Source organism: Cygnus olor, chromosome 4 (genome assembly GCF_009769625.2).
Source record: "Cygnus olor isolate bCygOlo1 chromosome 4, bCygOlo1.pri.v2, whole genome shotgun sequence".
In the NCBI taxonomy this organism is placed as follows: domain Eukaryota; kingdom Metazoa; phylum Chordata; class Aves; order Anseriformes; family Anatidae; genus Cygnus; species Cygnus olor.
In genome coordinates this window covers 54,009,656-54,257,100 of record NC_049172.1, presented here as the reverse complement: position 1 = coordinate 54,257,100, position 247,445 = coordinate 54,009,656, and the positions used below count along the sequence as shown (strand labels likewise).

General features: G+C 41.9%; 1 protein-coding gene and 2 long non-coding RNA genes across 19 annotated transcripts; 2 read left to right on the top strand and 1 right to left on the bottom strand.

The window, feature by feature from the left end:
* Positions 1-4,257: 4,257 nt before the first annotated feature.
* Positions 4,258-8,291, bottom strand: LOC121070099. The gene is made up of 3 exons (XR_005819887.1): positions 8,153-8,291; positions 7,197-7,310; positions 4,258-6,245 (listed from the first exon to the last, which is right to left on the bottom strand). It is a non-coding gene; the product is annotated as an uncharacterized LOC121070099 (long non-coding RNA).
* On the top strand, positions 7,070-124,292 carry TBC1D1 (TBC1 domain family member 1). Of its 17 annotated transcripts, XM_040556742.1 has the most exons (23): positions 8,246-8,469; positions 8,780-8,856; positions 15,222-15,736; positions 60,222-60,755; positions 64,420-64,509; positions 67,581-67,685; positions 68,093-68,225; positions 69,662-69,753; positions 71,385-71,495; positions 73,917-74,045; positions 76,720-76,806; positions 78,512-78,801; positions 80,521-80,649; positions 82,981-83,100; positions 84,288-84,427; positions 95,937-96,122; positions 102,200-102,361; positions 105,203-105,361; positions 112,080-112,324; positions 112,827-112,986; positions 117,463-117,632; positions 119,956-120,126; positions 122,265-124,292. In XM_040556742.1, the coding sequence occupies exons 3-23, from the start codon at positions 15,320-15,322 to the stop codon at positions 122,463-122,465; spliced, it is 3,831 nt and encodes a 1,276-aa protein (XP_040412676.1). In that variant the 5' UTR covers positions 8,246-8,469; positions 8,780-8,856; positions 15,222-15,319; the 3' UTR covers positions 122,466-124,292. The 17 variants fall into 17 exon arrangements, with proteins under 17 accessions (XP_040412675.1, XP_040412674.1, XP_040412678.1 ...); XM_040556741.1 differs by lacking the exons at positions 8,246-8,469; positions 8,780-8,856 and adding an exon at positions 7,070-7,899; XM_040556740.1 differs by lacking the exon at positions 8,780-8,856 and having other exon boundaries at positions 8,164-8,469.
* Positions 124,293-133,337: 9,045 nt separating this feature from the next.
* On the top strand, positions 133,338-136,622 carry LOC121070095. Its single transcript, XR_005819886.1, has 2 exons — positions 133,338-133,617; positions 134,975-136,622. It is a non-coding gene; the product is annotated as an uncharacterized LOC121070095 (long non-coding RNA).
* The last annotated feature ends 110,823 nt before the right edge of the window (positions 136,623-247,445 follow it).

Here is a 247,445-nt window from a genome sequence, read left to right as displayed (position 1 = left end):
TAACTCTGCACGTTGAATTTAGTGCAGAAGTTTTCATTTCATTCAGTCATCTGCACATGCAGAGTCCAAGATGGTTATGTGGAGGTTACCAGTTAACTTTAATATAGGTTTTTTCTGCATTTTTCAGTACTTGTTTTGACGATCAGTGTATCTCTAACAGCCCCGGTACATCTTGGGTGTGATCTTGGGTAAAGAAACCTCCTCACTGTAACTACTTGTGCTGTCCCATGACACTGACTAGCTGCTAGGTCAAGCACAGATCAGATTTAGCAAATTATTCATCAGGAATCAAATCTGTCATTCTGTGCCCAGACTTACCTTTTTCTTTGCTTGCCACCTTAGCTAACGTGCTGCCTTATACTCTTTAGAGTTATAATCAGAAGATACAAAGAAAGGAATAGTCCCTGTGTTCTTTGGCTGACACTTCAGCTTTTCTCGGCTGTACAGAGTCAAAGCCAGCATCTACATCTGTCATACTGAGGTCCAGCTGTGTGGCACAGAAAATAAACTTAAAAAAAAAAAAGTAATAAGAATATTGAGGAAACAGTGCATACTGTTAATTGAATCCTAGTCCTTTGGAGTAGGAAGTCAGGAAGTAAGTACTTTCTATGCAAATAACCTGTTCTCACCCTCCATTTATTTGTTTCCATTTCTCCTATGGTAAACCGAAAATGAGATGGTTTTATTGATATATGTTTATTTGGTGCCTTGAATAATGCAATCCATATTCCTAAATAGGACCCTAGGAGTTACTGACTGTAGTAATAACTGTAAAGGGAGTCTCAATATTCACTTGAGTGCAATCAGCCTTCAGTGTGAAATTTCTACACATATCAGCTACTACTGTTTCGTCCTTCTGAAATAGCTCCAACATGCTATTGCTGTCTATTACACTTCTATTTAAAAGAAAAGAGCAGGAGCATAAGAAGCAAAATGCAAGATAGGGGCACCTGGTTCTCCTAACTTGTCCTTATTTTGTTCCCACTGCCATTCCAGGTAGGAGTCTTTCTATGTTGAACATCCTCCCTAGAAAGTATGCTGTCTTTTGGGTGAGTGCGATAAAGGCTGATGTAAGGTGTTACGTTCAGCTGCACCATCACTTCTGGCAGAATAGGTAGGCAGACAAAGCTTGTGGGGGAAATGGAAACTGGTTTGGTAACTGTAAATTGTGACTTGAATACATTTACAACCGTAGCTACGTACTTTCTGTAAATGCAAGACTATATTGCTTTATTATCCTCCCCGAGGTCAGGTTCTCTATCCTTGCTTTTCTTCAATACAGCTAGAAGGTTGCAGTAGCTGTGCAGCTGGGTACTGCAAAGGAACCTTTGGAGAGCTCAAGAAACCTCTCAGCATCATGAGGGAAGGGCTGCATGCACCATTCATCCTCAGCTATGACTGTTTTAGCCCCCTTGTAGCTGTGATGGGCTCTTTCAAGAGTAATAAATTCTGGGTAGTCGTCTACCACCGCCTGGTCCCAGTCGGTCGTTCCCTGCTGGGGACACACGCTACTCTCTCGCCCAATGTCAGGTTAGTGGGGAGGAGAGGGAGAGATGAGTGTACAACCCCATAACAGGATTAGGGGGCCCTAGTTCAAGATGCTGGCTACGAGGGAAGTGGAAGGGTGAATGCTGGGCCAGTACTTGAATTTCACCCTTGGTAGAGTTTAACGTGTGGCTTAACCACGGGCTACTCTTGCAAAACAGCTTCCTGTGCTGCACTGCATCCTGACCTTCAAAGCAAACGGCCGTGCCCAAGCTCCCAAGGCAGAGCACTCGCTGCCTGGTTAGCCGACAGTGCTCAGTGCTCCTCAGGCTGGCGAGTTTCTGGAATCCAGCCTCAGCATCACCGCTGTGAACTGGGGGTCAGCATTAAGACAGGCCACCCAGCAGCAGTGCCGTTGCCACAAGACAGATGAGTAGGGACCGCACCTTGTCTGGGGTGTGCGCCATCTTCCAGCACCCTCGAGGCTCCAGTTTCTTTCTGTGTGGCAATCCTGGCCTGGCTGTGTTTGGCCTCGAGGCACAGTGTGGCTGGATGCACGACTGCTGGCCTGGCCGGCCGCGTTGCTCAGCTGGTGACATCCCCGGGCACGTGGGTCCCCACGTTTGGGTGCCAGAGAGCTCTGCCCAAGGCAGGGGGGCTTTGTGGATCTGTACAAGCCTGTAGTCCTGAGCTGCTTTTTGTTTTTCACTTGTAAGGCAGCAAGTCTTGCATTCCTTTTGTTGCAGAATGTGACAAAGGGCACTTTGCTAAATTCATGGGGAAGATCTGAACACAGTAGGGTCAGAGGTCCTGATTTATTTATTTTTTTATTGTAATTATTTTCTATGTTTATCTGAATATCTACATAGGCTAGAGAGGTGCGTTTGTTTCACATCTGCCTTTACATGCCAAGCACATATCTGGCTTTAGCGAATGTTTTCTCTCTCTAGGAAAGCCATCTGTATTCAGCCTTGGCCAGAGTCTGCCAGGTGCCTCGGTCCTGAGGGATGCTAAGGAGATCCAGATGGTCAGCTCTGTTGCTCAGCTTCCTGTGACAGGCTGGGTTTCTACTGAGCTGATGCCATTATTTGGGGGAGGATCTACGTGGCAAGGTTCCAGCTATACATGCTAATTACTACGTCTGTCCTGCCCCGAGATCTCCCAGCCAGTTCAGCTCTCGTAGGCAGGCAGTCCCTCAGCGTGCTGAGATGTTTGGGGTGGGTGGCTGGCAGCTGGTTCTGCCATCATACTTCCGCTGGCACCATGATGGTGCTGCCACTGTTGTCACAGCCCTTTACGGGGTAACCTCTTCGTTCCGTCCTCATCTTCCACCTACCTGATCCCCTAAGCTGGTTCTCTCTGCACAGTGGGACTGATTTACAGGTATCAGCCTGAGAACCCCTTTTTTAGGTTATGCAGGAGCTCTTACAGAGCAGGTGAATATGGTATAAGGCAAGCTGCGAAAGGGCCGTTACAGACATCCCCCAAAAGTCTATGATAACCATCAACGCATGATTGATGGACACTGAGGGGCTGCACTTGGAAAACTCTGCAAGTGTCTTAAAAGGCTGGCAGCGGGGCCAGCAATGAACCAGCCTGTACTGGGACAGCCTCTAGGTGGCTTTAGAGCATCCTCAGAAGCAGTACAGATATGGTCAAGATGATGGTCGCGTCTGTAGCATTCTGTCTTCCCAGGGGCAAAGAATCTGCTTGCTCTGTTCAAAGCAGAAGTTTAAACCTCTTGCGGGGGGGGAGGAATAAAAAACACTGGTTTACCAAGTTGATGAACAATTACAATGAACTACAGAATTACAAGATGAAACTTACCGTTGCTGGGGTCTTCACCAGCTCTGTCTTGCATTAGGGAAAGAGGATCTAGAGCTGCAATAAAGAACTGCACGGTAAGCAATAGGAGTACACCCAAGAGCAGTTAGCGTTGGGCACTGGAACGGGCACTGAGCTTGAACTGTTTCACAGCTCGCTAATTCCTCCATCAAAGGGGTGTGTAAAGTAACGAAGCCAATTTAGACAATACAGAGATGATTAGTCCCAGGGCAGTCATTAAAAAACAGACAAATGTAATTTGCGAGCAACCACCCTTGAACTCGGAGCAGAGGCACTAATGTTTTATCCAGAAATGGCAGTTGCCAGGACAGGAATAAAGAACGCTTGGAGGCTGGACGGAGCCCAAGTGTCAGGGAACTCCTGGCTGCTTCCAGAGAGAGACACATCCCTGAGTTACCAAAAGCGTGTAAAATGAGCCTGATTTTTCTAACAGATGACTACTCATCATTCTAATGAAAGTCAACACCAGCTGTAAACATTTGATCCAGTAGGAAATCGTGCCTGTGGGGGTGGGGAGGAAATGCCTGTTGACTAAGGAGAAATTACCACAGTACTTACAACTCTGCCACAAGAATAAAAGAAGGGTAATGCTGTGAGACTAGACTGATGCACTTCACTTGAAGGTTATTCGTTTGTTTACTAGTCACAGCTTAAAACCACCCTTGAATTTATTTTCATTTTTATTTCAGTAAACTTTATGAAACAGTTTGGACAGAGGTAAGTAAACACATTTCATCTTCCTTGCAGGCTGTGAACTTAGTCCACTGCATGGTATGAAAAACACAAGTATTGTACTTGGGTTGCAGAAGGATTTATTTGAGACTTTTGCTGTATAACAACAAATCATCCAGGGACAACTGGAATTCACTATAAAAATTTAATAAATAAGCAATTATTCTCATATTCATAAAGTGTGTTTAAATCTGTAACTAATTTGTTTACACCATTTTCATAAACTTCCTGCTTGCTATTGCTTTCCAAAGTTCTAGTGCTTGTGCTTTTTATTTTGACACACCAATGATACGCAAACCTTATAACCTAGCTTAACAGTCACTGTGAGTAGTGACATTAAACAGGGCAGGACCGTTTGTTAAGCACCGACATAAATCTTTACAAGATTAGGGACTTTTAGGATCCTGTGGCGGAAGGCACCTGGATGCCACACGTTATGTAAAATATAAACATTAATTGTAAATAATAATCACCAACGAAACTGTTCTCTGCCCACAAGCACAAAATTAATCAAAGGTAATCTTCATCTTTTGTACTACGTAAGTACACAAATTCATCAAGGATAGTGTTTCTGTCCAACTTCCAAGTGGAAGCCAACATTTCTCTTTTGAACAGCGATTGCCAGGTCACTGAAATGAGGTCACGCACCACCAGAACATTGTGCATAATGGGATGAGCCTATTAAACTATCTAATCATCTCCTAACATCCACCTAAATAAAACGCAATACAAATGATGGTGGCATAGCAACGGCAGCTTCCAAACAAAAGGAAAAGCTTGAAATGCTCACACAATCACTGGTAAGTCATTTGCAGATGTATTTATGGGAGTGAAGGGGAGGGAGGATTAATTATGAAATCTGAAAGGGCAAAAATACAGAGGCAGCAGGCAGGATCTGTAACAGTCGCTCAGCTCGTTCATGACTCTTTACTCATGATGAGTGGTAACAGAAAGCCTCTTGTCTATGAAGATAACCACTGAGTAAAGTTGCTGTCATGCATTTTTACAGAATATTAAACAGGCAAACATGACATAATAAATAATAAATTCTAATAAATTTTGTTTACGGAATGTCTGGGACCATGTATAGAGAGTGTCTGGAGATACGGTGTCATTGGACAAGAATGTAGTACTTTACCCAGAGCTCAGTTAAATCAAAGGACTACAAAACAGTATCAGGTCCTTAATGAGGTACTAAACAGATGCACACAAAACAAATCACAAATAAAGAGTTCAACTTTTTTTTATATATAATAGCACTAGAAATTGATTAATATAATTACCCAGGGGGAAAGCATAGACACTTCTAATGCAATTTAAGCACAGCATAGGTACCCACCTTCTAAGTCATAATCCAAATTGTTACTGCTCAACTGTTGGCTAACTGTGCGGGAACTGCAGCTCTTTCAGAGCAGCATCTTGGGTGGAAACTTTAAACTTCCTGTTTGCTTAGCCATGCTTCAAAGGGTGAATCCACAATCACAGCAGCCCAAAGTTCTGCCTCTCCCCCCGTGCAGATGTATTCAGCCTAAATTCAGATCTGCTGCTAAATTCAGATCTGTGCAGATGTATTCAGCCTAATTCAGATCTGCTTCGTGCTGGTCTACAAACCTACCTCAGCTGGGATCAAATGACCAGATGCTTCTCTTCTTTAGTCTTGAAGGAAAAAACAACAACAACAACAAAAACACACACACACATAAAGATTTACTGTTTCAGAAAACCGAACAGAACTAGGAAGTCTGGTGTTTAGGGCTTTCACCTAATACAGAGATTCGGCTTTGGTATATTATGTGTGTTCCTGGAACACATGGAAGCATTTACTTCTCATGGACCTGAACATATGACCCCCTTCTGGTTTTCTTCCCATTTTCACAAATTAAACTTTTTTTTTCCTACATAAGTTTACCGTTTCAGCAGGAAATAGGGAGAAAGAATGCTGTCCAATGTATCCTTGAGGTTCATCGTTAGGAAACTTTCATGGGAAGTAGGTCAAACACTCTACTCAGGCCAAGAAGAAAACAAAGTGGTCTTCCTGCATCCTGGGTAAATGTGTCACAGATGTACAAGACGGAATGATCTTTTTGTTCTTCAAACACAGCATGCAAATATCTATCTGCAGGAAGGTGTAGCTGTTGGATCATGAGGGCGGTGGACCATATCTTGCAGCCCTGGGAAAGGTGCTAAAACCAGAAATAGAAGGTGACTTTATGCACAACCCTATTTCCTACTTTTCTGTATCAATTTAGGTACCTCATAGTATTTTTATTACTTGGATTTTTAAATTAGTTTTATAAAAAAGCAAAATAGTCTAAAATAAAATTATTCTAAAAAGTTTCAAATGTCAAACTAAATTTCTTTTCCTTAGGTTCTCAGATACCATATTTTTACTACACGTTACCAGTAAGCATTACAGAAGATTGGCTTTCATTAAAACAGATCACTGTTCCTGAATACTTTTTCAAGGCATTTGCCAAATATAAACACTTAAGGGTTTTTGTTTTTTTTTTTTGTCTATTAACTATAAGAAAGTATTTTAGGTCTACTTGAAAAAAAAGAGGGTATTTTGAAAAATCAGAGTAGATGGAACTATTAAATCAATGTAAGTATAGTTCTTATCAGAGGTATTTCACTTTGCACATGAAATATTGTATCACAGCGTAAGTAATTTGACAAAAACCACGCAAGGCAAAAAATTAAAACTCATGAGCTAGGAATAATAGAAAAAGTAAAGGAGGCCCCTGTGAATGAGATCAGTCACAGTCCAACTTCTTTCCCAGCTATCCAGGAGGAGAATGAGGAGAGGATTTGTATTTGTGATGCTCTAGACTTCTGTTGATGATCAGGGATTTTCCAAGCAGGAAGAAATAGCCTTGTATGATCCTTATCTGTTTCATTATCACCTTCTGAAAGGCAAAAGCTGTAAAAAAAGTCTTCCTAAAATCCCTGTTTGATAATCTGGGAATATGTTAGCCTTGGCCAAAGGGCTGGAGCTGTCTAATTGGGGATTGCAGTTTGTTGTCTTCCATAACATGATTGATTACTAGGGGCATGAAATACTCAGGCTGCAGGCTTAAAGCAAGCAAAAGGACTTGTCTCAGATGCTAAGGTTGGCAGCTGGCAGCTCTACGTACTGTTGTCCTTAGCTGTGATGGTTTGAAGACACAAGACAGGCGAGGCTTGCAGGGGTGGCATTCCCTGGGGATGCCACTGAAAACACGAGGTGCTCCTGTGTCTGAACCCTGCGTCTGAAGGAGGAGCAGCAAACCATGAACAAAGTACAGACTGGGAACAACTGCTCCGAGCGAGCTGCTGCTTTCATACTTTTACCCACAGATCATCAATCCTATAAAAGTACACAGAGCAAGCAGAAGTCATGTAGATACAACCACTGCACTCTTTGCAAGTACGGGATGTGCTTTCGGACTGAACTGCAACTTGTTTTTCATAATCTGGGGAAACGCTGTGCTTGGATTTGACAGCCTACTTAATTACTTTCCTCACAGCGCAGCGCATGTTAGCAGCAGAGCAAATTTTCTGGAGAAAGCTTTGATTCTATGTACTTAAAAGCAAGCAAACCAGCCGTCTCCCTGCCAAGAAGAGCCGGAATTAATTGAGAGTCAGAGCGGTCTGCAGAGCTGGAACGTAGGGTGCCTTGACCATCTGGAGAGCGCCCTTGCAGAGCAGCGTAATTAAGTCCCTGGACCCCTAATTGCTGAGGCTGGCTGGCAGCACAAGGCCCAGCTGGTGCCAGCTCTGTCACGGAGCTGCTCTGGATACGCACGCCTCGCCACGCGTGGCACAAGGATGCCGGCACCCACCGGGACGGGCAAGGAGGTGAGGCTGCGAGGGTCAGGGCTGTGCTGGGTGCTGCGGGGGGGGGTCCTGCTGCTTCCAGGGCTCACATGCAGCGCCGGGCCCAGCTTCCTGAGGCGATTTCCTTCCACAACACTTCCAAGTGTTGCAGCTTCTGGTAACTTCGCACCCACCTGAGTCTCCCTAACCCACCCCCTCCCAAGCCCCCCCGACCCCTCAGCTCTGCCCTCCGGGGGCCGCCACCCCCTGCTCCCCGCCCCAGTACTATTTTTACCCTTGGAGGCTGCAGCAGGAGGAAGGAGGGTGGGAGGGAGGCGGCGAGAGGCGGCCGCCGGCTGCGGAGCCTCGGCCCTGCCCTGCCCGCCTCAGGTGCGGGCGGCCCCGGGCTCGCCTCTCCCCGGCCGGCCGGGCAGCAACAGCAGGCGGCGGCCACCCGGATCCGGCTCGGGAGCCTCCTGTCCCCCCGCCGTGCCCTCCCTCAGCCCCTTGGCGGCTCTGCCCTCTCCCCTCAGCGGCAGCGAGCGGGCGGGCGGGCGGCGCTGCCCGCCGAAGAGCGCTTCCTTGAAGCGAGCACATCCTGTGGCGGCGGCGGTAAGAGGCGGCCCCGGGGGCGGCCGTGAGGGGCCCCGCGCCCCGCTGAGGGACCGGGGGTGTGGGGGGAAAGGCTGCTTTCTGCCGGGGTGGGAGGAGAAGAGCGGCTGGGAGCTTGGAGGAAGAGCAGGAGTCCGGGCGAGCCGCCCCCCAGGGCTGCCAAAATGTCCCCCCGCGGGGCTGCGGGCACCCGGCCCGCGGCTGCTCCCCGCAGGGACCCGCGGCCGTCCCGAGCCGCTCGTTTGGGCTGAGTTAAGGCAGTGCTAGGGGCTGGGTGTAACTCTTCTCCTCCTCCTTCCTCGTCCTTCAGTGCGGGACGCCTCGGTGTAACTCCTGCCAGAGCCCGGTCCTGCCCGGAGCAGCAGCACAGCGACTCGCCCCCGGAGGGTAAAGCTAAACCTTTGTGGCCGCAGCGGGCTGGAGTTCACCCCCTGACACCCCCCACCGCCTTTCTGCCCCGTTAACCCCCCGTTTTAAATTAACGAGGGAATGACCTCTCGGTGAGGTGTTTGTGAGGGGTAGGAGCCGTGTGGTTATTTATAGAGCGGGTAGGGAAGGCTGAGTCCTCGCTTGTGCGCTGTGTGTGGGTGCTGCGGCTGGCTGCTGCAGGAGCCTTCGTGGGCAGGCGGTGGGAGATGTGCTGCTGCTTACAGCAGAGGCCAAGCGGGACATCCCGGGCCAAAATTAATAAAATGGGCATCTCCCGAATCTCAGACGCTGCTGAGCCGGTGAACGTGCTTATGCCTTTAACGCTTGCAAGGGATGAGATGGAAAATCAGCACAGCTTGATTTATAGAAGTGCTGGAAGTCACAGGTAACGTGCAAAAGTTAGAAATACTTGCAGGTGAGGAAAATGGCAGGTTGGAAGGAAGGCCGAACAGATTCAGTGGTATATAGACATCTTGGCACTTTTTTTGCTTCATAATTTGTTTAACTGAGAAATTGGATGTAAGGATTTTGGCTGTGGAGATGCAATTGAATGAAATGGAGTGGCATTCGGGATGTAATTGACACAGCGAGCTTTCTGTTACAAAGAGTTTCTTAATTGCGTTGCAGCGGTAGGACAGCCTAATTTTGGTCAGGTCAGTGTGAGGCTGGCTCAGAAGTATCCAAGTTCTAACCTCAGTCATTAGAATACTAGTTTCTGTGGGCTGTACTGGGGAAATAGCAACAGATGTCAAGGGTGGGAATGGTAAGCTGTTTTCTTCATTTGGTAGGTGATTACAAGCTTGCATGTTTATAATTAGGAATATATTACCATTTTGCTTGACTCTTTCCTTGCTATTAATCTATTTAATTGCTTATAATCTATTTCAGGAGTGAAATAAACGTTGGCTGTATAGGCAAATACTTTTAGCTGTGTTTATTTCCACAAAATCAAACAGTTTGCTCAGAGTATGTGGCAGAACATTATTCAGGGTCATGTCCAAAGCTGCTGAAGGCATCAAAAAGACTCCTTAAAAAAGTCAGCATTTAATGCAAGCATATGAAAAAAAGAATGGAAATTAAAAATAACTTCTGAGGCAAACTGACTTCTGGATTTGTACATGATGTCACTCACAACAAGTGGTTCCAGAATGAAACAGCACGTAGTAAGTGACTATCGGATAAAAAGAACAACCTTGTAAAGGAAGAGCACTTTGTGATTCCAAGTGCCAGTTTGGGTTAAATTAGAGCTCTTTGAAAACTTAAGGCAACCTGTAGCATGACATCTGAACGGTCTTACTTCTCTAGAGGAAACAAGCCAGAAGCGTTGGTTGAAGCTGCAAGAAGAAAGATCGGGCTTACAACCAGCTGTCCAAGAGAGTGATTGAATGGATGCTGTACTGTGACACCAAAAAAGAGATTTGTTTCATGTGCATTGATGGCGACATAGAAGGACCTCTTCTCAGCAGTGACCGTATCACGACATACCTAATACACGCTCTGATTTGTATTCTTCTGCGTTTCCTGCTAGGTGGGTAGAGAAATCTGTCAGCATGAGTGAAGCCAATGTAAATCGCAGTTAGGGATCAGAGAGAGGGAGAGGAGTGGTATTTCATTCTGGCTTGCTTTCCAGAGTTCTGGCTGCAGGCCAGGGCTCCTCATAATCCTCGACTGGGATGATATTTCTGCTAAAATAATCAGTGGTGAAGCGCAGCCAGTACCAGTGCCTCTGGTTCCATTTGTCGGGAGGGCTCAACGCTAATGCCCTGCAGGGAAGAGCTGAACAAATCTGTGTTCTCTGAGACCAGCTGTTCTTCACGGGACCTTGCTGTGAGGCTGGAAGTATTGCTTGGCTTCTTCAAGGGGAAAAAGAAAATGGACCTACAGAAAGAAGCTGCTGTCAGCAGCTAGATGTAGGATAGTTACACGGTTGTCTTGGATGAACTGCAAAGGCTGAGAAGCAGGGGTCTTTGTTTGGCCCCCAGGCCAAACTCCTTGTTTCATCACTGATGAGCAGAAGCCCTGACTGCTGCCTGCCTTGGCACAGCCAGAATTCAGCAGTTCTGCTGTGGGTCCCAGCACTCCGCTGCTACCAGACCGGGGAGGAGCTGGAAGAGAGAGAGGGATTGCTTAGATTAGTGGTTACCTATGTTCTGAGTAAGAGTTTGGGACTTCAGGCCACCTCTCTGCATTGAATTTAATCTAGGACAGAAGAAACAAGGGATGAAGGATAGCTCTTTGCCACTGTTGCAGTTGCTGCTTTTCTTGATTCTTGTGTGGAATTGGGGCTTAGGACAGTTTCTCCTCTCTCTGCATTGTTTTCTGTATTAGCCTGAGTCCATCCCAAAGCTGCCCGGACTCTTTCCAGCAGCAGAAAAGTAATTCTAGTGCCTCACACTGGAAACAATGCACCTTAACCATATAGGTTCACTATACAACCTGTTCTCTGTACCCCAAAGGATTTTCCTTCCTAACCTCAGAGATGACCCTGACCTCAACTAAACAAACTAAGCACGAAGTCTTCACCTTGTCCTCGTGATAAAGTCTTAGCTCTCTTGGGATGAGGTGAGTTTTGAGAACTGCTGTCCCGTATGATGCGCAGCTGCTCAGCCATGTACTTTCCTGCAGAGAGAGCCTGAGCTCCAGAGGGCAAAGTACTGATTTTTGTAGCTCTTGCCTTCAAACTGGCCTGCCATCATGCTGGCTTCTCGCTGATGGCATCCCTTTTCACTTCTGTTGTTGTAAAAAGGTGACAATACAACTGAATTGGGGAAATTAAGAGAGCCTGAAATATATGTGGTTTTTAAACACTGTATCAGAGCAGGCCTATCAGCATAGCATTGTGTGCTATCTAAGCCTACTCACCTCTTGTGTGAAGTGGTTGAGTTGATTGCGGTGAAGGAAAAGCTGAGGGCAGAGAGCACCCATGTTCCCATGTGCATCTTTCACATTAGCACTAGGTCTGGTGTCTCCAAGTACAGAAGGTGGTATTGAGTGTATTCATATGGTGTTGCAGGGGCTGTTAGGCATAATTCCGTGACCCCTGACTTGAGATAGCCTAAAATTAGTGCTGGGGCAGGCAGTTTTGAATCCAACATGCAATACACAAAACTTCTTTCATTATTGTACTGCTTCTATTCATGTCACTGTACTGCAGCGTCAGACTTCAGAGGGGATGAGCTGGGTGGGAGCAACCAGAGGAGGGCGAAGGTGCCGTGGTGCCAGGGCAAACAGACGGGCTCAAGGCACAGCCACCCTCCAGTTATAAGGTGGGCTTAATTTTGTGGCTAGGAATAAGCCTGTGAAGAAGAACAGAACTATTTTTAGGTCTAAATTCGGCATGGACATAAATACTTGAAGTGCAACCTTAGTCCTCGGAGTAAACTTAAAGGATTTTAACTTCAGCAAGGTGCAGTGGGTATAACTTCTGGTGGGATTTTCCTGCAGATCAAGATAAAGGTGGCAGCAGGAGGAAGCAAGGCATAAATGGCTGGGAAAAGGGAGACGGAACGTGCAGAACTGTGCGGTACAGCGGTACAGAGCGCGGTGGGTTTGGTACGGAGACCTCTTGGTGCTGCTAAATCTGTGCTCTGAGAAGCTGCACTTTTAGCCCCTCTCCTAGAAAACATTCTAACTTCTAGTTCACTGTTTTGATTTAGTATCAACTGTTTTTCTTTAGAAATAACAAATGCAGAGACTAGAGTATCTATGTTGTCGACTTTGCAAGGCGTTTATTTTGTTAAGAAGACATGAATGCCAAGAAGCTTTGCATTTATATGAAATACATTCCAACAGCACAGTGTTTGTTGAAGTGTGACAGAGTATTGACCTGTTTATTTAAAATATTGTTCGGTCCTTGTAGCTGGAGCTCAGAATGATGTATTATGCTGTGATATTTAGTCCTATTTGAGGCTGCAGTGCCTTGTAGGCCTGGGGTAAAAAAGCGTGGTAAATGATAGTGCTCCCAAGGAAACTTCTCTTCCTTAAAAAGTTGACTTAAATGACAATAACTTGGTATTTTTACATGCACTTTATTTAATTGTTTCGTTTTTTGTTTTTTTTTAAAAAAAAAAGAGTTCTGAGAAAACAATTGAGAAATATGGTTACAAAGAGGATGTGGCTAATCAGCCATCATCTGTTCAGCTGCTCACTCCTCCTGGTTTTCAGCTGAGAATCGAGTTTTGTTAGGCTTTTTTATCCTCAGGTTATTATGTGTGTTACTAAATAACGAGAACACTAAAACCTGTTGATGGAATTTTCCTGTGCTTTGGACTGTGCACTGTTACAGTCATGAATGAATCCAAACCTCCTTGCAAGATGTTGAACTATATTTCACTGTTATGCTCAAGGAGAACAAATTTGTGATAGTGTGTCAAACAGGAAGAGAAAGTTTTGGTTCCTGACAGATGCAAAACTATAATGATAACTGAGTGTAGCACTTTGTGCTGATAAGGTGTAAAAATACTTCTTAAAGCATATCCTGTACCATGCAATGCATGTGTATCTATCTCGTGAAAGCTGGGTGTTTTCTTGCTTGGGAAACAAACAAACAAAACCATTTTAGTGTACTTGAAATGAGGTATATAACTCCTACCCATACACGTGTGCGCACACGGTGATAGAAAGGCTTTTTAAAAACTTGTTCCACACTTTTAGCATGCTACTTATACAAAGATTTTGTCAAACAGTGTCTTTAAATTCCTGTGCTGTTGGATTCTCTTGCTGAATTTGGTGTCCTTGGAACTGGCAATGTTGCCACAGAGTTCATCCGTCATAAGATGCAAAAGTTCCCAAAAGGTAAATCTACCCAAACACGTGGCTTCTGCAAGTCTCTTGATTTTCCACTTTTCCAGTTACTGCAGAACCGCTTTTCCCCATTTAGACATCTGCAAATTAGTTGCATTTTAAGCACTTTAGTTTAAAATGAATTTCCATGAAGTTGTCTCTTTTTTTTAAATCCGAAAATTTGTCTTCATTTTCAACAAAGGTGAAGTACTGCTAGAAGCTCAGTTTGAAAAATATTTGTACGAGGACAAATAAAGGACAAAGTTTGGTAAAAACTCATGAGAAAAATCCTACTATTTTTGATCCTGTTTGTAGATGAACAAAGAGCAGAAATACTGTTGCCACAGTAAACAGATGCCATTTATTAAATACTTGTTCAAATATAATTAAAAATGTTTTGTCAGGAGTTCTTGGGACTGCTCATGTTGTTTTTAATAGGTCTTCCATGGGAAACTTTCAGAAGGCTGAGGGTAAACTCGTGTCATGGTATTTAGATGTAGGCAATTATAGGCCTGTCAGCTTCCCATCAGTCTCGCGCAGAATAACGCAACAGCTGAAACCAGATTCAATTAATAAAGAGTTAAAACACGGTAACGTACCGAATGCCAAGCTGCATGTTTTCCTGGACTGCATTTTGCAGAACGAAATGGGTAGATAAATACAATTACTGGATTTTTTACGACTGTTCCTATATATTTATCATTTTAGCAGTGGTACATATGCTGGGTATAACTGGGTTATAACAGGGCGATGTGTGACTTGGTTCCATTTGACATTTTAGGCAATGAAAACGATGTAATATGAACGTGGCAAACATTACGTATTCTGGCTGGCCAACAAGGCCTTAAAACGCAGCCATAAATTGTGAATCCTTGCCTGCTTTTTAGTGGGATCTTACAAGGATTGTCGCTCCTCTGTGCCATCTGACTGGTGTGTTGGCGATGGGTCAGTTGACTGCTGTTAGCTTTTTCACATGACAAAGATTTCTGGGGTGTTAACTAATGAGAAAGGTCTGCTTGGTCAGCAGATGATACCCAAGAAAACAACTCCATGTTAGGGGCCAAGTTCAAGCCCATCCACCCGTGAACAAGAGAGACGACCTTTTCTTTTATTTTTTTTTAATGTGAAAGTGTCTCGGCAAGCATTGATTTCAAATGGCATGCAGGTTATAATGCTGATCTGAGTCCTTTCTCCAATAATACGATTGAAATAGGCCGATGTGATCCACACCTGCCTGGCCATGAAACAGAAACAGACTAAAGAGAAGGAGCACTTCTGAGTTTAGTTACTCATTAGATGATTTAACAGGGGTTACAAGAGTAGCTTTTTTAATCAGGACTGAGCTTTTTACAAGCAATACGTTTAGTACTATTGTGTTTGCACCTGAAATAGTAAGGCCCGAGGTAGGGGAAATGTGCAGGTATGTCATGGCAGACAATCAGTACGTCTCTTCTGACATTAATCTATTAAATATTTGTGTTGCTGACAGTTCGTTTTTAATAGGGTTGCAGCACCTACATAACTGTTTCTTTTCATTTCAGATTTCTTCTGTTCCTTAATTAAAGAACCATCCAAAAATTGTCATTCCATGGAACTGAAGTACTGGTGAATTAGTCCGGGTTCCCTAAAGGATTGTAAAATGGAGCCAATAACATTCAAAGTTAAAAAATGCGAAGCACCTGGGGACTTCTCAGCAAGTTTCGGCCTCCAGTTTGTTGGCTCTCTGCCAGTGCATTCCCTAACCACCATGTCCATGCTGCCTTGGGTTGTGGCGGAGATCCGGATGCTCAGTACCAAGTCTTCCAAAGAAGACCCCGGCACTAGCCAAATCCGGCTCTGTGTTTCACCAGCAAGTTTGCGATGTGAGCCAGACATGGGGAAAGACCAGCAGTGGGATCCGTTGATTTGCTCAAGTTTGTTTGAGTACAAGCCACAGCAGGTCCACAAGCTGATTCACAACAGCCACGATCCCAGCTACTTTGCCTGTCTGATAAAGGATGGAGCAGCAAATCAGCAAAGCATCTGCTATGTGTTCAAAGCTGATGATCAAACAAAAGTAAGTAAAAAGGAAAAAAAAAATACCACAGGAAGCAACCCTCATAATCACGCTTAAGAACTTGTTCTTGTTGTGTTATCTGATGCTTTACAGAGTGTAATGTAAATGTGGAGGAGCTGACACTACTTCTTTTAAAATGGAGTTGCTTTTGTGCTGTTGGAAACTTCGCACCACAGTGTAAGATCTTAAGGTTGCATTTACAATTGAAAACTTTCTCTTTCTGGAACTCACCAACAGGATTCACTTTACTTGATGTTAATGGTTCTGTTGAATTTGAGCTGCTCAGTATGTGAAAGGAAAGGTGTGTAAATCGTCAGGATCAGAGCCTGAATTTTGTTGGCTTAGAAGACACTTGGGGTATGGGCTGAAATCTTGGCCCTTGAGTCAGTGAGAGTTTTTCTGTTGATGTCACTGGGGCTAGGATTTCACCCTTGAGTCATTGTGAACTTTATCTAATCCTACAGTCAGACCTCTCAAATTTCTGTTTTCCTGAGTTGAGACCTGTGTCTGGGGAAGAGAGGCTCCTCCTTTCTCAGAAGGAAGGGATGGGGTGGAGCCTCACGAGCGTACCTCGAGCCACAGGTCACTGTGAGCCCCTTCCCGGCTCTGCAATCCATGTGGCTCAGAGAGAGGAAGAGAGGCCACAATGCAGTGCTGCACGTCTGTGACCTGCGAGCTTGCTGCTGCTTATTGCAAGACAGGAGTTGCACGTGTAAATGTCAGACTGTGGGTGAAATTCAGCTCTGTCTGCATGCAAATCGTGTCCTTGCTGACAAGGTTGCAGCATTAAAAATAGATGGTTGCCTCTTTTGTTTGAGAGTAATGTGAGACAGGAACTGTCTGAATGAAGAAGGTGAGCAGGGTTTTGCACAATGCTGTTGTGGTAGGTTGAGCTACCGTGGGCGAAACAGGGACACGTCCTTCACCTTTGAAGGTAGACTTCAGTGATCAAGTTGGAAATCAGCGTCTTGTGAGGCTTTTTTTGCCTCACAGGAGATGTCCTGCTGAAGCACCTTGGAGGTGTTAAGCAAATATACACAGCACGTGGGATTTATGCCAGCCTGCCCAATAGCAAAACACTGTGTGGTTCCAAATTTGTGGTCTCGAGATGAGTGCCCAAAACATATGGAAACAGCTTTAGTTAAATCACCCTAGGTAAAAAAGCAGTCCCAGTAAATTAGAAGGCAATTACGCTGTAAATCATAAGCATTCAACTGAGAAATCGTGTCAAGTTAGAATGTGGAATACCAAAGTTACATATGTTAAGAGAGCAGAAATAAGGAGTAGGTCTGTCAGGACTTGGCATTGAATCGTAGCTGGTAAATGCATTTTGCAGTTTGCCTATACACTTCATTTTGTGGCTTGTGGTTTTACAGGATTATTTACAGTTAGTATGCAGTGCTGGTCACTTCCAATATGTCGTCTTTTGCAACAAAAGATTGAAAAACAAGTACTTTTTCTTCATGTTTGATCAAATTCCTAGACCTGTTTGAAATGAAAGCACGGAAGTCTGTAGTCAAATTTGCAGCTGCCTATGTGTTTTTTGTAGACACCCCCCGGAATTTTTGGATGCATATTTTAACTATCTAGCCCCAAGTTCACCCAGCTATCTGTCCTTTCAAAACCCACCCTCCACCTCAGAAGAAAATCCAGTTCTCATCTCCGAACTTGCCAAGGGGTGTTTCTCTTGACCTTTTTAGCAAGTGAGTTTCCTAACTAGGAGGTAGAGGCCTAAGCAGCATTTGTGGAGCTGTTTTGCCAAGAGGATAATGGAAATGCCAAGGGATCTTTTCTCCAAAAGCGAAACCCTGCATGTTTTACTGACATTCAGTGTAATTACTGATTACATAAGGAACTTACTTCAAAGTTGGGTTACTCAGAGTGTTGTTATTCTGCCTGAGTATTGTCACACAATGCCTTTTAGCTGACTGGTGTCTGCGCGTTTCTGAAGAGGACTGCTGTTACCTGTTTAGCAGATACCCACTTTGAAAGGGCTGGAGTGCGCTGTGTATCTTGGTTACGAATTGAGGGAGCTGTTTGTTAAAAGTGAGTGAGTTGGGATGAAGAATTTAGCACTATGTTGCTGCAGTTTATGTTCAGCTTCAGAAGAAAGAAAATTTAGAAGCAGGACCTTTGCAGCATGTGTGACTCAGCAGACTCCTATGCTGGCACTCCTGCTTGTGAGTTCCTGCAACATCTCCTCTGAACATTCAAAAGCAATCTTATAGACTTAGTCTGCATTGTCAGGGTCATATTCCCCTCTGAGCCCAGAATGGACAAAAAATGTTGAACTTTTTTACAGAGCTGAAGCAAACGGGGAAAAAAAAAAACCAGACACGGTAGTTCAGATAGGTTTGGTCACAGAACTTACGTGCTAATAAAACAACTCCTCATCCAGTGATTTTGAACATCTAAGCTTTTGTGATAATTGCACTTCATCTATTTCTACTGAAAAACAACATCGACAACCAAAACAGGTTGCTAATAATAATATTGTAAACTACAGGAGCCACAGTTCTTTGTATCTTCGCAGACAAACTCATAGCAGGGCTTTATTTTCCACGGAGTTCTCAGATTAGGTCGTGTCTGACTGCAGATTTGAAGTAGAAGGTAAGTGTGGCTTTGCAAACAAGTTCTGACTATATCCACACATTAGGGTAAGTAGAATAAAAGAGGACAGAAGGCTGTCCGCAGAAGTAGACTACTACTCCTAGGCAGATGAAGATGAAAGCAGGTGAGCAGAAGACTAAACAATGAAATCCTTTGAAGAGGAAGACAGGAAACTTGAACTTCATTCAGACTGAGAACTAGCACTGGAGGTGATAGAATGTGCAGAAACCGGGAATGGTTGGGCTTTTAGCATGAGCGTTGCAGATAGATAGCAGAACATGGGCTGTAGTTGTATTATTTTGTATATACATACAGAGACAGAACACTCACTTGAGTAGTGAGAAATTATCCTACTGTATAATGGGAAAGCATTTTGTTAGTGGGAGGTGATTTTTTGCTGGGGAATACTTAGCTAAAATCTAGAATTGATGGAGCTGTGGGAACATGTAATGTTTCCTGGATATAAATGCGGGGCTGTCAGGTTCCTTGTTGATCCATTACCAACATGTCCTCTTTAGAGAAGACATCAGTAGGCAAGTGATTAGTGCTAAATAAAGGCAGGGTTCTTAGCCAGGGATTCTTTCTGCTGCTTCTCTTTAGAAGTGAAAGAACAGGCAGTGCCCTATTGCGGTATTTGCCTTCACTCTGTAGGATCCTGTATAATTATTTCCATTGCATTATTGTGGCAGTATACAGCTTGCTTTCCGGGCTGATTGAGCAGTAAACAGGGAAGGATGGAAGAAGCGTTCCTGGCAAACTGCTCCTTGGCACATTTCTCAAAAGCAAGCTTGTGCATATAGAGATCATTCCACTCCACATAGTGCTAAAAGGAAGAGTTTGCATTGCCTACAGACAGCTTCTGCTATGGATCAGGGTTCCCCTTTCTAAGAGGATCTGTTGTCTATAGGATCTGAACCCTTCCTTCCTCCTTCATGTATAATCTCAGTAAATTTCCACTAGTTAAAGTTGGTGAAGTTTTTTATGCTTTCACCCTCGTCATGTAAAGATTCTGGTGGGGCCTCGTGATTAAGTAGTTTCTGCCTGGTGCTGTGGCTGAAGTGTTAATGTATATTCCTTGCAGGTGCTCAGGAATGGAGCAGGATTCAATTATACTGCCTGTGGGGAGCTTGTGAGAGCTGCTAATAGGTCATAGATGGGGATTATGCATGCCATGTTGAGTAATCACAGTGGAAGCTGAGGAAAAATTATCTCTCCAGTAAATCTGTGCTTGCAGAACTGTTCCTTCGTCGTAAGAACGCAGCGTTGTTGAACAGCTTGGCCGGAGCACCTGGGTACGATGTGTATGTGATGTCTCGAATGAAAACTTGCATGCTACCAGCCTGATTGTCTTCCCAGTGACCTCTGCTCTGAAATTTATTTAGGCTCTACAGAAGAGGGATGCTATTGGCATCGTGGTTGTTGAAAACTGTTGACATTAAAAATTACTGGCATTTTTGTCCTATACTTGGGATGTGGTGGTTTGAAAGGTGCAGCGTTGGGAACTGTGGCTGTGTGTGTTTCCTGAGGCATGCTGCTTCCTTCGTAAAGTCATTGTCCACGAACACTCTCTCCTTCCATAGGACACCTTGCTTAGCACTTCGTTCACTCTGAGGCATGAGGGAGATTGGTACCCCATGTCAGCGTGCTCTTAGCTTCTCCTAAGCTGTCTCCAACAAGTACAGAGTAGCCAAAGCATTAGAGGAAGAGCAATTTCTGTTCTTATTTTCAGTTCAGAAAAGTATTTCTACATCCTATTATGCTGATTTTAGTTCTGTGTATCAAATGATTTGTTTTTCTTAGGTATTTTTAATCTTAATTGAATCATGTTTTGGCTGGCAAGTGAAATATTGGTCACTATCATATCTGATAATGCCCTGGGCCAGTTCAGATTTAAGGCAGGTTAAACTTGTATTGTCCTTTATTATATTTTATGCTCTTTGTCAATAAAGAATAACAGTTCTCATCTCAATGATTTCATGGAAGCCTGAGGTGAAGAAGGCATTGTGTCCCTCAGCCTTTTGCATGTCCTGTGTCACCAGCACCCCTGCCCCACGCAGCAGCAGGCCCATATTTCCCTTTGTCTCTTTGTCAGCTATGGACTTAGAGAAGCCCTTCTCGTTGCCTTTGGCATCTCTCTCCAGATACAACTGCAGGTGAGTTTCGGCTTTCCTAGCAGCATCTCTGCATTCTTGAGCAGTGTCTCTATATTCCTCTGAGGTTACTGTCCCTGCTTCCACCTTCTGCATGCTCTCTTTCTGTTAGAGCTTTGCCAGCAGCTCCTTGTTCATCCATGCAGGCCGTTGGCATTTTTACCTGACTTCCTGCCTGCTGGGATGGCCTGCTCTTGAGCTGGAAGGAGGTGATCTTTGAATATCAATCTGCCTTCTTGGATCCCTCTTCCCTCCAGAGCCTTTATCCCATGGGACTTTTTCAAGCAGATCCCTGAAGAGGCCCAAACCTGCTCCCCTGAAGTCTGGGGCTGTGATCTGGCTTTTTGCCCTGCTTCCTCCTCTTAGGATCCTGAGCCAAGGCTGCCTTTGACCTTCACATCCCCAACAAGCCCTTCCTTGGTTGTGAGTACAAGGTCCTGAGAGCACCTGTCCTCATTGAGTTTTCTGTCACCTGGGCCAGGAAGCTGTCACTGATCCTCTCTAGGAAACTCCTGGGCTGTTTATGCCCTGCAGTATTGTTCCTCCAGCTGCTATCAGGATGGTCCATGAGGACAGGGCCTGGGAATGTGAGGCTACTTCTAGCTGGCTGTGGAGGGCAGTGCCTGCTTGCTCTTCCTGGCCACAGGGTTCAGTGAATTCCTGGATGCAGGGTAAAAGTCAGCAGACAGCACTGTCACCTCTTGTAGTGAAGCAGATGCTCAGAAAGCTTGAGTTTCTCTCTTTATTTCCTTTTGTGATACAAACAGGAGACTTAGAGGGCTTGAGGAAGAGCCTAGAAACTTGAGGCTGATGTCTTGTCAGAAGAAATATTTCTCTGAGATTATCAATGATTATCAAGAGCTGGAGTATGAAGATATATAAAAAGTTTAGTGCAGATTTTGGAAAGGTTAAGCTAAGTTCTCTCGCTCTCTCTTTTCTAGAGTCTCCATGCAAGTTGTCTCAACAGGCTCTAATGCATGCTTGTGTTTACCAGAACTGTTAATGCCACAGTGGGGTAACACTGGATGGGACTGTTCTTTTCTGTTACATAGAGTAGTTCTGTTCCTGATTTAAGTGGCCTCACAGCTGCAGAACACATTCACAAGTCTGCTTGCTTCTTCTAAACCCTCCATTCTGCAATGTCACAAATCAGGGAGAGGTTTTGGCCCAGGAGCTGGGCTTCTGTCAGCTGTGGGAATGTTGCCACGAGAGTGGCAGTGCTTGCGTTTTTTGGCCCTCCAGTTGCTTTAAGAGCTCCTGCTTCTTAAACAACCTTCACCTGCTTTTGTGAGTTACAATAGCTTATGTGCTTAAGGAGATCAGGCTGTATTACCTGGAATGCAATACGCTTTGTTACATGCTGTTTGGGATCTGCTTATGTCCTGGAGCAGCTGGTTTCAGATAATCAACACTTAGGTCTCTGTGAGGCTGCACAGAGCTGAAGTTGTGAGTGAACTTCACATTATTCATCTATAAAAGGAGTGGCAAAAGCCCCGTGAACTCCAAAGCGGTTGTTGTGAGGCTTAGCTTCGTGACAGAGGATTCTTATGCAACTTGTTTTTACATTAGACTCAACGATATGACCTCATAAGTAGCTCATTTTTAATAGGGCCGTTTCCTTTTCTTAATGAATTCAGCAAGGTAATTGTAAATATGGAGGTATTTTGTATATTATTGCTTGATGAGTCTGGGGAGATTAAAATTTTGCAAAGAGCATAAAACTCTGCTGGAACAAAACACAGTAACTGGCCTTACTTCAGTGCAGCTGAGAGCTTAATTTGGCTGGCTTTTCCCTTCTATTCACATGCACTTTGTTTCTGGTGGAACTTTCTAAATTACAAACAAAAAAGTACTAGCACTGCTTTTCAGTTTAGGAAGTCTCTCTCATCTCCCAAATACCAACTGGAGAAATGCATGTTAAAAACAGAAGGAAAAAAACACAGAACAAATGAAGAATCAAAGGCATGCCTGTGCACATATATAGTCTGCTATATGAAGTGGGTGAAAGTTTAGCTCTGTAAACCTTAACAGAGTATCCTGTGTAATGCAATAGCCAGCTCTGCTTTGGCCATCCTCAGAAAGTAAACAGGCTTTTTGCTCATCCTGAGCCAAGAGCGTAACTGTCGCTGCACCAGCTCCATGCCTGGGGTCTGTCCAAGGGATTTAGGTTTGTGAACGCCCTCTGCTTTCAGGGGCTTTGACAGTCACTGACTCTGTCCCAAGCAGTAATGTCCCAAGCCTTTCTGTTTCTGGTGCCATATCAGAATCTAGAGTGACTCTGCATTCCTGGCTCAGCTAAGTTCTCCTTTGTTCACCCGCGTTTTATAAGAAATATTGTATGATTTCCCTCAGCCCCGACTTCTGATTGCCACATGGAGGAAATGATTTGTGCAATGCCACTTCCTGACTTGAAGTCAGAGATAATGTCTTAGCGAGGAAGATGAAATACATCACATGGGTTGTTAGATAAATGTGTGTTCCCACTCTTACAGTGGCAGCAACATATAAAATTATACTTTCCCATGATTTCCTCAACCTGCTAAATCCTACAAAAAATTCTGCTCCAGAATGACTATGAAGAATTTTTAACGTGACTTCAGCAGTACAGTATTCTGTATCAGATGGCACTGTTTGAGGATTTTTCAACTTAATATTGAAATGATCTGTGTCTCACCTGATTTGTGACATAAACTTCATTTTAGAGCCAAAGTTCGTGCATGCTGACATTATTTATTGTTCCTTCACCTTTTCTGTTGGGTATTGTAGCAGAAACACACAACAGTGGAACTGATGCTAAAAAGTAATTAGCAGGCTTGTGATGGCTTCTGTTGGAATAATAACTATTCCTTTTGTCTTACAAGGTCTGATGCTGGTAGTTTGTGAAATCTGGTACAGGCAATAGGAGCTGTAGGCCATAACGCCCAAGCATCCTCAAGAGTAACAGTAGACTTTCCTTCAGAAACTTCACTTTCACATAGGGAAGAACTGTGGTCTCCATTTTACAGACTCGCAAGTGGGATACAAAGAGATTGAGACCACAGAAGAGTTCAGGTACCTGTGTCTCACAGTGCAGGATTCATAGCCTCTATCTAAACCCATATCTGTAAAGCATCTTACATTTACACTTACATTTTTCTACACTTACATTTTTCATCAGTAAGAGTCCCTGGAATTAGCGTGCACGCCCAGAACAAATTCTGCCTTGGAAGGATGAAGCGGTTCAGCACCAGTCGTAGCTCTGCTCGGCAGGCTCCTGCCGCCACGGCCGCTGTGAGGATGCTGAGCACAGAGCCACCAGGTAGGCTGGAGAGCAGAGTGTTTGTGCAGGAGGAGGGAGACTGAGCTTGTTCCCTCCTCTTGGCCCAGGGAGATAAAACACAGGGAATGAGCTCAGATCCCTTTCTCTCTCTCTTCATAAGGGAATACTGAGCTACTGCAACACCAGCATGTGCCCAGCTGCCTCTGTTTTTTGTTACATTTTTATGCAATATTGGACGTTGTCTATAGGCTCTGGGGGGCTTCCTTGCAGAACTCCTTCCTTCCTTACATCCTTACCTTGTTCCTTCCCTCTCTGGTGCAGCAAATTTTTTTGTCATCCTCCATACCTTTCAGCATGGAAATTTGAGCTGATTTCCCAACAATCTTGCCTAGACATTCCCCACACTTTAACAGATAAAGCATACTTGGGCCATAATACTATAGGTGTAGTGGCTGAAAAGCACCATTGATTTAATTCAAGAATGATTTCTGTGTAAGTAGTCATCTACAAGTGCTTAGTGATGGAAGTGATAATTGCACCACTGTGCACTGAAATGCAATTCTGTATGGTTTTGTAGTATGGAAGCAAATAATTACAGGAGGAGGTTAAGTGTATGTTCTATAGGCTTTGACACATCTCTCTTACGCTGTTTTGAAGATTTCATTTTCTATGAATTCTGGGTGCAGTAATTAAGATGGTAGGAGAGGGAAGGTGATGATAGAAAGGGAGAATAGTGAATTTTATCAGACCAGGTCTACTTTGACTTTATTTCCAGTATTTGTAAGGCTTCATCTAAGCGTAGGGCTCTTAAGTCAGTGCATATGATTCAGAGGTCTCTTGAGTCATCAAATTAAGTGTCTGCTTTTGCAGGCATCTGTTTGAAAACAGTTTATCCGGAATAACTCTATGAATTATAGTATTTAGGCAGTAGGTCAGATTTTTCCTTTGCCTTGAATCATTTGCTTCATCCCGTGTTTGCAAAGATCATAAACCTGTGCGTCCCGAAGATGCATCCTCTGCAGGTAAATTGTCAAGTGGTGTGCAATGTATACTGTACACCCAGCACATCAGCTGGGCGTTACTTTCTTGAAACCTCCACTTTAGTAGGTTCTTACCTTAGTGAGAATGGTGTTTGGAAGCAGAGTTTCCCTTATTCTGGTGTTTCTTCAATCCCATGATTTTACTGTTGTCGAAAGGTGCTTTAGGCCTGTAGATACGGGGTCACATTTTGAAGTCCTGCTGTATAAATTGTCTTTTGTGTTCTTTGGTCTTTTACTAAGTTTGGTCTTTTACTAAGCACACCTTGACTGACCTGTTTCTTTATATATCTCCAAAGAGAAGCTCTCTGTTAACATCTCAGCCTAGCCTAGTGCAGCTGCTGGTGCCTGCACTCCCTTGGTTGCTGATGCGTGCAATCCCACTTTTCCCTCTGCTCTCATATCATGCTATGCTATCAGTGACTGAGCCAGTTGAGAGCAAATTAAATATTTCAAAAGAAAAAGAGATGCGTTTGTGAACAAATCGCCAGCGTGACGTGATCACAGTACGGCTTCATGAGCACCTTTTGTGAGAGTCAGGGGGAAGCAAGGCCACGCTTTCCGGAGCAGGTGGCACCTCAGGGTCCCTGATTCAGTCCTATACTGCCCTGGGGTTTTAGTTCAAGTGTAATCTGATGATATTTTGAGGAGGTCTAATACCTGTCCTCTGTCAAAAGAGGCAGTTGAGTTATTCTTTCCTCTTCTGAGCCATCTCTTGACATACATTCTCAGTATGTTCCCCCTGGGCTGGCATTGATGGTTGAGCAGCGCTGCGTTGAGCTTATTTAGAAATAAGTTAGCTGAGAGAACAAAAATGCAGAAAAACTGAATTGCTTTCTGCTCCAGACCAGTTCAGCATACCTTGTTAGGTCACCTTATGTGTTTTGTCACATTCCACAGATATAAAAACTAAAGTGAGAACATGAAGTAATTTGGGGCAGATTTTTCCTGGCATTCTTCCAAGCAGATGGTGCAAGCACCAGAGATACCCCGCGGGGTTGTGCAGCAGGAACCCTGATGGGACTTCTTAAGGTGATCCTCAACGAATGGCTGTGAGGGTGGCGGTGCACAGGGGAACGTGGAGCATTACTTGGCCTCTGTACAAGTAACACAGCCCCCTGGGCTCTGGAAGAATCAAAGCCCTTGAAGTGTGCCCTGCTGGGAGGAAATCACTGCGTACCAGCCCAGTGAGCCCACAGAGGGAGTAGCCTTGCTGAGAGGTCCCAAACAGCTTTGGGACAATCTGCGTGCTGATAAATAGCTTCGTACAGGCTTGTGTCTGCCACTGTCATGGTGATGGGAATTGAGAGCTTTTAGTACACTTCTGTGATTTACACCTAATTGTCTTAAAATTACAAGTGAAGCTGTCTCTGAGGGGTTGAGTGTGTTGTGAAAGGCTGTCACATGGCAGTTTCTTCACTTTTGTGGCTTCAGCCTCACTCACTGGTACTCATCCTGTGGTTAATTACATTTTCTCAAGTGGAATATTTCTGCTTTGCTGAGCAGTACTGTTACCAAGAAATAAGTGAACTCTCTGTGACCAACTTCCAAAACGTTGTGAGAGTCTTGGTTATGCTACAGTATTCAAATTTGATTGAAAAGCTTGCAGATAACTTAGTGTAGAAGATGAATTTGAAAACTCGATGGTTTTTAAATCCACACGGTTCTCAAAGAACAAGGTTTTCAGTTGAGAGGCTACGTGTATTTACTCGTATATATGGCATTTACTCCATAACTACACATTAGATTCTCCAAATTCACAAGCGCTAACAGTAACTAAATGGGGAATGAAGTTATTCAGCTCACCTTACTATAATGTACGAAGTCTGCCTTCTGCAAAAGTTCTGCAAAGGTGTTGGTTGCAATAAGCACAAAGTGAGTGTGTCTCCACGTCTCCTTGCAACGTAGTATGGGTTGTGCCTGTGCAAAAGAAAGAGGATGCAACCTGGGTTTCTGGATGCATGTACAGAATTAAGAATTCAGAAAATACTGTTTGATTCATATCAATGTTGAATGTTAGCCTGAATGTAAGATACCACAGAGGATAACTAATCATAAGGGGGCTCTGCTGTATTTCCTGTAGTTACCCGTTGCTGTGGCTTATTAAAGTTAATTTAAGAATAGAGGATGCTTGGAAGAATGCAGCCTTGTTGAATGCCAAATGCAAGTCAAAAAATCTAATCTGGGTTCAATAGACAGTTTATATTTTTCAAGTAATTAATGATCATAAGGAATTTAAAGTATGTGCAGTTGTGATGTTTTAAAACTAATTTTGTGGTATGTGGTGCAGTGATAGTTCTATGCAATTTGAAGCCAGAAAGTATGTTTTAGAGGGGAAAATAGAACTGCTTTGGCAAAGAACAGTTTGTATAGAGTCAGTCTTATTTAATGCAGTGTTAGTTTTCATGGCACACCGTATAATAACATGTTGAGGACAGTGTAACTTAGTGAAAGATAACACTTTTAAATGTGGGGAGATAGTTGTTTCAAATAATTGAAAAAACAAAGGCCATAGCTGTTGTGCATGCAATCTATCCAGACAAACTCTTGCATATATTAGATTTTAGGACAGGGTCCTGTGTCAGTGATCTTCCCTCAAGACGAGTAAAAGCAAAAGCTTTCTCTTTTTCTCTGCTTCACAAGTTTCTCCAAAAAGCTTGGGCTTCATCTCACTTGGAGATGCTTTAACATGTACGTTCATGTTCCTGCAATTTATTTCTTTTCAGATTCTAAAGTGGCCCTAATGGATAAATTCAAGCCATGCACATTAAAACACAAAGATGCCAATTAATAAATAATGATATTGAGTAAATCACCCTCCTGAAATAGCTCCTTATTTTTCCACGCAGTCAGCTTGTCATTTAGAGTTTTGCCTGCATGGCCCTGGCATTTCTGCTGTGCCCTCAGGGTCATCAGATGCGGGCTCTCTGCCTGGTGGAGCAGAGAACCCAAGCAGAGGAGGCGTATATAACTGCTCTATTTACTTCTAGCACGGTCTCCCATCCCGGTATATGTCAAAGTGAATAATGGTAACAAATGACTATCATAAAATCAGTGCTTTCCCTTGCCTGGTATAGAGACAGTTGTTCTATTTTTCTGTTATTTTACCCTCTCTGTGGACGTCAAGTTATGGGAAGGGCTGTGGGAAATATTTTCCTAAAGAATGATTTGTGTGACTGGACAAACACAGGCTTAAATGGATGTGTGTCTGCCCTAAAGGTTGAGCATTGACGATCTGATACAAGGATTGAGTGGATAATGCCAGTTTATCCTTGGCTTGTCCTCTGCAGGAAACTACAGACCCATGCGTGCTGCTGCTTTCTTTCCCACCCTCCCCCTGCTTTTCCCTGTGACACTTACCGAGACATATCGCGGTCATGCTTTTAGTCTCCTAAAGCCTCTTGTTTCAGCCCTAACAAATAAACAAAGAAACAAAGCCCAACCTGGCCACAGACGTGTAATGAGCAGAATACGGTTTACAGTTTTATTGTTCGTAATCATGATGTGGTGCGACTTGTTGTTTTGTTGCTTATGTGCTCTGCGTATCGTCATAACGTACTGGACTTTCCCGGGGGAGAGGATAAAAGATGAAATTCATAACTTGGTTAATTTGAGATTTCTGTAGGCCACGTACAGCACAGAAGTAGAAAATGGTTAGTGTTAGATTGCAGCTACTATCCGATGGTACATGTTCCATCTAAACCTGTGGCCAACTCAACTGGAGATGTTTCTTTGAGAGCCTGAAAATAAACCCTAAGTCTTACTTCTGAATCCTTGATGCTGAAAATACACGTGTGTTAAGTCCTGGCTAGCTGCATTAAAGACAACAGAAATACTGCAGTAACGAAGTGAGCGTGCTTGCAGGTACGTGGCTTCTGATTTCTGTGGTTAATTCCTTGAGAAAGATTTTTCAATGAGACAAAACCACCTTCAAAACCAGATCAAACGAAAGCAATAGCTGTAATGCATTAGTGTGTTCAGGATGATTAACGCAGTTGATTTAACACCCCCTAGTAGGAAAATTGGGCTTATTCCTTTGATTAAAAATGCAAATGGAGGCCCGGCATATGCCTAGGAAGCAATAATATGCTGAAGTCTTGAAGAGCAAAGCTCCGTTCACCACTTTCACTTCTCTGCAGGCGATCAGCCCCTGCTCTAAGGTCCCCAGAGCGAGTTAACTTTTTTCCCCGCTCCCTTCACAACAGTTTGCAGACTCATCACAGCTTAAGCCGAGGTGTTTAAGTGCCACTTAGTGGCTGTCCAGAGCAAATGTAAGATGCTGTGCTAGATGGGACAGTTTCACCTCTCCTGCTATTCCACCAGCAGGGGTATGCCTCCTTGCCTTATCTTTGACAGCTTAAGACTGGCTGAAATCAATCCAAAGACCCTGGTGGGCTTTAGGTAAGAATTTCAGTGCCATGAAAACTTACTTTTTTTCCAGATTTGAAGTTCTGTTTGGGTTCTCCTTGTGCCTTTTTTTTTTTTTTTTTTTTTTTTTTTTTTTTTTTTTCAATAAATACTTGTAAAAGTATTGTAATGAGTTGCTATTTTGCTGTGTGGTGAGCTAGCACAGGAACCAACAGTAAGAAAAGGTGCTGCCTGAGAACTGAAATACTGGTGTTCCTAGAACTGCTAACAAAATACACTTTATTCTTCAGTATTGGGGGAAAAAAATAAGATGTGCTTCATTGGGCTTAGTGTTTGGCATTAGCTGATGTTCTGGGATGTCTGTGCTCCTTAGCAGGATGGAAGTGAAAATTGACATGTTATGAGCGTAATATGTGGATACCTGGTCCTAAGGACCAAAGTTTCTCTTTTCAAAACTGAAAGAACTTCAGAGTGTAATTTACCTGTAAGTTACTAATTCCACAATGAACTAGTTACATCCAGAGGACAACAGACATCAGAATGTGTGCGCTGTTTGTGTGCAGGCCTCCTCTTTGCTTGCAGGAGATTTTCAGTGGGTGCTCTGCAGGTTATGAACTGTAGAAAACATGCTTCCAGTTTTCCATTAAAATGAAGACTTTTTGCCTTTTGTTTTGTTTTGTTTCAGCAGAAGCTTTACAGTTTACGTGTTTTAAAAGAGTATGCGTATGCCAGCTGTGTTTGCAAGAGTCAGAAATGTTCCCAGGAACGTCAAACAAACAAAGCATAGGTTTCTGACTTACAGGCTCAAGTTACAGAATACAAACTGGCAAGATCTCAGGATAAACCCATTCACACAACCTGAGACGTTGAACTTCCAACAAGTCATACAAGAACTATGTACATGACAATTTTTCCTTTTGCAGTGCCTTGACTTTTACACACACCCACCCACCCACTCACACAGATATGTCAGTATGTTCTAAAAGTCTTGATGCCACCTTAAGACAGCTCAGCCACAGCTGAACTAGACTGAACTAGACTTCCAGGAAGCAGTCTCCAGTGGAGTTCAATCCCAAATGGGCTGTGAGTGAAGTCAAAGCACATGTATGAGGCTGACATTACGGATATGCAATGAGAGAATGTAATATATGTATTTTTAAAAACTCTTTCTGTTTGGCTGTGTATTACATTTTTTGGATATTAGAAACAAACTCAGAAAATGAATTATAGCTAGCCTGAATTTAACTCATCAATCTGTTCTGCTGAGAATTTAAATTAAACTGAGAATTTATTGCGTCCCAGGGTAGAAAACCCTGCTCAGATAACTTCTGAGGTTCACGTGCTAATTTGGGTCTTTGTGCCCGTGAATGCATTCACATATGTGAGCTCAGCCCTGGGTTGCAGTGGTATCTGAACTTACCATGTTCCAAATTAAGTTGTGTTGCTCTCCTCCTCCAGTGCTTCCATGGCAGGCAGATGTCGTTTGAACCACAGGGTAAGATCGCTAGAGTGAAGAGTCCAGCCCATCCTTCCAACTGTGTGCAGTTTTTTTCTGGGAGACCAGAATTCCCTGTTGGTACTGGTAATGCTCAAGAGGGAGGAAACGGCAGAATCAGCCCTTGATTGTTTTATTGTAATGTCATTAACCTATTTCAATAGGGTACCACAATCCCAGTAGTATTTTGAGCTTTATTCCTGAGAACATGCACACATTTCCTTAATTTTACCTACTCCAGGAGTCTTATGGCTGCGAGTTCTAGGATATCTCTGCCGTAAGAAATGGTTAGAGAGACCTGCAGGGAGCGAATCCCTCTTGCCCGTGGGGATGGGTGGTTTGGGGAGAGCTGATTCAGCTGCTGAGGCTCCATTGTTCTCGCTGAGGAGCGGAAGCACAGTCAGCACATGTGGCAGAAATGTGCAGCCGTGCCTTCCAGTAACGTATCCCGAGCCCTTTGAAGCGATCCGCCTTTATCAAAACCACAGAAGATCAATAAGGACGAGTCCTGTTGCTGTATTTTATGTCTCCGGCTTGTGTGTTGTATTTCACAAATGATTTCCAGCGTGTTTTTAGGAGTCAGACAGAACTGGCTCGGAACAGCTACATGCGGAGCGCTGTCTGTAAGGAAACCGGGGCTGCAAGCTCCTGAATGAGAAGTTAACTCAACAGGGAGAAAAGTGGGTTTTCAGATTGGTAGAGACAGTGCCTGAACCCTGGTTTTAAAGATGTTTTATTGCCGTTTTGTGGCTTTGCTGTTATTGAAAGGCAGTGTGGCTTAGCCAAAACTATAAAAAATCGGACCAAAGAGCCCAGATCATTGACTATGATGCGCTTCGTAGGTGAATAAGCCCGGGTAGGAGGGGGAAGTGTAAGAAGCAGTAAGTGAAAAGTGTGTGAGGGAGCGCTGCTGCTGAAACTTTTCACTCTCAGGACGGAAGAAGGAATGTAATCAACAGCACAACACGGCAAACGCAGAACTGCAGATAGCTTTATAAAAACGCGGGTCTGTAGGCATCATACAAAATCACCCTGCAAGCAAATCACAATACTAGGAGGTTTCCAGGGGCATTCCGGCTTCCGCACGGCACAGGAAATTTCTAGGGCAGGACTGTGCTGCAGACTGCAGTCCAAGGAAGGGCTGGTGATGGGAAGAGGTGCGGGGCGTGGGCCGTGTCGGGCTGCTCGGCGAGCTTTTTAGGTTCCTGCAGCGGGCTGGAGGGAACCTGCTGTGGATCTCACCCCAGGTGTTGCACAGGAGGCCGCTGCTATGAGGGCGACGCTGCAGAAATTGAAGCTGCTTCAGCTCGACTCTGGAAAAGAGCAGGACAACATGGTACTCGTTTTCTCTTTTTGTTTTATCTGTGTTTAAGGTGCGTGAGGATATAGTAGCAACTCGGTCTGTGTTTTTGGCGGGGGCAGGATTGGGTCCTTTTCAGACAAATAGGTTTTGCACCCACGTGCTCTTCGTGTGCAATTTGCAGTAGCCCCATGGATGGATGGTAAGTTCTGGCCCCTGCACCTGCTGAGGTGTAAACCTGGCCTGATTGTCTTCTTCAGCAAAACAAGAATATTATCATTTTATGAGGGGAAAAAAGCTGTTAATACTTAATTGGTAGTTGGAATAAAACCTTTTTCCTTCTGTTTATAGTGAAATGGATGTTGCTTTAGAATATCTCAACTCCAGTAACATTTCAGTAGACTCTGTGTACTGCCTATGGGGACTGCTGCAGGATCTAGTTAGGAGAAATCAGTGTAATCTTCGCATATATCAGTGCTGTTAGATTTGTTAAGTTATTAGTTTGTTATGGAGAACTGAGAAGACTGGCTACTTATCAGGCCCTTCATGCTGTGGCATTCAATATGCTTTCCTAGTCTGCTACCATTGCAACTGAAGTGCACAAAATAATATGGCCAGGGCAGTGGGGCTATTTTCATGTTTATGGTTAATTATGGGAGCAGAGAGCTAGGCTATAACTCTGTAAGCATGTGTTAGAAGTATGCATAAAGTATGCATTAAAAATTGTTCATATTGAAACTCATTACTGGACATCTGTAATAGAATGAAGTGCAGATGGGCATCTTAACTAACATGGATCCCATTTAGTAGGCATTTGTAGGAATGTATCACCCATAGCACATGGAGTAGATAAGTTTTATGACTGGTTAAAAGAAATCAAAACACAGTTAAGATGTCACTTTCTGTTCATAGTCTGTTTTTCCTCAACACTTTCTAGACATCTTCTATTGCTTAACTTGTCCATTATTGGAAGTAGCAGCATGTAGTATTTCCGTGGTTTTTTTTTTCCAGTGTGAGGTAGTGCCTCTGCACAAAGGAAACGAGACATTCTCAAACGAAGTGTCCGTCTTCCCATCCGAATAATTTGGTTTAACTATTTAACTTTCAAGGCCAAGGAACACTTTAAGAGCAACCTTTTAATTGCATTTCAGAAAAGACTTCGGAAACTTTTAGAGGCTTTTTTTCACCGGTGATTGCTGTGAGGAAGCAGGGGAAGGCTGGAGGAGAAGGGTGCAAAATCCTTATGTAGCCATTTATCAGGGGATGATTATCCTTGTTTAATTGTCACATCCTTCACATCCCACTGCCAGGGGTGGGGTGGGTGTTAAAATAAGCAGTCTTGCATCACTCATATTTTAGGGTTTATCCAGTTATGTCCATGTGTGTGTGCAGGTGTGCGTTGTCCCTGTGGCTGCTGCTGCTCTCTCCCCAGAGCTTTCTCAGCATCTTAAAGAGCTCAGCTAGCTGTCCCTCAGCCTGGCCACACTGAGAAGAACAAGAAATACTGGCCTCCAGGGAGAAAAACAGGAAGTTTCTAACTGTTTCAGCCACGGTCAGGATCTCACTGATGATCTCGAGGGCTCCACCTCTGTCTTTGCCACCGCTTGTTGGCAGCATCCCCATTTGTTTTGAGCTCGATTCTCTGCTCCTGCAGTTTGCCAGTTTGCCCTACCTGTGTTCTACTCTTCCAGTTTCACAGCTGCTAGAAAACCATCTGTCCCAAAACAGAATAGATGCTTGGAACCTCTGATGCTTCTGTGTGCAGAGCTTCCCCCGTTGTTTGCTTGCCACGTTGTCCTTTTGGTTTTCTTGCCTCCAGCCATTCAAAGTGAAGTGATATCTCTGCAGGTCTGCCTGGACTTACCTTCAGATCCAGGCTGTGTTTTTTTTTGCTCATTTAGAGAGATCTGATCACTTGGTCACAATTGGCTCACTCAGCAGTGCACATTTGATCTTGGTCAAATGCAAACATGTAATCATGCTTTAGCTGAATTAGTCAGAAACCACGGCAGAGTTCCTGACAGCTTCAAGCTCTTTTTTTTTTCTTTTTCCTGTGAAGACAAAAAATACTCAATCCAGCATAAAGTTTGCAAATCCAAAGTTTACTCATCAGTGGTTTTGAAAGTATTTGAAGTGGCAGGATGATTTCAGCCCAGATGAGTCTTATGCATCAGATGGCATCAGTAGTCATGAATGGGTACTAGGACCCTAAAGCTGGATTGTGCTTATTGTTACACTGATTGTGTGTAGCCTTGGTCTCTTTCTTTTTCTGTATATTTTTATCCCAGCAGGTATCTCTGTACCTGACTATGCCCAGAGAAGCTGTGGATGCCCCATCCCTGGAAGTGTTCAAGGCCGGGTTGGATGGGGCTTTCAGCAATCTGGTCTAGTGGGAAGTGTCCTGGCCCGTGGCAGGAGTAGGAGCTAGGTGGTCTTTAAGGTCCCTTCCGACCCAAACCATTCTGTGATTCTATGATATCTTGGATACCTTTGGTATCCCTCGTGTTTGTTGGTCAGATGCTATACATCTAAAAGTGTCCCTTTGTCAGCTTCTCCTCCTGTAGCCAGCTTCAGGTGCTGAGGGTAAAACTACTTTTTTTCTGGGTTTAGGTTCTCTATACTATTCATCCTTTTCAGAAGAGGAGTCCTGTACAGGATGATGGCAGCATTTTCCCCAGTCCCTTGTTTGAAGAAAGACTTTCAAAACCTTTCTGCTCTTAACTTTCTGAATCAAATACTAAGAGATGATCCATTCCATTCTGGGTACCTGACTGGTCAGCCCTGCATCTGCTGTCACCCAGAACTGCCTTATAGTAGGGCAGAAGAGCAATTCATTTTCTCTAGACAGACCTTTTTCAAGGGAAAAACAAACAAATAAACAAAACTCTTTGCCCAAAACAGATCCATGGGGAAGAATCTAAAGATAATATTAGCAACTAGGAAAGACTTTAACCTTGTAACACGTCATCTCATGTTATCATCTCATACGCTCATGATCTCACTCTAGTTGATGAAACCTTGCCTGGAAGCTTTTGCCCAAGGAGGATTTCATTCCACTGTCTGCTGAGCAACGTGGCCCTGGGGCTCTTGTTCTTCTCTCCTACACGGTGCAGGATCAAAGGTCCCTGCGCAAATCCCTCCTTCCCTCGGTCCTCTTGCTGAGATCCAGGTTCCCAAATGAGCCTTTGCTCATGGTAACTCTTTTGCTCTGACACGGTTGAGAGGGATGGATACTGCTGGCTGGAAAGAGGACAAATAATCTGCCGTCAAGGCTGCCTTTCCTTCTTGCACAGGCAATGGCAGGAAATGCTAATGCTATTTGAATCAAAGAATTTTGGCAATTACAAATTTTGTAGCTGAACAAGCAATCGTATGGAAGCTAAAACCAACAGAAGCGGCTGGAAAGGGTTCCGCTGCCGAGGTCAGTGCCCAGGGCTCTGGCAAGGAATCGTTCCCTTCTGTCGGGCTGCTGCACAGGGAGGGGATTGCATGTTGTCTCTGGGCACCAGCCCAAAGTCTTGTGTTTTTCTTACTTGCTACTGGTTAGCAGATAGCCAAAATACTTCAGTCTACAATCTTAACTGACTAACAGTGCAGAGATTACCCAAAACATTGTAATTTCCCTTTCCACTGAGTGTCTGAAAGCATAATATTAAGAAGTCAAGCCCCTTTCTTCAGAGAGAGCTGGATTTCATCTGTAGCATGAACGTGCAGCTCCAGGTAGCGGGCGTCTTCGCACTTTGCCTAAGGGGACAGCCATTGCCAGTCTGTGGTTACCTGGCTGGTCTCGCTCTTATCTCTATTGAGGGGGCTGACACAGGTCTTGTTTGGTAAGGTAGGTTGGTTTTATGATTAATCTTGTATTTTGTTTTGCTCTGAGGAAAAAAAATAATTTTTTTTATAATTTAGCTAAAACAAGTAACGAAGCTCACTCCTCTCTACAGTATCTTTTCAGAAACCAGCCAGTCAGGCTTGATCATCTTTGAATAGAGGAAAGTCTGTTATTTTTATTACTTTAGTGGATCCAGGTGAATTTTGTCTCATCTTACATTGTATGGAGGTGGCATAAAAGTCTGGAGTTTCCTTAAACAGACACCTTTGTTTTGATATCTTGTAATATAGCTGTACACAAAACTATTACTAGTACTGGGGATTCATATAACAAGCAGTACTCTCACAGAAGTAACTCTTTCCATCTTTTTCTTCTGACAAAAGAGAAACCATCTAGCCCACTATGTGGAGTGGGAAGGGATGAGGCAAGACTTAAGGACATCCTAATGAACAGTTAAAACTAAGTATTGAAGGATAAAAATTGTGTGTGTTTTAAAACAAAGGCCAAATAATGGATAGTCGTAATTACTGGCAGGTATATTCTTTTACTGCATTTTATCAAGTACTTTGTGTAGGATAGACGTGAACGGGGAAAGAAGAGGTAAATGGAATTTGTAACAGGTAATGTGAACAGAGGGGATCATCCAAGAAAAGAAGGGCTCCAAAAAACATTCATGGAAAAAGTTTCAGAGGAAAAAGCTCCAAAAGGGAATGGGGTTTGCTATAAAACTACCACCAACGTTAAAACAAAAGCAGCAGGAGAGGCCAGCTCTCAAGTGATTATGGTTGTGGCTGTAATCTTAATGCAGTTTCTTGTGAGACTTTGCTCAGTGGTGACATACTGTGAAGACTCTTAAAAAATATTTACAGCCATTAAACCTAATGAAAGCTACAATCAGAGGAGAGCAAGTCAGAAAATGTTACTCTTTTGAGTTAAAAGGTTGATTATATCAACCGTTCTTCTTTATATCTCCCCCTCTCCCCCCATCCTTATCTCCAACTGGTTTCTTTTAATGCAGAGCGCTTTGTTTGAGGAGAAATAATGAGGGTGGTATTTCTGTATGTGTAAATTTATGAAGGACATCTGTAAAACTGAAAGATCCTTTTTCTGACGATGTAAGCTTTCAGTTGTGGCTTTGAAGCATTTTAACTGCTGCTATTTTAAAAACAGCCACAAATATCTTGCTAATATTTTCCATGATAACATGGAACAGTTCACAGGAATGAGGGTTTTGTCTTTTTTTTTTTTTTTTTAAGATCATATGCTTAGATAAGATAGTGTCAAGTGCTACTTACTGTTTATGCAATACAGATGTCATTCCCGGGCCCTGAATTTTTCCATTTACCCAAAATGGATATATAGTATTTTTGGAGAGACAGTTATTTGCACAAGCCAAACTTAAAATAGAAAAATACAGAGGTTCTTTTTTTAGAAAGTTGAACATCCTGAAAAATGAATGCAGTTATTGTTCCTACTACATCGCTGTTTTGTAAGGTGAGCAAAACAGTGACCTTTTCATTTACACTGAAGAATTCCATGCATTACCAAATATTTTTATATCTGAGCACTTAAACCTCGCCGCCAGCTATTTCTCAAATGCTCATGAGTGTACCCACTCCTTCCTTCAAGGCTGGCAAATATCACCTCCATTTAACAGATAAACTAAAACGGAGAGAGTGGTGAAACAGCTTGCCTGAAAATGATGTTAACAACAGAAGCTGGAATTCTTTCACTGTTACTCTATCTCCTAATTCAGTGTCTTCACCACAAGACCTCCCAGCCCTATAGCATGTAGAAGATTTCAGAGCGGACATAAAAATCATACAGACGTCACTATAACAACTGCATGCAGCAGGTTTAGAAGCTGAGTAGCATGAAGTAACACACTGAGAACGCTTTTTGAGCCGGTGGCAGTCAGGGCTAGAAGCCAGGTCTCCTGCCTGACATCAGCATTTAACAGAGACTCAGAGGATATGTGTGTATTGTTAGCTAGAAACTGCGGAAGGGTGCCAGTCAGGAAGGGGGAGCTGGAAAAGCTCCCAAGCAGGCAGGGTCTCCTCAGAGAAAGGGGCAGAAATAATCATTTAGACATGATATTGTTCACATTCAGTGTTAGAGAGACGCAGCTCTAATGCTACCACCACATAGTAGATATTATGTGCTGCTCATAGTTTTACAGTATGCTGTGGCATTGTTCTTGCCTGAAATAAAAGTAGACCAAGTTTGCATACTTAAAAGCTAAGTACTTCTAGGTTTCTTGTAAGGTGCCTAATTTAAAGCCCTGAAAACAGATTTTCTTTATTCATGCATGTGCTCTGTACATCATGAGCTGTAGCAGCAGGAAAGTCTGTCCCCTCTATCATGCCAGTAAACCTTTAGATACCACCACCAGAGTGAGTGTTGGTCATACTTGGTCATTATCGGGTTTATGGGTAAAGAAAGTCCATGCATTCAAATGGCCCACTGCCACTATCATAATGACAAGATAAACCAATGGCCATGCTTGTGAATCGCTTCTACTTTCACCTGTAGAGCTATTAGAAAAATGAATCTGTTCTCCTTTTATGAAAATACGAAATGTATTTGTTATGGCTTTAATTATAGAAGCTATAGCATAGGTTTTAAGTTAATTAAAAACAAGCTCCAGGGAGGCTTTGAGCTATCCAATCATGAGAAGGTAACTGTAAATGAACTGCGTGTTGTTTAATCAGCTCGTATTGGTTAGTATTTTGTGGCTCCTTGGCAAATGTTGCTCAGGAAAGGGTGTCTACAGGATTTCAGACTTCCACATCAGACGTCTTCCTCTGACTGTGTGTCTTTCAGCAAGCTACCTAAACTGGTCAAGCCTTATGTTAATTCTACAGGTGGGTAAACTAGTATTTAGCCTGAAGACTCAACTAGAGTCTCCTAATACCCAGGGGAAGCAGATTTCTCCAGTCCTACCACCACCAGCCCAGCTTGGCCAAGGAGCTGCTGTGTAAGACCAGGGCTGGACATGCACTGCTCTGCACTAGCTCTTGCAGCCACCACCGTCAGATACTTTCAGTCTTAGGCAATCAGCAATATGCTGTTCCTGACCAGAGGCATTACTTCTCACGGACTCATTCCTTCATGCCACGTGTGCTAGCCACCTTCCCTGGGTAATTCTTAATATTCTGGGTCAGCGATCTGGTTTGGTTTTATGGTTTGTTTGTCTGGTGTTCCTCAGGAGGTGGGTGGAAGCTTTGTGCTTGGTATTGCAAAGACGCAGGCATGACCTGTGCAGAACTGCTTTTGTGTTGCAAGGAGCTGGGCAGTCCCCTCAGCCCACTGGGGCACACTGTCACATGCCAGTGCTGTGATGCTCGCCAAATCAGTGACAATCTGAGAAACGGTGCTTGTCATTCAGTCTTAGTGTAATCTCTTAAAAATGCACTCTAATTCAGTGCTGCTGAACTGGCACCGTAAGCTGGAGGCAATAAGCTGTCTTGCTCACTTTGTAAAAAAAAAAAACAAAAAAAACAGGGCATGCAAGGCTGGGGGCAGGGGAGAAGGGGCCGAAACTGCTCATTTTCTGCCTCAGTGAGCTGCAAGGGTGGCTCTGCTTCTCCCCAGCCTGCGTGCTGAGGTATCGCTCTTTTGCTTCAATTGTTGCCCAGTGACTTGGACGAGTGGGATGGTGTCAGATCTGAACCGGGAGGCGACTCCATCAGCCCGAGGCCTGCAAATGCTGGCACGTGCAGGATGCTCTCCGGGTGGTGTGGCTGGCTAGATGAAAGCGGCTTTGGGCAAAGTGGAGAGCTGAATTTGGCACTTCACCGTCGCACTTTGATCAGCTGAACTGTATTGGGAAGAAGCGCAGGGCAAAGCACTGTGCTTTTCTGTCGGGATTTTACAAACCTAGTTCTTCGCTTTGTCTCTATGAGGTGATGGAAAATAAAGGGCTTTTTTTGTTGGCTGAAGCGGAGCATTTCCTGTGAAATCCAAGCCTGTTTTCCTCCAGTTCTGTTCTGTTTTCCCCCTCCCTGTCACTAGGGCAGGTCCCCTCCCTTCACCCCCTCAGCTCTTAATTCTCTGCCTGCCGCCTTACCCCTGCAGGCAGAGCCACTCGTGCTCCACCTGAAATGCCACCGGCTGACTGACTGGAAACTTACCACCCCACGGTGGCTTTCAAAGGGGAAGACAGTAAAAGAATCAGGCGATATTTAGGCATGACTCCGATGCTGCCGTGCTCCCAGGAGTGGTTTTGGGGCCGAGGCCCGTGACCACAGTTTGTCAGGGCGAGTTACCTTGGGGGGGCCCGGCCCGGCCGGGAGCGGGCTGAGGGCTGGAGCCCCGGAGGAGGCGGAGCGCGGCGGGGGCGGGCGCGGCCCCCGGCCCGGCCTCCGGCCCTTCCCTTCCTCCCTTCCCTTTCCCTCGCCTCCTTCTCTTCCCTTCCCGGCCTTTCCCTTCCCTTCCCGCCCCGGCGAGCGCTGTCGGAGGGCGGCTGGGGCCGCTCCCGGCCGGCGCATGAGGAGGCGGCGGGGAGCCGTGAGGGGCGCTCGGCGGCCGCCGCCGCGCCGGAGCCCGTAGGGATGTCCCCGCTCTTCGGCTGGGTGGCCAAGGTGAGCCCGGGGGCTGCCGGGGTCCGGTCGGAGAGCCGGGAGGGGCTCGGAGCGGGCAGCGCAGGAAAGTTGGAAAACGGGGTTAAAAGCGAAGCCCCGGTTGTGGTGCGGGGCTGTAGTGGGGGAAAGGTGCGAGTGAAAGCGCTGGTGTGCTGGGCTCGTGGGTGCTCCGGGAACATCTAACAGTGCTCATGCTGCTTGTGTCCGACTCTTTGCTAAGTTTTTCTTGGCATATGTGGAATTTATAGAGGGTGGTAGGCTAGTTTATGGTGTGGGACTTACTTGAGTATGCCAGTGTATGGGACCGGCTCGCTCTTGCACCTGTGTGTCAAAGGCTACAGCAGTGTCCTCCACCGTGCCTGTGAAGCTACGTGTGGGTGCAAGGCAGCGGAGGTGGTTTAAGAAAGTCTAGAATGTAGTTTAGAGATAATGCTTCAAAAACGTGTTGGTTTTCTTGTTCATTTCCCCCCCACACACATAAACACAACGTAACAGTTGTGAATGGAAAGTGACCTGTGTATGAGATTCCGTGCGGAGGCACAACGGAAAGCGCAGAAGAGGGCAAGCGGATGAGGCCGAGCTGTGTGACAGGCAAGAACTAGGGGCTCCTTTGACGAATTAACCTAAAAAATAAGACCATATCTTGAAGTTAAACTAATGGGTGGTCTAGTCCATTAGGCAGACCCATAAAACCTGGTTCTCCCGTCTCTTTTGCCAGGTGTAAATGGCCAGTTGCTTAACCACTGTAATGCATCCCTCTTCCCAGATCTGTAAGAGGTGGAGCACCCCCTGGGGAAGGTGGTGGGGAGGGAGAGCTTGGTGGGTGACTGTCACCCCTGTTCACGTTCTCAGCTAGAAGGATTTGCTCTGATCTGTCCTAAAAAGGAGGCCGCTTGGCCTGAAAAGTGGCCATGCCCTGAAAAGTAGAAGTGTATCCTTTCGTCTTTGTACCTGGTTTCTTAATCTGTTTAAGTAGCTACCGAGTGGGGCCTTTTCTTTTATTATTTATTTATTTATTTTAAAGTAGTTCCTTCTGCCATCGATGTGGCTCTGTCTCGTCAGTGGTGTAAGGCCTGATCTGCCGTGCATTTACCTGAGGAAACGATCCCTTGCCGGCTGCCACAAGCACACCAATCTCATTTACAGGTGGCTGCTGTCAAAAATGAGCGACTCTGTAGAGTAAATACTGCAGGACGGAGCCGCAGGGTAGCCCATTTACCCCGCTCATTGTGAGTTTCCCGGCTGGACAAAGCCGCTAGTCAGAGAGGAGTGAGTCTTGGAAGCGGCACAAGGCAGAGCCTGTGGTGTGCAGACTTGGCTGCGCTTCTGGGGGGAGTAACAGGAGCTCCTGCAGAAACGCGCTCCTGGCTTCGCTCGGAGAAGTGTTTTCTGGGGTTTCAAAGCCAGTTATTGCAGCGCTGTTTCCTTGCAAGTGTTTAGCGTTAGTCTTTTAATGGCAGCTAATCACCAGCCCTAACTTGGGAGGGAGAGCAAAGCGGTGTACTTAGAAAATGAGGCTTGTTAAAAGAGGAAGCCGTCCAGCCTGCCAAAATCTGATCAGTAAAACATAGAAAATACTGCTGGATGCTTTCAACACAACAGCAAGCCTTGCTGGATTTTATAAGATGGTGGCCCCGTCCAGAACAGGCAATGACTTGAGAGTGTGTTTGGGGGAACTGTCCCCCCTCGAAACAAAGCTGGGCGGCTGTTACTTAAAAAGAAAAAATGATTCCCTCATGCAGGAACCTAAGTGCTTAGCGCTCCTGTGCAAGTCCTCAGACCTGTAGATACTTACAGGTGAAGTAATTTACTCCCATGTGCTATAAAATTGATCCCCGTTGTTTGTATATAAGTGTTACCTTTTAACATGTCTTTACTGATATTTTACATGCTGTTTGACCTTGCTCATCTCCCATCTTCACACAGACTCCTCAGGGGTGAGTTTTGTCGTGTTGGTATTGCCCACACTGGCAGTGTGGGTGCTGGCTAAACCACTGAGTGATGGTGTGGTAGATAGTGAACTCTTAAGCACTGACTTATTGTAGTCTATTAAAATGATTTAAATGAAAGAGAATAGTTATACCTGCTGTTCCTGCATGGTTTTATACAAAATCAGACAACTGACTTCAGGGAAATACTTGACTAAGCACCTTAAAACATAGCTTGTTCAAAGTGTAAGCTAACTTTGGTCAGCTGTAGGTAGACAATAGTCACTTTAATAACCAAAGATACTTCAGTCTTTATATTTATATTTAGTTCACTGCAATAACTGCTATAAAACATAAATAATTTTGAAGTCAAAAACCCAAAACTTTCCATCTGCAAATAAAAAATATATGGAAATGCGGGGTTTAGCAATTTATGGTGTACTTGCATACCATTAATTCATCAAAAAGAGATAATAGTACAGAGATAGTTGCTAAGAGCTTTTTTATTTGGTTTAATTGTATTTAATACAGTATTAGTTTAAGTAAGAAAAAAAAACAACTTTAGCGTTAGTTATCTACAATTCCGGCTTCATTTTATAATGCAAATTTCTATTCATAATCTACCTGACAGAGTCACAATTAAGAAATGATCACTGAAGAAATAAAGAAAGAAACTGTTCTTGGCATAATAAATTGTATAGAAAGAGAATTTGAGTAAATGCGTTGTCAGCTAGTTAAGCAATTTATGCATAGTGTCTTTCTAGTTACAAAGAAGTGCTGTATATTATATAAAAGCTGTGTTTAGCTTCAGCTTGTTTTGCCTGCAGGATTATAAACCAACAAGGTACAATTAAGTAAGCTAATATAAAATGCAAAGCAAGGTTGGTTACGTGATCTGAATCAAGGTTTTTTTCTACAATGATTTTGGTGGCGCGGATCGATCAACCCCTGTTGGCTGTCTCTGCAGCTCCATCCCCTTCCAGCCTGCAGGACGGCAGGTTTCTCACCGTCCCCGAGGGGGAACGGGCTGCAGCAGGGCTTCACTGCAGCCCCAAGTACTTTCGAGAATGGGCCACCAAGCCAGCAAAGAAAGCACGTTGGCATTGCAGGGTGGGTTTGCCACACAGCTGTCCCCATGTGGTTTGGCTAAATCTTGCACCTTTGACTGACAAGCTGATCGCTTGGATTTCTTCTGTACCAAAGAATGGCTTCTGGAGTATGTTCACAATAGATGCTCTCATATTCCCAATAGCAAAGCAAGAAGTAGTTTTCTCAAGGACTGCTGAGGCAGAATCACCTGGGATCTTTCTTCAGTGTAGGAAGTACACAAAGCATTAGGAAAGAAAACTTACACGCTACTCAGGGCAGCAGTGCTTGGATACCTGGCTAGCATTACTCAAGTAAGATAATAAGACTGGAAATGCAACTTATTTTTCTTGGAATCCTCAGATAATTCAATATGCTGTAGTGGAAGTGATTTTGCTCATGTTTTGCCATTCTTTCTATTATTTTCTAAATAACCGAGTGCCTAATAGACCTCTGGAGGAGGATGCGTGGGAGTAACCATCTACTTCTTAGCTTAGGTCAGAAGCTGCAAATGCAGTTCATTTGCCTTCTGGAAGAGAATGAGAAGGAATAAGAGACTGAAAATCAGGAAGTGCAAGAAATCCCTCCCCTTCCTTTTTTCCTTTTTATTCTGAAAGGCCTATCTTGTCTCTTTTCCTGGTCTGTTTTAGGGTATATCATACTCACATGTGGGTGTGTTTTGTTATAACTGTACTGACTTGTGTCTTTCCTTTATTCCCCACTGCTTCCAGTCAAGTGGAGGACCTGTGGGCATCTTTAATCCCTCAGTGAATGGCTTGTGTTTTAGCCAAATGGATCAGGATTTGTTCTCACAAGGAGCCCTGATAACTGATCATTTTAACACTATCTAAAGCTTAGTAAACTTTGAAGTTTATTAAGCCTGTCTTAGTTTTAAGTCCGTCTTACTTGTAAGATGGTAAATTAGTTGGGGAGGTGAATCAATGGTGTTTGTATCCTTTGGTGTACATCCTTGTTTGTGCTAGTGCAGTTACCCCCATAACCCTGTTTCTAAATAAATTCAGACACTTGTACGCTGAATCATGGATCAGGGAGTTAATTGGGAATTAGTGTCAAGGAAGATTTGGGGATGAGCGGGGAAGAAACGCTCAAATGCTGTAGTTTCTCTTGTAGAAGAAACTTCCCCGAAGCCTTTAATGTGGTGTGGAGAGCCAGAGGGACAGGCCCTCACTTGTCTCCCGTGCCAGATGCCTGCGACACAGAAAAGAGAAACTTGAGATTTCTGCAGGAGCTGCATTTCTGTGCCCGAGTTCACACAGTGCCCTTGCCGGCGACTACAGGACTGCTGCTTGGTGTATTTCTCCAGGTCAGGTTTTTTTTTTTGGAGGGGGGGGAATGTTGTCACCGACTGACAGCGTTCACATGAGCACCAATCCTCGCCAAAGGCTGAGCGTTTCGCAGGCACGCCGCTTTCTGTATGCCAGTCACTCCCCGCCTTGCCCGCGGGTCTCGGCGATGACTGAGGAACACACGCTCAGCATCCCAATGAAGTGGGTCCCGCGGTGACGCCGCTCCCTTACTCAGCAGTTACACAGCTCTCTTTGGAGCTGCTCCGCTTCTGTGCTCCCTCTTCCCATTTCTTTCTCTGGACACGGTCCGAACTACACCTGCTTCGCTTACACGTCCCCGGTTCCCTGGGAGAAGCGCAGGATGCAGGCAGGCTCACACTGCTTTTACGGGGCTCTACGATGCTGTATGGCAGCGTCCTCTGCCTCCGTAAGGTGCACGAAGGGTGCTTAAGAAGGAGCAGGTCTCTCTAGAGTGAAATTCCTGGTCATGTAGATTTCAGCTCACAAAGGCTTTTCTGTTGAATCATTTATGCCTTTCCGAATTAATTTCTTATGAGCATCTACTTTCAGGTTCATGTTGACCTTCAGATTTCTTAATAAGCCAAGGCTGACGAGGCTGCTTAGCTTGCTGTTTTACACAGGTCCTGCCCTCCACAATTCAAACCAGAACTTTTATTAGACTCCAGTTGAAAGTTGTTTGCTTTTCTTCGCTGAAAAGCTCCCTGGCAATCAGAGCTATTAGCTGTCTTCACGTGGTAAACATGTTTTGGGCCAAACCAATAGCAAAAATACCGGTAGGTCCTGCAGGATCAGGGAGGGTTCCTGGTCTCATCAGAGACTGAGAGTGCAACTAAGTTTGGGGGTTTTCTATATGTATATGTGGCATGGCAGTTTACCTTTGGTTTACACGTGATGATCTAAAATACTGCCTGAAATCATAGCCTGCTTTTCTGGAAGGCTGATATAATGAAACAGTCTGTAGGTGCAATAGAAGTGTTTCTGAGAACGTGAAAGCAGCAGTTTGACTCTGGGTTCCCCAAACAGAAATATCCATAAGGGAAAAGTTGGGCAAAACACCACTTTGTTCAGAGATCAGCTCACGGAGCTGCAGGACAGTTCCAGTTTGCACGGCTTTCCAGTAGCCAGCATGGATGCGAGGAATGGGGCCCGTCTCAGGTATTGTTGGCATGTTGACCTTTGACTGCTGCTGTGTGAGAATCTCAGGCCTGAAGAAGTTCTCCAGAGTTTCTGGGGTTTAGACTACTTCTTTAGTCTGTCACAAAGTGGAGCACTGTGGAGAGAGACTGTAAAAGCATGCATCTCCTTCCATCCTCAGGGCAGCATGCACATGAGCCTGTGTGCGTGGATGGTGCCGTTCAAAAAAAATAAATAAATAAATTACGTGAATTTTGGCTGAAATACCTGGAAGCTTCTCCCCAGTTTGAAAGTTGCTGGCTTTGGACATGGGAATGCTTTTCTTAGTGCCTTTTACAGCATCATCACAGGATTTTTTTTTTTTTTTTTCCGGGGGGGATCTTTGATATGCAGTAACCAAACAGGATTTTCAGGTACAGGTACCCTGAGAAACTGCAGGTCTCAGGAGAACAGGCATGGTTATACAGGCACACTCCCAACTACTGAAAATGGGAAAGATGAGCTAAATGAAGCAGCCCCCCCCCTTTTTTGTGTTGTTTTTTTTTTTTTTTTGAGTGTGTGTGTGTTTATTTCCAGGAGCTCTGTAACCAGATGTCTTACTCTTCCTAGATCCAATAACAGCTGCCTCTCTACATTTACAGGACCCTTGGCCTGGTGCTATAGTACCAAAGAGGTGAGCTCACTGAAGCTGTTGTCATGGACATTTGGATGGCTAGCACTTTCCTCTAAATGTTTCATGCTGTTTTTGTTTCTTCGGACTTCTTTATAGCTTCCAATCTCCCTACAGGCAAGCCGTGGAAAAGGAGATTTGGTAGAAGTGCTTTGGAGTTTTAGGCGATGATGTGCAAGGAGTCTGTCTTTAAAACTCTGTCAGTAGTTACCCAGCACCTGAACCAAAAATCCATGCTGGAATTTTGGAATGAGGATAAATCCCAGTGGAACACAGCCTGTAGGATTTAGCATTTTGTGGCAGCGACTGACATTTTCACTTGGTGTATAGCTGGGGGAGGCTGACTTGTGTGGACTTCAGAAACATTTTTATTTGAAAACACAGTTTAGGGAGCTCATGCTACATTTAGTGGGTGAATCACAGAGTCATATACAAAACTATCTATTGTAGGCTGTTGTAATTCAGGCAGCATTTTGTCAGTTCGGTGTTTTTAAAGATTCGATAATGCTTTCACACATGTTTAAAAGAATCAACACAAGAGCCCAGTCCATGTGAGTATTAGGTGGGGCTGAAATACCAGCAGTCCCCAGTGCTGACATCATGCTTTGGGGAAAGAAAGACACATACATGGAAGCTTTCCTTAAAATCTTGTCTTCTTTCCCTTACTGCTTTCCTTCAGCTATTCTCATAGAGCATCGCCCTTGTGTTCCCCCTCCAGCTTTTTGTGGGGACCCTCAAAGTCTGTGACGTCTGTTTTAGAAACGTTGAATACTCACCACTCCCTTTTGGATTTCCTCTGTAAGTATTTAAATATAGAATATTTTGGAAATACCATGAAGGTCAGAATTCCCTCGCTGTGAAAGGGGTGTAACCGGTGAGTTGTCCAGCTTAGCTGAAGTTCAGTGCTCGGTAGTCGTCCACCTGCCTTACCGTTTTCTAATGGAACCCAGCTGTAACTTGCGGTGAAGAGAGGAATACGAACAAAAAAGGAATAATGGAAAATTTACTCTTGGAAGAAACTAGTGGGTTTAAAATAGCAGTCTCATAACCCTGAAAAGAGAACAGGATCAGAATTTGTGTGCATCGTTACGATTTGTGGCTCAGTAAAGTATGATGTAGATCAGATTTGGTATTTATACAATACTAATGCAAATAAGTAGCAGGAGCTCCAGAAATGCTTATGGTGATGGGCCAGCATATATTGTTGAATATCTTTGTTTAAACTCTTATCAGTACATCTTTTTTATTGATTATGGTTCTCCCTTATCTTGCACTGTCATGTGGACACTTGGTTTGGAAAGGCACCTTGGTAGCTCTGTGTGGTGACTTCTGGTTATCTCGGTTCCCATCAGCGCAGCTAGCTTGCTCTGACTACAGTGATGGAAGAACATCGTTGATTCTCGAGATATTTGCTAAAATGTTAATCTTCTGTTTTCAAACAAATGAGTTGGGTGCTGTGGTGTGTCTTTTCCACACTGTGGTTTTTCTTTTTTTTTTTTTTTTTCCTGCATTGCTTTCTGACACAGAAACAAGAAGACTCACAGTAACTAATCTCCCTGAATTTCGTCTCTTGCTGTTTATTCATTGCATAATTACTTATTGCATAAATAGTATTTCCAAACTCCTGTCAAGCATCATGTAGGACTGGATGCTGGTTCAGTGTCGTTAGGACAGCTATCTGAAGAGACCAGATGATGCAGGTAAATGACCTGCCTTGCAGCTTCAGAGGATTGTTGATGATACTGTGTGATGGCTAACGGAGAAAGAACAGGAGGATGGATTTCAGCTGTTACGCTTCAATTACTGGAGCCTTCCTAGATGAGCTGCTTCTGAGCTCATTCAGCGGTGCCTGCATAGGCCAGGCAATAGTGCTGAACTGAGGTGATCGAAAGAAAGTTGTTGGCACAGGCTTCAGGTCTAGAGCTCTGTCCTTGTAGGCCTGTAGTGAGTTTGGTATGGGACATCGACATTCTTGTTGGAGTTCTAGGCAGCGGGGAGAATCATTTTCATGATCTGGAAGCATTGCTAAAATTGCTCCTGGATTCTTTTCTAGGGTGACACCTTGGCTTGTCCTTGGGGTGGCTTTCAGGAGTGATCCCTTAGCTGCATTTGTCCTGGTGGTGCCTTTTATCCATGTTTTGGCAACTCTCGTCTGTGTAGGACAGAATGTGAAGCTTTATCTAAAAAGGACAGTGACATCTATGATCTGTGTTTTGTCTTGGGTCATGCAAATTCACTTCTGACTGTCAACACGGGGAGCAGGCTTGGCTGACCTGCAGCAGTTAAAAGAGACCAGCCAGTGGAGATGTCAGCCTCTAAATGAAGAAATGAGGTCTGATTAACCGCCAGAAGCACAGGCAAGTGACAGTAGGTGTGAAGTAGTGCGGTGCGGGGTGGTCTGCTAGACTTGGGATGCTTGGTTTTAGCTGTGTTCCTACAACCCATGATGACATTTGCAGTGAAATGCTGTCTTGCAGACAGTCTGTAATTAAACAGCACACTTTCCACGCTGATCATCTTCCTCTGAATAAAACATTAAATATCTTCTTCAGACATCTAGCATCCCATCTCTTTTTTTTTTTTACTTGCTTCACTTTGCTAGCATACTTACATACTTGATATGGACATAATAGGCTTCTTACAGTGACTTTCAAAGGTACTTCAAGTAAGAGTTTATGGAACAAGTACTCTACAGTAAAGACACATTATTCCAAGCTTTTTTTCCCCAAGATTTTTGTCAAATCTGGATATGAGATGAAAAACAGGTTACAGAAAAGTTTTTGCCTACTTTAAAAGATACAGCTGTCTTAAAATTTTAACAGGAGGGAAGAGGCAGTCTCTAATTTGTCTTTTATCAGCAGGAATTGGAAGCACTTGCTTTTTAGGACAATGATCCTTGACTCTTGGGAGGAAAAATTGGCAAATGCCCCTAATGTGATCTGGCTATATCTTAATGGAGGGGACGTTGAGTAAACAGTTTGCTCTTCCCATTACTTTCCTAAGGATGTTCTGGAGTTACAGGAAGCTGTCACTGCGATCTTGGGCAGCAGTGTGCTTTGGAGTGTCCTTGATAACAGTTTAGAAACTATTTTCAGGAGAGTTAGAACCACGACCTATCCTGTTGCAGCTAAATTTCTTACAAAAAAAAAAAAAGCTGAATTATTTTCATTCAAATTATGTAATAAATGCTTTAGTTCAAGTGCCTATAATGAATAATGGGAGGTCAGTGAGCTTTCTATGAGTTGTTTCAAAAATCAAAGCACGGCTTAATTCTGTAGGTTGTTAACAATTTTTCTGTATGTTCTCTAAATAATAAGGGTCTTGATACGGGCTGTGGGTTACACTCAGGTGTATGTTTGTATTGTTCTTGTATTGTTTGTATTGTATGTTGTATTGTTCTTCCTCCTCTTCCATTACACTGAATGCACTGTGCCTTAGGAATGCCTGGAAAAATCAGCAGCATTAACTTTAATCTTCAGATTAACCTCTGTTAGTTCTGTGAAGTATCCTGCTTTTCCTAAGACGACCACCTAGGTAGGAAGCAAAGGCTGGCAAACACCCAGTTTCAGTTCATATTTTCAAATGAAGTTAATTTTCCTAAATAAATACAATATTATTTGGGGTGATTTAGAGTGTATTTTAGGAAAAAATGAATACTAACAGCTAGTGTCAAGTATATATGTGGGTTTCATGGAACTATACAGTTCCATGATGATAAGTTCTGGTAATGTCTGTAACTTGTCTTCAGAGATCACTAACTTGTCACATGAGAAGGTGATGTAAATTCTGCTTTCCCCATCTGGAAGTTGGTACTTTTCAAGGCATTAACTTTTGTGAAGTGGGATGTTTGTGGGAAGTTTAACTGTTATGTTGCAGTCCTGTCCATCTGTAAGCTGACCTGAGGCCTGAGGCAGGTGAGATCTGTTACTACACGACACAGCTGCAGATCCTTGCTCCTCCGAGAGCAAATGGATTCACTTGCCTGTTAAACCTACCAGGCAGGCAGAGTGCTGGAAAAAAGCTAAGTGTTTTCTGCACTCTGGTTCCCTTGGGACCTCCACGTAGTTCTAGGGAGAAAGACTGTGGAGCTGTCTCATCCCTCGAGAGGCCTTCCTGTGTTCTCAGGGTAAGAGATGGTGTTGTGCTCCGTTGCAGGTAGAGCTGACTTACACACCAGGTCAGTCAAAGGCACTCATAGGCTTTCCTCCCTCCCTCCCCAGTGACAATTTCAAAAGAAAAATCCACAGGAGGTGGATTTTTGACACTCACTTGGGTCAGCTGTCCGAAAAGGTTGTATCAGAAATAACCTCGGTTGTAATGAGGGCACACGTCACGACTTGGATTTTCCTCCCCTCTCGTTTGAAGTTGGGTATTGCTTTTCAAAAAAAAGACAGACCAATTTAAGGCTTTTTATCATTTGAAATTTGTTTTGCTAGCTCCTGTTTTGCCAGTTGTCCCTATGTAAACTGTGATAAAAGCTTTGAGAGCAAAGGAGATGGGGAGAGACCCTGGCTTCTATTATGAAATCGGAATTTAATCTGATATTTTTTGTTCCCAAAATGTTCTTAGTAACTCATTTCCTGTTCTAAACGCTGTTGTTGCCTTTCAGTTTAAAAAACAAAACTACACCCCAACAACAAAACCTGTCCCAAAAGCTTTCGAATGTCATTGCTGTCTCTTCCCATTTATATCCATGTAATAGGATTCCTCTTGTTCCCTTCCCTTAGCCTCCAACTCTGCCCCAGGCCTGTCTCAACCCTGTAAAAGGAGCTGCTTGCAATACCAAAGAGCAAAAAGGGATTTAATATCTGTTCATAATGAATGAGCGCAGAGGTTTCTAGCTATTGCTTTACAACTGTTACTGCCTCCACATTAAGCAGTCACCTCGTAAAATGTGAGCCAGGAATCCTTCAGGTATGCCCAGTAATCATTGTTACGTCTTCAAGTGCCGTTTTCATTTGTGAAACTGTACAGAAGGAAAACTTTGAAACAAATGATGGAGAAGGTAACACTGTGAAGATGTTCACCTGTCACTTGAAATACCCGTTGACTTGCTTTATTTCACATTTGTTGCTTAAAAGTTGTGGTATTGAACGGAGGGGGGATGGAGCTGTACAAGATGAAAAGAAATGGTTTGGATAGCAAGCAGAGAGAGGGGCAGGGGAAGAATTACTACCTTGTAATAAGCCCTCTGGGTATGGAGTAAATTATACCACCAGGCTTCTCAGAAGCGGATTTTGCAGGAATGCCTCCTTCAGAGCCAGTCAGGTGGCTCTGCGTTCAAAGCTGCACTGAAGCCCCACAGGGGCGTTCCATCAGCTGCAGTTTATTTTTGATCGTGCTTTTTCCTGGGGAGGGGTCCCAAAAATAAGCAGCGATCCGGGACACGGTGGCTTATTTGTGGCAAGTTGCCAGGTTTTGTCGTATTTGGGGCTTTAGGGAAGGTACGTCTTGAAAGCATGTAAATAAAACGTCAAAGTGTGTCAGCAACGTGAGGCATCTCTCCTGGGGAGGAAACACCACCACAAAATAGAGTAGTCCAGCTTCGCTGGAACATCAAGTACAATTATGTTCTATTTCTGAGCTTGGTTACAATAATTTATAAAAGCTTTCTGCAAATATTATTTTTTTAGAAAGGAGAGATCATCTTTTTGTGCCTGTTTAAGTTGCATGGAGTGTTTTCCAACTCACATTGCTTTGGAAATGATTACACTTTTTGCTTTGGTCTGAGGATTTGTGAGGAAGTTCCTCAAGCTATTTGTCTGTAATAAAGGAGCGTGGTGGTGTGGGAGCAGCGTGCTGTACTAGGAGCATCAGCCTGCGGTGCTCAGCAGGTTTGTGACTTGTGGGAAGTATGGTCACCTTTGACTTTTTATGATAACGTGTAAACTGTAAGAGCGCACACGGACTACCTGGAGCTGCTCTCACGGTGCGTACTGTGTCATTCCCTTCAGACGGTGCTGCTAGTGCCACTCAGCCACCAGGCTCCAAGTCAAAAAGAACTGGATTCACACAGATGACCGCACACAGAACATCCTTGGAATTTGAGTGCACTCTTGTTTATCAGCTTCCTGCACGTCCCTGCAGAACTGGAGTCTCAGCCCCATCACCCTCACTTATCCCATTCTCTGTATAGTGCCCATTCGAACCCTAACAAAGCAAACCGCACCTGCAAGCAGACATGCGGTATGATCACTTCTCCTTTCCTAGGCCTGGGGTGATATTATTCAGCTTAATGAATTATTTCAACTTACTGAGGTTGAAAAGCCATCTCTGTCATGCAGTCAGGTCTGGTTCCGCAGCCTTCCTGAGTTGCTGTGTGGGCAGCCCAGCTGTTGACTCTCCTGGCTGCTTCTCACAGCCTCTGGTCGTGCTCCAAGTTGTTCTCTTTCGAGATATCTACAAGTTGTCTGGCTACATGAGACACCTAATGTGTATTAGGTACTATAAAGAGAAATCATGCTGCCTATTATTATTATTGGTTTTCCCTTCTGCTTTGAACCCATGCAGTTTTGGTGGTGGTGGGTAGTAGGACTGTGAGATAGACCAACACATGTGGATGGTGAAGCTGCTGAAATAACTGAATAAAATTTCACCACCACCAAAAGCTGAACAGTGTGGGTACAGCAGCAAAGCTTTGGGTCGTACACATTGAGATGCGAAGTGATGGAGCAAAGGTGAGCTGCCTCTCCATGCACCCACCGACCTGAATGCTTAGAGAGCCTGGTACGAGTCTTACTTGGATTCGAAGTGTGGTGCATTCATTATGCACAGAAAACAAATGGATGGGAGCTTGGAAAGCATCGTCATGATCCAGGGAATGGAGGAACTGTAAACTTTCCGCCTCTCTTTCTGAATTAAATCTTGGTTTGAAAGAATTCCGTGGGAGGAGTAAAAGTCAACAAGTAGCACAGGAAGGAAACTAGTAATTACAGTATTGTTGAAAGAACTGTTGATTAGGAATCAAGGGGTGAAAATTTGGAAAACAAGAATTGCAGTTAATGACTGGAGAAAGTCAGTAATATCTAGGAGGCCGTAGAGCAGTTTCCAGGCAAGATAATCAAAGAAAACCCTGTGACTACACTTAAGGTAAGACCTGAATACAAAAGGTCTTCCACCGAAATGGAAATGAACTTGAGAAGATTGTTACTCTTTTCTACCTTTAATTTATACTGATGTCAAAGCGTAAGGAAATTCTCTTGCTTTGAAGACATCCTTTTTTCTCTTTCAGTGACAGATTAAAGACTGGGTTTGTGCTGTATGTATTTAGTTCATTTTTTGGTTAAGCTAGGAGGTGAGGCTTCTCACGAAGGAAATCTCAGCTGGCTGTGGCTTGACGTCCTTCTGGAAGGAGCAGGTTTCCCATTGGGAACAGGAGGCTGTGGGGTGTGTGCTGTTGGGGCTGTGTGGAACTGGGTGTGATGCTGAGCCATCTGATCAGGTTTGAAGTTGGATCTAACTTGAAAGTTTGCCCTGCTTTGTGTGTAGGGTGGTTGCACCTTCAGAGGTCGCTTCCAAATTAAATTTCTTTGTGATTCTACTCCTGTGCAGTCTCAACTTTTTTTGGAAAACATCCCAATGAGATCTATAGATTTAAAGGCATTAGATCTAAAAATGCTAAGCTTTGCATTCCCTTGAACGGAAAAAACTGTTCAGAAAAGGTTGTTGACCACAAGTGTGGGTTTAGGGAGTGGTACGGTTGGAAATGTTGATCTGTTTTATTACTACGCAGTTGTTTTGCTGAAGTGTGCTGAAAACAGACCTGCTGTTTTTCAGTAAACATCACTCCTCAAATCGAAGATTCCGCGTGGTCTTTTAAAAATGCAGATAAATACTTTGTTATATCATCTTTTTGTACGTGTTGTGTGTCTCTCAAGAATGATTTTGCTTTCTTCAGTTCCACCACTCCACAAAGTACTCCATGCTAATAAACGCAGTACTGGTGACAAGCATTGCTATAGGTCCTGATACAACTGGATGGCTTCTCCAAAAATATTTCGCCATGGACCATGTTTCTCTTGTAGCAGTACTCGTTAATAAAATAGAGAGGGAATGGCATTAGCAGCAAACAATGTGTTAGACTTCTTGACGTATTTTATTGAGCCTGCTGTGGACAGAAGAGCAGGCAAGTAAATACCCTTAAAATAATTCAGATAGTTTGTCCTGGGATGCTTGAGTAGGCAGGCAAAGCTTGCTTAAGGAAAACATTGACTCATTTCAAGAGCTTTGTGCAAGATTGTTAAAGGTCTATTCCAGCCACTGCGATGTGCTATCTTCTGAGGTTCAACTCAAGATCTTATCGCAGTGATTTTTGGTCTGCAAGAGTTTACGTAGTGTATTACATAAAATCAGTTCCTGACAGCACAGGTCTTTATTTTAAACAAAACCACTTACTCCCTTGAAATAGTTAAGCCTGTGCTTGAGTCCTTCACTGACCCGAAGCATTTTGGAGGGACCGGTACCTCCGTACTTATGAGGACTTTGCCACATCTAAAAACATCCCACTTTTTTTGCCCTGAGTCCTCACCAGTTGATGTGTTTGATGGCTCCTCTTCTGTGGCACGCTTTGCCTGTGTGCCTACTGCATGTTAAAGAAGCAGGGAACCTTTTTTTAGTCTAGTATACCAAAAGGCAGCTGTTGCAGTCAGCTGTTACTGGTCCTTCTTCATTAAAATAGTTTCTTACTCTTTCTCAAATCCACTGACAGGCTAAAGGCATTTCGTGTCTTTTTGTATGCTAGTATGTGAATTTGCAGGGTGATGTCTGGTTGCAAGTGTGAGCTTCTCTTGCAGGGAAGTGAAGGGAAGGAGCTGCTTCCTGTTCTCCAGCTGCACCAAACCTGTGCATGCTTACAAACGATTGCCTCTTCTCCTGATTTCATGTGTGGTGCAGAAGCTGTAGCTGTTAGCCTGGTATCAGACCAACATGCATCAGGAAGTTCTGGGTGGTGGTTTGTGTTCTGCTTCCTTACCCAAGGATGAAGTCACAAGAGTACTCAGCATTACGGAAAATAAGCATTCTAATCATAGCAGAAGTAACATGGTATACTTAGTTGTAGTGGTTATAAGTACGTCTTTTTCAATTAAGTTTCAATTGTATCTTCAATTCACCAGTCCTATTTGGCCCAGAGGGAGCGATGAGAAGGTCGTGTTCTGTGTTTGGTAAGTTTTGTTGTTGCTTAGTCTGTTGTTCTCTGCTTACATTTGTGGGTTTAAGGAAATAATTTTAGGTCATAAATATTTTTAGGGGAATAATTTTAGTTTTTCTGTTTACAGAAATAATCTTTACCCACTAATTACATATTTATACTGAGAAACAAGTCAGAAAACACACAAAAATAGAAGTATTCCAGAAAACAGAATTTGTACAGCAGGAAGAAGTCATGGATGTATGCAGTAGGCTTGCCCCACTGCCTTATGTGAGTTAGATCAGCAGGCACAGTTACTCGTGCCTACGAAGATGTTGGTACCTCAATCACCACGCTGAGGTAGGAAGGGACCTCTGGGGGACACCTTATTCAGCAGGGCCACCTAGAGTGTGCTGCTCGGGGCCGTGTCCAGGCAGGTTGAGTCTCTCCAGGACTGGAGACTCTGCAACCTCCCTGGGTAACTTGTGCCAGTGTCTGGGCAGCCTTACAATTAAAGAGATTTTCTTTCTTATGTTCAGGTAGAATTTCCTGCATTGCCTCTTTTCCTTTCACAGAGCACCATGAGAAGAGGTGGGCTTTTCTTGGAGGGGATGATCCTTGAAAATCAACCAGCAATCCTAGATCCCTCTTCTTTGTGTGGCCATATCCCGGGGACTTCTTCCACTCAGATCCACGAACTAGCCAAGCTCTGCTCTCCTCAAGTTCAGGGCTGTGATCATGCTCTCTGCCCTGTTTCGTAAGGTGGTCATTGTGGTGAAGGTTGCTCCTAAACTTCACATCCCCAGCTGGTTTTTCATTTTTATCAAGTAACAAGCCCAGCAGTGCGCCTTCCCTCCTTAGCTCCTGCATCACCTCTGTTGGGGGCTATCATCAGCATGTTCCAGATACCTCCTGGCCTGCTTCTGGCTTGCTCTGTTGCCCTCTGAGCAGATACCAGGCTGGTTAAAATCACCAGGAGGGCCAGTGCCTCTGAACGAGAGTCTGCTCCCTGCAGTCCAAAGAAGGCCTCATTTGCTAATTCTCAGCTGTAGGTGCTCAACTGGCTCCACAGGCTGGGCTCCAGGCCTCCCTGCTGCTCGCAGGCATCCAGGGCACTCCCCTCCTCACCATCCTGGCTGGCCTCTCCTCAAGAACCTGTTTCTGGCCTATGCTGCATGCCCACAGAGTGAGCCTGGGTCCTTGCTGGCATCAGGTTCTTCACAAATAGAGAGATGGGAATGCAAAAGCACAGGGAGCGCTCAAAGCTTGTTTTAAGCTTGTATTAGCTTCATGCATTTTAAAAGTAAGTGTCTAGAGAGAGGTAGAAAGGTAGTAAGAATAGCTGCTCTGAGCTAACTCTTGCAATAGATGGGCCTTTAATCCTAATTCCTGGACAAATAGAAGAGGTTAGGCAAAAAAGTTGTCTCCTGTTTAATCTTTTTCACACCTCTTTCTACAAAGATGAAAAAGTGAATCTAGCAGGACTCGTGTACTTTATTCTTCAAACTACTTCAGCAGTTACAGCAGCGTGCAGCTCTCTGCGGAGCACTGTTGCAACCATTGTGGCCACCAACTGAAAAAGGCCATTGGTGGAGGCGGTGAAGTGTGAGGGGAATGTCTGAAATAGGATAGGAATGACCTGGAAATCTCCAGCCCAGTGGTACTGAGCCACCACCCCACCACGCAGCTTCTGGCTCAGGTAGAGTTACGGTGCGCCTGCAGGTAGAGGTGCTTGAACCACAGGGAGAGCCACCAACAGTGGTAGACTACTCTGCATGAGCTGCATGGGTGCTTCTGTAGCTTGCACAGCAAAAATATCATATATGTATGTGTATATATATATGATAATATAAGTATATATATGTAATATTTTAATTTTATTTTAAACTTTAAATTTATATATATATATAAAATTTATATTTTATATAAAACAGATGTATATATCTGCTTCCTGCTGGTGAAGATAGGCTTGTACCCCCAAACTACCAGGAAAATGTCCCTCTCCACAGATGGAAGTTCTTCCATCCCCTGTATCATCCCTGGTGTAAGAACTGGCAATCCTTTTGTTTTGTAAAGAAGCCCTATTCTTCCAATTTCTGTTACTATGTGTAGGCTTGGATTACTGTTTACAAAACTCCAAGCAACATTACCTTAATTCAGTAGCAATTTGGGCTCTGCTGCTTTTTGATGCAGATCAAAGAGACAAAACCTGATATGATTTAAATTTGGATTAATTGCTGGAGGTTTGGAAGAGGTGTGGTTACTGTTAGCTGAATGGCGTGCTCCTTAATCTGGAAAAATCCCAGCTGTGGTTAATGAGCATTTGCCAGGATAGAGCCTGGTAGTTTATTGTGATAATTCCAAAGAGCTTTATTTATACATTTCAGATTTCTTTCCTTTTGTTTTTGTTTTTATTTATTTATTTATTCATTGAATGTTTACGTGATTCTCACGTAGTCAGCACCCAGGTCTGTTTGCTGAGGGAGCCAGGGCCAGAGGGAGCTGAGCAGCACCTGTGTTCCTGCTCTCCAGATACCTGCGTAAAGGGCCCGGAGTGGTACAGGAAGGTGAAAAGAGCACAAACGTTGGTCAAGCCAAGAACAGTTCCACGGGAAAATGTACTTTGTTCTTCTCTTATTCATCGTAGCACCGTGTCTTGATTGATGAAGAGGTTAACATTTAATGTACATAACGGTCAGAGGAAAGGAAGGTGGTGGCTTGCTGCTTCTGCTGTAGCAATATCCGTTACCTAATCAGAAGTAATAAAAATATATTAATAGATTGTGAAGTTGTTTAGGTGAATAAGCAAGAACAGCGGAGTCCATGGTTTTCATTAAGCATGGCCTAGAAGCCAGCTGGTCCTTATAAGTGACGTATTTCTCTTCACACATGCTAAGGCTTGAATTAAATAAATACTCCCCTTTGTTTTCATCAACAGGCCCACTAAATCTCTTCGGACATGAAGTTTACTTACTGCAAAGTAATTCTGAGGGATGTAGTCTCTAACTAAAGTCCAAGGTGTTTGATAACAAAACTATTGAAGAAACCAAATTCAATAGGAGCACATCTGTGGTGGATCCCAAACGCGCAGCCTGGGCCTCGCCTCAGCTCCAACCCTTGCAGCAGCTGCAAACTCTCCTTACAACCCACAGCACAGGCTGTGCCAGGGGAGCTTCATCCCTGCCAAGATCGTGGCAGGCTGGCGCTCTTGGCTTGGATGGCACGAGCCCTTTCCAGGACCTGCCTCCCTTCTTCGCTGTGGTCGCTGCAACCTCGTCAAGGGCAGAGCTGGGATCCCAGGGTAGCTGGGGAGGGTGGCTGCCTGTAGCTGGTGAGCCCAGGCACTTCCATCAGGGTCAGATGTGTCTATTGGAAAATGCTAAGGCAGCTGCAGCTTGAAGTATGGCTAGAATCGAGTCGTCTGCTTCGCCCTCATCCTGACGTGTTAGGTGACTAAGAACTGTGTGAAGGAGTATCAGGTAAATACAACTGAGGTGAGCTTTGGGCTGACCGTGGAGCAAATACATACTATTTGAGGTAATAAAGGTTCTATAACGAACCTTAAAGGTATTTTTTTACTTTCTTCTTGTATGTGATTTAAAAACAGTGAGGCAGGAAGCTGCCTGAATCAGGGCTTTCCGGCTGCTAAGTGCCACCGCTGGGAGCAGGCTTCTGAAGTCATGACACTTACCTTCCCAGTCGGCTTGGCTGTGCGATCAGCTGGTGGCTCAGGGGTGAGGTAATGCTTCCTGAGCCACGCGGGGTGTTCTGTCGTCTCTTACTGGTTGTTTGAAACCTGCTAGCTGTATGTGTGTGTGCATTTCCTTGTCTAGAAAAAGCATCATGCGGAGGTCTCTGTGCATTCCCAGAGTACATTCAGTTTTTGCTGTGTAACCTTTTTCTTCCTCTCCAAGTTCTTTGCTGTTTTCTCTGGTTTACCTACATTTTTGTGTAGTGTTTAGCTAGTAGGTGGCCTTGGAAACATCTGAAGAAGATGGAGCTTGTGCCTCCAAAGCATTCTGTAGGTTCAGGGCTGCCTTCGCTCTTAGGGTTTTGGTCTGTGGCTCCCTTACCGCCTTCTGTACTGTCTGCAGCCAAACTCTTGTGAAGTAAGCTATTGATTCTCGATGGAGGAAATTTGTTCTGTCAGGGAACTGACACACTTAGCATGACTTGTTCTCAGAGTAATTCAGGGGAATTAAAAAGCTGGCAGAATTATCTGCTGTAACCATAAATTGTGGCCCCGTGGCAGCAGCACATGCTGCAGGAGAACCTTTATCTATGAGGTGAATCACAGCAGTGCAGTGTAACCAAGCACTGGCAAAGCTCTTCTGATGACATGTTGATGATGCTGGACCTCCTGACGAGGAAGCAAATGAGCAATTTACCTAGTCAGTGTTTAACGTATTAAAACATAGGTCTGTTGGAGAAATACGAGATCCCTTCAGCTGGTCTTTCAGAAAATGAAAACAAATCAGCCATGCAAGAAAAATAACAGCAGGGAGCACCTCTGAGTGTTGCAGCTTGTTTGTTTTAAAGCACCAGATGCTAATTTTGTTTATTTTCCCCCTCTTCTAGGTGCCTGAGATTATAAGCTCGATTCGACAAGCTGGAAAAATTGCTCGTCAGGAAGAGTTTCAGAATAATCTCTCAGATGTTGAAGACCCTTTTGCCAAAAAGTTTGAGGTGCTGTTCTGTGGACGTGTGACTGTAGCACATAAAAACGCACCCCCAGCACTCATAGATGAATGCATTGAGAAATTTAATCATGCGAGTTGTACAAAAAACTCAGACTTTAGCTCATCGTCCCAACAAAATGAAACTGCCAATAACTCTGGAGGCTTCTCTTTCAGCAGCAAATTTCGGTCTGTCTTCCAGCCCTTGATGGGTGAAGAGGAGGAGAAGAGGCCAATTAGGAAATCCTTTTCTCAGCCTGGGCTTCGTTCGTTAGCTTTTAAGAAGGATTTTCAAGAGGGAAGCCATAGGAGTAACAGCTTTGTCAGGTCTTTCGAAGAAGATGCAGTTTCACTGAACCTAAAAAGTCAACTTATCTATGGACACAGTGTTGTGCAGCCAACAGACATTGCAGAAAACCGGACGATGTTGTTTACGGTAAAGCAAGATTTTGCATCTATTGGTGATGGTGTTTTCACGTCTTGGAGTTCGGAATGGCAAACGCCAAAGCAGATTTTCAGATGGATAGCAGTTGCTTCTTTAATAACTTAATTGCAATTACCAGAGCTTAACTTAAACTCGCCTACTTCTTTATAAAGTATTACCAGTCAGTATAAATTGTTTGATGTAGTCAAATTAAGGTTATGCTAAATAGTTTAAAACAGCATTATCCAAATCACTGGGCTTCTAAAGACAGCTTTTAGCAAATTAGTTGCTAGTTACACAATTGCAACATGGTGCGTATAATTACACTAGCTAGTAACAGAAGAAATAAATTTCCTGGTGAACAATTTGCCTTTAACTAGAGCAGAAGGACCAAACCATGATGTGAGCTAGTGGTATTTATGTCCCCTGATAAGCAAGTTTATTTTTATTCAGCTGTCAACACGTCTGTGTAGTGATAGAGCAGTGCAGTAACTCCCTTTGCTACTCCATGCCTGCCTCCACTCCTGTCCTGCTTTTGTGTGGCTGGCAATGCTCTTGCCTTGATGGGTAAGCAGCAAAAATATTTTTTGAAGACCTCAGAAAGAAGTACAAAATCATAGAATGGTTTGGGTTGGAAGGGACCTTAAAGATCACCTGGTTCCAACCCCCTGCCATGGGCAGGGACACCTCCCACCAGACCAGGTTGCCCAGGAGCCCATCCAGCCTGGCCTTGAACACTGCCAGGGATGGGGCATCCACAGCTTCTCTGGGCAACCTGTGACAGTACAAAATTTCTTCCTTACATCTAATCTAAATCTCTCTTCTTTTAGTTCAAAGCCATTACCCCTTGTCCTATCACTCCACTCCCTGACAGAGCCCCTGCCCAGCTTTCCTGTAGGCCCTTTTAGGTACTGGAAAGCTGCTGTAAGGTCTCCCTGGAGCCTTCTCTTCAGACTGAACAACCCCAACTCCCTCAGCTCTTTGTAGGAGAGGTGCTCCAGCCCCTTGATCGTCTTTGTGGCCCCTCTCCGCACTCATTCTTATAGGTCCATGTCTTGTGCTGGGGGCCCAGCCAGAGCTGAACGCAGGGCTCCAGGTGGGGTCTCACAAGGGCAGAGCAGAGGGGGACAATCACCTCCCTCACCCTGCTGGCCACACTGCCTTTGATGCAGCCCAGGATACGGTTGGCTTTCTGGACTGCAGGCGCGCATTGCCAGCTCGTGCTGAGCTTCTCATCAGCCAGCACCCCCAGATCCTTCTCAGGGCTGCTCTCCGTCCACCTCTGCACAGCCTGTGCTTGTGCTTGGGGTTGCCCCAGCCCAGATACAGGACCTTGCACTTGAAGTAAGGTTTATGTTATTTGCTCCGTGTTATATTTCATAATATCTTACAGAAAAACCTGGAGCTGACAGGACAATAGCTGGCTATTATAAGGAAATCTCAGATCTGTCAGCTGCTCTTGGGGCTGGGAGTTTTTAGAGACAGTAACGGAGTGGAGTAGATGTGGTTACAGCATTTTTTTTTGGAGGGGAGAAAGAGTTGTGCTGCTTTAACAAGAATCACTGAATTGTTACACCTGTTGTTTTTTTTTGTTTTTTTTTTTTTTTAAAAAAAAGGAACACAGTGAGCGGTACAGTTAGCTATACCTGGTTAAAAACTTCTGTTTGGTTGTGGCAGGCTGGCAACAGAGAGTGAGATGGAAGAAGGTGGAGAGAAATAATTTCATCTTTACCTTGTTCCCCTGAGCAGGTATTTCACATGGAAAATATAAATGCCCTTTGTAATAAAGCCTAATCTTTAAATAAATCCTGATTCCATTATTAATTCATATGCATATACTGGAGATGGACACGCTTAAGTCCAGACCCAGCGTACTGCAGCAGGTACCTTTTTATTTTATATAAAACCAGCATCTCTCAGGGAGGCGTGCAGCTCCAGCTTGAATGCAACGTCAGTCACCTACCGATAGGCTCACTTCCAAATTCTGCAGCTCTGCTGATCTGCCTTTCTACTTCGGGTTGTATTTTTTGCCTGGAAATACAGTGTTTAATACCCACAGTTGCTTTCTGTTGCCATTCAGCCATGCTGAGCTTAGCTGACAGTAAGGAAGTGAAGTAACCGTGGTTTGTGACTCTGGTGGCCCCAACCTCGTGGCATAGCCGAGTTGTGGGCAGGCAGCCCCCGTGGTCATCAGGTTCTGAATCAACGTACACCGTGCACAGGTTTCCACCTTTGCTTATCAGTTTGTGTGTGGCTGTGTATGAAATGCTCAAGAGTAACTTCTTATCCAGAGGAGCAAAATAGCAAAATTTTCTGAGTTGAAGAGATTTGGATTTTCCCCAAGACTGCAGGAGAGGCCGGTGTATGAGGTCTGAAAAACTTCAGATAAGTTATCTGCTGACGCTGCTGACCTGGTTCAGACAGTCTGGATTTTTAATCTCATCCTGAAGAACTGCTTTCCTAGCCAATTTCTTAGGTTTTTGTTTGCTTTTCTTTTTGAGGTTTTTTTCCCGGGTGTTTTGGTTGCTGGTTTTGTCGTGTTCAGCTGGCTTCAAATGCTTTCTGCTGCCCTGTGACCAAGTATGAAAGGCATGCGTGGGGCTGAGCTAAGAGCGAGCCTCTTAGGAAGGGAGCAGGGGGAGGCTGCTGAGTGGGTGTGAGTAGGAATAACCCCCACAACAGCGGCCCTGGGGGCACTAGGAGCAAAGTGGGAAAATGGTTGTGGCTAGCTGGAGTGAAGGAGGAGGTGGAAGGTGAATGCACAGGGCTGTTTTTGACGCAGAGAAGTGGCACATCTCACTCTTAACCTTTTCCACACAGGATTCTCCCCCCACCCCTTAAGAAGCTCTGGGTGTCTTGGTGACACTGATCTTCTGGCGGGTGTGCATTGTGATTTGGTGGTGGTTGAAGCTCCAGCAAGCTTGTCTCAGTCAAACTTGTGAATGGATCCAGATTCTGCCCATCTTCCCTAAAATCTAATGTAAGACTTACCCTTAGCAGGCTTTCAGATGTGCTGGGAACTGCGAGGAATCTAAACATATCTGCGGAAATGTTACAGAGATGTTGCCACCAGCTGAGAAATCAAAACCAATAGTTTCACCTTAAAAACAGTCCTCACCTATCAGAAGTTCACATCAGCTCTTGGGGCACTGCTGTACAAATGGCCTCCAGATGAAATTAAGTTAGAAAATACACTCCAGTAAGCTTGTTCTTATAGTTTGAGATAAAGCCTTTAAATTAAATGCTATGAGCATCTTAATAAAGTACGGGTAGAGAGAATACACTTAAATTTAAATTTTGGGACAGTTTCATTAAGTAGCTTTTCACAGTAGCTTTTGGGAATACAGTGTGTGTCAAGCCTGTTGAAAGTAAGAAAAGAGTGTGAATGTTTTCTCGGTGTAAAATTAATTACTTGTGGTATAATATTACACATATGTAGTAAAACCCTTCTCAACTTCATGTCTCAAATGTGAAACTAAATCGCGGTTCAGTAACATGCAGTGCTCTGAACACTAAACCAATGCTGTTTAATTCTCTCTTTGTCCAGTAATAATACACGAATTGGTTTAAAAATACAGATAGAAGACTGTTTGAGATTTTGTCCAGGAAACATTTTTGCAGTGAGACAAATGTAAGTGTAATGTTACTTGTTATCTTGTTATTCTGTTTTTTTTAGATTGGCCAGTCTGAAGTTTACCTTATCAGTCCTGACACTAAAAAAGTAGCAATTGAAAAAAGCTTTAAAGAAATATCCTTTTGTTCTCAGGTAAGATTGGGAGTGCATTTTTTCTTAAGACAAAAATATATGTATATACATGTATATGTTCTTCACTTGTGAATGTTCATGTATTTCTTTCTCCCAGCTTTTCGAATGGATTCTTACCCAAGTGGTTTCAGTAATTGCTATTGACAAACAAGTTGCTGGTTAATCAGTAATTCTGTAAAACCGTCATTCTTCCCTCGTGCTTTGCATTGTAACTTCTGAGATAAAGGCTCACTTCCTTGACTGGTGAATGTATGATACGAGCTAGAAGAAATAACATCATTTCTGGTTTGAAACTTCAGCAGGCGTGATTCACAGTTGTGCAAATGTATCAGGGTATTTTTCAAGGAGTGATCCTGAAAGGGAATAAACAATGTGCAAGAGTTATCTGAAAAACACTTCTAAAAGATGTATGTTTTTCAAGACTGTGAGTTGCACGTGTGTAAAAGACAACTGTCATTGCAGCTGTTCATAAAGACATTTCCTAGAGTTTAATTCATTAAACGAGGATAGATTCCTTAGGGAACATTTAATTCCTTTAAAACCTCTTGTGGATTGTTTTAGTTTAAAGCCCTGAGAAATTAACACGAACTGCAGTTATGTAAATGGATATACATTTATTGAGAAATGGGTGTTTCCACTAGCTTAACTAAAAGTTCACCTTCAATTAAACCAGCTCAGTCTTGTTTGTACTGTGGGTCTCAGGAGGGAGTAAGACCTAGTGTACTGAGATGTAAATCTTGCCACTCTTTCTAGCACCGTTTTGCACTTGCTTACTTGTACAGTGGAATTCTATTCAGTGCATCACAGGCTCCGGTCTGAATAATATTGGGGTAAGCCTAGAAAAATAGAGAAAAAATGCAATAGGTTTAATTAGCAATTTTTAAATGTAGGGATTATGATTTGCTATTATTCTCTTCGCCCTTTTTGTTTTGAGACTGATTTATTTTTTTTACCTGATGAGGATTGCTTTCATCATTAAACATGCATGTACTTATTCTGAAAATGGCAGAGTAAACATCACTAGTTTGCATGATGTCAGATCAAGAGCTTTGAAGAGAGCTCCTTGATCACAGAACAATCTTTATCCCCACATCCCCTTAGGCAGGAGGTAGTTGAGTAGACTTTGTGCCCTGCCCTGCAGGCTCCCGTGCTCTGCAGAGCAGTAGGAGGCAGACTCTGATCGAGTCTCCCCTCGTGCCTGAAGGAAGTGTTGCTGGGCAGATCTTGTCAGCTGGGAGAGTAGTGGGGTAGGGGTTCAGGCCCAAGGGCTTTTACCCCAAGTATGTAAACTTCAGAAGACTCACCAGAACCAGCTTGCAAATTTATCTTGATTGTACAAGAACTTCAATTAATCTTTTCTTGGAGGCACTGGAAATAAGTTATAGGGGAAATCAGAATCAGTACTTAACTTCCAGAATGCCCGATCTGTCAGATACTGGAAATGGTAGGAAGAAGTACGTCATCCTGGGGCAGTGTCAGCATTAGCTACACAAACAGCTAAGTGTGTGATCACTCCTGGTGCCTTGCAGTTCTGAGAGTAGGGCCGTGATCCCAGGTGGGCTCCCTCCACTCTTGCAGTTGGGTTTGCAGGAAAAGAAACATGGACAGGGGAGTCCATGAAGGGGCACAGGCGTGTTCTGAGCATGTCTCTGATGTGGGTGATGGAGGAAAACAGTCTGCAGGTTGTATCAGCCTGTTTGTGCATCGTCACAGAACTGCCTCCCAAAATGCTTTAGCCTGGGTGCCCAGTGGAGCTAGAGGTGGAGAAGCTGAGGACTTCACATCATTTCAGTGTCCTTTTGATTTGCTTGTTCTCATGATACACCGTGCCTGATGGTTGTCTGTGTAATTAAGCCTTTGTTGTCTACGTATAGAAGGCACGCTTTGAGAAACTGGGTATCTCCATATGTGTCAAACTATTTTCCTTTATTCAGCTGGCATGCTTTGAAGGTTTATTGTTAGTATTTCAAACAATTTATTGTTAGAACAACATTGTTTGGGTTACTTCAGGATACTTGATGCTATTACATATTCTTTTTTAGGCCACCCACCCATTCTGTTATATGGAAGTGTTCTCATTTTATGCTGTTTTAATGCTTTTTTGTTATTACTATTTTTTCTTTGTGATAAAATGATGAAGAGAATATTCAATGATTCCTGCTGCATTAACAGGGAAACAGTGGGGGGAGAAGTCCTGGAGCCATCTTCAGATTATGAAACATGATTGTGACTTTGATTTAACAATAAATTAGAAATTTCAGTGAAGTTTAAACAGTTTATTGCCTCACTTTAATATGGTTGTGCCATGACAGCTACAAGGTAGCAAAAGGGTGCTGAGTGTAACTGAATTTGTATACATAGGTTCTACTATTGTGTGTGTAATTCAACATCATAAGTTTTTACCACAAATTGTGCACTGAGGAGACATGCACAGGTATGACCTAATTCTGCTCATCTGAAAGTCTCTTCATAAAAGAAAATATTCCAGCAATTGAATAAATTCAGAGTTTTGCTAGGAGGTAATGCTTATCTATTGTCGCAAGTAGATCGTGCCTGACTTTTGCATGCATTTTAGGAGCAATGCTTCCACGAGTGATCTTTAATATATTATAACCATTTTCATTTTTAAACAGACAGGCTTTTCTTGAGATTCAAAAAAAAATCAGTTTTCACAGATGCTTTGATTTGCTCTTACAAATCTAAAACAATTGTGTGACCACTTAAGCAAAAGGCAAGAAAAAGAGCGACCTTGCTTTCCCTGCTGTTTCCAATATTGAGTAAAATACCACTCAATATGTCTTTCTTCATCTCTGTGTTTTCCAATGGATCTATAATACCTCTTCTTTAAAAACAAAACGAACTCTGGCTAAAATGAAACTTAAAATATTCACGAAATAGTAAATTCAATAAGAGAATCATTATTTTAATGGCCAGATGATTTTAAGGTAGCTGTACCATAGATATGTGATGTCGTGCTGTTGGGCCTTTCATGCTTTTGTTATAGAAAAAAATACAGGTACAAAACATTTAATGTAAATGAGACTGCTTCATTACTGCTATTTTTATGCTAGGGAATCAGACATGTGGATCACTTTGGATTCATCTGCAGAGAGTCTTCAGAAAATGGCGGCTTCCACTTCGTTTGCTATGTGTTTCAGTGTACAGATGAAGCATTGGTAAGTAAAAGAAAGGGCTAATGTAATCTTCTGTTCAGTTCTCTGTATTTTGCTGAATGTTTTCTGCCCTAGGACTGCACTATTGTGCTGTGGGTCAAGCCAGTGCCTCACAACTACAGGAGATTTTTTTTTTCTTTTTATCATACATAAGAAAAGGTTTCTAGATAGAAGTAATATCTTTTACTAGACCACGAAAATAAAAATGGTTGGCCTGGAAGAGATATGACTTCATGATAAGCGTTGTCTTGCGTGTGCAAGAAACAGCACAGCAACAGCTCTTCTTTTTTAACATAAACACCTTCCCAGACACGTGACAGTGTCATTCTGAATGACTGTTTTTGTGTTAAGGAAAACAGAAGCTCTACGGATAAGTGAAATTCTGTTCTTTAGCACTCTGTTCTTTTCAGGTTGATGAAATCATGATGACATTGAAACAGGCTTTCACTGTAGCTGCTGTGCAACAGACTTCCAAGGCCCAGCCCCAGCTCTGCGAAGGATGTCCTATGCAAAGCTTGCATAAACTCTGTGAAAAGATAGAAGGTGAGGTTCAAAGAATTTTCTGGTCAAATATCTTTTTAACAATTTTATTGATGGGCAATATTACATGTGGGTCTGAAAGGGAAGGAATGCTCAAATAGAACTTGGGATGTGGGAAGTAGTTTGAATGCCGGTCTCTTCTATTAAGAGGACTGCAATATAAAGTAATCTAGAAGCTAATAAGAATTTTCAAACAAAATCTAAGCTCCCTTCTTGTGTTTCAGTTTATTTTTGAAAAATATTTGTTTAAATATACTTGAATTACAGCTAGCCTGACTCTGTTAGCCATTTAAATACAGAGAATTGTAGATACTGAACTTCTTAACAATATACGCAATACCAATGACCTGCTGTCCTATTGATCCCAGTTAGACAGTGGTATTACATTGCCTCTAAACATGAACCAGCAAGATTTCAGTATGCATGTTTATGTTGATCTGTGCTCCCTCATTTAAATGGAGTAGTTAAAACTGTAGTTGTGGCCTAGAAAACATGCTCAAGACAAAAAAAAAAAAAAAAAAAGTTTGCATTTCAGCAAATCTCACAGTTAGGTTTTACTCCAATAAGCTAAATCTGTGATGTGACAAGCTGTTGTTGGGCTTTAATTACACCAGACATCACTTAAATGAACAAAACTTCTCTAGTATTAACTTGATGAAACTGGAGAACTTTCAAAACTACTTTTTGCTTTGTTTTGCCCTTCAGTTAGTGATAATTTTTGGGAAAGTTCTTCAAGGCAAAAGAATCGTAATGTCTTTAATCGTACCATCCGGTTAATCAAATCAGATGAAAGAGAAATGCCAGATGATGCCAAGAAAGTTAAGTACAAAATACCATTGATGGTTTGCTGTTTTTCCACAGAAAATAGAGAGAAGCAACTTAATCCAGGATGAGAGCAGAAAAAAATAATCTGAATGAGAGGGCAGTCAGCTTTAGATTGTCAGTAAATCTTTTAGTGAATTTCTCCTTTGCCTCTTGCTAACATGCAATAGATCTGCTATTTTAAGGAGAGGCCAAGGCATACAAACTGTAGGAAATCAATAGAAAATATATTTGTACCACAAACAAAGTCCAAGCAGTTACTGCATCAAACACCAGCAAAGTAGTCTGCTAAAATGCTGTAATGTAGATTGTGGATTTATTTTATTTTGTGTGATGATGGAATCTTCTAGATAGCTAAGAATATAATCCTGGTCTGTGCTCAGTAAATCTGCTTGTTGCAAAGAGTTCATGTCCCTCATTTTAAAGACGAGAGTTCAGCAGTAGCTTTAAATTAACCTACGCTTTTTTCGGATGCCCTGTTATGAAATCAAGGCAAAGGGTCAGCTCAAATAACTGGTACTGATGAGCTTTAGCTTACATTTTGTGCATATTTATGCAGTTGATTAATTCTGACTAATTTGACCCCATGATTTGTTCTTTTTTGTTCTTTATGTTAGGGCTATCCCCTTTTAAGACTAAACTAGAACTACAAAAGCATCTAACAACACTAAATAGCCAGGAGCAAGCCTCTGTTTTTGAAGAGGTTAAGGTAAGCTCTATGTCTCCTACAAGGTTTTAACTCAATTAATGTTTTTTGCTAACGTTACTGTGAAGCTCCACATTTTTTTGTGAATTATTCATTAACTTTATATCATAGGCTATTAATCACCTTGTGCTTTAATTTCTGTATCATTTTTTGATATATTTTGCTCTTGAAAAGGGCTTATTTTACTCATTTTTCTTCCCCTAATATTTTTTTTCCATGAAAACAAATAGTCTTCCTCTCTGAGGAGGACTGCATACAGACTTTTTGTGGGTGAAGGCAGTAACTTGTACTTTGAGAATGTTCAACTGTTACTTTGAATGAAACAAATGAGTGTAACATTCCCAAATTGTAAAATGTCCTGCCTGAAAGTTAACCTGGGTCTTAATACTTGTCAAACTAACTAAAAAAAAAAAAAATTTGTCTTTCGATGCTCTGAATGAAACACAGGTTAGCATGAAGGAAAGCATAGTTGGATTTAAGGCAGATGATGACCATTGAAGGCAATGTCATTGGGTTTGGCACATTAGTAAAGATTAGGAAACTTCAGACTTATTTTTTTTTTAAATAACGTTTCCTTCCTCTCTTGAGTCATTTCAGTCTCCCTCTTTGCTTCCGTGTGGCGATTTATCATCTAGGACCAAATTTGGAAATTGCTCTATGGGAGTGATTCCATGACCTAAGTAATTTTTTAGTATATAGCAGCTAGCTGGCACTGTTGCCTTTTTTGTAGTCTGTACACATTTTAATGGTCTAAAGCTTCTAGTAGTTACAGGAAATGAATGTAACTGTTAATGCTTCTGGTAGAAGTCTGCAAACAATTAACTTGGTAAAACCAAGGGTAAAGTATATCTCTCCTGAATATCCTTTTCAGTTTTTCTTTTGAGTTGGAGTGACAGAAATTTTAGTTATTGTATTTTTACAGCTCCACATGTTGTAACCATGATTTGCATTTTTAGATAACTGTCTAAGGGTATTTTAATTAATCTAAGGTGCTCCCCTGGCCTTAGCTACTTCATACCATATCCTCTGCATTACCTCAGTAAGGCTTAAAACCATGTCTTATGGGATTAAATTCTATCATAAATAAATTTTTAAAATTATTTTCTCGTGCAATGTTTCAGATCTAAATAGAATGCAGCAGAGGTGGTTATATTTAGCTTATACATTTTTGTGCACTAATTTTTAAAATATCTATGTTACTGCCCCCAGAAATGAAGTTTCTAATGAGAAAGATTTGTAGGAGAAGGGTCATGCACCATTGACAGCAAGACAGTACTTCATGAATTCTACACGCTCATTTTCTTTGTTTCTGTTTTTTTTTTCCTCAAAAGCGAATTGGCAAAAGTATACTTTGAAGTCATTATTTGCATGTGGCAGTTTAATACCTCTAAGGTTGGCCTTTAGTTTTCATGTAAAGTCTGTCACTTAGGACGTCCAGTATAAGTCTTTCTCTGGCTGTGTTGGTGCTTTGCTTGGGATGCTGCTGTCCTCTGGCGGACTGATAGGGTAACATCTAAGTTCAACTTGTTCTTACACTAATTTCGTAGTAACAGTGGCAAAGTGAAAAGGGTGAAGTATTTGCTAGTCATTTTATGAATGTGTAATGACTGTGTTTGTGGTGTTTTTAATTAAAGAAATTAAGACCAAGAAATGATCAAAAAGAGAATGAGTTGATTATCTCTATTTTGAGAAATATGTATGAAGAAAAACAGAAGGACCATGTTCACGTTTGGGAAGCAAAACAGGTAAGTAACCATTCAGTTTTAGCCCGTGTAAGAGGGAGCCAGGAATAGTCTTCCATTCCATACTTATCTTTCCAAGGCAGCTTTCCATCACTGGCATTTTGGTACTTCAAACTGTAGGCAGCAGTGAACTCTGCTTTTCCTTATGGCTAGTGTCATGTGCCAAGACAGGCATATGTCACACATTTTGAGATAGCTGGTACAGTCTGGTTCCAGACCTTGGAGACAGGGATGCAGGCTAGGTAGGCCACTAATGTGGTTGTTTCTTTCTTGTCACCGCAATGACAATTCAACATACGTCAGAGAATATATACAGAATTTATATATAACTGCTCTCAGCTAATCTGTGGCATTTGCCATCCCCGTCTGTATGAGCCAGTGTTCTGACAACACATTGGACTTGATCCTTGATAAAAACCATTATGTTTAGTTGATAGCTGAAAACTATTTCTTGTGTGCAAACCACAACTTGAATTGGCCTCAAGGAGGAGTAGCTGAGGAGCATTGCTGCAGAAACAGCAGCAGAGATTGTCATCCCTTTCCAAAGAGCTGAACTATTTATTCTGCATCAGATTGTGTCAGTGTTGTTTAATTGGCTTTATTTTTACAGCACAGTTAACATTTTTTAGAAGGGATTCATGATTTTGTATGCCTTCGTTTGTGACTGACTGACTCGAGACACCTTGAGGAGATCTGTATTTCAAAAGAGGATCAATAGTCATTCTCTGAAAACTTTCAGTTCTGATCATTTGACCCTTTTCAAAATATGGGCTGACTCCCACCACTGCTGCCTGGTAATCCCACTGTGATGATAGCTATTGATGATTTGTATTATAAACTAGTAAATGAATATATAGGCAGTAATTAGGCCTCTGAAGAAACTGGGGAAATAAAAGCAAGTCTTCATTTACCACTAATTTATTTTGCTAATCTGTTTTTATTTTATGGCTTATTAGTTAATTATTGACCTTTCTGAGAAATCAGGAAGAAAACTTTGCATGTTTAGTTCTGATTACTTAGTTTGCACATTACACCAGAAATATGTTTTTAGGACAAAAAGAGGGGGGGAAAAAAAGCACAACACTTGACAGGAAGAAACATTGCCTGAGGTTCTTTATCATCATATCTGAGATACCTTTATTTGATCTAATGCCAACTATCAAATAGTTGTTAGTTATGAATGGCTTAGAAGTAGGGATATATGAAGCAAGATAATATCTTAATGTATCTTCAGTGTGATTTGAAAATTCTTAAGGCCTGCTGCAGTTTGCTCAGCTCCTGGAACCAAAACTGGTTCATCTGACATTTGCAAAGGTGCCAAAGCTGTAAGAGCAGTTGGCTCGCCCCTAGTCCATCATTTGTCTTAACATAACATTTTATATTTGCTCTGATAATTTATCTCCAGAGCTGTGTAACAGCAGATACCTTTGAACATGTACTCTGGCAATGTTATTTGCCTCAGCAATCATTAACCCATAACACCCTGGTGTCTTTCATAAGAACATTGTAGCAGGCAACATCCAATTTGCCCTTTGAGGTTAACATTAATGAAAATGAAAACAAAATACCGAAGTCTGTAATTTTGTTGTCCTGGAAATAGGTTTCTTTAAAACTACATCTATACAGGACTATTTGGTGATGCTAGTGTCTGACAGCTGTTCAGTTGTCCACATACTGATAGTTACATACACTGAGCATTCAGATCTCTGAAATTAGGGCCAGGTAGAGAGGGCTACAGCGCCTGACAGCCTCAAGATGAAACCCTCCAAAAGTAACACTGAAAACTGTGCTCTGGTTTCTACTGCAGGTGTTAGGTTTGGATGGTAGTATTTGCATTGTAGCATCATTTTTGTATTTGCTACACTGATCTTCACAAGCAATAAAAATGGACTGAAATGCTTATTTAAAAAGCATAACTCTCAATAGACTGTTAGCTTTAAAGTGGAAACGTTTTTACTGGTGAAATATACAGAAGAGTTAGATTATCTGTTACATGTGTTTGTGGTGCTTAGCCCCATATTTATGTGATGAAGGCTCTTCAGAGTTCTTGTTAAGTATATCTTGCCTGAAGAAAAGTAAATCTATTAGAAATCTCCAGTCTGTTACACATAAACATTTAGAACTTACACAATTGTATTCTGGCATTAAAGAAAATTTGTTGATAGAGCTATAAATCCCTATTGAAATGGCAGTTCTCCTGGAAGCATGTTACGGCACTCCACAAATATAATTTGAAGAGATTTTCTGGTCTTACGTTAGGATAGTTTGGTAAACTTCAATGTAAGTATAAGTAGAGAAAGACATGAAAAACCAAGGACGCCATGAGAAGGTATTGATAGATTTTACAGAGCTCTTCAGATTGTTCACTGAAATTGTGCTCCATACTGTTTTGTATTTCACACTTACGTTTTTAAACACTTACAGACTTCACAATCCCCGGCTGAGAATGCTGCAAATGAGGTGCCCAGCAGTGCCTCAAGATTCAGATTAGATATGTTAAAGAACAAAGCAAAAAGATCTCTGACAGAATCATTTGAAAGTATTTTATCACGTGTAAGTATCTTCATGTTTATTGCCTCTGAATGTAGCTTCATTGTTTTATTTATTGAATAGTGGATACACTGCATTTGCTATCCTTTCAGGTTGTAGCTGAGTGGTTATTAAAGGCGGAGTGAAGAAGTACTTGAATGTTCACGTTACAAGATAACAAAACAAAGCAGGGCTTTGCTAAAGAAAATACCAAGTCCTGAAAGAAGTGAACTAAGTACTAGATAAACAATAGTGTATATATTCATTTTAAAAAATGTACATGAAGCCGAGCATGAGAACTTATGAAAAGCTGCCATTGTTTTATTTCTCTTTAGGAATTAGAAAATAAAAGTAATCACAAATGTTCACTTCTTTTTATGTAGAAGGAAGTGATTAGGAAACTGACTAAGCACTCCAAATGAGACTGTATTTATTAATGACAGAAGAACTGATGATTAATGAGGCAACTGAACTTTTAAATGCTAGCGTCCAGGTTTTGGCTGGGATAGAGTTAATTTTCCTCCTAGAAGCTGGTATGGTGCTGTTTTGGATTTAGGATGAGAATAATGTTGATAACACCCTGATGTTTTAGTTGTTGCAGAGCAGTGCTTACACAGAGCCAAGGACTTTTCAGCTTCTCGCTCTGTCTTGCCAGCGGGCAGACTGGGCGTGCAGCAGGAGCTGGGAGGGGACAGAACCAGGACAGCTGACCCAAACTGGCCAAAGGGATGTCCCATACCAAATGGCATCATGTTGAACAATAAAACTGGGAGGAGTTGGCTGGGAGGGCTGCCATTGCTTGGAGACTGGCTGGGCATCGGTCAATGGGTGGTGAGCAATTGCATTGCGCATCACTTGTTTTGTGTATTCTTTTATAGTTGTTGTTATTCCTATTATTTTATTTTCCCTTTTCTGTCCTGTTACACTGTCTTTATCTCAATACACGAGTTTTACTTTTTTCCCCTGATTCTTTCTCCCAACCCCCTTGGGGGGAGAGTAAGCGAATGGCTGTGTGGTGCTTAGCTGCCTGCTGGGTTAAACCACAACAGCTAGAAACTACCTAAAGGCAAGCAATGTAAAGAACTTCAGAAGGCACTAGGAATATGCAGACATTTGGGCAATATCACATAAATTCTTCAAAAACAATGTCTGTCAGTACCTGTTATGGGAACAACTAACTCCTATGTGACAGTGATCCCCAAGAAAACACATTGGGGAGATGTTTATCATGAACAAATAGCTGAAAGTATCTCCTAATTATACAGCAGCATCTAAGAAAACAAATCAGATGTCAGATTTAAGTACTACTTAATCCTACAGAGAGTTGTCTCGTTCATATATTCTTTCTTTTTGCACTTCGTTTTAAAACAGAGTGCAAAGTAGAATGGTTCAGGGAGATGTCTGAGGAAACCAGTAAGATTTGGAAAGACTTCTGCTTGACAAATGATTAAAAGAATCAGACCTTTCAGAGAGCTTACGTGCAACAAAACCAAACAACAAATAGTAAGGAATAGAAATAAGGACATTCTCATTTCTTACAGGCAAACTGTTAAGTTGAAGGAAGATCTAGTTTAGTTTATCTGCAAAATACTTCCTCAGAGACGCAGTTTGTAGTGACAAAACTAGGCTTTCAAAGCCTATTTCATATGTCGTACCTAACCTGTTGCCTAGAAGCAAATGATGGCATAAGAATGGCCATGGTAAAAGCATATTCTCACTGTTATAGGTAGGCATGTGTTGAGGATTTGTAGTTGCATATCTCCCCTCATAACTGCCTGACCAGCATTAATGGAGCTCACCCCCATGAAATCCTGCTGTGCATGTGTTTGGGATGTGAAACATACTATTAGCATTGTTCCTAATTTTGCCAGTTTGTCCAAACAGGCATAAGCTGTTGTCATATAAGCGCAGTTGTATATTGGTTGCATTTTCACAGTCATGGCTGTTTTGATGAAAATTCTTGATTTTGTTCAGATCTGAGGCAAAGCACTTTGCCTGGGCTTTAAGGAAGCAAAGTTCACTATTGTGAATACTGCTAACATTATAGTTAGAATAGTAGTTCAAAGAGAGCATATACCTTTACTTCAGAACATAATGCAGTGTTACCCTTTAAGGTTAGGAGGATACGAGTTCCATAGTTGTGTTAACACAAAAAAAATCCATCAATAGGTTTCTTGATATTTCTCTTAGTTACATAAAGCATTAGAGTTCAACACATTGTACAAAAAATATTGTCAAAAATTGTACAAAAATACTTGTTTTCTGACTGATGTTATAATACTAGAAATTATGTTTTGCTGTATATTAAATTGATACAGTTTTCAGTGCTTTTTTAATAGCCTTTTCAACTCTTTGTATCTTGATAGCAAGTATCTAATATGACAATTTCCTGGTTAGACCACTGTTAGAAGGTATTTTAATAGTGGTTATAGTGCATACATGCAATATGTGATTATATTCATACCATGGAAAGTATGTAATTGCCCACGAGAATTCCCTAATTACACAGGAATCCTTTAAAATGTCAGTGCCTGCCCTGAATGAAGCCTTTGTTTCTCACAGGGACTAAGGCTATTGCTAGGCATTTCGGGAGATTAAATTTGATGCTGTCTTTGAAAGCTACAGATTCTGTCTATTCTATGCAAGTCCTTTTTGGTATGCCTCATGTTATAATTTTAATTGTGCTTTATTTCTACAGGGCAGTAAAGCCAGAGGTCCACTTGACAGCTCTAGTGCTGTAGATCTGGAGAGCTCCGTGTCCAGTACCTTAGGCAGCACAAACAAAGTAAGTAAAGCCTGTAGTGCCTGTATATAGTGAGAAACTCCTGTTAATACTACCTGAAACAACCAGTCAGAAGCGAAGTATAGTCACCAACTGATCATATAACTGTTCTGTTCTAACGTCTTGCATTTTGTTTTCACTATATCCGGGGAGTAGATAACCTAACTGATTGTGTATGAAAACAAAGAAACCCCTGAACATCCAAACAGAATGATAAAAACAGTAGCACTGAGTAGGGCTTAGGTATGCTTTCTTCCTAAGAGTCCTGCTGCCACTTGATGGTCCATTGGTGGATTTCTTTATTCCTGTGCCAAGTCCCTCTGAGGGTGATGGGGATGTACATACTGCAGGTAGCCTCTGATCAGTTACTGTCTTTCCCTTCACTTTCCCAGCTTGAAACAATTTTTCCATTTTTTAAAATTTGTAAGTTGGTTACCCAAATCAGTTTTCATGTATATAATATGTCAAATGTATTTGAATCCTGTGAGAACAACTTGAACAAAGTAATTTCACAGTTTATTCTGGTAACAGATTCATATTAAGAAATAGCAGTCACATGCTAACAGATGATCATGTATAAGGTGCTGTCATCTGTAGAGTTTCACCAAAGACTTCTATTCTATTTGAAAAGTTGGACTCTTACTAAGTCTATATTCCTGTTCTCCAGAAGTTTCAAGTTGCCTTTAGGCCTTTCCTTGGGTTTTCCTGTGTTCCTACTCCCATAGAAAATAATGGTGCAAGAGGGATTCCATTTGAAGTAGAAATGTGTTGTACTATATACAAACACAGATTTTGTATCTGTCTTATCATGTGAATCCATAGATGGGAACTAAAATATTACCTAACATCATCTGAATCCAGCAACAATGTACAGCAAAACAAATTTGATAATTACCATGCTGCTGACCCTAATCTGGTTAGCTTCAGCCCTGCAAGTACATACCATGAATGCGGGACTGCATACATAAGAAGTATAAAACTAAACCAACAAGTGGAGTAATTTCCCACTTTGCATGGTTAGAAAGTTTTTAGTCTGAACAAAGTAATATAAACAACTAACACAGAAGAAGGCCAGTCATCTTCCTTGGATGTAGCCTAGCACTCTGCAGACTTGGATACAGCTATCAATTCTGCTCCAGTGCCTCGTCACTTACTGTGGACTCCTGAGTGCAGGTAATGGAGAGTTTTCTCTCCGTGCTTGCGATTCTGAAGGAATGACTGACTTTGCAAAAAACACAAGAGGTGGGAAGTGAAGAAAGATACATGATTTGGGGCTGAAACAGGCATTTAGTCATAGGATTAAAGTCCTTTGTGTGAGTCTTAAAATAGAAAAAAGGAATCTTACATTGTAAAATGGGGTGCTAAATAAACAGTACTCTGAAATGCTGCCTTTTTCATTGCTGTCACTGTTACCCAAACCTGACCCATCTGTTCATTTCCCCTTGGTTCTGTGTTGTGTTCAATATACTGTAAAATGCAATCACTCTCAAAATTATTTTTTCCTCTGTAGAATGGAGACTGTGATTTGATGACCCAAGTGGTTAAGAACAAAAACCACTGAATATCAGTGATTCTTTCTTTGAGATATCATGATAAAAATGTGCAAGTCTGAAGCAGATCTCTGGGGGGGCTGAATAATGACATGGAACTGCAATCCCCAAAACCGATGGTAAAACCATGTCAGTAACCGTATATTTTGCTCTGCTAGGAACCACCGTTGTGTGAAAAGGAGAGAGACAGAATTCCTACACTTCCAACAGAGAATGCTGTCAAGACCAGTGGATCAGTGGGTGATCTCTCCAGCGACCCAGATAGTTACCCAATTGACCAGTCTGTTACGTTACCTCAGCAAAGCTTTCGAAGGCGAGCAAACACACTGAGTCATTTACCATCAGAAAGCCAGGAGTCTCTGGTACCCGTTGAAACATCGCCATCTGTTCCCCAGAGGAAACTTATGAGGTATCACTCAGTGAGCACAGAGACTCCTCACATGAGAAAGTAAGACTTACTAAAAGCAGGCTGTGCTTTCATTTGTTGAAGGCATATTTGGGGATGATGATTGCATACCTGATGTGTCTTCTTAGTGGATAAGAAATGTCACAGCAGTGTGTCACTCTTTGGAGCTTTGTAGGTATCCTGTTTAGAAACACTTCTGTCCTGTGTGCTCCACAATTTTAGTCCCTGTGAGCTTCAGGGGAGATGAAATATGAGACACGTAGTTCCACACTTTGTCACAAAGCTAAGTAGGATCTCTCCTAAGGCATTAGATTATATTTTTGCAAGCAATATTCAGTAAGTTTTGTTGCCTCGATCTGCAAGCAGTGTAAATAAATGCTACATCTACATTGTCTATTTGTACAGAAAAATTATGTAGCATTTCTGATGCTGAAAACCTTACTGTTTGGTGAATTCATGTGTGATTTTAAAGTAACACACAAAACTGACATAATTGTGATAGAGGTGAGGCTCCTGTGCAGCGTTTCAGTGAGCCTATGTAAATTTTACTTGCAAAAGCAAGCTACTGACTGCCTTAATGCCAGTATTCTTCAAGCTATCTTCCTTTGTAATCCTGCCTCAGCATTTTCAAAGTCTCTGAATGTTATGGCAGTTTTCTTTCCTCCCTCTGTCTGGCTTTTTCCAATTACTATGGAAACTCTTCTGTCTGTAGACTTCCATTTCACTGCCAAAACTGCTCGTTTACACAAGTTAGACAGTAGGAAATCTGTATGTGTTCCAACTTATTTTTCCCTGCAGGAGGCAGGGCAATAAAAGAACGTGCCTGAAATAGGTGATGACAGGGAAAAGAAGAATTACGGCATTTAAAAGGAAACATAACCCAGGTTGCCTTTTTGTCCCCTTTTTGAACCTTTTTAATTCTTAAATACTGGGATGTGTTTGTAATGCAGTTTAGAACTTCTGCTGTTGGTCTGTTACCTTCATGAAAGTTGCCCTGACGCTTGTTGCTGCTTGTTCAGTCAGTTCCTATCTTAATATAGGAATACAGTTAAAAGTTAAGTATATTTTTAATTTGCTTGGTTATTGCTATTTGACTATGTAATTTTTACTAAGGCCTAAGTCTGTCTGCTCCTTCACACAACAAAAAAGAAATCACTCTTGTGTACCTTTCATAGGAAACATACAGAACAGGACATAGAAGAAAACAATACTTTGAACAAGTCATGTATGTTTTGTGAGCAGTTTTTGAATAGCTTACCCTGATTGTTGTTTTCCAAGTGTGAATGGATCCAGATCTTCAAAACATTTTACACTTCACTTCTCATTTAACACTTCACTTCTTATCCATGAAGTCTCTTGATTGTATGCCTGTCTTCATCGTAGAAACCAAGGGGAAGCAATATGAGGGAGAAGAAACAGGGTTGTTATTAACATACTTCAGGAGTTTGAATTTATCATGCACTGAAGTGCCTCAGTGAAGATTCTAAGTGTGTGTTTCAGACTTTGTTGATTGGGTTAAAATGTTCAGCCTCTTGCAGTTACTACATTAACTGTGAAAAATGTATGAAATGGCTGATTTGTATTTGTTGCAAGTACAGGTTACTTTCAGAGATTAGAGATTTCACTTTTATTTATTTTTTAGCTCCCCCCTTCCCATTTCCTCCCTCTTACTGTGTTTTGTTCTTTCTGCTACCTCAACTCCATTCCTCTGGTTGGAATCCCACTATACGGTATGAACGCATCTGTCGGCGAATCTAAAAGTTCTTCTGGTCAACTTGCACGTTCTCCTACTCTAGCTCGTCTTAATCCCTCGGCCTCTTCACCCAACTTTTTTAAATATCTAAGGCATAATTCAAGTGGAGAACAAAGTGGGCATTTTGCACAAAAGAGGTGAGATGGCACCTGTACCTAGTTTGGGGTAGGGTTTGTTTTACTATGCTATAAATGTAAAGCTCTGTAGTGCAAATAATTAAAATAACTTCATAGAGACTAAAGGTGGTAGATTTTTATGGGAGGGGAAACTCAGCTGCTCCACTACTGAATGTAGTGCTGATAGTTGTGTAACTTTTTCTTTTAATAAATAAAATGTTCAGATGCATGACATTCTTTAGAGACAGTTGCTCCAAAGCAGCTTCTTGTTATGCAGCAGACAGCAGCACTACTTAAAATTGTGCCAGTGATAAGTTGCCAAGAACCTGTAATCTAGCTCGCTCTGCCTCTCCTGAATCATTCAGTTCTGTTCTGCTTTGTTCGTGGTTAACACAGAAACATATTAATATCCTTCTGTGACTGACATTTAAAAGGAAATATACTAAGTTAACCAAAATAGGCAAGAAGTAGCTGGACTGTGGACAGCCAAAAAAAAAATAAAAATAAAAAAATAAACACGGAAAAAGGAACTTGTGTTTGTGTTGGTTGATTTATCTTTGTTATGCTCAGCGATATCAAACGATACTTTTCTGTGCCCTATTTCTTAAAACAAAAACGTGCATAGTGAGTATTGACACGAGCCTCTCATTTCCTGAGAACCTGAAATGAGTAACTCCTTAAAAATCTTAACTGTGAAACTCCTTCAAGTTAAACTTCTTTTAGCTCCAAAGGCTAACGAGGCTGAATGTCCTTGAAAGCATGGTCAGCATCACTGACCATTGGCAAGCAAATTTTATTGCTGTTTGTTGTTCCTTTTCTGTTTTCTTGTGTGAAAGCTTCCTGTTTCCCCAAGGTGCTGGTTCTTTTGATCCTGAGAAAATACTCAGCCCACAACCTTATTTCACCAGTCCCTTCAGCTGCATCTGCTGAGCACTTGGTAGCGTCCCTCTTCATTTAGCTTCACTGCAGAGGTATGGTATTGCTCAGGGGAAGAAACATGAGTCTGCAATGTCCTCTTTACTGTGTGTTTTAACAACACTTATCCAGGCCTGAACACCACACTAATGCCCCTTTATTTGAATCCTGAAGGTCAAATTCTCAAAAATAGGTTCTTCCACAGTAGATTTGGTGATGCATTCTGCAGTAGCACCTTCTACTTCCCTTTCCCTGTTGTTTAAGGGTGTACTGTAGTGAAAATCTAAACAAGACTGAGAACTGAAATGGGTAGGGATACCAAATAAATTAATGAATTGAAAGCAGAAAGTCAGACTGCCTGGGTTGACTGTAATCCTCTAAGTGAAATTACCACATAATTGTAATTGATTTACTGTGCAGTTGTAAGCGAAACTTGTTTACAGGGTACATTGTGCTACAGCAGAATCTTCCTCATGCTTAGTACCAGATACTAAAGAACTGTTTCACTTTATACTTCTGGTGTTCCCAGGTTATGCCTGCCATCCCTGTTCACATCTTCAGGAGGCAGAGCTAAATGCCACCCAAATGTAACATTAAGGTTTATCAGAAGCTTTTCTTAATAAAATTTAGTTTGTCAGGAGTAAATTATCCTATTCACATGTTTTTGTGTACTCTTCTGAGGAAAGGTCTTCTAGTCTCATCGGCCAAGTAACTTTCTATGTTTTCATTCCATACAGAAACTTTTCATTAACTGAGTTGTTCTTGCTTCCTCTATTAACTACCTTCTGAGTGTGTTAGGAGCTGGTTATTTTAAACTAAAGAGCAGAGCTAGGTATGATGTTGTCCAGAAGACTGTTGATGAAATTTGATTAGTGCTCCTGTCTGTTGCATCCTGAAGCTTTATTTAGGATAAATCAGTCCTAAATGATGTCAGAAAGCTCAGCTTTTAGCTTAAAAGTTCCAAGCTTGTCTGAATAAAACCCTATTAAAGCTTTATGAAATGCTCTTTGCCAGAGTCTTTTTTTTTCATTTGCTGGTACAATGTTTATCAGTGCCAGCTTTTCCTAACCTTTTCCTGCGAACTTGGTCAATCATTGCAACTGATACTTAAGTAAATTTTCAGTTGTAAAGTTGGCGTCAGTTCCTATCAGGTTAAAGGAATTTACTTGAAACATGCACTGAAAATCGTGTGCTATGTTAAAGAATAACATTTACCCAATGTATATTTATTTATATTGGAACATTTTAGTTTTCCCAAAGAAACATGTATTTCGAAGTATCACTTTGTTAGTGGTTTTAAGTTTGACTTTGGTTTCTTTGGTATTCATGCCTTCAGGATTTAGCTGCTTTTTGTTTAAAACTTAGCAGTATGTGTTTTTATTCTGTGGATTTATACTTCCTTGTTCTAAACTATACTTTTCCCAACTGCACTCTCAGCATCTCCTACCGTACTGCCTTAAGGAAAAAGCTTCATTCTTCTTCTTCTGTGCCAAATTTCTTAAAATTTCTGGCTCCTGTAGATGAAAATAACACCTCTGACTTTAGGAGCGCAACAAGGTAGGGTTCTCTCTTTAAGCCTGGAGGTAAAACTGTGTTATTATCCAAAGATTTCATAGTTTGAAATACTTCAAATGCTTCTTGCACTTGCAAAATCTGACTTGTGCAACAATTCACTTGCATGTATTCTGCATGTGATTGCTGTCAAAAAGGTGGAGCTATTCCAGACTCCTCTCTTAGAAAGTTTGCAGATCTTATCCATTTTGATTTTGTGATGGTCATGCAACTTCCATCCATCCACTTCTGCGATTATTCCTGTCAAACGACTGTATTTGCTGTTTTCAGTTAAGAGAATATATGTGGTTCGTCCTAAGCAATGTCAGTGTCCTTGAGGTGGAAGGAGAGGACAGCCTGTGAAATACTATTCCCAGTTGCCAGAGCTGTTGAAGCTCATCTATCGCTCTCAGCTTGAACAAAGACTGATGTAATCACTTAGCCAATGGTTGGAGTAAAACAATGACTTGTTTAAAAATGTAATGACTTAAATTAATTAGTGGGATTTTTAGTAGGAAGACATCACCACTGTTCATTACTTCATTTAATATTCTGAATAAAAACCTCCGTGGGTAGTTTGTGGATTTCAAAGGTGTAACATCTAAGGTTCCTGGATTCTGTTCACAACTTTGTTGCTTATTTCAGATGTTGACTTGGGAACACAAAGGTTCCAAGTCTGTGGTGTAAAGGAGTATGCTACATACCTGGTTCACAGAAGGCTGGAATTTTAATTAAGGTTTATAAAACTCCTTTATGTTTGCTGATAAAAGGCATCAACAGAACTCTTATCTCCTACGAATAGCTGCTAGATATTGTGGATGGTATGGTAGTGATGGTATAGATGGTCGCAGAACAGTAAAGATACACTATGGTGTATGTGTAAGTATCTTTAATTCGTTGTGTTTCATGTACTGCCACAAAGAAAGATGAAAACTAAATAAAACTTCAGAAAGCAGATTGCACAGAGCTGCCAGCCCCTTATGGTGAACCTGAGTGATGTTTGCAGCCTTGTAAAAGCATGCTGCCACTGAGCAAGTTTCACCCACCTGCCACTTATGGCTTGACACAGCATGTGCACAGCACACTGTACGCCTTAGCTGATGGTTCTTGTTTTGTTCACTGAACACTGCATCACTGTTCCTGGCAAATTTGGGTAACCTCCTCACAAGCCGTTCTGTGTTCTGCGATTTTAGTGACTACGAATCCAAACACAGCCAGCAGGCTGTTGGTGCTGACAGCCCTGTAAGGACTCGCCGGCATTCATGGAGACAACAGATATTCCTGCGAGTGGCGACCCCTCAGAAAGCGTGTGATTCTCCCAGTCGCTATGATGGTAAGTCTTGGTTTATTTGCTTCCATGAATGTTGTTAGCGGCTATAATCTGTGAAGTGTGGACTGTTTTGTCTTCTGAGTGGAAATATTTGCCCAGTGCTCTGTTTGTACTGTCTGTGTGATTTCCCACTTATGTTTTGGTCATGCGAAGCTCATATGCTCTTGGAGTTTTTATTTTTCAGCTCTATATGTAACACAGTTCTGATAGTATAAAATTAACTAATCAGAGAAGAAATGATTTTCTAGATACACTGTTCTAATGAATTCTGGGGAAAAAAAATGCATCACCAAGTATTGCTCTGACGAAAACACGATTCTTCTATTTCATCTTTCCATGCTAGAGCATGGAACTAAGGACCAGAAAAATCCAGCCCGAGCAGAAGGAATTTAATTTCTTTCATGACCTCAGTTGAGTACTGTAGTGTTTACTTCATACCATACTGAATTTGACCTCATGTATGCTGCTTCAGTCTGTAATTCTTTACCACTTTAACCGTGATTATCCCCTGTTATCTTATTTCTTTCTTGAATTTCTGTAGAGCTAAAGAACCACAGACTAGGGAAAAAAAACACTGCAAATGACCGTACAAGTGCATCATTTCATGTATCTCACCTTATGTGAGTTAGACAATACACCACACACTGGGACCAAAAATACCTCAGAGAACCTTGTGTCTCCAGATAATGGTCTCTGGCTCACTGAGGTTTGAATTTCAGAGCTTGAGCTCTGCAAATTCTACCTTCTGACTGCAAGGTCATAGTACAAGAGTCCCAAGGAACCATAGAGAACAATACACTGTAGTAAATATAGTAAAAAGTAGTAATCTTAACGTTTGAAATAACTGGGAAAGCTCTCAGGTTAACAGTCACTGAAACGTTTTTATTGCATCTTAAAAAGAGACCATGGCTAACTGGACGCTGCACATAACAAAAACATTTGTCATTAATGAGTTGCTTGGAATGTAATTGGACTTAATATGGGGTAAGCTGTATATAGGCATAGATGCCTCTCAAATGCCTCTTCAAAGCTAAGTGACATCAGGAGCATGTCTATGTATACATAACATGTGAAGTGGTCTCCTACGCTTCGAGGTACATGAAGGGGATGCTCAACAAAGTAGCAAAGCTACTACTTTTGTGAATTTGATGCGTTTTTTTGTGACTGAAAGTAGTCTTACTAGTTTTTTAAAGCCACAAAACCTTCCCATATTAAGTAGGAAAAACAAACAAACAAACAAAATTGCCTGTTCAGACCTTTCCTATGAGATATAATAGCCGCAAGATACAATCTTAACAATCTACAGCTGGATAAGCAGAACAGTTGGAGAAAAAAAGTGTGGCCAAAAAGGAAAACAGGAAGTGCTATTAATAGGAGGAACAATTTAAAATAACTGGCCTTTTTCTTTACTCTTGTTGTCTTTTTCTGGGTTTGTTCCAATGTACATACTCAGTTTATGAACAGAGGGAGAAAACTCATTTTTTTAACAAGTATTTGGATTTTTTTGGAGTGTTTTTGGCAGTAAAGAATGCTTAGTCATGATCAAATCTGTAGCCTTTAAGAGAACTCTGTATGGGCAGTCTTACATTGGAACTCACTACCGCAGTTAACTCAGTAATCTCTGTAGTTCCAGAGCAACTGTAACTAGCTATCGTTCATCACCTTGTTCCTTCACCTTCTTTCATCTTTGCTTAAGGAGAAGCTACACATGCAGCAGGGTCGGTCAGTTTGACAAGAGTTACCTGTAGTTGATTTTATTAAGGCTTCCTTGCTCATTTTAGACTGTTCTCCTTTGGAAAAAGTCTTTATACAAACAGCTGATGTATGACCAAAAGATCAGTTTCAACCAAAATGGATGGAGGAGGAAAAGTAATCAGGCAGAGGAAAGCGAGACAACATTCATGTGTTTCCTGTTATAAACGGTGATTCCATTAACCAGTTTCTCTGGTCAAATGCAGTATCCCACATGCCACTCCAGGGTACTGAACAGGAGAGCAGTAAGAAAAGAAGGGCTAGGATTTATTTATTTTTTAAAGTCAGCCAGCCAACCAATAATCTTAGATTTCTGAGTCAGAGGTGATAAAATTTTACAGGCGTAGCACAGACTGCTTTACTAAACTTTGTGTCAAGCATTAAATCTACCAGCATGCCTGAACTGCATGCTGTGTTGACTAAGCGTGGGCAGGCACTGCCAACTAAATGAGACTGCTCTGTTGCTGTAAAGTCTTCGGATTTTAATCAGTAAGTATACATGTAAAATGTGACAAGGAATAGAGACAACTTTAAGCTTTATACACATGTGAGCCCATTTGTATAGACAAGTGGGGAGCTGAACCTCAAGTTGCATCCTGTCCATTGCCATTCTGTGTGGTAGGAAGGTGTGTTTACTAAAAATAACTTAAGAAGAATAAAGCTCAAATAACTGATAAATAGCTTATGTAGAATTTTTGAGCTTGATCTTATGAGGTACTGAGTTTAAGGGATGTCTAGCGTCCTGAGTTCCAACATGAAGCAGACTGCACCAAGTTCTGCTGTCTTGCACTTCTGAACCCTTTACTTCTTTAGGAGGTGTTCATCAGTAATTTCATTGCTCGTTGAGCTAAACTTTTGTTTCCTGTAGCTCAGCTAGAGAGGAATGTTTGCTAGCTGTGCCTTGATAGCTGCATTGTGTATGAGAAGGCGGAGAGCACATTGTTTTCCAGGCCCCATTATTTAAATGTACCACTTGCCTTACGCTTGAAGGAAACTTCATTTCTTACTAGCTTGGGAGTAGAATGAAAAGCAGTCCTAAATCGGTAGAGTGACAACCAACCATATATACTAGAAATGTTAAAATGCCTTTTTGCTTGCCAGTCGTGATTCCTGCCTTGCCTGATGACTGGACTCAATCTAGCCCCATTCAGAAAAGGTGAGCACTCTGAGACAACAGAAAGCCTTGGGTACGGGAAACCATTACTTCTGGTTGTTGGAGGAGCAACACCCATGTGCGTGCCCTTCCTCTAGCCACCTCCTGCTGGTGGGTGCTGCTATTTTCACACGGGTCTGTGTGTAAGCAAAGTGCAAGGAACAAATGTAATCTTGGGGCTGAGCTCACAGCTGGGTCCTGTCCCCCTGCCACCTTCCCAAGGCAGCACTGAAGTTGAAGGGACTGTAATGTTTTATGATGAAGCACATAGGAGGCGCATCACACAGTTTGCCTGACAGAACAGCCTGTCACAGCCTCCTGCCAGCAGCTCAGTCTCTGGTGGGCCTGAAGAGGCAGCTGGCTTCCAGTTTTTAGGGATCTTGAAAGGATTTTCTGCATAGGCAAAATGACCTGTAGAGATTGTTACTGCTTTCCAGCTGGTTGCTGAAAGTTTGCAGGATTGAATTGTGTTAGTTCTAACATAGCAAGCTACAGTGCAACCTCTCTTCTCCAGCTGTTTGCCCCTTGCCGTGCCCCAGACCTCCTCTTATACTCCTTCTGTCAGTGTCAGAAGGGTTTGTAGATCTAAATGATACGGTTTGCTTTCATTTTTTTCTATTTGTTAGAATTGACACATGGCAAAATTATTCAACCAGCCACTTGTACTTGGAAAAGGGTCGAAAATATAGTTTCAGAACAGTAATGTTTCTCGTGAATACAATTTTTCTTCGGTGCTTCCAAAAAAGTGTGATTTAGGGAAAGCTCCTGAACAGAGGCCGGACCAGGCTGGAGAGGTAAGGAGCAAGGAGTAGCTGTGCTGCTGTGGGTGGTGTGGAGCACTGGGGGGCAGCATTTCTCTCTGCCAGCTGGATACAAGCTCAGTACCTTTTGCTGTGATATTTCTCTCTATTTTTTTTATGTATGCGGGTAGAATGAGTGTTCTATCTTATGAAGTGAGGAGATTGAAGAGGAGGAACACAAGTCGTTAACAAAATCAATTATGCTATAATCTGATGCAGTGCTGTATTTCTTTTGAAAGGAGGTGTTCATTAATCTTTTTCTACACTTTTTTTTGGCCAGTTTCCTGTAAATGAATGCATAAAATTCACTCTGGCTCTCACACTCGTTATCCTAAACATTTTAAATTATAAAAATGTTTCTTCAGTTCTTTGATTTTTAGCTCCTCACCCTGCTTGCACCCAGATTTTCATGCTTATGTGGAGACCCTCTAACAGAGGGTCCAACCATCAACCTGACCTACTGCATCCCATCAATAAACCATGTCCCTTAGTACCTTCTGCCTGAGGGAAGGGTTCCTTCACCATGTCCCTTCCCCACTAGGGAAGGGATTGCACAAGGGGGCAGTCCCTTCCCCAGTCCTACTGGCCGTGTTATTTCTGATGCAGGCCAGAATGCCATTGGCCTTGCTGACCCCTGGGCCCACTGCTGGCTCTTGTTTGGCTGCCTGCTGACCAGCACCCCCAGGTCCTATTCTGCCCGACAGCTTCCCAGCCACTCATGCCCAGGCCCGTACCGCTGCATGGGGTTGCTGTGACCCACGTGCAGGACCTGGCACTTGGCCCTATTGAACGTCATGCAACTGGACATGGCCCATGGGCCCAGCCTGTCCAAAACGTCAATAGAAATACTAAATAAAACGGACTCCGGTACTGAGCCCTGGGGAGTGCCACTGGGGACCGGGCACCAACTGGGTTGAACTCTGCTCTCTGGGACTCTTTGAGCCCGGCCATCCAGCCAGTTCTATACCCAGCAATCATACACCTGTCCAAGCCATGAGCAGCCAGCTTCTCCAGGAGAAAACTGTGGGAAACCGTGCCAAAAGCTTTACTAAAATCCAGGTAAACCACATCCATAGCCTTTCCGTCATCTACTTGGCAGATCATCTTGTCATAGAAGGACAGTATCCTTATGGGAAAAATGATGAAGGGAATAGCTTGGCCATCATTTAAATCAGCCAAAGTATGGGCTTCACTCAAAGGTGAATAGTTTTCTATGGGATCATTTTTCTAAGCTCATTAACAGTATTACACAAGGATTAGGGCAAGCACAAGGAGGATGGCGGGGGCACGTGTCTAGAAGCAGAGGTTGGGTTCTCTTGCCCTTCTCAGGGGCAGTACGCGCTTCAACCAGTGCAGAGTGATCATGAAACTTCAGCTTGCACTGTAGCACAGCACTATATTTATGTACTTGAACTCAATATCTATAAATCTCTGTGCAGTGGGCTTTTTTCACTATGGTTTTTGCATAATGACTATTCAGAGTTGGTCATAGCGGGAAAACTGTTTTGCAGACTGTCAGAAGCTCCCAGCAGAGTAGAGCCAAATGCTAGATTTAAAGGGTGTGTGAATTGTTCTCTAAAATAAACGGTGGGAAAGTAATGGCTCTTGTAGTGAGCTTTCTTCCTGTGGGAGGTAGCTAGCAAAATTTTTATAACAGCTCTGTCAGTTTTAGGTTGGGGAATGGGTGATCTGTTTTAAGTTGGGCATTGGGGTGGAGTTGCATGTTGAAAGAAACAGTAATTTGGAGGAATGAAATGTTATGTAGTGTTTAGCAGTACATGGGGGGGGGGGGAGGAGCTTTCGCCAGAATAACTATGTAATATTTGAAAACTTGACTTGCAGAAAGATATTCTTTCAGAAAGGACAAGCATCTCCATACAGGAAAAAGAAACAACCCACACCTTAATTCATTCATTAAAAGGATTTGGGTTTCAGTCTCTGGTAGATAGAAGTAGCAGGCTGTTAAATCAGAAGTGCTGAAGAGAATCTTCCTATAAAAATTTGGATGCGAAGAACTGTTATTAAAACAAGTTGTAGTTAGCACCTATCTATTCGTTTATTTGCTTGTGGTAAGGTGTTATTTACACGTTATTTACGCAAAAGTATTTTTTAAATCATTTTGTAGTAATATTGCAAATACTGTAAAATCTCATTTTAGCATTCTATACTTAGAAAGTACTTAGAATTTTTACATAGTGTAAATTATTTGCAGTGTGTTCTCCAAAGCTGTTGAAGTGGTTTTTTAGCAAAGAAATGATTATTAACTAACGACAAATTCTGTAAATGCTGTAATAAATCCCGTTTATTAGAATTGATCCCTCAGTTATGTCCCTTTCAGAATGTACATATGCTGATAATCTTGATTTGCAGAATAGGAGCTGGGCTACCAGCAGTACCACAAATCATGTGCAATGACTTCTGTGACCACTGGAATATCAAGGCATTCATTTTTCAGCGTTTAATAATATTAATAAATGGGGTGAGTTTTGAAGGTAGTGATTACTTTTGAAGAAGCTCTTAGCTGTAACTGAAAAATCAAACTCTAAACCATCTCTTAGAGCTGATTTTAACCAATTGTACTGAAATACACAAGTTTTCAACAACTTGTTCAGTCATTCCTTGAAGTTGTATGTGAGACTAGAAGAACTTGCTGCTGCTTGTGATTCCAAATCTAAAGTTTTCCGGTAACACAAGGCATCTGGTCATGCTACTTAAGCGATTATGAAGATTCTCTCATTTGTTTGGTGAACTGAAATTTGTGATGCTTAAAATGCAACAAACTAAAATAGTCTGGTGCAAAAAATGAAATGCTTAGCTGGGATTCTTCCATGCCCGTTTTCAGTGAAGTATCTTGCCTGACTTATTAACCCTGGAGAGAGGATGTGGCTGGTAAACAGCACTTTTAGATAGTAACGTGTAAATAACTCCATAGTGAAAATGGCAGTAGCGCTTCATATTTGAACCTCCTCTCTCTTAGCTTCATGTAAAACCAAAAACAAATACTAAAATAAAACCATTTTCTACCTGAAGGGTTGCAGCTTCTATTCAAAGATGAATCTTGTAGTCTTGTTTTTGATATTTGAAGTTGGTTAGGCTAAGCGCTTGTGAAAGAATGTTTTGAAAATTTAGGCTTTTAGGTGGGTTTGTCACTTCTATTGTTTTTGACTGTGTGGTTTCTCTTAGTGGGTTTCGGTTTTTTTCTTGTTTTTGCAAAGCCTCGTTTGGTACTGAGATTGGTTGAATAAGAAACTATTGATCAATTAAAGTTAGTCAATTACAAATTAACTTTCATAAAAAATAAGGCTTAAGGCAGTATTCTGATAATTCGCTGTTGGGATGCTTTAATGTCCTCCTATAGAAAGAGAACATGAGTTTGTGTTCATTGTAGCTCCTTCTGGAGCTAATGGAATTTCCTGTTTATATCTCTACCCAAGTAATCAAATATTGGCCTTTCGAATGACTGCAGCAGTCATCCACTAGCTTTTCATTTACAAACTTTCCTTAGTGTGGTCCTTGGCAGCAATAAACTTTCCTATAATCTTTCCTACTTTGTGTATAATGCATGCACATGATAGTTTTGTGCAATACATGTGTTGATCCTTTTGGAGTGTAGGGCTACTCTGCATCTTAGGACTGAAGCACTGCTACACAAAGCCAAAGAGTCAGGTACAAATACATGGATTTGCTGTACAAATGCCTTCTCAGTCCATTCTTACTATTGGCCTGCTCTCAGCTCATTCTTTCTTGGGTGTTGTGAGAGGTGGGAGCATCAGAGCAGTACTTGTGACATAAGTATGGATGCACTAGTTCATTTGTACAACATTTCCAGGAGCAGTTTCACCTGTAGCTCTTTACCTTGCAGCAAGTTCTTACCAGCACGGGGCTGTTCGTGGCTTTCCCAGTGAAGTACACGCTTTCTCAAGGAATACTCAGTTTGTACCTACAGACTTGAAGAGGTACATGGTGCAGAAAAGTAATATGGACTTCCTATGGAAAATAACTTCTATGTTGATAAGATATAATAATAGTTATCAAGTCAACTTGCCCAGTCCTGAACCTGAATTGCTGAAGTATGGTAGGCCTGTAGAAGTAGCATGTATGGAGGCAGAATTTTATATGGAGCTGCAGTGACGGGTGCAATATATTTGAAAGAAGTACAGGCCAAATGTGGACTAGGGGTCTGCAAGAGCCAACAAGGTTGGCAGTTGAACAGGGAAGCAGTCTTTCTGTGTGTGCTGACACACTTAGTGTCCTTAAGTGCACCTACTAATATAATGCAAGTTTTGAAAGCTGCAATGACTTGGGTTTTAACACATGGCAGTTCGATTCAGTGGAACGTGCGCTCCCGGTTATGTTCAGTTCAGTTGCTCTACTGCTCGTCTTTGCTTTCTCTGCTGTCCTCTGGATCATTTGTGCATAACAATGAAATGTTCAGTTTCTTGTTACAGTATTTCTTCTCTGGTCTCTTCTGTATGTGACAGCTGGATGGCACATCTGCTGATGGCTCTGTTATATGTTTGTGGACGTGGATTAGTATGGACTTACCAAACGTGCGTTATTTTATACTTTGCTTTGAGGGCTTACCTGCCCATTCCACCTCCCTGCCTTTGCCAGCCAAACAGCTGACGCAACTCTGCAAACTTAACAAGCCACCTGAGCAGTTAAACTGGTTCATTTTGGTTTCTATACATCCTGGCACATGCCAGGATGGTGATGGGAGGGAAGGCAGGCTGTGAATGTGTTGCGCTTTATCAGAGTGGACTTCAGACTTTCTGTTAAATGTCCACAAGTGATAAGAAGAAAGAAAGAAAGAAAGACAGAAAAGGAGCTGCCAGTTGGAAGGCAAAACCAAACCTAGGACTCTTCCACAGAGGAATTAGAGGTAGGGTTGATAATGATAATTTTTCAGCTTGTAGAATTTTATAATTTCTTTCTGTTCTTTTTTTCTTTTATAGCCTTAACTTCTGTGAGCTACATTTCTTTTAGTGTCTTCACTAAAGGTTAGTTGGTAACAGACAAGAATTTTCCATCTTAAATGGAAGCAGGACCATGCTCCCGAATGGTTAATGCTCTGCAGTGGTTACATGTGTTGCTACAGTAAGGTTGATCACTGGAGGACTAGAACTGAATGACATCTCCAATAAATCTGAAGGTGATCTTTTATTAAGTTGGTCCTTGGAGAACAATCCACAAAATTTGCACCGAGGAAGTAGAAGGTATACGTTAGCAGGAGAATGTTAGGGTCATTCTTGCTTTAGGAGAACAATGTGTGGATGTATTTAATTCATTTCCTTGCATGTGTTTTCACAGCCTGTTTTTTTTGTTCTTGTTTTTTCCTTAAGCAGGTATCCATAAGCTGTCTCTGTAGATAGTTTGATAATTTCTAACACATTACATGTGTACATATACACATATAAAACCAGAATACATACCTGACACTGATCCATAAACCACTGAGAGGATGAGTAGGGTGGGAAGAGATTTGTTCCCCCCAAGAAGATGTACGTGCATCTTACTGGATGCTCTGAGAATGTACCAAGTGAATAGATTACAGGCAGAGTGTAGTGGATAAGGATGTTCCTATCTATATCACTTTTACTTTTTACACTAATGTTTGTTGACCGTTTGGGGGAATTCCTTTTTCTTAAGGCAATGTTGCTATTTGCATGCAGTGCTGTCTTAAAGAAAATGAAAGACTTTACTTAAAGATGGAAAGTTGTTTTTTTTCCTCTCCAAGTTCCCTATTTATTAATGGCAACGAAGCCAGTTCTGCTAGTGTTATCATTAAGAGCCTTTCTCTTATAATATTATTTAATATACATTGAAAAGGGATGATACCTACTCATTGCATTCATTCTACATAAAAACGTACAGAACATTGATGTACATGCTATACCATCACAAAAGTAACAAATCAAAATAATTTTCCTTTAATTCTCAAGCTCTTTTACAGTTGTAAGTCTTTGCCTAGGGACATCTTTTCATTTACTTGTAAAGAAAAAGTGAAATGTTTCCCAGTTTGTTTTAAAGGATCTGATATAATTTTTTCATTGTGTTGATAATAATCAGCTGTATTTCAGAATGCATACGTGTCAATGTTTCCTACTTCTTTGTGACACATGGTGGTTGCCTTTAAAGAGTCAAATATTTGTCCTTTGCTTAGTTCACCATCCCATGAAGCTTATTGTTCTAGGAAATGCTGTCTTCGTATCCACACTTCTATAAACTCAGACTTATATATGTTTAAATTGTGCCTACTAGCCAAAGAGGTTGAATTTATTTTTATATGTATTTTAGTACTTGAATTTAGTACTTGTGTGGTAACACAAATAAATGTTGTATAAGGAAACAGGTGGTATTTGGACCCACCCTATTGCTCTCCAGCTCTTCAAGAGGAAAAAACAGACAGTGGCAAAGCGTAGAAAACCAGAAGCCAACAGCTGTGAACATTTCCATTCATATTTAGCCGTCAGGTTCAGTTGTGTGAGTGCCTTCAGACAAATAAGAGAAGAATAGCTGCATATGAACCGTGTGAGTCAACATATGGTAGCTTTCTGAGCAGAATTTAAAGGGATAAAAGCCCTTCTGTTTTGTTAGTTTGTAGAGATGTGATAATTTGTGTGTGTGTGTTTGATTTGAAATACTTATCACTATGCTAGCCAGTGATAAAGAAATGGACCACCGAGCTACCATGCAGAGTGATTGTTTCAGGAATGCTGCTTTTCCAGGAGCATGCATGGATGTACTTGTCTTTGTCAGGAGAGTGGGGAATAGTTCTAGTTACACTGATTTTAAAGCATTTTCTTGCGTGTGTAATTGGTCAGCTTCTTCTCAGGGAGATGTTCCTCAGCCATTCTGTTTGGATAAGGGAGAAGTGCTGTTGTGATGACTTTTCATTTGGAGTTCAGTAGAAAGAGAGGGATGGTTTTGTTTGATCATTCATTTTGAAGGTGGTAAATTGAGTAATTTTTCTTCTAAATATATCAAAGACTACTGAGCCTTCAGAAAAGCTGTATAAAACAATAATAGAACTAAGTGATACTACATCAGCTATTAAGAAAGCAAAGTGTAAGAACTTAGGCTTCTTACATTGAGGACTTGATTAAAAACAATGTTGTTTACCCTTTCCCTAAGAAGAAAAGATTTCTCAATTTGTATGAGATATATTTAAGGATCTCTTTCTTTTGTAGTGATATCAGTCTTTTTAGAATTACCTTGCGTTCCTGTCAAAAAGATGCATTTTGTGGTAGGCCAATTGAAGCCAAAAGGAAAAGTGCAGAAGGTTGTGATGTGGTTAAAAATTAGAAGTGAGAACAAAGGTGTCTTAAGTGTTTATCTCCCTTTCTGAATGTTTACTTTAAGAGCAGGTAATTTATCCCATTGTATGGCCTTAGTTGGTGTTGTGTGTGTGTAGCTAAGGGTGTGTGTTTTCTTTGTCAAGCAGAGTTTAGAGATTATTTTTTAAATTAAGTGGGTGCTATATTTGATTTTATATGCTATTTGAATCATACCTGTTTTCAACTGTAGGTTGTATATCTGCAGGTTTTCAGACTTGCCTTTTCCCTTTTATTTCTGTCTTGTAAAGCTGTAATTAGTAAGTGATGGTGTTGGCATATGACACAAAGTTTAAAAAAAAAAAATAACGTCCAGGCTTTGGCCCATATGATTCTTATTCAGAAAAAAAAAATGTAAATCTGCTTGAAATTGTCATCTGGAAAATCTTGCTTGGTATTGCTGCCTCCTGTGTGTGTGTGTGTTTCTGAGTATGTAAGTCTAAGTAGTTCACAACAGCTTCTCTTTTTCAAAGATTACTCTGAACTGGGAGAACTTCCACCCAGATCCCCTTTGGAACCAGTGTGTGAAGATGGCCCCTTTGGTCCTGTGAAGGAAGAAAGGAAACGGACACCCCGTGAGCTTCGTGAGTTGTGGAAGAAAGCCATTATTCAGCAGATACTGCTTCTCAGAATGGAGAAAGAAAACCAAAAATTACAAGGTTGGTGAAGCTCTTTGTTACACACTACTGCGGTACAAGTTCAGATCTCGGTTTGCTCTGTGGCCTTGGCAGTGGATTGGACCAAACCTTAATGAAATGTATTAGGGACATATAGGTAAATCAATTTAGCAGCATCTCCCTCAGCTCTCATTTTGGTAAGTAATGATTTACTATTTATTTATTGTAAGTACTTAACTTATAATTTGTTTACTTCATCTTAATTGCTACTCTTTTAGTTTACAGTGGCTGAAGTATTTTAGTCTGGTGTCTAGAAGCGAAAATAAGGAAATACCACAATCACTGAGAAACTTGAAGCTGTGGTGGTTCTTAACACAACTTTTTGTGGCCAATGCTTCCTGCAAGTCTGTCATGGTGGTAGTTCTGACATGTAAAGTCAAAATGCAGGTCATTAAGAATATCCATTTTATTGTGGCAGCTGCATACAGAATCACAAGTGACTGTCCTTGAGAGGTGCTCCTTTGAGGATATGACTTAGGAGGACAGAAATGTTTATCTGGCTGATTTTAGAAGTTCAGGAAGGGAGTAGCCGCCTGGGTGTGGGGCACCTGGCATAAAAATGGCCATTCTTATTTGCCTTTGTGTAAACTTGGGGAAGGATTGTCTTCCATGAAGAACAGCTGTGTAGAGTAAGGACCCAGCAGTGTGAAAAGTTCAGTATACCAAACGTGAAATCTTTTTATAAACTTGCGATGAAACTTCTGGCTGTAGGAGAAGACGCCTCTCTTGGACATTGGCTATGGTCCCCCACAGCACTTACCCTACCTTCAAGCTATTTGCTGCTGGTAGTATAGCTCTACTTGGGCACTGCTATCTGAAGGATACCTGATACCTGAATTTCCTGAGTCCCAGAGGTGGCAGGCACATTCCCAAAAAATGCTAATACATTTTATACAAAGCTGCCAGTACAAAACCTGGCCACGGGAGTCAAATATACAATGCTAGGTGCCATGAGAAGCATCTGGAGAAAGAGGTACTGACAGCAGTGATTTATACCTGAAGGCCTGAGGTGTGCAGTATGCACTGTGGAATAAAGAAGTTGTCCTAGGTAGCTGCTGCATGAACAACTCAACCAGTGAGACAGTACTTGCAAAACCATAGGATCATAGAATCATTAAGGTTGGAAAAGACCTCCAAGATCATCTGGCCCAACCATCCCCCCTACCACCAATGTCACCCACAAAACCATGTCCCTAAGCACCACGTCCAACCTTTCCTTGAACACCCTCAGGGGTGGTGACTCCGCCACCTCCTTGGGCAACCCATTCCAATGCATGACTGCTCTTTCTGAGAAGAAATGTCTCCTAATTTCCAACCTAAACCTCCCCTGGTGCAACTTCAGGCCATTCCCTCTAGTCGTATTGCTAGTTATCTTTATGCTGCAGTAAGTACAGCTTTGCAATGTCATGCCACCTGCTCTGATGCTTTTGTCTCTGGGAGGAAAAAGTAAGAATTTCACATGCAGTAATAAATCTGAGTACTGCTGATTTAGTACTAAACAAAGTATTAAAATTCAATGCACAGTTGCATTTTTACTGATAAGGCTTAAGTGTGATATTGGGAATTAAGTATCGTCAGTTTCTAAATAAGCTTTTTAATGAAGGCATATTCTATCATTAGTCCTTGTGTGTCACTCTGTCATATTTCTGCACATGATACAAGAAGGCTGAATCAAGCTGTCAGTTGCCAAGTGCCACAAAACGTGTTTGCAAAAGACAAAAAATGGAAAGATTTCTCGGAGTTTGTTTTCATGTGAACTGAAAGTTAAATGCCGTCTTCATACCTGTGTGTAAGACTTGTTAATATTCTAATATATAAATATGTTGCATATTACCTAAAGAAAATGAATGTATTGACTTCACTATATGGTCTAGATACACTGTCACTTTCAGCGTGGGCACACAGCTATAATACAGCCTTCAGTGCTTGTAATCACATTGTTCTGGTTATGGCCCTTGTAAATTTCCGGTGATTTTTAACAGTTTTCAAAATAGTCATTTCTACTTCAGGCAGGCAGTGGAAGGGAAAAACTCCAAGGAAAAATAATTTTAGTGTATTTATATAAGCAACATAGAAACATTGAAGAATTGAACATACAAGCATCGAAGAATTAAACTAAAAAATAACATCCTTTTAACATACATTTTTCTCAATACTGTAACAAATAGGTATGATTTTTGGTGAATTTCTATTGTGAATTTTCAAAGTGGCAATAGGCTTATGTTGTATGGCAGAATGTCCTCAAAATGGCAGTTTCTTGTTAGCATTACAATAATGCATCATCACTACAATGAGGTATGGTGAATGTATCACAGCAACGTTATTAAAAAGCATGGTTGCTTTTTGATATAGTCTTTCAGAAGCATGGTTCCAAATCTTGCAATTTGCTCAATGACCATTATCGAGAAGCAGTATTTTTTAATTTATTTTTTTTTATACTTATAGATCCTTTTCAGTCCTTTCTTATTCTTGAACCTGTGCCCTGCTGGTTGTGCAGGTAGAGAGCTGCTGCCCATATCCCAGAACTCTTGTGCTGGGACTGCATGTGTTGAGTCTACAGCCACATTACAGTCCAGTTAAATAAAAAAAAAAAAAAAAAAAAAAAAAAAAGCTGGGATACCCACTGTTAGATTCTCCATTGACTTGCCGGAGTCTGTTTACTCCACTTTCTTTGTAGTCTCATGTAGGTTTCCTTATAGCATATTCTTGCAACATTTCATCCCTTTTAGGAATAGATGTCTGACACCTTTCCATCTCGTCTGTACAGTACCTTTTTTTCCAGAAAAACCTGAAAAATTTCTTCTGTTCTTTTGGTCTTGTGACCTGCACAAATTCATTCAGTGTTCCTAAAGGTCTTTAGTCTACATGAATGCCGCTAGTAAACCATTTTTTCCAGGTACACTTTCACACTTTATCCATGAAAACAAACAACACAGAAACAACATGTAAATGTTTTGCCAGGAGTCCCTTTGAAATTCTCGCTCCAGTTCCAAACTTTGAAATTCACAGAATCACTGAATCGTCTAGGTTAGAAGAGACCTCCAAGATCACCTAGTCCAATCTCTGACCTAACACTTACAAGTCCTTCACTAAACCATATCACTAAGCACAACATCTAAACATCTCTTAAAGACCTCCAGGGATGGTGACTCAACCACTTCCCTGGGCAGCCCATTCCAATGCCTAACAACCCTTTCAGTAAAGAAGTATTTCCTAACATACAACCTAAACCTGCCCTGGCACAACTTTAGCCCATTCCCCCTCATCCTGTCACCAGGCACGTGGAAGAATTGACCAATCCCCACCTCGCTACAGCCTCCTTTAAGGTAACTGTAGAGAGCGATAAGGTCGCCCCTGAGCCTCCTCTTCTCCAGGCTGAACAATCCCAGCTCCCTCAGCCGCTCCTCGTAAGACTTGTTCTCCAGACCCCTCACCAGCTTCGTTGCCTTTCTCTGGACTCTCTCGAGCACCTCCATGTCCTTCTTGTAGTGAGGGGCCCAAAACTGAACACAGTACTCGAGGTGCAGCCTCACCAGAGCTGAGTACAGGGGGACAATCACTCCCCTAGACCTGCTGGCCACGCTGCTTCTTATACAAGGCAGGATGCTGTTGGCCTTCCTGGCCACCCGAGCACACTGCTGGCTCATATTCAGCCGACTATCAACCAGTACTCCCAGGTCCTTCTCTGCCATGCAGCTTTCCAGCCACTCATCTCCCAGCCTGTAGCTCTGCTTGGGGTTGTGCCCCAGGTGCAGGACCCGGCACTTGGCCTTGTTGAACTTCATGCAGTTGGCCTCAGCCCATCGGTCCAGCCTATCCAGATCCTCCTGCAGAGCCTTTCTACCCTCAAGCAGATCGACACACGCACCTAACTTGGTGTCATCTGCAAACTTAGTGAGGGTGCACTCGATACCCTCATCCAGATCATCGATAAAGATATGAAAGAGGACTGGCCCCAGTACTGAGCCCTGGGGGATGCCAGTAGTGACCGGCCTCCAACTGGATTTGACTCCATTCACCACAACTCTTTGGGCCCGGCTATGCAGCCAGCTTTTAACACAACGAAGCGTACGCCAGTCCAAGCCATGAGCAGCCAGTTTTTTGAGGAGAATGTTGTGGGAAACGGTGTCAAAAGCCTTACTGAAGTCAAGGCAGACCACATCCACAGCCTTTCCCTCATCCACTAAGCGTGTCACTTTGTCGTAGAAGGAGATCAGGTTTGTCAAGCAGGACCTGCCTTTCGTAAACCCATGCTGACTGGGCCTGATCGCCTGGTTGCCCTGTAAGTGCCACGTGATGACACTCAAGGTAATCTACTCCATGAGCTTCCCTGGCACTGAGGTCAAAGTAACAGACCTATAGTTCCCCAGGTCTACCCTCCGACCCTTCTTGTAGATGGGCGTCACGTTTGTTAGCCGCCAGTCAGCTGGGACCTCCACTGATAGCCAGGACTGCCGATAAATGATGGAAAGCGGCTTGGCCAGCTCCTCCGCCAGTTCTCTCAGTATCCTCGGGTGGATCCCATCTGGCCCCATCGACTTGCGTACATCCAAGTGCTGTAGCAGGTCGCCAACCATTTCCTCGTGGATAGTGAGGGCCACATCCTGCTCCCCATCCCCTTCCACTAGCTCAGGGTACTGGGTATCCAGAGAACAACTGGTTTTGCCACTAAAGACTGAGGCAAAGGAGGCATTAAGCACCTCAGCCTTTTCCTCATCTCTTGTAACTAAGTTTCCCCCCGCATCCAGTAAAGGATGGAGATTCTCCTTAGTCCTCCTTTTTGTGTTGATGTATTTGTAAAAACATTTTTTGTTATCTTTAACAGCAGTAGCCAGATTGAGCTCCAGATGAGCTTTGGCCTTTCTAATTTTGTCCCTGCACAGCCTCACAACATCCTTATAGTCCTCCTGAGTGGCCCGCCCTCTTTTCCAAAGATTATAAACCCTCTTTTTTCTCCTAAGCTCGAGCCACAACTCTATGTTCAGCCAGGCCGGTCTTCTTCCGCGCCGGCTCGTCTTTGGGCACATGGGAACAGACCGCTCCTGAGCCATTAATATTTCCTTCTTGAAGAGTGCCCAGCCTTCCTGGACTCCTCTGCCCTTCAGAACCTCCTCCCAAGCAACTCTGCCAACCAGTGTCCTGAACAGCTCAAAGTCAGCCCTCCGGAAGTCCAATACAGCGGTTTTAGTGGTCCCCTTCCTGACTTCGCCAAGAATAGAGAACTCTACCATTTTGTGGTCGCTCTGCCCAAGACAGCTCCCGACCACCACATCTTCCACCAGTCCATCACTGTTTGTTCACGTTCATATAAAGAATTTATTTTCATTTTTGCCACGGTTCTTTGATGCTTTCCCTCAGCATTTGAAGGATTATTTAATACAGTGCAATATTCTTGTAACTCAGAATCTGAGACAAGCACAAAAATGTATTGGATCCCTGCTTGAGGAGCCGTGGTGATCTAGAAGGCCTTATTTAAGACTGAGTTACATGCTGACCCTTGTTCTGATTTCTTCAATGGCAACTTCAAGAGGGCCTGGATAGGTTCAACATTCTGTTAGTGTTCAGAGTTCTGAAGCTTCCTACACTTGAACTTTCCTTTTTATGTGGACTAGAAAGTGTCATAATAAGTAGATGCAACTTTATTTTTGTGATTTTTTGGTGCAAGTCTTGTGCACTGATTTTTCTAAGAGTTTGGAAATGGAAATATCCTGATAGGAAAATTTTGGCTTTTTATTTGTCAGAGTCTCTCATGTTTCTTTAGATTTAAGAGTTGCCTAGCTGTAAGGAGCTTCATGTAACAGGCCAAACACTGTTAATGCAAGTAGCTGCATGTAATATCTTAAAATAGACAACCAACCAACCAAAAAAAATAATCACCACCAACAAAAACCCACACCCCAATCACAACAATTTTTACACTTAATGTTTCAGAATTAATTGGCTTCAATTTTTGACGGATTGCAGAGTAACTGTTTGCATGATGAAGTTCTAAGTTAAATTAACCCATTTTACAAATATTAAATGATACTAACTGGTGCATTCATGATATAATTTCCCAGCTTCGGAAAACAATTTGCAGAACAGACGTCTGAAACTTGACTATGAAGAAATCACACCATGCTTAAAAGATGTGACTCTGATTTGGGAAAAAATGTTGAGTACACCTGGAAGGTCAAAGATTAAATTTGACATGGAAAAAATACACTCTGCTGTTGGGCAAGGTAAGCACTGTTTGTTATTTTGAGTCGTTGAAGTGTGCGTAAATTGAAAAGGAATAGGGTGACTCTTTAACTACTCCTTATAACCAGGTTCTTGCTGGAGCTGTTTCTCAGGTTGCTGACTACACGAGTAACAACGTTTGGTATCTTCATGGTTATTTGTATGCATGTAACTTTCCCTTTCAGCATTAGCTGCAGTTGTATTAATGGGGTTAAAATACCTGGGGTTCTCTCTTTTTTAACATAAACTGCTTACGGGAAAGGTGTATAGTACCTCTGTGTATCATAATAGTTGCAACCCAATTTTATAAACAAAGTTGTAATTAAAGAAATGAGTCTGGATAATGCCAAAGACATGACCGTGTAAAGAACTGAAGAAGCTGTGTGCGCTGGAAATTCTGTTCCAGCCTGGCTAATACATGTACATACAAACACTATACATTGCTATTTCTCTAGAACTGCTTTTTTTTTTTTTTTTTTCTGAGATGAACTAAGCATGTGCTTACAGTCTTCCTCGGAAATGCAGGACTGAGTGAGCAGACCTCATCTTTGTTGCATCAAGAAAAATATAACCTATGGAAGTTTTTTAAAAGTTCTAAAAAGTTGGGTTATTGCTCAATGTTACTTATGCCATGGTTGGAACTGAAGGCTGTATGCTCAGTGCTGTATGTAGCTGATGCTGAAGACAGCTTCTCCAAGGAGCTTTCTATAGTTTTATACAAAGTTTTTCAATGTGTAAAGGAAGTATCAAGAATTCACTGCTAGCAGATGCTGTTTAATATTGTAAATACTGAGCCTACCTGTATGTTGTTATCTGAGCAAGTTGCACCAAATTGTCCATTTGTAATGACTGGGTAGCTCCACATTTCTAACAGTATCAAATATCCCCAGCACAGATAACTGCAGAGTAGAAAAAGCTCATTACCACAGGTGTCCTTCCTTTCATATAGATAAAGGCCTCTGTCCAGTCAGTATGTGAACATGAGAAAAACTTGATTTCTGTTGATAGTCCAGTGATGCTGGCCTGCGTTGGTGTTCAAGCTAGCAGTTTAACTTGAAGTGATGCAAAATAAATAAATAAATCCCTGCTTAATGGATTGCTACTAATAAAAGAGATACAAGTACCCAGCAGATGGGTAAATAATCCATAGATCTTAATGCTACAAACATCTCTATAGATCCTAATTGTGGCAAAACCAAGTTTTTAGAGTGATGTCAAACTTCATATAAATGCAGAAATGAAAAATGCATTTAAATTCAACTGAGCAAGTTCTAGTTTAGACCGAAGCTTTAAAAATAACTTGAGTAAGCAAGGCAAACAAGCAAGAAATGCAAGATTCAGTAGGCATGGGGCTTAAATTAGGATAGTAAATATGTAGTATTGACCCATAACATACACTGTAGTAGCTGTTTAAGTATAATGCATATTTCATTTACATGTACAATGCAGCATCCAGAGATGAACTCAATATGGAACTATTTCTCTTAAGGGAACTTTAATTCATTTGTAATTTTGCATCTGTAGATGTGCTCTATTAAGCCAATTCTACCCTATGTGAGACATTCATCCTCACTGAGGTTAACAGGACTTTATATGGATATCTGAAGAGGCACTTTCCCTCACTGCTTCATGTTGGAGACTTTCAATAATCAGGGTTAAGCTCCCTAAAGTAATTTACAGACACACAGTCTAAATATACTTGTGGTTTGGATTCAAATACCATACAGATCTACTAGCATTTCATGCTAAAGTAGTTGTCTCTGAGTTACAGTAGTCTAGCAAAAATAAGTATTGCAGAGAGAAATTCATATCCTTTTGTGCTGATATGAGAGACAGTAAAGTTGCTGTTTTGTTATCTTTTCATGCAAGATGTATGCTTGAGTTAATTTTTTATTTCTTCTATTGCTGTAGACATCCATACGTTACAAATATAATGGGGAAAAAAAAAGCAAACCTCTGTAGAACTTAAAGCCATAGGTTGCTTCAAACTGTAATACCTGGTTCCAGTATATCATGGAGTAGACAGAATACTTGCCCAAAGAATAGGATATTGAATTCTTGTGTAGATGATATAATAGTGCCAATCTTGTGCTGAATAAAGTATGCATGTAATAATAACCTTTCTGTTCCTTTCAGAGCTTTGCATATAGATGCAGATAAAGGTTACTGTTATATATGTGAAATAGTTAAGTAGCTTCATCCCTTGATACAGAGAAAGAAATTCAGGCTTTAATAGATTTTTACTTGCACCAGTCATTCAGCAAGCCCATAGCAAAATTGGAAATTAAATACTTGCTTCCTGAGTTCTTGGCTTTTGTTGTAGTCTCTAGACCACATCTCATTTGTACTTGTTAATACTTTGGGTATATATGCATCCCAGCTTCCTGAAATTTACTCCCAACAGAAACGTCAGTGCTGTATTTGGGGAAAATGTTAATTACTTTTATTGTAGAGCCTTATCATATATTTTAATATGGAAAATGGATGATAAGCATATAGTTTTTCAGAGACCAGCATTACAATTTTTGCTGCCTCCTCTAGTACTTCTTAGACTGAATGTAGCTGCTAACCTTAGACTTAGGCAAGCTCACCCTGTTTCCACCTTAAATCTGTCCTGCTCCATTGTTGGTGTCTTTTATTGGTGAAGGAAGTACAAACACATTAGTTTGATCTGCTTCTATGGTCTACTGGAGGCAGCAGATAGATATCTAGCAGATATGGATCTGCTTGCATATCTAGATACAAGATAACAGATCTTTAGTTCCTGAAGCCTGTTAGCTCAACTGTAGCTGAACCCTCAGTATGAGTGGGAATTTACAGTTTTAATGACCTTCTTCTCTCAGGAGTACCACGTCACCACCGTGGGGAGATCTGGAAATTTCTAGCAGAGCAGTACCATCTTAAACATCATTTTCCAAATAAACAACAACCAAAGGACACACCTTATAAAGAACTCCTGAAACAGCTAACTTCCCAGCAACATGCAATACTTATTGACCTAGGTAAGTACAGGAGTGCTGTGAAATTAAAATAAGGGTTTTAAGATCTCCAGAAGAGAAATAAATAAAAGAAAGTAACACATAAAAAGCCTGTCAACATTTAATAATAGGTTGTTGGTAAAAACTGCTTTTGATGTGGTGTAAGTGAGAACTATTACTTGGCACCACAAAGAAAATGTAAAATCTGCCTTTCAAACACAAAGGTCCTTTGCAACATGTGGTAATTAGAGGCAGAACCAGATGCATCTCTAATGCATCTGTGTTTCAGATATTGATGGTGAACTCCACAGATCAGTGGAATACGAATTGTCAAGAAAATAAGTCAACATTTAAGTGCAGTTGGTTGAGTAACAGGTGCTGTTCATTCCTGAAGTCCAGTGTTTTGCTGTCTCCTAAACACCTTTGCTTGAAGTATTACAAAAGTGTTTTCTGGGGGAGGGAGGTGAAGGGAGGGGGGGCAGGTTTAAATGGGTAGCTGCTAGTACGTGGTATTTTTACTTCTATTAAAACAGACATGAACAGCTCAACAGCTCTTTTTTTAAGGCAGTTCTCAGCAGGGTGTTCTGCCTAACTGTAAGCAGTAGCTGGCTCCTAATTTAGGATAGTTTAATTGGTCTGTGGAGGCACATCTGCTTCACTCCACTGAGTACAGTAGAGATTAGAAACCAAGGCTCTTGAATTTTTGAAGTGTCCGTTATAGAATCATACAATGGTTTGCGTTGGTAGGGATCTTAAAGATCATCTATTTCCACCCTGCTGCCATGGGCATGGACACGTCCCACCAGACCAGGTTGCTCAAAGCCCCATCCAGCCTGGCCTTGAACACCTCCAGGGGTGGGGCATCCACAGCTTCTCTGGGCAACCTGTGCCAGTGCCTCACCACCCTCACAGTGAAGAATTTCTCCCTAATGTCTAAATTTAAATCTACCTTTTTTTAGTTTAAAGCCATTACTCCTTGTCCCATCATTATATCCCCTGATAAAGAGTCCTTCCCCAGCTTTCCTGTAGGCCCCATTTGGATATTAAGGTCTTCCCGGAGCCGTCTCTTCTCCAGGCTGAACAACCCCAGCTCTCTCAGCTGTCATTGTAGGAGGGGTGCTCCAGCCCATTGATCGTCTTTGTGGCTGTCCTCTGGACTTGCTCCAACAGGTCCATGTCTTTCTTGTGCTGGGGGCCCCAGAGCTGAACGCAGGGCTCCAGGTGGGGTCTCACAAAAGCAGAGCAGAGGGGGAGAATCACCTCCCTCACCCTGCTGGCCACACTGTTTTTGATGCAGCTCAGGATACAGTTGGCTTTCTGGGCTATAAGCGTGCATTGCTGGCAAGTAGGTGGGCTTCAGACAGGCTTTTGGTCTTCTTAATTAGTTTCCCCTTTTTCCTTACATTTGTTGTTCAATGCTTATAAAATTGTTTCTAATATTAGGAAGAAACACAAGAAAGGAAATTTAAATGCAATGAAAGGATTGTGTCCAGTAGGTAGGAGCAGAAAAGGCTGCTGAAAATAATCGTAAAAGAGCAGTTCTCATGCACCTCAGAAAAACTACACCATGGTTAACTTTTCCTTCTACATTTCCTGTTCCTCTTTCTTTATCACTTGGGGTTCCTTTTTGTAAAGTTGTTTTCATTGATTGACTCTTGTCATGGGTAGGCTAAGATCACCAAACCCAGGAACACCAAAAATCAGTTTGTTCTCTAAGACATGGATCACTGCTAAACGTTGTTACTGCTTGCTGTCGCTCCCACACTGTTCTGTTAAGGTCTGTATCAGTAGCAGTAACTCCTCCATCCTCCACTTCAGAAGCCACGAGTTGGCCATTTGTTTCATAGATCTCACAAAGTCTTTTGGCATCCTCTCGTTCTTCTCTCATAAAGGCTGCTCCCTTTTCTTTGTGGTTCAGCCTCCAGGCAGCGTGCTGCACATGGCTGCTCCTCAGATGGGTTAAGAATTCTGTGGTATCTTCAGTCATTAAAGGATTTCTAACGTGACAGTAATTGTTCAAATATATGCAGTTGTTGAGTCAGATGCTCACGTGTCTAACCTTTACCTTTGCAAAAGTATTTGTGCTTGAAAGCAAGTCATCTGATGCAAGTTTTTAACACCTCACTGGTATATGGCTGAATTGGATGTTTTACAGTTAATCCATCGGCTATTCTTGGAAATATAGAGTTGTGGATATTTCTTTTAAGATATTGTTCTCTCCTGCCTTGGATATTTCAATTCAGTTTATTGCCTCGGAAACCAGGAGCCATCCTCATTTTTCCACAAGGATGTCTTTTGCACGTGGGGTAATTCTTTACTCTCAGTGTTCATGCTCTTTCATAATAAAAGAAAAAATAATCTTTTCTTCCAGAAAATGACAGAATTTACAAAGGCTTTTGTGGTAGCGTTTGTGGTTTGGGTCTGAGGAGTTGTACAGAGCAATTTAAGAGTTCCGTAATAACTAAGTTTAAGTGAATAAATTTACCGTGGAAAAACCTGTTGTTGGGGAAATTTATGCATCGTTAACTAACCCAATGTCATGTGATAGGATGGTGATAATTTACAGGAAAACGTGTACTTGGTTTGGTCTGAATGACTGATACATAGTGTATTATTATGGCTTAGGTCTTTTCTGTAAGATGTCATACAGTTATCCTGTTGTACTTCCATTCTTTACAACTGTACTCAGTATTTGAGCATATTTCAGTGCAAGTAGAAGGCTATCCACCCTTTCTTCCACATCTTATAGGAATCATCTATACTGAGAGCTGTTCAGGGGCACCTACTTCTTAATACCTCTGTGCAGACAGTCTTCAACATGTACCGAACTGTGGGAATATTTGTCAAGTTTAGCTGGTGAACTAAGCCTTACGTGGTAAATGAGAATATTTTCTCCATCTTCCAATCAGTGTTTTGCAACATTTAGTAAAGTAAGTCAAAATGTCAAGGCAGTGCATACAAAACAAAAATCTGGTGGAACAGGCACAGTTCTGCTAAAACTGGCATGAGCTGAGCTGGGGAGAGTGACTTGATCTCACCTTTGTTCTCCTCTGTTTGTCTCACCTGCCAGGTTGAGGAGTGGCACTGGGAAGTGTGTGACACTCCAGGGAGCCTTAAGTGGCCAGCTGGGAAGAGGCAGTCGCAATGTGTTCAGATTGTTTCCCTTGGGACTTGGTCACGCTGATTCTAGGAATTCCCCTGGACTGCACTGTGCCAGAAGCAAGTTTTTTGTTTTTGAGAGACACTTTTGTGCAGACACAGATCATTTGCTCTAACCAGTACCGATCAGTCAAGTCAGCATATGTGGCATCGATACCCCTGGCAATATGCGTGGGGGTTCTCTCACACTGAAGTGCTGCAGTAATGGGTGAAGAGCTTTGTGCAGGGTTAGTGAGTTGGCTGAGTAAAGCTGAGTCCATAGCATGGCAGAGCTGACACACGAGAGGGTGCGATAACTGGCAGCTGGAAGCACAGGCAGCCTAAGGGTGGTTTTCTTATATAGCACTGGGGCTTGCTGGCTGTTCATGTTTTCTGTCTGGCTCTACACACAAGTACGTTCTCTTCATAGCCATGTGCTCTGCTTGTAGAGGCAAATAACTACAGGCATTGGTGAATCAGTAACTGCACGTATTTGTTTTCCTGCAAAGTGATTTTGTGGGGGAGCTGTTTTATAGCCCATTAGCTGAGGGAAGGATGGGGTCCTGGTATTTCCTTAAGATGAAACTAGGAAGCTGAAAACTTTAATAATTCGCATTAAAACAGGGTAGTACAGTGCAGTAACAGTGCAAGTGGATAGGCAGCTAGAAAGAATTTGCATGTTTTGACTTGTGTTTCATCAGACTTTTAGAAGTAAACAGAGCTTCAAGAACCCTTCTGAAAGCATCCACATCTCCCTTGAGAAAGAACTCTCATTCTTGCAACGTGTGGTTATAATATTTAAAAAAAAAACTTTCTCAAATTAAGCCAAAAATGTCTTGCTGACACAATATGAGGCAAAACCGTAATGGTATTGCCCACACTTCATTGAATTGATGGATTTTCAGATGGCAGTACTGCTTTCTGAGAATGAGGAGCTTCTGGATGCAGAGTTAAGGTACAGCAGCCACTCTCCTGGCCCAGTTTACTTGTTACTCTGCTACTTCAATACATGGACAAAAACAAAGCCACAGTCCTCTGAAGGGTTTTTTGGTATATTTCCTTCTCTGGCCCCATTTGCACAACTGCTGCAGTCAGTGGGGATTTCAGCTCCTGAACATTAGCTTTATGTTCAGTAAATAATTTCTTTTCCTGCTAAGCTAGAGTAAACTGATCTCCAGATGCTATCAGTGTAGGAAACTGTTGTACTCATCACTGGGTGTTTGCTGAACGCAGTAGAAAATTGTTTTGTTATATTCTGGAAATAAAGTAGTTGGTATAGGTACTTACTTTCTCATCTTGGTACTCTTGAGGTATCAGAGTTCATTTCAGTCTCTTTTCAGCAGGGCAACAAATAGGTCCTAAGTAAAAGCTGAAATTCTTAGTTAAGTCAGAGACAGGGCACTCAGAAACAAATCAGCTAATGAGTTTAGCACTTTGACTCCTCCATTTACTGTTGTAGTTGATTTTCTGTTTGTTTAAGCTTCTTTGCGTTTTTGTTCTTGCTCAGCTTACGGTTTTTCTTCATGACTTGTGTGAAAGGAACCTTGCCACAGGTCTGCCTTTAGTCTGTGCTGTAGTAACTTCAGGTGGAGAAGTCTCTGCAAAGGAGTGCAAGCTCCCCTATATGTGTGGAAGCTAAAAGCATCACTTCTGTAGCGTTCAGTTATGTGACCGGGCCTGGCCTGGGGAGGCCTGCTGAGAAACTGCATGCTGGAGTCCTGTGTGACAGGCCAGAGCAGCTACCGGATGGCGGAAGGACTCTGCCCCAGGCTTTGTCTTCTTGAAACAGGAGCTCTGATGTTATCTGGCAGCACAGCAGCATTCCAGGAGCTAAAGGGTGGGGTGGTGTTTAACAAGTGGGCAACTGAAAAACAAGCTCCACTTACTACTAGAATAAAAGAAGTATTCAAATTTCCTCTCAGTTCAGGTATGTAGCAGGGGAAATGTGATAGGGCGAGGCTTCGAGGCTTTTTTTTTCTTCTTTTTTCTGGAGATGAAAATACTGTCTTTGTAAACATGTTCTGAAATATCTATAGAAGTGAGGCTGTTAATGTGTCTGCTCACAGAACCGTGATATCACCAAATGGCTGAGGTTCGAAGGGACCTCTGGAGAGCACCTGCTCCAGCCCCCTGCTTTAGCAGGGTTCCTGTCAGCCCATTTCTCTGCCTTTCAGGCCCCTGTGAGTGGTACCACAACACTCTGGTGTATCAGCTGCTATTCCCAATTTTGTGACAACTGCAGACTTGTTAAGGGTGCATTCTGTCCCGTCATCTAGGTCTCCTTAATCAGGGATCAGCTAGAATAAAAGCGACAAGTGTCCTGACAAGGATCAAGGGCAGCTGGCAGAGTTGATAAGAAGCTGCTAGAGCTGCCCTTACCATAGCCTTAGCCTTACCTGCCAGCAGCAGGCACCCTCTGCTTCTTAGAAATCCACTGACAGTCCCAGGCAAAAAGTGCCCAGAAGCTCAAGAAGAACTCAGAGGAACAGAGCCCAGAAGCTGCTGCACAAACTGCTGTTTTTCTGAGTAAATATCATGGCTCAGACTAATTGTTTAAGTTACTGATTTGGATTGGTTTGTTATAAGGACAGGTGGGTTCCAGCTCTGTATAAAAGTTTACACACATAAATCAGTCTGGGGTGGAAGTTACCATCTTGTTCCTGAACTGAGGGGCTGGGAATGGTTCAGTTTTACTGCTACAGCTCTGGAATTAATATAGTTTACCACAGGCTGGAATCTAAAGAGGTGTGGGGAATAAATCCAGAGTTCATCACTACTGAGAAAAGGTTATGATCCCACAACTCACTCCCACTCTCCAAGCACCTGTCACTCGTGGTGGTGCTCATGGGACACCTCAGTACAGCAGAGTGACAGGGCAGAAGACCTAAGTCCCCACAAAAAGGGATTCTTCTGCCAGGTTAGTGAACTGGAACAGCTCATGTAAGAGTCCGAGCTTTGTGGTGCAGTAAAGAAGTAAGGACTCATAAGACTGGGAGGGACCAAGATGGGGAGGGAGGTGATCAGATGCACTTACTGGAAGGAAAAACAAGAATAAAAGAAGAGGAGAATGAGCCCTGACCCAGAGAACTTGGGTGTTATAAATCTATGTTTGGATCCTAATAGTTATCTAAAATCTAACACTGTTTAATTTGACAGAAGAGGACTGGGTGAGTCACTGAGCCTCTGAATTGAGTCTCACTATTTTAGGCAACCACCTCCTTGCTATAAGCCCTTGAACAAACTGATCAAGTTCCAGTCATAAGAACCAGTTACTTAGCTGTCCCACGCAGCAGTCTGTCCCCATCCCAGAGCCTGTCTACTCTGGCAATTTCCAAATTCATTTTGCAGCTACTGTAGCAAAACTACTTAGAGAAACCCTTAACTGTAGAGTATGAATCAATAGTTTTATATTGTTAACTGTCTTACAGACTTCCTGAAGGTTGACTCAGAATCTGTCTTTCAAAAGAATCTACCTTTTGAAAGACTGTTCAATTTGATAACATGACAAGTTTTGTGTCGTTGTTTTGTTTGTTCATGGGTTTTCTGGTGTTTTTGTTTTTGGCTATTCTTTAGTGTAAATCACTAACCTCTGCTATTTTCACAGGACGCACATTTCCAACACATCCGTACTTCTCAGCACAGCTGGGAGCTGGGCAGCTGTCCCTCTACAATATTTTGAAGGCCTATTCTCTTCTGGACCAGGAAGTAGGATACTGCCAGGGCCTTAGTTTTGTAGCAGGAGTTTTACTACTTCATATGAGTGAAGAAGATGCTTTTAAAATGCTAAAGTTTCTCATGTTTGATGTGGGGCTGAGAAAACAATATCGTCCTGATATGACAATTTTACAGGTACAATTTCTGTTTTTCTAATACAAGAATGTTAATGTTAAATTATAATAAAGCAACATAGCAATATAGGTATTGTCAACAATATAGGTAGCAATATAGGTATTGCCAACATCTGGAGTTGAACTTAAATTCACTTTTCAAGAATGGAGATGATGATCTGGAAAAAGAATATAACATCTTAAATGCACAAGTTTCAAATAAAAAAAAAAGGTTACTAGGGAAATTATGAAAACCATAACAGCAAGAATTCTGCTATATGTTGTATGAGGTTCAAATGACCCTGCAAATAAGCCTGTTGTAGACTCATGGGTGACCCATCCCGGGTCTTCTAAGTGGTTTCTGAGTCTTTCTGTTCTTCACAAAAGTCAGTCTAAACACCAGTTGACAAGTATCTTTCACTGTTTCTAGTAGGTCTGTGAAGCATGGCCTTTGCTACTGTGGCTGTTAGAACATATTTAGCTTTATTCTTTTTTTTTTAAATCTTTATTCTTCATCCATGTAGATCCAGATGTATCAACTGTCCCGACTTCTTCATGACTACCATCGAGATCTCTATAACCACCTCGAGGAACATGAGATCGGCCCCAGCCTCTACGCAGCTCCCTGGTTTCTCACCATGTTTGCTTCCCAGTTTCCCCTTGGATTTGTAGCCAGGGTGTTTGGTAATTCTTTATAAAAGTTCTGTATGTTCTTTTTGAAACCTTGTATTTGGAATCTTGTTACTAGGAAGGGAGTATCACCCAATCTGTTTCAGACATCCAGAAGTAGTGTTTACTTTCTATTGATGACCAGAACGGCAAAGCTGACTTCATCCTACAGAGCATATAGAATTTGCAATAAAATGGAAAGAGGGAGAAGAATGTATGACTGTTCCAAACTGCCCCATCTTTTCATCTGTTATCATTTCCCACCCTGTAATCACTTGTAGAGAGTGTGTAAGATTTGCTACCATGAAAGCATAGTGGTATGACAATGGCACTTCAACACCTAGAATTACTTAGTTTCAGGCTGAAGAGAGACATAATCAAGGCATCATCCCAGGAAATATATCCATTTACTCCATTATCATCATCTCCAACACTGTCAGTGGAAAATGTTTTGGAAGGTTATGTTCTTAGAGTATGCACGGAGTTGGGTGGCCCTTAAAGTTTAATCACGGATTTACTCTCCAGAAGCACAGAGTTTTTAAACTACTGTTGGTTATCCTTACACTTCTAGCCTGAAAGATAATCTTCTTACTTTCCAAAAACTGGAAAATGTTTTGAAGCATATGGCGTTTAGGCTCTGAAGTCACTTCTGTTACCTATTTTTGGAATCTACAGAATTAGTGTTCTATTTTTTAAATTAAATTCACATTAAGAATTTACCTTTATGCTATTTTATGGATGCATTCCATAGATTAATTGTTTGGTATTTGAAAAGATGCTTTATTTCCTTTTCAGTTACTTGTTTTTTGATTTTATTATGTTGTACTGGATCTTCCATGTTGAGCAGGATAGAATGGAGCTCTCCTCCTGCTTTCTGTCTCCTAATAGGAATATATTTGCATTTTCCTTAGTCAGTCTCACTTAAGAGATGTAATTACTCAATGATTAATATTGACAATTTCCTGTCTTTTAAAGTTATAGTCTCACCTACCACAGTAACAAATAATAAATGTAGATTCCAAGATAAGCCAACAAAGGTTCAGTCCTGTTTCTGGTAACATCATGCCACAAGTTGTGTTAGAAGAAATCACACTGATAATGATGGTGTACGCTAAGTAGAACTACATGTCCTGTAATTAGCATCTTAACTCCAGGGAAAACAGTATTTTTATTTATTTTATTTATTTATTTTGTGGAACAGTTAGGTTAACTTCCACTGACAAGTATCTAGCTGGCAATGATAATATTTAGAAACTAAATGAAGTGTTGTATGCAAGTGTTATATACTGGGATTATCATCAGTTCATCTTTTGGTTATTCTTATTCTATCACGGTATTGCACATGATAATAACAGTCTTTGAATTGAGCTATTGAGAGTATAAAAGTGCCTTCTGTATCCAGTATATTTGGATTTCTGCCTTAATATGCAGATTAGTATTTTATCCCTCATTGGAGGATTGCAGGGCTTTAAAAAGCAAAGATTTTTACATTAAAATAGAAGGCAAAGATACATGCTCTGAATATAGCAGATTTTAGGTCAAGAAAGAAATGCATGTGTGACTGAAACTGTCACCTGAAATCTTTGTTTCTTAGAGAGAGAGTGCAGCATAACCAACACTTGCAAGGTTTTAATGTCTCAAAGTATTTAGCAGTTTCTTAAAACAGTGTTTACTGGAACTATGTAAATAGAGAGCCCTGGGGATTCTTGTACATTAGAAAATAAAATCTTGTCTTTACCCATGCTGAAGACTGAAGCAACTGCAAATCTGAAAGAGACTGAGTCTGTCACTTTATTGGTGGCTGCTGTTAGCATTATTACAAATTAGGATCGAACCACGTCTGACCCCTGTGTTCACACACTTTTGCAGAATGTGTATATGTTTTCATTGCTCATTTCTTGGAATTCTTGAGATGAATGTTGCCTTTAAAGTCTAAGTAACTCATCTATAGGCTATTAAGACTGAGTGCACTGCCATTTTCTAACGTGCTGTCTATGAACCCTTGATATGCGAAGCCCTGCTGCTATTTAATGCACTTGTTACAGAACACTTCCCGTAGATCTACATAGAGCATATTTTTTTCAAGTATTTTACAAATAATATCTGAAAACAGTAGGCTAGAAAGAGGCTAGCCTAAAGACTGTTTTCTGAGTCAAATAGAAAAACTGTATTTTACTTTTTAATTATCTGTCCAACTTTCAGCACTTCTGAGTAGAATCTAATGAAAGTACAGCATAACAAAGATGTATTCTTTAATACCCCTATTTACTTATCAGTGGAGGAGACTTGATAGGAAAACGTTTATTTTGTTCCAAGATTATAGATAAAACTTGAATTTGAAATCCTCTGGGCTGCCAGTCATGTTGCCATTAATTTGGGTATTTTCGGGTTGCTGTTGCTGGCTGGCAGCCCATTTGACAGGAAGTGTGGGGAGTGGATAACAAATGGGTCTTTGTTAAGTACTTGCTATTTTAAATGAGAGAAGGATTTCAGCTGTGTATTACCAGCTCAGCTCATACAGGCGTTCGTTAACAACTTACAGGTCACGTTGAGTTAAACTACATGTCTTTGTGGGGCAGGTGCTGAGTCAGATACATGTTATTCTCAGCTCTGTTTTTATCACTTTGAGTTTCCTAGCAGTTCTTTAGCATTCCATGTCATAATATATAGCTTTCCCTATAAAGCATTTTCCCATCACATACTGTTTCAGTATGCAATTGGGGCAGATGCCTACTCTGTTATCCCTTTCTAATCATTGCTGCCTTTGGACTTCACGTTGAACCAGAGTTGAAAAACTTTATACCACTTTTAGGATAAATGGCAGCCAAGTGCAAGATTTATGGTTAGTTATTACTTGTGCTTTTCTTTCTCAAACAGTGAGAAAGAATAGTGGAATGAGTTGCAGCTTCAGCCTAAAACGTAAAAGAGCACAAGAGGGGGATTTCATTCTGATACAAATTTGGAAAGAAAAAAAAGACTTGTTTTTGTTTGTCTTTTTTTTTTTTTTTTTACTAAGAAAGGCAGTTAGCCAGCATTTTCATATGCTCTTTACTACATCAGAGATATCTGTGGTTTTGCTAGTAATCATTTCCCTTATTGTGTGTTTTTTTCTTCCTTTTTTTGATCATGAAGACATACTATTTATTTGGTGTCATTGTGCTGCTTCATAAGTGATTGTGGCTTCATTCACAGCTTCAAATGCAAGGAAGGGGAAAGTAAAGCCCTTTTAAAAATAAAAGTATGCGTAGAAAATACAGAATAAAACTACATTATTTTCTCATCTTTACAAGTGATACATAAAAGCAGTGGGCTAGAAAGAGGTTAACCTACAGACTGTTTTATGAGTCAAATAGAAAAACTGCATTTTACTTTTTAATGATCTGTCCAACTTTCAACACTTCTCCTGAGTAGAATCTAATGAAAGCCCATTGCAAGAAAGGCTTGTCCACCAGTACCATTTCATATGTTAGATGCTTTTGCCTGTAGCGAATCTTTCAGTAAAACCAGTAGAGGATTGAGTTCTAGTAGCAGGAAAGTCAAGTGCAAGGCAATGCTGTTTATACTGATGGGTTGGTGAGGACAAATGGGTTTGCTTCTTGTCTGATGCTTTGATTGCAGTCTTCCGTATCTTGCCTCTATAAAGACATAGGAAATTTGTAAAGGAAAAGAAAAGAAAGGCAGTTGAAGTAAAAGGTTGTTAAATACTGTGGCTTCAGTGTGCTTGAATGTATGCCAGGGTGCTGTCACTGCAGGGCCACCTGTAATATTAGCACTTAAGCTGTATTACTAAGATTTGAAGGTACTTATTCATGTAGCTATTAGAATATTAATGTAAGTGGTTGAGACACCTACTAAAAATAAGCACATGCCCATGAAACTCGGTACTGCTGGAAAATGCGCATTTAGTCATGTGTGCTCAACGTTGTCTGACTGAGAACTTGCAGCATTGTCCTCCGGAGCAGAAAACTATGGAACTTTGGATCTTCAGTTACTTCTTTGGGTGTAGTTTTTGCCCTTTGTTATGAAGATTTTAAATGTCATCAGGAGTAGAATTCTGTTCAAGTTCAGAACTGAAGACTTAGCAGTAAATTCCACAATTGCTGGTTTATTTCCTCATTCCCATGAACATTTCAAAAGAAAAAAGCCCACAAAACTACTACGTGCACAAAAAGTAGCAATGCTGTGAAATTTGACTACCTGGCTTATTATATGTGTTTAGCTTAAATTTGAATTGGATTTGTTGGATGAAAACTCACTGAACAAATGAAATAATTGATTGTTAGTCAAGTGTGCTGTTCAAGGTAATAATGCTGATCCTGCAAGATATCTAAACCTGTAGCCTCAGTAACAAAAGGACATGTCTGGCAGAGTATATCTAGCCTCCAGATTGCCCTTAGGAGAAGCTGTTATCCTTGGACATTTTATTGTTTCAATATTCTTGTCAAAAAATGTGCTTGCTTGATGTACTCTGTTTTTTGTTTGTTTTCACAGATATGCTCTTCCTTCAAGGATCAGAGGCTATATTTAAAGTGGCCTTAAGCCTTTTGGGAAGCCATAAGCCCTTGATTCTGCAGCATGAGAACCTAGAAACTATTGTTGATTTTATTAAAAACACTCTCCCCAACTTGGGTTTGGTACAGATGGAAAAGACCATTAGTCAGGTATGAAATAATCTGAACGTATGAGTAGAATGCAAAAGAAATAATGCTTTTTTTTTTTTTTTAACAAGGTCATGGCAGAAAAACCCCAACAATGTATTGTGTTACTTCCAGCTGAGAAGAATTCTGTTATTGTAGTTCTGAAGATGTTGAAATCTTTTGGAAGCATATGACTAGTGTAGTACCTCTGTATTCTTACATGTACATGTTGGTTATGATCACTTTATGAACCCTTAATGAAAATGTTTACTTTTTTTCAGAGGTGTGCATAATGGCTCTTATTGGCAGCACTGTTACAACCCATATGCAGTGCACTCCACAAAAAAGCAGCAAGGTGTGCTAAAAGCCTGCTGAGTTTCCACATCTCCAAATAATCGTGTTCTCCAAGTAATTTGTGGAGCAAAAGCTGAATTACGGGAGCCTCACAAATGCTGACTTTGCATTAGCAAAAGTAGAGACCTCCCTTTGTTGACTTTGTCTATAATGGCTGAAAAGAGCAGCAGGTTGACATGCCCTGCAGTCCATACACAGCTCCTGGGCTAATCCCCATCCTCCTCACCCCTTCTGCAGCGTGGCCTTGGGTTTACATGCCATAGCTTGCTTTCAGTTGGTTAGCTTTCAAGTCAAACTTTTGATTTGCCTCATGTTTCATCCCTTTCAAATATGATACTCTGGGTATGACGGCAGGGATTTCCCTCCCTTCTCAAGAGCAGAAAGGCTAGAAGTGGCAGAGGTCGTGAGAGGAGCTAACAGTCTGCCCTGCCGATTTGTACCATTTTTTCCAGAGATGCTCAGAGCATGCAGAAAGATAAAGTTCCATATGTATAGCCAAACCCAGATGAAATGTGTTTCAGCCTTCAGTGTTTAGATTTGTATTTCTTCTGTACAACTACTTGAGATAACTTTTATAGCATATGTAACAGGTGTCATAAACACCTCATAAACCTAATGTTTTCTTCAACTGTATTTAACAGTTTGCCTACCGTGCAGATGAACAAAATAGGAAATAATTATTGATATTTCATCAGATATTTAAGATAACATTTGATTTTTTTTGACTCATTTCCAAGAGGTATAAACTACAAAAGGTTTAAAAGTAAAAAGAATAATATAATCATAGAATCATTCAGGTTGGAAAAGACCTCTAAGATCATCTAATCCAACTTTTAGCCTAGTACTAAAGTCTACCACTGAACCACACTACTAAGTTGTAAATCCACAGATTTCTTGAAGACCTCCAGGGATGGTGACTCAACCACTTCCCTTGGCAGCCTATTCCAGTGACGCACAACCCTTTCAGTAAAGAAATTTCTCCTAACGTCCAACCTCAACCTCCCCTGGTGCAGCTTGAGGCCATTTCCTCTCGTCTTATCACTTGGTGCTTGGGAGAAGAGCCCAATCCCCACCCCACTAATGCTAACCCATGAACTTCTAATTATGGGCTGTTTCCCAGGTGCATTTTAAAATCAACTTGAGTTTGGTTTCTAATATATTCTGTTATTGGCCAGTTGTCCTTTTCATTTAAATGCTTTTTCCCTGCTTTCAAGGGAGATAACTGTCTTGGGGACCTTAGAATCATGTTTCTAGAATGATTTGAAAGCAGGTGTTTGCCAAAACGTAGAGAAAGGAAAATTCAATAGCAGGGCTTTTTTCCCTTGGGTCTCTCTGTGCACCTCAATTTATTTATCTGCTTTTAGAATCTAAGATTTTTCTTAATACTCATATATGATTGAGCACTTATTTCAGTGATTTGTAGTTAACAATTAAAGAAATTTGCTTTGACATTACGTAATGTTTAAGGTGTATTTGTGTGAGGATAAATTATTTCATTTTCTTTCAGGCTCACAGAGCGTAGTAGAATCATAAATAAACCTAACAGCGTTTACTGTTTTTCATTTGAATCTTTCATTTTGCTGTGCTGCTGGAAAAGTCTTACACTTTTATGGCACAGCGGCTTGGACTGCACTTTTCTAAAATGACATCTAATTCTGAATATGTCTAGGAGAGTTTATGCCCAACTGAGATGCATTAAATTTGAAATCTAGAAAAAGGAATTCCCTGAAAATTCTAAATTTCTTGAAAACTTTAGCATGAGTGATTTTGCTGAAGGCAGGCAATAAATTAGTAGCAAAGTTTTAAATGCCATTGTATTGAACTCTACTTCCTCAACCGTCCTCTTCTCCAGAGTAGGAAATGTGACTGACAAAATTTGTCTTTTTTGTATGCAGCAATTAGGTATCCAAGTTTAGATCCATGGGATTTAAGGCATTGAATGAGCTATAGTTTTAATCTTCACAGTACCTAATAACGTTTCTATATACAACAGGTGTTTGAAATGGATATTGCCAAGCAGTTGCAAGCTTATGAAGTTGAATACCACGTGCTTCAGGATGAGCTTATAGATTCATCTTTAAATGACAATCAGAGACTGGATAAATTAGAAAAGGCAAACAGTAGCTTGCGCAAACAGAACTTTGATCTCCTGGAAGAACTGCAGGTACAGTTTATATTTCATATTTAATTAACATTCTAATTTATCCACCTTTTCAGAAGAGACCATCCCATACTAAGGCACTGAAGAGGCTGGTGTTTGGTGTAGTGACTTAGAAGCTTAGCCACTTAAAGTTTTATCTAGTTTAGCATTTAAAGAAATCTCAGAATAGGTTGTGGATAGAGCATGTGCTTGCAATTAGTGAAAAGCTGATTCCTTGTACACTCTCCTCTCTTGTAATTAAAATCATAGCTATAGAAGACTGAGAATACATAAGGTGCTTTCACAACTCTATTTTTACGTATTTCAGTCACTGCTTTACTACAGCAGGGATACTAGTCTATTATGAAGGGGAAAGCTAATGCCAGTGTCACAAATTAGAGATGCATCATCTATGGGACTTATTGTCTGTAAAGACATGGTCTATCTTGCAAGATTTTTTTGTTTGTTTTTTGAAAAACTGTTATCCAGATGGCTTAGATAATATATGAAATAATGTTTAATATATGTTCTGTGCCTGTTCAGTCTGCAGCTTTTTTTAGAGGCAGTACACCTGGTCTCCGTAGGGGTTATTCTTTGCTTAACTGTTCAAGAAGTCAGCTTTCTGGCTGCTTTACAACAGGACATTTGTTGTAAAACTTCCAACCACACAATTAATTTGATGAATAAAGGGAGTTCAAGGGTAAGAAGCAGACAATGTGCTCTATTTGCAGCTTCAAGCCTCTTGATTATTGTGAAAGACATAGACTTCGTAAGGTAATAGGTGAGGGAAGGAGTTCAGGTTTCTCAGCCACTGGTCCTGTGTCATGGCTAAAGCCAGCCAACAATGCAGACCCAGATTGCCTTTCCTAACAAGTCTGCTTAATATGTAAATTCTGACTGTGTGAGATCTGAACCTGAACCTCTTCCAGGTGCTAAGATGAATCTTAGAGATCTCAGAACAAGAGAAACTCCTCTGCAAGACATTTTCATAAAGCTTCAGGCACATGGGCAAGGAAATGGTTGAATGCGGCACGTGGTAGACGGATTTCTGGGATGAGGTTCAAGATGAGATGTCCTATATAGATACCTGCATCAGGACATCTTCCACCCTCCTGCCCTCAAAGACTCTGCAGCCCTAAACATTTATTTATTTATTTATTTATTTATTTATTTATTTATTTATATATTTATTTTTACAAAGCTCATCTTCACTTGAGTGCAACACAGCACCTAGCATCATGGTGGAGAACTATGTGTAGTGTTGCAGCAGTCCGTTTTTCTTTTAGGTGGGTCTCACTAGCCTTCCTTTCCTATGGTGAAAGGTGAACCGTTGGTGACATGAGGAAAATACACGACCAAAACATGTGGGTCATGGTTTGTCCATATTTTGTCCCTAAAGTCTGAACTTGATAAACCACCATAATTACATGGAGAACAGTGGGCTCATCAGAAACAAGAAATACTGCCCTGAAAGTTGAGACCTCCTAAATTGTCTTTTCTCTTCAAATGTTATCCAGTGATGAAACTTCCAAATAGATTTCTGCTTTTGACAAAGCACCTCAGCTTCAGGTCTCACATGATGAATTTGAATGATATCATGCTTTGTTTCACCATGAATTAGAATGGCAATATGTGCAGCCTCTTGAAGGAGAATCAGGAATACACAACTGGAATTTTTCCAGATTTGTTGTCTGTTTGTATGTTACACTAAATCCTCACCTTGTTTGCCTCCAAGTCCAGCATTTGTTGGACTCAATGTGGAGAAGAAATGAGGTGTAACTAACAGGCTAAGTTGTCTTTGCTTTGCAAACAGTGTAGAATTCAACAAATGTGGTTGGGCAAAAATGTCTCCTAACTGACCCATGCAGAGACTTATCTTAACCTGCCATTCTTTGGTATGTAATTTGCAGACTTAATAACTTTCTCATTTGATCTACTTTGCATTATATTGTACGGTTAACTGTGAATGAGTCAAAGCAATCAAGTTGAGAGAGGGAGGTTTCTTGTTACAGGGAACACTATAGTAGTAATTGTCTAAAGTGTACAGATCTAATAGCATTCAGACTTGCATTTTACTTTTGCAGTTTTCCATCATTTTGGAAAGTATTTTATCAGTTACTAATTTATTTTTTTTTTCCCTCTCTTCCTTCTTTCTTTGAAAGGTGGCTAATGGAAAGATCCAAAACCTTGAAGCCACGGTAGAGCTGTTGTTGACTAATGAAAGCAAACTGAAGGAGTCAATTCTCACTCTTGAGCAGGAGCGAACAGCTTTGCAGAAGGCAGTGGAAGAGATGCGGAAAAAGATTGGTGATACAGACAAGAAACCTCTACTCACTGGGCAAGAGCACCTGGACGCTGACTGAGATCTGTTGTTGTAACAGAGCAGAGAAGCTGAGCAAAAAAGAAGGGAAGAACTGGTTCTTTTTGTCATGATTCATGGGGATTTGACACTGTCACCTTCATTGTACATGCCGTACTGTAGCAAAAAGCAAGATACAGGTGCAGTGGCTGCCCAGATCAGAGAAACTGGTTCCTCCGGGAGATGGCTCTTTCTTCTTAGTATGTAGAAATGCTATGAACAGTAAGATGCCACATCATAATAAGCAAGAGAAACTTAATAGTGTGTGCATTCATACACAATATGCTGTAAAGATGTCATGGATTCTTCCATAAGTGCTTCTAAACCTAAGTGCTTTGTTTGTTACATATTTTGTGTGTAGATCAACACCATGCTAAATAGCACATCCTTTAGAAGCTCCTCTGAAGAAATATGGCAGTGTAAAACCTTTGAATGGATGGCTGCCTCGCTGCAGATATGCAGTGGTAAAATTTGGAGAGTTTTGTGATTGGACTTGAGGTAATTTTGTCAGTGTACTTCCCCTGTAGCTTGACTTGGTTCTGTTGATTATGTTGTTTATGCCTCAGATAACTGTTTCCTGATGCTTGAAGGTGTCAGTCTATTGGACTTCAGAGAGCTGGACTTCATCATATGTAACTATGCATAATTAGGGGTTGCCATCTGTTTTCAAAAGTATGTTGTTTTAATATATTTTTGTTTAACATCCATTAGTTTAGTGTATTGTTACTTGGCATTATCTGATAAACGTACATAATGTATATAGTAATTGCATTATGCTTAACAAAATACACTGACATTGGTTTGGTGAAGCCTGTGACTCCTGCAACATCATCCAAGGTTTTATATTCAGACTCTTCAAGTTTCATTTTATTTATTTCTGATCTGCTGTGTAAAACATGATTTTGCGGGGAAGCTAATGCCCACAATCTCTTTTTCCTCTTTATTTGGTACTCTATGCCCACTCATCCACCCTTTAAGACTTTTTTCTAAGCATTGGAGGCATTTCGAGAGCTTCATGTTGTGCCATAGATTCTTAAACTGCTTTATGAAGGGTATGGCAGTTTGAATTAGGACACCATTCGTTTGCCTCTTTTGAGTATGATTACACCTGTAAAAAAACATCAGTTTCCTTAATACGGTGAAAGTAGTTTTCAGGCCAGTTGAAGCACCACTGCTACAAGTGCAATAATGTCCGTGGATATCCAGTTGTTTGGGTTTGCTTCAGAATTAAATAGCGCTGTAGTTTTGTTTTATCCCCGAGCACAGAGTTAATAGGCATTAATGTGTTGTCTTGGTGGAGATTTACCCAGGAGATGTGACTTTTTTTCCTTCTTAAATTGTTATTTTTATTTTTAAAACTTCAAAGCACAGAGTTTTGTTTTACTTTCTGACTGGCAGTGTAAAAAAGGTTTTGTTTTGCTTTTTTCCTTTCTTCATGGAAGTCCTTCTGATGCATTGTGATTGTAGTTTAACACTCATCTACCGTGCAAAACAAATACCTCTATGTAGTTCAAAAAGAAAAAGAGAATTTACTGTTCAATTTCTAAATCTTTGTTTGACTCTGTCAAGTCTTAAATACGGCTGGTTCTTGCAAATCTACTCTGTTTTCACTTAGTATTAAAATTCCAGATTAATTATTATTAATCCATTTACCTCAAAAGCTTGCTTTTTATTTGGAAATCCATACTGAAGCTCATGCTTCATGTTTAAAACCTTGTTAGAATGGACCTCGTACTGTTAGAGCACTCCATAACGTTGCGTTTTGACACCATCGTGCCATAATTCGTACACTGACTTTTTAACAAGAGCAATAAAAATAATAATCTATGCCTACATCAATGCTTGTAATTTATTTTTACATTTAAAAATAAAAATATAGTTTGCAGGGTGACAGTTCAGAACTGTGTAAGGTGAGACTGTCCCTGAAACTGCAGTACAATGACAATTAATGAAAACTCTTGAGACCTCATAAACATGCTCAGGATCCAGTTGTGATCTTGGGACCTGCACCTGCAAATGTTGACTAAAGTGAAGCACATTCTGCATGACTCCAGGGATGCATTCCTTTTTTTTGGAGTTTTGCTTCTCTCAGGGTTGAAGGGGAGGATTACTTCTAGTACTTCATCAAGAATCTGCATAATTGCAGAAGTGCACGGTGTAGATCAGAACTAAATAACTGTTCTCTGAATGCACAAACATGGTAAGCAGATAATAAGGAAATGTTTACTTTGGGAACCATATAACTGTTTCAAATTCAGCAGGGAGCTGAATTTTCTATAGGCACATGGGAATTTTCTATTTGTACATATGCAAATTAATACAAATTTGTTAACCATACAAATGGCTGGCAAGAGTGGGGTCATACTCGCCATTAGTCCAGGATTTGAACATGAACTAAGTAGCTGAATTAAGATTTTGTGCAGCTCGCACTGAAACAGATACATAGTATATTGCTTCAGTATGTCTTTCCCCATCTGATGCCTATTTTTGTCACCAGGCCTCTCCAGGTAAAAGGGCCAAAAGTGGAAGAATATGGAGGAAGATATCATGCATACAGTTCCCAATTTTCAAAAAGCTTGGAGCTTTTCCCTGCAGAAGTGTGAGAAGTAAGTAATTAGAGCCCTGAGGCAGTCCCAGGCACTTGCATCCTCCTCTTACTCCATTCTGTATGTGAACAGCCTTATGGATATGTAAAATTAGATTCCCTGTTGTCTGAGTAATCGTAATTGTCATCACATAATGTCTTCCATGTGAACAGTACTCTCTAATTCTAAACTGAATGTTCTTAAAACAAACAAACCAGTATGCTGTAAATCCATACACCGATCCTCAGAAGGTATCCCAGCTGAACCATTCCTGGAAGATCCAAGTTGAAATAATCAACATATTCTTCATCACCCTTCTTCTACAGATAAAAATCCTCAGGACTTTAGCTTAGGTATTGAAGAAAAGAAAAACAGCAGCAGAGTGCTGTGCCAGGGTGCTGGTGCGTGACACTGATGCAGTAGTCCAGAAAGAGGTTAGTCTGAAATGTAGAAGGAGCTAGTATTGGTATGTGCAACAGGAAAAAGGTAGCTGCTGTAAATCTACAGCACTGAACAGCACTCCGTAGCTGAAGGACCTGCTGTGGTATGGTGTGGTGTGTCACCCTGTTCGGGTTTGTTTTTTTCCAGCTAGTGCACATAGTGTGTGGTAGGTTCTTGAGACTCCTTGTGCTTTTGGGTGCCTGATGTACTTGTGTAATTTTGTCTTGTTGTCTGTTTCCAGAAATCACTGCTTAATATGTAATCTGAGAATGATGGTGCAGTGCCTATTGAGTGAGAGGGTCAAAAGCACTTCATGAAAGGCACACATTTACAGGCCTTCCCTTGTTCAGAGCGAGAATTGAGTCACCAAGTTGTTCAATGACTCGCACGAAATATTACAGTTTCTTATTTATCACTGGCACTGAAATGAAGATCTAAGTCATGGTCAAGCTGTCTAGCTAGTTGTCCAAAAGATTGTTCCAGAAGGTCTATAATGTACTCAGCGCTCAGCCAGTGCTCTGCCCAAAGCGCAAAATGGGAAGCACAGTCACTGGAGCATCATCCTTTCCTGGCAGCTTTACCTCTCTCCCAACAATAACTCAGTCCTACTAAAACACACTCCTTACTGGGTCCTCTGCAGGTATCTAACACCTCCAGCTGTTGGTCGGTGTGCTGGAGCAGGTGTACTGCTAGCAATTCTGAGTAGCAAGGATTGGAATGTAACATCACCAGTCAACCAATATTCTTAGGATTATTTTTTTCAAATGTAGTAGTCTTTGGTAACAGTTGCTGTTACTCAGGACCAAATCATTAAACTGCAGCTAGAAAGACACTGAATGGAGGACAGTAATCTACATGGAGCGTGGAGGACACCACCACTCATCATTTTCTCCTTTGGGAGGTGGTCTTACAGCGCATAGTGGAGCAAGGAACTGGATTCATTTTTTGAAGCTCAAGGCCACCACGGTAGCTGCTGCAATTTTACTGTAAGCAAACAGCCTGATACCTCAACAGGGCACAGCACGCCACTGCTGCTTAGCCAAGTGAGCTGGGATAGTGTCATGCCCTGAGCCCATTTCCCTCTTTCCTCTTGTCAGTAAGATGCTCCCCTTGCTTGCCTGCTTGTCATTCTCAGCTCTTGGCTCACTTTTCCCTTCAGGGCTGCACCTGCCCTTACTGCTCCCAACACCCAGCACAGAACACAGCTCCAGTTACCTGTCTGCTGCTGAATCCAGTGCTGGTCTGGTCAGAGCTTGTTTCGGTGTGTCTGCGTGCCACTGTGCATTGAGCAAACACACCAATTCCCTTAGAGCTTGCGCAGGGACCTCCAACGCAAAGGTCACCCTGTGTAGAAGGACCCTTATTAGTCTCCTACCTAATGCAAAATATTGTGATCGTGATCTTTGCTGCTTCAAAGAGGGTGCCATGTTTACTTGCTATGTTAAGGACACCAAAAAAAGTGCCTAAATCGAAAAGAGAATGCATTTTGACTACAGCTGGATGAGTGCCATGATCGCTTGAAGCAAGAGGCACCTTAGATCGTTGTACAGTATTCACACAGTGTCACGCCCTGTGATGTGAAATATTTTTTCTTTAACAGAGCTTTACTCGCACAGGTACGTGGGAGGGAGAAGAATGCTGGCAGCCAAGCTAGCCGACAGGAGTGCAACCCAGGCATTGCCTTCAGAAGGCACATGTGTGGCGTACACCCACTAAGTTTTACATAACCTAAATTAGGGTGGATGACTGGGTACTCATTTGCTCTTGCAGCTGCCAGGAAATGTTCCTTTCATCTAAACAAACCTGAGGCCTCAAGAATTCAGTGCCTGAAAGTAGGCCTTTTCAGCATAACCCAAAGCAAATCAGCAAGTACTTCATTATGTAGGAGATACTCCTTTATATAAATGGATTTTTTTTCCTTCTATCTAATTGCATCATAAATTTCCAGGGTTTTTGAAAAGCTGTTGGGCTATAGATGCTGAAAGATGATGAAACTCTTCTAACAGAGGAGCTTTAATGAACAGAGTTCATTAAAACCAAAGTTCTGGAGAAGCTTGTACTAGCTCCCTGCCCCCAGCTTTTCTCATACAGCCTTTCAGAATGCCGAAGAGATTTTAGGAAATTTTCCTGACATTTCTAAAGGATTGAATTTCACAAGTAGACGCTGCTGTTACAGAATGAGACGGAAGCAGGATTCTGCTTTTGATTTGGAGTAAAATGACCAACAAAGATGTTCTGACAGTGGTCGTTGGGCCCAGACTCAACTGGATGCCCGCGCCTGTCTGTCACTGCCCATCACCGTCCTGTAATCCCTTTCTGTCCATTACCATTTTGCAGTAGACTGCCTGTCTACAAAGGTGATATAAATCCATTTTTCATTTTCTAGATAAAAGCAGAATATGATAATTACCTTTTGTATCTGTTCTTCTGTTAGTAATGAGGCGGTGAGTTTCCATTTCTCACTAGTTATTAGCAAGTCAGTCTAATCAAGATAATCCTCGGGGGGGAAAAAATAAATAGAGTTGTCTTGCTACAATTTGACTTCCCTTGGAAGTGTTGGGTTTTTATTAACTGTTTAACTAGCATGTAAGAAGTTTTTCTTTGCATCCAGGTTCTGTTTTCTCAGATTATTTTTAAATAAGCTGTTATAAGATGAATAAATGCTTAGAATACTCCTATTTGGAGTATTTTTCCATGTTAGGAAAAGTATCCTGATGCTCAGGATATTGTCTCCTTAGAAAATGAAATGCCTTGCAATGTCAAAGACTTGGAATTGCTAAAGCAACAGTTGACTGAGAGTATGTGTCTCTTCCATGAGTTAGTTAACTGAGTAGTTTGAAGAGTTGGCCACTGATTGGAACTTGGAGCTCACAAAGCCACCGATTCTTGATGGGATTAGCAGTATGCATATGTCTCCCCAGCTCGTCATTTCCACTTTTCTCTTAGGGCAAAAATAAGATCCCTAAACAAAAATTAAAAATTGAAATGTGATTGCTGTTCAGTATTTAATGGCCTGCTGCAACAATTGTGTCTAGTTTTTTTAGTAAGGAGTTTCAAATGGTGGTTTCAGTGGTTAGAGACAGAGGTAACAAGGAGATATAGAGAAGCAGTGAACCTTGCAATTGGTGAAGTAGCAGAGTAATAACAGTATGTAAGTAAAGAATAATTTTAAAGCATTTGGATCGACATTATGGTCACTTTGAGAGTAGAAAATACTAAGATGCCTACTAAGAATGGAAAGAGATGGACTGTCAAAAGTAATATGTAGGGATGACCATGATAAAAGTCATGATATTTTCAAGGCCTGAATCTCTGCAGTAGTATGTTTAACATACCGTAAAAGAGAGATGAGTGCAAATATCCATTGAACAGGGGCAACAGGAATCTGAGCATAGTGAAATAATCTCCATACACTTCAGAAAGCCTTCAGGTATTGTTTTTTGTTGTTGTTGTTTTAGGTGTGGGGTTTTTTTCAGTTCATGATGGAGTGCATAGAGGCAGGCCTCAGTGCAAACGAGGTTTCTTCTCAGATGAAGAAAATGTGTTGTTCTCTTCAAACAGTGGCGAAAGTCAGCTAAGACTTGATCACCTAACCTAGTCATCTGGTCAGGAAAGAGTGCTTCCTGATGGAGTACAAAATAAAGGAATTTTTAATACAGCAGCCTCTGGCATGTCTCTGGGATACACTGGTATCTTCATGGTGCTGAAAACAAGCTTCAGTTTCAATAGGTCTTAGAAACAACAAGTAAGTAACAATATAACTTCCAGCCACAGTCACTTCTACAATACCTAAACTCAGGGGATCTGAAATGCAGGCAGGCCGTGATGCTGGTCTGTTATCAGAAGGTCTCTGCTTGGAACTTCTCTTGTTGGTCCCTGCTACCTACCTTACCTTTAAAAACAATAAAACATTATTTTTTATTCATAAAATTTGGATTTGTTTTAATTGTCAAATCCTGTGACCTTTTTTTTTTTCTTTTTTTTTTTTTTTTTTTTGGCATTAAGCTGCTAAACTACATTGACACAGTAGAAAGCTTGATTTAATGCACTGACCTGACTTTGCAAGAGGACAAAAAAACGGAGGGTGGTCCAGACTGTAAGGCAGCATTTTATCCTACCTGTACAAAGAATATGTTTGCAGGACCTGCAGATGGCTCACTCAGCTCCTGCAGTACTTAATAAGATTGCGTGATGGAGCCATATACAGCTACTGACTTTTATGTTAAATTATGCTAGTTTATATGGGCTGGGTAGTGTGAAAGGTGCCATAGCAAGCCGTTATCCGTACTCTGGTAGCTGTCAAGCTCCGTATGGAGAAAGAAAAATAAATCTGTGTTAGCATAAATCAAGCATGCATAAACAGCATGTTCTGTCATCAGAGCATCCTTAGGCATCCAAAAATTACCAGCATTTATGTAAAAAAATTAAAAGGCAACATTTCCAATTCTCTCAATTTTTTTTCTAAGTATCTAATTTCCAGAAAGGAATATTATTTTAGTTGTGGCAGATGCTCACAAGGTGTTACTAAGTGGGTTTAGAATAGGGCAACAATTGCTTAAAGTTGTGGACAAATTAAGGAATGTCTATTTGGACATTTGAGTGGATCCATGCTAACTGTTTGCTGAATGTGTGTCCCAAGTACAGTAAATTCTCATTTCCCCTTTTTAAAAAATTCTTGGCTCAACAAAGGAAAAAAACTTCAATTGTCAGCTTCTGCTTAAAAAAGAAGTAGGAAGTCCTATGATTAAAGGAACACAAGTGTATGTGGGAGAAGGAGGAATTGAGAGTTTCAGAAGCATATTGCTGACAACAGGGATTTACCCAAACCCTTTCTGTGACCTCCAGTTTGTGATCCCAGCAAACAACAAGCAGCATCTCACTGCTCTGTGGCCAACAAATTCCAGGAATATTTAGTCACAGCAATGTGATCTCAGAGAAAAGGTTATAGTATACTTTCCCTTGAAAGCCCCTTCCCCTGCCACCAGCTGCCCTACCTTGCAACGTGCACGTAACACGGACCCAAGGCAGAGTGTCTGCAAGCTCCCGTCTCTCATTTAACCAACACATCACGATGAAATGCCAAAGCTAACTAGACTAGATGGAGAAATTTCATCACGGGCAACTAAGGTACGTGCCTCAGCTTGTGGGGTCAGCAAGAGTCACCTGCTTTGTAGTGACCGATCCTGTGCATTTTGGTGAAGCGAATCTTCTGGAAAACCAGCAGGTTATGATCCAGCACAGGTCAAGAGATGATGACTCTTCTATAGCAGAAGGTCAAACATGGATGAAGGACTGAAAACAAGAGCCAACCGTCATCTTTCATGGCCAGGCAGATCAACCACTGGAACAAAGAGCTCTTAAAAGATCTGACATTTTCTCCCCCATCGCCTTCGTTACTATATTTGGTCTATGCCCAGCAGTAGCTAGTGCAACGAGCCCTATCATCCATACCAAGGAAACTAAGGGCATGGGAAGTCTGAAAGTGTTTATGCATCTCAGGATCTTGCTTTTCAATCTGTGAAGGATGTCTTTTGGGCCATTGTGGTTTCAAATTCAGTTCCTTCCTTCAGTTCCTGACCCTTGGCTACTTTGTTAAGGCATATTTCCACAGTCCTCTATGGGTAGAATCAAAACAAAACAAAACAAAAACAAAACTCTATGTTCATTTTACCCAGAAGTCATATTTTATTTATTTGCTTCATAGCCAAGTTTATTAGTTTGGGCTCCATGCAGATAAAACTCCCAGTTTGGAATTGGTCTGGGAATACAGGAGTCGCTCACGTTGGCCTACACTACTCCATTAGACATACTTTGGGTGTCAGCTTCAAGGCTTCCTCTTGACTAAGGTCCTCTGAATATGCAAGCATTGTGAAGCATTTTTCCAGCCCTTGGCCAGTTAGGCTGTGGGCTTTGGTACCTCCTACAATTTTTCTTAATTGTTGAAGGACAGGCACAGAAATGGCACACAATGTTCCACTGCCAGTGTTCTCCACGTCCCGGGTTAGCCCTTGGTCTCCATGTTTGCAGGTGATGCTAGACTTCTTGTCCCAGCACACCCTGGGAACTCACCTTACATTTGCTGACAGTGGCAGTGGCTCCTCAGGCCTTTTCAGTTATGGGCATTTCCCACGATCCCAATGTTTACTCTGTAGCTGTGGCACAGATTATTTGTTCCCAACTGCATAATTGTTCATTTCACTGCTTTAAAACCTTTGATTTCCTTAAGCCTGCATCTTGCTAATGCAATCAAGATCACTCAGAAGTCTTCCTAACCTTGTGTTTTCTAAAATATCACTGGGGGGAACAGAACTTCTATAAGTACATTTCTCATCCCACTGTGGTGTTTATAAGAGCCACCTAAGTACCCAGCCTGGAAGTTTATAGAGCATGATCAACAAGATGCTGTTGTTTCCAGCCCCCTCTGCTACACAGGTGAGCAAGCACTGAGCTGAGACCTGACTGCCTACTGAACTTTTGAATGTAGGAGCAAATTTAAAATGCAAGCATCTCAGTAGTTGCCAACTGTGCTAACTTCCCATGCTGCCTGGTTGTTCAGCATGTACTAAGGTTCTCGCCAGCTACCAAACCCAAACCAGCATAATTTTGGAGTCAAAAAAGCAGTTATTGAGCCACGTGGGAGGTCAGAAGGAATTGTGAAATTTGTGCTGAATATTCAAAAAAAAAAAAAAAAAGAAAAGGCCAAGCTCATTCCCTTGCCGTAATGCGTTTGGCCATTTGTCTTAACCATTCTGTGACAGTAGTATGAGTGCTTTTTCCCACTCTCTCGAATCATCTTTTGCACAAGGATTGCAAAGCTTCAGGCAATTAGCCTGGCTGTGTAGCCATTGCTGTTTCTGGGGGAGGTTTAGAAATTAAACAGCTGTCATACCCAAACTCATCACAAAAATCAGGCTGATTATAATGTGGGCTTACACTAGGCAGATGGTAACTGTCTTCTTAATTACAAGTTTTGGGGACTTTCTGTCTCCCAGAGCTAGCATGTTCTATCTATATAAGGGAAGAAATGCCAGCATAGTAAAGTATTACCCTCCTGCATCTTACCAGGAAGGGAAGAAAACTGATTTTAAAAAGAAAGCCCATAAAACTTTGGCAGAGATTTAAACTTCTTTATTTTTTGCTGTTTCATTTTACTTTTCCTTTAGTGCCTGGTATTAAAGGACCCATATTTGTTCCTGGAAGGGGTGGAGAATGTAATCCCCTATTCCAGCAGGAACAAGATGGTCCCCTTGTTATTCCCGCCTCAGATAACATTCTGCCCCTGGGGCAGTTTTTTTTGTTGCTGGGTTATTTTTGAATGTGTTTATTACCCTTAGAGTTTAAGACCTAAGCCTATAATCTCCAAAGCAAAGCAGCGACTGTGACCCTAAGCAAAGGAGGTGCTGTAATGCTTTTGTTCAGCATTATGCAAGCTGCTGAGTGCTGTGCTGTGCAGAGCGCTTCCATCTCCTGTAGACATCAGCTTCTACAAGATGTAGTTTTTCTAAATGGCATGGGAAAAACAGGAGAGTAAAGGAATTGAACCAAATTCTTGGTACAGCTCTGTACATGTGGCTCTAGGCAGACACCTTCAACAGGTGAAGATCTGCGCTGAAGTGCAGCTTGTTGTGCCAAAGGCTGTGCAAGTCAAGCAACTTGTGGGGCATCTTTGAGAAACCCGATAAACAAACTGGGCATTGGGGAGAAACTGTAGAAAGGACCAGGTGGAGGTGTGGGGCAGGAGAGCCCTGCAAGCAGCAGGACAGGCCTGCCACCGCCGGCATCTGTCTCGCACACCTCTCCTGCACGTAACACAAGGGATGCTCAGTGCTCTGATGTCAGACCTCCTGCCTGCAAGGGGGGGAGCATTTGAAGGATGGCTGGTGGGTCCCAGTGACGTTTCCAGAAGCAGATGTCACTGATCCTGCCTCAAGATTTCTGTTTACGCCAAACCTGTGTATTTTGCTTTGATTTGTATTGATTAACGCTGGGCTCTAACTTGTACATAGTTTGTATATAGGATAATTGCATTTTTCTGTTCTCTCTTCTGCAGGTTTAGGTTTAGCTGCTTTGCCAGAGTGGATATCAAACAATGCTTCCTTCTGCAAATCTCAGGGAATTCAAACTTATTTGGTGAGTATTGTATTGATTTCCTGCTTTAATTACTGATCCACACTATGACTCAAAGACTCTTTCACTCTTAAACTAAAGCAGTCAGTCAACCTCAGGCATTGGGTTTCAAAACAAATATTTAATACACTTCCTAATTCAGCATTTGTGCAACAGCCACAAAGCGTGTTGTTATTTCTGTGCTAGGGAATTCACTTCAGCGGTGGAACAAAATCTCCACTAGATGGTAATGTTGTTTCAGATGACTTGTGCTCAAAGGGACTTCTCTGCCAACAACTCCTCAAGGAAGTGGGAGCCGCGAGATTGTCCAGGAAATGATCTTTGGAATTTTGAATGATTTGGAGAAGAAAAGTTTTGATCGATTAGACAATAAATAAAATAATTTTGGTTTGAAAAAGCTTTGATGAAAACTTCTTATGAGCTGTAATTATAGGATCAGGTGAATCTTAGTCCATGAAACAACTTCTGGAACTTGTAAAAGCAATGAATTAATTGATGGAGAATGCAGAAGACAAGCAGAATGATCTCTGTCTGCCTTATGCTCTTACCCAGCACTCATCATCGTAACTGAGGGCTCTGGGTGAGAGCTGGAGGTGCTGGGCAGAGAGGCTGGGGATCATTGCAATGCTACCCTATGGCAGAAAAAATCAGCTGGGCACAAACACCTTACTATCCACAGCGAATGTGGGCTCTAGAGCCCACCAAAGGGGGCCTTTATCACAAAAAAGTAATTTACCTTTATTTGAAGTCAGCAAAACACAAACACTGTGGGGAAAAAAAAAAAAAAAAAACACCAAAAAGCCAACCTGCCCCACAAGACGAAGCACAGTTCCTGTATGTGCTACAAACAAACAGCTGCAGGATTACTCCTAAGCAATATCTCAGGCCAGGGCAGCTCTGGAAAATGTTTTAATAAGTCTTTAAATAGCACATAGCATTAAAGCTAAATACGGTTTCCACTTTGGACCTCGACCTGAGGTTTCCAGCTCCTGTACTAGGATTTAGCATGAAATTCATTGAACTCTTTTTTACATTCAGTTTTACCTTAGTATGCTGACAGATCTAAACTACAACATTACAAACACTCAGCTAAAATCAGCTCCATTTGTTTCTTAGAGGTGATCCGCTGATGTTATGAGTTAAAAGCAGAATTGTGCTATTTGCAAACAGTAATGTGCTCTCCACCAGCACTGGCTGAAAGAACATTGTCACTTAGCTTACATTAAGTTCGAGTCCCTGTCAGCGCTGGGTCCCCTGATCACATGAGACTCAGTCACATATACTTTAAAGTTCATCTGCGCTAGTTTTATTTTTAGCACTAAAGTTTATCAGACTTTCCACCTTTCATTCGGAACAACAGAGTTAAGAAAGGCCCCACCAGGAAAAGCTCAATAGAAGTGCGATTTAAAGTGATGACTCCTGACTTTGATGGTTCCTCAGCATGATGCTTCAGCCTGAAGGTTGGACTGGCTTCCCTGCTCTGTACTCCTCACACATATCAACCTGACAGAAACATGGAAACTTCTCGTTTTGCCTTTAAACCAGCGGGAGAGGCGCTTGTCCCACCCTCAAGAGACGTGAGCCTGCTCACACTTTAGGAGCCTGGGCAGGCCATCCCGAGGGCACGGTGCCCACTGTCAATTGCTGCACCTCTGCCTTATCTGGAGAGGCAAAGTTTACAACGAGAGGTAATGATTTTAATCACAGCTAATGTATTTGATGACCCTTCGGGCTCAGAGTGTAGTCATCTGCCCAGAAAGGACGTGGCAGCATCTGAACCGGCTGATGTTAAGGCACAATTGGCCTTATCACATGCATGCCGCCTTGGTTACCCCACGGGCTTTTGCTGACCGAAACTCCTAAGTCCCCTCCTCGTGGCCATATCTATTTCAGTCCCCGACTAACTAGCATGCATGCCAGACAGAAGGACCTTCATTAAAAAAGACAAGCCTGTTGTTAATACTAATGATGTTAAGATTGCCACTGTTTTCCACTGGCACATGGTTTCGGAGGAGAGTAAGTGCAGGACTGAAAGTTAGGAACAACTTTACCTCAGCAGGATGAGGTAACAGTTTTTTCAGCCTTCTGTTACCACTCAAAGACTTCAAGACCACAGCATATATTTTGATACATGTTTTCTCTACCAGCTGCTCTGATAACTAACGAGGAAATTTAAGGCCAGCATTATATTATTACGATGTCTCAGAGCATTGTGAGCCTTTAGCTGTGAGGAGAAGTAACTTGCTCACGTAGCAGACCATCTGAACACAGAAAGAAAGCAGCCTTTCTGACGCTCTGTGTAGAAAGACATCTGGGCAACCCATCTTCTACTCTCAAGGCACATTTCTGCCCAAACACCATGACCCTCAGGCAGCCCTGTAACCCATGAGGCCTACTTGGCGTTACACAAGGCAGGTGGCTGCCAGCCTGTCAGCAGAGCTTCTCACAGAAACAAACATAAACAAAAACCATGAAAAAGACCTGGGAAACCTCCCTTTTTTTCTTGCTTTCTCCTAATTGGCATCTACTTCCATAACTGACTCTGAGATGTTGGAACATGCCAGGTGTCAGACTCCCAGAAGCCAGGACAATATTTGGCCCCAATTCTGTTCTGTGGAGGCTCTGAGGAGTTTCCACTTTGCTTACATGCAGCACTGCAGTTGGGACACCACTGAGCTCATGGATATGCTCAGTGCCATAGGTAACTCCACAGGTAACTCGCCATTACCCAGACCCCATGCCTAGCTAAGGGAAAGGTGGGTGCACATGAACAGAGCTCATCTAGAGCTGATTGTTGCTGGAAAATTAATGCCTGGCTTAATGTAGTGCACAGAAAAAGTCTTTTGGTGATATTTTCCCTTTTATTGAGAAAAAGATCTGAACAATGTAGGTGTTTTTGTTAACGTCAAAATGTATCAGATGTTTGTGTTGTATTGCATTCTTATTATTCTCATATTGTTGCCAACATTACGAAATCTAATTCAATACTGGATACTGTAATTTAACAATTGAGAAAAAAAAAAAAAAACATATCCAGAAAAAAAAAATATATCATAATTTCCATTTATCATCCCAAATTAAAATCCTGGCAATTTTACTCTTTTATGTTAAAAAAAAGAGCTACCTAGAAAACATTGTTCAATTTATCTGCTCTTCAATAAAGATTTCCATCTGTAGATTTCAAGAGCTTTAGAGAGGATATTACATTTACTCCCTTTTTATATGCACAGTAATGGAAATGTAATGAGTTCAGATGGCCCTGTTTGGGCCCACTCTGCAGAGCAGAGACAAAAGAGATGAAGGTGAAGGGCCCTTACCTCCACTCCACCCTCTAATCCCTGATCGGTGCTGTCTTTGCTGGGGGTGACCTCCTAGCCCAAGTGCAGGGCACAGTGACACTGAGCCAGAAGAGAGAAGCTGGAGTATAGCAGCAGAAAGTATTGAAAGTTATTAATGATATTGGCAGGGGATGTTGGTGCTCAGGCATAAGCTGCAATCTGCATGCACCTGAAATCTTTAAAAGGTACTTTTTTGCTTTTGACTATATATTATACATCTGAACTAAATGGAGTTTAATTAAGCATGCACCTTTAGAAAGCACCACCTGTGGTGTTGTGGAGTGGTGTGGATCGGTGCAAGGACTGAGCTCCCTGGTGTGTGAGGTGCACCCCAAACCTCCCTGGCTCACCACAGCAGCACAGCTGGCCAGCTACCAGCTGCAGCCCACAAAAGATGCTGCAGAACCGTGCCTTCAGTTCCTATCGCCAGTGCATCCTTGCTTCACCTGACTCAGGCCTCTCCAGCAAGCTGAGCCCTCTGCATTAGGTCAATGAGATGGAAATGAGATGGACACCTCACCCGCAGCATCTGTGTGCAGGGCCCAGGGGAGAAAGCTTGTACAGGAAAAAGGTGGGTAATGAAGCAGGACAGCACTGCTGGAACTGGTATAGGCAGAAGATCTGAAAGAATCCTCCAGCAGAAGGTCTGAAAGCAGCTAAACAGTTTAGATGATGTATTGCAAGTTGACTTTCTGTCATTAGATACCAGTCAGTAAGGCTATGAGGAAATACAAGTAATGGTTAGTAAACAAATGTGTAAGTTTGATGTCCAGAGACTTTAAGAAAAATTCTGCTGCTGATGCAGCAGGTACTCTCTGATCTTTTTGAACCTAATATCCAGAACAGGCAGGAAGCATTAGAGCAAAAGCAGGATTTCCTCCTAGTAAATTCAGTTTCCCTCTTTTAGTCTAATTACATTGTACCAAGTGAAGTAGTTCTTTTTTAAGTTACAGACTGAGAAGTTAAATAAAAGACAAACAAATAGAACAAAAAGGAGAAAAAAAAAAAAAAAAAAGAAAAAAAGAGAGAAAGAAAAGCCAGAACACATGCAATTGCACTTCTTTTTGCATGCAGATAAGCGCAGCCAGCAGGGGCTGTGGACAGACCGTGTCTCAGGGCTGCGTACAGCTTGTCCCTGTGCCTCAGCTCCCCCACAGCACCTGGCGCACAATGACTTTGGATTAGTTTCCATGCACACCTGTTTGTACCTACCAATGAAAAGCAACACCAAAATAACACATTTCTTCAGCTGCACCCTCCTAATTTAGCCATTTCCAACCACCAATTCACTGTGGATTTCACCTCACACTAGTTGTCTGATTCCACTGCATTCCTATTTTTTTAATTTTTTTCGTTCTCTGCAGAGCTTCCTGTTCATCCAGGTAAATTTTATTTGATGTCAATCTTTCTCTAATATTTTAATTTTAAGCTCTGGAAAGTTTTTGTTACCAGGAATTTGTAAATTATGTAGAATGGGGTCTTTTTTCACTCCGCTGTCCCCTTTGCCTTTGGAGCAGACAGCAATGCAGCCTTTGGAACTGCTTTTCTATCCTTCTGGGAGGTGAAGCCCAATGCAAGACCCCCCCCCAAGTCTGCTGTAGGACGTGCAGTAGGGCAGGCTGAAGTTTTGGGAGGATTGTGCTCTGAATTGGGCCACTGTGACCCACCAGCAGGTGTGGCTGGCGCTGATGGGAGCAGCACATTTTCTACCGGGAGCATCAGCAGAATACAAATGTGAAAAAATTGGCAGGAGGGGTGTGCTGGGGTCAAAGCCAAGAAATCACATCCGCCTCGGAGCTTTTAAAGCCATGTGTCATGGTCCAGGCGTCAGAAATTGTCCCAGAGGGTCAGGCAGCCCCAGCAGCTCAGCATTGCTTCACCCGACAGGCAGGCACTTGGCAGCGTGTGCCCATCTTTTCCTGTGGTCAGGGGGAGGGAAGCTGGGGCAGGTACTGAAATGGGGCTGTAAAGGTCACCCCGTGGCTTCCTGAGTCTGTCACGGGAACGGGGCTGGCACGGGGCATGCGCACAGCTCCAGACCTTGAACCCTTGTGCAAATTTACCAGGGGATATGGAAAAGTAAACACAGGGGAGCCCAGCAAGAGCTGCGGTGGCTAGAGCTACCTCTGAATAGCAGGTTTTTAATGAGGGTTGGTCAGGAATTTTACAACCAAATGATTTTCGTCAGGTATTGCCTGCTCAGATCAGACTTGAGAATTTTTTGCTATGATGTGTGCATATTGAGCAAATCTTTTTCCCTTTCTTTTTTTAGTTTCCTTGTCTTTCACTTTTTCTTTTTCTTCTTTTTTTTTTTTCCTTTTTCTTTTTCTTTCCATTTTCTTTGAAGAAAGAAAGAGAAAGAGGAGTGCTCGCAATGAGAAAGTAGGCCATTTGGCCATAACATCCCACTAGTCCCTCTCCTGCAAACAACCCGTAGTGGGGTGATTAGAGCCATCCTCTGGGATGAGGAAAGAGCCCAAGTCTGGCTATACCCCCTGCCAGCTCCAGGCCAAAGGAACAAGACGCTCTGCTTTCCCCCTGAGTGTTTTCTCTGCTGGGAAGTGATAAGGAATGTGGTTTTCAGTGGTTTCTGTGAAAGTGCCTATGCTTGTTATAAAAGAAATAGAAAGAAAGAAAGAAAGAAAGAAAGAAAGAAAGAAAGAAAGAAAGAAAGAAAGAAAGAAAGAAAGAAAGAAATCATTAAAAAGAATGGTTTCTTTTTCATTAATTGCTCCTCTCACCTTGGGGCAAGTTGAACAAGAGGCTGAGTTCATAGCCCAGTGAAAAGGGCAACCAGTACTGAATGGCTCAGACTAAGCTCTTGGCTGATTGGGCATCTCTAGTTTTTAGCAAAGTCCTTCAAAAGGTCTTGGGCTCTTTCCAACTCAGGATAGGAAAGACTTTGAAATTTTGCAGTTTTGTGGGATGAGGAAACTATTTTCCACCAGACACTAGTCCTCAGAAAGTATGTTAGGAAACAGCCAAGGAAACTGGGAGAACAGCTTAGTTTTCATGCGTCAAGCTTACTTTTAGTGGGGTCAAGGAATGGTTGGGTTTGCTTCACATTGAGGCTTTTAATGCTGTGCCTGTCTTACTGTGTGAACTTAATAGAGTGAGATTCCCCTGAAGCGTTTTCGGTCAAAAACTATGATTCCAAAAATTGAGCTGAAAGATATTTCTCTTTGGGAATCATTAGGACTTTGAGCTTGAAACGGAAGGAGATGAACAGCCTACCTATTTATATGTGAGGTAAAATAACTGGATATCTTACAGAAGCATGTTTTAATGATGGTGTGTTTAAAGGCAAAAAAGTTGGCATGAACAATATTTGTGTCATTGCCACTCCGCTGCAACTGATTTACAGGCTGAGCTTTCCGAGGCAGGAACTGTCAGTAAGTCATGAGTGAAGTCACTGGCAATTAAAGATGAGCGAATCTTAGGAGGTCTGGGAGCTGTTTGAAGACAACACTGAGAAATTTGTGTTCTTATTTGTGCATGTTAAGAACTCTGTGGAGTATATTGATACATCATTGCTCTACGGAGACCAACTTTTTCATTGTTTTGGTAATGCAGTCTCAGGTGAACCCGGGGTGGGAACTCAGCAAAAATGTAAGATTTTTGACTTCTTTGCTTTCAATATCCAGAATTGCTTTCACTTCACAAGTTTAGCACGTTACTTTTATTCAGAACACTTTACAATTTTTGAAACACAAAGCAGTAAAAGTTTGTTTATGACACCACTAATTAATTAATAATTCAGTGTGTGCATTATTTATTTTGTACATTACACCAATCTCTTTGGCTAAAGTGTTCCCCATTTGGTTGGTAGCCTGCCTCTGAGCTTATAAATGTCAATAATTCAAAATCTGTCTAGTTCCAATAAACTGCATGCTCCAAGACTGTGTTTTGTTTAGATGGATAACTTATTCCTGGACTGATAAGCAGTCGGCATGGTGCAATTACTCCGCAAGATTCTTGACATAAAAACTATGCCTGTGCTCTCTATAGTTTATTTTATGGTTTAGTTAGCTCACACAAGCATTACTAGCTAACTTGGCATTCCTAGCTAATGCCAGTAAAAGTTTTTCTCTGCGTTCTCCTCTGAGAGCAATTTCTGCTGTAGGTTGCTAGGAGGGAAGCTTGGTTCCTCCATAAAGTACAGTCAGTGACTTCAATTTTCCACATCCTTTTCGTAAATGTGTGAAGATACAGCTCTTTGCATCTGTTCTCCTCTCATGCTTGTTCCTCTCCTCCCTATAACATCAAGTCAACCTTGTGGACCCTGCTTCTTTGTCTCTGTAAAATTTATGTAAAGGCAGGGGGGAAACAGGTGGCTAAACTGAAGGGAGAATGAGCAGCTGAGAAAAATAAATGTTTTGGATAGCGTGGAACAAAGTGAGAAATGTGACTGATCTGCAGTCAATGACGAGAGAGAAGGGAGGAGAGGAGAGTGAGGCCACTGCCATGGCAGGGAAGAAAAATCAGAAATGCATCTTCCAAAAATTCCTTTGGACATCAGCAGCCGTCAGCAGTGCAGTAGCACAGAGCAAACAATAAAAGTGCTTCTTATAATGGCATATGTTACAGTTGCCAAATATTGCACCCAGATAACAGTTAATCAGCCAGTATATCATTAATGTACAGTTGAGCATTATTCTTACAAGAACGCATGTAAACCCTCTATTTAATAGAGCTCCAATTTCCAGTGTAATTCATGGAGACTTATCTATGTAAAAACATATTCGAGCAAGTCTACTAGCATTACTTATCCAGAAGACACTTACGGACTCTGAGATGATCCTCTAGATGATCCTTTCTTTACTCATCTTTGTCTCTGAGAGCCGTTTGATGTCTTTCCAAGCTAGACATATCTTCAAGCCTTTCTGGTCTTCCTTTTTCCCTGTAGGCTCCACTCTGGAGCTTGCCTGCTAGCAATGATGTCTGATTTACTCAGACAGTGGCTAACCTATTTCCACACTCCTTAACAGCAGCTTTGATGTCTCTCCCTTATAGTATACTGTGCTCTCATTTGTTATCTATTCAACTATCCATTAATGTCTAAAATGTGGAGGGATCTCAATCTTTAAAAGTATTCTCATAAGTTCCCTTGTAGTCTCCAGTGCCTCCGACCTGTTCAGTAAAATTCCCTTTAAATTTGTGTTCAGAACCGAAGTTTATTTCTCAGTTAAACTTAACTTCCACTCTTCTTTGAAACAGTAAAAGCCACTGTTTTCTCCCCATCCCAGTACGATTATCCCCCTTAATGCCACAGGAAACTCACAAAGTTTCCAGTCTGAATGACTGTACTTTGCAGTCTGTGTGTTTTGTTACATGAATCAGTATACATTTTATCTCCACTGCCTTTATCAGCTTCCTGTTGTCCTCAGTCTTTGCAATCCCGTGCTGTCGTGTCTGGTCAATGACCCAGATATCATCTGTGAAATCTGGGTCTTCCAGGACTTTGGTGTTCACTGTATCTCTGTCAATGGTATTCTGCAGTCAATAAGTGGAAGAAGTAGCAAAAATGCTCAAAAACCTGTTTATCTCACAGTAGTCTGTGCTTTGAGTAAATTGAGAAAAATCTGCTTTCTCAATTACAGCATAGAAGCATTCCGGGCTTTTAACAAACTTTTATGTGGCCCAGCTCTCCACAGATCTAATGTGTTCTCAATGTTTATTAAATGTTTGTATTGATTTGAGTACCCAAAGACGTTCTGTATGGCAGATGGCCCTAACACTATATTATGCTCTTTTTACTATTTCTGCGTACTGAGTTTGACATGGCCATTTCAAAATTAAATATCCATTGATTGTCTTAGATTTCCCAGGAATACTCTTGACAAGAGCATTCATGATATAGAAATAAGCTTTCTCCTTCAGGTATTTAATCGAGATACCTTCTTCCACTTATAGGGGACATTTTTTTTTCTTATCTGATTTATGCCAAAAGGTTCATTTAAGGCAGCAGTAGAGGTCAGACTTCCTGTATTTAACAATTCATCCAGGATTGATCCATTTAAAACCCACATCAGGAGAGAGGCAAGAAGATTTACATATTGGTACACAGAGCTATAGATTTTTCAATGTCTTGTATTTCTCTCTCTCTCTCTCTCTCTCTTTTTTTTTTTTTTTTTTACATGTAAATGTTTAACCTGGTCTATGATGAACATTTTGGCCCCCAAAGACTGTCATTCTGCCAAAACTTCTTGTCAGGTGTATGTGACTTTCCTTGTCTTCAGCTGAAGGGGACAGAAGATGGGAATGCTCAGCAGCTGGCAGGAGCAAGTTCTTAATTATTAGAGAAACTGAATGTCTCACAGAGCTCCTTGCCAGACAGGCAGTACCAGCTGTTGTAATGACAGCTTCTGGGCCGAAGCTGGTTGGCGTGGACTGTGTACCTTGTTGAAATTTCTTTGTGATATTGTGTAAAAGGATGCCTTCTCGTGCTCCAGTGTCACACAATTATTCTAACTTTCTTACATCCCATCCATTCACTAATACACTTTCTCAGTGTCCTTATTTTTGCTCTTTACTCTTGGGACAATTTCATCAAAAAATGCTTTTAGTACTTTTCGCTGATAAACTGCACATGTAGTCATTTCCAGGGACTGTTGGCAGAGTTAAGCTATGCCAGTAGCTTATGCAACTTGTCTTACATGTGTGAAGCCTGAAAGGCATATATATATATGTTTTTTCCATTGAGTGCTCCTCTCGGTACCTGGTTTCATGCCTAGTCATGGTCTGAACCAGCGTGAGAACATCTCGTGGTGGGAGCCACCACATTTGTCTCCCTGAACCATGTCTCAGAGTGGGTGAGAGCAGTCAGCTCCTCTTTGGACAAACACCTGGGCAGGCATTTCTCAGAAACACTGGACTACCTCTGTAGGGGTGACTGCACCGGAGCATCGCATGTGGTGATCAGATTTCTCATGAGACATCGCTACAGGGTTCAGCTAATGCTAAGCTTGCTTTGTGGAGATGCTTCCAGCCTGAGAAACACTGGGATGTCTGCAGCCAGACCACAGCTCCTCACACACGTTGTGTAAGGGAAGAGAGGACATTTGTGCTGGGGGTGGGATCTGGAGAAACATCAAGGAAGGAGGGCGAGGATTCAGGTCAGATGTGGGGAGCAGAGAAGGCAGCTAGAGAGGGCTCTCCAGGGCATGAGAAAGGTGAGAGGAGGAGGGACAGGAGATCCTGGCCTGCCCTGAGACAAATTCAGGGTGGAGCGTTCATATATCATTACCCCAACAACTATTTCCACCCTGAACAGCCTGTGGTAGCTCTAGTGAAGAGATAACACTTGCCTTTTGTCTGTGCACTGTAAGAAAACACATGGAAACTCACTGCTGGATCCAACTATCCTCTTAGTCTTTTCCCTTGAAGGAGATGTGGATTGACCCACTGTGGAGAAAATGTAAGGGCATGCTATGTGGGAAGCTGCAGAAATAAAGCTTTGCTCACTGTTTATGTTTAGTTAGGATGTATATCAAAATGGATTTCAATTATTGGCAAAAATGGACTTCCCTGATATGAAGTGAGACAACTGAGTTTTCATGGTATATTTTTTAATGCTCAGGGCCTGAACTTCTGAAGAGTTTCTCCTTCAAGAATCTCCCAGGAAAAGGCTCCTCCCATCAGAGAAAGCATGGCAGGGCCTTTAGGATCTTGTAGAATGTCACCTTCCACAGTACTGAGCTCAGCAGCTCCGTTTGTGTTTGTTCCTCAGCTTCATGTTTGGCTTGGAGGCAAACCGAGCTCTGCTGAACCCAGTGGGCGACAGCTGTGGTGAGACAGCTGTAGAAGCAGAGAAAGCAAGGGACGGCTGGGAGGGGGATTAACTGAGTTAACATTAAAAAAAAATAAAGGATGCTGCAATAAACAGATCAGCCAGGACAGGATCACGCATTAATGCTGTAACTCTGCATGTTATCAGAGCATCTCTTGCTCTGCCTCAGTCCTTCCCCTCAGGTTTCCGTACCTCTTCTGCCACAGTAAGGGCATGCCCATGCTACAGCTGTCTGCGTGGGTTTACCCAAGCTGGCTTCAAACAGGCTGGTCTGGCAGTGTGGCCAGGGCAGTATCTAACTCAGTACAGGCTGCCAAACATGCCTGGGGTGAGGGGCAGATAAATATTCAGATGTGTTTTGCAGCCGACACTGATCCCTGCATTGTTGTCTCTGTGCTGGCATCCATACACGACAGATCTGGGCCTACAGGGGTGTCCTGGTCCCCTACCTGCATGGACGGGTGTTGAAAGCACTAAGCCCTGGCCTACTCCTGCGTGTGCTGACATCAGTGGGGATTTTTGTGCTGACACGAGGGAGAGCAGATTTTCTGAAAATGCCACGTTGGTGTTTACTTTGCTTCTTCGCATGAAATGACACTCGGGCCTGTCAGAGGGCTCGGTCTGAGGCGTCCGCTGCCAGCAGCATGGGGACAGGCACGCTGCTTGTGGGCGAGCCAGGTGGGACACGGGGTGGGGTGTGGAGCTGGCATCGCCTTGACCTGGTGAACCAGATCATCTGGAAGCATTTCAGCAGGGCATATCCATGCAGGTTGCTGCTTAATCCCAAGGTGAGTGCCTGAAGCCATGCAGTTTGCCATTCGGTTTCTGACCTGGGGTCAGACACCTTCAGTGTACTAATCCCTTTCAAACACACCCCTGCTTGATTTGTCTGAACATCGGACGGGGTGAGCTTGGTGAAGGAAAGTGGTATTGCAGCATCATCGTCTTTTCATTAGTTGGATCCCATTTACTTTATTCAAATGACTTTTTCTGCCATTTTAATTACATTTTTTATTGGGGGGGGGGAGTGTTTTCTTAATCCATCTCCCAGAAAATAGTACGACCTTTATAGAACAGAACAGAACAGAACAGAACAGTTCTGTTACAGGGGGCCTACTAAGATTTAGTCCAACCGCCTGACCGCTTCAGGGCTAACCAAAAGTCAAAGCATATTATTTAGGACATTATCCAAATACCTCTTGAACACCAAGAGACATGGAGCACCAACCACCCTCACAGTAAGAAATTTTTCCTAATATCCAGTCTGAACCTCCCCGGTGCAGCTTTGTTGCCGTTACAAAACACCCTGTTATTATTTCAAAATTGAACTTCAAGCATGGGACCAGATTCTTACAATTTTTTTTTTTGCAGAAAACCGCTTTGCTGAACTTAAAGTCAACATCTTGCTGTTAAATGACTGGAAAAGAAAATTGATGATCAAGCACAGGTTTCTATTTCTATATATATATATTTAAAGAGTTAAATCCAATTTCCTCAGAAACCAGGGGCTAATCTTGCCCATCGTCTCCAAAATGACAAAGAGTGAAAACAAATTAAAATATATAGAGTTGGATGTTAAAAGACAGTAGTTAGTCAGCAATCTTGTGAACTTTCCCCTGAGTTTTGAGAAACTCGTTTCAGCCTGCCCTTTTGTGCTGACCCCGAAGACTGAAGGCCTCTGAAACCTTCTCCATAGCTGTACTTCAGCAGTAATCCCAAGGGGCATGTTTTCCTTTATTGAGACTGTTTGACTACTATCAGAGTGCCTACATTTTTAGAGATGAGCCTTCTTTTGTGTTAGACACTGTATAAACAGCAATCAAGCCACCCAGTGACAGACTGACAACAATGGCAAGATTGTCTGGTACTTGCTTTTGTATGTAAAGTGATATGTTTCTTTTTAGGTTAAGTTAATCACATTTCATCATTCATACTGTCTGACCTGTCATGGAATGGCTTTTTATTGCAGAGCAGGGAAATGACTGATTTTTTCTTTTTCTTTCCATGCGTTTTAAGATCAAAAAGGACTATGCTGACACCTTTTATGTTGTACAGACCACAGAGTTAGTACCACTGCTTTCTGTGTGAAGTCCAGCAGTCTTGATAGGAAACAACGAAATGGCTTCAGAGGAACATTGTCTTGATATCAAGAATTCAGATGGTGGACAATCCATCATAGCCTTTGTTGAGGTCCTCAAGTTGTTAACCAACTTCACAATTAAAAAGTTGTAGCTCATTTCCAACAGCAATTTTTCTAGTTTCGTCTTGCATCTTGCATCTCTGGATCTTACTCTGCCTCTGACTGTTAGATTCAGTATCTACCACTGTGAAAAATGTTCTCTCACCGTAGAGATAGGGTTGCCCATATTATCTTTGATAATCTCAGCTGACTTAACTCCCTAACTCCTCACTTTTCTCTAAGTCATATTTATCAGAATTCAAAGTGATGTTAGGTTTCTGTTTTAGGTTTCTTTCCAATACCCTGTACTGGCTTTTGTTGCTTGACAAACATAAATAAGATTATTTGTGTCCTCTCCAATTATTCTCTTCAGAGAATTTTCATACCAAAGATCCTCCTTAAGACAGCTAATTCCTATATGTGGAAGCTTAAATAATAGCTCTGCCTATTTATAGCTATGTTAAGTTTTCCATTTATTTCCATCTTAGTCTTGTATGTAAGCATCTGCCATGCCTGCCATTTCTGAGCAATGAGCACAGCGGGAATTCATGTGACTGGGCACTGAGAAAGGAAAGCTAGTACCTCTCCCACTACCTTCCAGGTTTTGCATGGGCACAGAAAAAGAGTTAATGATAACATCAGGAATAAAGAAGAGGAGAAAAGACAGGTTAAAGAAACAAAAACAAACACAACAACAAAAACACCCAAAACCAATTCTTCAGCTGAACAGCAATGTTTATTTTGAAATTCTGATCCCAAGATGACATTTAGCAAAACTTTATGCAAATTGCTTTATATAATAATGACCACTGGGATGCAATCCATGAGCTGACACATTTCAGCTGGAAAAAAACCTCGGTGACATGTTGCTACAGACACAGAGGTCTCAATTCAGCTGCTTCTGTACAGTTGTCCAGTGCTATGTGAGAAAAGCAAAAGGCACCCACCTGATCCGTAGCTATAGATCTCGTGACAGATTTCCCATACGTCATATCTATCAGCTGCATGTGGGTGCTGCACATACCCTGAGACTTCTTAAACAGCACTATATGCCTGGATGTGGGCAAGTGAGGCAAGCCATGGATTTGTTTACTATTGAATTTAAATGATGTACAGGTAATATAATATTATCCTGTTTGGGTTTCTTTCATCCAAAAAGTATGAATTGCTTGTCACATCCCTATGGAGCCACTATCACTGTCTTCTAGATTACGCATGATTTACAGCATATGATAATTGCAAACTCTTTATCATCAGTGAGTAGATTTATCTAACTTGATACAGTAAAATTGTCTTTACGTAAATTATCATTTAGCCTAAAAAATGACTGTAAAGAAAATGGAAAATGCATTTACATTTTAACTCTGAGGAAATGTAATATAAAATCTAGTTACTGCACACAGGAAAAAAGCTGCATAGAAGTCACTGAAAAGCAAGCTGAGTCTCTGAGCAGATATGAATTAGGCATGATTTTCTTCACCTTACTACCACTGGTCATGGTAAGGCACTTTGTAGTAGAGACAACTAATTGATTGTTAAATGTTGATTTATAAAATCATATGTCTAACAAATGTTACGTGGCATTGGACAGCACATGAACTGAGAAGCTTTGCATGTGCATGTGTTAGCATGAGGAGTGGATTGAAGGGTCTTTGGGAGTACTTCGTAATCCATTTTGTGAGAGAAGAAAAGGGAGAATGAATGAGAGACTCTCGAACTACTAATCATATGTCCATTCTTTGCATTTCACCGACACTTACAGCAAGAGATTGTTACTGCTATAGGATAAACTGACCTTTTAGCAAATGAGCCTGATCACCCAGCTGCTGCCTGTGGTGCTCAGGCTTTCTAGCTCAAGCACAAGAGGTATGCATATTCCTGAGCCCAAGAAGTTGCCCAGGAATAGAGAGCTCCAGAGTTCTGATTTTGGCTCTAGCATCAACTTGATTTTTGAAGACCCTGAATTTCAGTCAGAAGTAGCAATAACAGAGCTCATATGGGCTGGGGAAACATATAGGGTCAGTTTGACAAAGGCTCCAAGCCTATCTGTGGAAATTGCATCACTGCTTTAGAGTGCTGAAGAACCTGCCAATGTCTTGATATCTGATTAACATCAAAGTAAGATAGGAGGAGGTATGTTCAATTTCTGCTGTATCTGGAACAGCCACCCCTATGCCAGAGGCTGTGAGTTTTTAATCTACTGCCCCATCAGTACTCAGAAGGGTGGGACTGGGAAAGGTTTTCCTCAGATAGAGCATCAGCAGATATGGCTGAGCTTGTTCTTTGAGGAGCCCTGCAAGGCAGGCATAAAGAAGGGCCTGATTCCTTTGCAAGTCAAACTGTGTGGCACATCACCACTTCAAATGATACAGGAAAGTCTTTCAGAAATATGGGTAGAATAAATGGTGGGAATTAAACGAAACAGTCTTTACAAATCTGGAACTAAGCCTGGAAGGGAGGAGGCCCATAGCTCTTACCCACTGGGCTAATATTGCCCAGTTGCATCTCTCTACACCCTGACAAGTTCCCCTCCAACAACATCCACAAACAGACCCTTCTCTCTCTTCTTCTCAACCCAATCAGGCTAACTCATGGTCTTCCCAAGCTCAAGCCTCATCACATACTTTTTCTTCCCTTCAACTCAGTCTGTGCTTGTTCTGACCATACCTGTACAATCAAGTGAAACAGTTGCAAGCACCATTACTCACTTACCTGTAGTCTAATCCAATCAAAAGCCAAGAAAAAAATATTTCAAAGATGCTTCAATGCATCTATTTGCTTCAGAATAAAATGCATGAGAATAAAAGTGCTTTGGGGGAAAATACCAACATCACAGAAAGAAAAATCTCAGATTCATAAAGAAAGTACACACTTGCACAATGTAATATTAGGCCTGGCTGCCTGGCCTATTATCAACATTTTGGTCAGTCACCGCTAACACAGGCTACTGAACAACTGACAATAAACTGGCTAAAGGACCGAAGCTGAGAAAAATTGTCTACTACTACAGTCTTACCTATCATGAACTTGTTTATGCAGTCAAACATATCATTATCTACCTGCAGGTCATTTAAGGATATGACAACAATGAATTGCATTAAGAAGAAAGACTAGACTTCATTTGGGGTTATGGAAAAAATCTGCATTGCAGTCAGGACTTTGTGTACACACTTAGCTGGTTTAGGCATAGATCCATAGCACTACTAGCTGACATATTTATTAATTTCTGATTTCCTTACAGGATGTCTGAAAAAGGAAAATTTAAGAAGGTCATTCAAGACAAGAAGTGGGTAGGGCTGATGTTTTATTAAAAAAAAAAAAAAAAGGAACAAGAAGTGGAGTCATTTCACTTCCTGGAATAGAGCAAATAGTAATTCAGAACACGGCAAATTCAATTGAAGGGTTATATTTTAAGAAAATATGCCACAAGTCAATAAAAGATCAAATTAATCACTAAATCAAGATCAAACAGTGTCAACGTCACTTTGCTATGACAGGATATGTAAATCCAGGAATCAGTTTATAATCCATACATCAGGAAAGTTCTCAGTTTACTTTGTAAACAAGATGGGTCACAGCACTTGTTTGAATGAATTCTTGTCCAAACGACTACATATTTTTAGGAAATAACTTTATTTAGAATTGAGAAATGGAGAGCTCACAGCATCTAAAGCCCTTCCTTGTTTAATTGCCCTTACTGTTTGGAAGTTAATTTCTAGCCTGTATTTGCTCCACTTCAACACGTAGTCCTTGAACTTTATCTTACCTTTGCCACACTGAACTCCTTCTCGTTACTGAAATGCAAAGTCCTCTCCTTGGGACAGTGAGATTGTCACAGAGGCCTAGGGGCAGCTCAGTAAATGGGGGTGTGGGAGGCCTGAGCTCTTCTCCAGCTCTGCCACTAGCCACTGGCTGGTTCAATCAAATAACCCCACTCTGACTCGTTTAAGGATATAAATCTTGGTGAAATGCAACCCAAAACATAACTCCTGCCATTTTTTTTTCATATAAACAGATTGACACATTGAGTAAATTCCTTCAAAATACATCCTGCGATACCTTAGTTAGCCTCTGATCTCTCCTAACTCTCTCTGGCATCTTTCTCAAGTTCTGAGGATCACTGCAGGGTCTCTTGTTCCAGCAAACCATCACACTGCTGCTCAGCACACAGTCAGTGTAACATCCCTGCTCCTATTGAGGTGCCCATTTATATGATCACGTTGTTTTGTTCCTCGCTCACCAAGGAGCAATGAGTTGGTGTCCTACCCTCTTCCTTCCCGGGAACCCCAAGCTCCCCCAGGTTTCTCTTAACAAAGAGGACGAGGAAACAGTATCTAACATATGTAAAGTGCACCATATATAGTAAATTCAGATGTGACATGGAGATTTAGACAAAGGGAGAAATGTGTAAAAGTATGTTAGCAAACACATAAAATGACCCCAAGTGGATCCTAGAGATCCTAGACAAAGAAACCAGCAGCATCAACACCATCTTCCTCCAGAGAGGGACTCAGAGGCTGACAACTGATGGTGTTAGCCTTTCCAGCAGCCTGAAGCTGCTGACTTCAAGACCATAAGTCCAGAGGATGGGTTAGCATAATACCAGGAAAAAGGACAGAAACTAAGAAATGTGTGTGTGTGTTGCAATTTTAATTGTCTTATTACCATCTTTGAGACTTTTTCTAAAAGCATTATTATTCTTTCTATTTCTGTAACAATTAGATCTAGACTAATAATGATCTTTGAATTACAGAATCACAGAATAGTTTGGGTTGGAAAGGACCTTAAAGATCATATAGTTCCAACCCTCAATTAGCCTGCTAAGATCACCAATATACTAAGCCATTCTTAGACATACTTATGTAAAGGAAGATGTGCTTCCTTTTTGCCCATGGACAATATTTTGAGTGTAAAGAACAGAACAGTTCAGCTACATATTAATTGCTTAAGTCCTTCAAAGGAATTCCCAAACTGCTGAAGATCTTATTAGATAGTGTCAGCAAAAACCTTATGAATCACTTAAAAGCCATGAAATATATGTGTGTGTGTGTATACATATTGTTTTTTAAGGAAAAAATACATGTATTAGACCCTGTGCTTGCTTATTCTGATTGGAGTGAGTACTTTTTGATAAATATTTCTGTTCCTGGATAGAAATTGATTAAAGACAGCAGAAGCACCAGGGAGATTATTTCTTCCCTTGTCAGTCACCTGGCAGCATAAATTAAACTCCAAGGTTAAACTCCAGAGAGCCCTTATTCTGTGGGGACAATGTAAAATCCCTGCTCGTGGTTCTCTCTCAGTAACGGTCACATGTATCTCAGCCTCTCTCGGCACAGGATGCCACCAGGAGGATGCTCTTCTGGTAGGATCACATGGAGGCTTTTTTTTTTACATTATTTGCATTATTGCACAGTACTTTTACCTGTCCAGAATTGTGAACATTGTGTTCACAGTGACAGTGTCAACGTGACAGGGATATTAGGAGGGATGTGACAACAACACTTGTGACATCTGGCCACAGGTAAGAATAACATATAATTATAAAGCTGGTTTCTCTTTATGATAGTCTGGGGACAGGGGGGGACTTTGGTTGGTTTCAGTGAAGTTTGCTATCACATTCATGTAATAAGATTAAACAATGGCAAAGACCCTCAAGTTTGGAAAAGCAAAGCTCCACAGCTTACTGTGCCATGCCTAATAAGTTAAGAAATGCCTAAATGCCTTTAATTAACCTCAGCAAGTTGAATATGAGCCAGCAGTGTGCCCTGGCCGCCAGGAGGGCCAACCATATCCTGGGATGCATCAAGCACGGCATTGCTAGTCGGTCGAGGGAAGTGATTGTCCCGCTCTACTCTGCGCTGGTGCGGCCTCACCTCGCGTACTGTGTGCAGTTCTGGGCACCACAGTACAAAAAGGACATGAAACTGTTGGAGAGTGTCCAGAGGAGGGCGACGAAGATGGTGAAGGGCCTAGAGGGGAAGACGTATGAGGAGCGGCTGAGGTCACTTGGCCTGTTCAGCCTGGAGAAGAAGAGGCTGAGGGGGGACCTCATCGCAGTCTACAACTTCCTCGCGAGGGGGAGTGGAGAGGCAGGTGACCTATTCTCCGTTATCACCAGTGACAGGACCTGTGGGAACGGTGTCAAGCTGAGGCAGGGGAAGTTTAGGCTGGACATCAGGAAGAGGTTCTTCACGGAGAGGGTGGTCGCACACTGGAACAGGCTCCCCAGTGAAGTAGTCACTGCACCAAGCCTGTCTGAATTTAAGAAGAGATTGGACTGTGCACTTAGTCACATGGTCTAAACTTTTGGGCAGACCTGTGCGGTGCCAGGAGTTGGACTTGATGATCCTTTTGGGTCCCTTCCAACTTGGGATATTCTATGATTCTATGATTCTATGATTCTAATTCAGCCTGGCCAGCATACCTCCTGTGATAACGCTTTCACTACCTGACCACATGCTAGTCTTTCTAGAGGCTTTCTGCTTCATTCAATGCTGAATCTTTTCAAAGTCACCATTGCATGATATGAAGGAGGGCAGAGGGATGCAAAAGGCAGGATGTGCAGGAGGATGTTGTCCAACATACAGGCAAGGGTTGTTATTTCAGGTGTAAAAGCAGCATAGATGAGGCCTCGAAACCCAAACATCTCCAGAAATAAAAAGAATGGATGTTCTTCCTTTACAATACTTGTTACTTTATAAGATAAATGACAAATGAGTTGTAGGCTTATAAGGTGAATTTTTAAATTGGCAGACAAGCATTCATTTTGCTAGATTTAGCTTCATGTAATTAGCTATGATTGCACTCAGCATTTATTCTCCCTCTTGCCTATAAACAGAGAAAATAATTCAAATCTTGCTCTGGTCACGATCAATGTCCTTTGGCCTGATTTTGGTTTATTTTAAATGAAAAACAATACTTTTTGCACTAAAGCCATAAGAAAATCGAAAAGAGTATCCAAGCACAGGCAAACTGAGGTACCTCCAGTTGTGAAATCCCTGTGTAACCAGTCCTCTTTTTTTTTTTTTTTTAATTGTAATTGGGCATTATGAAGCTCTTTGTGTAACGATAGCAAAACATTTCATTATGTGCAACAACCACTTGTTATGGTTATTTGCTTTCTGGAATTTTGTTCTGGGGGAAGGTTGACCTGATTAGCGGCAAAACGAGGCAGCCTACTACGCTTGATTTATAGCATGTCACTTTGCAAATGTGGAAGACTTAGGAACAGTCACCTGTAGCTTCATTACCCAACAGTGTGAAGCAGCTAGTCTACATGAATTTCAAAAATTATAGATTGTTTAGTTTTTGAAACAGCCTTTTCAATGTTTTTTGGCTGAAATGTAAGAAGTTGAGAAGCCTGTACACAACTGCAAAGGGTCAACATGAGTTGCACTGATTATGTGTCCCCAAAGAGGCCAAGAAAACAGGAAGGGGAGACAGCCAAGAGACAGATTTAACGGAGAGTTCACAAATTTCCTTGTTACCTTTGGGACTGTTTCCAAACTCTTAACCTAAGGAAGAAAAACCTGGACTTGGCAAAATAAATAATCTGTACTGTACAATACGTGACGTCTCAGGATGATTTGTGACATTTAGTAATACCGTATGTCATGAACAGCACTGAGGGAATAATCCACAGAAACACAGCTGGTTGAAAATTACTTCCAAGACCATTTCTAAATGAACAATGAAACCAAAATTTTGTCTGTTTTATAAGCATTGTAACAGAAAAAAAAGAAAAAGAAAAAAAAAGAAATGAGTTTCTGTTCATAAAAGACCTATTGCAAAAGGGAAATCTCAAAAATATTCTTATTCTGACTAGTCATGTGGGGGGGATATTATCCATAAACAGTAATAAGGAAAATGGCTTTTATCACACTGTCTCCACTGTTTGCCATTTTTTATAGAGAACTGATGAAAAAAGATTTTTTGTCTGTACTGGAAACTCGCTGTGCTAAAGAGTTACTTTTAAAAGTTCTCTCTTTAACCATCTCAAGAGGTTTATAATGTCTAGCAAAAATAAAATTAACATTTATTGACTGTAAATGTATAGCTCTATCATGTATGCTTTTATTGGTGACTCTTGCCAGGAGAAAATGTTCTCTATGATACTTGAGCCATGTACAGTCTTTTACAATAACTGCAGTTATTTTTATCCCAGGAAAGGTGATATAGTTAAAAGTATTTATGGACTATGGTTAAATGGGAAATGGCCATTTGCAATGCTATTTTTTCTCATTAGAATGAAAGAGGAAGCAGAAATTTGCTTTCAGTGAAGATTTTATGTCTTCATAATAGACCTGAGCTAGAGTACATTTCAGCCAAATTTGAGGGATTGCTACTGGGAAGGACAATGTCCATAGTGAACTAAGGAACTTAAGGGCATAAAACAATTAGAGAGAGCCCAAAGGAGGGCTACAAAGATGGTGAAAGGTCTGGAGAGGAAGACATACGAGGAGCAGCTGAGGTCCCTTGGTTTGTTCAGCTCAGAGCAGAGCAGGCTGAGGGGAGGCCTCATGGCGGCCTGCGGCTCCCTCACAAGGGGAGCGGAGGGGCAGGCGCTGAGCTCTGCTCTCTGGGGACAGCGACAGGACCCGAGGGAACGGCCTGGAGCTGGGACAGGGGAGGGTCAGGCTGGGTGTTAGGGAAAGGTTCTGCACCCAGAGGGTGCCTGGGCCCTGGGACAGGCTCCTCAGGGAAGTGGACACGGCGCCGAGCCTGCTGGAGTTAAAGGAACATTTGGACAACACTCTCAGACACATGGTCTGATTTTTGGGTGGTCCTGTGTGGAGCCAGGAGGTGGACTCAATGATCCTGGTGGGTCTGTACAAATTGGGACATTCTATGATTCTATGATTTTTGTTTGTTTTTATTTTTTTCTGTGATTCTATGAATTACATGCTGCTTTCAGATTCTTTTGATGCCATGCTTTTCTTTCTAGCATGCATTACATGCTTGGTGCTACTATGCACGTTTTTTTTTTGCCAGTGTTTATGAGTGTGATAAACATGCCAGCAGTGCAACTGCAATAAACTCTGCTAACCCTTGCCTTCAAACCCGAAAGTTCATTGTCAGTAATGACATATACACTCCAGTATTATCTCAGTCCTAAATTTTCATGAATTTTCCTCCTAACTCTCAACAATGCTATCATTGCAACAGACCAAATAGCATCTTCTGCATGTGTATGCTTCCTGGGGACTGCGGTGGAAAATATGCAGGAGAAAAAACAGCCCAGAGCCTAGGCAGGGAACCTCGTGAGTCTGTGTTCATGTAAAAGAGATGCTTGTCTGTGACAAGCACTCTTAAACACTGCCTAAATAAAATACAGTGCAGTAAATGAAAGCTGCAGTTCATGAAATCAGAATAAAACTGTTATTTGAGAACTACCACCTGATTTCCTGTTACGTTTTCCCATTCTAACACAGATTACATCTTTATTATTGTACACATTTATACATGGCTTTCATGGAACTGTAATATCATTATTTAGCCACACAGATATTTGTCTGCCCATGGGGAAAATCATGTAATCCCCCAAATCCTATCTTGATCCATATTCTCACAAGATCACCATTGCATACAGTTGCATTGGTTTAAAACTGAATTCTCCTCTCCCCAGACCACTTTCTTTCCAGTGTGTGCTGGGGCTTCTCTGCTAGTACATGGGTGCTTTCCATGGCATACGGCATGTGTTCAGATGTCCTTCTCTATCATATGCACATGCCCCACCACCCTGTGTCTGCTGATGAAAGAGATTTCAAGGACAGTATGGATGCCAAGTAGTCAGCCTTTCAAGAAACTGCGTTCACCTCCGTTGCTGCCAGTGCAGTTAAGTGGAGAAATTAAGTTTTAGTATGACAGTAGGATGGCGATAGACCATGGCCCACATGCTGTCCTAACTCAGTGGAGCAATGAACTTCTCCACACTTTGAGATGCCTGTGTGCATATGTGTGTATGGCAGAATAACACTTTGCACACAATAGCAGGTTCTTTCAAGTCTTAACTTAATCAGCCTCCCTACTCTGACCATAAATTTTGCCACTGTATTTGGAGAAATTAAACCTTCAGCTCTAGGTTGTACCCCACATATGGCTCTTTACTGCCAGGATGAGAGGAGAGGCACAGGAGAGACTTTGCTTTTTGCCCTTGAAGTGATCAGCAATAGCCACACCAAAGTCTTCTCCACGTATACCTTGGTGTGTCCCCACACCTTCTTAGGGTATTTTTTCCCTCTGGAATTTCCCAGCCTCTCCCCTTTGGAGCCCCTCCTTGCTGCCCCAGCAGGTGCCCCGGCGAGGCACTGCTCCCACCCTGCCCCTCCCTGCCCCTCGCCTGGGGCCGGCACGCCTGCTGGGGGGGAGCCAGGGCGATTCCTGACTTGTGAGGCACCCTGGGGTGCCAGGAGGGTGGGAAAGCGATGCTCGGTGCCTTGAGGGGTGCAGCGCCACGTGTCTGCTCTCCACCCTCACCTGAACCTGCTTCTAGAGAGGAGCTCTCCTCTGGAGCTGGTGGAGCTGCTCTCGGCCCCTTTCTAAGGGAACTTCATACCTGTCCCTGAAGATGGTGGAGGTACCTCTGCCACAAACAGCACCTCTCCGGGCCCCTTTTGAGAAACTTCCATTTGTTGCATGGGGGAGTGTTGATTTATGGATTTTGAGTCATAATTGTACATGTTTATTTGCAAAGTTTTGGACTCCTTAAACCTTGTACAGTAAGTTAGAATATGATAACTGAGTTTTCAAAGGGACAGGAGAGATCCACATAAAAACACTCACAATATCTTCTACCAGGACTTACACTGAAAGTTGCTTAAAAATATCCTAAGTTTTGTAAAATTAATGGTCATTTTCCCCCTCAGAGTATCTTGAGTTAGAATTCCCGTGTTAAAAACTATTCTAAAAGCATTACTTAGTAATGGTTTAGGCTTTAGTGTAGAGTTTATGTTATAGGAAAATAAACACCTGAGCAAAGTAAACATGCATTACCTGTCTCTATAAAGAGGAAAAAAAGTGGTATTTTCTCTCTTGCCATGTTTTTTCCTCAAGGGTATACTATTTCTCCTGGTACTTAATCAAAGAGGCTTCTTAATGCTTTGGTGTTAAGTTATGGCTCCCCCATCAGAGGATCATTAGGCAGAAGGAAACAAAGGTGTTTCCTTTCCCTCCTAACCATTTTTTTTTTTTCCCAGGTAAACCATAATTTGTCTGGCTGCAGAATCTGGGTGTCAAAAGGAGGCGTCTGCAAGGTCCGTAGTGGCCGTGGCTTAGTGGGATGGGTTGTGGTGGTGGCCTCACTTGTGCAAGCCAGACAGCATCAGGAGAGCTGGGGGAACCATGCCCCAGCCTTGCCATGGGCTTGTCAGAAGAGTCTGCCAGATCACGTCATCCCACCTTCCAGCTAACTTGCAAATACTGTGTCCAGTCTTGCCTTATGCAAGCCCGTAATACTTCCAGCACTGCAACTTGCTGCAGTACTTAGTGAGAGTCTTAATTTAGCTCTCAGAAGTGAGGAATACTTATGCTCTCAAGCCAGTGATATTCAGGCATGCCTCCAGAAGTATATTCTTCTTCCTAAGAAGGATATTCTCTAACATTGGGCTTTGAGATTTGCAAAGTGATAGCAGTATAGCCCAAATGAACAATTAAAATTTGGCAGACTGCTTTTCACTTCCCATTTAGAACAACAAGAACAATGTTAGAGTTTTATTTGATTAACATTTCACTATCTGTAGTGATCAAAGGACTGTGTCTAAAAAATTAGCATTTTCGGAGCGGGTCTTTGATAGCCAGCAATAAAATTCTCATACTCAGCCTGAAATCGTTCCCATCTGCATTCTTTATTGGTTTATAATTTATGAAGTCTCGTTAATGAAATCAAACAGATAGTAACCACACCTAAGGCTTCATTCTAATACAAAATAAAGGCTCCACATAATTAGGGTAACAGCTTTTATTTTACTCCTTTGCTCTGCCCCTCATGCAATTAGTATGATTCTCATTTCAAGAGGGAAAGAGTCTAAGACTTTTCACTAGATGCTGCTTTAATCTCACCGTATGCTTTGTAGATGCCTTCTGAGAAAGCTAGGCTCTGGCTCTTCCTTCACTGGGAGTCTACCAAGTAGTGGCTTCATTATATGGATCACGTCCAGGCAGAAAAAAAAAAAAATCAGTCACTTCAGCTAGAGTACTGTCTGCTAAAGGACTCAAGCAGTGTTTGTCCAATGGTATCAACAGAATTTAAAGAGCATGACTTATAAAGCAGGTACTTTTCTAACACATACAGTGCCACTGGGCACAGTACTTGAGGAAACATGACTATTTATTGACAGTCATCATACTGCATAACTCAGGGAGCACAAAGGGTAAGGAAAGATTATTATTGTAGGAGTAGGCTTGGGCTGTTTTCCAAGACTGAGTATAGAATATCCTTTTATAAATATGACCTTTATAACATATTGCATTTAACCTACTAATGCCCCAAGGAATGTTTTATTTGGGTTTATGCACTTTTAACAAAGTCTGGTAAGGAAGTATCCGTTGTTTCTTACTTCTGATGGAAAATTGTGTTTCAATGAATCAAACTATTTAATAGCAAAATGTCTACAGAAAGTTGTAGGTATTCCACAAAAAAAAAAAAAAAAAAAAGTGTAAAAAAAGGTAAAGTTCATAGCTTTCAAGTGGGGAGTGAATATTTTCCGTTTGGAATTATGGATAAACTTGATAAACTTGCATCTGGGAATGATGATGCATTTGCCTCTGGTCCTCACCTATCTTATGACCCCGGCTCCCTAGGCACAAACACACCCACTGCACCTGCAGGAGCTGCGCCGAAGCAGCCAGCTGGGCCACCTCTTGCTGCTGCAGGGAGCCTGCTTCCTGTCACCTGCGGAACGGGACAGAAGTCTTCCTGTCCCCAGCAGAAAGGTACTGCCCATCGTTGTGCATTTCCCTAAACAGGAAAGGCCACCATTTCATCATAGGTGCTCATTTCTTGTCCTCTTCAGTGCTAAATCAAAGTAACCGGTTTTACAAAGAAGCCGAGAAATAAAGATGGCAATAACAGAGTACTTACAACACACTGAGCAGCATTTGCCCAGGATGTGACAGCAGGTGATCACCTTGATGGCTCTAACAGGGTCCAGTTTTCCTATCTAATCATTAATTAGCTGACCAATGTGACTAGAATGTGTGCCATTAGGAACTAATGGTACTGTTTCCTCCTGCTGGATTTTGGAGCAGGGAGATGAGAAGCAGAATGACAGTGAATGCCTCAGTGTGTTTGTGGAGGTTTTTCTGCATAGGTATATCAGAAAAGTGTCCTGTACTTTTAGCTCAGAACTGAAAGACTGTGCAACAGCACCTGTTGAAGACTCAGACATCCCACAGCAGTAGTCACAAGGTAAGAAATGTGCCCACAGCCTCAGTCAGGTACAAGAGGCATATGGAAAAGTTAAAAACCTGACATCAAAGTCAAAATTCCATATTATTGAGGCAACCTAAGGAAAATTTGTTTTCAGAAGTCAAATTCTTAAAGCAGCTTATAGAAGGTGTATTAGTTGACCATCACTCAATGATTTACAGGAACCTGCAGTAGCAGGGTAGACCAAATCGAATGACCTGTCCATTCTCACATAGGCATAGATGTCTGTATTTCTCTCCTGATCTTAGTAAACTATAATGTGGAAAGCAATATTTACATAAATTTAACTATTGACTAATTGCTTATGTGAGTAGAAAGAAAGTAAAAATAATCCCACCACCAACTGATGCAATAGTGATTTCCAAGACAGAAGCTGAGACTGAAGTTGCAACAGTAGTGGTTTTAGATCAAGACAAGCTACAAAGGCCTTCTGCAAACAGTCTGGAGGTTCTCTGCAACACGTTTAGACTTTGAAGTTTTAGCAGAAAATAATAACAACATAGCTGCTTATCAGCAATGTAGAGTAGTACATGTAATATGCAGAAATTAAAAAAAAAAAAAAGACTAGGAAAACATATCTGAATCTGACTCTGGGATTGCACCTGTCACAGGCACATTTTGGCAGTGAATGATACTGCACAGGAGATGACAGGAATTTGTCTCATGCACTGAAATTTTTACAAGTTATATATCTGTCCTGTGCAGTTTCACACAAATGCTATGAATAGTGGGAACATACTGCAGTGTGATGGACAAGCTTGAATCATCTTGGCAACAGCTGTGCAGTTACTTCTACTGAGGAACAATTGCATGGCTTTGTTCAAGCACTTAATCAAACAATATTTCTTTATGACCAGTACAGCATTAATGTGTGATACCAGACATGGTCTGACAGAGTTGTCCCTTGAACTGTGAAACTGGCTTGCAGCATTAACAGAACTACAGAGTATTTTAGTTTATGATAAACATCCTGGAATTTTTCTTGAAACAGCCCAAGAGGCTTTGAAAACATTAGATTTTAGTGTGTTTGACTTGCAATTCCAGAATAAGGGGGGAAATTAGAGCTGAGGAGCTATTTTGGATGCTTCAGGAAAAGTTTTAGGAAAACATTAAATTGTATTTCTAGATAAAGGTGTGCATTGGGAATGAGAAAGCTGAGAAGTACTTTACTGCTAAGGAAGTATGAGGTCCTGCAAAATGTGGACCCCCAAGTCCTCAGAAAATTGTTTCAAAGAAGATTTCACACTCAATGACAATAGTTTTTGAATACTCCCAATATTCACACAGAATTCCCAAAATAAGTTAGGCAGATGAATTGTCAAGGGCAGACTGCATCATTTTAACACAAATATTTAAAGCCTGGTGCCCAAACCATCCTTATCTCGGCATCTGAATGTGCATTGGGTGATGTTATCACACAAGCTAGATACTCCTCATCATTTAGAAGCTTATTGATCCACTTTTCCAAGTACGTAAAATCAGGCCATTGGAGACATAGCACAAATAGCAGAGGAAGGCAGGAACACTGCCATTGCACCAGTTTCCACAACAAAATAGGAGATGTGATCAAGCCTCTTATGTTGCCAGCTCACCAGATAGCCATCTCATTCAAACCATCAGCACCACTCTCTTAAGTTCCTGCATTATTTTCCATGCTTATGAAGCACGTGTGGACTGGCAGCAGCCGAGACATGCTCAGAGCCATCCAAAAAGCATTGAGTGGCATCCGACTGTGAGAGCCCGCAATAATCCACTAATCTTTTTGAACACATTCTTTTATTTAGGCAGACTTCTGTTATTAGATTTGACACATATATTATGGGTTACAAAACTGATCATTGTTATGTAGTTGGCTAATCCTTGGTTTGAGAAAGGATTGATTTTTGCGCTCATATAGAAAGGCTGTCAACATGAGAACTTAAGCCCTTTGTTTCTAGGTGTATGATGTACTCTGTTTTAACAGTGTTATTATAGACCTGATGTAAATGATAAGCACTTTTACATAGAGAGCAAAATGAATATATTATGAGCACAAAACTGACAATGATCTCAATAGAAATGGGTTTGGTTCCCAAGTGAAAAGTTTGCTTGTGCGCTTGGGATTAGCTGACAGACCTGTTATAAAAAGTAGGCATTTAAGCATTTCTGTAAAGGCCGAGATAACTTTACTGTCAGCGATAAAACTACAGAAGGAATATTAATTTAGAAAAGAAGGTTGACTTTGATGCATTTATGTCTATGCAGCAAAATGAAAAAGTGTTAAAGTCAGAAGTAAGGATGCATTTTTAAATGAAGTATTCAGAGGACAACCTACTTTTGCCCAACTATCTAGCATTTTCCTTAAAATATTTTTCACTAACTTGAAAAACAATGCCTACCAGATCTTGCAGAAGTAATCAAATTTTTACAGGTTTCCAGACTGTTAGAAAGTAGGTCATAATAAGTGAGGTCACTGAAAGTTGGCTATTAACACTGGCCTTTTGGTGAGCATTTCTTAACTAGGTCTTTATGTTATTTTTCTTTATAAATTCTCAGAATGTGGTTTCAATATTTCTTTCCAATGTCTCTGTTTTAATCACTGTTCAAGTTACTGAAAGTCTTTGAACTTCTTTTAGCAGAACTCTTTCTGTATTACCTACCAGGGCACGATGAGGCTTCAGCCCAGACCTCACAGTAAAATCCCATTCCTTTTCTGATGTTTCTTTTTCAGCTACAAATGAATGCTGAAAGTCCAGGAAGCAACCGCTTCCCATCTGAACAGGGACCTGCAAGAGATTTTGAGGGACCCAATGCACATCACTTGTTTCAGAATTATACTTCTACAGTATCTGAAAATCAGGCCTTTGTCATCTGGATATTTAAACATACACCTAGATATTTTATCCTAAGTTACAAACAATCATCCTGGCTAGGCGCATGCACAAAAGTCACTGATAAATTCAAATAATGCCAGTTTATAGAAGTGCACACACGTTTACCTTCTATGACAAAAATCAAGTGGCTGTAGGCCTTATACAAAACTAAAAGAAGTCCAAATAAGTTATTATCTAGGTAATGAGGTTGAATAACATTTTTATTTCTTTATTGATGTAACAATATATCAATTTATCAACAAATATTGCTTTATAATCAGATTTGTTTTGCTCTTGCATAGCGTTTATTCAAATAGTTACCTTATCCGCTTTTGAATGAATGCAAGCATGAATGCTGTACAATACCTAGCATATTATAACACTTTTTTCAGTAAATCATACCTAGATAAGAACCACAGCAAACCCTGAGACATGCTGTTCTGTCCAGATAATGAGATTTAAGTACGGGGCACTTAAATGGGTGTTTTTAGTCCTGGAAATGATGTGAATTTTCCTGCTAAAATGCAATTTTCATGATAACACTAAGCAAAAACCTCTGTGTGGCTGATCAGTGCAATGTTTATACCACACTTAGACTATATTTTAAAATTTTGTGAAGGGCTTTACTTATACGTAGATGTGGGATGTGCTTTGCGCTGTAATGATTTCACCCAGTGAGAATGTTAATTTGCACATATGATCCTATTATCATACCTCTCTCCAGGGTTTAGTAGCTTGGGTGCTGTACTGCATGAACATAGCTAGACTGCCTTCAGACATGGCTTGGTTCACACGCAGACAGTGCAAAAATCACTGCTCCTTGAAGATTTAAAGGTCGTTCCCATGTGTATTTTTCTGTATCAGCCCTTGTAGATTTCTGTTAGCCTGTGCCCACAAATACAGTATTTAGCCATTTACTTCAGGAGTGGGGTGATCCGACAGCCAGCCTGCCAGCACAGCAGCTACTCAGGCTGAGGGTGCGATGTGCAGCAAAGCAGCAGCAAACATGGAAAAAAAAAAGAGGCAAGCATCATTTATGTCTTTGACATGAAGGTAGTCTGAGCTTTTTATGTGATTCTGGTAGAGTGCCCGAAGACCTAGAATCGCTGATTCCAGTCACAAGAAGGTGTTGTCTATAAGGATGATTAGCTTGTTGTTTGCTGTTTTATTGCAATGTATTAGTGCAGCACATAGCACCCTACAGGCACAAATTACAGTCCTCGCTACGGCCATAAAACTTCGCAATCAACATTTCAAAGGTATTAGGCAGGTATCCAGCGTTAGATCCACCTCTCGTTAGGAAGAGTCTCTCTACCAACTTGCCCTGCCCCGGTTCGCTGTGAGCTAAGCTCTCCACACCCTGAATCGCAGAACTAATTAAGAAAGTTTTGGCTAATTACATTTCATACTGCTGCTTAGGTTGACCTAATTTGTGCTTGGCAGGATCTGTAAGGAAAGTTAGTCAGACAGAGTAAGACATTGTGTGTTGCAGTAAACAACGCAACGAAGGCAGTATCTGCGCAATCTAAAATGTACATTTGTATCTCTTCAAAGGTGAAAGCACAAAATATTTTTGTTGTTGTTAATTTTGTAAGCAACTTCTCAGGCAAAATTAAATGGTGTATTTGTTGTAGCGCAAATACTGTTTGAGATCCATGCCGAAAACTGGTGAATCATTTCCTGTTTGCTGCGTTGTCACCTTATGGCTTTCCCCAAGCAAGGGGAATTATGTTGCCCAAACCAACCTACAAAGCACATCTGGACATGGATTTTCATTTAATCTCCCAGGCCCTTCCTGGCCGTACACAGTGGTGTGCGCAGCGTGCTATGTGCTGGTGCAGGCAGTGGCCGGGGGGTGGAATGGAAGGAGCCAGGCAGGGATGATGCTCCACACAGCCTTGCCCTTTCCTGCTCCTTGTGAGGTGGCACTGTCTCGATGATGGAGATGACTTGATGAAGCCCACTTGCCTTTGAACGCTGTGGTTTATAACTTACACAGAAAAAGGGAGCCACAACTCCTTTCCTTGCTGAGCCGGTGTATAAATTCCATCCTCAGTCCAACACAGCAATCTTCAGCAGTTTGTACTCCCACACAAAACGTTATTGAAGCACAGCCAGAAATGACACAATTGCATTAGCAGGGCCAAAGTCCAAACAAGACTCATTACCTGTATCACACGAAGGTATAAAGCTTGGTATGCCATGCTTGGAGTAGCTCACTGCTCCCTTCGCTGAAGTGTCGCTGGAAGCTCAGTGGCAAACACACAGTCACAGAAATATTGGTTTGGAAGAGGGCTGTGAAGGTCACCAACTCCAACCTCTCTCTGGAAGTGGGCAGCTGCCAGCTCTGGTTGATCAGGTCAGCTATGACTTTTTCTTGCCAAGTCCTGGAAACATCCAAGGACTGAGGCTCCACAGCCTCTCCCGGTAACTTCCAGTGCTGCACTACCCTCCTAGTGGAAACCAAGCCCTATTTTTTGTAACATCCATTCCAAGCCTTCAGTTTGTGGCTACAGCCCTGTATTGCATCATCTGCCATCTCTGGGAGGAGTTTGTTTTTCTCACCTGCTTCTGAAAGGGTCAAAATCCTCACTAAAGTCAATATATCCTCCAGCCAGCACTCTCCCCTCATCAGTACAGGCTGTCATTTCAGCACGGACTGTAGCCAGGTTTGTCAAGGAGGATTTGCCCTTGGTAAACCTGCACTGAATGTTCCTGATTACCTTTACATCCATACATGACTGGAAATATTTCCAAGAGGACATGGTCCATGATCTTTCCAGGGACTGAGGTGAGCCTGACTCATCTACTGTTCCTCCTCCCAGGTCCTACTTCTTGCCTTGTTTAAACACGGACATAATATTTGCCTTTTTCTAATAAGAATCAGAGACCTCCCTTCACCAGTTTCACCACTGTCTTCAGCTCAGCAGTTGTGTAGAAACTTCTCTAAAAGCCTCTCATGTGGACTATGTGTTATACATGCTCTACAGACTCCCGTCACTTCAAAGCCATTCCTGAATATATTCAAGATACCAGTTTTCCCTGGCAGAGTGCATCATCCATGTCTTTTATTTCCTTCATTTAGACATGCCTCCCTGTTTGGAACATGAGTAGAGAGCCACTGAAAGTGGGAATAGTTATGCAGACAGAAAACTAATGTAGGCTGCTAGTGAGCACTGGCTGTCTTCTCACTGAAAAAAACTTGACATTTTCAGCCTTCAGGATATGTTACAAAATCTGGCTATTTGTTAATGTTATTTTTTTTTATAGGAGCACTGCACTTTTCCTTTTTTTTTTTTTTTTTTTTGGGGGGGGGGGAGGGGTATAGACTGTTTAGTGCTTTTGCAATCAAATTGCCAAAATATACTTTCTTGTTCTTTTATGGGTACTACCAAAAGAGTTTTATGACAGGAGCATTTTCTAAATAATGAAATGAACTTAATGGCTATTACGCCTTACTCAAGTTAAATTTTGCCTCCCAAAATATACAGTTTACTTAATGTGATTTAATTAATGTTTTGGAAATGCAGAATGCATCCATACGTTATACAGTTCAATGTAAAACATTACGAAATATGAGGAAATATTCCTTATATGACTTCATCCCAGAGTTTATATAACTCTTAATAATAAGACTGCTGAATAACAGTTGGTATATAGGAATTTACATTTTTTATATAACAAGTGTTTCCTTAGTCTCTTAAGTGGCAAATATGGTTCTTAACTCTTCTACTTTTATGCACATCTGATGAAAATCTTAGTCAAACGGTCATTTCCTTCCTACAGTCTTTCCATCCCTTCTGATATCTGAAATCACATATCTGAAATGACAACATTAACAATGAAATTACAGGAGCAGACAAGGCAATCAATCATATTTACCCAGGTTGTTTTAGTAAATAGACTTCCCTCTGACAAATCAATCATGAAATCAGTTAATTGAATTAATTGAATTGTACATGGAAAGTCTGCTATGTGCTTTGTATATAAGCTAGGTTTTTGCCTATAGAGTCACTCTGCTAACATGCACATAGAGGTTTTGTAGAACTATGTGCTAAGCCAGTCGCTAAAAATTAACTGCCACCTTTCCACTGTTCATTCTTCAGAGCTGGTTTAATCTGATTTTGTATGGTTCTCCTCCCTGAACTCCCAGTGAGCTGTCCTGCCCGACACACTCTTTTTCCAAGTCACAATATCATGAGACAATAGCAGTAGCAAAGCTGCAAATTGAATATATATATGAGTATAGAAAAGATATCTGCATTGCTGTAGGAATTGCACATATAATATGTGCATGGACATACATGGATTAGTTATGGGGAATTTTCTGGAGCTCAGTTGCTCTCTTGATTAATCCTTGTTCAGCATCTCTACCACAGACACAACCAACAACTGTTGCTGTGACATAATAGTAACAGCTCACTAGATTTAGCAGTAATTATATTAAAAAAAAAAAAAAAAAGGAAAAAAAAAGAGAAACTAGAGAGGCTGAACAGTGAATAGGAATTTCTGACAGTAAGTACCGGGTGTGTGAGAGCAAAGGGAGCTTGAGCAAGATGGAGCCTCTCCAAGCCTGAATGCACTAGCCCATTTCATCAAAGAGGCATAGCTCATCGGCTGCACCCATGCACCAACCCTACTCTTCCCTTTAATTCTGTCAAGTGTAATAAAAAGAGAAATGAAACACTTTGCTATCCCCATCCAGTGCTTTCAGATACCTCGTTAGATTTCTACCTGATGGCTTCTTACAGACCTCGCCACGTTCTTCTTTTCCTTTCCCTAAAGGAATAATGCGCTATTGTTACCCTGCTCCTGAACGCTCTCCAAAACGATGTCAGGTGAGTGCACAGTATTCACTATGCCAGAAGTCCTCCTTCCCCACATCATGTAGGGTTCATTGTCAAGTCACAGACAATTACTTTATCTGATACTTGTCAACATGCAGTCAGACAGGAATTCTCTACCTCCAAAACTGCCTACTCGGCACCATCCTCTGCTGACTTTGTCCTCCTTTCAGCCTGTCTGGAGGGGGTGGACGAAGTGGGAAGGGGACAACTTACTGCTTGGTTTCAAGCTGCTTTTCCCATTTCTTTGTCCTGAGCTGGAGTTCTAGACCTCCCTCAGAGCAGCTCCAAGAGCCCAGCACCAGGGAAGGCAAGTGGCTGGAAAACCACTACTTAAGAGCCTTCAGATTTCCTTAACAGCAGTGGGAGAAGTGAAGTCCTCTGTGAAACCCACCAAGCAGTAGCCAGGGTACAGCTAGCAGCTTGCAGGACACATCCCACAGCCCATTTTAGAGCACTACTCTGACAGCACTGTGACAGGTCCACCACCTGTGTCACCATTCAGCAAGTGGCAATGGCAGAAAGGCCAAGGTCCAGAATTTACATCCCCCAAACATGAATATTCATCATGCTAAAAGTGCTAGGTCATCCAGCTCTACATCTGTGCAGACAAATAGGAAAAACTCGGTGCTTTTTTATCCTCATTCTAGCATTACTTTTCTGTCACCTGAAATAAAGTCAGCTGATTTGTGTTAACTCCACCTTAAGATAAGCTTGCAGGTAACGCCCTGCCTCTTACACAGCAGCATGTGTATTGGCTAGGCATCTAATGCAGACCTGAAACATCTGTACCAGTGGTAAGAAGTCAGTATATCTATTTACAGAGTAGTACATTACTCAATTAGGGGCAGAAGGGCAAGTAAGGAGGCCATGCAAAATCTGAATCATTTACCTATACATCAGCTTAATGGTTGGGAAGATACTTATTTACTGATATTTGGCCACAGTCAGCAAGAGAAGCAACAAAAGCAAGTGATTACAAGACTGCTGGATTCTGAGGAAAGGTTAAGGTTTGGTGTTGATACTTTGCCACACAGGAACGAGCAAATTTGTTTTCAACAGCTTTTACTCCAGGTGATTAGATGGGGTGAGACAGGTTTGTTACTAGTAAACCATTTATCTCTCTTTTCAAAAGCAGTACACAACATCTATGAAACATAACTGATCAGACACACCCAGCAGGAGATACACCCTTCCTACCCATGTAAGCCAGCAAAATCTACCTTTTCATCTCAGACCAATAGCGTGAAGCATGCTGGATGTTCAGAGCCAGCATCTCACCACATGTAAACCAGAGCAGCTCTTCTCTAGACAGTGGAGAAGTGCCAGCTGTACTGTTTCAGATCAGATCTACAAACCTCCATACATGTGTCAGTCTGCCTATAGGAGCAATTTGAAGTTATCTGCTTAAAGAAGCAGGCCTTCAAAACATGTGCAGAAAACATATTGTAAAAAAAAAAAAAAAAAAAATTTTGCTGTTGTCCAGAATTGTGAATACAGGGGTCTTTTACACCATCAGCAAGTTTTACTCAGGCCTCTTGCATAACACAGGCCAGAAAACATCAACACGTCCTCAGTTAAGTGCAATGCATTGTACTTCAGCCTAGTTTTGCTCAACTAGATTTGAGATATCTATGCTAATATCTACAATTACTATTTTATGTATTATGATGTCTTACAAGCAGGTACAAATAGAAGAACCATGAAACAGAGACTGCTCTGTTGGTAAAACAGCATCCCATCCAAAAAATTACCATGTAGGTACTGTAAACCTCTTAAACCATTAAATTATATTATTATATTATTTTATTGAAGTTTAAATTGTTTTAGCACATTGACCTGCCATTCAACTCAAATATAACCAAAAGAGACATAGTTCAAAAGAGTTCTCCTTTTTTTTTAATAAAAAGGGGGTTGCCTGTGTAGCCAGTTCGGACACCTGAGGACCTCTGGTTGTTTGAACTCTTTGGAGGAGGCTGATCAGCTCCTGCTTTCAACCCACTTGTCTTCTCCCCTGGCACAGTACATCCTGGTTTCCCAGAACACCACCACAGGTTATTGGAGATTCCCCAGCTCGGCACTCCTTGATTACAGATCTGAGGTAGGGAGCGGTAAGCTGGTAATAATTCTCCATGAGTAAAACCCCTTTTCTCAGAGGAGGGCAGTACTGTGTCTCCCAGAAGGAAACCAGCCCATGGGATAGCACACGAGTCAAGGAAGAGTTCAGCCCCACCTCAGCACCTCAATTAATGCTGGAGGTGCATCCAGCAAACTATAACAATTCCTCAGAGGATCAGATGCTCATCTGCTCTAAACTAGCAGGGTTTGCTGATCCAGCATCACAAAATAACGTGCATTAAGTATCTTGACAACATTGTGCTTAACATCTGAAAACTTTGAAAATGAGTGTCTGCCCACACCTTAATGCACAGAAGATGTTTAAATAGTATTTTCCCAAACCAGTCAAAATAAAATTAACTTGAAATTCTGGGTTTTAGCTATTATACTTTCTCATATGTTGTTATCTTGTTTTCTGTTATCATTGGTCTTTAAACAGCCCAGGTAACAGCTCAGGTAATAAGCACAGGTAAGCAACATTATTGTGGTGACTTGGTAAGTGCAGTTTGCTATTAGGAATATTCTAAATGTACCCTTTTCAGAGGTTGGCCTTGGTTTCTTTGCTGCACCTGGTTTATTGCATACTACCAAGCACTGGCTCTTCCCAAAGCACCAGCATCCACTGAGACTTCTGCAGGGGGAGTTATCACAGGATATAGCCTGGCTGCCTCTTCCTCCAACATTTCCAAGGTTCAATCATATATTTGATATTTGGAAAGGTCTGTGACTGAAGGAGAAAGTGGAATTGGATTATTTTTCTTCCAGTACTTGGACATGGCTGATAATCAACTTTTGTCAGGCATTTGTACTTAAAATTTTGAAAGTATATATTATATAGTAATACAACCATGGTTTACTGGGCACATATGTACTGTGATACATCAAACAAACTATATGTCATTTACCTGGCAGACCATAAGGACTTGAATATTAATCTCACTAAGTTACCTGCAGACTTTCAATGTCACTTATGTCCAGTTGCCAGCTGTGCAAGCGCACAGAACCTCTGTTCTCCTCCTCAAACACTGCACAGGAAACCTGCAGCAGCCGGGCTGGTGAAACAAGTGCAGTGCAGCCTGCTACTTCTTGTATGTCTTGGTAATACAGTTCAGGAGTGGCACTAATCCCAACAAGAAATTTATATTCACCAAGCATGCAAAAGCGAGTTCCTAGTCATAAAGAGCAGCATGGGTAATACTGGTAGCTGTACAGCGTGAGGCAAACAGTCCTGACAAAAAGGCCGTAAGGCATCGGCCAGGAGGCTGACAACTTTATAAAACTGTTCTTAAGAAGTGAACTTCAGTCAGTAAGGGAGAGCCTTCAGCAAAGTCTTATAAAATATATTATTTTATTGGTTTAAAATTTCACACTTATGTGAAGGAAAAACTCCAAAATAGGAGATTTAATGACTGACAGAGCTGTGCTACCTTTTTACAGCCAGGAGTCTGATAACTTCTTTAAACTGTTCTCAAGAAGTGAACTTCAGTCAGTAAGGGAGAACCCACAGTAAGGTCTTATAAAATTAATTATTTTATTGGTTTAAAGTTTCACACTCGTGTGAAGAGAAAATCTAAAGTCAATAGCAGATTTAATGACTGATAGAGCTGTGTTGCCTTTTTACAGCCACAAGGATGATAACTTTCTTAAACTGTTCTGAAGAAGTGAACTTTAGTCAGCAAGGGAGAACCTTCAATAAGGTCTTATAAGATAAATTATTTTATTGGTTTAAAGCTTCACACTTATGTGGAATGAATATCTGAAGTCAATAGCAGATTTACAGAAAGTAATAGAGAGTAATTTAGAGTACTATATATATACCATGACCTTTCTTTATGGTGGGAATACCAAACAGTCATCTTCAAGAGGACCATGACAACAAAATATGAGGGCAGCTTAGCTTCTCATGGAAAATCTTAGAAGCACGCTGCTCTTAAAAAATGCACGTTCACAAGGTGAAGACATTTTGAATATTTTCATAATCCATTCACACAGAAGGAACACTCAGTAAGAACGTTGTGCCAAGGCTGCTCGGGCTACGGATCTCATCTCAGTGCTTCCTTTTGGGACCCACCCAATTCTGTTACACTCCCCACCTCCCACTGCTGCGTACAAGAGCAGGAGAAGAAGCTCTGGGCTGGGGCTTAGCTCGTTGGTAGAGAAAAAAAGGCACGTCAGAACCTGGGCGAGTAGCTCTGCAAAAAAGCTAGAATATGGCCAAATATAGATAAGTAGGTTAAACGACCAGAACACTACTAGGACATATGATCCTTAATTACCACTTCCAGAACACTTTGATGTCCTTAGGGAGAGAGCATATGAAGTTCAAAGTTAGTGGTTAATAAGTGAGATTTTTCAAAAGCATTTAAATAGTGAAGGAGTTCCAGAGACCGCTAAGTTCCATAGATAGCTTTGAAAGTTGCCCCTCAAGATAATAAATGTACGTCCCACTACTTGTTAAAAGGCCTTTTTTCTCCAGTGACACTGTGTATTTCTTATACATGTTCTGTAGTCATGTTTTTGTTCTCTAACTGAAAGCATAGCCTCAGTGTATCTCTATGTATGTTGTGCAATAGCAGATTTAGGATTTGCATTTTTTAGATCACCAGACAATAAAAAAAAATAGAGATTGTACAGATATGCACCACCCTTCATTAGAGGCAGCGATATTCTCTCCCACCCAGTCCTGCCCGACCAAGACAATATTGCACATACGCCTCCAGACAATGAGACTACCACACCTTTTGCCTCTAATTAAAATTATTAAGTCGAGAAGGAAAGAAATGAATTTTAGTCTGTGCTTGTTAGCCAAATGTCTTGATAAAGCTGAACATGTTCTGCTGCTGCCCACCATCTGTTCTTATAAATACTTCTTCAAAACACTGAGCAGGAAAATAGATTTGTCATCACTGACTTTCAGCATTTTATACCAACTCTACCCTCAGCTTTGCCTTCATGCAGACTAATAAACATCCACAGAATAGGATAAGTTTTTTTTCCTACTAAAAAAAATTAATGCATTTGACAAATTTCAGTAGAAAAGATTCCAACCCAGTGCATGTAGGAAGCTGAGTACATATAGGAATAAGGCCATCTTTAACAAGGGCAGTATTTTAACAAGGCAATCTTGCTTTTCCTCTCTTGACCTATTCCTTACTTATTCTCAGTCATTTCACTGCTAGAGAAGTCACCTTAGAAGCACTGAAACTCCCTGTCTTTGATCAAAAAGTAACTTTTCATAGCACTTCAGCCTTTGAGGCATCAAAATAGCATGCATCTTCTCAACTTCCCTTTGCTGCTGGGAATTCAAATACCTGCAAGAAAATATGCCTTTTCCATTTCTGAGCTAAAAAAAAATAAAAAGCAAAAAACAACACACCAGACTTAACCATAGCATCCAGTCCCCTCATGACTCCCAGTATATTGCACCTGATACAGTGAAGAAATGCCAGCTGATGCAATACAGCAGCCCAGCTGTTGATAAACAGAGGTTGACAAGAATGTCGGTGCTGTTTCTCATGCAGACTCCCCATTGAATTTTATGTTCAGTCATCATTCCCAGGCTCACACTGGGCTATTTTAATTAACTTGCCATCAGTGCCTTCTGTAGAAGCAAGTATAATGTTACAGGTACAACGTTATAGTCAGGTACAGTGTTACAGCTAAAAGGTATTTGTAAGACAAATGAAATTGGGGTTTTCCCGAGGACAGTGCTCATCCTCATCTCCAAAACTGCCGTTCTTCATTGCCTGAAAGACAGGTATACATCTTACTGTGTTCAGGAAACAATGTGAGTTCTCTTTCCATAAGTATTTGCAATTAGGTTTTATTTTTTTGTAACAACACAGATAGTCCTCGCAGTCAAGACCCAGTTCCCAGGAGAGAAGTGAGAATTTATCTTCACAAGAGGGGTGAATGAATGGTACCAGTTATCCACGTTATCCCAGCACAAGCAAGTCAGAAGGGGCTCACAGGCGCAGGTATTAAATTCCCTAGGGCTTGACTCTAGGCAGAACAGAGGCCACTGGTGTTTCTGGTGAGGCAAAGGCTGAGTATGAAGATTTCTGGAACAGCAGGGTCGTTGAAGAAAAAGCTGCTCGGCTTAAATGTTATAACCGATATTAAATCAGTTGCGGGAGTGTTGGTACTGATCCCATCAAAGACCCGTGGCATTCCAGGTCGTGTGAGGCCAGGGCTGCGTCTGGGGTGGTGCAGCTTGGTGAGGAGCAGTTGTGCCTCCTCCTCAGGCCTGTGTGCTGCCAGAGGGCAAAAGAAGAACAGGACTAAAAAATATCTAATGCCAGCTGTAAGGAGGGCGTGATTGTTTTGAACTGCTAGGTGTAAGGATATCAAAAAGGACACCAGAAGCATGTCTTGAAATAATAATATGTATATATATCTAAATGGGTTCTACCATACAGCATGCACAAAATGTGCCTTTCCCAGTCTTCCATGAATTAAACTCCACCATCTGCAAATTCTCCCTAGAAGTATTTAGGAGTAGGCTTTCCTTTGCAGTTTCTGGTACCGTCCATTTCAGGTTAGACTGGAAATATTGTGAAAGAGGTTCCCGACTCGCTAGCATGCCAGGCTCTCTCAGGCTCTCGATTCACTCACATTCAAATCCACAAAACATGTCAGTAAGTACAGGTATATAAGTGACCAAGGATGTTATCTCGTAAAACAGAAAATATTAGGCTGGCTTCAAAAGTCAGAAGTGAAACTTTGCATCATTGCCAAGGCTGCACCTATGCCAGCCGAGGTGAGAACAAAGAGAAAAAGTGAAGATGAAAGCAGACACTGGATGGTGATTGAGATTTGTTTCTGGTTTTTCTCCACACATTTGGTTGGCATTTTGTTTTTTTTCCCTTCCTTCCCTTGTTTGCAGTTGCATGCAAAGTGCATGCTAAAGTGAATATTTTAAGCTACCCAAAACTTTGTGAGGGCGATGGGAAGGAATTACACTGACTGCAACCATGCCCTGGGTTAATATGGCCTTTTTGGAAATAAAAGCATGTGGGTTGTTCCAAATTCAACTTCATATACTTCAGTTACTTTGCTCTATATGCTATTATTGCAGCATATGGGCATCTCACATGTTGCTTAGAGTTAATAGTTTCTGCCTAAAAACCTCAATAAGCACAAACAGAATTTTGAAACTTTGTTTCAAAAAGGAAAAAAAAAAAAAAAAAAACATAATTTTCTGAAAAATCTGGAGTTCTTCCAGCTTTGCCTCCTAGAACCACAAAGCAAGAAGCTGAAAGTGCAGAAAAAAGAACACAGAAAGAGACTGACACGTTTTCCCTTCACCTGCCTGAAACAGATACTTTCTGACATTCATTTCTAATTTAGAGATTAATTTGTGATTCTTTTATACATACACATACAAAAACACAAAGATATTTATAAATGTATAAATATTTGTATGTACATTTGTATGTATTTATATATACACACATATCAGTACAGAAGAGTTGGAATCAAATATGATATAAACAGTACCTTTGGGGCTTTAGAGATACTCTGGTGCCTTCTACCAATACTCTATAAGCTCATAACAAAATTTGGATAGACGTGAGCAGAACAAGAATTATTCTGATCCATGTTTGTTATAAAACTGGTGTTACAAGAGGTTTTTTCCTTTGTTGTTGTTGTTGCTTTTGGGTAGGGGTTTTGTTTCTTTTCCTTCTTTCTCTTCTCACCCTGTTTTGTTATTCTGCAGCCTTTCAAAGTTTCTAGATCTTTGGTAGTATTACAGCGAGAACAAGGGGAGTTTTAAGTAACGACAGAGTAAATTCTGTTAATTTCATTTTCCTTTTGGGCACTTAAATTTTTACAAAGTCACAAAATGATCTAGAAAAGTTACAGAAAAATAAAATTAAAAAAAAAAAAATGCATGTATGTGCTTGTTGCAAGAGGGAAGAAAAAGCTTAACCTGCCAGCAATTGCCCTCTTCTACTCACTAATAAGAAATTAAAAAAAAAAAAAAAGGAAAAGAAGAAAATTTAAAACTAATTCTATGAGAGTGCAAAATTTTTCACAAGTTGAAGCAGTTAAATACCCCCAAATGGTTCCTTTTGTTTAAAATTTTCATCCTTACTGCCTCTACATGCCCTACATTTTTATTTATTTTTTAATGAGCGTCATTAAATACATGCAACTCATCAGTGATGAGGGTTTAGCTTGGGACAACTTCTGTGGTTTTCACTCCTAACTTTCTGTCCTGGCTTTCTCTGGGCAGTTCTTCCTCTTGCTCCAGGGCTAGCTCAGCAGTACATAAAGCTCCATCACCAGATGAGTTTGGAGGAAACCAGGATCGTTTTCAATTTCCTTTAATACACCTGCCTCTAATTTATGGCAGCTCAGCAACTGCTCCTGAGCAGCCGCAGCACCTCAGCAGTGAGGGAAGAACCTTGGGGAGAAGGACAGGGCAGATTTCTTGGCTGAAACCAAGGCACAAGCTAGGTACGTGAGCATGTGCCATGTGTTGCATTAAGGAAATGTGAGGGGTAACACACTCAGTGAAAACCAAATAGAGCCTGGCAACAATCTAAATATCTGGGGAGGGGAGGGAAGGTGCTACAGAGCCATTAAGAGGGTCCAATCATTGTTCGGATCTGGAATAAAACATTTGGGAGAAGGCCCCACAGAGACACGAAATTAATCCTTTACATATATATTCAGGATTTGCCACAGGACAGCAATCATGTCTGGCAGACTGGAGCCTGTGGGGAGTGGGAGTTTGCTGATATGTGGCCATGCTTGGGAATCTACGGTGTCATGGAAAAAGAGGATGGAGGCAGGAATGTCAGAAGCTCTGAGCAAAGCAGAGATACAGCATTTCAATACAAATGACTTGGAACTGATCATCCATCTTAAGGATCACACCCACAGAAGTTCTCCTTGTCCTGTGGCAAAGTATAAAACAAAGCCACAGTCTCCTTGCTCTGCAACTTAAAATAAAAAATAAGGGAAAGAAATAAGACTGCTCAACTGGTCTTATAGATTTAAAAAATGTAGTCCTTTATTTACATGTAGGCCCAAAAGAATTAAACAAATGCAGCAGAAGGGAACATTCTTTGGAGATACAGCTGATTATTTTTCTAACCTGATGTGTCATCTGCAGCCTAGATGCTACACTTAGAAAGAATGTGGCCTTACAGCACTTATCTTTGTACATCCAGTTCCTTTTTTAAGGTCCTTTGTTTTCTCAAACTGATATTTGAATTGTCTTAAGCAGCCATCATATTTCATGATAAAACAACAACCGTGTGTTGGTAGAGAAAGCTAGGCAGGTGACATTTTGATTTAGAAAAGAGTAGCAGAAGAGCTGTGTAAACACCACTTTAAACATTGGCTCTTTGAAGCAAAGAAGGCATAGCTTTGCTCATATTGCCATATATACATATATTTGTCTATCTTGTATTTTATTGTCATTTTCTGGAAATAACTTTTCTAGGAGGTTCTCCAGGTAAGCCAGGGAGTATTCTTAGCATAGCTTTCGGGGCTCCTGAGGATGTTTGTCAGCAGGCTTCTGGTTCATCAGTTTAAGCAGTCTGTGGGGTAAGAGGGATAAGAATAAAACAGGATGCTAGTTCCTGTTGTCAGGATAATCAATACACTCTGGACTGTAAATAATAAACTTCCCATTGGAACCCATCCATGCTTATCACTGGTAAATTACTAAATATCACCAAGAACTGAAAAGCAAAACCTAGAGTTGTGTCAATGCTGAAAACTGGAGATCTGCAGCTCTCTAAAACGATTGACAAGATAAAGTAAAAAATGTGTTATGAGTTGGTACCTGTCAGTTTCTTTCTCTGTAGGGAAACGTTGCTGGAAATGATGGCCACAGCTAGTGGTGGTGTCACAGGAGACCTTCCTCCTTCTCTTCCACCTGGCATTGGGCAGCACTGAGCATGCCAAAGTAAAGAGGCTGCTGCATCCACCAGCTCTTGTACTCCAAGCATTGCTGTCTCCAACAGCAGGGCTGATGTCCCTAGGGAATTGTGCAGGCCCAAGCAACAGCACAAAGAGCCACAAAGTGTAATTTAACATTACAAACGCATTCAGCATGGTAAGTCAGGTAAGGGCATTTGTAATTGTGTGTTATATTAATATTGGGTTGGGTTTCTTTGAGGAGTTATAAAGTTCTGGCTCAAAAAGAAAAATGCAGTACTTGAAACTGCATCTTTAAGTGCTGAATCATCTCAGACAGAGAGTCTGAAGAAAAGATTGCTGTCAAGTGCTTGTATATATTGACCTGGCCTTGCAAACGCCTTAAGTATAGAGCAGCCACAGGATACCACAAGAAGCAAACCAATGCTGCATGCCCTATAATCCGGTCTTTAATCCACTGTTGATAAATTATGCAGAGAACTACTGAAGTGAAAATTAGCAAGTTAACCCATGTAAGAGAGAGAAAGAAACAAACAGGCAGAAACACTTCACGTTATGGACAGACTTGCTGTCATGAAGACTGTTTTGTATTGCTTTCACCACCACTTGGCAACTCTCAGCCACGCTTATACAAGGGGTTTTGGCCTGGTCATTTTTACATTCCAGGTAATCTCTGGTCCTTTGTGATTTTTACTTTGATACCATACCAAATACATCTTATTCTTCAAAATATCAGAAATTGGCTAGAGATTTCCTTAGAGATCAAGCATTGGCAGACTCACCTGGCAGAGAAACTGGCTTTTAACCTTGCAATAAAGCAGAGGAGAGGATCTGGTTGAACACACCGTAGGAGACGAGGTCCTGCTGAGACATGGGACAGCTGGAAAACTGTACAGCAGCAGAGATGTGAGATATACTGGCTTCTATTTGGGGATCTACAATGTGTGTTTGGTAGGAGTGATGAAGTCTGCTATCTTGTTAGGTTTACGCTCTCAAATTCTTCCTCTCATGAGCAGCTTCACTGTCCTTAAGAGAAAGATTTGCTTTAGGTGGCTGCTACTTTCACCAAGCCCCGCTTTTAACAAAGGGGCTCAGATTTTCTTATGGCTTCCAGCTTCTTTATAAAGTTTCAGAGACAACAAGGAAAAGCCCATGCAGTCAACTCTTCACTATCCTGGTCACAGGAATGGATCATAATGAATTATTTTAAATGGGAAATTTAATGGAAAAAAAAAAAAAAAGATTAAATTGGTTTAATGGAAAGGAATTTTTAGCTCAAATGTAGCAGTGCATAAATGCATGAGCTGGCAGGTTTAGTAGCAGCCAAACCTGGTCCTGGGTGGTACTGTTAGTCCTTAAGAGACCTGAGCTGCCCCTGCACAGCACCACTGTCATGGCTGCAAATAGAAGACATCAGTGTACAGGGGCTCATTAGTGCAGGCTCCATAAAGAGCTTTCTGGGCCTGCCATACACAGAGCCAGCTCAGGTGCTCCTGAAACCACAGTCCAATTTCCAAAGAACCTTATTCAGAGGCAATAGAGATGACTGGTCCTGTTCGCAACGCATTATATGAGGAATCTCTGCATGCATCAGAGAGGGAAAATGTACAGCACATCTGTTGCATTTTTACTCTACAGGAGAAACTCCTTTTCCACATGGCAGCCCACGTGTTCCCTCTATAATCTTTATAGAGGGAACTACGTACACAGCTGGTGTACAGCTGCTACCTACAAAGGACACATATCTCAGTGCAAACAAAACAGTAAAATGTTTAGCTGTATAAAGTGACAACCTAATAAACAGATCCTCTCTTCCTCTACCTTCATTCCTGAGTATCTGTTTATATTTGGAAAATTTTATGGTGTTCAGAATGATTTATAATTGTTTGACACTACCTGTTTTAAGGCCTATCCATCTTTCAGGAAAACGCAGTAGCTGACCACTCTGTATGTCTCTTCACTCAGGCAATGTTGCAGATTTAAATGGAAATTGGGAAAACTGCATGGGAACACTGAACCTTTAGATGAAAATGTAGTGTGGTGTTATATAATTAACCTACCAGAGGGCGAAATCCCTCACAAATGTCCAGGGTTGTCTCCGCAAATCAATGGCAGGATTCTGTGCTAGCTGCGTAAGTGCAGGCTGCAGGGAGGGTTGGGCACTGCTGAATGGCAATGAGCTGGGAGCTGTGCCAATGCAAAACCCTGGCGACAGGGAGGCCTGATTCCTGCCATCATCTACCTAAGGTAGGGTTACAGAGAAAGGCTTTACTCAGAGGTGCATGGTGAAAGGATGAAGGCAACGGTCAAATGTTGTAGCAAAGGAAATTCTGACTGGATACAAACATTGTCTCAGCAAGGGTGGTCAACAGGTTGCCCAGAAAGGTTGTTAAGCCTCCATTCCTGAAGATACCCAAGACTTTGGCTGATGTGGCCCTGAGCAACCTGCTGTACCTGGCCCTACTGTGAGCAAGAGGCTGGAGCGGATGACACCCAGAAGTCTCTCCTGACCTACATTATGCCATGTTCCTATGAAACCCAGCCCTCTCCACAGCCCGGGATGCTCACCAAGGAATGCAGCTAGGAATATTCATTTATCTGGAATTCATATCTAGTGAGTCTCTCCTGAAGAAAAGTCCATCAACCATTTCCTAAGAAAAGAAAAAGCAAGAAGTACAGTTTCTTTTAAAACTTAGAGCTGTGGCGCCACCACTACCCGAGTCCTGTACAATACCCTGCTGGCTAAAGCACTGCTCAAGAAATAACTGTCCTTAGTGCCATCCTTAACCTGAGAGGTTCAAACACATATATTGCAGCAACTGAGATATAAGGATTCTTTAAAGTGGCTGAGGTACACAAAGGAGCCTGGCTCTGTGGCAAAAGTTTTTTTTGTTTGTTTGTTTTGTTTTGTTTTGTTTTGTTTTTTTGTTTTCTAACAAAGGGAATCCTTACATTTGGTACTGGACTGACTTTTGCATGGGCTCAGGTGCAGAAAAGGCCATGGAGCAGCAGCTATGCCAAGCCTTGCCCTGTTCCAGCTCTGCTGTAGCTACTGGGCTGCAGGCACACTGCCTCTGGTTGCTCTCTTTCTGGCTCTTTGAGTGATATATAATTTATTCCACCAAGACCCACCTTCAACAGCAAGCTCTGAGTTTCTTCCCCTCCCACAGCTGTCCTGTTCATTAGGCTGCTCACTTGGGAAACATCAGCTTGATCTTTTCCAGGCTGAGGAAGACCTAATATTGAGGTTTCCCTGGGCAGGCACCCTAACCACCTCGCCATTAACTAAAAAAATGAATAAATAAAAAATCCCCATAACCGCCTCCATCATAACCAAGGTGCGATTTCAAAGAGCGTGGCCACTGTTGAGCTCCGCAGGCAGCGAACGCCGCCCGTGGGCGTTAGGTGTGCTCTGGGAACATCGGTGGGCTGGGCCCCAAGGGAGCCAGCCGGGAGCTCCATCTCCCTGCATCCTGCCCTTGCTGGCACCCCAGCAGGGAGCCACACAGGCTGTGGTGTTTATGGCCAGGCTGTCTGTGCATTTTCAGCATCTCCTCCTACTCTCCAGCCGCTTCCCCCAGCAGAACTGATCTGCAACTGGTACTTCCCAGACAAGCTCTTGTTGTATGACCAGGCCTCTGCAGAGGCAGGCCTGGCACCACCATTGCTAGAGCAGCACACGTGGTCTACAGCCTGGTTTGGAGGGACCCCGAGGAGTTGATGAAATAGCCTCAGCTCTCAGCTGAGCAAAAACACAACCTCCTCTAACACCTCCAGCGTCTGACCCCAGGCTTTCTCTGTCAGCTTTGCCTTTAGGCATAGGCACTACATGCTTTCACTTCTTTTCTTACTGTCTCTAGACTTGCTCCAATGCAGCGTTACTGCAATCCTGTGACAAGACTGGCATGGACCAAAAAGTGCCACCTAAGTTTTTTGTAACCATGCCTAAGTATTGAAATTTTGATTTTATCTGTTGTTCTCCAGAGGTGAAAATCACGTGTCTCAAATAATAATTCTTTCGAAACAGTATTGACATCTATTTGCAGACTAAGCCTCTTGTTTTTCCACTTCGGAAGACATGCATGGGTTGGGACCAGAGCACTGATCCCCTCTCCAGGTTTCTTTTATAGTTCTCATGTACAAATCCTGCCATCCCTGAACACTTGAGCTCTAGCAAAGCAGGGAGTGAGTCAGGAACTTAGACTAGGAAATTATCTAATCACCTCATCACAGAGCATGAAGTGACTTCTTCAGTTACATTGTCTGCCACTCTTCTTGACAAAACTGATATGTCTTTCAAAATATTTTAACATTAAAATAAAAAGTCAAAGAAACTTCTTTTGTCTCCTACTGCAGTTTCTTCCTTCAGTGTCACCCTTTTGAAAATATTCTGAATCTTCACGTGCTTCTCTTGTTCTTTCTCAGTGATGAACTTTTTATGGAACAAAAAGTACTTCTTGCATCTTACTTGGTACAATATGTAATAAAATCCCTTAGGTTGGATTAAAGTAGTTATTATGGCCATTATTAGCATCATCTTATGATGATGTATTAATATTTTAATGACTAGTTTTCTCTTAGTATTGGAGGCCAGGAGATGACAATCTACTGTACTCTAGCCTTTCAGGCTTTAAGTAGAACACTAGACTGAAAATTGATTTTCTCTCCAGTGCATATTAAGGAGAAGCACGCAATTCAAAGAAATTGTGGGATGGAATGGAAAGGCTGCAGTACCCCAGACAATGGAAAAAACTATATAATACAGGTACAGGATTGGGTGACACAGGGACATCCAGATAGTGTTACCCAGAGACAGCACAGCACTAAAAACACTGGCCCTTGGCCAGAGATAAGAAGCCTCCTTATCCCACTACTGAGCAAGTCAAGTTTCTCTGAAGCATGTTCTTCTCTTCAGCACTCAATAATCTGGCTGGATTTACCATTTGGGGCTTAATGCCAGCAATGCCAGATATGAGTATGCCTGCTCTGCAGTCCTGGTACTGGGAAATCAATAGATGGGAGCTGAGGTGGCTCTGCACATAGTCAGCTGGAGCCCAGCAAGTCTCCTTAAAGTAAAAGCTTTACTATTACCAAGGTGAAAATGAAGAGTGAGGGGAAGGAAGGCAGGAAGAGCAGGACTGCCCCATTTAAAGCTGATGAGCTCAGGTTAGCTGTGCTACTTAATTTGGTCCTCGGACTCAGGCATACAACTGCAGTGAAACCAGACCAGAGCTGTCTCTGGGTGATATTACTTCTAAACCAGTAAGTGCGGGTTGGGGTGGGGGGCTTCCCTCTGGACTTCACAAGGGATCTGGGCTGTTCCTTTCCTTGTTCACAAGCCGGTGTGAGCACTGAGCTCTCCCCACTCCTCCAGCGTCAGGCCACGGGGCTTAGTCTTGAAAAGCGCCCCTGAGAGTGCAGGTGCTCACAAGCCTTTCCGTAACACAACCCATCCCACAGGCGTAATTCGAGGAACACCCATGCACCACTTTGTGTCAGTCTTTATTCTGTGCTACATGGAAAAGCATTTTCCCACCTCAAAACTGTTCCATCCAAGTGGCCTGAACAACACAGGAATACACAGGAACTGTAACGTTCTTCTCGAAGTACTATTGTCCCGATCCTCTTCTAATGCTGCCTGCTGATCCCCAAATCGCACACAAAGCAGGAGGCTGGGCATGCCAGGATGGAGAATCCTGTAGAAGAGAGGCTGTCTGAAAAAAGAGCCATTAAAATTTGCCTCATGCACTACTAAAATACTCATAACTTCTTAGAACAAATGTTGAAGGACAGAGTAAGATGGAAGAATATATTTTTTGCTTTAATGTGCTTAGCAAAATCTTGATCATTGGAAGTGCATACACTTGTGAATTCCAGTCTTATGATACTATGAAGTCTCTTCTGGGCCTAACACTTACTCTTGATACTAATTTATATCAAAATACACTAATATCCTCTCTTTAATCTTGACTTATTTTCCATTAAAACCAACGGAAGCTTTTCCATTGATTTCACTCTATAAAATGTCTTCTGAAAAACCCACACATAGCTATTATAGCTGCTTAATAGCTAACTACAGTATATGGTTATATATTTTTATATAGTTTTACAGTAATAACTAGATGCATATATAGTGTCAACTATAATAGAGTTAAATAGCTGTTAGCTCATTTTAGCACAAAAAGGAATATTAACTTTTTACTGTAATGATTTAACATCTGATGGTGGATTCCCTGGAATGATTTAAGAGCACTGCCTGTCTTCTGTCCTAGCTATGCTCAGTAATGAAGTGGAGGCTGAGAAACTTTGCCTGAATAACACGGAGGTTAACACATGGGACTGAACCGATTTGCAAATCTTCTGGCCTGTCTTGAACAGGAAGGAAGGAGTCAGAAGTGTTTTGCTAATCCCATAGCTGTTTCAGTGCTGAAGTCCATTTCTGCATGCTGTGCAAGCACTGAAGAGATCTCCAGAGCACATCCAGCTCAGGCCCTGCACCAGGGCAGAATCCATCCATGTGTGACAGATGTTGGTCTAATCCATTCATACAGACCTCCAGTGAAGGAGATTTGCAACACAGCCTGCCTGCCTGTTGCTTATCCCCTAGATAGGGTGTTTTTTTTCATATATAATGTAAATCTTCTTTTTTTGCAAATTAGGTTCTTGGTTTATACCTTTCCCAGTGGACATTTTGAGCATATAATTACTCACTGATCTCTTTAAAACATCCTTTAAGCAGTACCAATACTTTTCCACTTCACAACGTAGTATGCTGATTTACACTAGCTGAGCAGCTGCTCTACAGTTTTAAAAGACCTGCTCTGTAAGCACCAGACACTTTAGGGGGTGGACAATGGGAAATCGAGATTTATAATTTTACATTCAAGTGTTTCATGATTCTAATGCAATCATGTTTGATAGTGACAATAAGTGATTGTGAGCTTACAGCTGTGATGGTGAACTGTAGAAACCAGCTGTCTGAGGATAGGTTGTGCCAGCTAATAGTAGACAGCAAGATGGGTATTGCACTCTCAGAAAAAGCACTGGGTCATTCTGCCATCATGTTCTCAGATTTGCTTCCTCTACCACTGGTAAATTCATGTAAAGAACAAGGGAGAAAGAAACAAAACCAATACTATTTTTTTCTCCTAAACAACTTCCAGCAGAAGATTGTTGAAGTTTTTCAGCATCACACAACAGGATTTTTAATTCCAGACAAGATCTTAGATGGCAGCTTTTGCTTTCAAGAATGATCTAGTCTGTTTCTTACAGATGCCTGATACATTACTTTTATGTGAGTGGTCTTTCTGTAGGTAATTCTTACAACCATTCCTGGTTTGGCATGGAAAGTGACTGCTCCAGACCGTAAAACAATAAAAATAAATAAATAAACCCACTCGTATCAGCTTGGAAATCAATGCTCCTGGAAATTCTGTTCACAGAGAAAGCAAGACAGCAGTAACTGATTTCTTCTTAATGGCTTAGAGATTTATCCTGAACTCATTACCTGAAATAACTCAAGACCAGATGGCCTGGATACACAACTGAAAGTTGTGTGACCAAGATTAGACTCCACCACACCTCATGGCTACTGGCATGGGTTTGCCTGTATGGGATGTAATGATAATGGCTCTGGTCCTTGCAGGGAACGGGAAGACAGGAAAAACTGTGGGGAGAACAGGAATACAAATAAGCAAAAAATAACATCAGTACAAGATCCTTTTGATATAGTCAGAATTTCAAAAGAAGAAAAAAAAACATGCTTCTTTCTTCTGGCCTGGCACAGCTTGTGATAAAACAAGTGAATAAAACGCTTGTGAATAAAACACATAATAACATGGACTAAATAAAAAATGGACTAAAAAAATGGACTGAAAAAGAAAAGGAAGACCCAAACGAAAGATAAGGAGACCGTGTCTCAGGGTTAGGACCATGCAAAGAAGAGACTGGAACCCAGACCGGAATAACCTGAAACCCTGGAGAAGCAGAGAAATTAATTTAGCACTGAGCATTATCAGAGGTATCACCTCATTAGCTGCATTGGGATCCTGATGCTTATCCCATACAAAGCTTTTGGGATTCACAAATGAAGCACCTTTCTATCTGAGTCCCTGCAGGGGCATGAGCCATCAGACCAGCTGTGACTCTGCTTAGTGACACCCTTGTCATTGCAGAGCTCAGCACAGACCACGGCCAACACAGCCACGGCCTTTGGAGGACACACGTAACGGGTGAAGAGGTGGTGTCCACCTTTTGTACCGGTACTGTCCCAGGACTGGAGGGCTCTGCCAGGAAACAGGAGCTCTCAGAGCTAACTGCTTCTTAATTGCAAGTGCTCATTAGAGCTTGCAGCTACTGGTTCTCCAGAGAACATATGAGCAGAACATATGAGAGAACATATGAGGTTAGTGCCTGGGCTGGGGGCACCAGGCCCTGATCCATACTAGCACCCAGCAGTTGGTCTGTGCCCTGGTGAAGCTGGGAGGTACTAGGAGCAAAAAGCGCAGTCCCTCTTCCATGGCACTGCTCGTGTAGGTTATGACAAGACGCAACAGGTAAATAAGGCAAACACGAGGTAGGAGTGGAAGCAGTAAAATGAGGCAACAGTGTCACGAATGCATCATCAAAGAAGCCTCTCTGCCTTTCTAGGCACCGTTATGTGGGACTGCTTTTGAGGCAACAACAACAACAAAGGGGGAAGCAGAAGGAGTAATTTGGGAGGGAGCAGTTTTACAGACTTCACCTGGGAGCTTGCCACTGTTTGCAGCGTGGGAGATAGCATGGAGCTTGCTGACAAAGAAGCCAACAGGGAAACAGCACAAGGAAATGTCATCTAAGAAGCTCGTCCCTGGGCCACTGATAACCTAGGAGGGTTAAGGAACGGGGTTTCTTTTGGGCTGCTTGTGCAGATTGCTTACCCTAGGAATCAAAGAGTGAGCAGAAGAATCAATATAATAGGTGTATTTGCTAAGCATTTTAGGAAAAAAGGCAGGAACACTTTGCTTATGTATATACCTGAAAGTAGACAACTGTTACTTGATTTTGCCTGAACCAGATGTGCCAGCAGGGTACTGGAAATTGTCCCCAAGATCAGTGTGAACTTCTTTGAACATCCAGTGCATCTACGTGTGATAACATGGTTTCTCAGACAACAAACAGGCTTATAACGAGCACTCAGGATGTCAGTGCAACACAGAAGCTCAAAGTGTTGAAGAAGTAGATCAAGAGTAAAGAAGGCTGTGATGCAATTCATGGCCTGGGAGTAATGGAAGAACTAAATAATAAAGCAAAGGGTAAGAACACTGCTTAAACAAGAGGAAGGGGAATGTGCTTGATGAATATCAGGCTGATAACCAGGTATTTTGTTAAAATGGTTGAGCCAGAACTGAAGGCCACGTCAGGGGGGAGCAGAAGCAGAGGGAAGCCTAATTAATGAGACAGGCTCTCAGGATGGAAGCGCAAGTCACTGAGAGTGAGTGGGAGAAGAGGAGAGCCAGAAGGCAAGGCAGGGAGGTGCTAAGGCTGGGTGGTATCAGGTGTGATGTACATCACTGCAATGTGAAGTAGGAAAAACAGTCAGAGGAAGCATACGAAGTGAACTGATAAAAGCAGGGAGAAGAGGACAGATAGAGGGAAAGGAACCATTAGCTTTCATTCAGCTTGCCTCCTGTGGAGAGGCTATCACAGGAATTTAGCATCCGTGTTTCATGTGTTTGTTGCTCAACTTGTGATATGTCTTCACAAGCAACAACTTTGGTAAATGGTTATTTTTTTCCCTTCTTTCATTAATCTCTGTGCTGCTGTTGCTGAGGACCTTCACAACATGAAGTGGAGTGGTAAAAACTTCTAATTGCCATGCATGCAGGGTGAAGTCACCAAGCAGTGTTGTTATTGAGTGGAGAAAACACAGACCGTGTGGGAGCTGCTGAAAATCAATCATATTTTAGTGGTTTAACTCTGCCGCTTCTCCTGGTATTAAATGCCCTCTGATAGGCCACATTTACAGAAGACTACAAAAAAAAAAAAAAAAAGTTGTAGCCAATTCCTGAATTGACACAGAACAGAATTAAAAAATGCAAGTTCATAACCTTTGTCATTATAATTGCGTAAGTTACTTTCCTGATCTCATCAGATGCCCTCTCTCCCGGTCCCAGGCTGCTGGCTTCCACGTCTCCTGCAGCAGAGCCCCGTGACTCTCCCAGGCTCAGGTTTCCTGTGGTCAGCCAGGATTACCTCATGGTCCTGAGTCATCTTCAGCTCTTCTGCCTCCAGGAGCAGAGCCGTGTCCATCACCAAACAGCCTTGCTAAAGCAGAGCCGATTTGCTTAGAACAAAGACAAGGCAGAGAAAATGGACCTACGACAAAGGAGAGATCTATTCGAGTCTATCTGCATGCCTCCCACTGAGGCTGGCTGCGCTGGCTGCTCCTCCAGTTTCCCTCGGCAGAGCCTCTGCCCGCAAAGTCCTGTGCCCAGTAGCAGCTCCTGACAACTGCCTGCTCCATCCTGGGAACAACTTCTTAGCTGTTCGCTGATCTCTGGATTTTCAAGCATCAAAACTGGCGAAACAAAGCCTGAAGCTTTTCACTTGAACCGAATATAGGATGCTCAAAGGAATCGGCTTTTCGGTGCCTGCCGGGATGTTCTTGTCTGGAAAGTCACTGTGCAGACTGACATATTTTCTTCTTCCCACAGTCCTGCTTAATTAGAGCAATGCTGGCTAGCCAGGAAGCATTCTCCTACCCTTCCAGAAGTCAAACAGATTAGCTTAATTTCCAAGGGTACATTTACATTGCAGAGAACATGATGCAGAGATCCCCAAGCTAGCACTGAGCTGATTTGGCAAGTCCACACAGCACAGCAAAGTACTGTGCAGATACGCCAAGTGGGACTGAGAGGCAGAATAATCATGTTCAGCTGGCACAGCACTCAGGGCTATATTGCTTCTGTTTCAGTGCTGGCTTGCAAGGAGCCTCTGCACTGTTTCCCAGTTCTTCAGGCTGTGGGAGTGAATTGTGCCGCACCAGCCTAGATGTCTTCATGCACACCCTAAGCTGCTGATCAGATTCATAGATTATTACATTGCAACTCCACTCCATCACAACCTCTGTCTTTTAATCAATGAGAAAATGATCCATTTTACATTCATTTTGTTACATTTCTGGTGTGAGACACTTTGAACCTCTGCTTTGATGCAATTATTTTTTTTAAACGTATACTTAAGAAAGTCATATAAGCACTCACATGCCTGCCCTTACCCTGATCTCTTTCTTCCATCCAATGTATCCCGAAGTCTTTGTAAGAAATAGCTACAAAAAAGATTTTCCTAAGACAGAATTATGATTTGATACTGGATATGATATGATTAACAGCTTTGGCATCAGCCTGTATCAGTTACCCTAAATTCAAGAAACCACTCTTTCTATCAGGTCCTAGCAGTGCAAAGAACAGCCAGCATGAGAAAATTTGCCATCTTGCAAAGTTTTTGTAGCACTGACTGTGTTCTTGAAAAGCAGCCAGCACTCCATCCCATCCACTTGTAAATGTTCTGCAGTTATTCTCTTAATAACTCAAGGTTGATGGATGAGTGTAAGGTTGGGCAGCCTTGTTTGATAGCCTAGGGGAGAGAGAGGGAGGGAAAGAAACAAGTATCAGCAAATAGATTGTGCAACAGACAAATAAAAAGGGTTACACAATACACTCTATATTTTAAATAAGCCTTCTGGAATGCTGTCATTGCCACCAGTTGATGTTGTTTAGAAGAATTCATCAGTTAATGCTGCTACAATCCTACCAATAATTTCATTTGAAGAGAGACTAATGGGTGCAAATCATTGCCCCCTGCTAGTGTTTAAAGGAGTGTCAACAATGTCGAACAATATTTTCAACAAGTTGCATTTTCTAAAGAGAGAGATTCCCTTCTAAAGACAGATATTCCCTTCCTTTCTGTCTCCCTCCTCAGCTTGAGCAGCATCTCAGGAGAACAGGAGACTTCAAACGAGGTGGAAGGGAGACTTGAGATTTTTCCACACCTCAAAGTCACTTTGCTAGTGATTCATACAAAGTTTTTGTTAATTGTTTAGTTCAGTGATTTTCAACCCACTTAGAGACACAGAGCAAAAAGTTCCATCCCAAAATTTTCACAATAGGTTTGTGAGAAATGCTATCACTATGGTCAGTGACTTAAATTTGGTAGAAACAGAGATTGCCCCTCAACTTGGTGAATACTGCCATTGTCAAGATTGTCAAAGTTCATTTTATGAACAAAAATCATTTTATGTTATGAAATCTTCTGGCAAATATCAATGAATTACCTCCCTCTTGAGGAAAAAGATATAGGTCCTTTCATTTTCACCTCCTGCCACCTCTAATCCATTCTTGCTCCCATTCTCTCTCCTTGCAGATTCATCTGCCTCCCTCTGTGATCAGTAGTCAACAAAACATAAAAGTAATGAAAACATCTCGACTATGTATTTATTTATTTTTAACTGGAGCATGAATTTTGCAACAATGTGCGTGGAAGAATTATGGGAATCATAATGATTTCAGATCTATTACGTGTATAACTACGGTCAAGCACATGTTAAGGACAAAGTGTATGGTCACGCACAGTATAGCTCATAGATCACTGGGTTCATCAAGCAAGTCTCCAGTGAGAAAGTGAGCACCTGCAAGTCCTTTTGATGTTTGGGCTGGGCTCAGTGTTTCACATAATTAATACACTTTTTTTCAAAACCAGCAAGCAGAGTATTCATGTGTTGATGAAGGAAAGGCACAATAGCATATGCAATGGGTACTCAAATATACACTTATTAAAATCAACATTTAAATGCTTATTGACCTCAGTTGTGATCAGGTTTTGTTCATATGAGAACAGACATCTGAAGAAAAAAAAAAAAAAAAGCTTCTGATAAATGGAGGAAGATATTTTTTGAAGAGTTTGAGGTGACTATGTGGCTACCTGCACAGGTCCACTATTAGCTAAGTCAGTCCACAATTTAGCAGTAGCTCTGACTACTACTGACTGACAATGATTGCACAGAGCAGCTTCTGCAGGGGACATGTGTGAGGCTTTCTCCTTGGTAAGCAGACTCTGCCTGACTTTGCACGATTGGGGCCTGGGAACGTGTTCTTCCTCATCCTGCATGTGATGATACCAAATTCCAGATGTTACATATAGAACATTGCACTAGAACAAGAGCTGCTCTGAATGAATCCGACCTGTCCCCTGCAATCTATCCTAGCCATCCATGGCTTTTCAAGTCTAGTTCAGGCTCTTCACTCTCAAAGCCCTTTACAGTCACTGCAAAAGACCACAGAGTTGCAGAGTGAAGACTGTGATCAGCCTTGGTGCTCTCAGCCACAGTCCTCCAAGGTACAGCAATCTCTACGTTCAACAAAAATTCATTTGTGCAGAAGGTATAACTCTTTTTAGAGCTCTGAATCTGAAGAATAAACTTCCCAAGGGCTAAAGGCCACTACAAACTACCAAACTTTCTGCTCCCACTATATTTGACCTTGTCTTTCTAAAACAGCCAACAGAAATGTGCTGACTGGTACCCACCAGCACAGAGTGCTGCAGAAGACCCACCCCAGAGGAATGGCTGGCAGGGCACATCACGGCACGTGTGCTAATCCTCACTGCCAGGCACAGTTACCATACCCACGCCTGGGGAACCTATATAGAACAGAATACAGTGCCCATACGAGCTAGGTGAAGATGAAGGTGCATGCGCAAACAGCAAATACTCAGAACAGGCCGATGAGTAGGCAAATATCCTTTAAATCAGTAACTCCTGAAAGAGAAAAGTGCAGTCCTGTTCCTGCTAGAGACTTCCTGCTAGTTTGCTATTTCTGCTGTTTTTCAGCTTCAGCTTTCCACTAGAAAAATCAATTTTATCTGAGAAAGGACTGTGAAAAAATTAGCCCCACATTTGTCCTGCTTGAAGCAGTTTTTACACTGTGACACTGAAAGATCAAAACAATTCATGCTACAGTGCATCAGTCACACCAAAATGACAACTGGTTTTACTCTTATTTTTTTCGTCTATGCAGTTTGAGAGTAGAGGGCAAGAGTCACATCTACTTTTTTGGGGTATAAAACCAGAAAGATTCAGACAAAATGTTGTCAGAGTACTTAACTGAGTGTCCTAATACATTTCCAACTGCCTTCTGCTAAGTACCCAATTAAAGCCTCTGTGAAGTTGAGTTTAGAAGGCAGAAGTTCCTCAGTCCCATAGCATGGTTAGTTCATCCCACATTACCATAATATTGAATATTACAGTACCAAGTAATCCAGTAATTACAGTTTTTCTTTTCAAATCTACAGGAGTTCATTGGAGAAGATGGCATTAAAACAATCCTGAGATTTCCCAAAAGCAAAACAATGTTTGCTAAATGTCTTTATGTGCAAATGCGCACTCATATAAACAGCTTAGAGCTAATTTCTGAAAAACATCATGTGCACTGTATTGTGTCAAACCTGAAAGACGTGTGAGTGCTTCACCATTAAACACACAGAATCCAGCCTGGGTAACAATAATATCATCTTTTTCTTTCTAAGGAAGCCTGTTTGACTTGACAAAACATGTATTGTCAAATATATGACAGATGATTCACGAGATAACAAGCAGTCATACAGTCTGCAATTCAGGTGACTACTAGAAACACCCATGAAGTCCTTATTTTTATGCTATCTTTCTTGTGAACTTATTCTTTCAATTCATTTGTTGTTACAGAATTAGTTCATCAATTGCTAAAACGTCAAGGTAGGAACATGAGAAGGAGTGACATGGCTAAGAATGTCCTGCCATTTGTACACCAGGCCCCAGCTTTCCAGGCTATCACACTCTAGGCTTGGTGCAAATTGAGATTAAAAGAAATAGGAAGGAAAAGAAAAAGGCATAGGTAGTCTGTATTTGCGGGCTACCTGTAGCCATATTACACACATTAAAAATGGTCATTTTGGAGCTGATTTACTTTGTAGAAGTTAAGCAGCACTCAGACTGTGAGAAGAGCACCAAGCTGGAAAAGCCAGGGAAAGTATAGCATTTCCGAGAGCACATCTGCAGGCTTCCACTTGGGCCACATAGCCAGGTTGATCACAGGTGAGCTACCTGACCCCCAGAACAGTCACGTCGTGACTGTTTTGTAGCCTCACTGCTGTGCCTTTCTGAACAATTTCTGTTGTGTCTGTATGTGACTACCTACCTATAAGCACTTGTACATATGCATATATCTAAACAAATCCAAAGGATCAGCCTGTGTCCTTTGTGTGAGAACATTTGTATATAGATGTATGCATATAGACAGTGTGTCTCTTTTCATCCTTCCTTGTTCTCCTTGTTTCCCTCCTTATCCCTCTTCATTTACCTACCATTTAACAAATCCCCAGGAGCATGGACATAATAAAAAATAACAAAATCCTGACAATAGCCTGACACTTTTAAACTCTCAATGTTTTTTGTTGATTGTTTTTGTTTTGTTGTTTGTTTGTTTGTGCATACCTTTACCCAGATTTCTTTAACAATCATAGCTAGCCCGGGACAGGTACAGTTTGGGCCTTACACATGATTGTATGTATATGACTATATGCTGACCATTGTTGATCTTGTTGGAGACCTTTAAGGTAATTAAAATACAAGTAATAATAATTAATATCTACATGTCAGATATGGCCTCTCCAGCGAAGAACTAAAATCAAAATTACAGCTCTTGCGGGAGTATGCCAAAACTGAAGAAAAAGCTAGAAATACACTATTCTGTAATCAGGTCAACTTACCTCATAGCACTAGCTGTAAAAACACGAATTACAATATGTTCCCTTGGTATTTCTGCGGTTGCCACTTTTTTATATTCAAACATTGTAAAAAACCTTGCAAACAATAAGGATGAATCCCTAGCTCCCAGTAAGAGTGGCCGTACCTCCAGGGCAGCTCTGTGCCATGGCAAACTCCCCTGCATTGGGGGTGCCTGGCTGCGTCCTGGCAGTGCTTTAGGGCAAGACCTGGGGGCCACCATCTCCTGCATGGGGGAAGCCCACAGAGCAATCAGAAAGGGAAATACTGCAGAGCACAGCCAGTCCATAGTGGGCTACATGCAGCTGCACAGCAGTTATTCCCTCAGGAGCTTGACCAGCCAAATCGGCAGTTCTCAGGGCAATGATGGGCTTTGGGTTTAGGAGGGAAAGTGCTGGTGACACAGATATAATGGAAGAATCCATCCTAAATAAAGGACAACTGTGTGCTTTATTTGTCTGTTTTATTGGTATACATCAGTATGTATATGGAAAACCCAGACTTTTCATAAATAGCCTAATTTCTTTAAAGGGCTGGAGACCCCAGAATATTTTATTCCTTCAGCTGCTGCAGATACACAACCTTGGATGGTCAGTACCTTTGTAAATCAGGTTGTATACATATGATAGGTTTGTTAGGACCTAATTTTCAGTTATCTTTTTAAAAATGAATCTAGGTTATAATCTTCAGAAGTAGAAAAATACTAAGAAGTTTGGACTGTCTTTCATCTGACGTGGTATTTTCCATAGGTGCACATATTCACCTTACAGCCAATCTGAAACCAATGTGTTCAAATGCACACAACACTCAAGGACATTTCTGTCCTATTTGGGTTTAGGGAGTTATGCCCAGGCCCATGGGTGTACTTAGGTGCTAATGACCAACGTAATCAATAGGAGCTAGGTGTTTAAGTATCTTCACACACTGAGGACCTGCATCCCTCCCTGGACGCAAAGGTATAACACGGTGAAAAAGAGCCAGATCAGATTTTTTTCATCTATCAAGGACAGTGCTGAAAACTGTGAAATGAGATGTGGGACCCTGCTCAGCACTGCTGCAAGGTACAGGGTGGGTAGGATAGGATAGGATGAGAGGGCAACTAACATCAGCTGGGATTGTCTCCTACAGGCAAACACGGCCAGAGCTGTCAGACTCCTCAGGACATGCACGAAAGAAAACCTGCAGCAGCATGTGCCCAGAGGAGCCCTGCCGTTCCCAAACACGCAGGAACAGCTGCAAACGCCGCCCAGGATGGAGCTCAGGGCCCATCTTTTTCCCTTACCACATGGTTCCAGGCCCTGCTGCTGCTTGAGGCTGCCCACGTGCTTGTACAAACCTGTACTTCACAAGTGTTCAGAGGTAATATGTGCATGAATTATTCACAGGTATCTGTAAAATTAGTTTTGAAAACTGTACAATAATGGCCTGACGACAGGCCGGTTGCACTTTTCATGGTTCATTTACCTCAAACGAAGCTGAAGAATCGGCAAATGTTTTGTTTTAGTTTCTTGTTGAGCCAACTTGGTTAAGAAATCCATCCTTCCTGACGCTTCATCTGGGAGCAGTCAGGTCCCCACACCACATTTCTGCCACTTCCCTGAGCTACAGAAGGGCAGACACCAGCAAAGATGGACAACACTTGAATATTGCCCATGATAGTGCCAACAGGGCTGCCCTGTGGCATCAGATTGGGTGCAATTCTCATTTGGGGCCCAGTTCTGCTCCCACTGTGTTCACAGGAGCTTGTGGTGGGGCACGTTCAGGCTTCCAATGTATTAGTAATAATGCCAATGATATTATATGTTTTGCCTGCATTACGGTCTGGTGCTTAGAAAATAAACATCTTGGCTTTGCCTCAGTGTTTATCTTCAATAAATACCTCAGCTTTGCCTCAACAATTATCTCTCCACAGCAGAGACCATTATCCAGTAGCAACATATAATTCCATTAACATTACCGTTTAAAATATATCCTCTTTGTGCTGCAGAGAAAGGAGCTGTGTGTGGGAAACGTCAGGGGCCTCATGCATATTTGGAATTAAAACAGAAATTAAATCATTCAGGCTATTTTTTAATCCTCTCAGTTTTTGTTATTCTATTTCTCATTTTCCACAATACAAGCTCTCTCTGGCTTATGAGGAGATTGCAAATGGAGAAATTTGAAAGGTGCCCAGGGAAAGCATATTTCAGGGCAATCCTGTGCCAGGGGCTACTGCAGGTGATAACTGATAAAGGTCCAACACATCACCTGAATCTGCTTTGAACTGACAATAGGACTTAGGGAACACATAAGTGCTGGGCTTTTTTGTATCTCCTAAGGAAGGTGTATGAGAACATCCTGGTGTTAATTGTTAAATATTAACATCACTTTGACATTTAAATCTGATTGCACAAAAGTCAGCAAGACACCTAGAGTTTAACAGGGTGTTTAAAGAAAAAAATAATCATCTCAGTAATTTGGGGTCTAGAGTAGGAACACTGTCACTGCCATGAGTACGGGGCTCTGTGCAAACAGCCAACGCAGCGGCATCTGGAGAGTAACAGCTCCCTATTATGGGCAAGTCTTTTTGTCCTCTGTACAAAGCCAGCTATGCAGTTAGCTCTGAGCAAATATGCAATAGGGCAAATTAAATGGGACAGGATCTGTTCTCATGTGCATCAATACAAGTCCAGGGGAACTCTATTAAGTTTGCAGAAGTAAATGAGATCAGAACCTGGCTCATTGTGTTAATGGACAATTGTGTTAAATGTTGGCAAAGACCTCAAACAGTAGGATCGCTCTGAGAGAAAAAAGTTGCAGTGATGGGATGTGGCTGAAGAGGAATGGACAGTGGCAGAACTGGGCAAAGAGAGCCCAGCTGTGGATGGGAACAACACATGGGGGTTGCAGTCAAAATCTCCACTGCTGAATCCAGTAAAGGATACAGGTGTGGTGCCTAGGGGTTAATAAATAAATAAATAAATAAATATTTTTTTAAAGGGTGGAGGGGGAGAAAGGGCAGGGTAGTTTGAGCTATTTGAGACAATTACAACCAAGCCTGCCCTTTCCCATACTCATGTAGTACCTCACTGTTGGACCTCAGCATTCCTGAGCTTCTGCACAGTCGAGGCTCACCATTATCTCACACATGCTGAACCCTCAATGTCTGCCTCATGGACATGTGGCATCCCAGCACCAAGGTCTCCTGAAGGACTCACTCCAGTAAGTGCACTCTGAATACACCTCAGCATCAAGCTTCACAAAAAGCACCACAAGCATGGTCCTATGCCTTGTGAGAGTGCCCAGTATATTTTAAAATAACCACTAGTTCACTTTCATCAGCCTTCGGGACCCAATACTGGTGGCACAGTCTACAGGAGCAGGCAGCATCCCCCAAAGCAAAGAGCCATCACTACCCTCAACCATCGTTAGCCACCAGACAATGTTTCTGCACTGCTGAGGTGAGGTGCTGGGAAGATGCAGGTGGAGGCCACTGACACAGCTGAGCAGACTTGCCAAATTTGGCACTTGCTCATTAACTAGGTTACACGAGCTAGAGGCTTCTTCCAGAGCCCTGTTACCTCCACTAGGCAACCAAAATTAAAGTAAGTCTAAGAAATGTGGTTCAGTTTGTGGTTCAGGACCTCAGGTGGGACAGGAGGGTCTTTGTTCCTATTCCTCTTAGGTATTTTATCTGATGTGAAATGCATGAATACGCCCTGCAAGCATGGACAGAACCAAAGTCACATGAACTGAGGGAGTGGTCAATAATGAAGAAATCAGGTCCCTGATAAGGAGCAATGTGACATGCTTGGCAAAGCTGCACACAAGGAGCCAATTTTTTAATATGAACTTCAGCACAGCCAAAAGCAAAGTCATTCAGCAGAGGGCACATTATGCAAAGCAACCACACAGGCTAAAGGAGCTGTTAGAGGCAATGAGTCTGTGGGTTGGCCAAACCAGATAACTCAACAGAAGGAAATCTTTGTTTTAGCAAAAGGGCTGGAGGAATCCTTGTGTGTATGAACCTGGGAACTCTGGATGCTATGGGCAAAGGCTATAACTGGTCACGGTTTAAAAGTGTCCTGACTTCATGTGTACAATTCAAGAAGAATGTTAATAGATTAAGACATTTCAGAAACAAGTCCAATGAATGACTGAGGATTGGAAAATAGGTCTCACAGCAAGAGTTTCCAAAAGCGAAAGAACTTCACTAGAGCAAGGGGAAGGGTTCAGACAGCTATAATATAGGACTATCTGCATTTGCAGCAAAACTTTGGAAACGGGCTCTCACACACCTCTATCTAGACAATCTGCCTTGGAAATAAGGTGAGCGGTTTCAGCAGAGAGGGGAAATTAACTGCTGGAACAATTTACATGGAGTGGAGGGTAGATTCTTCATCACTGGGAGTGGTTAAATCAAGTTTAGCTGTTTTACTCAAAGAAAAACAGTAATTCAAACAAGAATGACTGCAGGGAAGCCCTTTGGTCTGTGTTATAGAGAAGGTCACACAAGATGGTTCATTCTGGCCATCAGCCAATGAAAAGTGCGTCAGCCTGGGACCAGATTCCCCTTCACCCTCCATCTCTCATCACTGGGTCTGCAAGTAGTGGGAGGGAAGTAAAGCATCTCCAGCACTGTCTTCCTCCATCCTGGGATGAAGAACCTCAGGAACTACGGGAGGGAGAGAAAGAAATGGGCAAAAACTCTTAAGTACAGGAACTGAGCGTGGAAATTCAGGAATTAATAGCATATTTCTTGGGGTTGCATAACTAATTATTGAGCAAGAGAAGAGAGCAGATGTGGGCTGGTAGGATGTAGGATAAATTCATTAAAGATGAAGAGTCTCATGGCCAGCTGGAAACTTCATAGTCTCAGGAGGCAAGAGAGAACTCTTACAGAAGAGGGTATCACTCTTTGTCCACCTAAAAAAAATAGTAAAACTTATTGTGTGCCTTTCTCTCTTACATACACAAGGAAAAATAATAAAAAATAAAAAAAAAAATAAAAAAGAAAGAAATACAGCCTTTTTTGAAATACCTCATGATACTAAAATTATTCCCATAGTTAGATGAGCTCTGAGTTTTCTTCATTTCTGGGGTTATTAGTCCTGTGCAAGACCCAAACCCTATGAGGCAGGCAATGGCTTCCTCAGACTACCTTCCTGAGTGTGTTATCTCATCCCTTTGTGAACATATTCACTGAGGATGCCGCAGTGACCTCTCTTGGTCATGCTTGTGTCAAATTGCAGGTATGTCTTTCTTCTCAAGCTACTCTTTGCATGATGTCTGCCAGAAGACCAAAGGAAAAATCAGCTCAAAAACAGAAACAAAAACAGAAAGCACAGTGCTAATTGCCTGAAAGTTAAAGGCAGAATGTTACCTATCATAAAAATAAAATAAAATAAAAAATTGTCTACCCACTTTGATAGTGTTAACAGATTACCAGCGTAACAGTTCAGCCAACAAAATTTGTCACAGAGCCAGACCAGATTAAACATAAAATATTTGATCCCCGAATACTCAAATCTCCTGCTCCTTTAAAGAATAGCACTCAGTAAGAGTCATCTTAAGTGCATTAGCCTCCCTTGACAATGATTTTATAAATCCCATCACAAAATTAAGATACAATCCTATGATGTTTACACAAACTGTGAAAGCTCAGGCCAGTAGTTACTTCTCTGACTTCTCTGTTGTTTATCCTGGGTAGAAGATGTATTTCAGCCATCTGAATTTGCACTCTAGGCTTTATCACAGTATTCCTCTCATCATCCCCACCCTGGCCTGAAGGGAATACTGTCTTTAGGACACTGTACAAGTCATGGATAGTGGTGCAACACGCAGCTCCACCCACCTGTGGCTGGACAGGTAGATAAGGAATCTAGCCCATGCTCCCATCTGAATAAAGAAAAGCTCCCTGATAGGAAGGAAAATGAAGCGCTGGAACGGGCTGCCTCGGGCACTGGTGGAGGCTCTATCAAGTCTTTAAGAACTGGTTAGACAAGCATCTGTCAGGAGCAATATAGGTGCAGTTCATTTTGCCTTCCAACCCTATTTTTCTAGATCTACAATGAAATTGTGCTTCTGAAGAACTGTTATGATGATTTGCCTGTTCCCTGCATCCTGGGAAGTTAAGAAGGCACAGTTTGGCAACTGGCATTGAGGTAAGTGGATAGCAAGTCGCATTAATCATCTTAGAAGACTATCTACTCTTGTCCAGCTACTAGAATCCTTGGTATTGATGGACATTTGGATCTTCAAATCCCAAAATGAACAACAGCTTCCAGACTTTTATAACTAGCATTATTTTTAGCCTGTTACACAGTCCTCATGATTGATCTGCTGGAGGTGGCTTTGTTGTAAGCCCTGCGGAACAGGAGAGGAAGGGGTTTGTGGAGACATAATTTCCAGGGGGTGATAAGCTTGCATCTGTTTTGAACTGTAAAATGGCAGCTCGTTGTGAAATCCTCTCTGAGCATACCTTTTAAATGCCTAACAAGCACAGCACCAAAAGCACATAAAGAAATAATTGAAAAGCTCTGGAGGGAAGCCAAGAGGACGTGGCTAATGTTTCACCTAATCTCACCCCCTCGCTCGCTCTCCCCCAGCAGCCCTGCCTGCATGACGTGAACTTCAGAGCTTCAGCAGGCAGCTGCTTCTTGACTGTGCACACTGTCTGACCCGTTGGCAGCAGGACAAGAAAAACAAAGAGGCTAAAAACATAAAACAGAGAGAGATTAGGAGCTGTGCAGCCTGGAGTGCTCTCCTTTCACGGTGGGGCCGGGATTGAAGTCCCTCTGGAGGGCCTGCCTGAGCTGGGCTTGGAAGACCCAGCTCGGACCTCTGCTGGCAGCCGTCCACCTCACAGGGCCCAGCTCCTGTGGGTCTCGCTCGTCCTGCCAGGGGAGGCCCAGCTCGGAGGAGATCTGGCGCCTCCCAGCCCTAGGTTTGGTGGTTCATTCATGTTAGGCTGGAGTTCGTGGCGGGGAGCAGTGTGGGAAGAATTTGTAGTGAAACCTGTCAGGCTTTTTTCCTTTGGATAAATCCACTTTGATTCCCCAGCCTCCAGTTGCTTGTCCTTTACATGCACACGGTCATTTACCTCCTCCTTCATGCCCCCAGATACATTTCCTTTGCACAGGACAGTTTATTCTTCAATAATCTATATTAAAATAAATTATCCAGAGGCTCATCCCAACAGTCCTGCTCTGAAACTCCTGCTTTCTCTGAGTAACTTCTAGTTGTGTGCTTACTATATAAATTAGTACCACAAGCAAAGGGTACCCAGGACACAAAAATTGCAGAACCTCACCTATAAGTGTGTTGCTACAACTTCCTGGGCAGGTTAAACTGAAAATGAAGCTGACAAACCTGTCGCACTAAGAGAAGCAGAGCTATTCTACATGCAGGAATTTGGACTCAGTAGAAGTGAACAGTGTTAATTATTGATTGATCGTATTCATTTCCCTTCAAGTGAAGTTTTTAGGACTGATCTTTCATTTGGCCTTAAAATATAAACTGAGATTAGTGGGGCAGTGGATCCACAAAGCTTTTCAGTGGTTTTAGAAAAACTCTTCATGCTAACATCAGCCTAAGTGACAAAAATATTTCAGAGCCTAAATGAAAGAAACAAATAATATTTTTTTTTACTAGGTGCTGACCAAAAACCCCTGGAGTTTCAGTCATAAATCACCAGACCTGTGGCCTCCCAACACAAGCAGTAACATAGCAGCAAAGCAATTGCTGAATGGCAGCACAACAGAAGTGAAGATCAGAGACTGGTAGGGGGCTGAAAGCAAGTGTGACTCTTCTTGCTAAGAACGTGTGAACCAACAAGGAAGAAAAGACCTAAAAATGAATGCACAGTTTGGCTAAAAACAGATACAAAATTAAAATCAACTGGGTTTCTGAAGATTTGGTTTTGTTTGTTTATTTGTTTATTAGATTTGTTTTTGATCCGGCTGTTTTTCATTTTGGTTAGTTTCATTTTGAGGCCAAAGTGATGAAACGCTACAAGAAAGGAAGTTCTTGTGGTTTTTCGGGGCCATCCAGAAGCAGAGTAATGGAAAACCAACAACAGGCAGGAAGGACTGGAAAGCATGCGAGAGCTTTCCTACACAAACTGCCGAGCTCTGCAAAGTGAAGGTATATCACAGTATCACAGAATGGTTGATGCTGGAAGGGACCTCTGGAGGTGTCATACAGACTCTTTCTTCGGGTTGTGCAGCTGTGTACAGACATGGCACAGGCATAGGAAGATGTGATAAATTCAGAGAGGGTACCAAAACTGGACTGCCTTTGGAGGCACACTGATCCATCCATCCCCTTTCCAACCAAGCGCTTTCTGCTCCCCCAAGGATCTGTAGTCTTTGTGCTCCATCAGCCATATGACTCACCTTGTGTTTGGCCAGCAAGAGTTTGAGATGTGATCCTGTGCTCTCTTCCCTGCTTGGGCAAGGTCATGTACTTCCTTGTCTTAGCATAGGTCGGAGTTTGCATTAGCATTGCGCAAACTTGAGCCAATACTCTGTAGAACTAACTTTTTTTTCTTCCTCTTCTCACTAAAAACTTGTGAGCTCCAGGGAAAGTGCATAGCCTTGCTCTAGATGGTGTCTTACTTAGGCTGTCTCTCTTTGCATAGTAACAGGCACTTCCTGTAGCAAAAAAAACATGCATGTGTGAGTCTATCATTTCATTTATCTAGTTATATTTTATGTTTTACAGGCTAGTCAACGCAGACTTTTGAACAGTCAAAAACATCCTCACTCAAACACTCACTGTGCATAAGCATAAAGAAAACTGAATTAATTCTAAGCGTTGAACTGTTCAGGCCCAATTGGGTACATTTAGTGCACCATACTCCCACCTGGCCTCAGAAAAAGTGAAAAATGTTCAGGAACTCACATCTGTCCCATCTGCAGACAGTTACAGAAGAAGCAGGACATCAGGGAAAGGCAGTGCCTGGAGATTAGTTTATACCCTGAGAAGGAAGTTTCATATTTTTGACCGTGTAATTTATGGAAGTGTTTTGAGAAGGGAAAGAAAATGACTTTGTGTAGTGTCGTGTCCGTCCCCCCCCCCCCCCCCCCCCAACAACAGCAACTAAAGCTGAACCCTCTGTTTCAGTACGCATGCAAATTCCTTCTGCCTTTGATACAGGTATAGCTGCCGTCGTCGCTCAGGTATGTGAGCGCTTTGCGATCTATAAGGCATGCCTCTTCATGATCTCCTGTGAACAGAAAAGTGAGAAAAGCTCCTACCTTCATTTCACAGGAGGAGGACTGATTTGGCTGAAATCCTAAACCTCAGAATGAGCTCAGCCTCGTAATAGCTAAGTAATAGCTAAGAGATTAGCTATCTTTTTATACTGTGTGTTATTGATTAAGTAGCTATGGACTGAATCTTCTCCTGGCTAAAGTCAACTTGCCCTCAAATCTTTGAGGGAATGTTTGCCAATTTGCTCCTTCTCTGGATTTAACCTATAAATGTCAGACAGATAAGCTTCTGGAGTTGTGCAGAGAAGTATTTAGAGACCCTCCCATCTTTGCTGGCTCCCCAGCAAGCAGCAGAGGACACATGGGTATGTGTCCACCACAGGAAGGATGTCCGTGGGGCGAGTGCTGGCTGGAGTGGATGCAGGGGCCAGAGGGAAGCCATGGGGGGCTCAGCAGGTCCCTTTGGACATTAAGGAGCTCTCTTGTCCCACCACCTACACAGAGCTACAACATACAGTGGTGACATGCTGGGTCACACTGACATTGCCTTTCCAGCTGCTGTACACAAGAAAGCTTCTTTTTATACCACTCTAATATGAATAAAACAATAGAACAGGATAAATCCTGCTTTCCTTTACCCTAAAATAAGTATGAGATGACACTGTTGGTTTCAGGAGAGGAGCTTACGTTCCTTCATCTTCCCACTCCCAGAAGAAAATGATTTTCTCTTAAGTAGGGAGCAGAGAATCCCAGATGTGGCTAGAGTTGTGTGATTAATCAGTAGCTGATGTTCAAAACCAAAAGAGGAAAATATGAGGGGACTAAAAAGTTAAAAATCATTTGAGGTGAAGACACTCAAATATGATATTTTGTTTCATTTCATTAATAGTTTTAAAAATAAATATGACAATGCAACCTTCAATGGCTTCCTTTAAAAAGGCCCAAAATATATAATATTGAAAAAATAAGAGCTATTTTAACCATTTCATAAAGATTTCTTAAGGCTGTTCACTGAATTCAGTATGTTTCCAATATTTTCAGTCAAATTAGGACTGTATTTCACTACAGCAAATATTAATCTGAAAAAAAAAAAAAAAGTTCCCTTTTCATAGACCTTCTATGTCCTAATTTACTGTCCACTGTACAAATGCAACCCTCAGTCACCTTTGGGTGATTTTGGACTATTTCTCAAAGATGTGACAATGAAATTACTGGCAATTTTTAATGAAAGCAACTGAACATATTTTGCTTTTTAATCAATTGTTTGTTTCTTAGACTGCTTGTTCGACTCAATACTCAGCAAACATTTTTAAGGGAAACAATTGTTTCCTAAAGATTCAACACCCTGTTCCATCTGCTATGGGTACAAAAACTCTGAGACCACCCAAAAAGTCATGGAGAAAAAGAAAAGGCATACGAGACTTGTCAACCTTCTTGTGACTTTGTGTTGAGAGTTTTATTCATGAAACACAGAATCTGGACACATGAAAAGTTTACTATGCTCTCTTGGAAACAAAATATTAAAATGTATTTAAAATGTCCTTTATGGGATACAAATTAAGAGCTGGTTAAAAGATGTATTTAGTTATATTCAGAAGAATTGTCATTTTTCCTATCAGCTAGTACCAAGTGACATTGGACATTTTACTCTATTGAAGAATTCCCTGTCTTTATCGAGTCAAACTCTAGTCATATTTTTCATCAGAAAAGATAAATAGGAATTTAAGAGGGAATACCCTGCACAAAGGAACCACAATTTATCAGCGTAAAACCTACAGTAAATTAAAACCATGTTCTTTGAGGCATTTTAGCTAATAGAGGGGCTTCCACACCATTTTGTCATGCTAAGATATGCTCCTCATTAATCACAGCATCCACGTGGTCCTGCCCTTGTTCAAAGGAACTGTTTTGGACAGCCATGTCCTCATGCACAGCTCACCCTCTGCTCCCCAAGCTTACAAGCATTTGGTGGGATATTTCGAGAAGAGAAAGGAATGCAAAGCATCAGCATGAGAGTGCTTATGAAACTCTTGGGGTGACATTGTGGTGCTTTCCAAAAAGGTGGGCATTTTGCCTTTTTTTTTGAGGTTTGCACCTCAGTTGTGACAGAAAAGGAGAAAGGCCAGACATGAGACGGGAATAAGAGATGGGGGTTTCCACAAAATAGTCCCAAGTAGTCAAAAATCAACCAAGGTCAGAGCCTTATTCCATTCATGTTCAAAGAGGGGAGACGGTATGAAGTGACCCTGCCCTTTTTTAGACCTTGTGGTGCCTCTTCACTGGTGCAGAAATGAAACACTGGACCTCCAGGCAGCCTCTCCCCAAAGACTTGTTCTGCCTTGCAATGTGTGGACTGAAATTGAGCATGGTTTGTGCTTGCAGTTCTCCTCTGAAGCTGCAGCTTGCTCTGAGATGCATTGCAAAACGCACGCAGAAAAATAGTTGCTTGTTCTAAGGATAAGCACCCCAAAGTGCCGTAAACTCCGTGTGTTTTGAAATGTCTCTGTGGCTGGATCTGGATCATTTACTGTATGAAAGACCAGTGGTGCTTTAAATGAAGGATGTTAACACCACGGTGAGCCACTGTACCTTTCCTATTGATTTTGTCTATCTGCAGCTACAAAACTCTGCTTTCCATACCATGCGTCTTATGCGTCCTGAAGGCTGCAGTGCTGAAATCTTGGGTGGAGACCAAGCAGCCAGGGGGAACAAGCACATGAGAAGCATCCTGGCCAAGTGACACAGATGTGCCGGATGTAGCCAGAGGTTATGGGACAGGAGCAGAATGTTAAAAGCATGTTTAATTCTTGCACAGCAATGGATAAGGGTGGCAGGTCTCTTATTCCAAGGTTCAGTGAATGTATGACTTGAAGAAGTAAGCTGGGCAGGCAGCACAGCACAGGAGAGGCTGGAGGCAGGAGCACTACCAAAAGTCATGGTTCTGGTCCCCACCATCCAGGATGCCTTCGCCTGGTCTTGGAGCTGACAGCAAGAGCGCAACACTTCCCTTCCATCAACACTGCTACCCCTCCACCAGCAGGGACCAAAGGATCCCTTCCCAGGCTTTAGGAACTTTGGTGAGGTCAAGCATTAGCTTGAAGAGTAAATTTTGCAAGTCCCATAACCACAGGCATCTGATACCGAAGCTATTCCCAAAAGCCCCATTGGCTCATGTAACTTTTAATTCCCACGTTATAAACATTTCTCTGCAGAACTGAATCAAGCAAAGATTTTTTCTTCTGTTACTTGTGATGTCTAAAAGATCATGCAAGATAGGAAAAGGTCTTTTTGTTTTTGTTTTTATTTTAATTCTGGTGAATTAAGAATACAATCAACCTCTGAAAGTGAGTCAGGATGCTTTGTTTTGACAAAATTATTTTGGCTAATGAAAATATTTTAGCTAGAGTTTGACTACCTCAAATATTTTGAATGTTTTAACACTAGGAAACTAGGAAATAAAAGAGTGATGAGTCAAAAGTATTGAAAGAAAATCAGTGTCAATTTAGTATTTAACAAACCACCAAACATTTCTGTGTTACACAACAATTCTGCAAAATTTCCACGGACTTGTGAACTGTCCCAGTGTTGTTACAGCAGCTGTCTCCATTTAAATAAAGTTTCTTTCTTAGGTTTCATGAAGCCCTGCCTTATCTCATTCAGTCACATAGAGTGGAAACTACATAGAGTGAAGCAGGAAAGTTTGAGGAAATAAGCATTGAAAAAATAGTTTTGGATGACCTTGTTTTTCTCTCTCTTCTTCAGTTTTCTCCATGGAAAAGATTTTTGTGAAAGCAACAAACATCTTAGATGTTCTAGTTTGGGGGAGTTCAGAGATTGTTTTTGTCTTCAGCTGCTGAGCAGTAAGATTTCTGTCTTGTTATTCTAGTCTGAAATTAATTGAATAACTCAAAGTGATTCTTATAACACTGAATTTGGGGCTGAAGTTACGTGATTCATAATAATGTCAACCTTTCATTAAACTGAAGCTCTCTTTCACAGACATAATGGAAATAGGCAGCACCTTAAAGGGTTGAATCTGTCCCCATGGACTTGATGCTGATTTCACAGAAAAACATTGGGGATATGTCAGCATTAAACTACTGTAAGTGAAAGAAGGGCTACGTCATACTTTTTCAAATAATAATAATAATAAACAAGCATATTAAGAATTGTATTCAGATAAAAATATTATATTGAAAGTAGTCATCTTGCTTTAAAGACAACAAGATTTTACACAAAGTCCAAGAACTGGAATATTTTAACTGTTCTTGTACCTTCTGTGACCTTTCTTTCTAGCAGATGCTGTTCAGTATCTAATTGTCCTGATTGTAAATACAGACAAAAGATAAAGCAAATGGGAAAAAGTAACTAAGTGTATAGCTATGGTTCAGGAGTTGAAGAAAAATAAAATTTAAAATTTCTAAAGCTGAACAGGAGAAAAAAGAAAGCAAGCATATTACTCCATCCACACCATGTCAAAACTGAGAGAGCCATTCTGAGCTACAACGCTATGTCAGTAAAGAAGAGACCTTGTCCTTCATATGGAGGGAGAAAAAAAAAAAAAAGAAAAAAAAAAACCTAAATTAAGAAAGTGTACCTTGCTAAATGCACCAGTGCATGCTTTTGCAAAATGTATGCAAAAATATTCCATCTACCGGGCCACATGCCAATATTTCTAGTCTTCTAGGAAGCAGTCCCTCAGCTGAATCAGGATGACTGTGTTTTGCACACCTTCATCAAGTAAGTCAAACAGGAATCACCACACTTGAAAATAATCTTCAGATGAGTTAATCGGAGTGCTAGCAAAAAGTAGAAAAAAATCAATCCTGTAAAAAATTTCCAACTTTCTATCTTTTCCAGCAATGTTTTCCCAAATCAAATTTATTAGTACATAATAATGAAGTATGTATTTTTAAAAGTTTAATACCATTTAAATTATTTTAGAGATTGTTTAGTATGCCCTTGGTTTGGTGGTTTGGTTTGTTTTTCTTCTTTTCTCTTTTCCTTTTCCTTTTCCTATTTTCCTTTTCCTTTCCTTTCCCTTTCCCTTTCCTTTTTCTTTTTTTCCTTTCTTTTTTTCTTTTTCTTTTTTTTTTTTTTTTTCTTTTTTTTTCTTTTTTTCTTTTTCTTTTCTTTTTCTTTTCTTTTTCTTTTTTTTTCTTTTCTTTTTTTTCTTTTTCTTTTTTTTTTTTTTTTTTTTTTTTTTTTTTTTTTTTTTTTTTTCTTTTTTTTTTTTTTTTTTTTTTTTTTTTTTTTCTTTTTTTCTTGTCCTTTCTCTTTTCCTTTTTCATTCTCTATTATTTTTTTTCTCTTTCTTTTTCTGTTTCCCAATGTGAGCATTTCACAATGAAAGGCATGAATCTGATCTGGATTTCATAGTGTCCCACTGAGCTTGGTTCCATGCAGATTTATGCCACTGAGCAGTTTGCATACAGAAATTATAGTTTTTGAGTATGCAGCTATGAAATATGAGCCCAGGAAAGCGCGGTTATATATGTATAAGGTGAGAGCAATATTTGAGAAAAAGATTTGAGAGTGTTTTAGAAAACCAAGACCAACTACTGCTTTCTCTCGTTTGCCTCATGTTAGTACATCAGGCAAGTAAACACTAAGAATGAAAAATACTTAAACTAGTGAACAATTCTGACCCAAAACAAACAATTATTTGGGCCAAAATTTGGAAGTTATGTCATGCAAGTGAATTACTGGACCAACCTGTCGTTAAGAGCAGCGGGAGGAAAAATCCTATCCAAACCCGAGATAAACTCTGATAAATACATTGAGCTGACAACTGCCAAAATCCACTCTGAGCTTACAGCTTATGCTCCTGTGCTCCCAGCAGAGTTCAAAAGCTGGTGGAAATAAAGAAGAAACATGAAATGTAGGCGGAAGTGTCCTGGTAAGTCCTCTCGTGTCTGGGCATCCCTTTTTCTCAGTGTCCCTCTTGGTGGTGTGTGTAGCTCTCACAGACCTGGGCATGTCACTTAGAGTCAAGGAGGAAAACCTTTGCAAGTGTTACACCCCATCATAATGGCAGAAAGCCTCTGAAAGATGCCAGCCACAGGTCTGCCAGCAGCTGCAGGGAGCAGTGAGCAAGCTGCAGTTCAGGCTGGCTGCCTGGAGTTCTTGCTGTGAGAGTTCCACAAATGTGCCTCACCGCTTTTGTCCTTGCTGTTGCTTCCATTTAAGCATCAGTCAGTTGGAGAGAACAAAAGCAGGCCTCCACTTTTCATACTAGAAGCACATTATTTGTGCCTTGTTTTCCACTATTCCACCTTTGGAGCTGGAGCTTTTTTGTGAACATGATGATGCTTGGCTGAATATTTCATTCTCGTTAGAAAGCACAGCATCCTAGTAAGTATCAAACACCCTCACCCTTAAACAATATCTGCTTTTGATAAAGAACCAGTACAAAGGACTATATGGCAAACATCCCCTCCTGTGAAGCCTGTCCTCAGGTCTGTCCCTCTGTGTGTCTACATCACGAATAACAAATGGGAGGACTAGGTCAGAAAAAAGGTTAAAAGGCACAAAGCTACTGGTTTCCCAGAAGCAGTCTTTCAGCAAGCTCCATCCGTGACAATACAGATATGGGGACAAGGGAAAGATAAGGCTTTCTTCAAATGTTATTTGGCCCTTAGGAGAGAGGAAAAGGAGATGAAATACGTTTTACCAGCAGCAGGGAGGGAGGCACCAAGCAGCCGATCCCTAGTAGACAGCGTTAGCAGGGAGGAACAGATTGAGCCCCTTCCTGCCTGCCTGGGAGGGGAGAGTGCTTTTGTGGTTTTATCTGCAAGGAGAGGATGTGCTTGGCATGACGTTCTGGCAGGTGGAGCTGGGCTGGTAATTCAGCCAGACACCAGGGAGACAATGACAGGATGAGGGAAAATGGCACGACTGGAAACCAATAAACGCTTCTACTGCAAAGCAGCCGTAAGGGAAGAGACAGGGTCTGGGGTTGTGGGAGGGTGTGAGTAAAGGAACTTAGGAAGGTATCGGGGAGTGTGAGGGAAAAGGGCAGGCCTCAGACGCTGTAGTCTGGATTTTAATGCCATTAGAAAAACACAGCAAATAGTTGCAATAAAGAGGAAATAATAGGAACATGGGCGTGGGTCTCTGTCAATCATATTGCATTTCAAACCCTCACTAAATAGGCATTTGCTTACACTAAATACCAGTAGATGACTGCAGCAGGCATTCCAATAACCCCCAAAGCATTTTCTATCTATAGAAATTCACACTGAAGTCTATGTAATATGGCCTTCATTTCAAATTGAGCAGAAGAATTTAATAGACTGCAGCCTTTTGTCGAAGGACAAAGGCAGGGAACTGTGAAAGCTGAGCACTACAAAATACTAAGGAGTCTGCTTCTGGCTGGTACTTAAGTCTCTGTTTTACAGTCATGGACTTTGGGGAAATGTGGTATATATAAAAAAAGAGCAGGAGGTACTTTTCCCATATAGTCTATTACTTCCTGCAATTCATGAGGAGTCTTTCCTTGTGCATAAAGGTCACCTTTCACTTATGGACTGTATCTGTTTGGTTTGTTGGAAAAGGGTGTCCTGACAACATATCTAAAAAATAAAAAAATAAAAAAATAAAAACAGGGAAGGAAATGTAAAAAGTAGGGGTAAAAAAGTGTCTGTCAAGGCAGGACTTCTAAAAATAATGACTATTAAAGAGAGTTGGTCATTGAAACTACACCATATAGAAATAACCTAATGGCACTCCAGATTACAGACTGAAAAAAATGGCATTTACAGTTACCACACAGCGACTTTAAAATCTCAGGCATAACCCCCGATGTTATGCATGGCCAAAAAAATGTGAGGATATGAAGAGAGATGTGAAATGTAGCAGTGAGACAACCAAAAAGAAAACTGGGCTCACAACAGCTCTGCTGCGGGTCCCCCCTGTGGCACCACACCGGGACTGAGCCCACGCCTGCTGCCCCTCTGGCCCTGATGTCCCCACAAGTCCCAGATGACCGCCAGGCAGGGCAGTGGTGCTGTCACAGCACCCAAATGTGTGAGCTGCAAGAGAACAGGTGGATGGGGCATGAGATGGGATCAAAAAATAGAAATTTCATGCTCAGCACGGGCAATTTGGTGTGTCTGACTGGAGTCTATCCCCAAAATATTTGGGTACACCTGCATCAGCCTGTTTTGGGATACCCACCTGCACCAGCAGCAGCTGGCTGCAGGACCACAGCCCACCTTCAAGGGTCCACTAGCAGCAATATTTTAATTTTGATCGAAAACAAATGATGGTATTTTCACTTTGATGGTGCCTCTTTGGGAAACACCCCCTGCACCCTTGCTCAGCAAGGGGAAAATGTGACTGTAAGCAGTGGCTAGTGCAATTCATAAGCCCTTCCACAGCCAAGGGCAATTAATTTTATTTACAAGCACTCCTTAAAAACCCTGATCAAAATACGGCCAATGATTAACAACTAAAACTAAACCTACGTCAGCTCATTTCCATCAGCGTTTCTATACACTCTCATGATGCATATGAAATAGTGCATCGAGCTTATCAGTGGTGAGATCCGGCCACTGGAGGGACAGCCGTGACCCCAGCTGTCTTCTCATGCATGCATGTGTGTGGAGGGTCTCTCCTTGCCCTGAGGTATACAGAGAACTAAAATATCTTTCAGGGCTTCCCCAGCTTGCAACCCCTGCCCAGAAGACCCTAAGTGCTCAGAAATAATTTACATAGAAGTGAATTTCTTCATGAACATCAGGAATCGGAACAGGACTGGAGTGATACTGGTGAGCAATCTGGCAGAGTAGGGAGGACTGCAAAGAAGAGTAGATGCTGAGGGCAGTCAGGACAGTGCAGGGCACAGGCTGGGCCCTCTGCAGGTGGCTGAAGGTGCACAGGGAGGGATGGAGGGGGAAAGAAGGAGCTGGCGGTGAGCAAATCGCTCTCCAGCCCCTGCACAGCAAAACCACTCCAGAGGCTGTGGGCAACATGGATGTGCAAAGGTCAGAGTGCCCAGGTAAAGCGCATTAGGAAAAAGTGTAAACCAGGAAAACCCTCAAAATCAAGATTAACATCAAGCCTATATGTTTTAGAAAGTGTTGTGAACATGCGATTACTTCAGCTGCAATAGCAGGGAGGGGGTTGCTGGGGTGCTCTGTGGGAAAATGCTCAGCATTTCCTACAATAGAAGGTGCTAAGACCGGGCAGCTGAACGGGATCTGCACAGCAGAAGGATATCGGGGTGTGTCAGAAATGCGAGCGATGGGGGGACAATACAGAGCTGCAACTCCCTTCCGCCCCTGCCCCCTCGCCAGACATCCGGATTCCAGGAGCAAAAGGGCAAAGTCATTTTTTTTCCCCCTGAATAGCCTTCTGGGACCCTGGGAGGCTGCCCTCGGGACTGTCAGAGTGCTGCTGCTGCCCATACAAGCCGCTAGCACTCGGTTCAATTCATCATCCTTTCTCGGCAGTAACTGGAGTTGCGCTGGAAGGAGACATCATAGTAAAATACCTTGGGTCTGCTTCCTCTTCCTGTGTTATTTCTGTAAACACAGCTGATGCAGTTTGTCACTTGCAGGTAAAGGAGCCGTGGCCCCGCTATCAGTGGGACATATTTCTAGTGTAATGATGCATTGCGGACTGTGTTACGTGTATCTTAACTGCATTTCTTCCTCCTCTTAATTTTTCTTGAGGCTTTTTCTTGACTAAAGTTTCACTTCCACATTTAAAAAAATAAAACATAAAAGCAAAACAAACAAACAAAAAAACACAGAAGTGGAATTTTGATTGAAAGAAAACAACAACAACAAAAAAATCCCTGACACTCAGAGCTTACTGTTCAGGGCAGTTTCCCAGACGAACAAACACTCGTCGTCGCTCTGTGGAGCTTGTGCATGCCTGGGACTTCCACCCTCGTGGACACCATGGTACATGAGGTCTTTGCCTGGAAAGGAGCTGCTGCCTACGGCAGAAAGTATGAAGTATCACTGATCAAAACCTTGCAAAAATATCAGGTCCTGATATCACTGAAGGGGAATAAAACCAGGCAATGTTATCATGCAGATTCTTTATTTATTTGATGAAGCATTACACTAATAAATATATATATATATGCTTCTCTATCTGCTATACTTTTTAATACTCATTTTGCATTGTTTTCATTCCTCATTTTATTCAAATGAGCTTTAAGCAGCTGCTGTTGTGATGTGAACTTTTGAATACTTATATTGCATATGTTATTGTTTCCAGGGCACAGAACTCCATAGGACAAATTTCTTCTGAAAGTGGGTTTTGGCTGGCTGAGATTTGGCAGGCACTGAGAGCTCATTGATGTTTGCAGGAGAGGGAATTACATGAGACTGTGAAGCAGGAATTGGGGCAGGATTTGGTTTTAGGGTCAAGAATCCCCTTCAGTTTGATTATAAGATCTACTTCGGTGCCAGTTAACTAATCACATTATCCTTCTGAGGAGAAGGAGGTGAAATTGTGAAGGTACAGTTCCTCCTAGCTCTGTAACTGTGCTGCCAGCTACAGCGGGGTGCAAAGTGCATGCATGCAGGGAAGACCATGCGGTGTGCAAGTCAATGGAGATGTTAGGCCCATGGAAATCAAATACAAGAAATCAGATGTTATTATTGAACAAGACTTAGAGATAGATTCACTTCAACGGGATGGTGGCGACAGGACTGTAGTGAGATGGCGGTGGGGGTTAACTCATCATGCAGCGTTCAGAAATCAATATTTATTATTTTAAAAGTGAAAAGAAGGTCCTGCCTCCAAAACTGGATCTTCCAAATACTTGAAAAGTTTAAAAAATGAAGAGGAGAATTTTCTCTCATGTGGCAGACTCCATAAGAGATAAGCATCTGTACTCATTGAGAATGAATGAGACAAAGAGACCTATACGTACTTTGGTTCAGCTTTTTAGAAGGTGGCAACCCTAAAATTCACTCTCAACCAAGATCCTCATTAATTAACTGGCTATAACAATTTAATGAGGAAAGAATCCACGTGCCCTCTGGAATTGCTGCAGTTTGACTACACCATTTATGCAAAAGTTTTAAAGCCCATTAAGACCAGTGAGGCCAGGAGAGATATAAAGGAAAATGAGTCTCCCTAGCTCAGAGTAAGGATGATCCTTGCAATTGTCCATGTATTTTCTTATGTTTACAGACCCACATCAGACAAAACACTGAGGCCCCTAATTCTGGTCTTAGGCTCCTAATTTATCCCTATTTCCTGGAAATTATAAGCCTAATATTCTTTCTGTTCATTTTGACTCCTGGTGCTCAAAGTTGTTCAGAAAATTGTATTTTCTTTTTTTTTTTTCCCTACTGTTTAGCTTTGGACAACAACAACAACAACAAACTTTTTCAAAACTTGTTGCTTTGGATGGAAGATGTTGTTTCTCCATTGAGACCTTCTCACTCAGAACCAAAATATCACATTCTGCCACCACAAACCAAAGCAAAACTGAGCCTTGCAGCTCCCAGCCCCCAGGAGTTGCACTACCCACAGGGGAAGCCTGGAGAAAAAAAAAAGATCCCCAGCTGCAGGCTGTTCCACTACTGCACTTCATTTTGCATTTCCTATCTTCTCATGTGGCGATTCCCAAATGGTCAAAGGGGTCACACAGAGGAAACTAAGTACTAAAACAATTTTCCTTTCTAACATAGCTCTGCACACCTTGTGGAAACCAGCCCCACAGCTAGGCTGGGCACAGTGTAAAGGACAGTGTCTTGTAAAATGTTTTAAAAACATATCATCTTCCCATCTTCACGGTGGAAAACTGTGTCTATAACTTCCATATTATTCCCTGTGCCAGAAACTACTGCTGCCAGTTCTTGCTGCTAACCTCTTCAGAAAATCTTGTGGGTGTGAACAACATCTGCAAAATATCAGCCCCCAGCCCTCACACCCAGGTAACCCCAAAGCACAAAGAAGGGCTGGTCCTTCCCCGTGGGGAGATATGCCTTCACCCCCTCTGATCTGTGTGTTCTGGTGACTGAAGGAACAAACAATGCACCCTGGGCAAGGCGCTCAATCTTCTGAGATACCCTAATCAGCTGGGGCCACATGTGCCCTGTGTCCTTGGAGCTCCTCAGGCCAGCTGGGCCTGTCAAATTTCTGGGTATGCCCTGAAAAAGAGCAGCAATGACCTACAGCACAGATCACCCAGGACCAGTCCGCCACCTCTGTAGTGCATCCCCTGTACGCTGTCACTTCACCTCTGCCAGCACTCTCCATCTGCCTCTTCATCTCTGCTCCACTTTCCTACTGAAATTCCCCTTATAAATCCAAAAAAAGTCAATGCGCTCAGGTATATGTATGAATGCTCCTCTTCACACGCATGGAAAAGTTCTGCTGCCACATGCATTTCTAGGCATATTGCCTCTCTATTCAGCCCAGGATCCCATTCAAAAAGGGCTTCTTGTTTGTCTCACTCCACAAACTTCCTCATTACCTTACCTCATAGGCTTTGCTTTTTTCTCTGCTTGCTCTCTGCTGCCTCTGCTAGGACCCTTTCTTTCCGGGCCATTTCTGAGTGCAGGATAATAGAGAAAAAGGTAGACACTTTTCTTCATCTCATCTGCTGACACAAGACAAAATGTCAATGCTTCTGTTTGCCACGGGGATATTCAATGTTGTAATTGGCAAGCTTAGATTTATTTTTACTTTTAGATGTAGCTCAATATTCTGCCTTGTCCTCACATTTAGAAGCCAGTTAGCAACCTCTGGACAGGAGACTATCCAACCTGTGTTAACAAAAATGCTATTAACTTTACAGCTCTGGCTTGAATGGGTAACATTTTGGAAGTAAATGACCTTCTTTTGTGAAATTAATTTCCTTTTTGTTTTTTTTCTCTCTGTTTCTCTCTCCACATTTATTTCCATCTGCACCTTCCTCTTAATTTCCCCTCTCACATTTTCATTTTTCTAGATTAATTTTTTGATGTTGAAGAAATATCAGAAACCTGCAATTTCCTTCGTAAAGGCCGCAGCCGTTCACATCTGACTGCTCCTTTAAAAAGAGACAACTTGTGTTCATTCGACACTAGCAGCAGAAAGTAACAGATAAGAACACGCATAACTGGAGCCTGGGCACCCTCCCAAATGGGCTGTGCACACCCGTCCTTGGCCACAAGCTGCAGATCTCTCCTGCCTAGGACATCTGTGCCGTTTAATGGAGGGGTTTGTGATAAACTGAAGTCCCTCAGAAGACCGAGCTATTAAGTCAAATCCACAGCTCATTTCTATTTGACCCAACTTTCTAGTCAGCCTTTTCTTGTCCCAGATGAGTTCAGGGAAATCATCTGCATCCCCTAGGGTTACCAGTGCAGCTGCGTAGACCTTGGTTTCCACGCTGAATTTTCACTAGAACTCCTCTCCTGAGCATCTCCAAGGCTTCCATAAAGCTCTGCAAAAAGCTGGTCAGTTGGTTCAAGCTCCCACTCACAGAAAAAACATTTTAAAAGTCTGGTTAGCCGGATGCAGCACCTGTAACTCTCCAAAGATTCAAAGACAGTAGTAACATCATTTTTATGAGAATGGAGTATAATGGGTAAATCAAGGAGCCTGTTATCAGTCCCATTCATGAGTAATGGGGGGATATTACAGCAGAGGCTTCAGGAGGTTTTTATGGTTGAATGCTAGTGAAAGAGTAACTCCTCATTATTTCTGACCTAATGAATATTTAATTCAAAATGTAACAGCACTACAGAAGAGACTTAATAGCCCGGTACGCTGAATATTCACCTGAGATACGTATGTCATGGATTTTAGTTCCCTTCCTGAACTAGGAAGAGCCAACACACCTGAACACTGCAAAACCAGAACTTCAGTCTGGACCTCTTCTGCCCCAAAAGAAGACTCCGAACATTAGCATAGCTTTTACAATCAAAAGACTTCAGGACATTTTCAAAACAAACAAGGCAAAAAATCCACAGGCTGTTCTGTATTCCATTAGGCTCTGGTGGTTAGGAGATGAGGGAAATTGCAGAAAGAGGATATAAATAAAAAGTTATATAAAACAATTGTTTTACAAACTCATGATTTTACTGTTATAGCTACAAACATTTTAATTAAAAATACTGGTAATTCCTGCCAGCTCCCGGCTATGTCTGCAGTCAGGCATTAGCAAGAGCTGGAGCCAGGAAGTGTTTCGCAGGCCATTTTGAAATGCCCTGTGCCTCGACAGTCATCCACAGAACAGGACAGTGTACCTGGCCATCAGACACTATTACCCCTGTGGTTCCCCAAAAGTGTCTGAAATGTGCAAGTCTTGCTCTGTATCAGACCAAAGCCAAATGTCAACCTCCCCCCACAAACGCTGACAAACCGTGGTGTTGCCTGCTGTACAGCTGTAGCTGCAGTACCCTGTCCTACATAGCAATGCTGAATTTCATTCAGGGAAGTCCAAAAATATTGATAAGTGAAAACATAAAATAGACAGGGAAAGCTGTAAAAGAAACCGCTGAACAAAGCAGAGCCATAAGGAATCAATCACAATTATTCATTCCATAACTGAGATCACAATAATAAGCAACAATGAAGTACTGGAGCCATTAATAAATCAGCAAAATTTGTGAGGGTCCAATCTTACTGACATATTTAATTTCCTTGCAACTTTTCTATACTAATGCCAAAGGAAAAAAAAAAAAAAAAGAGAGAGAGAAAAGAAAAAAAAAAAGCTTAATAGCTTAATAATTCTGAATACAGTGCTGAGGTTAGAAGCTAGCCATTTCCCTCCAGCTTGCAGGAGAAAAAATGGGATAGACTATTCTCTGTTCTGCTTGGCTGCAGAACGTTAATGATTAGGTACCTGCGGATAAATGCCTGTTCCAGAGGAAAGGCAAAGCTGTGGCCCTGCCCTGCAGCAGAACTGATGGAGAGCTGCTGAACCTCCCAAGCTCCCCACAGACCTCAGCAGAAGACGAGCAAAGAGCTGCCTCTGCTGCCAAGGGGCTAAAGCATACGTGAGGGATAAGTCTCCAAAAATCAAATACTTCTTACATAGGGGTTGCTACCACTTGGTTGAATTTCTTCTACTGGTTCTCTGCTTCAGCCATTTTCAGCTCCTTTTCACTCACTAGGCCATGAGAATCTGCACAGGTCTGCAGATGATTTGGAGGGAGCGATTAGGAGAGGTACAAGCACTGGGTACAGCGTTGTACTGTTCTTGTCCCTCCTCAGCAAGCCTTCATGGAGTGCACTGTGACTCACTTTGTACAAATAATAGTTCCACAGACAGGCAGGAAGAGCAAGAGCATTTGTGCTTCACCACCCACTAAGGACTATTTTTGTGCATTTACATTATTCTGGGTTTGAAGAGCTTCAGCCAACCAGTACAGACCAACAGGAAACCTTTTACTGCCCAAGCTTACATGACAAATAAAAGTGAGTTTCAGTGTGAAAAGTCCATGACCAGTTTTGGGGCTAAAACTCACTCCTCTGAGATGCCTTAAGTACTGCTAATTAAGACACTGGTAGGAATCCAGAGTATTTCACAAGTGATCTGGAAACAGAGGGAAAAAAAAAACAACACCCCTTAGAGTAACTGATTAGTGTGCTTTTGTGATTTTAAGCATATTTTTAAAAAATCATTTTAAAATTTCACTGTAGCATAAGACCTAAAATCCGCAGCAGGACCTACAGAGAAGGGGTGAAACTCCACTGCAAAAACAACATTCAGTGGAAGCCTACATTTACAAACTGACTGGAGAGCAGTTGCACAAGGGAACTGGAGTTTGCATCTCCCAGCACATTTTTGTTTAGCTGGGGCTTTCTCACAGACATAAGCTCCACTGCAACTGGCTTTGAAGTCCTGTGCACACCTGCATAGATTACAAAGAAGGGAAGGCAGGTCCCTCCACACCCAAACTGTAAATTAACAATGCAACATGTCAGGTTAAGATATGCCCTCCAGCACCCTTTTTAAAGTCAGACCAGTGGTTGACAATCTCCTGATACGGTTAACCCTTTCCCTGGAATTCATACCTACCTTCCAGACTCCTGAAAGAAGCAGCAAACTTATGCGACTGTGATTTTTTTAAAGTAATATATCAGTTCAAACTTGGGCCATCTGCTTTAATCCAAGGTAGGAACTGAATTATACTATTTATTTTTTCTTCCACAAAGCAGAAAAAAAGTTACCAGTGCACTGGTAACTTTATTTTTTTCAAACTTCCTGGTACAGCTGTGTGGAGCAGTAATTTCAGCCTGTGAATATACCACAGGTTGAAGAAAGCCAGCCTTTATCTTTCCATTTCACCTGTTACTCTTGGAACAACCCTCTGCTATAGGTCAGTCATGGCAATTATTGTGTGTTTTTTTTTTCTCCAAACCTCTTCATGAGGCTTTGCTCTTCTAGCAGAGAAGTACACCAACAGGCAACAAGACTTTTAAAAGGAATTTTCACTGAGCCAAAACCAAGCATACTCACCCAAGCTACAAGATCTCACAGCCTTATGATTGTAATCCCTTGCCTTTCTTCCTCTACTTTGCCATGGTGGGCCATTAATCATACTCATCACGTCCCATCACTTCATACCTAATGGTAGGCAACAACCCATTCCTGTACTATCTGTAATGCTGATCTTCTCCTGACCTGGTGTCCTCTTGCCTCTATCTCATTTCGTTGCTCCTGTCTCTAACATGAAACAAGCATATGAGAACAAAGAGCCCTGCTGACCTCCTCGGCGTGATTTCTATGGGGCTCAGTGCCCGCTACCACTCTGCACTCCACTACTACCTTCATTCAGTACATACAGCCCCAAAACAAGCCTTACTCACATTCAAATTTGCAAATATCTTCACAGGGTGGACACAAGCTGGCATTCAGGAACAGGGTGAAGGTATGAAGTGGTACACTGGGGATGGGCAAGGGGTGCACTCTCTCCTCTGTGTGGCCATCTCCATGTCTCCTACCTGCTCTTCCAGGGAGCTCATGCAGCCCTCTCTGGCCTTTGGTGCTACCTGGCAGCATCCCAACACTCTCTAGGCCAAAGGTAAGAGCCTGGAGACATTTAGTTTGGGCTGCCATTTTATAGTATAGGTAGACTGATCCAGCAAGGGGCCAGCCTGCAGCTCACCCCCTGGTCCAAGCCCCAAAAGACAGTGATGATTCCTGTGGCCAGGTCCTGGTTCTTACAGGGTAAGACCTGAAACATTCCTGAGCAGTGATAAGAAAGATCAGCTAAGTATCCAGCAGTGCTACTTGAAAAGTATCACCACCTGACTCCTGTCAAAGATATATATATGTATATATATATATATATAAGGGGTTACTTTATCTCCCTCTTTTCTCACATACATCTCCTTCCTTGTTGCAAGACCACAAGGCAGAGACCCAACCATGTTCTCATGAAAGCAAGAGGGATTTATTACAATTAAAATGCTGATTTTCAGAAGTTTTTTGTCTCAGTGAAAAAGAAATATACCTCTGAAAAACATTACCTATTCGTGTGCCTATGTTAAGTGATTTACCTTAAGTATCTAAAACCAACCACTTTGGTGCATACTCTGAGCTGCATCAAAAGAAAACACATATCCCAGAAGACAAACAAAAAGGAAGAAAATTAAGGAATGACAACCACCAGAGACTTTTATTCAAAACAAATAAATAAAGAGAGAGAGAGAGAGACAGAAACAGGGCCTGGCGTCTTCAGCTGAAAGCTGAACTGTGCCTTTCATTCAAAGAGCACCAGATAACGAGAGCAAACCATCAGATTGCCCAATGGGTGTATGAAAAGGAATAAGGAAGAGAGAGAACTGATTGATAGGAGAGATGTGATGAAGGTACACCACAGCGCATGGTGGAGTCTTTATTGCTTTCACCTGGATCTTGAATTACAGGCTGCTTCTTCATGCAAGGAACCCTGAATTCAGATGTAGGTTGCTGTTGTTTTCCTTTACAATTATGCAGTGTAGTTAACTGGAATAGTCAATGTCATGCATCATTTTGTAGCACCCCAGAATGTTATCATTTACAGAGAGCAGATAATGTAGGCAAATGTAAACAGATTTTTTTCATAAAAGGACACAAGTTGGCAGTCCCGTAGGCCAAGCTGAGACTCAACACATGTTTAGAGTGATATTCCAGGCACTCTCTGCCTCCTTTTCTCCTGCAGTGGTTAAAAAGGGCTAACGTCCCACACCCACAGTGTGAGAATGAAAGGAAAAGGGCCAAGATATGGAACATTCAACATCTAGATGAAAAGCCAGTAAGACAATGACTTGTCACCTAATAAAATTGCTAAAATCTAGGACAACAGAGTATCCCAAAAGCTTTCTCAGCAATGCCAGAATGGGGAATCTAATTCCAGATGGTTCCAGCAGACTGAAGATATCAGTTGTCCTTCATGGATTGTTATGTGCGTTTTCAGCTTTTTAAAAAAAATACCTCTTCAACATGACAACAGATCAAAAAAGCATGTATATACAGATTCAGAATGATATTTAAGATGTATCTGTGTGTGTTCATATGAACAACAGGATAGAGTGCATGCAATCAGCAGCACTCAAATTCTCTGCTTGATACAAAAATTACTTTTAGAAAATGCTTCAAGTAATGCCAGCACCTGACTTTAACTTTCCCTCCTTTCTGCTTCTCTGCTTTTCACTTTTTATCTCAAGAAGCTTCTATCATCAGCATTTCAAGAATCCACATTTTCAAACTGTCTCAGGAAGAGAATACAGTGAATTAGCCATAATAAGCACAACACTGAAATGATTGACTACCCTGGTATTGATCTTCTCATGTTAGAAATGTAACACAGAGAATGCAACAAACGCATAAAATGTGCTTTTTTCAAAGGAAGGAGCAACTTGGTCTAATCTGAAAATAGCAACAGGGAGTGTCTTGTTTATTGTAATTCGCTGGATTTATACGCTCTATCTCAGCTGAAAGAGAAACAAAGACCCTCTGATAATACAGGGGAACTTGAACTTTTGTAAGGAGAGGTAATCAGTCCTTCCCTGAGCTAATCTTAAAGGGCAGAGTACCTATACACTCAGTAGAGAGATATCTCATTAATTCTGTGAATTAACAACACGTAAACTGAGGGAAGTATAATTACCTGCCCTTGAAGGCCATTGCAAGCAAGGGCTAGGAGTTGCTATTGTCAAAAGTTCAAGCTCCCTTCCAGTGAATGTAATTGAACTTTTATCACACTTGTATCACCAGTCTCTACAGAGCCGCTGCTCAGAGAAGAATGCTACCTAGGTTGTGTCGAGGTGAATCGACTCCTAAACCTCCTCACTTCCAGTTTCCACTCAGCAGCCACTCCCTCTGACACATCCAGGTCTAAACCCTCTACTGTTTCAGAAACTGTTCTCTTACAGGGACCTTAGCAAATAATTGGTAGGTGCCCCCCTTACAAACATCTCCATACTGTGCTTCAGCATCAGCGCCGTCACTGGTCAAATCTCATTCAGATGCCTCTGGAAGACACATTTCTGCCATCATTTCCGTGAGCAGTGAGAGAGCAGTGGGCACTCACATCCCTTCCTTCACACCCTAGCAGAAGTCACCCCTGTGCTAGCCTTATTCTTCTTCCATGAGCCTGCCTGACCATGGAGCCAGGGGTGCTGGGGCAAGCATAGAAAGAGTTAATATCTCAGGGTCTGTTATTGCTCATTAGTTGATAGTAATGCAGAGGGCCTGGGTGCCCTGGCAAACATCAGGACTTTACGGGCCAAAGACTGTACAAACAATAAGGGACAGTGCATGCTTGTCAGGCCTGAAATCTAAACAGACAGAGCAAATGGAGGTTGAGCTCCCATCCCCACTTGGCAGGTGGGAGAAGGTGCTACCTCCCCTCCAACCACCTCCTCCCCGTCCTGCCTGTGCTGCAGCGTTGTGGGGCCTTAAATGCCCCTGCCCTGAGCATGGCAGCCTGGGGCACACAGAGGAGCTGAAGGTGGGGTGCCACCCCATCCACACCGAGCGTCCCCAGGAGCCGCTTCATAAGGGCACCCACAGGGACGTTTCCTCCCACTGCTACATGACGTGGCTCACGCTCTGCATTGCGTGATGTGTCACACACCCTTGAACTCACCCGTGTTGTACTTAACACTGGAAACAGTCCAGTTTCCTCAGGCCCACGTGTCACTAGAGGTGGTGAACTTCCCTGCCTGGGTCCTCCTCATGGCACCACACCACCTGAGGTCACCTCTCGAGCTTGGCCTCACAAGTGACTCCCCTCACATCCTTCCTTACCCGTTCGGGGCAGGACTAAGTAGGCTGGCTGCATCCCACCTCAGTCTTGCCTCTACCAGACTAGCAGACAGCCTGGCCAGTAAATGATAAGTCAGTAAATTCGAAAAAATAGAAACTGCAGTGGTAGAAATGAAGTGAATGAGAAACAGAACCAGGCTGAAAGCATTTATCTGTGGGTGCTTGGTGTTTCTCCTGAGCCCTGAGAGCAGACTCGTAAGAGTTGCTCTGAAGACCGATCACAAGAGGATGCAAACTTTAAATTGCCAAATAATAAGGGTTATCCAAATATAACTTCAGAATTTCTTCTCAGAGGATAAAACCATGACTGCTGGCAAGTTGAGATGCCCTTAAGTATAGAAAATTAAATTAATTTAACAGCCAGGTTGCCATAGCTCTTTCTCTGGGATTTCCCAGATGGATGTACGTGTGAATGAGTTCCACAGACCATGTGTTATCAACCCCACATTTCAGGAAGCATCCAGACTGACTGCATATACTCTGCACAAAAGATCTGTGGATGTTCAGAAAATCTGAGAGCTTGGGAACATGTCTGGCTGGCTGTGCCTGCATGACTCCATTGAATAATGTGAGCATGGCACATCCAGAATTCTGGATGCTTCACTTGGACCATACTGCTAATTCACATGAGCAGAACAATGCTGCCTGAAATCCCCAGGACTTTCAGGGTGGCTGTGCATCTGCTGGGTACTTTGTGCAGACATAAGCACAGAATCACAGGATGGTGAGGCTGGCAGGGACCTCTGGAGGCCATCTGCTCCAACCCCTGCTCCAGCAGGGACACCCACAGCAGGGTGCCCAGGACCACGTCCAGGAGGCTTTTGAAGATCTCCGAGGAGGTCTTCTTCCATACACTGTGGAAACATTCTGGATTTCCCGATCTGTGGCAGCTCATTCAGGGCTCTACCAGGCAGTCACTCCATAGGCCTGTCCAATGGCCCCAAACCCTGGACCAGTGTAAAACAGCACGTCTGCAAGGGCATCCCCCGGGGAACCCAGATGTGTGAGGGCTCTATGTTAACAGCGATGCCAACAACAAGGGTTTGCTTCTGTCCGCTTCGCCTCCAGCAGACAAACGCTTGCTTTTTCTTACAGAACCCGTGCCTGGTGCTATTATTTGGAAGGCTGTGCTTCTTCACTGTAGCCCATCAACAACCAGACGAGGAGCCCATGCAATGATAATTATATGCTAAATATTAAGCCATTTTATAGACAGTTGTGTGTCTTTATAAGGGACAAGCACAGCAAGTTACCTGCACATGAGGTCAGGTTTAGTGCTGCAGCATCCAGAAAGGACACAGGAGAGGCAGATAACCCAGGGAGCCTTTTCCTCAGGTGCATTGCGAGGCAGGCACTGCCTTCTGAGGAGGCGGTGGTGTCTCAGTGTCTCGTTAGTGCAGCCAGAGGCACAGTGCACCCCAGGGCCCAGCGCAGCCGCCAGCAGCTGGGTGCAGCCCAGCCCGGGCAGGATCAGTGCTGCACCCAGGGCAGCGCCCGCGGCAGCTGCACCCAAGCCTTCCCCTCCCATATCCCCAGGGCCAGCTCCCTGCCCAGCGCCGGTGCCTCCTGGCAGCCCCAGGCGAGCACAAGCCCTGGCGGGGAATTATCCGGAAAGGAAGTACGTGAAGGGAGAACTGAGAGAGTGAGGGAAATGGCCAGGGAAGTAAAGCTCGCTTCACCTAATACCAAGCTCCTGGAGCACTGTGATTTCCTAAGGGGTATCCCACACCATACCACAACATCAGACCATGAACACATAAATAAACAGGCAGTGGTGCTCATTTATCTACTGCAGTGCAACTTCAGCTATGATGATCATTGAGGGCAAAAGCTTGGCAGTATTTTCAGGACTTGAACCTGTCTTGAACAATGAGGAATTCAGAATTGCATTAGATAAGGGCTTTTTTAAAAGACTGGAAGGCTGTAGACTCACCTTACAAATACAAGACGACAAGTTGCTGACAGAGACAAGGACAGACTTTTTCCGGAGGCTGTTTTTTTCATGAGTGCCCTCTTCCAGATTCTCCCATATTTCTACATTTATATTAGTCACATTTGAAAGTAAGAAACTGGACCAGAAATTATGTTTCTTCTTTATTAATTCTGATGATAATCTGGGAGGGGGGGACACACAACAATGACATGACTCAACAAACAGAGGTCTGATTTAGATTCCATTTACTTAAGTGTATACATATATACACACACTTCATATATTTGTATTATATATGTACCTAACTTTGCTGACTTCCATGGAGCTACTCTTGATTTGCAAATACAATGTGCTTGGTCACCTCTTGGCAAAGTTTTTCTACCACAGACACCACGATGCCACAGCTGGCAGCAGCTGTTGATGCTGAAGGCAATTCCAACCATGGGGTAAGTGCCCCCTAGAGTGAATTACCTGTTCCCCCTTCAGGTGGTCGTTCCAGATCAGCAGTGAACAAATTAGCAGAGCATCACAAAAAAAAAAATCCATCTTTGGGAAAGACAAAATTTCAGCTTCTAAGCAGATCCCTCCATAAAGCTGAATGAATGTATGTAAAAGAAACAGATCTCACAGAAATCCGGAAAGAGCAGCGTAAGATGGAGGAGTCATATTCATTGCATGTTACCAGTGCAGGCAGGAATGGTAGACATTTCCAAACCAGACACAGCTACTGAAAGGCCCACACTTCTCTCTATGCCATCTTCAGCTGCTTCAGTAGATGAGCAAGACGTAAGCTAAGGGTTGCAGAGCGTGGCTCGCCCACGGGAGAACCACCCTTCCCTCCCTCCTTTCCTCCAGGCCAGAGAAACCTCCAGGGATTAGATCATCCCTTGGTGTAGGCTGCGGAGCTGGGTTGCCAGCCATGGGTGGGTGTGTGATTAGTCACATTTACATGTCTAAAACATCAGCTCTGCAAACACCCCAGGGCATGGCTATGAATGCACGCAGAGTGCAAACATGATAAAGAAGTTCAATAAGTAGGAAAGCAGTGCCCGAGTTGAAGCACCCCTAAAAGTAGGTCAGATCTACTCCAAGAAAGTTGGCTAATATGGTTTTCTCATCTGATTTACTTTGTAACATGCTTTGTTATTGAATGGTTCTTTCATTTTTGTTCATGTTGTTTTGCTGGATACACCATGTGCTCAGTAGACATCTCTAAAACGTAAAAAATTAAGTTGGAGAGTCCATCAAAAGGGGCAGGTGTGAATGCACATCTCCAGAAGACATACTCTAAGCACCAACGAGAGTGGTTAAATCAAAGGGACTTCATATACGGTGGCCATAGAGAAAACTTGTTCCACCACCTATCTTGGGGTTTGCAGGCAGTCGCTCTGATGTTTTCCAAAGTTCCTCTCTCTCTGGTGCTAAGGTGTTGCTGTCACCAGAGAGTGGTAAAAACAATGAGGAACTCCAGGCAGACTAAAATTTGAAGCCAACCTCAGAGGAACATAACAGAGTACAACCTGTTGACGATGTCTGAAAACATACTGTAAACCCATTTTAAACATTTTCATAGAAAAAAAAAAAAAAAAAGAATCCATTTTAAGTTTTCCTACTCATGCTTTTCCTTATCTAGACAAAATTAATGGCCACAGAGTCAAACATTGTTGGGCAAACCATGCATAGGACATGAGGCTGGTGGAAAACAATTTTGAGATGTATCTATACCACACTATCAGAAGTGTGGGAATAAAATGGCTGAACTGAAATGTTGCCCAAAATCTCACCTCCTGTCCAGCCAGCTCCAAACCAGCTGTCAAGGGAGGATCTGTAGTCCTTTCTCCTCCTACAGCCCTGGGAACAGATAAAGTGCTGGAGATAGCAAAGCTTCTCAAGGGAAAACCTCATGGAATCCAGAAAAAGTCTGGAATAAAGAAACCTTCACATGGCTTTGGGGCTACGAGGCTGGGAACTTAAGTTCGGGTGTCTGGTTGTTTTGCTGTACCCTCATCTGCACCCATACGCTCCTCCTCACCCCAAGGACAGCCCTGACAGCCTCTCCCCTCCTTCCTCCACAGCCACAGGCAGCTGACCTGTGCCTGTCTCCAGAACCAGCCCTGCTGAAACAGGAGTGATGGAGCTGGCCAGATGTGCACACTGCCATGTAGCCAGGCAATCACTTTCTTGTAATCCTAGACCTGGTGCAGCTCGATTCACCTGATTACATCACTTTTGTTCATATTTAATGCTCATTGTGAAACCTTCTCAAGACAGGAAAAACTAGATAACAAGGGAAGAGCTCTTCTCTGGAGATTGCCACAGATGACGCTTGTGAGACATGTCCCTTCAGTGATGTACACTTCATCTGAGTTATAGTCAAGAAACTAGCATGACATCCAAAATGTCCAAGAGTTTCCTTGAGACATCCCAAACATGCCATCATTTTTTACAGCTAAGCTGTACAAGGAATAAAATATATATTTTATTTCAGTTTGAATTCATAAAAAAGCACAGTGAGAATCCAAAGCAAGACACACAACGCACACAATCCACCACCCCTGGGGAAATAGCAAGTAACAAGATTTCTTAAAACAAAAACCAAAAAAATATTTTGGAATAAATTGACTGTACAAGAAAAGGAGACCTAAAACAATTCCCAGGAGTGATGGGCACACCTGTTAAATTACACAGATATGGTCAAAATCAACAACCTCAAAAATAAATGAAGATGATGTTAAATCTCCTCCAGCTGTTGCCAGAAAAATAAAGAGACTAAGTACACACTTCATGTCTCTTTTCAACAACTCTGATCATAACCTGGGGCCATCTCTTACATTATTTCTGCCCTCAAACCATTATCCCTCCAGAGCAACAACACAGGTCTGGCCCTGATTTCTCTCTTCTTTATTTCACCCATCCAAGTACCCTCCCTTCCTTCCTATCTGGGTTGCATTGGCAGGTATAGTGAGGAGGGAAGCAAACCGCATTCTTCCTGCAGGGAGAGAATATTAATCCTTTCCTGCTCCATGGAAAATTGGGATTTGCCTATTGTGCTGCAAGACAGCTATCTTTAAATACTTCTGTCCTGATTTTTGGTATTCCAGGTATAGGAAAGGCTCTATCTGATCTTATCTCACTCTGTTTTCCTTGATGACCTCAAATTATGAATCTGTGATCCAGAAAGCACATAGCAGTTGGTATCACCTTACAGAATTATATATGCTGAAATGCTCTCTGACCTGCATCCATGCATTTCTCTAAGATTAATTAATTAGATCAAATTGAAACTTTCTGGTAGCAAAGATCTGTTATCGATTGAACCAAAATAAACTACTGAAAATATAATTACATTTCATTCGTTGCACTTTGCTAATGTTTTAAAAGCCTACAAGTAGTGTTAAATACAAAACTATTTGCTTAACAACTTTTCTATAAAATATTCATTTGTTGGTTTTGTAAAAGCAAACTATTAATTTCTAAAAGTCCCTCTTTGGACTTATTATCTAGACCATTTATTACAGTTTCTCCTCTGTTTGAGTAGCATAAAAGTTCTAGATTTACATAGCTAAATTAATGAGAACATACCATTTAGGACTCTGTCCACAGGTGATTTGCAATTCCTAACTGTAAATAGTCTCACCAGTTCAGTGGAATAACTTGTTGCTAAGCACATGCATACAGGCTGTGGCTTGTAAGCTTGCACATAGAAGATGATGGACATTTTATAAATCACTAAGGATTGACAGTATGTGCTGAAGAGTTTTGATATGTTTTTTATTAAATGGCTTTTCTGATAGGAGGCAGTATTTTTATATAAGGAGGGTATTTGCCTTGTATCTATGTACAGTACTAACAAAAAACATAACAAACCAACAAAGCTATGCCAGCAGAAGGGTCATTGTTGAAACACATTTCTAAATCTTTGAAGAGTCATGTTTTATTGTCATTTAAGACGATATATTGGTAGAATTAGAACTGTTTTGAAACCACACCTAGCAACAGTTCAAGAATGAATATGTTGAGCAAAAAACTTCACTTACGCTAAGAGCACAATTTCTTCAAATTTTCAATATGAAAAAGTTTTGAAGTAAAATTGAGTTGTTTGCTGTTTAGGTAGTTGAAGTTTGCTGCTCTTTCACCTTAGTTACTGCGCTGACCTCAGGTGGCCCCAGAAAATGTCAACCACGAATTGCAGCCAAAAAACCACTAAAGCTCTGTCCTGTCCAGTGAATGTCCCATTGGTTACAGTGATGCAGGACTCATCTGAAAAGCTTTGTTGAAAACGGTGAGGTGCAGTGTCACTTGAGGATCCCTCTTTTAAGTACAGCATCCTCAGAAACGTTTAGTGCCACCAAGAGAGTAGACTAGCCTAGGGTTTGCCCCAAGTTTCCTTTTCTCCTGCATGACTAAGGAAAGCCTTTTGCATTGTTTCATGTGCTTTTCATGCAGAAAGTTTAGTCTATAAAGCGTACCTCCTTCTGTTGGATCCTAATGCTTCAAAAATGATAAGCTGTCTCATAGCTCAACCTAACAGAAGAGCTGCCATCGACTTTAATAGGAAGCAGATTTGGACTTCATTAGTGCAGTGCAGATGATTTTTAGTACTGTTCCGGGAAAGGAGATAGCTCTATCAGCATATATGGGACATCATTGTCATTTCTTTGTGTGAAGAAGCAAGTGGGTCTGTTGCAGGGAGACTTTTGACGATTTACGATCCACACAGACTTCAGAAATATCATTCCCTTAACAAGGACTGAGCCACATCTTTGATTTGTTTCCTCCTACTAATGACAAGTCTCCAATGAAGTTCATCATTCTTCAGTAATATTTCTCAAAGCATGGACTAAGACTCCTTTGAAGATCTGAAAGGGTTCAAAAGAGGTCATGTAACATTAGAAAAGCAGAGTTAGTCAGCTCATTTCTTCCAGGCAAAGAGTTGTGTTTACTGGCTACCAGTGTTTGCACCAGCCAAGGAACTATGATCTTCCTCTCATTGCTTTTAATTGGCTGGCATTAGTTAAGTCCCTTCAGTACATGGACATGATTGTTTATACTTGCAAGCAGTAATTACCAGCAATTCTCATTACCCCATCCTAAAGGGACTGACCTGCTGTTAATCCAGGAGGTTGTACAAAAGACAGATAAATCAGTGGAGGCTACATTTTCAGAAATCCTTTGTCTCACACTCAAAGGAGAATAGATGGCAAATAGTTCCCTAATTGTTGCAGAGACAAATAATACATGGGCTTGAAATTTTGAAACAGAGGTAGAAAGGGCTGGGCATTCAGCTGGCCTCCACACTTGCAGAAAAACTCACGTTTTTAGAAAAGTTCACTGGATGAGCTAGGAAGGTGGTAAACTAATAAAAATGGAATGAGTGAAAAGGGAAACTCAAAGAACACCCATCAAAATCAAGATGTTGGGAACAAAATTAGTCATGAAGCCAAAGGACACAAAATGAAAAAAATATAATTGCCTAATCATCAGCATCAAAAGCTGGATAATAGATGAGAGGGACTGGAGTTACACAACTCTGAGCAACATGACAGTCTCACAGAGCCCAGAACGATGAGGATGTTAAAGTGAGTGGCTCGGATCTGCATGGGCACAGGGAACAGGGGAGATGGTGTTGCGTATCATATAAGATCCATCATTACACGTGTGCAGTTCAGAAATCACTCACAGCTCAAAAGCTTGGCAAAGACCTGCTCATTTGGTTTGTGTGTTCAACGACAGGCTCTTTGCAACCCAAATGTTCTCTTTGCAGATCTGTTAGAGGTGTATCACCTAAAACTAATATCTGAGTTGCTGTCAGTAAAGAAAATTATCTTGAAAGCTTATGAATTAACATTGTCACATACGAAGTTCAAGATGAGCGAGCAGGTGGTCGGTTTTGCAGACTATCAAATCAAAACAATTAGCTAGGTGTCCAGACCCATAATCAGCTATTTGTCATGCCAGAGCATAAAACTGCATCATGCAGAACTACAATCTGAATGAAACATGCTGGATATCTTTTGTTGCCACTAGAAAATGCAAAAGTATACATAATCATTTCCTAATTTGAAAATGAAATGCATCCAATATAAGGTGCAATTCTACTAGAACTTGACTGAAGAGAGTTTGATAATAGAACTATATTTTTTGCACAAGGGATTGTATGCCATGCATTACATTGCAAGGCAATGAAGTCCAAGCCCATAATATATTCAGATGGTAATTTTAAAGGACAAACGTTACTAGGTAGAAAATAGTAATGAGCTATATCAAATAAGATTAAAAAAAAAAAAAAAAAAGTGAATGATAACTGTGAATTCCTGAGAAACTTTAGTAGACATTCAAGGAGCCACAGTTTCAAAATGCCAATGGCAACCATCCCTTCTCTTAGGAAGGGAATGTGAGGGAAGATATTAAATAAACTCCTCTGAAGGAGAAAGGAAAGGGATAGATAATAATTATTACTAACCAGAAGACAGGGACTGATAGAGAAATGGAAGCACAGTGACAGGAAAAAAAAAAAAAAAAAGACAACAGTTTTTTAAAACATGTTATGAAAAAGAAAAATCTTCTATAACAAATAGATTTTACAATTTGTCTATAACATATAATGTGATGAGAATGGTAAATTTTTCAATAAAAATACACGACAGGCAGAAGTGTTAACTACATCTTTCTATACTGCTGCTGGGAACAATCCCAGTCGTGTAAGGTGGTGATGAAAGGTGAAGCTTTGAAGCTCTATCAGTCCTTCTGTTCAAAAAAAAAAAAATCAGAATCCAAGTGCCAAACTCTCATTTATATCTCAAAATCTCATGAATTAATTCTAAGATTCAAAGATTATGAATCCGTTGTGATCACCTAACCTGCCCTCCTACATAGCACAGAACATTGGGCTTGCATGAATCCCTTAAACTACAGAAAGTCTCCTAGGAAAACACCCACTCTTAAGACCAGAACTATGAAACTGGAAGCTTCCTTCTTGTCAAAGCTTGTTTTGATTCAACGTCTAGTCTTCGGGTCTTCCTACCTTTCTGCAACACTGATGAATTCATTATAGAAGAATACTCTTGATAGCACTGTTCACAGACTACAGCCAGGTCCCTCTTTTACCTTCTTCCCAGTAAAGTATGAACATTATGAGGCACATTTTGCACATTCAGGTCTTCCTTTGCACCCTTGTTAACATGATAACATTCTTCTTGTCCTGTGAATACTCAGACTGGATACTGAATGCCAGTAATTGCTAAACCAGTGCTAAACATATAACCAACAGCAAAGTCTGCATGAGAAAACTAAACACGAGTGCAAGTATAGGCACACGTTTGTTCACGCTACGTAATGGTTAGTTCCATAGCACATCTGGGGAATATACGAACTGGCCTTCAGCCAGACTATACTTGAGCATGATTTCAGGGATAGCGTGGGACAAGACTGCTTAAACAAGCAGTATGGATGAGGCCTCTGCGTTTGGAGGAAGTCTAGGTGTAGGGAGGCAAGCTGTGCTATCCATCACAGGTAGAGAACTGAACCTGACATAGCCTCTGTAAGCTTCTCTAACTAATCTCCCCATATTTTTAACTTTAAAGGTCACAAAAGTTTATTTTTCAGTGTCCCACACTAGCAACTCATGCTCAGACAATTATTCATCCTGCTTACCACGCCCCTCTAAACATCACTCTTCCCCAGCACAGATTTGTCAATTCCATCTCTACGACCTAAGATTTTTGTTCTCGCTACAATGGCTTTATATTAGCCCATGTTAAAACAAGCATGCCAAGGTCACTTGAATTATAATAGTGATGTTCCCCTTTGACATTACTAGTTTCTTCAGCATTAATGTCCTCTGCAAACTTCACTCACCCCGGTTATGTGCTTCCTCCAGTATATTTGGAAAAAGACCTGAAAAAACATTTCTCAAAGAACCTTGCTAAAACAAATCTTTTTAAGGAATAAGAACTTGCACCCAAACAAGAGATTGTGCAACCTCCACCTGTGGTGGTATCCCAAAATCAACCTGACATGACCCTGAGCAACTTTATCCGTCTCTGAAGTTGCCGTGGCTTTGAGCAAGGGGCTGTATTACATGATCTGCATTTAGCTGTCTTTCAACTAAATGATTCTGTGGTGACTCTCCATTTGTATTCCAAGACCTGTCAGTCGGCCAGCTTTCAGTCAATGTAACATGTGCCATGTTAGTTTTATATTGATTGGTTTTCTTAATTGCAGTCTTGTGATGTTGGGTCAAATGCTTTTTGGAATTTCCATTATCCTTATCAAACTAACTTGCCATCTTATCAAAAAAGGTGACAAATAAGTTTTACGGTATAGATTTCACATACAGTAATGTTGACTGGTATTAATTATTTTTTTTTCCTTTCATTTTCCTTTAATCTAGACCTGCATCAGCTGTTCACTCCTCTGCCCAGGATTCATAATAGGCATTATTGTATCTACCTTAGGTTATCCTGGACTCCCAGCTCATCCAGAGAGTTTCAGGAGTTACTGAATAACAGCAGAAGTGGTTCAGACACTCTCCAGATGACTCCGTTAAAACATTATGCAAGTTATCTCTATGATCTGATTTTAACGTTTAACTTCCCCTTAAGTTTCTAAAGAAAGGGAAGTTGTCTCATCCCCATCCAGAGACACGAATGCCACTCTTGACTTCTTTCCAAATAAAATGTTCACCAAAGCCCACTGTCTGCTCTGCTCGGCGCTACTGGCAGCTTTTGGGGCTAGCCCTGGCGTGGCAGCCCTCTCGCCTGCCTGGAAAGCCAGCCTAAATGCCGCCTTCTGCTGCCACTGCGGGAAGGGCCAGGGTGGAGCATGGCATTGAGGTTGCTGGCTCCGGCTGGTGGGAGCCACCCAGCAGCGGGAGTCACTGCCCTCGCCCTTCCCGGCCTCCTCCTGCTGTTCCTCCGGGAGCAGCCGCCCTGCTCTCCAGTCCTCCCCGGGGCTGCCTGTCCCTGCTCCTCCCTTCCCCTGCCGCTGCCGTCCCCAGGGCCGAAGCAGCCCAGCCCTTGGCACAGCTCGGCCTCCTCTACACAGGGAATAAATGCATTTTAGCTTCCTCTTCTGAAGAGCTCCACGAGGGAGCAACAGCATAACCAGGATGCTTCTTGCTCGCCGTGCAAATAAAAGAGCTTGTTGATTAATTGCATGCAACTCAGAACAGCCACTATTCGGTATTAAGGTGCATAGCAAAAAGTTCCATTTATTACACATAGCCCAAATCCTATATATCTTGCAGGACAATCCAATCACAATAAATTCCAGGAGATTCTCACTTTTGCTGCTTACTCCGTTTGTGAGTAAGTAAGGCACTGGCATTTTTCACTGTCTCCATATACTTGAGTACAATTTATATTTGTCAGTACCTGTGTCACATCCAAAGCCAAACGCCAACACCCCTCTTTCCACTTACATCATCTGCCAGTATAGACAGTGGACTAACAATCCCAAAATATCACAAACTGACAAATTGAATACTGCTACTGAAAAAGAACAACTGATATTTCTGTACGTAGTATAGCAGTAAAGAGAAAATAAACCCTTTTCATCATTTTTTTTTCTGCCAAAATGCTGGTTAGTTTTGAAAGAGAGTTTAGTAGCCAGCATGATATTTTGGTGACTGACATTAAAAATGACACTCAACATTCCCATTTCAAACTTGTGAGAAAACTTGTAAGTGTATCTCACTCCTAGTTGCAAAATCTGCTTTAATTTTTCTCCCTGTCAGCCCTATGGGCTTTTCTGTGGCAAACTGTGTTCTGCCTTTTGGTCTGGTCTCCACCCAGTCTATGTGTGTTTTGAATCCTAGTTATTACATAGAGCAAAATAAAGGGATTTTTCATAACAGCAGGCATCTGCACTCATCATCTGTCACTTCCTCAGAAAGTAAATCTACCTGAACCAATCTTTCCACTCTAATTTTTGTCAGTGTTTGGAGTACAAAGCTGTCCTCCAAAACACTGCTTTTAGGTTCTCCTTAACTGGTGGAGGTCACGACTGATGCCTTAGGAGGAAGCCATGGGGAGTTTTCCCTCTTCACTGTTCTACATACCACCAAAAGTTAGGTGCCTTTAATAGTAAGTTCCTTTCGCCCGAGATGTCCTTCACAAACAATATTTAAAAGTGAATGATGAATATGAGGGAGATGAGCACCGTTCACAAGCCCTGCAGCTATGGCACACTTAATAAATCATTGCTTTGGGCACTGTGACATTAATCCTTCCCTCCCTGAGAGACAGTGAGACGCCCTACCCTCTACACCTTATCACCTATCACATTAGGCTTCTCTGCCATGGTAGAAATCTTGGGACTGAAATGTATCCCTTTCATTTGTGAAGGATTGTCTTCAGGAGCAGAAATGCTGAGGTTTCATGAAAAATCTCATCTTTATGCTATTGTGGGGAGCAATATTCACAGTTCAGCAGTATCTCTGCTTGTGAAAAATGAATGTGGAACGATCAAGAGATTACAGGACAGGCCTGGTAATCAGCCAGCTTCGAGTGACTAAGCGGCCACATGTACTTATTATCCAAGGCCCTATCCTGCAAGAACTTCAACATATCCCAGAAGAGTCCATCAGGTCCTATTGAAATCAGGTTATGTTGATATCACTGTAAATGTGGAGCACAAAGGAAGACACAAACCCTACACATAGGTTTACAAAGACAAATTGAAACAGGATCACAATCCAGGCATGCAGATCTGCATATATCAGCACACACACACAAAAAGCATCACAGATAGAAATGGATCTCCAGAGAGGAGAGACAGATGGTCCTGGTTCAGACATGAGCGTGGGACCTGTGAGAACTCCTGGCAGTTCCCTCCACTTTCAGAGACATCCTGCGTGGCTTAGGCAAATCACTAGGGTATAAATATGTAAAAGGTTTCATTCTCATCCTTTGGCACATAGGCCCACATCGCCTATCACACTCCCCAAGCTCTTCATTTGTCCCACGAGGGGAAGGAGACACTCACACAACAAGGGTGCAAAGAAGCTGAACGTGAGCTAGGAAATGCCCTGAGTGGAATGAGTATTAAGTCAGGCTTCTCCTAAAGCAGGCTTCTCCCGAAGAGCTGATGCCTAAGTCCAGCCTGCAGGGAGATGCTTTCCTCCAATCCTGAGCAAGCTAATCCAGGTCAGCAGAAAGAGGAGGAGGAGGATGTGGCAGCAGAGATGCCACCCAGTAGCCCAGGGGCAAGGGAACGCATCTGGGAGGTAGAAGATTCAGGTTTGGATGACTTCTCTTCTGCCTGATTTAGAGCAGGGAGTGAAACTCGGGCTTTCCATCTCCTTAACAAGTGCTTTAAGCACAAGCCATCTGCCACCTGGGTTCCTCAGTGTCAACTGTAATCGTTTGGATGTTATTTTTAAATACTCCTTTGGTCAGAGAGAAAAAACATGCTCTCATGTCCCGGTGTTAGCACAGTGATCTGAGATGAATGCTCCTCATCCAGTAAACACTGCAGTACTTTTACAAACTGAAACAGCAGGGACCCACTGCAGAATATCCTCCAGTCTATTGAGTTGGGCACCTTCTACAGGACAACAGGTTTTAGAGAGCAAAAGAAGGATCAGGACCTGAATTTCTACCACCTCCATGCAATAATCACTAGGTTTTGGAGCACACAGAGGCAGGGACACTTGCTTCTCTTGCTTCAAGACAGGTGCAGTGCAGAAGGTGTGCTCTAACAGACTGCACATTTCAGGCAAGGTAGAGAGATTTGGAGCTGTGAATGCCTGCAGGAAGCAGATATCAGCAGCTCAGAGGCATTAGCCGGGGAGGGAAGATTGCATGCATGCCCACTGCAAAAATACAGGTGCATTATGGCCTCGAATTTTGTCATCATCAACACCAAGGACACAGGTGCCTCCCAGGCTGAGCGGACCAGGCACAGGGGGTTCGAGTGATCTCAGTATCACACAAATATCAGGTTAGCCAGATACCAGCCTAAACGTTAATCTAGCCCTTAATCTCTAGACTGCATCTATGCTGTGGTGTGCCAGCGTCACAAAAGACGAGGCTCGAGGCCAGACTCAATTCCCATCCATTTTACTCACTTGTAGAAGCACCTTCAGGGCTGGCTGTGGGGCAGCCCAGCTGGTACTCACAGGGGTGAACTCCACGTGCACCCCATGCATTACGGTGCTCTCAAGGGCACGCTTACTTATGTGCAGAGCAAACAGGCCCCGGGACTCTGTGTGTAACGCCTCTGTCTGGCCTATTTGCCCTTGCAGTCATATGCTATGACCTTTACGATCACCACCGTAATCAGCAAAGACAGGGGTATTTCAGAAGAGGTGGGAAAGCTAATGTGACAAAGAGAAATTGGAAAGGTGGAAGCTCTTTCCTAGAAGTACTCCTGAGGAGCATAGTATAGTATAGAGCATAGGAAGGAAGAAAAACTAGTGATAACATCACTGGCAAATCCCAGCACACCAGAGTCACGAGACAGGCCTCAAAGAATCATAAGCTTTCAAAGCAAAATGACATTTTTGTTCTTTCTAGTCACCACCTGATTTTTGAGTTCCTGGGGCTCATATGCAAACTTTCCCACTACAAAAATTAAGATGAGGTTTTGCCCTCATCACTTTTGTCCAGAATATGCAGTTGTAACAAATACACCACAGAGAGCCAAGCTCTCAATGAAACCACCAGAGCTGACAAGCATATTAACCAGAGCACTGGAGAAAGGAAAACTGGGAGCAACAAGCAGCAGAGAGCTGGATGTGGAAGAGGAAAAGGCTACGCACACCTCTTTAAACCCTTCCTTAAGGCAGTAAGACACTGGAAGATGGGATATAAATTAGGGAGAATTATAATAGTCACATCTCTTGGGAGAAAATAAAATTTTCCTCACTTTGCCTTCTACACTAAAGAGACTGCAGAAAATGTTGCATTTAGATAAGCAACTTAAATGCTGAATGTTAGCTAAGGAACTTAAAACTCAGATGTATGGTATGGATAATCAGTGGCATGGCTAATTGGTGACTTCCACAATCTGTTCTCCTGCTGTGAAACATAAGATGTTTCCTTTTTGTTTAGATTGCAAGTCTGAATGGAATAGCACAAGAAACATTTGAATGTTTGCAAACATTGCATTACTTCTTTTATCAGTCAGGGTGCTATTAAGAGAAGAAATGTACTCGAATGAGTTCACTGAGGTTTTTAAAGCTTGCCAGTGCATGATGCACACAGATGAGGATATGGGAAAATGTAATGGGACCTTCACCTTGTCTTCCCAACTACATCTGCTACGCCCACATCCTTTCTCTGCCCCTGCACGTTCAAGCTCTCTGCTATTGTCTAGAAGAAGGCCCTGCAGACTGTATTGTTGAAGTACAGAGCTGAGAATTTTTATGAACATGGGCAATCAAAATGGAGTTGACGGCTTACAGGAAGCAAAATAAAGAGGGTTTTGTGTCCGTGTTTGCAGTGTTGCTAATAGGCGACTTTAATATCAGGTGTTAAATACATCCAGGTAATAAATCACAGCACAGTAAATCAATGTCTTACTGTACTGTGAACAGTCCTTTTTCTAACTCGTTCTTCTTTGATATGAAGTCTTTGTTCCCATTATGAAACTTGGTGTTTCTCAATGATTTGATTTATCAGTTTGCCAATCCAGTTTCACAGCAATAGAAAAGCATCGGGATTTTAATCCAGTTAAAATTGTAATGTTAAAACCACAGATCTCTAATAATTAATTAATGAAATGTCAGTTCAAGTCCCTCCATTTTAACCAAGGTTGTTCATTCAGATCCAAACCTTTCTTTCTTTTTGTATGGTATCCAATACAAACATACTACAAGAGCCCCAAGGAAACATAAAAGTCTCAGTTGTATCTACACATAAAATCTTTGGGACTTCCTAAATTAGAGGAGTGTGCAGGGAAATGTTTTGATTCCTTTACACATATCAGAATAGCTAGCCTCTCCAAGAGGTAAGAATTTTACTTTAAGGTGTTGCTCCAAGTCTTCTGCAGCAGCTCCCCTGGAGAGACTGGAGAGGGTGAGAATGCTAACAAAGAGATTTCCATGAATAAAGTGCACAAAACCCCTATGCTTGTTGTAGATTGCACTAAAGCTGAAAGCATGCTGCTTTTTTACCATGCCCACATGGTCTTTCATAGGGAAATGCAGATGCCTGCATGGGGAGCTGGACTGAGACCAGTAGTCCATGGTGCCAGCGATCCCACAACCTCCCTCACAACAGGGATCTGTCCTTTCTTTGTCCCCATGTCGCCTACAAGCTTCTCCCTTAGCTCTGCTCAGCCTGGGGCAAGGCAGAGCTCACACCCACTGAGGAGCAACAGCCCCTCACCCCAGCCACCCTCCAATGCATCTGGTGCCTCTTCTCTTCCACAGCAGTGCTCCCCATGAGGAACTTAAACATCTGAAAGTGCTACAAGTTTGGAGAACACGTTTCTTGCAGCATCCTCACCCAAGGGATGGTCTCTGCTTGGAGGAGACATGTTGATGGTGTCATCAGTCAGACCAGCAAAGCAAATGTCTAGAAGCTCATCTATATTCAACCCAGCTCAACTGCATTTTCCAACAGTCACGCCTCTGTCTCTGAGAAGCCTTTCAGCAGTAGGGAACCTCTCTGGCTTGCATTTGCCTCAGCTCATTCCCAGCTAGGGCCCTTCCTGAGTGAACACAAACATGACTCAGCTTTTCCTTTGAAACAGAAGAAATTTGGTTCTCTGTACAGTCCCACTTTGGTGTGCTATGACAGAACACAGATTTCACTTTGTTTAGAAGATGTGACGCCAGTAGCAATTGTGGATTTAATTATATTTCAGCTGCAAGAGAATTTCAGTTATGTTTTTTATGTCTCTTCTGACCTCAAAAAGCCAGCTTTAAACAGGCAGATCATTCTTTAATATCACTGATTGTGGATAGGTCTGACTTAGAAAATAAATTATTTCTTTTTGTCTGAAATGTTCATTTTGGCAACATCAAAAATTTCTCTTCCATATGTATATATGCGTGTAAACTGAATATATGCCATTGTATAGTTGCATAATGAATTGTACAATTAATATCTGAATTTCATAATGAAACTACATAATGAATGTCTTGCGTATACATATGTATATTGGCACATAAATATATGTCAATATCCAGAGTGTCTCTCATACACATACATTGACAGTAAAACTTCTCAGTAACCCTTATTTAGCAGATCCATGACAACCTCAAAAGAAAGCAAATATGCTTGCAAAGGCTGAACCCTCCTGTCAAATGTCTCTCAGAAAAAAAACATTTGTGATAGTCTTCATTTTGTTACATATTTAATAATGTTCTTTATATTTCATATATATTTCCTATAAAGTATTGCTTAAAGACTCATATCTGAGCAATATCCCTGTCCCCTTGGCTGAGACAGAAATGCATTAGCAATGTTCCATCCTCTTAGTTCAAAAACATAGCACCCCTCAGCACTTTTACAAAGTTTCTTCTTTTGATGGGATTGTTTGTTTTTTTTAATTGCAATTTGACGATAGACCTCAAAAAGCACCTTAGAGCAAAAAGTGGAAAGGAGGAGCTGGTATTGTGCATAACAATAGAGTAAGTGGTACATTAGGATAATGAAGAGGAATAAGCAGATAGGAGAAAAAGAGGGTGGATCTGCTCAGCCCCACTCCCTGCTGAAGCAGCACCCCACCTGTGGCAGGTCTGGTGGCTGCATGCCCGCCCGCCCGCGCTCCCAACCCCTCTGAGCCAGGCTGCTCCTCCCAGTCCCTGCACGCCAGACGGAGCACCTCGAAGCAGGGCTTTTTAGCTGACACACCTCAAAGTTCCAGGCCCCTCTGCAACCTTAGAAGTGTTTTTTCTTTATGGGAGGGCAGCATGTACCATACAGCTATGTAGTCTGCATAGGGTGCTTTCCTAGGGCTTGCCTGCACATGCAAGTAGCAGGGTTTCTTCAAGACCCAACGAAGCCCTGAACCCCAGGAGCCTCCCCAGTCACCTGAGGGAAGGTGTCACAGGTGTGGCTTCACGACAAATAAAAAATGAAGTCCAGGGGCTAAAGCAGCTCCTGCTGAAACTGTTCCACAAAATCCAGTCCCCAACTTTCATCAGGGCCAGGCTCGCTTTTGTTCATCATGCCTCCCCTTTCTTCTTCCCTCATCTTCCTGCTAGACCTATTCCCATTCCTCCTTCCTGTGTCAGTGTCACTTGGCTAAACACCAGCAGAATGTAATTTACATGAAACAGATATAAGATGTAGGGCCTCTTTTCCCCAGTTAGAGAATCAACAGCCTCAGGGGGAGGTTGTTTTATTTTCCTTCTTTGTTGTGCTGGGAGTGGTATGGGGGAAGGAGCTGACAAAATGATATTCAGAAGATGGGGTTCCTCTAAATTAAAACAGACTAAAGAAAATAAGAATAAGCAAAGAGGAAATTTTCTTCTTTCTCCATTCTCTGTGATGCTTCACTCACAGCATCCAGTGACTGTGTTGCTGCTGGAGTATTTCCCACGCTGGGCTGGGCTGGCGGGTGGCCTGCTCTCCTATGGCATTGACACAGCAGGACCAGGCAATGCATCTGCTCTGGTCCTGAAAGCAGGGATCTAAGAAATACAGCCTCTGCCCTTACAGCTGCTATGGTAAAAGCTATGTAAATCATGATTTGAAGCTTCCCGAGCAAAAACACTAGAGCCACTTGCGTAAAACATCCATCTAGTATAAAGTCACTTTGCCAATTCAGATTGTACAAAACAGCTCTGGTGGCTTAACTCTGACCGCTACCTGCAGGCTTTATGCCTGACCCATCACCCCGGCTGCCCGACACCCCACGGGTTTCCACCAGCACACAGAGGCAGCAGAAGTTGCTGTGGGTGATTACGCAGAAATGTGATCACACACCACACCCGATCTGAATCAAACGTGTACTTCTGGGAGATCCAGTCACACACAGACCCAGCACTAATAACCATGCCGTCGCAGCCTAAGAAGTTTCCAGAGGGAAAAGTGCAGGGCCAGGAACTAGGCAGAAATTCACGGAATTTGAAGGCAAAATAAATGCTTGCCATGATTGCAAATTGCTTCTTTGCATGACAAAGCCTGTAAAATCATGTTCTTTGAGAGCTACGATTAAGCATTTTTAAATTCACTTAATTCTGTGGGACTGTACTGCTTTTCTGTCAGGTGCTTTTTCAGACGGTGTCACAGGGGCAGACGTTTTTCAGGAGTCTAGTAGGTAGGAGCAGGAGTATTGCTGGTCCAATTTATAATCTGGAAGTGGGGGGAGAAACTGCCATGATATTGAAATCTAGCTACCATAAAACTACACTGCTGGGCTTTAACTATGCAGCTATCCTTTATGATCAGCATTTGCATGCCATAGTAGCCCCTCTAAGGTTTTATCTGAGACTGAAGTGCCTTCCCTGTTCGATCTGCTCAAATTTTGAAGTGCTATCACACACAGATTTATGCTGGCCTCCACAAAGCGTCTTCATGCACTGAGCTTCAACGCTGGCGGTTTAGAGAGCCCCTCAGCCAACTTCAGCAATGCTCCGGGGAGAGATTTTAAAAACGTTTGACTTCCACAGCTTCTGCTCGGTGTCCTCTGGGCTGTGGGGAGCAATGGCCCTGCCCGCCCAAGGCAGGGCTGGGCGTGTGCCGCAGCCACCCAAGGGCGTTGCACCTCACCCAGGCCTCCAGGCCGGCCCCGGGGCCTGGCGGCTCCTCCCCAGCCCTCTCCACAGGCAGCAGCACAGCCCTGCGTGTTTAGCCCTGGGGTGTTCGGCTGCTGGTCTCTGGCCACGGCAGCAAGGCAGGAGCTACGGAAAATAGATGTTACCCTGCAGCCTGATCTGCCAGTCCTTTCTGGGCTGTTCTTGTCTGAGGGCCAACGCCCTGGCTGTAGGCTTTGGGGAGACTGCTTAAAGTAATTACAGTCTGTCATAACATGAGTTTATTACAATAGTCACATTCATGTAATAGAGAGAAATGTTTGTTCCCTTATGAAATACACAGATGCTGGAAGATTTATATGGGTAATGCAAACAATAATGCCATCGCAGATTACGAACCACAGTTCATTTCCATATACTGTACTGAAGAAATAACTACAGCAATTTATAAAGTTATCTGCCTAAAGCCAATATTTCAGCAAAATATTTACCTTCAAGGATGCAACACACCATCTCCCAGTGATGCATCTCTTTATTGACAGCCACGAGTTACTAGCTGCCACTTTAAAATGAAATAGAAGGGTATTTGTCTGCTCAGGGAGAGGATTTCTGTTGGTTTTTAGAGTATTAACAGGCTAGATACAGCATCCGTATGTTGAGGTAACACTAGCACAAGCAGGTTTTAATTCAAACTCCATTATTTTGGCAGGCATCTTCTAAAAACACTGGTGAAGACCTCTTCTGCTGCAGAAGATGCGCCCAGACCCCTGTGCCTCCGCATGCTCACGGCAGTTACAGCAGCTGGAGGTTCCTGACATTAAAACAGTATTTCCCTACTCTTTCTGATCTACAGGAGAGGGCTTGTGTGCTTGTTAAGTACAGCTTTACTTATCTGTGTCAGCGTGTCCCAAGGGATCCTGCTGTGTCTTCCACCCAAACCACCACAGGCACTTCTGCAGCCAGTCTGCACCCAGCATTGAAAATGTTTCTGTGGCATGGGTGGAAGCTTAATTTGTATAAAACTGATACTTTCTGTTGAAAGTTACATTTGTGTGATAAGGTTTGTAGCTCCACCCTCCTCCTTTCATTAGAGCAAAATTTGAAAAGATATTTGCATTTGGCATAATGGTTCATCTGTTTGAACAAGCCACAGTAACATGTCTTACTTTAAGTCATCTCTGTGTGCTGGGATGTCAGCACGACATGCAAGGTTAACAAGCACAGCAGTGATAACAGTCCCTTCAGATCTGCTATTAATTCTGCTGCAGATGCCTATTTACTTGAGGCATTTTCCTCAGGAAAAGCAGCCAGGTTGCACCAGTCAGGCACAAGTGGGGAGACTAATCAATATTACTTACCACTTAGAAAGCACCACAAAAATAAACGTTACTTCACAGAGTATAAACTCAAAAGTGTTGAACAGATGTGCAGGACAGACCCAGCTCCAAGGAACTCAAGTTAAAAAAAAAAAAAAAAAAAATATGGCATTCTATTGAAAAAGATGTCAATGTTCTCTGTTGAATATATTTAATTGCTTAAGTTTTGCTTTGGCTTACTCCATCCTTTCAGAGCTCTCACTGTGCTTTATTCTTAAACATCTTTCTCAAATTAATTTAATTACTTTTTGAAACCATAGGAGCTTATAGTATCCACAGTACCCAGTGCCAATGAATTCTGTTTTAACATGTTGCTTGAAGTATCATCTCTGTTTATTTCCTTGATCTTCCCCCCAAATTATTTCATTTGATGCCCCCTAATTTATGTACTGCAAGAAACAATAATCAACTCATCCCCGCATACCTTCTCCCTTCCATTGCCTTTATTCATTCCCATTTTTTTTCTCCCTCAGGTGTCTGTCCCAAGGCTCAGGGATCTTGGTCTATCTAAGAACTGATACAAAATCTATTCCTTATCTTTGTGTGATATTTGTGGACCTTCGCTATACCTTGCATAATGTTACCATATCCTTTCTGAGAACAGCACACTGCATTCAGAATGTGGGTGTATTGTGGATTTATACAGTGGGATAGTTTTACTGTTACAGGCAATTTAGTATCTTCAACTGCTATTTCAATTAAATTTTAAAAACATGCAAAATAATGACAAAAAGTAAATGTAAAGCTCTTTGTAACTTCAGTGACCTCACACAGATTCTGTGACTTTATATTCAAGCTTAAGTTTCTGAAGTCTAATTTACTGATTTGAGGAATTTAATTGCATTACTTTGCCATATAACTCTATACATAATTCTGTATATAATTATGATGCTGTAAACTTAGGTTTCTATATTCATCTTGCTAACTCCTCTCTGGTTGGAAAAAATAAAAATAAAAATTTTCTTCTCCAGATTCCTGTGGGAGAATGGAGTGGGAATTTAAAACCTCTCATCTTAAAAGTTAAAACACTACAAATCACAAATCTCCTCCTCACCTCTCTTTCCCTACTGGTATTTCCCTGTTTGCTCCTAGAAGCTAAAGATATGACCTGTTGCTGTTATTTGCCAGAAACAGAATCTTAAAAAACTATATTAAACAAATATAGGTATATAATCTGAATGGTCATACAGTAAGAAAAGCTTTCTGCTCTATAAAACTGATTATAACATATTATAGCCTACATAAAAGTGTATATTGCATAGCTACTGCACTCCTTATCACAGAGCATTCAGGTACTTTGAACTAGATCTAAATCCACACAGGCTCCCTGAAGCTAGTGAAGACATGCTGATCTTAATGAGTTGAAATACAGTGAAGCAACTGCCTGGCCACGGCTGAATTGTGAGAACTCTTCTGTCGTTTTCCAAAGGACTTCCATGGGCCCAAACAGCATGAATAACCTCACTAGAGGAGGTCCAGGCAAGCCTTACGCTGCATTTGCAAAGGTTTTTTGGTTGCAGCCATATTGCTGACAAATGCGTTATTTACACTGGCTGGTGTGATAAGAGTGTGTAAACACCTTAAAAGTGCCATTCCTCTTGCACAATTAGCTCCTGGGTGCTGACTCAGCTCGCTGGGGACAGCGCTTCCCGCCCACCCCAGGCCTTGCTCACAGGCACCTGTCTGCATTGCCATCACACCACCGCTCTTCTGGGGGGCTCCACACCGGCCCCCCAGGCCTGCCAAAGCCTTCTACTGGTCAGCACAAAATTGCCACACTCCTTTTCTAATCCTAGCGCTTCATAATCTAACAAATCACAAGATTAGCCAGTTCTGACAGTGCTCCATTTTATTAGGGCAGGAATAATTTGTGAGAGTCCCTACAGTGCATGCAGGCTTTTTTCAGGTCATGTATAGTGTTCTTGAGATACCAAACCAACCCCCCGAGATGAAAAATATGAAGAATACCAGTAAAAACCACTGACAGTTTAAAAATATGTTTTGCTTAAGTTTACAGCTGCTTGCAAAAGCCCAAAGACTCCAAGCACTAAAAAACTGTACTATTTGGATAGGGGCAGATATACTGTGTTTGCAAATCACATGGCACCTTCTGAAATCCTTCATCCATACTGGGTAAAAATCAATGGATTTGAACCATGGATAAAGGTTTACCTTTGATCATGTAAGAGATAACAGCAGGGGTGATGATATGACCAGACAAGTGTTTGTGATCATATTGCATTTCATAAACTGCTGTTCCACACCTGTCAGCACATCTCTGAACCGTAGCTACTGTGCAGGCTGCGATGCAGTAACCTACAATATGTATGCTGTTTGCTTAATAAAAATAGATATATCTAAATATAACCATGCATAAAAATATAAATGCATAGTAAATTAAAAGTTATAGCTTGTATATCTACATATAACTTTAAATATATGAATATAAATATAAACATAAATATGTCTTATATAATATATAAATATATTATATATAATATAAACATAAACATAAACATAAATAATACATAGATGCATCTAGTAGATGCATCACATGGTAAGTGCTCACTGCAATTATGTCATGGTGTCATGGGAAGGGACAGAGACGAGACAAGAAGCAACAGGCACCAGCTGGAACATGGAAAATTTCAGCTGGATTCAAGGAAAACATTTTTGCTATGTGGGTGACCAAGCACCAAAGGATGTTGCCCAGAGAGGCTGTGGAGTCTCCACTCCAGCCTTGCAGATATTCGACACCCGACAGTTCACAGCCTTAGCGAGCTGCTACAGCTGACCTACTCGGAGCAGGGGCTTTGGACCACACAGTCTCCAGAGGCCCAACACAAATTATTCTGTGATCCTGTGAGTCCACGGCCACTTATCATGCTTCAGTTGAGGGAGCAGCAGTTAACACGTGATGGGGACTTCCACATTGTTATAACTCTCAAGGGAAAGTTGCAATACAGAATTAAAGAAAATTCTGAGAAAATAAAGCAACTATTATCTACAGAAAAAATAAATAAATAAATAAATTGAGAGGTTGGTGAGGTGTCACCCAGCCAAATCATCAGATGGAAGCACAGCTCCTCAGGAAATGGAGGTTGTTTAGGCCACAGGAAATTCCAACACTCCAGAGTCAGTTTTCAACCCAATTTGTGATGAAAAATGTAGATAATACATTTTGCAAAAGATATCCAAAGTATCTAGATTAAT

What these genes read in the sequence shown, in the direction of transcription:
- TBC1D1 (XM_040556741.1), top strand. Translation starts at nt 15,320, where the DNA reads ATGGAGCCAATAACATTCAAAGTTAAAAAATGCGAAGCACCTGGGGAC. An exon ending in ACTCTGTGAAAAGATAGAAG is followed by an intron (nt 68,226 to 69,661) that starts GTGAGGTTCAAA and finishes TCTTTATGTTAG; the next exon opens with GGCTATCCCCTTTTAAGACT. An exon ending in ATTTGTAGCCAGGGTGTTTG is followed by an intron (nt 112,987 to 117,462) that starts GTAATTCTTTAT and finishes TTGTTTTCACAG; the next exon opens with ATATGCTCTTCCTTCAAGGA.